A 288,358-nucleotide genomic window follows, 5' to 3' on the forward strand; every position below is an offset into this window, starting at 1 on the left:
AGTGTGATTCTTGTTAATTAGGATGGCTTGTTCTGAGCGTTAGTGGAAAATGACTCTTTCTGGGGTATCTTAGAATTGTAGGTATTTATCTGGGAGCTGGCTAGGAGGAGGTTCTCTAGTAAGTAGAATGGATATTGAAGAAACTTTACATCTAGAAAGTAAATTTATTATGTCATTCCTAATAATCATGGGCATGATTCCTTCATCTATGTGGTTTACAAGTGTTTAGAAGATTTATAAAATTTATTTTAAGGTTCTGATTTTGTGATTAAGTGGCATCATAGATATGATAGAATGAGTGGCATCACACACACACACACACACACACACACACACACACACACACACTCTGACCACACACACACACACACACACACACACACACTCTGACCACACACACACACACACACACACACACACTCTGACCACACACACACACACACACACACACACACACACACACTCTGACCACACACACACACACACACACACACACACACACACACACACGACTTGGAAGAGAATTGGAAACTGGGCATGCATGCATTTAATCTTAGTGCTTGTGAGGCAGGGAGATCTTTATGGATTTGAGGTCAGCATGGTCTACATAGCGACAGGGTAATGTAGACAGACTCTTTCTAAAAGTAGGAAAAGAAATTAGGAAAGACAGACAGACAGGAAGGAAGGAAAAAAGGAAGGAAGGAAGAAAGACAATAAGAAAGGAAGATAAGAAGGAAGGGAAAAAGTAGATTCTCTATGTAAAAGGAAGCTAGAGAAAAGGACACCATTCAAGGAACTATCTAGTTCATTAAATAAATTAATCATTTCTTGTTTTGGGTAGCAAGGAATGTTATAACAATACAACACAATCTGGGTTTCTTAAGCAACTAAAATATATTTTCTCTGTTTTGGGAGGCTGGAAATATAAGGTCAAGGTTTGTTTCTGGGGTTGCTCCTCTTGTCTTGCCTGTGGCTGTCTTCACATGACCTGTGCATATTTCTGACCAAATATCTCCTCCTAACTTGAACATTAGCTGTACTGGACAAAGCACACTATTACAGTCTCTGTTTCCTTTAAGTATTTCTTTTAAAAACCCTAATTCACAAACACAGTTATATTTTGACTTACCGAGCTTTACAATTTCAATATATGAATTTTGGGGAGACGGAACTAGGCTTATAACTTTTCCTTACCCCTGGGCTCTGGTTTATTCATCTATACAATGGGAATATTGATGAGACTGGGAGTTCATAACCCTGCATTTTAGCTGGAGCTAAGGAGGGTGACTATAAACCCTGTGAAATATTATACCACATTTTGCTTGTGAAATTTTTTCTGAAGAGGAAAGTCTATAGTTTTAATTGGATTCTAAAAGGGTACATGACCCCTTAAAAGATTAAGAGGCAATGAATTAGATAATCTTTATAGTTCTTCTCAGCTCTTAAATTGTAAGAATCTAGCCTTTGCCTAGAGAGGACAATGTTTTAGTCTTTCACAAGTAAGCCAGGAAATTCTACCCAATGCCTTTGGTAAACATAATTCCATTGCCAATACAGCCTATTACACATTGACTGGCTCCATAGCAATGAAGTTAAGAGAGAGCACGCATGGAGATTTTTCTTTCATAGTTTCATGACCAGGGATATTGTGTAGGTATCATTGGAAGACTGAACCCTAATTTGTTTATCATGCTCATAGTCGATCTTTTATCTGACAATAGCTTTTCCTGTACCTCTTAGGCAATTCACAGAAGCTTTACCTCTTTTCTTTGTGAACAGTCATGCTTACATGCTTATGTGCACACACACACTGAATGCACACAGACACATGTGAACAGTCATGTTTATATGCATGTGTGGATATACACACAGGCACAAATGAACAGCCGTGCTTATATACATTTGTGTACATGCACACACACACATACACACACAATTTGAGCAGAAATAAAGTGCACAGGATGCTAATTTGAACATAATAAGCATTTATTAACATTTGTTGAATGAAAAATAAATGAATGAGTTGAACCCCCCGGGAGAATAGTTAAATTCATTTAATAATTAAGTAACCATTTTTCCATGTCCTGTAAATATAACAAGTATATTAGACTTCTGGTTATAAATTATTTCTTCCAGTAATAAAATACACTAAAGAATATTAAATAAATAATTTGCATGCAAATGTGGAGCACACACATGTGGCTATGTACAGACACACGATTATATGACACAGCTAATATTTAGAAGCATGTGAGGGTGCTTAGGGTACAATGTAGTTAAATAAAGATCAATACAAGGCATACAGCTTTCAGGGGTGAAATGGTGACGCTGAGTTGTTCATTTTCTTACTCCAGACCTCCAGAAATCTGTAATCCCATGCCTACTGTATCACAAGCTGGGATCCTGGGTAGCACAGTGATGTTTTCTCCTCCACAGTCTTCATTCATCTGCTTACCACCCTTGTCTGGCTGACAGAAGAGCCAAGAGAGGATACAGAAGCCGGTTTACAATGGTCACTTTTACTATTTCTACTGGGGCTAAGTTTCCACAGCCTATTTCTTTCACTCCACTTTCTGAACATATTCTGATATCTGCTTCAGAAGGAATTTTTTAATATCTAAAGGTTTGGAATTTCATTGCTGCTGGTGGGAAGGTTGATTCTGAGTGTACGGCTTTGGCTTCCAGCAGACTTCCCTCCTATTACACCTGTTTGAGATCTTCAAAACAGTCTCTTTTCCAGCGTGTTTAACCTCCCTCACTCTGTCATAAACAGTCCCCTCATTCCCTACTGTAGAAGGCTCATGAGAAATGGGCTTTCAATGCTGTGGGCTCTTTTATTTGGGGATCATTAATGTCCAGAAAAACTTAAGCTTTCAAGGGTTCTACTGAAAGATCGCCTTGCTGTCAGGGATGTATCATGAGACACTCAATTTATCAGCCTTCCTCGGGGTAACCCGACTGGGACTTGAACCTCTGGCTCCAGGGAGTCTAGGTTGAACAACGGTGATGTGGAGGGGACTCGGCCACTGCCTCCAGCCAAAAAAGATTAGTGTCATCAAAAATAGATTAGCCAGTCAGTTAAAAAATTAAAGTAACCCCTTTGTTCTCAAATATTTGTCAAAGTAAGCAAAGAAATTAGCTTTCACTTCAGATTAATTACTGAGTAAATTAGGATTGGGGGCAAGAACACTTTAGACTTTTTTCCCCTTAACTATGGAAATGGGGAAATGGACAATATTTATCATGGATATTTCTAAGGCTTGAAGAATTTACAGGAGCTTGACAAGGTCTACAGGAGTTCTGCCTGTAAACTGTGTGTGGTTTTTTTTTTTTTTTTTTTTTTTTTTTAATCCTTAAAGAATTCCAGATATGTGGATTCTGCTTTTCCTCCCAAAGTAAGAACATATTTCAGAGAAAGAAAAGAAAATTTGGTCTTTAGTGTTTTCTTGATCTGACTTCCAGAAAGATGGGGATGCATTTTGTCTCCTCCACAGAAAGACAGTGGGTTCAGCTTTACCAAAGCAGCATAAGCCTGTACATTCATTATCCTCATAAGAGAACAGAATTGGAGAGTTCTGGAAGCCAGAGCTGCCCATAGGAGAGAGTAGACTGCATTGTCGCAACTGTTAGAGGAGAGAAATGAAGCAAGTTAACACTTCCTTAATTATGTTCATTTTAACTCATTTATTATATGCCAGAGATTATACAGAATATGAGTCCATTGTCGACCTGATAGAGATGAGCTGTTTTGCTATTCAGGCACCTAGAAAATCACCCAACTACTAGGTTCAAGTGAGCACAGCCAACAGCAGGACATACAGACATCAGACTTATCACAGGTTCTGGTGAGCACCAACTGATAATGCAGACATGCTATGATGTACACGTGGAAGTTCATCCTCTCTTTCCAGTGTGGGAGGCTTAAGGGTTCAACTCAAAGTCATTATTCTTGACAGAAAGCACCTTTACCCACTGAGCCCTCTTGCCAGTCCACTTCTATGTTATTCTGGCCTAAGGAGTAGTCACAATCTACTTATGGGGAATCCCCAGCTACATTCAATTACAGAGATGTTAAGAAGTTCCCTTGAAGGTGTCAGAGTTGTGACAGATAAGGGAAAACTAAGGAACCAGCACAGATGAAAGGCCAAAGACTCACATGCATCAAATACAATCTATGATTCAGGTTTGAACTCATTGACAGACATAGGAAAGACAGTGTCTCCCTCTTACTCATAGGGATGTGTTCCAAGTGATGTGTAAAACTGGATAGGGCTGAACTTGTGCATACTGCGTTCTTCCCTAGTCCCCCCTCCACACACGCTCGAGATGAAAAAGTTTCATTCTTAAGGCATTATAAAAGATTAGAATTCGAGCTAGTCATAGAGCAATGGTTACATGGGACTGGGGCAATAACTCAGTAGATAACGTGCAAGCATGAAAGGCAGAATTTGATTCCCCAGCACCCACAGAAAGGTTAGGTGGGGATGGCTGCCTGCCAGCTATCCCACACTTGGGAGATGGGATACTGCATTCCTGAGGCAATACTAGACTTGCTAGACTAGCTGGGTCATGAAGCTCTGAGGTCAGGGCGGGACCCTGCTGTAGGAAATAAAGTGGGCACCAGTCCAGGAAGGCACCTGACTTTACCCCATGGCTTCCACATGTACTCATTCATCCATATGTGAAATAGTGCACATATGTGTATCCCCATACTTGCAAACGAGCATATGCATACTGTACACATACACATGTGCAATAAAAAGGACAATCGTAACAATTTATTGTAAGGAAGCCTTCATGAATGTGGTTTCTTCTTCAAGATATAAATCGGACTGTCACTTTTCTACATAAAAGGAGTACATTTGAGCTTCTTCTCAGCGTATGTGAATCTCCAGCATCTCTATGTACCTTTGTGCTTTGGGAACATTGTAGGAAGAATGACGATTTCTTCTTAAATAAACATCATGATGCCGTGGCTGCAGCTCTGATAAGCAAAGGAATCACACAGTGGCCGACAGGTGAGTAGTGCAGGCTGCTACTGGTAAGAGAGGGATGCTTCAAGCCTTGGGCAGGATGGAACAAGATGGAACAAGAGTTCATCACATGACTCAGAAAGACACACACTATGATACTCATGAATTATCTATTTCTGGAGCTTTCTATATAATGTTTTTGGACCATTGTTGACTTTGAGTAATTAAACTTCCAGAAAGTACAAGCTCAGTTGGCTGGCAAGGATTTCCCATACTGAAGGAAATAAACTGTATACGATAAGCTATAGTTAAATAAGACTTCTGGGTCAGTTAGTAACACTGTTTACTAGGTCTCACCCCCTCTGTAATCCCAGCATTCTAGAAGCTGAGACAGGTGGATCAGTCAGGAGACGAAGGTCAAGCCAGGGCTGTGTGACAACGCTCTATTCAAAGGAAGCCTGCATGACAACCACAAACATTTATCGGTGTTAATTCGTCAGTTCCGAAACTGAGTCATGTTCATACAGAAGGGAAACAAGAAAAGTGTACAATAATTATCTGGGCTATATTTGTGGTTATCTGGAAATTAAAAATTATACCAAAATAAAACACTTTTGCCAACAACATAAAACAAATATACATTCTGCCTCCATGCAGGGCGCCCTCTGATTAAACAGCTGAACATGTAATTGTAAGGGAGCTCCATCAAAGAATATAATTAAGATAATACCTAGGATCAAACATTTATATAGAACATACTATTGTCAGAAACAGTATTACGTTTTTTGAGTGCCTGTGTACATTTGGCATGTGTACATGTGGGGTTTGCATATGTGTGTGTGTGTGTGTGTGTGTGTGTGTGTGTGTGTGTGTCCATTTGCAATTGGTTACAAGTCTATGAGTGTATTTGAAGGCCAGGGGTTGACTTTTTCCCCCCTCTTTGATCACTCTCCTGTTTATACATTGAGGCACAGTCTCTCATTTGATTCCATAGCTTGCAAATTCAGCTAGCTTAACTAACCCGCTTGATCTTCAAATACTCTGTCTCTGTCTTCTCTTTATTGGGATTACAGGCTGTTCTGGGACTAGAAAACTCTGGACCTGTCTCTCCCTTGTGCAGTAAGTACTTTATCCACTGAACCTTCTCCTCAGCTCATTTTAAGTACTTTTTAAAAAATGAAGTCTAGTTGATGAACACAAGTTCATCTATTTATAGCATGGAAGATGTGTGTGCTTTGTACACTCAGGTGCATGCATGTGGTGGCCAGAAATCAGCATGAGGTGTTATTCTTCAGGCTCTTGTCTCCTTGTTTTATGGGACAGGTTCTCTTTCTTGGTTTGCTGGCTTGGCTAGGCTGGCTGGCTAGCCCAAGAGCCCCAGCAATCCACCTGTCTCAGTTTCTGCAGCATCAGATTCACAAGCGTGCCCCATGACACCCATAGTTCTTTGATATGAGTTCTGATCCTCAGTCCTCAAATTTCTAAGGCCAGTCCTTGAGCAGTTCCATCAGACTCCTGGGCCACCTGGTAAAGACTGCTACAACCAAGCCAGTTAACAGATCGGTCACCCCAGCTGTCATTTGCTTATGTGTGCTACACTCTGCAAAAGGACCATTTCATTATGCACTGTCTCTGTGCTGCAGCCCAGAGTTTGCTAGTTCAACCTGACACTTTCTACCCTGTGTATGAGATTTGCCCACACTTCCTATATCTATAGACCGGAGTCATTTGTTTTCTAAATTTTGGGCTGATAGGTTCTCAGTCCACACAACAACTATTGTCTTTGATCCATTTCTTTCCCATTGCATCTTTGTGCAAATATTCCAAAAACTTTTGAAAATGTAACACATTCACAGTGAACCATTACCTTCTATCTGAATCCTGTTTCTCCTCTGCTTGTTATTTGACAATGTCCCTTGAGTTAGAAGTGGCTCCCTGACTGTTCCTTGCCTGTAATCCTATCCTTGAGAAAACTGCCCTGCTTAGGAAGCATTTCCGTATGGCAAGTGTAGTCTTACCTTTGGTTTATTTGTTTTTCTTCTTCTTTAGCAATATTCCATATCCTCCAGGGGGAAATGTAAACATTCTATGCCTTCTGGTTTGAAGATAATGTCCTTCATTATCTGGCCTTTGTAGCTGCCACTCAGCCCCAGGGTTTTTCACTCCTCAATAACCAACTACGGTTCTCAGAGGCAGGCATCTGGGAACGGAGAGCACTGCCCCTTGGGCACCTTCATCCTATGCTTGGCTGAATTTTCTTCATACATTGAATGTAATTTTCTCAGGCTTCAGATGAGTCCCTTAATTTTGCATACATCAAAGTACTTCCCTTACAGTGAATGCATGTGCCACAATTATCTTTTAAATAACTTAATTGCTTTGTTTACTCATAGGCATTTCTACTTTTGCATCTCTGGTAAAACTTTACCTAAGCCTGTACCTACCCCTACCCCTTCCCTTGCCACACACACACTCAGTTTTTTAGACGCCTCTAAAGAGTGGTTTCGGACCCACGAGTGTGTCTGATTGGGCCCTCTGCCAGACAAGATTCCGGTTTCTATATATTTACCACAAATAGCTAAACAGAAAATGAAAACCAACCACCACTGTGGCGTTTTCTCAATAACATAGTCAGCTTAAATCAAACCCCATCTCATTTTTGAGACTTCCACCTGCTTGCCTTTGAATTGCAACGTGACCTTAAGATATTCAGACAAGGCCTGGGGACAATGGCATTTCTGTGAGCCACAGCCCCAAGAATCCAGACCCGTTTCATCATTGATAACCAAGCCGTGTTTAGGAAGAATTTCACGACTTTCATCTTGGTAGGAAACTTCTGCAGCTGTCTGCTTCCTTCCACTGCCTGCTGTCTCTAAATAAAGCGGTGGTGATGGAGGGGGGCGGCGCAGGGGGAAGGGGAGCTTGCGGGCGCGCGGGGGGGGGGGTGGGGGTGGGCTCTGAGTCATCAACACTCAACCATTATAACATGTCAAATTTGTCCAAAAGTAACATTTTTATGCTTCTGATTATTTTATCATTAGTGGGAGAAGGTTCCTGGGGCTCCCAGAAAAAGCCGTGAGGAAGGGATGCTGAACGAACAGGACTTGATGGGTAATGCCTCCCAGACACTGAACATGCTGAGACAAACAAGGGATCCCCAGAGTGCTCCTGGGCTACCGGGCTCGCTTCATACGGGATCAATTATGCAGATGGAGCTGTGAAGATAGCTCCCTCTTTTAGTAAGGCATGATTGCTCCTGTACTCGAAATCCCAGCGCTGCCTCACCGGAAATACCAGTCACATCGGAGCCACCTGGTTCCATCTGCAAAGTGTGTTTGCTTGATTGGGGGGAGGGGTAAGGATCTTTCTTTTTTTAAAATTTCTACATCATTACTAATCACATATATTTAACATGATAATATATATATATATATATATACATATATATATGTATATATAATCTTGAAATGATTTGAGTAGGGGCTTTTACACACATATGAGTTTGATTTTATGATAAGAAAGATCGTGGATAATGAGTATTTTTGAAAGAGTTAAATGGTTTTAAGTATCCTTTTTAGAAACTTGAAAGCTAAGGTAGCTTAAGAGATTCATCATTTCAGGTAGTGATGTTGGGAGTTTTCTAAAGAGATCATGATACAGAAAACACTTAAAAATCCCAAGCCTTCACTTCTACTGGCTAGAAAACTGAGTAAGGGTGTTCATCAGAAACAAGAAAATTCAAGGCAGAGAATACCTAGGGAATGCTATCTGCCTAGATGGTTATTGGCTAGTCATTGGCCTGGTTCAATATCCAAGTCCTTCCCTATTTTGCTGTTTCTAAGGCACTAGGTAGTGTGAGACTTTCCTCATCTGCCCTCTGTCCACATAGTTTCTGTTTTTTGGGAGTCGAATCTTATTTTGAGCGCTAGACGAATCCCTCAAAATGACAATCAAAGATAAGATTCGTCACTTTCTTGTATTGGGAAACGGCAGGGAAATTAGTAAATTCCCATGGGACAGGATCGGCAGAACCGTTGAGGTTCTTCATAGATAACCAGTCATTTTAAAAACCGTGATCAGGACAGGGGTTGAAGTGAGCCACTTGTATCCCGCTGGGTGTAAGCCTCAAACAAAAATGTTGAGAGCAACCGGAAGCATCTCTGCATCTGAGCAATTACATCCTCACCTCCTTTAAAAACAGACACACCCATGCACAGTAATTGACAAGTAAGAGATATAAATCTAAAGTACTTGAAATTACTTTTATTTCAAGGTGCATAAATCTTTCTAAGTCCATCAATTAATTTTATGTAGTTTTAATCACAGCTCCTAGCCTCTGCAGTCATTACCCGGCTAGAGGTTTCCTTTCATGTACACAGGGGATTGTGGGGGAAGATGGAAGCATCTTTGCCCAGGCAAATGAACAGTGGCCTCTTTAAGGCCTCCATCTTTGATATTTTCAGCTCAACCCTAGTTCCCTGCCTCAGTCTCTTTTTTCTTGAAGCTGGGAATTCAAGAGTTTCTGACTTGCCTCACAGGGATGTAAAAAATTATTTTAGGTTTACAAGCTTTCTGAAGATTAAGAAAGCTTTTTATGTAAGTGCTAACTATTGCCTTCAGAACTAACCTATATTTTATGAAATATAATGGAGTCAATTATTTAAAAATGTAGACTAAAACTTGTCTATGGCTGACTAAAATGAAAAGAATTCAAATATAAACCTTTTTAGGTGTGTGTGTTTTACAGAGTGCCTAGAACACATGCCACCTAAAATCACAATAGCGAAATTTTTCTGAAACCTACCGCTGAATGGGAAAAGTCACTTGTATGGGAAAAAATTGTCTTGCGTCTGTGAAGGCAAAATTACAACAGCTGCCAAAACACGAGAACGTCATCGTCGTGGGGCAGAATGCTGAGAGGAACGCAGAGGAATTTATCGTTGTTCAACATTTCAGGTAAAATTCCCGTTCTCTCTTCTGGGAGGAGATTTTTCACTCTTCACTCTGGAGAAGCCCGTCTACACAGGAAGGTTTGCAGAGAGACACACAGTAAATACATAATGGAAAGTTCTTAATGTTTGACTCTGCTCAGCAGAGTGAGCAGGCAGGCAACCATGTAAACTCCATATCTCTGTTCAGGGCTGTACCTCATGAAAAACAGCTTGGCCTTAAAAAGATGGGCGTGGCTTTTGTCATCACCAGACACACAAAGCATCTGCCAGCCTCCTCTGTCTTTTGGACTGAGGAAGCTTTGACACCCGGAAGTGAAATCAGGCAATTGAAACAGAAACACTTTCGAAAAATGAGGATGAACACCTTTGCTATTCATTCCTGGTCAACCCTTTATTTTGTTATGACTCATGTTATTTCCACTTTCCTTACTAAACCACTACTAGTCCTCAGGCATCTCATGTCAGACTATGCTACCTACTTGAGAATGTTTGCCTTGTCAGGAAAATATTGGAATGCCTGGGTTATCTAATGCTAGATTATTCATTTTAATCTTTGGCTCATAGGTCTTACATTAGTTTGGGTTCCTCAGACATGGACTCTGAGTCAGGGACTTCAATTGTAGTGTTGTACTCTGAAGCTAGTCCCAGGAAACAAGGTTCGGGGGGCAGAGAGGGAGAATGAAGGAGAAAAGGAAGAGGAAGCAGACAGCAAAGGATGTGGCACCAGCCATTACCCTTCCTGGGGTGTGTATTCCTACAGGAGACTTCCTAGAATTGGTAGCATACTGAGGCCTCGAGTTACTCTACCAGGAGACCAGAAGGCTGGGGTAATGGTTTGTCACTCTTTGATGACATGTCTAGGAACAAACATAGAAGTTAGGTCTGATGGGGTCCAGTGAGAAGAAGAAATGAGATTAGCTTGTGTAAAATAATTAAACACGTGGGGATCTTTACACAGACTCTCTATTTTAATGATATAAAAATGTGACATGTTAAAATAAAAAAAAAAAAAATAGTAAGGTGTGGGGAGCCGAATTTGGACAAGATGGCGCTGGCTCCCTCATGGCTTGAGGTAAACAACTCCATATATAGTAATGCTCTTGTCAGCTAAGGCGCTGCACCCTGCACATGCGCAGTACATAACCTATCTCCGGCCAATCCTGAGGCCTCTGGTGTCGGCAGACTGGTGACAACCAATCATGGCAAGCCCCGTATGCGCTTTCCCCTATATAAGCGGACAGCTAGGGTAGTTTGGCCCCCTCGCTTCCTGCTGTCCCCTTCAATCAAGAGGCTCCCATAAATCGTGATCTGAGAAGAATCTTCTGGTGGTGGTCGTCTGGTGCCGGAACCCGGGACTGTGCGAGGGGCCGAAGAGGATCCAGAACTCACCACGCAGGAGCGGTGACGTCGGTTTTCCCAGGTATGTTGCTTGCGGGTCCCGACCCCCTGGTTCTCTGTGCTGTGTTTGTGATTTGGGTGATTGTTGTCCTTGCCTGCTGCTTTTGGTTGCGGTGGGTGTAGGGAAGGATGCAGAGCGTTAACCAGGTACCAAGATAGTTTGTCAGAGACCCCAGAAGCTGAATTAAAAGGGGAAAACTTGGGTAGGCCTAAGAAAAAAGGAAAAAAGGAAAACAAAGACAAAAGCTTAAAAGTAGTACCTGCAGGTGAAAAAGAAAACCAAAAGGCAGACCGCTGAGAGAGGAGACGATTGTGCCCTAGGAAACAAAGTACAAGTTTCCCGGAGAAGATACTTTGTATCCACTAAAAGAGCAAAAAGCGTTAGAGCTGGCTTTAGGAGTTAGAGGATAAATTGTTTGAGAAGATTTAGAAGAGGAGGGAGCAAAATTTGAAGCTGAGCGGTTTCAGCCGGGGCAAAGGACTTCTATAGTGAAACCGGAAGCTCTTAAAGTAGCCACCGTCTCTGCTCTTCCGCTTTATCCAGAGAGGAAGTGCGAGTTCTTTTGTTCACCCGAGACAGGACATGCCCTCAGGCAAATGTTTCCGTCATTCGAGAATGATCACTGCCTCGAGCATAAGCAAGTTAAAGAGTTGGCAGAGTCAGTCTGAACTTATAGAGTCACTGCTAATTATACAAAAAACCTGGATAGGCTAATGCCACCTGGATTGCTGGTCGCTGGCCTATTTCCCAGCCAAAGGGTAATTTGTTTATTCCAGCCCAACCTAAGGGGTCCCCTGCTCAGAGTGCTATACAATAAAGGTTGTTCGCAGAAAAATCCTGTTGTTGCACGCCTATTCCTGCCGGCGGGAAGTGGGGCGCGCTACAGTAAGGAATTTCAGGAGAGTTACAAAATCTGAAAATGCATCCATGGGTCCCAGATTAAGGATACTCAGTGAGATCCTTCCAGTTTTCCATCTGTGCCCAGAGCTAAGGCTATCCCACAGTCCTCTGTACCCAAATCCTGCCCAGAAAGATGTGGTCTCCTAGGAGTGCTCTCACAGGCCCACAGAAAAGACAAGCTCCAGTCAGAGGCAGCAAGACTAACTAACACCAGAGATAACCAGATGGCAAGAGACAAGCACAAGAACCTAAGCAACAGAAACCAAGGCTACTTGGCATCATCCGAACCCAGTTCTTCCACCACAGCAAGTCCTAGATACCCCCCAAACACACTGGAAAAGCAAGACTTGAATTTAAAATAGCATTTCAGGATGATGATAGAGGACTTTAAGAAGAATATAAATAACTCCCTTAAAGAAACACATGAGAACACAGGTAAACAGGTAGAATTCCTTAAAGAGGAAATACAAAATCCCTTAAAGAACTACAGAAAAACACAAACAGGTGAAGGAATTGAAGAAAACCATCAAGGATTTAAAAATGGAAATAGAAACAATAAAGAAATCATAAAGAAAGACAATCCTGGAGATAGAAAACCTAGAAAAGAGATCAGGAGACATGAATTCAAATATCACCAAAAGAATACAAGAGATGAAAGAGAATATGAGGGGCAGAAAATACAAGTGAAAGAAAATGCAAAATGCATAAAGCTCTTAATCCTAAACATTTAGGAAATCCAGACACAGTGAGAAGATTGAACATAAGGATAACAGTTATAGAAGAACAAGAAGATTCCCAACTTACAGGGCCAGTAAATATCTTCAATAAAATTATAGAAGAAAACTAACCTAACCTAAAGAGAGAGAGAGAGAGAGAGAGAGAGAGAGAGAGAGAGAGAGAGAGAAAGAGAGCCAAGAACATACAAGAAGCCTACAGAACTCCAAATAGATTAGACCAGGAAAAAAATTCCTTCCATCACATAATAGTCAAAATACTAATACTAAATGCACAAAACAAAGAAATAATATTAAGAACAGTAAGAGAAAAAGGTCAAGTGACATATAAAAGCAGACCTAACAGAATTACACCAGACTTCTCAACATAGATTGTGAAAGCTAGAAGATCCTAGGCAGATGTCAGATGTCATACAGACCCTAAGAGAACACAAATGCCAGCAAAATTCTCAATCAACATAGATGGAGAAACCAAGATATTCCATAACAAAGTCAAATTTACACAATATCCAAACCTCACAAATCCAACCCTTACAAAGGATAATAGATGGAAAAGTCCAACACATGGAGGGAAACTACACCCTAGAAAAAGCAAAAATGTAATATCCCAAAAAGCCCAAAAGAAGAGAGTCATACAAACTTAATTCCACTTTTAACAACAAAAATAAGGGGAAACAATTATTGGTTCCTAATAGCTCTCAGCATCAATGGACTCAATTCCCCAATAAAAAGACATAGACTAACAGTCTGGATACAGAAAGAGGACCCAACATTTTACTGCATACAGGAAACACACTTCAGTGATAAAGACAGACACTACCTCAGAGTAAAAGGCTGAAAAAATAAATCCAAGCAAATGGTCCCAAGAAACAAGCTGAAGTAGCCATTCTAATATTGAATAAAATTGAATTTCAACCAAAAGTTATCAAAAAAAAAAAAAAAAAAAAAATAAGAAGGACACATACTCATCAAAGGAAAAAAAAATCTATGAAGATAAACCCTCAATTCTGAACATCTATGCTCCAAATGCAAGGGTACCCCACATTTATGAAAGAAACTTTACTAAAGTTCAAAGCATGCATTGCACCACACACAATCATATTGGGAGATTTTAACAACCCACTCTCAGCAATGGACAAATCATGGAAACAAGCTAAACAGAGACACAGTGAAACTAAAAGAAGTTATGAACCAAATAGATTTAACAGATATCTATAGAACATTTCATCCTAAAACAAAAGGTTATACCTTTCTCAGCACCTCATGGTGCTTTCTCCAAAATTGACTATGTGAGTGGTCGTAAAACAGGCCTCAACAGATACAAGAAGACTGAAATAATCCCATGCAACCTATCAGATAACCATGGATCAAGGTTGGTCTTCAATAACAACAAAAAACATCCAAAATCCCACATATACATGGACGCTAAATAATGCTCTGTTCAATGATGACATGGTCAAGAAAAAAATGCAGAAAGAAATTACAAACTTTTTAGAATTTAGTGAAAATGAAGGCACAATATACCCAAACAAATGGGGCACAGTGAAAGCAGTGCTAAGAGGACAACTCATAACTCTTGGTGCCTCCAAAGAGAAACTAGAGAGATCACACACTAGCAGCTTGAGTGCACACCTAAAATTTCTAGAATAAAAACAAACAAACATATCCACAAGGGGTCTATGGCAGGATATAATCAAACTCATGGCTGATATTATCCAAGTAGAAACAAAAAGAACTGTACAAAACATCAACAAAACCAGGAGCTGTTTTTTTAGAAAATCAACAAGAAGATAAACCCTTAGCCAGATAGCCAAGGGCACAGAGAAAGTATTCAAATTAACAAAAGCAGAAATCAAAAGAGAGACAACAGAAACTGAAGAAATTAAAAGATCTTACTACAAAAGCCTGGATTCATCAAAACTGGAAAATCTGGATGAAATGGACTATTCTCTAGACAGATACCAGGTTCCAAAGCTAAATCTGGATCAGATAAACTAAACAGTCCCATAACCCCTAGCAGCCACCAAAGGTCTCCTAATCCAAAAAAAAAAAAAAAAAAAAAAAAAAAGCCCAAGACCAGATGTATTTAGTGCAGAATTATTTAGTGCAGAATTATTTAGTGCAGAATTATTTTTTTGTTATACTTTAATGGTAAAATTCTTGATAACACAATGTATATCTGACACATCTCCTATTCAAGACTTCATCCAGGCACCTCTGAAACAGGTGCACTCAACTGTCCACTTGTCACAGGAGCCCTTGAAATTCAGAATTGAAGATCTGTTTGAAAATTTTAAAAAATGCATTTGGACAATTATTTATCTTCATTATATTTTAAATTATTTTTTGGGTCTTCAGTTCTGTTCTGTCTGTGAGCCCCACCTCAATTCACTTGCCCCCTGTCAAGAGGCCTAGGGAACTGTTATCCTTATAATGAAGTTGTACTAAATTTGATAGAGGGCTAATATCCAATATATACAACGAACTCAAGAAGTTAGACTCCAGAAAAATCAAATAATCCTATTGAAAAATGGGGTACAGAGCTAACTAAAGAATTCTGAATTGAGGAATACCAAATGACCAAGAAATGTTTGACATCCTTAGTCATCAGAAAAATATGCAAATCAAAATAACCCTGAGATTCCACCTCACACCAAATCAAAAACAGCACATCATCTGAGTATGTGGAGAAGGAGCAACACTCCTCCATTGTTGGTGGAACTGTAAGCTGGCACAACCACTGTGGAAATCAGTTTGGCGGTTCCTCAGAAAATTGAACATAGTACTACCTGAGGACCCAGATATACCACTCTTGGCCATATACCCAAAAGATGTTCCAATATATAACAAAGACACATGTTCCAAGGTGTTCATAGCAGCCTCAATTATAATAGCCAGAAGCTGGAAAGAACACAAATGTCCTTCAACAGATGAATAGATACAGAAAATGAGGTACATTTACACAATGGAGTACTACTCAGTTATTAAAAACAATGACTTCATGAAATTCTTAGGCAATAGAACTAGAAAATATCCAGAGTGAGGTTACCCAGTCACAAAAGAACACACATGGTATGAACTCATTTATAAGTGGATATTAGCCTAAAGATTTGGGATACTCAAGATACAATTCACAGACCATATGAAGCTCAAGAAGATGGAAGACCAAAATGTCGATGCTTCAGTCCTTCTTATAAGGGCAAACAAAATACTCACAGGAAGACAAAGAGTGGAGCAGAGACTGAAGGAAAGGTCATCCAGAGACTGCCACCAAACCCAATCACTATTGCTGATGCCAAGAAGTGCTTGCTGACAGGAGCCTGATACAGATGTCTCCTGATAGACTTTGCAGAGCCTTACCAATACAGATGAGGATGCTTGCAGCTAACCATCAGACTGAGCCTGGGGACCCCAATGGAGGAGTTAGAGAAAGGGCTGAAGAGCTGAAGGGTTTTGCAACTCCATAGGAAGAACAACAATATCAACCAACTAGATCCCCCAGAACTCCCAGAGACTAAACCACCAACCAAAGAGTATACATGGAGGGACTCATGGCTCCAGCTACATATGTAGCAGAAGATGACATTGTCTGGCAGCATTAGGAAGAGAAGCCCTTGGTCCTGTAAAAGATCATTTCCCCAGTGTCAGGAAATGCCAGGGTGTGTGGGAGGGGGAGCAGGGGAAAGGGGCATCAGCAAGGGAGAACCAGGAAAGGGGATAACGTTTTAAATGTAAATACATAAAATATCCAATAAAAAAAAGTGGGGGAAAAAGAATACTCAGTGATTTGAGGACAGGTTACACTGAATTCTTGTTATCTTTATGTAACTTATGGTCCCAGATAGGTTATAAATAAAACCTGCTTGTTTCCTAGCCTCATACAGAAAAAAAGATGTGAATATGGTATGATTAAATGATTAGGACTTAGAAGATAAATAAAGGAGTCAAGCAAGCACTATGGTGATGATGGGCATTTTATATAACACAGAGTACTGAGATAGGCTGTAATTCACTCTACAGCATGTACAGGTTTCAGAGATGAGGGGCTGTTTGCCTCTCCTTTGTTAGGAAGAGTGTGGTGTTAGAATGCCTCCTGATAACTGAAAAGGAAAAGGGGAAGTTACTGAGTATTGATTATCTACCTTAGAATCTGGGGAGTTGGTTTTTAGAATAATCTTTTAGTTCTTTTTCCTATATTTCTTTTTTTCCTCTTCTCTCTCTTCCTTTCCACCTCTCCCCTCTTTCTTTCTTCTCCTCCTCTCCCTCCTCCTTGCTTTCCCCCTCCCTCTATGTATGTGCTGAAGAGAAGGGGATAAAAAAATGGGGGCACATTGTAAGAAAGAACCTGTGCCTTGTGGCTAAAAGGCACAAAAAGCTCATTTTAGAATGGCTCCATTTCTTTTGCTGGAAACCAAGATGAGCACCTCTGAGAGATACCCAATCAAATCCTTCCTTTGTTTCCACATCATCTGCATGATATCTGGTATGGGTTGGATCATGGTTTCCATACAGGACCACATATAGAATGCCCAGGGAGCTTGTTTGTAATGGTTGCTAGGCTCTATCTTAGAGATTCCTACTGACAAGTTTTTGATGGAGAATTCTTATTCAGAAGTTCCTAGGTAATGATGTGCTTGGAGAGACTTGGGTTAGTAATCCAGAGGCCCAGGATCAAGCCAACCTAAGGTCTGGGCTCAAAAAACAAAAACAAAAAACAAAGGGGGCTGGAGAGATGGCTCAATGGTTAAGAGCACTGACTGCTCTTCCAGAGGTCATGAGTTCAAATCCCAGCAACCATATGGTGGCTCACAACCATCTGTAATGGAATCTGACACCCTCTTCTGGTGTGTCTGAAGACAGTTATGATGTTCTTATATAAAATAAGTAAATATTTAAAAAACAAAAACAAAAACAAAACAAAACAACAACAACAAAAAACCCACAAAGTAATCCTGGAGCAATCCTCCTGGAGCTGATGGGGAGGTGAACAGCTCCTTTCCTCATTACAGGATATATGTTCCTAATTTAAAGGAAATATGAAATCTCAAATGTTTTTACTACAGGGCAAATTTCTCATAGCATGAAGCACTGTTTCATGCATGAAACAATTCAAACACTTTATAAAATGGAGGCTGGGGAGATTAACTAAGTCTGTCAATCATATCTGCCTCACAAGCAAGAGGACTCAGGTTCGAATATCTGAATCCTCATGAAAGGCCAGGAATGGGGACAGAGGTTTACAACCCCAGCCTTCCATAGTGAGATGGAAAGAGCTTACAAGTCTTTTTTGGAGGTTCATAGGTCATACTGTGGCTTACTTGGCTCCAGACCAGTGACAAACCCCAACTCATAAGAAGGTAGAAAACTTCTCAGGAAGGATACATGTGTTTGTCAACAGATGTGCATGTGGATAGCTGCACCCACAAATGTACCAACACTCAAATACAAATAGCCCATAAAATGATCTTCAGACTATGTGAGGAAAGTATATATATTGTCAAATGAATTTCACATGTGTACAATGGTTCTACTCCCAAGACATCTCATTAAATATCTACAACTACTATAAATTAAAAAAAATTTCAAATCTGAACATTCTTGGTCCTAAGTGTTGAGAGCCGTTTGTGCCGCACCCAAAGATGGCGCCGGCTTCCCGCCGATGACTCAGCAAACAGAGCTGTTGCCCAGCCTAAGAGACTTAGTGCGCATGTTCCACAGTCGTCACAGCCCGCTCTCGGGGCATGCTAATGAGTTACTGGAGGGCGCACCAATCAGGTAGTGACACGAGTCTCCTGGGCATATATAAGCTGTGCATTTTCCTTCCATGTGGTCCCCTGCTCAGAGTGCTGTACAATAAAGGTTGTTCGCAGAAGAATCCTGTTGTCGTACGCCGTTCCTGCCGGTGGGACGTGGGGCGCGAGACACCTAAGCATTTCAGATAAAGGATATTCAACTTGCACTGACAAGACAGCTTGGAAATTGCCTAAACTTTAGATACCATAGTTTTCTTACCCACAGAACAAGACAACACATAGGTGGGCATTCTAAATCTGAATTCACTAAGACTCATGTGAGACATGCTGAATCAGGCTAGGGACATAGCTGCTGTCCTTCCTGAAGTGAGATGGAAGAGTGCAGGTGTCCTCTGATGACATAGGCTCATCTCAGTGACTTTCCATGGCAAAGCATTAATGTGAACGTGTTATCTTGCTGCTGTTCATCATGTCTGTAGCCCTGTCCTGCCCCTCCCCCCATGATGTCTGTAGCTCTGTCCTTGCCCCTCCCCCCATGATGTCTGTAGCTCCATCCTTGCCCCTCCCTCCATGACATCTCCATCCTCCACTTTTAATTTGCAGTGATTACTGTGATGCACTGGAATTAATCACAGTTCTTCCATGGTGTGGTCTGGCATATGTTGACTCAGGAAGCTGCCTAAGATACTCTAGAACCCACAGACGGGGATTCCTGGTAGAAGCTGCTATTCCATAGCACACCTAGCAGATAGATGCTGCTGTCAGAAGCGCTCCTAGAGCCCAGGGCACCATTACATTGATTTTTGCCTTCATACAAAGCCAGAAGCCACCTTCAGTTCATCGGAACATCTTAGTCTGTCTCTTTGGTAAAAACCATTCAGACCTCCCTTAGGCAGACAGGACATGGCTCACATTGTGCCACACTATGTAGCCACCTCAAATTTATTTTCACCTTCTTACTCTCAGTTCCCCTTAGCGATATTATTGCATCAAAGTCATTTGAAAATGTTAATATAACTTAAAATCTGTTAAGAGTATAATATGGTAGCATCCTTGTCATCTGGAGACAGATTTCTAGATACTGAGGCTCATTTTGAGGGGACACTTACATTTTTTTAAAGTGCTTGAAGCTCAAGGGATCTGAGACCCTGTGTTTGGAAAACCCTGTTCCCAAACTTCCTCACATAAAGTGACATCTAACCTCAGCCATGGGGAAGGGAGCAATGGAAGGGAGAGAGATTCCATTTTATACCCCGTTTCTCATGGCTTTTATACAGTATTCAAATTAAAAATTTCTTCCCCAAACTCAAAAATCTGTAACAATATTTACTTTACATATGTTCTTTGTTCCCACAGTAAAATTATATTCTTGGTAATTTTACAAGTGCAACTACTGAGCCCACGAAGGCAGGAGGATGGCATTTTGTCTTCTGTGAGACACGGTTAATTATTACTCTGACACAACAGTTCAGAAATAGACTTGGGCTCCTAGGCTGAGGTGGTGGTGCAAAGGAAAAGCATTATGAAAATTATGTATTTGCCCTCGGGAGACCCCACCCCTTTTTGAAAACTCTTGCCAATCAATCCAGGGAACAGAATCTGATTCAATTCTGGGGCAAACATTTCCCTGCTGTTGAAGCTCGAGGAAAGAAAGATGCTGCATGCACCAGAGCCAAAAAGGGAGGTGGAAGAAAACGGGGAGCGAAATCTAGGGGGCAAATAAAGAAATATGTACATGTATATTTATGCGTTCTGTATTTGGGCTCTAATTGCTTCAAAGATTATTTATTTTTCTTTTTTCCTTTCATTTTTAAAAAATACCTTCTAGCTTCTTAACGTGTTTTTCAAAGTCGAAGCTGGAAGGCATAATAAAAAGCAAGCAGGGATATGCTTTCTGAATAGACTGAAATAATTAATGGAAGAATGCTTCCGTTTGGGCATTTTTTATGAAGTGAAATATATTATTTTTGCTTTTAAAATGGAGGTAATTTGTTACACAAAAGTGGTGTTTTCTTTAATCTGAAAATAATACTAATTATAACACTATTTGGGAGCTGGAGTTTTGAAGCCTAAAATTCCTTTTGTAGTTTGAAATTACTTAGCTGCCATAACTAACCTGGCTGTGTTCCCTGGATACTGTCATTCAGCTCTGCATTGTCCTTTTCCTTTGCCTCTGGCCCCTCTCCTCGATAGGTTTTCTTTGCAATGCCTTCAGCTCCCCAGGCTTCAGGCTACCGGTATTTATTCTCTTTAATTTAATTTATTCCCTTTGCAGTGTGGTACTGCTCCTTAAGCTAACCACAAGCCTGCATTGTTTAACAGGAAGAGGTTGCTGCATCTATAGAACGGGTAGTAATGCTACACAGAACTCTGGCCAGAGCAGGTGTGGCTGTCTATGGACAGGGAAGGGAGCTTCTCAGCTTAGTCAGGTGGCTGCCTTGCCTCTGCTTCTTAAAGAGAAAGGATGCTGGGATAACTGTTTGGGTCATTTCCTGGGGTGTATGCTGGAGCCCCTCCAGGCCCCTGATTCAGTGATGAATTGCTTTCTAAAGCTCATAGAAAGGCAGGGCTTGCCATGTAAAAAGCTAGATCTAGGCCTGTAAACTGCCCCAAGGTTTAGACAGGCCTTCAAACAGGCCAGAGTTTCCTAAGGACTAGATAGATAGGTCCTCTAAGATGCAGAACAAATGTTCTTAGTAGGATTTCTGTCCCAAGAAAGAACTATGTTTTTGATGGTTACTTCTCCCACTCACTTGAGCCTGTCTTTGAGGCTCTAATAAGTGCCAATCGGGGTATGTGCACATTTAGGTTCTAAGGGGATTCATGGACTTCTTTTCTCTACCCACACTAGCTGTACCTTTCCCTTTTGCTATTGGCTTAAACCCCACCTTTCTTGTTGGTTCTTCCTTGACTATGCTAATGTGAAGCACCACTTCCCCTGCACCTTCTATCACACACACCAATGTCACATGGAATTACCTTGCTACTTTGTTGATTTGTTTGCTGTCTTAGCATGTCATCTTAATCAAGTAAACTCCACAAGGACGCCTATAACACCAGTCCTGATGACACTGTCTGACATTTGAATGACATTAAAGCAGGCTGGAGAGAAATAAAGCTGCTTCAGCCTCAATATGGGCTGGAGTTGTGATAATTTTGTCTGTTTTCTCTTTTCAATCCTCACTCCCTCCCTTATGACGCGGTTGCCTGATGGAACTGGCTTGGTCAATAAACAGTCTTCATGCCAGCTCTTCTGTATGCTGTGCTCTCTGCAGTCTCCTTTCCCTGGGTACCAGCTGCACCTGCCCGCTTGTTTAAACAAAAACGCCCCTAGACACTTCTCAGTATTCCCTTAGGAGGAAAAGTTAACTGCGACCAGGAGACCGGTCAGAGGTAGAATCCTGGGTGCCCACCTCACAGTCATTTTGAGTCCTGTGGTAAGATTTGCATTGCTTTGGTGATATGGAAGACTAATGCATGTGAAAAATTTATGAGAAATAAAGGTGGGCCCTGGGCAAAGCTGTCTGAAGAACCAACCACAGCAGAGGCCAGTGCTTTGGGAACTCTGTTTCTATGTCAAAGTGAAAAAGAAAAAGGATGTTTCCTGTGGACTCACTTTGGCCTGAGAGAGTCACCGTAGAGTACATGGTAGAAGGAAGCTGGGTGGGGGTGGGGGCATGTGGAAACCTGGGGTCTAGAGGAGACGTCAAAAGGACTACGTGGAATGGAGCTTCATGGTTAAGTGTGCTTGCCTCGGAGGAGAAATGCCCACTGAAGGGCTTCAGTAAAGTGCTCAAGACTATCATCGGGGAAAGCATCAGCATTCAGTATCTGCCTCTCCTCTGAGAGCCTTATCTGAGAGCCCAGGAGTACTCACAGCATGAGAACATTCCCACTCCCTTTCTTCCTGTCCCACGCCATGGACTGATCCTTTTCCAGTATCGCAAGCCCGGTTTAACAATATGCTTTAGGAAGGGCAGGAGTTTAAGGCAGGCAAAGAAAGACATAAGCCAACATTTTTGTTCCTCCAGGCTTCCCTTCTGAAGTGCAAACAGTTTGGGAGGCCCATGGGCTGCCTCAGTTGGAAGAGGTATGTGCTATCTGAATACACAAGCATGAGGGTCTTAGCTCTATCCCTGGATCCTATGTAAATGTGGAAGGGGGAGTTGGCATCCTTGCCTCGCCTCTTCTCACCTCACAACACCACTTTCTCTCATCTGATGCCAGTATGGACCTGACAAAAGGAATCGGTCCAAACTTCCTAATACTTAGGTATCTTCCAGTGCCCAGTGGGGGATGAATTTTTGATGACATTCAAATCACCAAAGGATAGATGATCTGCAACCTTAAAATTCTTTTAAACTCTTACCGATCACCCCCCTTTGGTGTGATGAGATTATAAGCTTTTCTGTTCAAGATCAAGACAATTTCCCCTTCCTTCTTCCATATGGCTGATCACCCCTCCATCAATCACTTCCAACTGGCAGCTCTGACACAGTGCAGCAATTTATACCGCTAAGCTCCAGCTTTGGGCCCCACCGTCACTTGCAAGGCAAAACACTGTAATCATTAGGTCCGGCTCTAAACTGGCAGGATGTGACAGAGAATCTACGATCCAGGATAAGGCCAGTGTCAACTAACTGTGACATTCCATCAAATATAGCATCCTTAATGTCATGGAGAGTTACTCTCTGCATGGGTGATAAACTAAGGACGTGCTGACAGGCTCTTGCTTAACCACCCTCATTGGCCTTGGTATGATCATGGCAACTCATCGTTTTATAACAGATCTGCTCACATTGAAAATGAGGATTCAATTTGCGATTTTATTGTTAACCTTTAAGGTCCTTGGAGGCATTGTTAGGCTGCTTGGCCGACAGGTGCTAACTGAAGTTTATGCGCTCATTTGTGGGTATCTATCAACCACAATTTCCATGGACCTGTCTGCATTGGTCCTCCAGTGCCTTCCAACAGTGCGGAGCATAAAAATTACTTATTTTCAGATCTGAATAAAACTTGCCCCTGATATGCTTTCTAAGAGAGCTCAGTTTTTTTACATATATCAACCCACTTGACTTTTTAAAAATGTTTCTTTCATGTCCCCCCCACCGCCACCCCAACTTTCTATTTCTACTGTGAGTTAAATCTAATCAAAAGTACATTGGGGTCTTATGAATGGTAACTTAGAATACCACTCCCAAGTCCATCTTGGAAGTATCTGTCCAGTTCTTTTTGTAGCAATGAAATCTCAATTCCGAGGTCCTTTGTTCAAATAAACAGTTGCTGGAAGTTTGAAGTGAATCTCATGAGGAGAGCATGAGAAGAAATAACGTGTGCTTCGTTTGAGAGACCACTGCAAACTCTTGAGCGTCAACCATGACTAGACTTGTGTCTAGAATTCAAGCATTTATTTTAGGTCTGATACTGCTCAGGATTTGCAAGGTAACAGTGACATTAAGTCTCTCCAAGAAGGATGTCAACGTTGCCAGCCTTGTCTGAGACATTCATTGGAAATGAGTCGAATGACACCCTCAGCCTTTTTGATGGACTGTTTTCTTTGCAGCTTTAAGTAGTAAAGTGGGTACTTGAAGTTTATATGATTATCTGGCTTTTCTTTGCTTATGTGTTTTAAGTGGCTGAGCAAAGAGCAAGTGCAATTTCATATAAATGAGTGAATTTGAATGGCTGCATTTGTATGAAAATTCCTTCTAGTTTGTGAGTAGTTTCTATGAATAAATACAAGTATTTCCAATGTTTCCCTTGGGCAGGAAACTTAGATTTCCTAATTCCTGGGCTGTTTTCCAGGAGAGCATCAGGTATGAAAAGAGGGCCATGGCACTCCACCTTGGCAAAAGGTTTCTTAAAGGAAAGATGAAAGAGAAAGGTCAGCTTTCTCTTTGATTGCTGGTGCCCCAACTTGCTTCTCTGTTGCCTCATGAATCCCCAAAGCTCTAGTCCTTTCAGGATATAAAGAACAAAGTAACTTGTCTCTGTTTAATACCCTAAAACTTTCTGCTTTTTCTCCCTACTCACTACCACTACATAAACACAAGGTCATAAATAGCAAAAATATTGGTTTTGCAATATTTACAAGAAGGCATTGGCATTGAGTAGAGGAGATCGGACGGAAGCTCACACCATTCCTGTGATGCCTGTCATCTGGTCATCTCAAGCAAGCTTCAAAGAATATAACCAAAGCAGGTTTTAAATATTTATTTATTTTTGAGCAGACTATTACATATTGAATCATTTTGTACAACATATTTGATCATGATATACTCTTCTCTAAGTCTGCTTAGAATCTCTCCTACGCTTATATATACCTCTCCAACCTTATTTTCTTGCTCTATCCCAAGCCAAAAAAAGCAAAAGCAAAAATAACAGCAAACAAACTACAGTAAAAACAAACAAACAAACAAGCTAAAACGCCCATGAAGAAATCACAGAATTCATTTTGTGCTGGCCAACTACTCCTGGGCCTAGGGACCTTTCTTGGATTGTGGTTGATTTGCTCAGTTTTGAGACTGCATTGGAGGAAACCTCTTGCTAGTAAGTACCAGTTGAAAATAGCTTCTTGGGTTAAGGTTGGATCCTCTGTCCACTTCCCCTATTGGTGCTGAAATCATATCTAGCTTGAACCTATACAGGTTTGTGTGTGCTGCCATAATCTCTGAAGGGTAAAGATTTATTTATAGTGTATGAGTGTTTAGCTATGTATATTTCTGCACACCACATGTATGCAGTGACTACTAAGGCCAAAAGAGGACATCAGATTCTTTGGAACTGGAGTTATATGTGCTTGTGAGCCACTATGTATATCCTGGAATATAAAACCAGGTCTTCTTCAAGAGCAGCAAGTAGTCTTAGCTGAGGGACTATCTTTCCAGTCCCAAGCACAGTGATTTTAATTCATCAAGCTTATGTAAAAATTTGTTCAGACATAATTTGAGCACAAGGAAACTATTGATAAAACTCGAATCTGAAGTTGACATTCACAAAGTCTGAGGATTTCTGAGTGCTACTGACAAGATCTCATGTTTTTAAGATATTTCTACAGTATCTACCATCCATTTTGAAAACTGTGTGATCATTTTGCCTATATGTACTTCCATGCACCACATGTGTACCTGGTGTGCACAGAAGTTGGAATACGGTGTTTGATCCTTCAGGACTGAAATTACAACCAATTATGAGCCATTAGATGAGTACTGGGGATCAAACCCAAGTTCTCTGGAAAAACATCCCATGACCTTAGACACTGGGCCATCTCTTTACATGCCTCGTATATCTGTCATCTTATTTGCTGCCCATGGCCCCACATTGAACAAGTTGTGGTGGTTTCCTTGTGCTTCGGTTTCCTATAACATAAGAAAACCAAATTCCTTACAATCACTAGTACTTGAGACTTCTAACACAATGATACAGGCAGTTATCTATATTTTAAATGTTAGGAAGCTAAGACTCAGAGTCTCCAATAAACTTTTTAATTCAAGTCAGATCTTGTACTTTAAACTATAACAATCTTACTCTTGTGAACTTGTAAATTACCAATGGTGGAAAGAATGGTAGAAAAAATTCCATTTTTTTTCATTCATTTTAATCTATAAAGTGAATTCAATATTGAGCCTAAAACTGATTCTGAACACAATACCAATTAAATAAATGACTCCCATGTTTATCTGAAAAAGACATTTTCCAATTAAACACAAATGGTCCAGGCAATATAAGCAACAAACAAATAACAAACAACAAGATAGACAAACAAACAAAAACCAAAACAGCAAATCGGCAAGTGGGACTTCATCAAGCTGAAATGTACAGCAATGGAAATGATCCACAAAACGAAAAGGTAACCTGAAGTATTTTCAAAGCATATTCCATGTGTGATGGTTGGTACATTCTATTACCTGAAACATGCACCTTGAATTCTCATGCTACCAAGCTGGGTTGCATAGTGTGTTCCACAGTGAAGCGACACATGTGTGTTTGGGACTGAGAGCCCCAGATGCACTAGTAATTTACATGGAGAAGTGACTCTGCTTTTCTCAATGTATGGGATACAGCTATATTGGTCTTCCTACCACCCCCCCATCTTATACCACTAGCTTTATGAAATGTGTATTATGATCAGTTGAGAGATGAAAAACATTTAGGTGTGTATATAAGTGGGTGTTAGGATATAAAGTTATTGGCAAAAAGTCATCTTTACACCCCCTTCCTTAGACATCTCTCAAGCACAATGATGAAGAAAATACTTTTGGTGTTCAGAACTGTACACAGTGCATCTGCTATGCACTCTGGGACGTACCATGGTCAAATTATAACAACTCACCTGCTCAAGGGTCAAAGCCAACATTAGAGATTTGGAAGAAAATTCATGAAAACAAAATTTGTGGACAAGGATGTATGTGATGTAGACTCTCTGACCACAATGTAATGCTCCTCATGTCCCATGGAAATCCTCACCAAGGAATAATGTCAACTAAACATAGTTTTAATAGCCAAGAGTGAAGGAAAGTCTTTTCTGTGGTTGCTAGGCTATCCTCCAACCTAAGGGCTATTTCTGTTATTAGTTAGTACTCCCAAGAACCAAGAGGCTTGGTTATGCAGATGGAGGCTATGTGTAAAGTCATTAGCATGGACTTCCTCTTATCAAGGCTGATCTAGCTTGAGTGCCCCTCTAACAGCAGTAGATACCCATGCTATGCTCTAACAGGACACCTTTCTGAGGATGACTAGCTCAGTACCTGGAAGCAGGCTGATTACTTTGAAGTAACTCCAAGAGGGAAGGTTATCATTATGTTTTTAACTCCAGTAGACACTTACTCTGGGTATTTATTACCCTGCCCAGCAGGCAGCACATCCACAGACCTGCAGCTCTACAGAATGCTTTGTGCACCATTGTGGTATTATTCCATATTCCTTATGATCTAGGAACTTTCCTCAGAGAAAGAAGTGAGGCATAGGTGAGCCCTGTGGAGATGGCCTGGTCTAGCCATGCGTGCCATCATCTTAAGGCAACTTTCTTGATGTAAGTGTGGCATAGCCAGATAACAGTAGCTAGATAGGAACACCTCACAGAAGGGGAATGTGTCTCTGCAGAATACTACAGGAGCTCCAAATCAGTGTCAAAACATAGTACTAGTTCTTTAGCAATAAGAAATAGTAATGGAAGTAGCCCTGCCACTTCAATTACCTTTAAGGCCTATAAGCAAACTTTTATCTCCTATAGCTCTATAACACTAAAAGTCTTAGTTCCAGCAGGACATATGCTTTTACTGGGAGACACAAAAATGATTCCACTGAACTGGAAGATCAGAGCGACACCCAATACATTTCAGGATCTCCATGCCTTCAAAGGTCCAAGGAAGGAACTGTGGTTTGGCTTGGGGTTATGACCCAGATGACCAAGATGTACTTGTTAGACCATAACCAGGCAACAATGAGACTGATGAGAGTGAAGGCTGTCCCTGGGGAGATCTGAAATTTACTGTGGCCTGAGATTAAAGACAATGATAAACCACAACCACCTGAACCTGGTGGGATCACCAGTGGTTCTAAGCCCTTGAAGAATGAGCTTTTGATCATCTGTAGCAGATATTCTGACTGAAGAAAAGGGAATACAGAATGTATAGCAGAAGTCTGTACCTGAGGCTGCCATTGCTACCTAACAAACTAGAAATCAACACTGTAATAGTCAACAGCAGTTTAGATGTGCAAACTAATTGTATGGATATACCTACAAATGTAATATGCAAATTATGTAAATCTGGAGATCTCTATTTTCTCTCCAATTCTTATCATAAAACGTAAGATTGAGTGTCTTTACACCCGAATTTAGCTGCTGTTAAGTTTTATACCATCACATATAAATTATGGGATTTCAAGAGAAAAGTAATCATCACGCTAAGATCTTGATTAGAGACTCATGTGGTTTCAGTTGCAGGGAGTCCAACAGTACTGTGTGAGGTAGAATTATGATCTTGTTATCATTTTCACTGGAGACCAAGTGTGGCTTTCAGAGTGTCACACAGTTTTATCATGGTAACAGAAGGTGAGTCTGCTATGATTAACTTTTTAGTTCGTGTATTTAAATTTATTTGGGAGCAGTCATGGACATGGCACACTGTCCATTATCCAGAAGTCTACATTACATTGAAAGACTCCTTCTACCTGTGGGGGTTCGTTCTCCTTCTATCTTGTGTGTTCCAGGGTATAGATAATCATGGCTGCAGCCAGTACCTTTACCCACTAAAACATCTCACTTAGAGTGATTACTATTTTATGTCTATTCACTTCTCAAGATGGCTGATAGCCATCTTGACATAATTTTTAATGTGGCTAATGTGTCTATGCTTCTGTATACATACATACATACACAACACTCATACAGAGGATACTTCTGTATACATACATATATACAACACTTACAGAGGATACTTCTGTATACATACATACATACATACATACATACACAACACACATACGTTAACACACAAACACCAACCAACAAACACACATTCACAGTACCTAGGTGAGGTGCAAGATGCAATATTTTGATTGTGGTAATCCTTCTACAGTGCGCACACACACATCGTTATAAGGGGTTAATACCTTAGATAGATATAAATAGTATCTGCTATACCTTGATAAAAGTTGAAGGGATGAAGAATAGTTGCAGGAAGAGCAAATGATGAATAGTTTTCCAATGTAGAAGCCATCTATGCGAAAAGTGACTTGTCTTATTTTTCTCTTTTCTATTAAGAACTTAAACTTGCCAGTGTTTACTGTGTCTTTTTGCAGTATTTTCCTTTATGGTGTTTCCTAACTGGCTATGCATCAAGTTATAAGAATGCTTCACAAACTCAGATCATCTAGAAAACAGTTTTCCTAAAATTTTAAGGATCCAGATAGTCTCTTCTACAATTTAAACAAAGTGGTAGTAGACATCCTCTGACTTAAATAATATAACTTCATTCTAAACAGGATCATTTTTATGCGTGATATTTCATAGATGAACTCCTGTGGTTTCAATTTCCTGAAACAGAAAACAGTCCTTAGAATTTAATATATTTCAAAATACCTGTCAGGTTGGGAAGAACCTGAGAACTTGGGGCAGGGAAGGATAAAGGATAGGTTTCTATCTTGCCTCCTAGAAAGTAAGACAGACAAAAGAAATCACAAGGCCGAACTCCGGAGAAATTGTGCTCTATATTTTTTACTGAAGGACAAGAGCTTCTGTGGCTGGTAAGTCAGCCCAGCCCATAGAGCAATTGTCACACAAACAAGAAGTCCTAAATTTGGGTCCCCAGCCCCCAACCAAAAATAGGCATGTGGGCATTAGTCTGCATTCATACTTGTGCTGGGAGTAGAGACAAAAGGATCCCTGGAGCTCACTTGTCAGCCAGCCTAGCCAAAATTAACAAGTTCCAGGTCCAATAAGAGATGTGCCTTAAAAAATAAGATGGAGGGAGACTGAAGGAGACACTTGATATTCAACTCTAGACTTTATTTGCATGTATAACATGTGCACACATATGTATATATACATACAAATGTATATTCACATATACAACACATCCGAGATAACAGCTTCTATAGTTGCCACAGAAATACATGTCTTTTCAGAGAAGTGTTAATCTTGTTTGAAACGATCAAAATAAACATTAGCTGTAATATGAAGCCATTAACATTTCCCAAGCTGCAATGGTGCAGATAATCTCAGTGGAATCTACACAGCCGAAGTTGCTTAACAGGGGGTGCACTGCATGAAATACATTAGATGAAACACGTCATTGAACAGTTGCATTGCTCTAGCACTGGGTCATGAATGTGCTACGCCATGAAGAGGTGCAGGACACCCAAGGTATCCTGCCGAAGGTGGAAGACGCTGTACTGCTTTACCAAAAGCCTTATTGGCAAGTCGGAGTGGACTTTCAAATGGCGATAAACAGTAAGCTCATAAACCAGGAGCCCAGGCATTTGTTATGTGACGCTATGTGATGATCATCAGTGTGTGCTGCCCTTTTATATACACAGCGACAGCACAGCAGGTGTGCTCACACTAGTGTGGCATGAGCAAGTGGATAATGTGTTGCACTGCAGCGGAGTTATGACAGCTTCGCTGTCCCCAGGCAACAGGGAAACATTGAGCTCCATTATAATTTTATGGGACCAGTGTTGTCAATGTGGCCCATTTCCTCCTGAGAACATTATGTAGCTGTGCCTGTTTACTTCGGCTCAGTTTATTTACTCAAATCGCTAGCCCTCATTTTTTATAACCAACACATATTTTATAATAAGTATCACTTATTTCTCTGCAGCACAGGCTCACACATTAAGGCTATGATTCATCTCCCCATGTCCTACCTCAATCATAAATAAATCTTCATCATTCTCACTTCTATAATTTCCTACAGATTTATCTTTAACAGTTTTTCATTTCTCCATCAAATCTGTTGTCTATTAGGCCGATCTTCTATCTGAGCTAATAAGCTACCATTTCCGGTTCTGCTGCTCACTACCCAGTGCCTTCTGGAGTCCTGACTTCTAAAATTCTGTGTCACTCATTACCTAAATAGGGAAAATACTTTCTGGTCTTACAACGGGAAAGACACAAGCTGATATAAAAATTATTCTGAAAAAGACAATTCTGCACAACCTAAGAAAAAAAAGGGGTGTGTTTGTGTGTGTTAGGCTTACAGCTGCAAAGCTTAGCACTTCGTCTTTCATTGTGGCTCCACAATGCCAAACATCCAGATGCTGCCAGAGCAGCCTCAGCATCGCGGTACCTCCAAACCCGAGGAGTCTGGGAGCTGCTAAACGAGGCAGCCCCATGGAGAGCTTTCCCCCTTTGCATCTGGATATTTTGACACTCTGCAGATGTAGCCTCTCTCATAGCACGAGCAAAAGTGAGACGAGATAGTGCTAGCACTTGATGGTAGCCAGGCTGCTCATGTGTCTCTCCCTTTCCCAAGGATGCCTCCACTCTGTCAATGCAAATTTCTTAAGACTGTAAGGGCTTTACAAAGGATTAAAATGTGCCTCTGTATTCTAAAGAAATTTGCTGTACTTTATTTAGCGGACAAGTTAAGTGTATATTTATACATGGCATGTATGTTATTAGGTATTTACCAAGTGTGGAATGGCTACCTTAAGGGGCAACCTAGGCATCTCTTCACAGTGTTGTCATCTTCTTTGTGTTGAGAACAATCTGTATCCGTCTTAGCAGTTTCACAGTATGTCAACATCAACTGCGATATAGAATAGATATGGTATAGAATAGACTTCCAGAGCTTATTTCTTGTAACTGAAATTTGGTCGTATTCGATGGCACACAATCTCCACACTACTAAGTTATAACAGGTAACTACTACATTATCCTTTATTGCCACGGGAACAACTTAAGTATATGTTAAGTGACATCATCATTTTATGCCTCCCTTTATTTCCCTGTTAGCCTAATAGTCTCAGGCTTGCCTGTGCTGTTGCAGACAAGGAGATTCCCTGTCCTTCTTGAAGGTTATATAGTATTCTATCATGTGTATATACTTTGTTTCCTTACCCATTCATCTGTTGATAGGTACCCAAGTTGGCTCCCTATCTTAGGTTCTGGGGATAGTGCTACAATGAGCATGAGATAGAATTATTTTCTCAATATGCAGATGTTTGTCCTATGGGTTAATAAGCAAATAGAGTCCTGGGATTCTGTATTTAGATTGCAAGCATCCTTCACATGCTTTTCCACAGCAACAGTACTGCCCTGATTGTAAACCTCCCCCTTTCTTCCACATCCTTCAGCATGCCATGAGACGACACCCCACTGTTGATGTCCTAACTTTTAAGTATTACTTTGAGGACTTTGTATATAAGTATTGTAGTTTGAATTTATTTTTTTAAGATTTATTTATTATACATAAGTGCACTGTAGCTGTCTTCAGACACACCAGAAGAGGGCATCAGATCTCATTATAGATGGTTGTGAGCCAACCTGTGGTTGCTGGGAATTGAACTCAGGATCTCTGGAAGAGCAGTTGGTGCTCTGACCACTGAGCCATCTCTCCAGCCCATAGTTTGAATTTATTTTCCTACAGTGACAAGTGACATTGAACGTGCCCTCTTATACCTGTGGACCATGTGTACATCTATTAGTAATGCCTACTTAATTCCTAAGTCATACATCCACGTACATCCTGTCAGGATCGAGTGGACTCAGTGGGCTTAGGAAAAAAAAGAGCGTCTGAAGTTGGGAGGGAAAAACGTTGGGAGGCAATAGAGGGGACTTGGAAGGAGAGAAATGAGGGCCAGATTTGATCAAAATGTACGTTTTGCAAATATGAAATTCTCAGATTATAAAACAATTATTAACTAAAAATTTCAGAAGGAATACATGGAGTTGGGATAGCACGTTGGAAGAGTAACTATGATTAAGATATATTTTACACATGTATCTTGTAAATATGAGCACCTTTTTTAATGAATGAATAAAAATGTAAAAAGAAAAAAATGCGTTTTACATTTTCTTTCTCCTGACTTGAGTTCCTTGTACATTCTAAAGGGTAACTCGCCATTGTCTACCAGGTTACAAACGCCTCCTTGCTTCTCCTCAGCTATCTCCTCATCCCATTCTTTCTGTAGGCTGATGCCTTTTATTTAGTTGAAAAATATTTTTATTTAATATAAAAAAATCCCAGAATGCTTTCACTAGGACACTTCCTAACACCTATGCCAGCTTCGAAAAAAGTTGTGTCATATTTTGGAGGAGGAGGAAAGTCAGCTCTTCTATTATAAAACTAAAACAAAAGATCTGTTTTTTTTTTTATTCTTGCCCTAAAGTTTTATTTGTTGGCATATAGACAAGGACTGCATAAAATAGATTATATTCACAACCTTAATGCATTTCTCACATGCTCAGAGCCAAAGCTTGCGGCACTGGAGGCACTAGAAGGACCCTTTGCTTTCCTCAGAGCTGCATCGCAGCCAGGGGCCAGGCGCTGTGCTGAGTCCTTCTGTGGGCAGAGAAGAACCGGTATGCAGGTTACCGGTGTGGATGAACGAGGCAGAGCTTCGGTGTTCTGGTGTCTGAGTTCCAGTTTTACAAACTGATGCACTGTATTCAGCTCCAATTTGGGGCTGCCCCCATTAAGCAACCACCCTTCTCTTCCCCTGCCACTCACTGGGGTGTCTGGCTGTTCACTCGGAGGCAGGTTTTATTGTCTCTCTAGCCATTGATGTACCCAGATGACGGCCAAGACGATTGCTGCTTCCAGTAATCTTAACCCTTTTATGAGTGCAAATTGATCACTTAACATTTTTTAAAAAGTCCATTTGGTATCTGACCCTTTAACCTTCATATGACGCCATGACATCTTAAAATCAGAGGAATTATTAGAAAAATTATGTCTTAAATATGGGCCTTTGTGTCTTTCACCACATTCTCCTCTCAGTGGTTATTACCTAATAACTTTTGACACTGGCGATTAAACATAAAGTTTTACATTTTATGATTCTCTTTCAAACACACAATGGCAAACATATATATCAATGCAAAATTAGGCATTATTAAGAGCCCACAATTATATTTATACATTAAAATGTCAACTAGCTACAATGAATAACTTCAAACAATATTTAATCTAATTGTTTTAAAACAAAACAATTAATCAGCAGTCTCTTGTCACTCCTAAGTAATCTCATTGTTTATGAAATGGGAAGGGACCCTGATGCCCTTTATTAATTTAGAGGTTATCATGAACTGGAAACTTAGTTAGGAATTTGATATTTTCCTGAGCACACCATACCTTTCTAATTAGAAGGTAATCTTCAATCACTCACAACTTGATGTGTAAAACAGCTTTCATGCTGTACTTAATCCCTAGACCTCTTCTTTTTGTGGTACATGTTGAGGTTAATCACCTCATGTGGCAAAAGGAAATTTTGCTTACACTTGTTGGAAATGCTGGGAACGTATGCTTCCTCAGCAGTTCTGAGGTGTAAACAAGGAAGGTTTGGTAGATGGGGGGGTTGTCTAATCAGTAGATGGGGGGGGGGGGCTTTGTCTGATCAGAGGAAGCCCTCCAAAACCTCCAGCTACTTGTTTTCTGTCTTCTCGAGGACAGAGAGCATCTCCAGGCCCTGAGAGTCAATGTGATCTCTTCCTCCTCTACCTGCTGTTGGTTGTACACTTCATCCTGTGCTAAGAAAGGCATCTGACAAGTTCATACTAAGATACAAATGCCTCATGGTGAATGTGCCCTCTGTCCTTTGCACAAACATAAGGAATCTGTTCTTAGCAATGTTCTAGGACCAGCGAGTCTTAATGGTGCCTTTTGTTCAAAAAAAAATATATATATATAATTCCAACAACCTTGCCAGTAGTGATGATATAAACAAACAGATAAGGCATTCTGTCTTGGGTCCAAAGCTCTCACTTTGACTAATGGAATAAAATAAAATGATGCCTCATCTTTCTTCACCCCCCCTTTTGGTCCACGATTAACTCATAAACGGTTCTACCAGATAAAGCATATACAGTAGATTCTCAGTGTCTGTTAGCTCAATAACAATAGACTCGTGAGGCTGGTGACTTTTATTTCTTCATCACTTTATATGTATTTATTAGTTCTACATAAATGCTATAATCAGCTGTCAATAAGTATGGCTATGTTTTAAACAAATGAATATGTGAATATTTGAAATTAACTATATGAATACTTCATTTTCCTGACTATAACTCACAGAAAGCAATAGCTAAAGGTGCCTAAGCCGTAAAAGAAGAGAACGTTAAGGAATAAAAGAGGAAACAAACTGCAGATAAGACAGGAAGAGGGCAGAAGAGTTGGCCAAATGTAGATGGGGGTGGGGTAGCTGATGGGTCACAAGTCTCTCACAGACTGAACTTCCTGTTGTACAGCTTGAAGTCACTGAGGCATGATCTTATAATCAAAGAGGAGGCACTGGGAGAGGGTTCCAGGAATGAGAATGGGGAGAACGCAATCATTCAAGTCAGACCAAAAACCACTTATAGAGGGAGTCCCTCCAGCTTGAGGCTACAGACAATGGTAGCAAATTCCTTAAAAAGTATTTGCCTTTCCAATGGGGAGGTGACCAGTGGTAATGCGGTGTTTAAGGTGTAACTCTGAGGTTCTCTAAGTTTCAACACCTGTAATTTAGGAAACTGTGTTTCCAAATAATAAATTTAAGTATTATTCAACCAAACCAAATCTAGATATTAAGTTATTGCTACTTTAGAACCATTCTTCATTTAGACAATATTATTTTTCCTGGTGTTTTAAAAATCTGCCATTATTTCCATATATAAGGAAGAGATGCCCTACATACCCTTGTAAGGATTGTTGGATAAACCACATAATAGTAAATTTCAAATCATTATAGTTTCCTTGTTTCTTTCTTGTTAAGTCTTTTTTTTCCAGAACATAATTACCCTTGGAAGCATTTTTGTTTTCAAACATACTCTTGGGCACTTTGGCGAGAAGATCTTAAAATAAGATTTTTGTCCCATGCAGTTTTATATGCCCTCACCAAGCCTCCATGATGAACCTTCAAGTTCACTATTTTTGCATTATCTGCCTGGATTCTAATGCAAGAAGTTGGTGCTGAGGGAGTGGGGTGTTGGCTACACATTGCTTCCCAGAAGTAATGTCCCACTTTAAACTCAACGCTGCCCTTTCCCAAATGCAACCATCAGTGCTCAGATAATTTTGTAACTTGTCAGTAAGTTGAGCCCTTAAATTGTATTTATGGAAAAAAAATACCTTATTTTTTTTTAGTCATCTTTTCTTTGGATTTATTTCTACTCATTTGAAATATCACATTGTCTTCCTGGCAGCCAAGGAGAACGGTGTAGGTAAGATTTGGTGGGTGAGGTGCAAGAAGAAATACCATTTTGGAGATATTTGCCCATTCTGTTTCCCATGTCTGGAGATCTGATGCAATGGCTTGATATAAGCAGCCATGTTGAACAAATGCGATGAAGGCTGTAAACAAAAACATTGGTTAGGACTCCTAGGATTTGGCAAGACTTATTTGTTTAGTGAAAGGTTACCAAGAGCAGCAAAATTCACAGGCTGGAGAGAAGGCTCAGTTGTTCGAAGCTCTTACTGTTTTGCAGAGGACCCAAGTTCAATTCCCAGCACCCACTTCAAACTATTCACAGCCTCCTGTAAGTCCAGTTTCATGGATTCCAATACCCTCTTCTGGCTTCTGTGGGAACCTGCACTCATGTGCCAAAACCTACCTGCCTGCACTCATAATTTTAAACAACAAAATATATCTTTTAGAAATACTAGTAAAGTTCTATCTTGTTTATATTATAATAATCCTGGATTCTTTTGGTTATACTAAGGCAGTAGTAATAGACTTTTATTAGCTGATCTCTAACTAGATCTGTCTTCTGGCATTAAAATGAGGAAATATTAGGCACGCCTACGAATAGAGTGCCCGATTTCCCTTGCATATAGATCCCATTTTAGTAACATGGCCAAAATCAAATATATTCTACATTGAGTTTCTTTACGAAGATTTCCTCTTCCCACACTTTTATGAGAAGGTGGGGCACGCTAGATAATTTCTCTGAAACTAGACATGAGGTAACACTGAGGAGCTGCCTGGTGAGGGACATGGTGGGACTCGGAGTCTCTGGATAACTGTTTACAAGGCTCTTTCCCACTCTCCGAAGCTTGAGGAGATCTGGCTGGAGCTAACTCTTTCCGACTTCTAACAGGGCAAGGATTAGGAGCTGGATTTGGGGCCAAATCTCTCATTTGCACCTCATGAAAAGATGTCACCAAAGGCAGAAAAGTTCTGGTCAAATTCTAATGGGAACCAGAAACCTCTTCTTCTTATTAATCCATGGTTTTGCTTATGTGTGCAGTCTGTGTGTCTAAAGGCTATCCACAGAAACCATTTCATTAAACTAAAAGATTCACATGTGGGATGGAGCTTTTGTAAACATCACATGAGGCATTATACAATAATATAAACAAGGTTCTGGCTGCCCTAAAGCTTATAAATTAGAACACATATATGCACACAAATATCAGCAGATTCATGTGTGTATGGAGAGAGAGAGGACAGATGTGGAAAGAGAGAGAATGCTAGAATGTATAAACACATGGTATCTCGCTGTCAATTATAGATAGGAAAGCAATGGCTTGATAACATCCAAAAGGAAAGGGAGTGAACTACTCACGAGAGAGTCAAACTTTGTGCAATTCATATAGTGAGATACTTCAGTGGGTTTACAGTATCTACATCAGGGCTCCCATTATGGTGCAGGGAATAAATAAATATCTGTAATTATGAGGGAAGGAGAAAGTTTTAACCTACAAAGTATTTTAAGATTTCCTTTACAATGAGTTTTCTAGATTGTCACAGAAAAACCTCAGATTATTTTGCCAAGAAAAAGAGGTAGAGGGAAAGAAGAAAGGAAAGAGAAAGGAAGCCCAGGCAACAAGGGGCAAATAAGAAAGAACATAGAATACAATTTCTAAGAAGACATAAAAGGGCAGCGCTACAAAAGGTGAAGGGAGAATGAAGAGTAATGTTCTGTACATTCCGAACTCTGTGGGACAGTGTAATGGATTTCATCAAGGTCACTATTTGATTCACACAGTTTTTGGTTTATTTCTCTCACCTTTAAAACCAAAAAACAGGGGCGGCAAGGACATTTTTACATGCCATTTTCATTCTCTGGCAAGTTCTTAGAGGTCTAACATTAAGGCAGGAGAACAAAAGGCTTGACTGAGTAGCAGTTCTGCACAGGTGGGAAGAAAGAGACATAAATGAGTGTGGGAGAGAACAAACATTAGCCATGTCCCCATTATTGTCATTACCGAATTCATATTCTTTATGGAGCTAATGCTTTTAGGACTTATTGATTTACTATACTGGTAATTACACTATCGTCGACCTGCATTTTTCTTTCTTCATAAGGTTGAATGTGTTTAAAAGCTGGCTGTAGTGCTCAGTGGATATTGGGGAGTCCATGGACAACGTACCATGTGGGTGCTGGGGATACCAGAACTGCATTCTGTCTTAATTCCTCACACCAAGAAGCTGCCCAACCACATTGGAGTTCAGATCAATTTCAGCCATACTACAGTGCAAAGAAAAATACTCAACAAAAATGATGATCTTTTGCCATGAGGATTCCAGGTTGGAAGACGCTGTTGCTCAAGAACATCTTTGATAAGCCTTGAAACGTGGCACTCAAGTTGTGCACTCTGTCAGCCCCCTGCTCGGTACAGCACAAATCCCTTCTCTCTCACTCAAAGATAATAGCAGCATCTATATCATACTTTTGTTGTAGAAAGATTTAAAAACTATACTAAGCATTCAGAATGGTATGTTAAGAGACACTGTGTAAGTGTTGAAGATTACAGCTTCACATTGTATTTATTATTACCAGTAAATTTCAATAATTATTAGAGTTCTGGAAAGGCTTGAGTAACTTACATTTTTTGAGGCAGTCAAGATATTATATATAAATTAGGAAAGTAAATGATGAAAATTGAGGTATTTTATTAATGTGTTAGAAACTTAGGCTTTTAACACCAAGAAGTAGATGTATTGTCTGTCCTCTACCTGTCTGTCTGTCTATTGTCTATCTATTTGTCTATCACCACAAAAAAAAAAAAAAAAAAAAAAAAAAAAAAAAAGGCAAATACCAAGTCTTTCAGGAATATAATGTTTAAGGTGAATAAATGTTTTCTGATTCCTTAACACTCACTGAGATTGACACATGGACAGATAAAATAGTGAATATGGAAGAGGAACATGTTATGTGGAGGGACAGGAAGGCAAGAGGCATTAAGGAACAGGCGAACAAAGAAAACCTAAGGAATAACAAGCCAATATAAAATTTTATTTTTAGTTATCGAATAGGTGATGGTTTCCTAAATAAGGCAGGAATAGGAGGCTAGAAGTACTAGGTAGTAAGCATAATAGTAGCTAAATTAGTAGAAATGGGTCTCTTAAATCTGAAAGCCTAGGTATGTATACACAAACACTCACAGACTTGGTGATCACATAGGGGGTCTGTTTGCATTCTAACGTACTAATTAGATAGAGAGAGGTAGCAGAGAATTGAATACTGGACTTGGGAATTACCAACACAGAGAAGCAAAGCGGGGGCAGACAGGAAAGAAGCATTGACACTTGGGACAGAGGTAGCAGAAGCTCCTTTCTCACGATGCTTTCATAAGCCTGAGTGAGCTCCTTAGCCAACACTCTTTCCACTTACACACTCATTCCAGCTCCCAGTGTCCTCATCTCATGTCTTCCTGCTCCAGAAGGAAAATGGCTGTGTCACAGCCTTCAGTGCAGAAGTCCTGGAAGGGAGCTCTATGGAATTCTACAACAGTCTGCGTCTCATCTGCTTCCATTCAATTCTTATGAAAGCTTATTTTGAAAGTTCATCCTCTGCTCTCTCCCTCTGCATCCGTTACTTTTCTGATGCCGCGAAAAACAGCATGGCCAAGAGTGACTTATGGGAGCAGGAGTTTATGTGGCTTGTCCTTGCAGTGGGAGAATGCATGATGGAGAGGCATGGCAGCAGGTGGCCAGAGATCACATCTTCAGATGCAAATAGAAAGGGATAAGGTCACACACTCCCAAAGGCTTCCCTTTCTAGTGATGTACTTCCTCCAGCAAGGCCTTACTCCCTCAAAGTTGCATAATTGCCCTAAGCACACCATTAACTGGCAACCAAGTACCCAAATTCATGAGCCCACAGGAGATATTTTTCATTCAAACCATAACATTTCACTCTCAAGTCCCCATAGTGTGGCCATATCATAATGCAAAATGCATCTAGTTTAACTTTAAAAGTGTCTCTCTTTCAATCTCAGAACTATTTAAAAGTCCAAAGTTGAAAGTTTCTTTAGCATCTGAAGGTAAGTTCCCATGACGCCCTTTAAATAAAAAACAATTAGACATTGAAATTCCAACACACAATGGCACAGAATGTACATTTCCATTCCTAAAAGAAGGGTGGGGGCACATTGAGGAAATATTGGACCGAAACAAAACCAAAATCTAGCCTGACAAACCAAGTCCCGTAGCTTTATGGCTGCACCAGAGGGTTCAGACGACGCTTCCTTTGCAGCTTTGCTGCCTATCACATTTTTCTCTCTTGGCCTGGTTCCACTTCATGTGTGCAGCTCTTTTTGGCAGATGTCTAAGAGTTCTGGCATGTCCACTATCTTCAGATCGCCACTGCAAGCCAGTTTTCATTTTCATAGCTTCACACAATGGCTTCTTGAGGACTTCACACCGAGAGTCCCTATCATACAGTGTCTGGTCTCAGCAGATCGTTGAAATGATGGAAGGTCAATCCATGAGCCGATGCACTCTTGCATTTGAAATGTCTCCAAAGCCAGTTCCACATGAATGATGCTGCCAAGTTTGCTGAGATAGACCCTTGTCCCTTTAGACCAAATTGGCAGGGATTTTTATATTTTGAACTAGTTGGTTACTGGGAGCAAGCAACCCATTAGTCTTCCTCCATTAACAGGTTGGAATCTAAGCTGAATAGGCATCCAGCACAGAGCAGCAGGCCTCCCGCTTTTTTTTCCCACTGATTGCTTAAAGGTTACAGCTTCTCTTTCAGCTCATACCTTTGCTGAAGCAGGAAGCTTCCAAGTGTTCTTTTTCTTTCTATGCTACACACTTCGTATTTCTTTCCTCTGTTTCTTTTTTTCATATTTTCTTGCTGTGTTTATTGTAGAACTGAATAAAAATAATAAGTAACAACCAATCAAAGACTCAACATTATATTGTCCTAAAATTTGCTTTACCAAAGAATGTCTACTACTTTTTAATTCAGCCCCACGCAAATCTTCCTCATATGGGCAGAAAGCATCAAGATTCTTCAGCAAAATATCACAAAAATTGTCTCCAGCCCAATTGCTAGAGAAATCTTTGTTCCTTACTGGAACTGCTGGAACATTCTGTATTGTTCTTAGAATTACTATCTTTCAGGTTCCTGCTAGAACAGCTTGTTTATCTTTTTTTTACAACCTTTTAAGTCTAAATTTTCCAAATCTTCCACATTCATTTCAAAGGACAACAATAGCAGCAACAGCAGCAGCAGCAACAGCAGCAGCAGCAGCAACAACAACAACAACAACAACAACAACAACAAACTGCATAGGAAGGTTCTTCACAGTGCTAACTCACTCTCTGCTAGCAAGTTTTGTATTAGTTAATTTTTTGGTTGATTTGGTAAAATACCATGACCAAAGAAAATTGCAGAAGGAAGAGTTTATTTGGTATTAGAGCTCCAGAGGTATAGGCCATGGTAGTGAGAAAGCCGTGGTAGCAAGTAGCTGCAGAACAAACTGAAAGAATCAGGGCTTAATCTGCTTCAAACACAAGAGAACACACACTAGAAGTGGGGTGATATTTTAAGCCCCCAAAGTTCATCCACAATGGCATTCTTCCTCTACAACAAGGTTTCATTCATCCCAAGCATCCCAAACAGTGCCACTAACTGGGGACTAAGCTGCTCAAATGTATGAGCCTATGAGGGACGTTTTTCATTCAAACCACTACACTCTTTCTCCTGGTTCCTCCCTTTAGATTTTAGAGCTGATCAAAAGATCTCCATTAATAGCAGGGATTCTCAACTTCCTAATGCTGTGACCCTTTAATATAGTTCTTCATGATTTGGTAAACCCCAACTTAAAAATTATGTTTTTCTGCAACTTTATAACTGTAATTTTGCAGCTTTTATGAATCATCACATAAATATCTGACATTCAGAATATCTAATAAGCGATTCCCCCCAAAGGGGTTTGGACCCACAGATTTTATATTTGTATTTACAGATAATATTTTTTTTCATAAAATACTTTAAAGATGTCATCAAAAATCTCCTGTGATAATTATATGCAATAAAGTAGCTGGGCAGAAAATTAACACATAAAATGTGTGTCTTCTATACAAATGATAAACACATAGTAACACAAAGCAGGGAAACAATGCTATTCACAGTATCTTCAAAAAATCTTGTAATAAAAATAACTAATAATAAAGAAAGTGAATGGCTTACACAATGGAAGCTTTAAGACACTGAGAAAAAAATTGAAGAAGATACTAGACAATAGAATGACTCATAAATTGGTAGGATTAGTTGTAAAAATGTCCACTTTAACAAAATCAATCTATAGATTTAGTACAATTCTCATCTAAACAGTTCTTCACAAAAATTGAAAATATGATATTAAATTTCACAAATGACTTTTTAAGACACAAATCAGGATGCCCAAACAGATCTTAAATGAAACAAAACTCAAAGAACAACAATAAATAACCCCACCTACCAACCAACCAACCAACCAACCAACCAAAAACCTGCAGCAATTCACAATCAAAATATTAACAGTTATTCTCAGACCCTGAAAAGACAATTTTCAGCTTCTTATAGAAACACACACACACGCATGCACGCAAGCCAGAGAGAGAAAACAAAGATAGCTAAAACAGATTTGAATAATAAAACAAAAACAAAACCCACCACCACCCTTGGTTTTAAGTAGTACCACAGAGCTATAGTTTTGTTGTTGTTGTTGTTGCTGTTTGATTTTTGCTTTTTGTTTTAAAGCAGCATGGGAATGTCACAAAAACAGACAGGTTGATCAGTGTAATACAATTGAAGACCGAGACATATGTCCATATAGATACAGTTGCCCGTTTGTTTGTTTGTTTGTTTTCTTTCTTTCTTTCTTTTTTTTTTTTTTTTTTTTTTTTTTTTGGTAAAGAAGCCAAAAGTACATACTGAACAACAACAAAACCAAAAAACCAAAACCAAAGAAAACAAAAAACAGCATCTTCAACAAAAGATGTTAGTGGAACTGGATGGCTACCTGTAGAAGGATGCGAATAGACCCATACTTATCACCCTGCACAAACCTCAGCTTCAGAGGGATCAAAGACCTCAACAGAAAACCAGATATATTGCAGCTGACAGAAGAGAAATAGTCTTCAACTCATTGACACAGGAAAATGTTTTTGAACAGAAGACCATGCAGAAGAATAAAACTTGATTCTTATCTCTCACACTTAACAAAACTCAACTTCAAATGGATCAAGGGTTTGGCATAAGCCTCGATACTCTGAATCCATGACAGGAGACAGTATGGACTGTGTTTGAAATCATGGGCACAGAAGAAGACTTTCTAATAGCATCTCAATACCCCAGCTTCTTACAGCAAGGCACACCATCATTTGAGTGAAGAAGTAGCCTACAGAACGGGAAAAAGTTACCAGCTATATATTTGAATGGTCAGTACCTTGAATACATAAGGCTTTTAAGCGTGAAGCATCAAGACAACAAACAATTACAAAGTGGGATATTGGCTAAGCAGATGTTTTAAAAGATGAAATACAAATCATTTCATACTGATGTCTGGTTTCTCAAAATACCCTGAAGTACATCTACTATAATAGCTAGCTATACCATTCCTAGGCAAATATCAAAAGGATTCTGTATTCAATTACAGAGATACTAGTTCATCAGTGTCCATTGCTGCTCTAATTACAGTAGCCAGCAAATGGAAACGGCCTAGATGTCAGTCAAATAATGAATGAATTATGAAAATATTGGTATATTTACATAATGAAATATTCTATTATCAAGAAAAATTAAACTCACACTTAAATGGATGGAGTTGGAAATGATCATTCTATGTGAGGTAACTCAGAACCAGAAAGTTAAACTTTGCAACTTTTATTTTTCATATGTGGTTGTTAACTTTGAGCATTTAGGTGAGTACGTTTTACTTTGAATAGCCATAGAGGTTAAGGAATTAGTAAGGGAACGTGGTGTGTATGGGGGAGATAGAAAGCATAGGTATAAAGTATTGAAGATGATTCATGAAACAGGAAAGGATAAATTAAGATGTAGGATGGGAGGGCAGAATAAAGGAAGGACTAAATATCATGGAAGACATTTTTATTAAAATATCACATAAAACCTACTGTATGCGCTACTACACATATCTATGAAAGGTTAATATGTCATTCTACTAATAGGTTGACAATCTTATACACACTTGGGGTTGAGCTGGAGCAAATAATGGGACTGCAAATAAAAATCTCAGTACCAGAAACACACATATATGGAGATACTCATGGAACTGCAAGTAAAAAAACTGGTGCCAAGAATGGCTTACCCTTTTTTGTAGCTATTGGCTAGTGATTCCTATAGACTCCAATATTTTACCGGGTATTGTCAATGTTGTTTGCCATCCACAAATTCATGATAAGACTTTAGTGCTGAAGACAACAGATGCTTGAGTCGTGGAGAATGCAGGTATCAAGCTGGGACTGACCAAGAAGCATCATTGTATTGCCAAGTTTTCATAGTGCTGGAAGATGCTACTATACATTATACTCAAAGACAAAGTAGACATCAGTCTTACTTAGCTGTGAATCCTGTGAGCCACAGTAACATCTGGCATGGCAAGATCTGTCAACCGGTATAATACTGGCATAAACTTCATGGGAGTAACCAATTATTTTCTGATTCTATTTAAGACCTCTTCTTAAACAAAACGAAGTCCATTTTCAGGCCATCAAGCTGTGGGTAGATGGGTTATAGACTTGAAAGGATAACCTACGATTCCTATTCTGTAACATGGACATAGGATTAAAACAACTCCTAGTGACTAATGGTTATATTCTTAGACTAATCTATTTCTCAACCCTCTATTTGGAGTAGATGGTGATTAACACAGAGACCCACAACTGGACAATGTGCAGAATAAAGACTGTGGAATGATCAGCCTTACATGGGGTGTGTATATCATGCTACCTCCCAAGGTTCAGGGATCATTGTGCCAAAGTGGGTGGGAAGATGGTAAGAGTGAGATGAACACAAAGAAGCGATATCCTCCAGACACAGCAGGAAAGCAGCATATAGGAACTGATGATGACAGATAGACAAGCTCTGTGTAAGCTCAATCCAAATCTCTACACTGAGAGGGAAGAGAGACATGAAGTTCCAGCCTATCAAGGAGCTATTCACAACTAATAGCTACCAGGAGAAGGAGATTCAATTTTCTTTAAGAATGTTGCCCCATAGTAAGTTGACCAAGCTCCAGTGGAAGGCCACACATCTAAGAGTGTATCAGTAACACAAGTTGGATTTGATGGGTGAAAAAAAAGAAGAGGGCTTAAAGTTGTGTAGGTAGGGGAACGTGCTGGGGAGGAATTGGGAGGACAGGGTCTACATGATCAAAACACATAATATAAAATTTTCAAAGAACTAATGAAGGAGATTTATAGTCATAATTTCCATATCTGGTTCATTCACATCTTACTTCACAAAGAGTCCCTTCTTTGGCATTATATCTTTTTAATTTTTCATAACACTTCCATAATGTTTGTTGGTTATGTTCATGATCTTCAAATGTGTTGTCACAACCACTAGCCACACACCCAGCAGGTTGCCTAGAGAACCTACCCAGGGCTCTCTGGAGTGGAACTTGTTCTTTACACATCAGCCATGCTGTACCTGTCCCTCACATATGTCAAAGAATGACAGCTCAATCATTTTAATCTGCCAAACTACAGCCCCCAGGGGAATCACATGTACATCTGTTCATTATCTTTCTCTATTGATAGATTTCTACTATGTGCCTGTATCTGTTAGCATCTTTAATTTTGAGTGAACACAACATATAAACATAGGTAATTAGTGGAAGCCTTTGAAAAGTACACTCAGTACTGTAGGAATTGGAAAGTTAGGAAATTACCCCTAGTAAATGGGAGGAATAAGACATTTCTTGAAATTTAGAGTAGTACTTGAAGCAAAGATGCACATAGACACACAGGCATATGGATGCATAGACACATAGACACATAGACACACACACACACACACACACACAGAGAGAGAGAGAGAGAGAGAGAGAGAGAGAGAGAGAGAGAGAGAGAGAGAGAGAGAGAGAGAGAGAGAGAGAGAGAGAGAGAGAGAGAGAGAGAGACCATAAATGTGTTGATATTTTTCTACTCAAAGGCTGATATTACATCCCTTCTACTTGGATCTAGACAGTCCTATAGTTTCTATGGCCCATAGAATACAGGAGAAGCAGCACTATGCCAACTTCAGATGTGCCCTCTACGAGGAATGACTTGTGTTCTCAGGGCTGTGAGTAGAATAAGCCACTAGGCTCAGCTTTCCACTTGTTCTTACTTAGAGAGTAGGCACATGTGAAAATTGCTTGTCAGTTGAATAATACTGGGGCAAAAAAATAAAACAAAACAAAAAAACATTTAGCCTTATCTAAATATAAACCACAAAATCATAACAGTTAATCTTATACTTGTTGTTTTCCATTGTATTTTGAAATAGCATGTTATGGCATGAACTGATCAGACCCAGAGACAAGTTAAAAAAAAGTAGTTCTCTATTCATGACTCTTCCTTCATAGGCAAAAGTCCTAGAAAACAATTTTTGAAACATCAAATGATGAAACTATAGAGGTGACCCAGCAGTCTAGAGAACTTGAAGCTCTTCTAAGGACCTGGGTTCAATTCCTTGCACCTACACAGTGTTTCACAATGGTCCAGAAATCCAAATCCAGGGGATTGGAATTCTTCTCCTGACCTCTGTGAGTACTATGTACATGTGGTGCACACATATACATGTGGGCAGTACATCCCACACATCAAATAATAAAATAAGAAGTTAGAATATATAAAAAGACCAAGTGTAAATGTTCTGACTTTAATCTTTCTGATGAGGTGACAAGAAATATTTGATGTGCTTGATTTACATTGAGAAAGGAGAAATCTATGCAAGTCATCCTCAGAGGCAACATACAATAGGAAACAAAGTATTTTTTTCAAAAGGAAGCTGTTGAAAATAGGAAAGAATGCTGAACAAAATTCTCCAATTACAAATGGTCATCAAATGTGAGCTTCATTTTCAAACATCCCCTGATGTCTTTATCTGGTCCCTGTAAACCATATCTGGACTATTGCAATGGGCTCCTGGCTGTACACAAGTATTTACAGGAGAATCATTTTTTAACAGTTAAGGTGGTAAAGATATTAAATTTCCACCAAGTGACAAGTAGACAAGCAAAATATTATATAATATTCAGTTGCAGACAAAAATAGTTATGGTATAACATTTCTTAATTTTTAGGAAAATGAAAGAAGTAAATAAAAATTTATATATTAAATAATCCCATTTATGTTTAATGTCTAGGTTAGACAAATCTACAGAAGAAGAAAATGAACTAGTGAGGATCTGATGATGGGAAATAGATGGGGATTATGAATAGGGCTTTGTTTCTTTGGGAGTGGTTCTAAAATATATAGTAGTTGCAGTCATGTTCAATGAATATATGAAAAGCAATGAATTTCTTATTTTAAATGGATACAATTTTATAGTATATACTTACTTTAACAGTGCTAATAGACAAATAACAGAAAAATTTTAAAGTGCAGTGGATTTAAAAGCACTATGGTTTAAAAACATTCAAGGCGCTCCAACTATCCATAGCTGGTCTTCTTAGAGTTGGGCATGTGTAGCAAATGTGGGACGAAGTGTTAACTATTTTAACACAGTGTAGAAGATCGTTATTGCTGTTACTCGATGAAGTTTTCTAATTCCTAAACAGTTTCATACATTCTTTCTTCTGGCCACAGACATCACCTTCTACCTGCCTTTCCTGTACTTTCCTGTCTTTAACCTTTCCTTGCCTTTGACTGTATGTTCTTCCTATTCCTACTCACACTTCCTTGTATTCCAATCTCTCCCTTTTTCCCTAAGACTTACCTTACACATTACCTCTTCCACTATACGGTTACCTTAAGTGACTTTCATAAATACCTCTGACAAATTAGGACCATAAAATCCTTAGACTTGGTATGGTTTAGTTCAGAAAAAGAAAATACAAATAGAATATATGGGTCCTAGAAAATAAAATTATAAGGATCTGGGTTGCAGAAACTAGGAGATAATTTCTTCATGAACAAATCCCTTGAATCATTTGTTTTTAGCTGAGAATTCTACTAGATTCGGTTTAAGACATCAGGGACAAAGACATAAATTATGACTGCCTTAGTCCAGTAACACATCTGTGTCTTAACCAGTGCATAGTGGGGCATCTTAATGGACAATTCATTGAGACTCATGTGATGCTTGAGATTATGGTTATTTCTGTTCTGACACATTTCTAAGCCTCTCTGAGGTTAGATGAAACCAGGGATGTAAGTCAAACCAGTGAGCTGAGTGAACTGAAGGAGAATGTGACATGTATAAGACATAAGCAAAGAAGAATGAACATAAAACCCTCCAGAGCATTTTACATGTGCTCTGATTCTGCAGCTAAAGACAGGGAAACATTCTTTAGCCCTGATCCCCGAAGGCCTGTAGTTAAGCAAAGCCTGTGTTGGCCAGTAGCTTAAAGAAGAGTGCTTAGTGGGGCAGGGGTGGCAATTTCAAGGGTGATTTTAGTAACAACCTTTAAAAATATGTCTCAAATTAAAATTAAGTCAATGTTATCAGAACAAAAGGTGGAACTTTTTCTTTCACAAACAAACGCAATAGTCATCCACTAAATCCAGATTGATTGACTTCCTCAGGAGGAGTATGTTTCCAAGGCACTTTGGCCCAGACCTTACCTGGCACAGGTTAAGCAGCTTTAGCTATTCCACTGTATGACTTTTTCTTCTCTTAGCTACTGAACTTGACACCAAGGAGAAAAGCAATTGTTTGTTCAATCGGAGAATAAAGACATAGGCAAAAGAGAAAAAGTGGTAAATGGGCGATTATCTCTGTCAAATATGAAAGTCCTGTGGTTTTTCTTTGCAAGCATTTTGCCTTTTGTGCCCCCTTTTTTTCTTTCATGATTTGTTTGAATGAGATGCATTATAGATGTACTATACAGTGTAGACATGTTACAGACTACTGGTCTACTTAGCCTGTAGATGTGGTGGCTTCACTCTGTCCAATATCTTAAACATTTTCATTGACTTACTATTTTATGAGTCATTTATCTACATTTATCTGCTCATCTATCTATCTATCTATCTATCTATCTATCTATCTATCTATCTATCTACCTATCTATCTATCATCTATTTATCCACCCCTGATCTTGGTTAACAATATTGCTTAAAAATGGAGTAAACAGTAACTTTTAGTCCCATTCCATTATGCCAACAACAAATTGGATTTAGGTAATTTTTATTTCTTATATTTTTTCTACTTTTCACAGTATCCATGTAACTTTTTTTTTTACTAAGTTTTCTGCCAGGCTCTGGTAATCACTGTTTTCTAGGATCCCTCTAAAGTCATTAGAAAATGAAAGTGTGTTTTAAAAGGCCTTTTGCTGGAACACTGAAGACTATTGACTGCTCTGTTGATGCAAGAATATACCTTTTCAATTGAGACTTGATCCCTGACTTCATATATCATGAATAATGTGCTGAAGTTTCAAAAATCATCTGAGTCAGGCATTTGTTATATATTATTCCATAATGGTCACTGTCTACTAAAGGTGCAGGCGATTAACTTTTACTTGGTGATTTCTTCAATTTTAAGGAAACATTTTTGATTTGGTCTTGATGTCATTTAAATGCATTGTATGAACTTCCCTTTTTCTGCAAGAGTATAATTTGGTTCATAAATTGCAGATGGTGGAATCATGCTAAATGAATACCCTCATTGCTCAGAAAATTAATTCTTTTGACAGAATCATTCACTTAAAATGGAGTGAATATTTAACTTTATATATTAAGAGGCTTGAATGAAGTATCAATGCCTTCATTTTCATATACTGCCTTCTTCAATAATTTCATACTTCATTTCTCTTTTATGGCAGTAAGGGGTATTTCACTCATATTTGTAAGTTCCCCTTGCTAAACATTTGTCTTTCGTGCATTCTCTCTCTTTTTCTTTTTCTATCTTCTTGCTGTGGAATTTCTAGTTCCCTTCTATTTGCTGTCAAGTAGAAATGGTTGTTATTAGTAAATATAACATCAGTGATCTCAGATAGTATAGGAAAGAGAGTTAGATGGAACTTGATGTTGTACTGACTAGGATTCAATCCAGAAGTCTCCGTCCTATGCTCTGCGACCTTAGACAGCCTCATGAATACTTCTGCTGAACATTAGTTTCTTTGCACATAGGATGGCAATAATAAGCAGTTGTTCTAAAGAATACACCAAAGTGGTTGTTGCAGGTACAAAGGTATATACATGGATGTACTCATGTATGCATAGTTAGCTAACGTTGAGCCAAGGGAAGATAATACCACAGATTTTGTACTAATTTCAGTTTTCAAATCTTACCCCTATCTATGTTATGCTCACCAAGTAGAACAGTCTTGTTTCTATCTGCTACATGTGCCCTTGCTCTAAGCTACTGCTTTATATTCTCCCTAACTGATTTCAACCTCATTTTTCTTCCCTCTCCTTGCCCCTGATCACCTTAAATGCCCTTCCATCTTTGTCCTGTAGATCTGTCCTTCTCTTAATCCATAAGAATGGTATCTTCATTTAACCCTTATAATTTCTCTAGCTCCTGTCTTGGGTCTAGTTCAAACAGTAACCTTAACAATTTTCATTTTACCAAATGGTGGCCTCTTAACTTTGAAAATGTAATACTGTATTTTTATGTTCTTTTTGTTGTCTTTAATAGTTTCTGTTTATAGGGGGATAATGAGAAGAAAATGATTGAGACTTTCATTTCTTTAGTTTTGCCTTTAAAAAAAAACCACACATTCGAATTGTGTAGAATCTAAAAAAGCAAGGCTTGGCATATGCCTGGGAGTTATTTATGTTGAGACAGGTCTTAGTGATACAAAAGGCAGGTGACAGAGCTTTAAGGCATCGCTCCCTGAAAAGAGACGGAATGTATCCTAAGGAAGTTGGATGAGGTAGCAAAGAAGCTCTTTGTAGAGAAGGTTAAAGAAAGGAGGGCCATGTGGGTCCTCAATGACTCTTTACCATTCCTGCCCCTGTGCTCTCACTAATCAACACCCGAATATTTAATAAGCATCAGGAAACATTTTCTAAAAAGGCCCAGAAGGCAAAGGTTTTTAATGACGACTGCAATATTATTGATAATCCATACTGCGTATGAACCCCACATTAGTAATACAAAGCATGAAGCAAACAGGCACAGCTGCATTCCAACACGTTACCTGCCAGAAAGCAGGCTAGAGTGGACTACACTGGGAATTCCAGAAAACCTTCAAACAAGATGTAGGTCTCTAAAGACAAGGCTGTCTCTCTTTCTCTACAACTTTAACTGTTTGATTCATATATGCTTTAGATATTTAATAAAGATGTATTATTCATGAAGAGAGAAGAGTAGCTGTAGCATAACATCTCATTTATAATCTATACCTGTTAATCTGCCCTGACACCTGAAATGCTTTCTTCTGATGCTGTATTTGTGTTAACATTCACTATTTTAGAGGTGACAGTTTTGTGTCCTAAATGTGTTCTCTGCAGGCCCATTTATGAATGTTCCAAAATAAGACTTTCATTTGCATTCTATAACTTGCCTTTGCTGATTTTAATTGCTAAGGAATCTGAAAAATAAATGTTATTTAAAAAATAAAAATACCACCAACACATACACTTTCTCTAAATGATTGGGACTTATCATTCATGATTTCTTAAAAGTAATTTTTTTAGTTTCATTTTTGATTTATGTGTTTGTGCATGCACATCTATGGAGGTCAGAGGACAACTTGTAGGAGTTGGATCTTTCCTCCCATCATGTGGGATTTGGGGTTGAACCCAGATCTTAAGGCATGACAGCAAGTGCCTTTATCTACTGGAACATCTGCCTGGCTTTGACTATGTAGAAAACATGAAGCTACAGGTCCCAGGGTTTGGAAAGCAGTAACTGGCTAGTGCTCTCAACCATGGGTGCAATAAAGGAGAAGAATGTCTGGACTTTGCATTCAGCATTCTCAGTTCACAGAGTATAAAACCACTCTGTTTATATATTAAAATATATTCATATTCTGTGTGTAGTGGTGTGAATAAAATTGGCCAACATAGGTTCATGTGGAGTTGAACTATTAGGAAGTGTGGCCTTGTTTGGGTAGGTTGTGGCCTTATTGGAGGAGGTGTGTCACTGGGGGTAAGATTTGGGGTTTCCGAAACTTAAGCTAGACCCAGTGTTTCTTGCTCTTTCTGCTGACTGCCCATCCAGATATAGAGTTTTCGGCTCCTTCTCCAGCACCATGTCTGCCTACCCACCACCATGTTTCCCACTGATGACCTCTGAACCTTTAGTCAGTCCAGTTAAATGTTTTTCTTTATAAGAGTTGCCACGGTCATGGTATCTCTTCACAGCAATAGAAACCCTAAGCAAATACTGTGTCTACAGCTATGCTTGAATTGCATAACCTTTTAACTAAACTTAGTTAGACAGTGCAGTTATGTGTGGTTTCTCTTTTATTTTGCCTTAATTTTTAAAAATGTTAATAAAATTTGTCTTAGGAATATCTGTTATGATAGTATTAAAAACTCATCTTACAGCGTCTTATACAATGATATAACCAACACTCTGGATAATTCAAATTAAATATGCTTTTGAATACTATTGGACCCTTGCAAATATTGGCAAAATAAACTACTGATAAACCATTTGATCCCACAATGGTCAGAATAGTACGCGGTCCCAGATGAGTCAGACTCATGGACCCCATGTAACTGAAGATACCTATGAATGTAGTTTAATATAACACTGTAAGCATTCTTGAGAAGCGAGACTCTTTGGTGATTTCTTCTTGCATCTTAATTATATGTTCTCTGGGGCTAACTTTGTAGATGAAGACATCATTTTGCAATGTGAAGATGTTCAACATACTTGTGAATGACAGTAGCAGTGCTGGGACTAGTAGGCTAAAGCACTGGATAATAGGCAAGAGGGTGATAGACCTCTGATTTCTCTGTTTGTTAATGAATTTTAAACTGCAAGGAAGCATCATGCAAAGCTACTCATCCTCTCCAGAAGAACAAATACTAAATGCCGCTAGCGAGATTCCTATAGGCCAACTTCTAAATCTGAGCTCATGACAAACCAAAAAACAAGCCAAAACCAAAAACAAACAAACAAACCCTGAAATAAGACACCCCTAACCCCAGGTGAGGAAGAATTGGTGGTTAGAGGAAGAATCAAGGTTCAATAGTAAAGAATTTAGATATTGATATTACTCAATGTAGAATATAAATAACACAGGTAAGTATAAATCAATCCATCAATTAGGACAGATGTGAGCAGGCAACGAAAAAGCCATGAGTAAGTGTTACCTGCTTTGAAGTTTCAAAATATGAAACACAACTTAAGCCTATTGAGTGATGTGAGCACTCAAAGAATGGATTCTATAATTATGTGAGGCAGTGATTGAAAAGATGAGGAGTAGCAAATGGACTGAGAAAAAGATACTCCTCACAAAACTCCTAGGAAAACCATACTGGAGCAATGGTCTAGAAGGGGGAGAATCGGTGTAAGGGGTGGAGATCATCAAACTCATAGAAGATATGTGTTCACAGTGAACACAGCTATGTGTCTGAAACACATGGGTTAAAAAGAAAGAAGGAAAGAAAGAAAGAAAGGAAGGAAGGAAGGAAGGAAGGAAGGAAGGAAGACATGATTGTGTGAACAGAACACTACAATAAAAAAAAATTTGAAAAGGAGACCAAGAAAAAAAGAGTAGAGTTGAATGTAACTTTGAGTGACAGCAGGAAGATAAAATACACCTGGTTCTGAGAAACTGACTGCTAAGCTAGGATTGTGAACCTATGAAAACCATCTTTTAGAAGACAGGGAGACAGGAGTAAGAGCAGAGTTATTCTTTGGGCTAGATTAAAATTATATTTGTTCTAGAAACTAAACTGATGCTCCATTTTGGCCTGGAGTTTCTGTTGTTGGAAGTTTCCTTCTGTTCTATGTTTTCTACCTTTCCTTCCTACCTCTCCCCATCATCATTATCTTTTTGGGAATTTTAAGTACCTTTCTTGTATAAGGCAAGTACCCTAACCCTTAGCTGTGTCCTCCATCCTAAGGCAAGCAACTTTATCATGAAGCTATAAGCACCAGTCCAAAGTTCTTTGTTCATTGAAGCAAAAACCTTTATTGTTAAACAGATTCTGAGTCAAGTGTGGTTAAGAAAACTTCCCTGACAATATCTTAAACAAAAGAACAAAAGTCCTGCAGAAGGAGAAGGTGGGTCACTCCAGTCTTCAATATAAAGATTTACAAATCAGTTGTAGCAGTTTTGAGAATTTTGATCTTTGGCTGCTTTCTCATATTGAACAATCTTTCTTCATGAAAACGATGGGGAAGATGTTTTCACAGCTATTATTTCAAATGACACAAAAGCACATTTTCTTGTGATAAGCAAGTACTATTTCCCTAAGGGCAATACTTGGAGAAGCAAGATTTTTAAAGCTATTTTTCAAAATTAGTAAAAAAAAAAAAAAATCTTGACTAAACAGTAACAAAAGGAGAAAGACAGCCAGTGGCTGTCTCCAACAGATGGTTCGAGAGAGTTGGAATCTAGTCCCTGCATGGTTCAGTAGCTCCTGAAATAACATGCAAGTCCATAAATATTTTTTTCAAAAGCAAACAGACAAGTGCGATATAATGTTGGACTTCACTTTTGAGCTTGTATGGCCCCCTCTGTCTTGATTTCAGAAGAGATGCCCACTGTCAGTGGCAACATTGACACCACAGCCGGACTGAAATCTCCACCCTTGGGTACAGGTCACTGAGACCAGCACCACCACCAGAAGGTTAAGAGGAAACTTTGGTTATTTCAATGACCATCATTATTGTTTGTAGTACTTGGGGTTGAACTCAGAGCTTCACATATACTGGGCCAGGGATCTATCATGGAGCAGGATTCCCAGCCGAGGCATCAAAACTCTAAAGAGAAAACCAATGAATGAAACTTACAGAGAGACTGCTACAGTCCCATTAAAAGCCACACAAGGGCTTTGTGACATGTTTATCATAACCGTGTAATCCAAATGTAAGATTTCTTGGATCATCATGTTAGATTGTAATTACAAATAATTCTCAATGAGATTATTTTAAATTATGTATATATTTGGAACTTTTGATTTTTGTACCTGGAGTGAAATGGGTTTATACTTTCATGAGCAAAACAAGCCTGGTTCTAAAACGGCAATGTGCTAACATATGTGTGTGTGTGGGGGGGCATGTTTGTGTGTGCTCCAGTGAGCACATGCAGGTGAATGGACAACAGTTGGATCATTCGCAGGGTCTTCCCATGGTCGTGTGGCTCCAGGCCATCTCAAGTCTGCACCGCCCTTCTCCTTATAGGGTGTATTAGGATCACAGCTACTCACCCTACTGTGCTCAGGTTTACATGGGCTCTGAGGAACTAAACTCACTTCATCAAGCTCGTACAGCAAATGCTTTGCCCACTGAACATCTCCCCAGTCCACAACACATTCATTTTTCAATACAAATACAGTTAAATGATCACAAATCTGTAAATTATGCCTCATTGACTATAATAGCTAGAATTTGTCAATCATGTGAGAAGCATGTTTTCTGTTAATCAAGTCAATAAGGACTGAATCATAGTTTCCTTTCTCATTTCTACTTCTTAAGAAACTTTCCTTGAAACACATCCAAGACATCAAAGAGAGATAAATAATGGTAAGCTATCGAGAAAGCAAAATCATCAGGATGAACTAGAAAATAGTAGCACATTTCGCATTTATGCAGAAAAAATTTAAACATAAATTCCATACAGCACTGATTACTATGGAGATTACTGAAATTAAAATCATATGTATACTTACAAGTTACATAATATTTTATACCATTATAATTTCTATATAGTAATATTTGAATTTGTGTGTGTGCAATAATGTTTTAAATGAGATAGTTTATGGATATTTATTTAAATGATGTACTATAATATGAATATCCTATATGTTTTACCAGATGTATTGATGTCATTTTATAGTCAATGCATATTTTCACACACAAAAATTTTTGTCTGTTGCCTTTGTTCATTTGTACACATTACCAAAAAAGGCTAAGTAAAGATTATTTGCTTATTCTTTATGAATGATAATGACATATATGTTTCTGCTACACACACTGACTAGATTTTAGTAGCCATTGTTCTTCAGTGTAGAGACCCCTTGAAATGCAACAATTTTATAATACACACTCTTACAAGTACATAATACATACTGTACAGATAGTATATACCTATAGATACCTCACATGTGCCTATAGTCTGACGACAGATTTAAATTATTATTCTCACAATGAAATTTTCTTGGACAAAACACTTGGGAATAAAAAATAGGAGGTTACACAGTAAATTTAGAACATGTTAGATGTGCATCTATTAGGTTTTTTTTTTTTTTCAAAAAGAGCTAGTTATATGTTTCCTGAACCTTTGCCTTTCAAGTTTGACAATGACCAAGAATAAATAGATAAATACGTATACTGAAAATAACTCAGGAAAGTTAAACAGAAGAGAACTCAAGAAAATTGAGGTGTGATGTCAAACATGCCAGTGAGTGTGTAAGAAATGACTGTCAAGGGTTGAAGTGTGGCAGCTCACTTCCTTGCTCTGCACTGAGGTCATGGGGTAGGTGAATGTGCGGTTGCAAGCTGTTCGTTCACGGTGAGCTGTGTGTACACAGAGGCTAATGTGTCCCAGGGCACTGATTACCTCTCTGCAGGCTCAAGGGCAAGTAGCTTATGCTCCAGGGGAGATATTTTTGCCAGGTACATGCTCTTGGTTATATCCTACCCTAAATGTTACTTTAAAAGCCTACTGCAATCTGTGACATTCATTTTTCAAAAATGGACAACTGTGTTGGTTATTATCAATATGCTACCAAAAGGACCTTGAGATGTCTTCTGAACCATCAGTCAGCACTGAGCTACTGAACCTGCCAGAAGAGTTTCTGTAAGTTCAGACATGGTATTTATAAAAACAAAATAGAACTACCATACAGAATTTTAAAAAATTCATCCTTGATAGTAGAAAGAAATCTAAATTTGGCATTGGGATAGCTTCCTGCTATTTTGGAGCAAGTTCTCAAAATTTTCTGTATTTTGATTTCTTATCTGTAAAATTAGAAATAGAAAATTGTAAAAACTATGTACAAAATGCCTTAAGAAATGTAAGGGTGTATAAAAATAAAAGTTGCCACATTAAGCTCCATTGCTATTAAGAAATTAGTTTTAAAATGTGATTTAAAATATTATTTAAAAATTTATTTTCACTAATATGCAATTTCTGTAAAACTCTCTACCTCTGTTCAGGACATTTTTCTCATTTTGTGGCCTTGATTTTTGAATCTTATCAAAGAGAAATATGATAATTTTTATTTGATTAGTTGAATGTGTTTCAGTTAAAGGGAATTTAAACGAGAATGAAGCCTGTCATCATACATTTTCTCTTTTCACTAATAAATTCTGTTTCTCATAAATGATATGAAACTTAATCTCTACACTTGTAGTTCTCACAACCAGGGCTTCAACAGATTCAGTGTCTGGTGCGGGCTTATTCTGAGGCTCACAAGTGGCCTCCTCCTGGTTTCTCTCCTGGTGGAAAGGCCAAGTGTTCCAAGGTATTCAAAAGTCACTTAGCTGTTTGTTTGAGAGCTGGCTGTGCCTGCCCACTGCTTATGAAGGTGACTTCCTCGAAACCATGCCACTCCCCAGACAGGGTATCCCAATATGCCAGGTTTGCATCAAGAATTAACTCACGTTGTTCAAAATGCTCAGGATAGAGTGCTCAGTACTCTATGGCTGTGAAAATTGCAGTTCTGACAATCAGGGTAGATAGAGGCATTGGGACCCCAGAGAAAGTATAGAAGAGTGCTAATAGGGAAGGGCATATTGGATTTAGACAAGTGGGCAATAGGATTATTATGTTTTTACTCTATAGAAAGTATCATCTTGCTATGTACGTACTGATTCACGGCCCAGCATCTATAACTGATCTATGTCTTGACAGATGGGAAGATTAAGATAGGGTATTCTTAAAAAAATTTTGGGTGTGACGCGAGCAGACATGTAAAAAACCTTAACTTCTCATCACTCAATGAACACATTTCATGTCAACTAACTACATACAACCTGATCATATTTAGTTAGAAAGAGTGAGTGTAAGTGAACCACTCTCTACTGGACAGCACATTGTAAGGACTTCCGTGTTGGGATCCATTAAGACAAAGAACTCATGACCTTCTCACATGTTTAATAGTATTTTTCACTAGCAATTTTTTTCTGATCGAAGAAAGCAAATACTTAAGAAGATACAATATGTTCCTCTTAATGTTGCTTTACTAAAAATATTATGTGCCTTGTGAACATTTCCTTTGTGTAGCTCTTTGTGCAGTAAAAGAAATAGTAAGTGCCTCTTTCAATATGTAAGTAAGGACAGCTACTCACAAAAACATCTGTGTCCACTGCAAATGTAAACAATCAAAACAGTATGAAAAAGATTAAGCAATAATCCATGACCACAAAAATGACTCTATTCCTCCTTATGCTATGACATTAGGAAGGAAAAAATGTTTTGATTTAAAAAATCTGTCAGCTATCATGTAATTTAATATGTAGTGACATATACTGCTAAAAGGTATATATTAACATTAAAGACCCAAACTCCCATGATTAATATTACGGCGATGACAGAGGAGAGAGAGTACCTAATTTTAATTCACTGTTTATCTATGGAGTAATTTATAGATCACTCGACATGTTTTAATAGTAGACATAAAAAGATATCCACTAATATCCACTTGAAAATTTCAAGATCTGACATTCGCTATTAGAAGTACAAAGAAATACCAAAGGTTGCCTCCACTGTGTATGTATACAAATAGCTCGTCATTCCATGCACACTTTGTAAAAGTGATCTATTAATAACAAAACTGCTCCCAAGACCCAGGGTCTCTTAATATTCTAGTTGAGTATCAGAGGTTGACCTAAAATGAGGGCAGAAATACAAAGAGTGGTCAACACATTGATTGGCCTGCCAAATATAGTTTTACCATCATAAATCTCAGGCTGACAACCACACAAAGCTTTCTTCACCCAAACACTGCCAAGAAAGGGTGTTTATTCACTGATTGGCTGATAGTCTCCATGACAACTGATGCCACAATTAGACAAGTACAATCCCACTTTCAAACACGCACATGATTCATTAATCCAGCAGGACTTTGTTGATGATATATTATGAGAGAAATATTTAATGCCATCCAGAGACGAGGTATTTTCTTCTTATCTAGGGTAAAACAAAATGTAAGAGCAAAGGGGGACAGCTATTTAATTAGACTAAAGTAAGTTTGCTGAGCATCTCTGTGAGTTTAAGTATTTGTAATACTTTCATAGGTGTTTCATTCTGGAATGTCAATGGCTATTGAGTTAATTTTCCCGTTCTTCCCCTGCAGAACCTTTGAAAAATGGTAGAAAAAAAAGCAAGTCTAATTTTCTACAAACTAAAGATAACAACAGATATTCCTTTGACACTTGAAAGAAATATGCTTTCTGAATGCTGCATGGTTATCAAATTGAATAGCTATCCATCCACAGAGACCCAGTGAGAGTTGCAATGGAGTTTTTTCTTATTGTTTGTCTACATGGGAAACACTCCCCACCCACCAAAGACTGATCGTGGAGATGGATTCGGATGTTAATAGACAGAAGGCAATAAGGAGTCTAAAACAAACAAAATGTATGTATCAACTTCTCTATTTCAACGTTCTAGTTTTACCACCAACCAGATAAAATGCTGACACTTCTAATCTTCTGTTCCTTATGACATTCAAAACGTTACTCAAAATCAAGATAATGGGTTGAAATCTTAAGCATGCTCATGTTTTGGCTTAGTCACATTTGAAGGAACATAATATAATAACTACATTGTTATTAGATGTAGACACTATATTAGAGACTAGACACTACATTGTAATTAATGTTTACTTCAGAGATGTGGGTTAGGGTATGTGAAAATATTTTTATTTATGTATGTTTTAATAATTGGCCTAATTACAGTGAAACTTAACTTTTAAGTATAAAGCTTATGAAACATTGAAAATCAGTAATGATGATACCTTACAAAGTTGTCTGTCACTTTATATAACCTCACATTATAGCATATGTCCACCCAGATATGTCATACACAGCATGTGCCCTGGTGTATGTATGCATGTACATGTAGAAGGGGAAAAGCAAAAAATAAAAAAAAAAGTACACCAAAAACATAGATGTCAGTTATCTGCAGACAGTGATAGTGGGGTTGTACACTCTTTGCTTTCTTCTTTATGTGTATTTGTATTGTCTAAAAATAATGTAAGCATTATAGATGATATCATTCTTTGGCTGAAAAATTATATACTTTGCTATGATCAATAAAGTGAGGGATCCGGAAGGGAAGGAAGGGGAGGAATGGATGTTGAACTGGAGTCAGATAAGAAGAAAGGGGTCTGAGTGCTATTGCAGTGGAAATCATGGAGATGCAATACACTCTGCATCCCAAAAAGCCAAATGGCCACCTACTAGAGGACTCAGCAGGTAGGAACATTTTCCATCTAGTCTGATGACCTGAGTTTGGTCACTGAAATCCACCTGGTAGAAGGAGAATGTATTAGGTCAGGGTTCTCTAGAGCATATCCTGCATATCAGATATTAACATTATAATTCATAACAGTAGCAAAATTATAGTTATGAAATAGCAATGGCATCATGTTAGAGTTGAAGGTCACCACAAAGTGAGGAATTGCATTAGAAGGTCTCAGCATTAGGAAAGGTAAGAGCTGCTTATAAGCCACTGCTCTAGAGGAAGAGAACTAGAAGAACTAGTCTACATATATTAAAAAGAGACTTATTAGAGTGGTTTATAGGCTGTGGTTCTTCTAGCCCAGCAATGAATGGCTCCAACAGAAAGGCAAAAATCCAGTAGTTGTTCAGTCCACAAGTGTGATTTTCTGTCTATGCTTGGCCCAGAAAGTGGTGCTATGTGAAGGTGTACCCTTTTTGGAATAGGTCTGTCATTATGGGTGTGGGTTTTAAGACCCTACTCTTAGCTGCCTAGAAGTCAGCATTCTGCTAGCAGCCTTCAGATGAATATATAGAACTCTCTGCTGTGCCTGCACTATGCTCACTTAGATGCTGCCATGTTCCCACCTTGATGATAATGGGCTGAACCTCTGAACCTGTAAGCTAGCTCCAATTAAATGTTGTCCTTTATAAGACTTGCCTTGGTCATGGTGTCTGTTCACAGCAGTAAAACTCTAAGACAATGAGATTGAATGTCTCAGTTGGTCTTTGGTCTATGTTGGTATCCTGAAGAAGTATGCTCTAAAACCAGCAAAGAAATGCCTCAGCAACAGGATAGATAAAATTTGCCAGTTAGAGTGAGATCAAGCAGGCATAAAGCAAAAGGATCCTTCTTCCAAGTCCCTTTATGTAGGTTGCTATCAGAAGGCATGGTCCAGATTTAAGTGGGTCTTCAGACTTCAAATGGTCAATATTTAGATTGGGTCTTCCAACCTCAAACGATCCAATCAAAAATAATCACTCACAGCTTTGCCCAGCTGCTTGAGTTGTAGTTTTTAATTGACAGCTACAATTAGCAATCATATGGAGTATTCACGCCCACAAGCTGTTCTCTGACTGCTACATTCCTGATATAGTATACACCTGTGCATACCCTATACAAACACACAAAACAATAAAGAAAAAAATTAAGATTTTTTAAAATCTGGAATTTAGACCTACCTGTCATATTCCTTTTTCCACTGAGAATTTGGAAAATCGTTCCATCCTCGCCCAAGATTCCGATTTTGCTGTTTTAGCCAAAATTGTAACTGATAACATTGTTCTCTCCTGTGTTTGGTATTACTGACAGCATCCAGAAAGACTCTGTGCTAAACTGTTTCACTCATTAATATATTTATTTCATCACAGCACCAGGTACTATTCATTGGCTTGAAGATTGTGATGGCTTCATGAAAATTTCATAAGCAATAAGAAGGAATAGATTTTATTGGAAGGCTGGCTAGATGGCTTAATATGTAAAGATGCTTGTTGCTAAGCCTGATGGCCTGAGTTCAATCCCCAGAACACCTATACACACACAAACACACACACACACACACAAACACACACACACAGACACACACACACACACACACACACACACACACACACACACACACACTCACACACCCAGAAGACAAATATTTTTTTAATTAGAAAAAGAATATAATAGAGATACAAGTTTAGGCATGTCTTCTTTTGGAATCTATTTGATTTGTCTTCAATGGGAAGACTTTTGAGAACAGATTTAAACCCATATTTTTTTTCAATAGGTTGTATAGTTAAAATAGATGTTTAGTGATCTGACCCTGGCTTGGAGTTTCTATTGCTGTGAAGAGACACATAGTTGGGGCTGGCTTACAGTTCAGAGGTTTAGTTCACTATCACCATGGCAGGAAGCATGGTGGCACACAGGCAGGGGAGGTGATGGAGAAGAAGCTAGAGTTCTACCTCAGGAACAGCAAGTATCAGGAAGAGGCAGACAACTACTTGATTTTGCTTGAGCTTCTAAAACCTTTGTCAAAAGCCACCCCTGTGACACACTTCCTTCAATAAAGCCACACCTACTCCAACAAGTCTACACATCCTGATCCTTTCAATGAATGCCACTCCCCATGAGCAGATGGGGGTCATTCAGATTACCACCACCACCCACTCAAATCAGCAAGATAGAAGTGGGTTTTTCTGCCAGCAAACCTTTTAATCCACATTGCAGAAGAAACAAGCATTTTCCTCTGAATAGCAACACAAAGTTCTACTTAACGGACTCTTGGAATCCTGTAACATTCTCTTTCAAAATCTCACTCGTCCTCTGCAGCCCTTCCAAACACTTCAGTTTGTCTTTTTATATTTCAGCACTCAGTGCTGGAACTTAACATTTATCTTTTTTTCCTAAATGTGTATTCAGAATTGGAGATTTCTTACACATGACCTCAGACAGAACAGAGGCCTTTCTCCCTCCTGATGTCATTCCCCTTTTAAAAACAAGAATAAGAGAGAGAACTGAGCAGTACCCATGAATTTACTTCACTCCAGCTTTCCTGGTTGGATTTTCCTTACACCCTGGATGAGACAGCAATACAACAAACTATACAAAACAAAAGCTTCTTTATCTTCTGCTGCTCATCTGGGCTCTTTACTGTTTTGTTTTTGTTGTTTGTTTTTGTTTTTTGTTTTTTTGTTTTTTCCCAGTTCCCTTGTCTCATTTTTAAATTAAAAAAAAAAAACAAAAACAAAAACAACAACAACAAAAAACACCTGTTTCTTCTTCTTCTTCTTCTTCTTCTTCTTCTTCTTCTTCTTCTTCTTCTTCTTCTTCTTCTTCTTCTTCTTCTTCTTCTTCTTCTACCTTGAAAAGTGGTGGGAAAACTTCAGTAAGGTGATTCATATGTGATGGCAATTATACTCAGTAAGCTTTGGTCTGAAAGGCTACTCTTGCCTGGAGCAATTTAGTGGTTCCCAGGAAAGGGACTGTTTAAATAGAGTTACAGTCATCGGGTCAAGAATAAAAGCAACACACTTTCAACCAGAGAAGAGGCAGCACTTGTCACCCATGCAAAGCTCTGGAGAGTTAGGCCAGTCCTTGCAAATGAGATTGCATGAAAACTGGGGCACAATGACTGTAGCTAAGATACAGGATTAGTTTTAAGGAAGCATCTGATACTATGTTATTTAGTCTTTAAACATTTTAACCTCTTTCCCAATTATTTTATCATCCAAGGATCACTACAAATGCTCTATAACATGAGTATTTCTGGCAGGTTAAAAAAGAAAAGAAAAACTAACTAAAGGACCAACATAGGAGAATGGTATAGTTGAATTTTATGATGTTGACACATTGGATGTTCTCATAAAATAAGTGTTTAGAAATTTCTAGTGAGCTAGGGGGAGAAATGGTGCCAATATACTCTGCCGATGATATATGTATGTGCAGAAGTGTGCACTCATGGTGTGTGTAAGACCCAATATTTACATGTGTCATGAGAAATAATCTTGTTTGGACTCAGTACATCTAAATATATAAACAGAAGGTGTTTTCTTTACTGTTTTGCTGGGTTTTTTTTTCTTTCTTTCTATTTATTTGTTTTGTTTTGGATTTTTTTAAGCTAAGTATGTATTTTCTTTTGCCATGGGAATTTTAGACATGGTCATCAGTATAGTGATGTATATGCAGGATAAGATAATGTCTTACATCTGCAGCTTACTTAAGAAAAGCAATGACAGTTCAAGGACTGCACTGTGCAACTTCCTTCCAGTGATTGGCCTGCTTACGGTTGGCTCCACCCTCCATGGCCCATCTACAGAGTAAGGCTCTCTTAAAAGAGTCTGGAAGAGTTTCTATTTGCTCCATCTTCCCGTCTAATTTACATGACAGAGGGGAAATCTCCCAGCAGCTACTCTGAACCCCTCCTCCCCCTCCCCAGGGGAAGACACCTACCTCAGAGAGTCCTGCAGTACTTCACTCCAGATGAAAGTTGTCCTTTTTAGTCCCCTGGTATCATTCCTCAACCTCTCTGTTGGCTACAACTGATGTGACGTTCTAGGGGAAGGAACAAGAGAAAGACACAGAGAGAAAAGTGGCCCAGAGAAAGCTTTTTATCTAGTTGTGACACACATAAACTAAGACTGCAGAGTGAATGTTTCTGGGTATTCGTTGTTTCCTAGTCACACTGTTTGAGATATTCCGTCCTCAGGATTTTACCTGTCCACTTCAAGTTTAAAGCAAAGCAGAAATGTGTTAACACTTGTTCCAAAAAATATAAAAGATCACACTGAAATTATTTTATACCCCATTTCATAGAAAAGACACATTAAAAGTCACTCCCCCCCCCCCCCCCTGCGCACCAAAAATCTTTAAAATCTTCTGCCTACACCAAATTTCAATAGAGGCATCATTTTATGAATTCTATTAAAAATTGTAATTTTGTGTTGGTTCTTTTCTAACCAGTTTTACAGAGATCAGCATACTGGGAATTGGTACAGTTGCAACTGGACCACCAGAGTATGTACATGTGTGAACATGTTTGTGTATGTGATCGTGTGTGTGTGTGTGTGTGTGTGTGTGTGTGTGTGTGTGTGTGTATGTGGGTATGTGTGTGTATGAGCATGTGTGCATATGGATGTATGTGTGAGTGCGTGTACACACGAATGCACGTGCAAGCATGCGCTCAAGTGTGTGCATGTACACTCTGAGGTAGGGTGATGCTATGTAGTGCAGGTTTTGGCTTTGCCTCCTTTCTGCCTGAGTTTCTTGAATGAGTCCTAGGGCTCAAACTTTTCCACAACACTTTTTGGCAAAGTAAAGAAACTATGGTGCTGAAAAGCAAGCTTGGGTTTTTCATCTCCAAGGGAGCAAGCACTGAAGGGGAGATCAGTTTAGGTTGCAGCTGCGATGATGGAGTGGCCTGCAGTGGAAAGGCACAGCTAAGTTTGGGGTGGATAATGGCAAACTGTTAGAAATGAAGTTTAAGGAGGAGATACTAACAGCAAAGCACAGAGAGGCACATGAGAAGTGAGAATGACAGAAAAGAGAGAGAAAAAAAAAAAACAATGCAAGTGAGGTCCCCAGACCCAAGAATATAACTTATCTGATTTGACTCCTATTAAATAGGACAGATAAAAATGGGTTGACTCTGATATATCCAAGCAATGGCTGAAATCTACACTCAGTGGGAGGGGCGATAGTTAGTCAGAAGTCACGTTCATTTTGGGGGTAAACTGAAAAGGGAACCAGAAGTCTGTCATGCACTGCACTAAACATTGTTCTGAATGTTTAAACAGGAGTCACAGTGAGCTGGGGGACAACACTTGGAACTTCTGGTCTAAAGATGGAAAAGATGATGAATATCACGTGCTGTTAGAAGTGAGACACTTGCTATCAGAGAGTGGACACAGTGCTCGGCTGCACATAAAGCCAGCTGTGACACAAAACTTGTAGAAAATTCTGTCTGGAAAATCACTGTAAACACACCTAACGATGGGGAATGACAACAGAAAGTTAAAAACAAAGTTTAGGAAATCCACATATCTCCAATTTTTTAGCAACCATTTTGCTAAGAAAATATCCTGGCAGTTGAGAGTCTTCAACTTCATCTCTTAATAAACAAAGTGTAGCTAACACTCAGTTCCCTGTTGGCTAACTGTGAATACCTACACCCAACTGTCTATGTTGGGAAGCAGTTGAATTATTTTACTTTTTATTTTAATGGCTGAGATCTCAAACATCACAAAAAAATCTTGGGAAGATAGCTTGGTGAATAAAAATTACTTTTCCCAAAGCCAGATGACTTGAATTTGGTTCCCAGACCTCATGCAGAAACCTTGTGGTGGTGGAAGAATGGAATCCGAGAAAGACTGGGGAGTGAGGGTAAGAAAGCATGTCAGGGGCATATGTACTAGCTATCGATCCTCGAGTTCCTAATGCATCAGAAGCAAAAGAAACCATGCTTTACCAATGTAGAGGGTAAGAATTGACACTCAAAAGTTGTCCTCTGATGGCCACTGTGGAATGTGGATGTGCATACACACACACACACACACACACACACACACACACACACACCATTGCTTTAAAACTAAATCATTGAAGTTAGTCCTACACAATTTCAGGAGTGTAACATGGGACACTTACAATTCATATTTCTAACAATGTCTCAACCCAAATTATTAATGACTAAATTCTCATGTCATAACATTGCTCCAGAAAGCAAAATAATTCTTTACTGCAGGTTGCAGATCAGAGGCATAATGGCCTCCATATGGCTAACTGCCTCACAGATCTGGATGGTTCCATTCAGTGTCAGATGGAGCATCTAGAAGGTCTAGGGTCTATAATATCATTAAATGAAATTATGAATAATTTCTGGGAAATTATTAATGAATGCTTTCTTTCTCTCCATGTATGTGCCATTACAGCTATAGCCCTGAAGAAATTTCTAATAAACTGTATTAATTCCCTTTTCTTCATCAGTAAAGACAAAGGTGTGTCATCCATATCAGGGAATGTAGGACAAACTTGCCGTGAGAGTTTCACAACAGCCAATGTTAACGTAGAAAACACTAAGATCTAGCAATGTGATGTATTTTTTTATTCTATAGACCATGAAATTATAGAATCTCCCATAGTTCTGATATATCATCTCTTCTCTTAAATCATTATAATCACCAGACCCATCTCGTGCCTCCATCTCTAAATGATAATGGAAGCAGAATCACTGCATAATCAAGGAAGCTCTCAAGATTCATTTTCAGAAAAATATGATGCTCACCCTCACTAAGTAGAATTCCTCATTAATTAACAGTGTCATTGATGGCAGTGTGTTACCCACCACCAAGTTTCTGAAAATCTTACTTTATGGCACTATAAAAATCAGGATCTGTGGAAAGTACTCTATGAAAAAATAGTCATATTATAGTCAAATAGGAACAATGGCCTGAAGAAACATTAAAAAAAATCTCTATCTTCCTTTTTCCCGGGAAATATCTCATACTCCTATAAACTGAATGCGTAGACTGAATTTTATGCCACCAGACTTCCACTCAATGGAAGGCCTTTTAAGAGGAACTCCTCTACTAGATGCCACAAGAACTGAATTAGATAAATACTGCCCACTGTTCTCCCTGCCTTCATTAAATGCCCTCTACAATGCATCTTGATTAGTATTTTGATCTTTGATTAATTTTTAATATTTCGAACATTATATATACATGCATGTGTGTATGAAGAGTGTCTTCATATATACTCATACATAAAATTCAAGTCCTGTTATCTGTCTTTTACCCTATCATATAACCTCCTCTTTGTAGGCAGCATTCTTAATTACTTATACAAGTCTAACTGTGACACACACACACACACACACACAGCTTTCTGTTGCTTCAATCACATTCACAACAAAGTGCCATCTTTTGCAGTCAGTGTATAGAAACCTGCTTCCTGCATCGGAATGCTTTATATGCTCCTCTATACAACATGCCCAGCTCCCTGCAGATGTCCACCCAAGCCCTTTGCAAAGATGCGCTAACAGACAGTTGTCTAATAAACAAACCACACTGGTACTTTATACCCATTATCTTCATTTCCATTCATTCCACCAACATCTACATTATATTTTCTTTATAAACTTGTACATTCTATCCCATGTGACAAAGCTTCCCCCTGGTCGCTTAGGGACAGTATCATTTATGGTGGAAGCAATTTGAGATTTGAGTTTTGGCATCAAACATGTTTGTGTCTGTGTACTGAATCTGATATTGACACACATGGCCAAAGCTCCTTCGGTTATTCCATACCAAGTTCTTCGCTGTGGGAGAAAGAAGGAATATGACTTTAGTGCAGTACCTGGCCTGCAGAAATGCTCTACACTGAGAAGCTGGCATGGTTGACGCAGCTTCCCCTTCAAAAGGGTTAGTTAGGCAACCTAATGAAGCCATTCTGAGCCAAAACCCAAAGACAACAACTCCTTGACCAAAAAGGAACCACCCTGCCTGGCAGCCAACAGTATGAAGGGATAATATACAACCACATGGGTTCACATGACTATTTTCTGTGCTACACTGAGAATGAAATGCTTATTATTATAAAGGAGTATGTTTTATACGTTCTCAGCCACATTGATTTTCTTTTATCTTAATTTATAGTCCAGAAAATGATAGTCATTGAAGATTTGAATTCATGTCTGTCCAACATCAAAGCCACTGTTTTTAATTAAATTGTTACTTACCTGATTTCTAATTTGACAACCTTCAAAAGGAAAGCATGTTGTAGGGGGAAGAAGGTGGAAAAATCAACTCAGAAAAAAATGTGAGGTGATTATTGAACAATTTTATGAACTGGTCCACGAAACACAATTTATTCGCTTGGTTATCACATAGTAAACAGCATTTCCTATGAAAGGGAATGTTGCCTTTACAGTTACATTTATTCTTTAATGCAAATTTATAAACAGTGAACTACTTGGCAAGACTCATTTCGAATCTCAGAGGCAAAGCCAAAGGCTATAGATTAGAACAAGCAAAGGTAAGCCCAAATGGGATTTTGGACAAGAGTATTCTTTATTAAGGGGTTAACCTGTGCATACTGGAAGTCCTCTTTGTCTCAGATGGGACAGCCAACATTGTCTCCTGACATTTTCCAATATTCCCCTTGGTGTCAAACCATCCCCTGGGTGTCAAACCATCCCTAGTACAAACCACTACTCGGAACGCTCTAGGCAAGCCCTGCATGTATGGTGATGACTCTCCTTGCCATTCCACGCTTTGATGTAACTTTACACACAGAGATCATTGCATCCGGTCCATGACTACTTCTTGACTCAAATGGTATTTAGGTTTTATAGTCATTTCTTTATTCTTGGGTCAAATTAGGGTTTCAATTGCATCCTCAAAGGACATATGTTAGGTAATCTAGCCAAAGACCATGGGAATCTCTGAAGTTAAAAAAAAAAAAGGAAGTTTCTTAATCCATATTTTTTACTATAACCCACATCAGTGAGTTGCTTTACTTGCTCCTGTTTTAAATACATTCATGAGGATGTGGCTGTGAGTATCCCCCAGTGCATATTTATGCAAAAAAATTGAAGAAACAAACTCAATAATTCAACAAATAAAAGCCACTCGGGATAAATTTTCTTTACAGTGCGTTGGAAGGGACGTCTGGTACTTGCCGGCTGGCATTGTTTAGACAGCTTTAAATTTAAAGCCATTTTGGGGTCTCTGCAATGCCATTCTCAGATCTAAATTTCTGAAAGTTTGTCATTTCACTTCCTCAGTTGGAGACCGGTGTTCAGAACCCCTCACTTCGGTGACAGGGCACAATTAATAATCACCATTTCTTGCTGTGACCTGCTTGAGAAGAATGTGACCGAAACAGAATAACACAAGCCAAGAAAACCCAACTCTTTCTTTACATTGTGATAAAGAAACGTTTGTTCTTCATTGCTAGGGAGGTGGACACATCCCCAGTAATCTTTCTTCCTTTCTTCCTTTCTTCCTTTCTTCCTTTCTTCCTTCCTCCCTCCCTCCCTCCCTCCCTCCCTCCCTCCCTCCCTCCCTCTCTTTCTTTCTTTCTTTCTTTCTTTCTTCCTTTCTTTTTTAAAAATTTGATATATTTTATTTACATTTCAAGTGTTATCCCCTTTCCTGGTTTCCCATCTATTACCCCCGATGCCACCCCCCCATCCCACTGTTTTTATGAGGGTGCTCTCATACATTCCCAGTCCCTCTGCCCCCCCAGCCCTGACATTCTCCTACACTGGGGCATCAAACCTTGGTAGGACTAAGGGCTTCACTTCCCATTGATGCCTAGATAGGCCATCCTCTGCTACATATGCAGCTGGAGCCATGGGTCTCTCCATGTGTACTCTTTGGGTAGTGGTTTAGTCCCTTGGGAGCTCTGGTTAGTTAGTATTGTTGTTCTTATGGGGTTGAAAACCCCTTCAACTTCTTCAATTCTTTCTCTACCTCTTCATTGGGGACCCCATTCTCACTACAATGGTTGGCTATGGGCATCCACCTTTGAATTTCTCCTGATCTGGCAGAGCCTCTCAGGAGACAGCTATATCAGGAACCTGTCGGCATGCATTTCTTGGCATCAGTAATACTGTGTGGGTTTGATGACTGTATATGGGCTGGATCTCCAGGTGGGGCAATCTATGGATGGCTTTTTTTTTTTTTTCAGTCTCTGCTTCAAACTTAGACTCTGTATTTCTTCCTGTGAATATTTTTGTTTCCCTTCTAAGGACTGAAGCATCTGTATTTGGTCTTCCTTCTTTTTCTTTCACAATTTTTTTATTAGATACTCTGTATTTACATTTGAGATGTTATCCCTTTTCCCCACTCTGCTCCCATACCCCTCCACCTCCATTTGGCTTCACAAAGGTGCACTCCCTCCTAATCATCCTCTCCACCCCATTGTCTTGGCATTCCTCTACATTGGGAAGAAAATACCTTCCCTGGGCCAAAAGCCTCTTCTCAAATTGATGCCAGACACTGCTATCTTCAGCTACATATGCAACTGGATCAATAGGTCTCTCAATGTGTGCACAAAGGTTGGTGTTTTAGTCCATTAGAGTTTTGGAGGGTTTGGTTGGTTTATAATGTTATTCCCATGAGGTTGCAACCCCTTTCATCTCCTAAGGTCCTTTTTTTAGCAACCTCATTGGGGTCCCTGAGTTCAGTCTGATGGTTAGCTGCAAGCGTGCTCAGCTGTATCTATATGACTCTAAGATAGTCCCCGAGATGGCATCTCTATCTGATTGCTGGCAGTAAGTACTTCTTGGGATCAGCTATAGTGCTTGGATTTGGTGGCTACATATATGGTGGATCCCAAGGTGAGGTGGCTTCTGATTGATCTTTCCTTCAGTCCCTGTTCCTCTATTTGACTTTGCATTTCCTCCCATGATTAATTTATTCTTCCCTCTAAGAAGAACTGAAGCATCCCCATTTTTGCCTTCCTTCTTTTTGAGCTTTATGTGGTCTGTGAATTGTTTCTGGAGTAATCTGAGCTTTTGGGTTAATATATTATGTACATAGTATACTATGTGTGTATTTTTGTGACTGGATTACCTCACTCAGGATATTTTCTAGTTCTATCTATTGCCAAAGAATTTCATAAAGTCATTGTTTCTAATAGCTGAGTAGTACTCCATTGTATAAATGTACCACACTTTCTGTATTCATTTCTCTATTGACAGACATCTGGGTTCTTTCCAGTTTCTGGCTATTATAAAAAAGGCTGCTATGAACATAGTGGAGAATGTGTTCTCTTTATATGTTGGAGCATCTTTTGGGCATATGCCCAGGAGTGGTATAACTGCTTCCTCAGGTAGTACTATGTCCAATTTTCTGAGGAACTGCCAGACTGATTTCCAGAGTGGTTATACCAGCTTGCAATCCCACCAACAATGGAGGCATGTTTCTCTTTCTCCACATCCTCATCAGCATCTTCTGTCACCTGAGTTTTTTATCTTAGCCATTCTGACTGCTGTGAGGTGGAATCTCAGGGTAGTTTTGATTTGCATTTCCCTGATGACTGAGGATGTTGAACATTTCTTTAGGTGCTTCTCAGCCATTCAATATTTCTCAGTTGATAATTCTTTGTTTAGCTCTGTCTCTAATTTTTTTTTTAAAAAAATAGGATTGTTTGAGTCTCTGGAGTCTAACTTCTTGAGTTCTTTGTATATGTCAGATACTAGCCCTCTATCGGATGTAGGATTGGTAAAGATATCTTCCCATTCTATTGGTTACCATTTTATCTTAATGGCAGTGTCCTTTGCCCCACAGAAGCTTTACAATTTTATGAGGTCCCATTTGTCGATTCTTGATCTTAGAGCATAAGCCGCTAATATTCTATTCAGGAAATTTTCCCCAGTACCCATGTGCTCAAGCCTCTTCCCCACTTTCTATTAGTTTGAGTATATCTGGCTTTATGTGAAAGTCTTTGATCCTCTTGCACTTGAGCTTTGTTCAGGGTGATAAGAATGGACCAATTTGCATTCATCTACTTGTTGACTTCCAATTGAACCAGCACCATTTGTTGAAAATGCTATCTTTTTTTTTTCCACTGAAAATTTTTTTAGCTTCTTTGTCAAAGATCAAGTAACCATAGGTGTGTAGGTTCATTTCTGGGTCTTCAATTCTATTCCATTGATCTACCTTCCAGTTTCTGTACCAATACCATTCAGCTTTTATCACTATTTCTCTGTAATACAAATTGAGTTCAGTGAGGTGATTCTCCCAGAAGTTCTTTTATTATTGAGAATAGTTTTCACTATCCTGGGTTTTTAAAATTATTCTAAATGAATTTGCAAATTGCTCTTCTAACTCTATGAAGAATTGAGTTGAAATTTTGATGGGAATTGCACTGAATATGTAAATTGATTATGCAAGATGGCCATTTTTACTATATTAATCCTGCCAATCTATGAGCATGGGAGATATTTCTATCTTCTGAGATCTTCTCCAATTTCTTTCTTCAGAGACTTGATGTTTTTGTCATAGAGATCTTTCACTTGCTTGGTTAGAGTCACACCAAGGTATTTTATGACTAGTGTGAAGGGTGTCATTCCCATAAATTTTTCTCAGAGTATTTATCCTTTGACTAGAGGAAGGCTATTGATTTGTTTGAGTTAATTTTATATCCAGCTACATTGCTGAAGTTGTTTATCAGGTTTAAGAGTTCTCTGGTAAAATTTTGGGGATCACTTAGGTATATTATCATGTGATCTGCAAATAGTGATTGTTTTACTTCTTCCTTTCCAATGTGTATCCTTTTGTTGTCTAATTGCTCTGGCTAGTCCTTCCAGTAATATAATAAAAAGGTAGACAGCCTTGTCTAGCTCCTGATTTTAGTGGGGTTGCTTCAAGTTTCTCTCCATTTAGTTTGATGTTGGTTACTGCTTTGCTGTATATTGCTTTTACTATGTTTAGGTATGGGCTTTGAATTCTTAAAATTTCCAAGACTTTTAACATGAAGGCATGTTGAATTATGTCAAATGCTTTCTCAGCATCTAATGAAATGATGTATTTTTCTTTTCCTTTGAGTTTGTTTATATAGTGGATTACATGTATATATTTCTGTATATTGATCCATCACTGCATCCCTTGGATGAAGCCTACTTGATCATGCTGGATGTTAGTTTTATTGTGTTTTTGGATTCAGTTTGTGAGAATTTTATTGAATATTTTTGTATCAATATTCATAAGGGAAATTGGTCTGAAGCACTCTTTCTCTGTTGGGTCTTTCTTTGGTTTAGGTATAAGTGTAATTGTGGCTTAATAAAAGGAATTGGGTAGTGTTCCTTTTGTTTCTGTTTTGTGGCAGAGTTTAGAGACTATTGGTATTAGGTCTTCTGTGAAAGTGTGATAGAGTTCTGCACTAAACCCATCTCGTCTTTTTTTTTTTTTTTTGGTGGGGAGACTTTTGATGACTGCTTCTAATTCTTTAGGGATTATGAAAATTTGTAGATGGTCTATATGATCCTGATTTAACTTTGGTACCTGGTATCTTTCTAGAAAATGGTCCATTTCGTTGGGATTTTCCAGTTTTGTTGAGTATAAGCTTTTGTAGTAGGATCTGATGGTTTCTTGAATTTCTTCAATTTCTGTTGTAATGTGTTTCTTTTCATTCTGAGTTTGTTAATTTGGATACTGTTTTTGTGCTCTTTGACTAGTCTGGCTAAGGGTTTACCTATCTTGTTTATTTTTTCGAAGAACCAGCTCATGGTTTTGTTGATTCTTTGTATAGTTATTTTTGTTTCTAGTTGGTTAATTTCAGCTCTGAGTTTGATTATTTCCCGTGTCTTCTCCTCTTGGGTGTATTTGTTTCTTTTGTTTTAATGTTCTTAGGTGTGTTGTTAAGCTTCCTTTTGTGTGTGTGTGTGGGAGGGGACACAGAGCTGTCCTCCTAGTGTTGCTTTCATTATGTCCCATAAGTTTGGGTATGTTGTACCTTCATTTTAATTACATTCTAAATATCATTAATTTTTTTCTTAATTTTTTTTCTGGAACAAATTATCATGGAGCATTGCTTAGCTTCCATGTATATGTGGACTTTTTGTTGTTTTGTTGTTATTGAAGTCTACTCTTAATCCTTGGTGATCTGATAGAATGTATGGGATTATTTTAATCTTCTTGTATCTGTTGAGACCTGTCTTGTGACCACTTATATGGTCAATTCAGGAGAAGGTACCATGAGGTGCTGAGAAAAAGGTATATTCTTTTGTTTTAGGATGAAATTGTTCTATAGATATCTGTTAAATCCATTTAGTTCACAACTTCTCTTAGTTTTACTGTATCTCTCTTAGTTTATGTTTCCATGATTTGTCCATTGATAAAAGTGGGTTGTTGAATTTTTCTAATATTATTGTATGAGGTACAATATGTGCTTTGGGCTTTACTAGGTTTTTAATGAATGTGGGTGCCTTTGCATTTGGAACATAGATGTTCAGAATTGAGTGTTCATCTTTGTAGATTTTTTTATGAATATGATTTGTTCTTTCTTGTCTTTTTAAAAATAACTTTTGGTTAAAAGTCGATTTTATTCAATATTAGAATGGCTACTTCAGCTTGTTTCTTGGTATCATTTGCTTGGAATTTTTTTTAGTGTTTTACTCTGAGGTAGTGTCTGTCTTTGTCACTGAGGCATGTTTCCTATATGCAACAAAATGTTGGGTTCTCTTTCTGTATCCAGACTGTTAGTCTATGTCTTTTTATTGGGGAGTTGAGTCCATTGATGTTGAGAGATGTTAGGGACCAATAATTGTTGTTTCCTGTTATCTTTGTTGTTAGATGTGGAACTATAATTATGACACTGTCTTCTTTTTGGTTAGTTGAAAGAAGATTACTTTATTGTTTTTTCCAGAGTGTAGTTTCTATTCTTGTGTTGGAGTTTTCCATCTATTATTTTTTGTAGGGCTGGATTTATGGGAAAATATTGTCTAAACTTGGTTTTGTCATAGAATATCTTGGTTTCTTCATCTATGTTAATTGAGAGTTTTGCTGGATATAGTATCCTGGGCTGGCATTTTTGTTCTCTTAGGATCTGTGTCAAAACTTCCTAGGTTCTTCTAGCTTTCAGAGTCTCCATTGAGAAGTCTGGTGTGATTATGATAGGTCTGCTTTCATATGTTACTTGACCTTTTTCCCTACTGTTCTTCATATTTCTTTGTTTTGTGCATTTGTTATTTTGACTATCTATTACATGAGGAATTTCTTTTCTGGTCCAATGTATTTAAAATTCTGTAGTTTCTTTTACGTTTATGGGCATCTCTTCTTTTAGGTTGGGTAAGTTTTCTTCTATACTTTTGTTGAAGATATTTACTGGCCCTTTAAGTTGGGAATCTTCTCTTTCTTCTATAATTGTTATCTTTAGATTTGGTCTTCTCATTGTGTTCTGGATTTCCTGAACATTTAGGGTTTGGAGCTTTTTGTATTTTGCATTTTCTTTGATTGATGTGTCAATGTTTTCTATGGTATCTTCTGTCCCTGAGATTCTCTTTCTTCTCTTGTACTCTGTTGGTGATACTTGTGTCTGTGACTCCTAATCTTTTTCCTAGGGTTTCTATCTCCATCGTTGTCTCTCTTTGTGATTTATTTATTGTTTCTATTTCTAGTTTTAGGTTCTTGATGGTTTTGTTCTATTCCTTCACCTGTTTAGTTGATTTTTGCATTTCCCCTTTAGGGGCTTCTACCTGTTTTCCTGTGTTGTCCTGTATTTTTTAAAGGGAATTATTTATTACTTTCTTAAAGTCTTCTAACACCATCATGAGTTTTTATTTTAAATCAGAATCTTGCTTTTCTGATGTGTTGGGGTATCCAGGGCTTGCTGTGGTAGGGAACTGGGTTCTGATGATGCCATGTGGCCTTGGTTTCTGTTGCTTAGGTTCTTCAACTTGCCTCTTGCCATGCTTATTTTTGGTGTTAAGTGGTCTTGCTGATTCTGACAATGTCTTGACCCTCTTGTAAACCTGTTTGTCAGTACTACTAGGGAACCAGCTCTTTCCCAGCAGAGTCTGGGGCTAGAGAGCTGTGGCACAGGGTCAGCTCCAGGCACAGGAGGAAACCAGAAGGATCCTGTCCCATTATGTCCTTTGGTTCCTGCATCCTGAAAGTTCCAGGTGGATTTTTCTTGGGCCAGGAATTTGAGTGGAAGTGGTGGTCTCACCCATGCTTTCAGAAGTACCAGCACTCCTGGGAGACAAGCTCTTTCCCAGTGGTGTCTGGGTACAGAGAACTCTGGCACAGGGTCAGCTCTGGGTACATGTGACTTCCCCCTCCCTCTTTCCCATAGTCTTTTAGTCAACAGTAGAACAGTCAGATAATGGCACACCTGGGACACAGGATTCCCATTCCACATATTCAATAAGCGCTTCTACCTGGAAGTGATTCCAGACACTGAGACACCACCATTTAATGGTGGCCTTTCTCTGTCATTGCATTAGTAAAGTGCCAATCAGTATTGAGGATTGATGAGGTTCTGGTTCTTTCATTTTCATGTAGCAGTGCTTTATAGATTTGATAAGACAGCCACAGCCACAGCCACAATTACATTTCCTCTTTGCCATTTTTTTTTTTTTTTTTTTTAGAATCTTTCTAGTTGCCTTTCTATGCTTTTGACATTTTGTTGTAGTAACGTGAGGAGGATAATAGTTGTGGTTACGGAAAGGTCAATTTTAGTCTACAATTCTCTACTGTCCTCAAAGACAAAAGGTGATGAGAAAGGAATAGGAAATAGCCTGGTAGGGAAGGGATGTCAAAGCAGCTGTTCTAAGCCTGTTCCTGCTAGAGGCTTGGAATGCCAAGTTAGCCTTGGTATCTGTTTTTTCCAATCTCCTAAATGAGCACCTCTACCTGGAGGCTCACTGTGACTATGTGACCCAAGTGGAAAGAAGGTATCTGGACAGCTTGTGGTTGGGCCAACTGGACTCACCTGCTCATGTAATTTTTCTACTTTACTTCAGTTTTCTCATTGTCTTAGTCAGGGTTTCTATTCATGCACAAAACTTCATGACCAAGAAGCAAGTTGGGGAGCAAAGAGTTTATTCAGCTTATACTTCCAAAATGCTGTTTGTCACCAAAGGAAATCAGGACTAGAACTCAAGCAGGTCAGGAAGCAGAAGCTAATGCAGAGGGCATGGAGGAATGTTACTTACTGGCTTGCTTTCCCTGGGTTGCTCAGCCTGCTTTTTTATATAAAACCTAAGTCTACCAGCCCAGGGATGGCACCACCCACAATTGGCCAGGCCCTCCCCACTTGATCACTAGTCGAGAAAATGGATCTCATGGAGGCATTTTCTCAAGGGAGGCTCCTTTCTCTGTGATTAACTCCAGGTTGTGTCAAGTTGACACAAAACCAGCCAGTACACACATTAATTCCTTAACTATAAAAACCTGCCTCTAAAACTTACCTCCTCTTGTCCATGAATTTCATTCTTCAATTCAAAAGGTAAGAACCAGAGCGGAGCCTGGCCTACCTGCCACCCAGATCGGCGGCTCATAGAGGCTGAGAAACTGGCGACTTCCGGACGCAGAGCGGAGCCTGGCCTACCTGCCAGGCTGAACGGCGGCTCATAGAGGCTGAGCAACTGGTGAGTGGGAGACCAAGACTGCAGGGGAGCAGAGAGATCTCTGCAGAGTGCACACGGAAAGTGCACACCGTACCTTGCCCTGCCCCGCCCCGCCCGATCCAGCGATTGGGAACAGAAAATTAGAACTTCTGTTTCCACCTGGAGGCGACTTCCGGACGCAGAGCAGAGCCTGGCCTACCTGCCAGGCGGAACAGGAGCTCATAGAGGCTGAGAAACTGCGATTGGGAACAGAAAATTAGAACTTCTGTTTCCACCCGGAGGCGACTTCTGGACACAGAGCAGAGCCTGGCCTACCTGCCACCAAGATCGGCGGCTCATAGAGGCTGAGCAACTGGTGGGTGGGAGACCTGGGCTGCAGGGGAGCAGAAAGATCTCTGTGGAGTACACAATAAAAGTGCACCCCCTGCCTTGCCCTGCCCTGCCGTGCCTGATCCAGCAAACAGAAACAGAACATTGGAACTTCTGCTCACACCCGACGACTCTGAGGCATAAAACAGGGCTCGACCCATCTGACACCTCAACCAGTGGAGAACCAGGGACACAGACCAGATACAAGGGAAAGGTAAGAACATATCACTGACAACAAAATGGCAAGAGGAAAGAGAAAGAGTATATCCCAAGGGAACCAAGACAATCTAGCAACACCAGAGCCCAGCTCTCCCATAACAGCAAACATCGGAACTCCAAACACTCCAGAAAAAGAAGACACATACCTGAAATCATGCCTCAAGACGCTGATAGAGTTACTTAAACAAGAAAGGGAGGAGAGGCAAAAAGATTCAGAAGCTTTTAAAGAAGAAACAAGAAAAACACTCAAAGAACTCAAAGAACTAGAGGAAAACAGAACCAAAGAAATAAAGGAATGGAAGAGGGAAATTAAAACAGAGATTGACACAATAAAGAAAACACTAAAAGAGATGACCCTAGAGTCAGAACACCAAAAAAAGAAATCAGGAGTCACAGAAGCAAGAATTTCCAATAGATTACAAGAGATCGAAGAGAGAATCTCGGGGGCAGAAGACAACATTGCAAACATAGACAAAACAGCCAGAGAAGATGCAAAAAACAAAAAGCTCCTAACCCAAAATTTCCAGGAAATACAAGACACAATGAGAAGACCAAACCTAAGGATAATAGGAATAGAAGAGGGAGAAGAGTATCAACTAAGGGGCACAGTAAATATCTTCAACAAAATCATAGAAGAAAACTTCCCTACCCTCAAGAATGAGATGACCACGAGCATAAAAGAAGCCTTCAGAACTCCAAATAGGTTGGACCAGAAAAGAAATACCTCCCGACACATAATAGTAAAAACATCAAGCGCCCAAAGTAAAGAAAGAATACTAAAAACAGTAAGGGAAAAAGGTCAGGTAACATATAAAGGCAGACCAATCAGACTCACACCCGATTTCTCAACAGAGACTATGAAAGCTAGAAGAGTCTGGACAGACATCATGCACTCCTTAAGAGAGCACAAGTGCCAGCCCAAGCTGCTATACCCAGCAAAACTATCAATCACCATCAATGGAGAAACAAAGATATTTCAAGACAAATCAAAATTCACACAATATCTGACCACAAACCCAGCACTACAACGAATTATAGGTGGAAAACCCAATACAATGAGGGAAAATACAGCCTAGTAAGAACAAGAAAACTCCTAAACAAGAAAACTAAAAGAAGAAAAAAACACAGACACAACTCAACCCAAAAAAACAATAATGGCAGGAAACAGAAACAACTATTCCTTGATATCTATTAACATAAATGGTCTCAACTCCCCAATAAAGAGACATAGACTATCAGACTGGATACATAAACAAAATCCAGCCTTTTGCTGCATACAGGAAACTCATCTCAGAGACAAAGACAGACACTATCTCAGAGTAAAAGGGTGGGAAAAAAACTTCCAAGCAAACAGCTCCAAGAAGCAAGCTGGAGTGGCTATTCTAATATCGAATAAAGTAAATTTCCAACCAAAACTTATCAAAAAAGATAAGGAAGGACACTCTTTACTCATTACCAGGGAAATCTGTCAGGAGGAACTCTCAATCCTTAACATATATGCTCCAAATAAAAAATCACTCACATTCATAAAAGAAACCCTACTAAAGCTCAAAAAATACATTTCACCCCACACAATAATAGTGGGAGACCTTAAAACCCCACTCTCACCAATGGACAGATCAGGGAAACAGAAACTGAACAAGGACACTGCAAAACTAGCAGAGACTTTGAACCAACTAGAATTAATAGATATATACAGAACATACTATCCCAAAGTAAAAGAATACACCTTCTTCTCACCACCCCATGGCACCTTCTGGAAAATTGACCACATAATTGGACACAGAACGAGCCTCCATCGATATAAGAAGATTGAAATACTCCCATGCATCCTCTCAGATCACCATGGTCTACGGCTGGTCTTTAACAACAACAGAGACAACAAAAAGCCCACATACACATGGAAACTAAACAATGCTCTGTTAAAGGATAGCAGGGTCAAAGAAGAAATAAAGAAAGAAATTAAGGATTTTCTAGAATTCAACGAAAACGAAAACACAACATACCCAAACCTATGGGATGCAATGAAAGCAGTATTGAGAGAAAAACTCATAGCACTAAGTGCTTCCAAAAAGAAACTGGAGAGAGCTCACATCAGCAACCTGACAGCACAGCTAAAAGCCCTAGAACAAAAGGAAGCAGATATACCCAAAAAGAGTAGATGGCAAGAAATAATCAAAATTAGGGCAGAAATAGACCAAATAGAAACAAAAAGAACCATTGAAAAAATCAACAAAACCAAGAGTTGGTTCTTTGAGAAAATCAACAAGATTGATAAACCCCTAGCCAGACTAACTAGAGGGCAAAGAGAGAGTATCCAAATTAACAAAATCAGAAAGGAAAGTGGGGACATAACAACTGAAACTAAGGAAATTCAAGAAATCATCAGATCCCACTACAAAAACTTAAACTCCACAAAATTGGAAAATCTGGAGGAAATGGATGAATTCCTAGACAGATACAAGGTCCCAAAGTTAAACCAAGACCAAGTAAACCATCTAACTAACCCTATAACACCTAAAGAAATAGAAGAAGTCATCAAATGCCTCCCAACCAAAAAAAGCCCAGGTCCAGACGGGTTTAGTGCAGAATTTTATCAGACTTTTAGTGAGGATATAACACCAATACTCGCCAAACTATTCCAAAAGATAGAATCAGATGGAATATTACCCAACTCATTTTTTGAGGCTACAATAACCCTCATACCTAAACCACACAAAGACCCTATAAGGAAAGAGAACTTCAGACCAATCTCACTTATGAACATTGATGCAAAAATACTCAACAAAATCCTTGCAAACCGAATCCAAGAACACAGCAAAATGATCATTCATCATGACCAAGTAGGCTTCATCCCTGGGATGCAGGGATGGTTTAACATAAGGAAATCCATCAACGTAATCCACCATATAAACAAACTCAAAGACCAAAATCACATGGTCATCTCACTAGATGCTGAGAAAGCATTCGACAAAATCCAACACCCCTTCATGTTAAAAGTCCTGGAAAGAACAGGAATCCAAGGCCCATACTTAAACACAATAAAAGCAATATACAGCAAACCAACAGCCAACATCAAACCTAATGGCAAGAAACTTGAAGCAATCCCACTAAAATCAGGGACTCGACAAGGCTGCCCACTCTCCCCCTACCTATTCAACATAGTACTGGAAGTCCTGGCTGGAGCAATTAGACAGGAAAAGGAGATCAAGGGGATACAAATAGGAAAGGAAGAGATAAAAACATCACTCTTTGCCGATGACATGATAGTGTACTTGAGTGACCCCAAAAATTCCACCAGAGAACTCCTACAGCTGATAAACAAGTTCAGCAAAGTGGCTGGATACAAAATTAACTCAAACAAATCAGTAGCCTTCCTGTACTCAAAGGACAAACATGTGGAGAAAGAAATTAGGGAAAAGGTACCCTTCACAATTGTTACAAAAACTATGAAATACCTTGGTGTGACTCTAACTAAGCAAGTGAAGGACCTGTATGACAAGAACTTCAAACCACTAAAGAAAGAAATTGAGAAGGATCTCAGAAAATGGAAAGATCTCCCATGCTCATGGATTGGAAAAATCAACATCTTAAAAATGGCCATCCTACCAAAAGCAATCTACAGATTCAATGCAATCCCCATCAAAATTCCAACCCAGTTCTTCATGGAATTGGAAAGATCAATGTGCAAGTTCATATAGAATAACAAAAGACCTAGAATAGCGAAATCCATCCTCAACAACAAAAAAACATCTGTGGGAATCACTATCCCTGACCTCAAGCTATATTACAAGGCAATTGTGCTGAAAACTGCATGGTACTGGTACAGAAATAGGCATGTGGATCAATGGAATAGAATAGAAGATCCAGAAATGAGCCCTCATGTATATGGTCACCTGATTTTTGACAAAGGAGCAGTAAACATTCAATGGAAAAAGGACAGCCTATTCAACAAATGGTGCTGGTCCAACTGGCACTCAGCATTCAAAAGAATGAAAATAGACCCTTTCTTATCTCCTTGTACAAAGCTCAAGTGTAAGTGGTTCAACGATCTCCACAATTAACCAGATACACTGAAACTATTAGATGAGAAAGTGGGGAAAACCTTAGAACACATAGGTACAGGAGAAAATTTCCTGAACAAAACACCAATGGCTGGAGCTCTAAGGTCAAAGATTAACAAATGGGACTTAATGAGATTGCAAAGTTTCTGTAAGGCTAAAGACATCGTTAAGAAAACAAAACGGCAACCAACAGAATGGGAAAAGATCTTTACCAACACCATATCAGATAGAGACCTAATATCCAAGGTGTACAAGGAACTCAAAAAGCTAGACACCAGAGAATCAAATAACCCTATTAAAAAATGGGGTACAGAGCTAAACAAAACGTTTTCAGTTGAGGAACACCGAATGGCCGAGAAACACCTGAGGAAGTGCTGGGCATCCTTAGCCATCAGGGAAATGCAAATCAAAACAACCCTGAGATACCACCTCACACCAGTCAGATTGGCCAAGATCCAAAAATCAGATGACAGCAGATGCTGGCCAGGCTGCAGAGAAAGAGGAACACTTCTCCACTGTTGATGGGGTTGCAAGCTAACACAACCACTCTGGAAATCTGTCTGGCGATACCTCAGAAAATTGGATATAGTACTACCTGAAGACCCAGCTATTCCACTTCTGGGCATATACCCCTGAGACACTTTAATACACAACAAAGATATATGCACCACAATGTTCATAGCGGCTCTATTTATAATAGCCAGAAGCTGGAAGGAACCCAGATGTCCTTCAGAAGATGAATGGATACAAAAATTGTGGTACATATACACAATGGAATACTACTCAGCCACCAGAAACAATGACTTAACCAAATTCTTAAGAAAATGGCTGCATCTAGAGAATATCATACTGAGTGAGACCACCCAGTCACAAAAGAACAGTCATAATATGCAGTCACTGATAGTGGGATGCTAACCCCAGAGGCTTGCACTCCCCCAGAAACAACTCACAGACTGTATGAAGTACAAGAAATAAAGAAAACAAAAAATATACATATATTTACAAAACAAGAAGACTTTGACTATTTCCATGTTGCGTTTTGTTTTGCATGTACTTTACACTTATTGTAACTATTAGGTTTTCAATGCATACTGTAAAGCCCTTGAAAAAAATCAAGTACTGACTAAAAAAGTATATTCAGAGAAAAAAAAAAAAAAAAAAAAAAAAAGGTAAGAACCAGAACACTGGGCTGGAGTGATGACTGAGTGGTTGAAAGTACGGACTACTCTCCCAGGGTTCCTGTGTTCAATTCCCAGCAACCACATGGTGGCTCACAAAAATCTGTAATGTGATCTGATGCTCTTTTCTGGTGTTTCTGAAGCCACCAACAGTCTATCCACATATATAAAATATATAAATCTTAAAACACAAAAAACAAAACCAGAAAGCCACTGGTTCATGGTGGCTTTGGTAGTCATTGAGTTTTGGGATCCTAGCTGCCCAAGAAAGGTTCAGTCATTCTCAAAGATACCCCCAAATTCCCATCTCAAAGGTGTCATAAGAAAAGATGCTGGCTTTATTGTATGTGTGATATATGCTGGGTTCTATGCAAAGAGGTTCAGATGGATTGTATCTCTTAATGTTCATAACAGCCAGTAGAAAGCACATGAAATGTAGCCAACTGTACTCATCCTGAAACAAGAAAAAACGAAAACCACAAGACAATACTTTTCCTCAACAGGAAGACTGAAATAAAAAGGAGAGACAATAATCATTACGGATAATAGTAGGAAAGAACAGGATACACTCAAGTTGTTTGTGGAGGTACAAACTGATAGAACTGTTAACCAATGTGTTAAACGTTAATATCCACACATTCTGAGTCATGAAGTTCTTAGCTTGAGAATGGGCCCAGCAGAAATATGCCATAAATTCTAAAGGCATTCATATCCATGGCATAATATATTTAATTTTAATACTACCAACTAAGAAACAACAATAGCAACAACAACAACAAAAACTATAAATAATGGAACAGACAATAAGCTATGGTGTATTAACAAAAGAGAATACTGTGCAACATTAAATATGATGTACAAATATTGTGTCAAATCTCAAGGGTGTTCTCCCAAAACATACTGAATAAAAACTAAGCAGGTAAATCCAGGCTGCATAATTTTATACGTTTACAGAGAGGGATCTATGGAGCTAGAGGTCAGAAGTGTAAAGAGACCTTGCACAGCAGGTGGCTTCTGGAGCTTTGGTTTATACCAGGCCACAGGGGACAATGTGAAAGTGGGAGAGGGCAGCTGAAAAAAAGATAGCCAGGAGAAGGTGGTTTGTGGACCTTGTGGTAGAGAAACAACCGGGACGATCAGATCTTGCTCGGTAGCCGCATATCCATGTTTTTAATTTGTACCCCAACATGGTCTTTTCCCTTTGTAAAAATACCTCCTACAGCCTTTGATTTATAAATATGCACTTTTTTTGTAGGTATGATATTCAGTAAAGATCCCGGATATCAAAGATATTTCCAGGCAATAGGGAACTACTATGCTCTTCTGAGTCATAGATGGTAGAATTTAAAGAAGGTTGAAGAACCTGGATAAGGTTAAATGGAGAACCTTAATGTTAGTATATTTACCATAAATTCCTTACTCTCAATGCCATTGTAGATATGAGAAGAGTTTAATTTTCTTCCTGCCTTCACTCTATTTCTCTGGTTTTTGGTTATCCATAGTAAAAGTCCTAGAGAAAAGTAAGAAGGCTCACTAGTAACCTCCTTGATGGTGGCCCTTGTTTTCCCATCTGGTAATAACAAGAAAAACAAAAACAACAAGCAAACAAACACCACCAACACTAACAATAACAAACAAAACAAAACAACCCTGCTTGGCTACAGTAGCGTGTAATAGCTTCTACCCTGCAGGAAGTTCCTTAAACAAGAAAGCAAACAATTCAAATAGCTTCAGGAAGTTTCTGAAACTGACCAGATTCACTTCCCCCTTCATGCCAGAGTAAGCAATAAAAGCTGAGAGTTCCTCTCAGAGGAAGTGAAGGCCCACTGAAAGTAAGACTCTTATAGAAGGCAAACTACAGGGAAGAATCTGAAACCAGACTAGCTACCCAGATGCCTGAAAGAGGTTTAGACCAGTTGAGTTATTAAGAAATGATGCTTCAGTTTTCTGGCTCTGTGGGCTGTTAACCCATGCTTCAATGGGCTTTTGTGATATAGTTATTTTTGAGTCATTTCTGCTCCTGGAAGTAACCCCTCATCCATATTCTTGAAAGAAACTCTAACTCATTGATTCATTAATTGGACTTTAGTGGTATTAGTACTTTGGTCTGTCATGGGTTTCCTACCTGAGTAGGAGTAGATGTGTGTGTGTGTTGGTTTTCCTGAGGAAAGATTTTGTCATACTACAAGTGGCTTTATGGATACCCAAATAACAGGTTGCTGTGTTTTCAGTTGGAAAATGATATGTCAGATTACAGGGATCAATCCCTTTAGGTCTAATCACATGGTGAGAAAATGACAGTTGAAGGTCTGTCATAAATATGCTTGGGTGTCCTAGAATATGGAGTAAGATGCTAGTAATAGAGAGAATGACAAAGAGGCTTCCAGAAAACACTGTGAGAGGGAGGGAAGAGAAAAAGGGAGGAGGAAGAAGAAGCAATAATGATCATAGAAGAAGCAGCCACTGAATATTTTAATAAGAATCAGGATGACACATCTTCACAAACACAAGTAAAGGCCAGTGGCCTACTAAACAATTTTAACATAATGGAATCCTAGAATTAATAAAGAAATAACTTAAAATGAATGTTGATGTATTTTAAGAGTTGGAAAAATATGATACTGACTGCAATGGATTGGGATTAAGCATGACATAATAAAATGCTTTCTGTATCTTGATTACCTTTCCCCAGTATATACCTATCAATTGCATCATGGATATTCTAACCTACTTAGTAGATAATTGAAAATTTTATTTTGTCTTATATGATTTTCTTTATAATTAAAAAAAATTTAGTTTGCTTTGATGTTTCTGTCATTCATTAACTAAAGTTAGTGATTCTGTAGTCTCATATTGGAATTAGAGACAGGTAGATATTGGAGGCACATAGGTCTAGTCATAAAGAAGAGATTTAGAGACAGTTAGAGATTGTCATAAAACCTAAGTAAGCAATAGGAGAAAGGATTTCCCAATGTCAAATTGTAACCTTCATATGCGCCTAAGTACGTGGGCACACTCTCGGAGCCAAATGCAACACCATACAGCACAAAAATGTATAGAAATATTAATAAAGCTAAGGAAGGAAAGCTAATATATAACCTGTATGTATGTCAATTTATAAAATGAATTGAATAGATAGTTTAGTATCTTCATTTTAGTATCAAAGTATCTTCATTTTAGAAGTTAGACAAGCTTAACAAAAAATTGGCCACAAGAGGAGACAGAATTAGGAAAGTAAAGATGAATTGAGAAAACACATGTGAACAGGATGCAGCAGAAAAAGAAAAATAAGAGAGTAGAGGAGAGCATAGAGCCACGGAGAGTGTTAAAGTGGACCAGCATTCTGTGCTGTGAAACAGAGGAATCATGACGTAAAGGAGAAAGATAATACACAGAGAAATTCCCCACTGAATGCAGTATAGTGTCTATTATGGTTTTGTTAATAAACGTACCCTGAAGGCCCACAAGTCAAAGTCCACCAGGGTGGGGCCTGGGGGAGAGGACTTTAGGTTGTTGGGAGAGTGTGTTATTATGCACTGATCCTCTCTGAAGTGCTTGCAGCACCCTTTAGCATTTAAGAGAGGATTCATCTTCACTCCATCTTTCTGCTCTTGCCAGTGATGGGACCACTGATCAGACACACCCCCTACCATACCGTTCTACCACCGCGGTCTCACCCAGGCCAGGGGGAATGGGCCTGCTTGATCTTAGGACAGGGACTTCCTCAAGTGTGAGGCAAAGGCATGATTCTCTTTACTTGTGTTAGGTATTTCGTTGGAAAAGCTACAAGGCTGGCAAATATACTAAGTCACATGTTCTGGAAGTTTGCAGAACTCTAGGAAGAGTCTAGAAAAAGAATGTCCAATACAGTATGAGAGTCAGAGTAAGAGCTGACAGCTATGACTCTTGTGCTGTTGGGGGTGGGGGGTGGGGGTGGGGCACAAGTACTGAAGACAACAAAAGCTTAATAAATCTGCGTTGAAATCATTACTTCCTCCATGGCCTCCCACTGCTGCCACTATGTTGGCAACTGTTTCTGTAGAAATTTTACAACATGATTAAACCTGTAAGTCAATTACCTCCTAGAGTTGTGGAATGTCCTTATGAAAAGGAGCCTCAGAAATCATCTAGTAAAATAGTTTTAAATTGCGCTTTGCCAGTTCCCAGGGCTTTGAGTTTTCTCCATTGAAGAGGACGATGATGAGAGAGAAAGATAGTGTAGGAGGGGGCTCAGGGCACCCACCCCCACTCTACACAGAGTCACTGGGCTTTTGTGCATTTTTCTGTTTGCTCTGACATTTCATTTGAAAATAGTCTTCTTTGGATTAAAAGAAGAGTGAGTGTGGAGTTTTGAATCTAATTTCTGTACCCCATCCCCTTTATTAGACACAATATAATTGAGGCCTGAAGACACAATGTGACCTTCTCAAGGTTACCCAGCTAATTAATAACAGAACAGGGACCAGACTAAAATGTCTTCCGAATTCAAGTTCACGGCCTCTCCTAATACATCATCCTGCTTGTCCCCGTATGAGAATTTATGCAAAGTGAGCTACTTTTGCAACATAATCATTAAGAACATGGACTCGCAACCATGCTATTTGAATATTTGTTTTGAACTTTTATGAACCCATTATCTTGCTTTCACTGCAAACTGGACATAATTGAACACCGATTCCTCCCACCCTTCTTTCTTTCTGTAATTTTTGCTTCTTCCCTCTGTCCACCTTGTACTTGCTTGAGTGACGTAGCCAGAAAGTTCTTGCCCAGGCATGGTTCTGATCTTCCTACTTTATGCTTTCAAGTATAGCCTATGGTGTACTTATCGCTGAGTGTTTCTGACAGTCTTCACGGCAGGGTCATTGTTACTTAACATTCTCAGGTAGTTAACGCACATTCATGTTTACCTTTAGGTTGCCTTTACAATCAGCAGCTACTTAAAAAAATTAATTAGTTTGTTTATGTACTTTACATCTGGAGTTCAGCTTTCCCTCCCTCTTCTCCTCCTAGTCCCTCTCTCTCCCCTCCCCTCCACCCATTCTACAAGTTTGCCTTTCTTCCCAGAAAAGGGGAAGCCTCCTATGGATGTCCATCTGCCTTGGCATATCAACTTGTAGTAGGACTAGGCGCATCTTCTCCTATTTTGGCTAGACAGGGCAGCCCAGCGAGGGAAAGGGATTCAGTTGCAGTCAGAGGCAGCCCCTGCTCCTGTTGTTAGGAGTCCCACATGAAGACCAAGCCACATGACTGTCACATATGTGCAGAGGGCCTAATGTCCAGGCCATGGATGCTCTCATGTTGGTGGTTCAGTCTCTGTGGGCCCGTGAACCCTGCTTAGTTGATTCTGTGGATTTTCTCATGGTGTCTTGACCTCTCTGGCTCCTTCGATCCTTTCTCCCCCATCTTCTACAGGATTCCCTGAGCTCCGCTTACTGTTCTGCTGTGGGTCTCTGCATCTGTTTCCATCAGTTGTTGAAAGAAGCCTCTCAGAGAACAGTTATAGCACCTGCTTTTTTCTTTTCTTTCCTTTTTCTTTTTTAACAAATTGAGCAAGTTCAATAAATAGGTGTATAAGACTGAAATATGCAAAGGGATACAACTCGTCACCTCAGCCTTATACTCTAAAACGCAAATGGCAGTGCTGGGAGGTGATATATTCTCTTGGATCTGTTATCAGTGACGGTGCACACACAGCAGCATATGAATATAAGGTTTTTTCTTCGGTGTTTAGCCTCTCTTTCTACTGGCAGCATAGTATTTCATACTGGGGATGTGCTCAAATACTCAGGACTAGTCTCTTACTAATTGCCATTTAACTGATTTTTATTTTGCAAGAAGTGATATAATGAGCGGTCTGCATTTTTTCTGTTCATATAAAAATGGCATTGTAGAGCAACAATGTTCATTTTCCAAAAGCAGTCAGTAATTGTTCTTCAAGTTAGGTTTGCTTCTATAACCTCTGCCCATGCCCTCCTCACAGAGGTACACAACCTTTACGTTTTCACCAGCATCCTCAGTTAAACCTGCATCCTCAGTATAAATGCAACACATTTGTACTATAGCATTTATAGTATGAAGATTGAAATGAGTATTCTTCAAAATATGAAATTACAAATCACATCATCTTTAGATTTTTGTATACTTTCCCAATCATATTTCTATGTGTCTGTACAGATTCCACATCTATTAACACACTTTCTTGTTGTAACAGTAGGAAGAATGTGTCCCCATCTCTCATTTACATTTTGATATTCTGTGGCCTCTTTTTTGCATGTGTGTTTTTTTTTTTCATGTTTAAGCATTAGAATTTATAGTCCTTAAAATGGCCTCTGAGTTTTGGGGCTCTTGTAGAAAGAACGGTCTTCTAGCTTCTATTTTCTGGAAGTGCCCACGTTCCGAGTGAGTGCATATATAATTACATCTTGGGGTGGCAAAATGGCCCAGCGGATCTAAAGGTTCTATTCTTGGGGTCCAGAGTATGAAAGGAGAGGACTGACTCCTCCAGGCTGTCCTCTGACATGCATGGCATGTGTGACCCTCCATTCATAAGTGTAATTAAAACAAATTAGCTTGTGAATTTTACTTTGATCAATCTAGAATTTTGCTGTGGTATGAGGTGAACTTCCATATTTTTCTAGATACTACACAAAACTGTGATAGAACTTTGTGTTTTTCTATATTTTTTGGGTAGTGTCACAGATAAAATAATAAGTCACCATGCTTACTAGGTATGTGCTCTACCCATTGGGATACATGGCCTATCTTTTCTATTTTAATTTGACTTCTGTATTTTGTTGTAACTTAAGAACTTACTGCTTTTATTATTTAGTTGGTGTGTTTTATGTGTGTATATGTTTTGTGCATGTGCAAGTGTGTGCATGTGCAAACAAGTGGCTGACACTGAGTATTTTCCTCTGTTACCCTCACATTATTTTCTTTGAGACACAGTCTTTTATTGAACCTAGAACTTATCAGTTTTCCAAAACTACCTGCAAGAGCCCCAGAGATCCTTTTGTCCTTATGTCCCTAGTCCTGGGATTATAAGCTTGTTGCTACCACAGCCTGGCTTTAATAAGTCGGTGCTGAAGGTTCCAGCTAGGGCCCCGATGCTTGTACAATGCAAACTTTACTGACAGAGACATCACCGTAGCTCCAGTTACATGCTATAGTTCTTCTTTTTTTCAAACTTAGATGAATAATTTTATTCAATTTATTTACTTATTTATTTTGTCTACCAACCTAGGCAGTGTTGGAACAGGTTTCATTTTAAACAGACTCCTCAGACACACTCAGTAACTCTAATTACTTTCCCATTATTCTTACCATTTTAAGCACATAATAGAAGTTACTTTAAAAAATATACAGAAATTATTCAAACTCTGAAAGCCTGGTGTAGGATAGTACAAGTCACCTGGATGTCCACAGAAAGAGATCAGAAAACCATCTTCTTTTCTGTGGTTTTGTTTCTTCTTCTGTCATTTTCTCTATGAAATATGCTACAAAACCAGTCTTAAAGTTAACATTTGAAAAATCAAACTTTACTCGTTAGGTGAAGAATGAAGAAATCATAAAAAACATATGTTCTGTGATTGGGCAAATGACTACAGAAGTTAGGAAAGACAATGGTAACCATAAGTCACCTGAGTCCCTGGACAGCGGCTTCAGAACCCATATCAATATTTTATGCATGTTTTATTTGCCTATTTATTCCACAGTTCAATAAAAATTACTCGTTGCTATGGAAACATGAGAAATCACAGATACCTGCTCCGCTCAGAGGTGCAGCCTTTCACTTCCTTAATGAAACACACACATCATAGCGGCTTAAGCCTTGCGTTTAGTCACAACTTTTGCAAATCAAGATTTGTTGCAAGTGAGTGTTAGTTACTTTTTGTATTTACAAGGACTCAGCAAAGGTTTTCGGTGGATCATATAAAAAAAAAATCGTCGTGGAAAAGGGTAAATCTAGCACAAGGCAAGTTGCATCTCTGTCTTCCTAGCTGTGAGAAGATAACCTCTGTACTTTTAGAAACTGTGTCTGGGATGAGGCCCACCCGTGAGTGATATAAGTGTCGTTTGAAAGTGAAGAATGATGATTTATCTTCCGTGGGAGAGGGAACCAGGGGGCGATGTCATAAAATAAAGCCCAACTTGCCTTGACCAAATACATGGGAACTCTATAGTGGGTTCAGATCCATTCCAAGGGGACAGAAAATTCCACACCGAGATTTCCCAGAGGCTAGCGCGGGGCAAACATTACCCAGTGATGTCTGTGTGTGTCAGAGGTGGAGAAGCCTTCAAATCTGCTAACCATGGAATAAAGAGGAGAATAACTTGAATTAAATTCCTGTCCCTACTTGAAATAGACTCTGACTGTGCCTCTGTACCTGGCCCTGATTTTTGCATGAAAATATTCCTTTTGTCCCTCTCTGGTGCTAGCCTTCAAAAAGGAAGAGGGTTTAAAAAGCAGGAAATAATGTGAGATTTTAAGCAAACAGTTCAATATTCTTTTTAGAATGCTCTCTGTATTCAAAAGCACTTTGATTTATATCTTCGGGAGTCTTTGAAACTGCACCTCTTTTAAAAGGCCATCCCTGATTTTGGGTCTTTGTCCCTTTATGAGCTTTGTCCCTGATTTCTAATATAGAGACCAGAGAAGTATGTTGTTAAAGAAGGAAAAATAATTTTTTTTTTACAAAGCCCAGCAAACTGTGTTAAATATGCTTTTGAAAATTAAGTTTAACATAAAGTTCAGTATAACTACCTCCATTCAAGGTATTGTCTGTGCTAAATAACTCTTTCCATAAAAATAGCCTTTGTTTTCCTGTAATGTAATTAAAAGTGAACCCAAAAGGGCAGCCATAAATCAAGGTGCACAAAGACTGAGGAAAATACTATAATTAATATTTAACATAAGTTTTGATTGCTTTTAGAGTAAGCATTAAAAATATCAATTAGAATATATATTCAAAGTTTTCTTCCCTGCCTATTACACAGTGGAAGGGGCTATTTTTAATTCTGGATACTCCAAACCAAATAATACCTAGTGCCTAATTAAATAAAAGGCTGCAATTGAATCGCGAGTTTTTGCTGATGTCATACATAATAAGAGTGCTCCTGAGCCATGAATGAATGGCAGCCAAACCCAGAGAATGAATTGCAATGTTCGGATTCAATCAGAGACCAGGTATTGTTATTTGTAATAGGTGTATAAAATGATTATTATTATTTTTAAATACAGACAAGGAGAAGGAAATGTGAATTCAAAAATATCTGAGGCAAAGAGGCAAAAATGAGATTAGAAAGTATGTCATTAAAGTGAATGTACTGTATGGGAAAATGAAATGCACAAATTTACCAGTGAATAATTGCTTTCTATATTACACACACACACACACATATATATAAATAGCTAGGTCTAACCTTATCCATATCTGTGTGGGTATACTTGTGTGTAGAAAGGTAATAACTTTGCAGGCATTTATACTGTTAAAAGGGAATTTATTATATAATGAAAGGGTGAAGTGGTAGAAATTTAACTTATCCAAGATTCTGCAAAAATAATAAGAAGGAAAGCACTGTGGTTTTTCTGCCTCTATCAGAAAATAGTCAAGGATCTCTTTTCAGAAACATTTTCAGAGGCACATTTTACTCTCTACATATGGCGAATTAAACATGTGAATCCAATATGGCTAATTATTTATTGTTTTTGAGAACTGACCATATGCTTCATTCTACATAAGGCATGGAAAATAATGTGTCTTCTACCCTCAGGGGCCTCAAATGCTAGTAGACAGTGTCTGGCTTCTTCACTTTTCCCCCTCCTTCCCCATTTCCCATATCATATCAGATTGTTACTGTGATCTGCAAGCTAGGAAATGGGGGCCCAAACTTCTGCAGGCCATTGCTTCTGTCTCACAGCCACTCGGGATAAGGATGTAATCAGCCTAAGAGGTACATGTCTCAGAAAACAAGCGTGTGAATGCATCAACCACTGAGTAAGTTCTCAGGGAAAATAGGGAGTTTCAAAACAATTTTGGCCAGTCGGTATGAGAGTCTGATTAAGAATGTGAGAAGCAGTGTAACCCACAGACATATTCCTAGGGAAAATTCCACTCAGGCCGTAGAACCCGCACTTCCAGGGTGTACTCTCCCTTGGGTGACTGAGTAGCTGCTGTAATCACTTAGCTCCTGATGTTCACTTACTGATTGGTGCATCCAGAGCACGGACAGGAAGCAGGAAATGAAGGAGTATTTCTAATGGTCGAAGGTTCCACTATGATTGTTCAGTGAAATCCTTGTCTCTGGCATCTACTTCTTGGTCATAAGCCTTAGACTAAGCCCTCTATACTCTACACTGTACATGTTCGCAATAATCCATCCTGGAAGCAGTGGTTCTCGACTTTCCTAATGCTGTGACCCTCTAATACAGTTCTTTATATTATGGTGACCTCTAACCATTAAATGAGTTTTGTTTGTACTTCATATCTTTAGCTTTTCTATTGTTGTGAATCATTATGTAGATATGTGTGTTTTCTGATGGTCTTAGGCAACCTGGTGAAAAGGTCATTCAATGTCCCTGAAAAGGGTCATTCGATGTCCCTGAAAGAAGTCATTTGATCCCCAAGGGGTTGCAACCCACAGGTTGAGAATCCCTGTTGCAGAGTCCCTTGGGGAGGTGTGTGGGGCTGTTCAGTACACAGTCACTGGTCAATCAGCATTTGTTACTCTTTGAATGGTGAAGGAAATGAAGTGGGATTCCACTGACTTATCCAAACTACTTAAAAAAAACTTTTGAAATAATTTCAGACATTCAATATTCTTCACAAAGGCTATGGTGCTGGGTGGTTGTCTGGTGTGCACATTTGTCCTCATCACTAGAAATCATTGTTGCATAGAAGTACACCTGGTTACTCTTAACGCTTACGTCACCTACCACTTCAGTACCGCATGCAAAGTCATCCAGTTGTACATTGTGCTCTCTTCCTCCTCTAGGACTGCAGCTGGGGTACTGGCCATGTCATTCTGTCTGTCAGACAGTTCTTGACAGTCATAAAAATGAGTGGCTGGCTGGTTATTTTGTAGGATGTCTCTGTGTTAATTTCCTATGGTTGCTGAAACAAATGGTCAAATTTAGTGGCTAAAAATGGCATGCTTGTTTTTTTTAAGGACAGCAACAGGTCTTACAGAATGAAAATAAAGACCACAACATATATCTTGGAGTTTCTGTAGGATTCCTCGTCTGTCCTTGGCTTGTGGCTATAAATCTATTCGGTTTAATAAATATGGCCATGTATTATAAAATGCACAATGTACTTTGTAGGTAGATACATCATAATTTAGTTGTATAATTTTTAATGTTTTAAATTCAATTGTTTTGTTTCTACAGCTAATCAAATAGGAATTTTTAACTGAAATGAAAGATAAAGCCACACCTGGTGCTGTATGACTGTAAACCCCAAACACAGGGGGAGTGAAGGCCAGCCTGGGCTACATAGCAAGATATTGTCTCAAAAAAAGTCTAATATTATCTACATTTACTTTTACATATAAAGTTGATCATTTCCAGTTTCTCTATGACAAAATATAATTATGAAGAACAGTAAGAGAAACCTTACAGAAAATACTAAAAATTATTGTTCTATAGAAAAATGTATTTAATAAAAATATTAATATCACCAATGTTTTTCTAAGAATGCTTGGTTTCACTTTCCAGGGGTAGATATTCATCACTCTGATGATGAATACAGTTTCAACTACTTTTGAGGAAACAGAAAATATATTGTAAATATGCATAGAAAGAGGGAGAAAAAATGAGCTGCTATAGATTTAAATATTATATCTAATCTTAAGATGTGCATTCTATAAAGACAGACTGTCATGTGAATTCATATTGATATTTCCAATACAATCAGGGCTACCAAGTCTTCTGTCTGTCATTATCATGTCTTACCTATTAGAAACTTATAACATGATGACTTGCACTCTAGGCATACGAGGTAGGAGAGACCGCCACATAACTACTCACTTGCTTTATGTTACATCATCAACACAACTGTCTCAGAACAACCCTAACACTGCTCTCCTCATCTCATACATTGTTTGTGGGCTCACTGTCCACGTTATCATAGCATACAGCTTTATGCACACTGCATACGTGCTCACTAAAGCCCCTAAGCCCTGGGGATTTCAATTAGTAGAGGACCCATTTGCTTTTGTGTGAATGACTTTGGTGGGCTACGTTGGTGGCTTTCCTTGATGTGTTCTTGCCTTCTGGTTTGGAGCTTATGTTAATAGCTTGTTCACTGTGTTTTACTGCAAATACTGTCCACATTTTGTTCTTTACTTGCTCAGCTATTTGAGGAGACTTAGGAACATCTTGAAACGATAGAAACATTACAGTAGGCATCCCATCATCCTTTTCTAGGTAAGTTTTTATTTTATGCATTCTTTTATTTAATCTTTGCAAGCACAGTAACCAGAATTGGTGAGTACAGAGTCCTTGCAGAAGAGAAATACCAATCTAGATGGAAAGGCCAGTTGGTGAAAGAGAATTATTTGACCATAGGGCTGCCTGATTTTATTCTCTATACGTTTAGCTACATATTACATTGCTTTCATTTCCTATTTGGTGTCAATATTTATTTATCATTTGATAGACCACAGCTTTATAGGTTACAAATTATTTTGGCTTACAGAGGGCATATGTTAGCACACTATCCAAGTTGAAGTAACTCTACCCCATAATAGTAGCCCTGCATCTGTAGTCATACATATCTAATGCTTTCTTGCAGAACTTTTAATATCACCACTGAAATCTCCATTAGAGATTTTAAAACAAAACAAAACAAACAAAAACCAAGCAAACTCCCCCATGTTACCGGTGAAAGGACTGCTTTCAGCAGCCTTTACTGAATCCTAACAATAGGCCAGATCATTTGTGCACAGAGAATAAGACAAATGGTCAGAATTCCTGGATTTCATTCATGGTTCTGTCATCAGCACACTGTGTGGCCTCCTGAGAGCCCATTTAATCATATGATTATAGACTCCGTCAGCACAGGCAGAGTTAGTCTCTGGTATCTAATGTCCTTCGACATCATCTTGAGACAATAGTCAGAGCAAATGTGATAGGAGACACATAATGGACTATGTATCGATGACATGAAGGAGGCATGTATACTGGAGGGGGGGTGGAAAATAAGTTCTGACAATAAAGGGATTGTTCCATGCCTTCCTTGAACAGAAAAACAGTATTTGTGTTTTCAAAACCCTATGTAGCCACAAGTACTTCCAGAACAAGTGAATTCTATTGAGGGTCTCAGAATTTTGGGTGAGTCCTCATTTTTCATGGGGAGACACCCAGTTGGTGTAACTTCTAATTTATGGTTTTGAAATAACGATGGAAAAGAAAACCGGAGGTAAAGGTCCAGATCTCGATATCTATCACTCACAGTCAGCTATCTTTCTACCTACCCATCCTTTGTCTGTCTGTCTGTCTACCACCTATCTATCTATTCTTTCATCTATCATATGTTATCTATTGCTAGTTGCTCCATATGAACTTGCTATTGCATTAAGCGTTTTAGTGCTAAAGGACCAAAAATTCTCAGAAGGCCCATAACCATATGTAGCTTTGTTGTGTCCTGTGTCCTCATGTTTTATCTATTTGGAGTTTATACTAATGCCTTGACATTGTGGTGTGTGTGTGTGTGTGTGTGTGTGTGTGTGTGTGTGTGTGTGTGTGTGTGGTGTGTCTGTGTGTGTATTGAAAAAAATTAAAATTATCATTGTGAATTTTTTTACTAATTAAGGAGGTACTTTGATTGTTTGGCTTATTTGCCTCATAACTGGGTCTCTCTCTATGTACACACAGATAAGAGATAATGAAGAGAGAACTAAGATTTGCAATGCCATAGAGAAAGCACAGTGTGCAGGAGTCAGAGCCTGTGCCTTGGAACTCTATCTCATTGTCCAGTCATCTTTTACTGTCTCTCTTCACTGGGGGCTGACATTCCACAGTGGGCTCTTTCTAGTAGAAAGTTTCAAAGTATTTCTGCATGAAATACATGAAAGAAAAAGAAAAAAAAAAACAGTATTAGAATCACTTCACTTCATGAACAGGGCAAACCATGTTAATTCATTATAATTTGAGGCTAATTATGTGTGGATGACACTGGATAACAGTAATTACTTCAGATTGAAATCAGTGTCTTCAAGCTACAAGACAGGCAGGGAGAATACAACCTATGCTAAGATTCTAACTGAATCATCCAGACCTCCTATGAGACTACTTTCAAGCATTTGGAAGTTTAGATGCTGTTGAATTGAAGTGTGGGGTGGGAGGGAGGGTAAGGGTATGGGTACTGTCCTCTTGATGTATCCTCCATCCAAAAGGTTGCCCTGCCCTTCTGCTTTCTAATATACATTTTCTTATTGTTCTTGAATGCAACCCATGAATGCTTGCAGATAACCCAGATCATTATTTAACATTTTTCTGTTAAAGTATATGAATGCTAGCATAAGTCCTCTAATTTCGCTAGACTCACGACTAACATGGAACATGGAAGAATAAAGCATCAGAGAGGGAGAAATGGAGCTGAAGTGCAAGGTGAGTACTGTCTGTGAGGAGGAATGGGTACAAAGGCTATGGGTCTCCCATGAGGTTGATAAGGGCGATGGCATGTGATGATTTCCTGATCTATGTGTGTGTTCCAAATGAAGCACCCTGGATGTTCTTTGCCATATATTGTCACCTCCACTGGATTTGGAATATACCATTGCTATAAGAGGCATATCACCTCCACTGGATTTGGAATATACCATTACTATAAGAGGCATATCACTTCCACTGGATTTGGAATATACCATTACTATAAGAGGCATATCTCCACAGAAGAAGCAGCTTTCTGTGCATTGGAGTATTGTCCTTTATCCACAACCTCTGGTTGTGTGATTATCAACACACAGGGATCAATATATGAGTTCGGCCTGCTCAGTGTCAGGATAGGCCTTGGACCAACAAAAAACAATCTAACGTCAGGACACATGAGTGGCACAGGTGGAGTACTTAATAGATTTGACACATGTACACTGAAAATACAGGGCGTTTATTTGGCAGCAAGTTACAATGAGGTGTTATAGTCCAATGTACACCTGACCAAAGTGACCTTGTTGCATGTGAAGCTCTTTAGATTATCTAGAAAAAAAGTGTAAGGGAGAAAAGCAAACAAGACAAAACAAAAGAACTTGATTATTATTCAAATAATAGTTGATTAATAGTCATCTGGCCTTATCTGAGATCAGGTAAATGTTCCCTTTCTTGGTTACTTGCGACTATGTCACCTTGTCTAAGCAATTCAGATGAAAACTAGTATGAGTTAGAACTTTGATGAATCATCTTATATATTTAATATATGTGTGTGTGTGTGTGTGTGTGTGTGTGTGTGTGTGTGTGTGTGTGTGAGCATGCATGTGTTTTACTGTGTGTGTGCCACATGTGTGCATATGCACATAGAGGGCAGAAGAACAGGTTAAAAGCCTTGGAACTGAAATCATAGGTAGTTCCGAGATGCCCAATGTGGGTGCTAGGAACTGACCTTTAGTCCTCTATCTACTTTTTGCTGCTGAGCCATCTTTCCAGCCCCAATATTTTTTGGTTACTATAACATGGGAGGAAATACATTTTTTTCTATTGTGTTGTTATAAGCCCAGTTACAGTTAAGGAGAATCAACTAGACTGGGCAAATTAATTCCAGGACAAGACAATTTTCCAAAAAGTGAGGTGTCAACAGTAAGTATTTAATAAAATTGAAAGATTTCAAAGTAACACAACAAAAATTATATGTATTAAATTATCTTTATTTGAGATTGTGGGTTGTTAAACTTCTTCTGCAATGGACCAGATAGTAGATATTTTCAGCGTCATCGGTCTTTCGGCTTTTATTGGAACTAATCTGTTGTTAAAGCAGCTGTAAACGGTAATTTAAAAAATGGCATGATTGTGTTCTAATAAAACTTTATTTACAAACACGTGTAGCCCATGGGCTGTATAATTTGCCAACTTTTACAAGATAAGTTTAGGATTTTTCTCAATTAACGTTGCCATGAATAATTCGCATAGCTACACTCTTCTGGTCAACAAATTTAGCCCTATAAACTATTTAGAGTTCTGTATGGAGAAGTCCCTGGCCTTGGGCGGTTTGTAATATAATAGGAAAATAAGGCCATTTTATCCTTAAATTATCATTCAAATCAAATATCAAGTGTCTTAAAACTAAGATAAAACAAAATTACATGGAAGCCCAGAGGTAGGGATTAGTTCTACTGAGAAATTTTTTTCTTTCTCCCCAGTGGCCTGGGGAATACGGTTTTCCAAGGCCAGCACTTAATCCCATGTTGTTCTATGTTGCTATGTGACAGGATGAAAAACACATAAGGATTCTGCCTTCTTCCTCTTTTCTTGCTTTAAAAGGTACACACTCTGCCATGCTTTTCTCCTGGCACCTCACTGTACTGATATAGATTTAACCATGCAAACAGGAAGACAAAACAGGGATGCTGGTAGGAAGCTACACACTCTACAAAAGAAAGTATTTGGGCATATACCTGAGGAAGTTTCTAGAACAGTATATCATTTAGATTGTCCCTTACCCTTTCCAACTCTTCCCTGCCTTCCACATTGTAAAGATTACTGAGGGAAATTTTCTATTGCATTTCGTTCTCCTTTTTCACATGTGTATGTGTGTGTGGTGTTTGCTTGGAGCTACAGCAAACATGTGGCTACATGAGTGTGTACAGTTGCATGTACATGTGTGTACAGGTCAAAGTTGATACAGGCTAATCTTTCAAATCTATGAATAGTATGAGTTCATGTGTTGCGTGGGGAGAGGGAGGAAGGAAGAGGATGGGTAGGGGGAAGGAGGGGGAAGGGGAAGGAGAGAGAAAGAGGGAGAAGAGGGAGAGGGAGAGGGAGGAGGAGAGGGAGAGAGAGAGGGAGAGAGAGAGAGAGAGAGAGAGAGAGGAGATAACCTTCCTCAAACTATTTCTTTTTTCAAAATCTTAAATCCTAGGGCAGGTTATGAATAGGTAGTAGATCCAAAGATGTTCTGGTTCCATGCCTTCATTTCAGCATCAGTTAATGAGTTTAGTTTTATCTATTTTCTACAACTGAGCTTCAGGTAAGATCACTGAAAAGAAAGGCATTGTCAGGTTAGGACTCTGAGTTTGATGTTCACCAGGCAGGCAGGGAATTAAAGTTCAAATCATCAGCTATACATTCATCTCTTCTGTGATAAAACACTGTACTTTGGTTTTCCCTTTTAGCATATATGCTAAATCATAAGACATAGTTTGCCTCCATACCTCATTAATACAATGTGCAGTTGTATTCTCCCAGGTCATGGGTCATTTCTATCATTTTATCAAGACATCTCTAAGAGACCCCTGGCCTTTTCCTTGGAGGGGAGAGCAATTTTCTCTTTCCCAGAGGATTGTCTTGGAAAAACAGAAAACCTCGAAGAGGATCCAGTCAGCATCTGGAGACTTCTGATTTTGTTGATTCTCACAGCCCTGATATATTTGCTACATTTTTCCTTGCTGTAACAAATGCCTGATAAAATGAATTTTACAAAGGAAGGGTGTATTATGGCTTATCATTTGGGGGTAGAGTTCATTATGGCAGAAAAACACATGGCAGCAGAAGTAGGGGGCTGCTGGCCACACTGCTTCACTCCCAGGAAGCAGGGAGCAAAGACAGCTGGTGCTCAGCCCCCTTTGTGCTCAGTCTGAAGCACAGCCCATGGGAATGGTGCTACCTACATTCAGGATGCCTTTTCTTAACTAAATGAACTCAATCTAGAAACATCCTTTATAGACAAGTCCAGAGGCTTGACTCATAGGAGATTTTAGATCCTTGTCAATCAAGACGAACCATCATACTTTCCTTAACAGCATTTTATCTGACTCGCAGAGTCAATCTGAGCATGTGATTTGTATTTGTTTTTCTCGTTTGCATATCCCAATAACCTTTCTCTGACTTGGCATCAGCTCTAGTTTTCAGTCATTGCTCTCATCTGAAAATTTCCGCCTATTTGTTTCTGATCACATTCCATAATTCTATAGGGATAAATGACCTATTCAGTAGATAATTTCCTCATATGATCAGTTTCTTTTAATACAGAAGCATCATTATTTCTCATCATAAAGAAGCTTGTGTGTCCCTCCTTATCAGCTCTCAACATGTGGGTCTTGACCCCTTTGAGAGTCCAATGTCTCTTTCACAAGGGTCACATGTCTGATCTTCTGCATATCAGATATTTACATTATGATCTGCCACAGTAGCAAAATGACAGTTATGTAGTAGCATCGAGAATAATTTTATAGTTGGAGGTCACCACAACCCGAGGAACTGTATTAAAGGATTGCAGGGCTAGGAAGAATGAGAACCACTGCTTTACCTTATCCACAACAATTCTGCAACAACAGTAAAAAGAGAGCAGAAATATGGCACTGGACAAAAAGAATGGGATGTAGAGCTGACTGAAAGTAGCAGCAGCTGTCCACAAGTTCTTTTCTTTAGGACCCGCACTCAGAGTCGAAACCTTAATGTTCATCCCTTATTAAGTTACTTCATCTATTGTCATAAGACGCAGCTATTTTCAGAAGTGCCCACCACAAACGTTATTAGGAAATGGTAATCCATTTTAGTCTGGTGTAGAATAATCTCAGCCATAAATATAACAGCAACAATATCAACAGCCACCAACTCTAAAGGCTTATGGGATTTCTGCTGCTGTTCTCAGTACTCCCATTTCAACATCTCTTGAGTGTCAAAGACAAAACAAAAATCAACCATTAGCCTTCCCTTCTCACTTGCCATTTGGGTAAAGAGAGTAGAAGTAAAGGAAGGACCATTCAATGGCAATAAGTTCCACAGATCTTAGGGGTGGGGAAACGGAGCCCACAGAAACAAAGACTTTTTGTATTAGCATCCATATAGTGAATACGTTTGAAGAAAAGGTGAGCACCGCGCTGAAGGGCTGAATACACAGTATTATAGAATGGGTCAGAGCACAGCATTCCTTTGGTATTCTTTGAACATCATCTTCTCCCTCAGACATTTTATTAAACATGTGCTTTACCAGAATCCACATGGCTATTTTAAAAGTCCATGTGATGTACTAACCATAAAATATTTATTTAGTGAAAAGAAGATTAAGAATGTCACGTAGTAGAAGACCAAGACCTTCACACAAAAGAATTAAATATGCATATGTAGAATCTAATGACCTGCATAGGTGATCTTTCTTATGTAAAACTGAGACAAGATATTTTAGGACTAAAAATTACATCACCAGCAGTCCTATGCAGTTATCCCATTAACATTTTCAACTTATGACCGGAAATGTAAAAGTTTTAAAACCTCATTTTTAGGCCAATAGGTTTTTCAAAAAACATAAATATTTAGTTGCTGGCACAAAGGCAGAAGTATCAGAGAGCAGAGGAAAGGAAACAGCAACAATTTTAAAGGTAACAATAGGCTCACAATATGAAAAGGACCAATTCATCTGGTTTAAAAAAAGAAAAGCCGGCACAATGGCACACAGTAAGTTCACCTATTATATAATTACAGGTTTTGTGTACAAGTGCAGACAAGCAGACAGAATAAAAACCTCCTCTAGGAAATCCAAAAAACTTGGCAGGCCTGGCCAGGTGGCATGTGATGCTGGTACCAACAACAAAAAGACGCCGACTCTCACTAGGGCTTGGCCTATTCTGAATTTGGCTTCTCTTTGCTAAACAGCAGTTTGCTGCAAAAACTCACAGAGACAAAGGGAAAACAAAAAGTGCTAGAGAATTAAGGCATAGAGCTCAGGTAACCCTGGGGAAAAAAAAGAAAAAGATAAAGATGTCCATCATGGGCTTTGCCAGGCGATGTTCTTGCCTTCAACTGTTAGGACAACTCACTTAACGTCTTACAGAAGATTCAGAAGACAGGCCTTGCAGAAGCATGGCTCTTTGTTAGAAGGAAGAGGAGGGCCAGACAAAAGTACTGTTGTAACACAGAGATGTGGCCAGGAACAGTCTGCAGAGATCTGAAACTCGGGGTTCGGGTGAGATCTGACCCATGAGGACTGATGGGCAGATTCTAAAAACATACAATTACTGTTCTTCCTAGCACTTCACTTGGAGTAGTGTGTGCATGTGGGTGTGTGTGTGCTTGTGGATGTGTGTGTGTGTGTGTGTGTGTGTGTGTGTTTGGGCTAGAGATCGATCAACATTGGAAATCTTTCCTCCAGAGACATCTTCTTGTTTTTTGAAGCACAGTCTCTTATTGGCTGTCTGTCTAATGAGCCCCAGAGTTCCTCTTTGTCTCATTCCCCACTACTGTGCCCAGCTGTTTTGCATGGTCTCTGGGGATTGAGACCATGATGAGATCATTCATGGCTGGACCCAACTTCCCAGCCTTCATTTCTTATCATTTTTATTCATTTGCATAATTTAAACTTTTTTTTTTAAAGAACAACATAAGAATTCTTCATCTGCGTGTATACTCCAAAAACAGCAGGGACTCTTTTTGTCATATGATATTTAAAAACTCATGTTCACAGTAGCTTTGCTGACAACAGACAAAAGATGAGGGCAACCCATGTGTCCATTGACTGACAAATGACTAAACAAAATGTCATCTTATACATGCAGTGAAGTATAATTCAGCCATGAAAAGGAAGAGAGGGAATTCCACAACTTGCTATGGTTTGATGTGTTTCTTTCACAAGTGTTTATTTGCTCTAAACTTAGCCTCAAGGGTGACAATGTGGGAGATGGTTAAACCATTCAGAATGAGGCAAGATGAAGGTGATCCAATCATATGCTGCCATTGAAAGAGATTCAAGTTCTTCTCATAGAGTGTTTCAGTCTTCATGAGAGTGTGAAATCACACATTGAACCAGAAGTGATACATCAACTATCCTCTGAGTCTTCCCTGTAGCTATTAGACTCTACACTTGAATCAAATTCTTAAAATTAATCAATTTTTAATCTCTCTACTCTTCACATCTTTCCTTTTCTCTCTTAGCTTTTCTCTTGTCTTTCTTCTCTTCCTTCTGCCTGATCCCCAACCCCATATCTCCGTCCCTCTTACCTAAGTACACATATACATCATATTGTTATATGTCTCTAGAGTCCCTGGTATGTTTTACATTCCTTCATCATTGTTTGCTAATCCAGTCTCCTGCTGCTCTGTTCTTATCATTGAACCCTTGACTCAAGGCAGCAGTTTTTCCTCTGTGTTACATCCAGCCCTTTCTAGAGACATTGTGGGTGTTGTGAGGGTAGACCTAGTGTCTAGAGCCCAGGCATGTGTTTCACATCCTGTAAAGCTCAGGATCCTCAACCTTAAAAATTCACCCAACCTAACCTCTCAACAATTGCCAAGGATTAGTAACCATGACTCAGACTTGGCTTTGGGGATATCCAAACTAAGGCAAGAATTAAATGAAAAGGGGGAGAAATAGCTAGACCAGAAGAAAAAAAAATCTAGAAAGGTAGGTTTTACAGGCAGGAAGTAACATGTAGGGATGTCCATGTTTGTAGACAGGGAGCATTGGAGGCCAAGTTATTAGGGCAACTGAGATATGCTTAAGAAATGCATCTGATGGGTTGTATCATTGAATGGGAACAAACCCTGTGAAATTCACCTCTGCTTGATCAATTGCCACACAGAGAAACCAGGATTGATGAAATGTCTAGTAAGATGGCTGACAACAGTCAGATTCTTCTGGGAGTGTTCCAAGAATAAACTAATGTGCTCCAGGCCTCAGCCTCACAAAGCACATTTCAGCAAAACAAGGACTGATTGTTTAACAACATTAAGTTCCATAACGGTCTTAAAAGGTCACCTTTGGCAAAAGTGAATGTGTAAATTCCTTGGTTGGCATCTGCATTCATCCATTTTCCTTCTCTGGAGCCCAATTCATCTTTAAACACATAGAGAAGTGATCCTGTATGGGGAGACTTGCGGGAAAGTGCTTGCTGTTCGAGGGCTCAAGAGTTCCCTCTCCAATAGCTATGTAGCAGTTAGGGGGCGGTGGAATGCCTCTGTGATGGAAGCATTGGAAAGCAGGCAGGATGGTCCCTGGGACCTGCTAGTCAGCTGGTGTTGCCAGTTTCAAGCTTCAGATTCAGTGACATACCTTGTCTCAAAAACCAAGATAAAGAATGTCTAAAGGAAGAATAATAACTGATATTAAACTCAAGGTGCCACGTGCATGACACACAAGAATACACACACACACACACACACACACACACACACATACACACACACACACACACAAATGAGCCTAACAGCATCTTGATCTGCTGTCTAGGAAGCACAACCATCCCATCTCCACACACTAGTCCAGGAGCCTTCTCTGCTATGAAGTCTTCTGTGTCTCCTGAGCTGCTTCAACGCCCCAGAGAGCTCTGAGTCCTCCGGGTGTAGGAACTAAACAGACACTGTTGGGTGTTACCGTATCCTCTCCCCGCACTCTGTGTTGTTCATTTAAAGACAACCTCATTGCAGAGCCTTCCCTGGCGTCTCTGATAATGGGGTTGGATCCAGGGCAGAGAAGTGGGGCCAGCAGTTGGTGAGAAAACAAGTGACAGTCAAGGAGAAGCCTCCAAGAAAATGCTTCTGGCTGCCGTGCTAGGGCTTGGATTGATCTGACGCAGGGATGCTCTTGGAGAGCTTGGGTATTAATGTGCCTAATTGTACAGCTTCCATGTATGAAGAGGGATCCCGTAGGGTATACAATCATCTGAAGCTCATGGGGTAGGATCGACGGGAGTTCAGCCTCTCGCCCTGTACAATATGTCTAGTAGAAGAACATCACAGATTAAAGCTCCATTTGTGTCCCCGAAAACACCAGACACTATTCTGGGACTGTAACAATAGCCTTGTGCCACATGATTCCAAGCCAACATGGGGCTTGCACGGAAGCATATCAGAACCTGTGGCTTTATAGATAACGTTTGAAAAAAAAAAATACTTGAAAGAGGAGAAAAGTCAGACATTATATTTAGCTTTGAAAGCTGTAAGCTGAGACCCTTGTACTGAAAACCATTAGATTTTATTCTGATTTTACCTCTGTTAGGAATTACAGATTTGGAAACATGACTTCATGGTAAAACAAGAAAATGTGCTTCGAGAGTGGTCCTGTTAAACACTCTATGAATCTCAAGACATACTTGACTTAGAGGTAACGGGAAGATCTGCTCTGTTCTCTGGGGGTACTCTGAAGCTGCATGAGAATGATGTTAGAGTTTACCCATGAGGCACTGCCAAATCCCACTGCCCTTTGCTGGAAGGATGTATCCAGGACATCAGCCTACCCACAGTTCTGGTTTGTGTCTATTACTGCCTTGCCTACCCTGCCTCCACCCACGACTTCAGAGAAAGGAAAAATGGACTGATTCTCAGTACCCACATGCCATGACTGCCTTGTATCCAGGTGGGCTGAGAGGACCAGGCTTGGTACACCATAAGCGACACATTTATGTTAATTAGCCAGAGAACATTTACATCTTAATTTGGTGAATGGACCAGTAGCAGGTGCACTAAATGTTTCTGTAAGCCTGGGATAAAAGTGAAGACAGTGGACTAGGAAATAGAGTTTACAAGGCTGAACTAGAAAAACCTGTAAAGGAAGTGGGCTTGGAGAAGAGGCTAGACAGTGCCCAGGAGTAAATGAATGGGGTCCCCTGCTTTAGAATTACTCCCTCACCCCTACCCTGTTTTTCTCAGAAACAACAAATATAAAGTCAGTAATCAAGTGTGACTTTAAATATATAGATAAATATACAACTAAACATAACTTTATTAGCCTATTAAGATACAATGTGTTTAAGGCCCAGAGTCTCACTCAGAGTATGATTTTTAAAAGGATAGAGCTAATTTAGAGATTCGATACAGATATGCATAGCTCAAAGCAGCCATACAGTCAGGCCAAAAACTAGAAAATTGAAATTTTAACACTGTATGATTCTTCATTTACATGGATCCTCTTTCCTTTTATTTGCTTTTTGTGTGTGTGTGTGTGTGTGTGTGTGTGTGTGTGTGTGTGTGTGTGTGTGTGTGCTGCATGCAAACAATTATGATGTGGATGTATGTGCTTGTATACATACTGTACATCCACAGGAGGAGGCCAGTGGGGAAATGGGGTATAATCTTCTACTCCTCTCTGCTTGGTTGACTTGAGATAGGGTTCCTTACCAAAACAGAAGCCTTTTGTTTTGGCTAGGCTGTCTGGTAAAATCTGTCTGACTCTATACCCACTCCTTTCAACATGCTGCGGTCCCAGACATACATAGCCATGTCTGACTTTGTACATAGGTACTAAAGATAAAAATTAAGGTTCTCATGCCTATACACTACTTGATTATAATACATACATACATACATAAATCATACATCACACACACACACACACACACACACACACACACACACACACACATACTGCTACCACACATGCGTTCTAGATTTCAACCTTTCCAATGAAAATGTCTCATGTTCCTCAAAGATCATGTTACCAAAAAAGGAATCCACTAACTATGTTTCAAGTCACAGCAGACCACACAAGTCATAAATTGTTGGTAATGGTACAGATAGGCCATGTTCTCATCCTTTGTTCAATTAGCTACTACAAAGAACAGGGTCACAGGAACATGATATACTCAGGACTTCAACTATCACAGAGTCTCACCAATGAAAGTGAGTGAGAGGCAAGTTTCAAACCTGTTCAAGTAGGAATTCTTTCTGATTCAACAGAAAACAATACAAGGAATTAAATGTCAATTTCCCCTCTCCTCCATTTTATCGCTATATGTTTGAATAAATTTAATTGTGCCTTCTTTGAACCAACTATCTATCATCCACTTACCTGTGAGACCTTTAGTTAGTAAAATAACCTTTGCATGGCTTGGCTTTACCTTTCATAAATGGCAGAAATAATGCGTGTCAGTAGGTGAAAAGTTCCAAGCTATGATGAGTAAATCAAACCCATCTTGAGGCCTGTACTGATAAGTAGCTCTTTATCAGAACACAACCATTTGTACTTCCTAAGTACTATGAGGCAATGGCAGAGTTGAAAACCGTAGACACAGGCCTTATGTTCAATGACGCCTAAAATATTTACTGCTTATCCCTGTACAGATAAAGTCTGTTGACCTTTGGCCCAGATTACCATGTAGATTAACTCCGATTGTCCTTCCTGAGCACATACCCTAGAGATCATTCGGTTTTCTTTTTCTCCCAAGTATATATTAAATTTCTTTTGCTGTACTCAGAACACATTCTGGGCTCTAAGACCACACACTATTGGGGGAAAATAACCTCCAAGTTGAAGATCAAGGAAAAGGCTTTTATGCATTTAATAAACTCTTGAAACCTTTGCAGGTTTTCAGTTAATCTGTTAAACGCAGCGCTATGTTCATAACTTAATTTGTATATTTTAGCTTTTTACCTTAATGCATGTAATTGGCAGGTACCACATTAACACACAAAGGTGGTTAATGCCTTGCCTTTTTGAAAAAAGCATATTTAGTTTATTATTTCTGCTAAATAATATAATGCACACATCACAGAATTGAGGGGCCTGAAAGGATGTGTGAAGGTGGACTCATTCATCCCTCGGCATCTGGGCAGCATTTCACACCAATTATCCTACAAAAATCGTTGCGTTTTATTCATTAAAATCACCAGATAATGGGATTCTACAGACTCCCTTGGTAATATGCACCAGGGTCTTATAATTCTTTTATCAGGGCATTTTCTCTCAGTAGAACCCAAATTCTGCCTGCTGATAGGTCTTTTCATCTTGCTCTCAAAGGCTGGAGCTGCTCCACCTGAGGGTGTGCTGCACAAAGTCCCTGAAATGCTCATGTTCTTTCCTTCCCTCACCTGAGGAGGGAGATGGCCGAGAAGCCACCAGGGCCTTGAAGGCAGCTCTCCTGCAACCAGGGCCCCTTCTGAGTAGCAGGAAGGTCAAAGCGACTTTGTAGGAGCCTTTGCTCAAGAGGTAAAACGGCAAGGCTTTGGGGACAAAAAGGACATACTTTCTCAGTCTTGTACACACGGGCTATTCATTTTTCTAACTATGAAACAGAAAGGGTCCCACTTCGAAAGCCTTACATATAATGTTACCTTACTGCACTAGGAGACGACCATTGGTTTGGGTTTTTCTGTAAGATTTCCTTTTAATGTTTGAAGTGCAGGGGTGTGTGTGTGTGTGTGTGTGTGTGTGATTATTGTCATCATCCAGTGTCATTCTTCAATAGCTATCCAGTTCATTTTGTGAGAGAAACATCTCTCACTGGGGCCTGGAGATCTCTGAGCAGGCCACACTGGCTGGCTAGTAAGTTGTATGGCTTCTCCTGTCTCTGCCTCCCCCAAACCATGATTTTAAAATGCATATTACCAGGCAGAGCTTTTTCCTTGAGTCCTAAGGATTGAACATAGGTTCTTATTCTTGGATCCCGCTCCTTTTCTTCACCTATATCTTTGACACAAATTGAAACAAGGATGTCACGGCAGTGAAACAAAAAGATTAACAGCTGCAGAGTAAGAGTCATTTGACAGTGCTAAACAGAAATCAGGAGCTTTTTAGAAAGCAAAATGTGTGTCTTGCAGCAGCAGACTAAAAAATATAACCTAATGTACATCATTTGCAAAAGAAAATCAAGGAAAGTGATGTGGATGAATGTAAGTTCAATGTTATGAAAATATATGATGGTATAATTGATGATGTATCTAATGCTGAATTTTTTTATGTTCTTATAAAAGGTTTTTTCTCATTTATTGAAAATAGATATTTTTAAATGCAATATATTCTGATATATACATACACATGCACAGGACCTGTAAGGTAAGAAGAAGAAGACAGCCCTGACACACTATTATGGGACAAAGAACAAAGAATCTCCAGAGATGCCACTGAGTTGGCTTCTGTTGACCATCTATTGCTGGACCTGGGTTTTGCCCTCAACAGTGGTTTTTGTCCTCAGTGAGACTCCCTTGGAAAAAACCAAAAATTTCCAAGTTAAATAAAACCAACTTTGCAAGTGGTTATCAATGGGTAATAGCTTCCAAGTTAGGAATGGCTGCATGTGTCCCCTTCTTCTTCCAGCTCTAGGACCCCATTTGGCACAGACCCACTCAGGCCTTATATACGCTGCCTCAGTCTCTGTGAGTTGCTCTGGGCTGTGTTTCCTGTTTAGAAGTCCTTGTTTCCTTGGTGTCCTCCCTCCACTCTGGCTCTTAGTCTCTTCCCACTTTCTCTACTGCAGAGTCCTTGGAGCACCTAGGAAGGGACTTGTTGGACACTTCCCAAGGAGTCTTACTCTCTGCCTAGTAGTTGGTTATAGTTTTCTGTTTGTTCCTATCTGCCTCAGGAGCAAGCTTCAATAATGATGACTGAGTGGTTTTTTGTTGTTTTTTTTGTTTTTAATGAAAGGTACAGAAATAACTAATTTGTTCAAAACCCTTCATTCCCACAGTTATTTACCTATAGCATCAGGGACTTGCCCCTCCTCCTTATCTTACTATCCTCTCCCAGGCTTCTTTAACTCACAGGCTCAATCAGAACCTTCTAAGAGACAAACAGATGGAGTCATTGACCGCCAAGCCATGAGTCATGAAGATTGGGAACAAGAGCGCTACCTAAAAAACCCGTGTGTTTCCGTGAAGGCAGAGAAGTAGTGGAGGCATCTAGGTACCCAGAGAGCGGTTAAAGAGACAACCCAGTGGCATGATTTGAGAAAATTGATTCTTACAGAACTGAGGTGCACGCAGTCCTTTCCAGATGGCTGAGAAAGCAGCAAAGCACTTGAGAATATGTCATAAAGCAAAGGACCAGCCAACCCGCTAATAACAACTAATGAGTCATCGTGTAAGCTAAACATATAGCTGCTATCTCTGCAGATACATGTGGTTGTAAATTTTTCATTATATTTATAGAACTGTAAGTCAGAGTTGCAAAGCGTGTGTCTGTAAGCAATGCTTTCCTCTTGTTTCAAAATGGGTTGGTTAAGTATAGGAATGCTGATACAAGTTATCATGTGTCAATTGCTGGACTATTGGTCCCATCTGGGACCAATGGTTTCTCTTCATTGTCATCTTGGCTAGATGTAGAATTATCATGGAAACTTACCTCTGGGTGATTCTGTAAGGACTTCCAGAAAGGTTTCACTGAGGTAGAAAGGCTCATGCTGAATGTATGTGCCATTGTCTCAAGAGCTGCATTTCATTCAATAAAACAAGAGGTTATGGGAACAAGCATCTGTCTCTGCTTCCTGACTGTGGATGCAATGTGCCTGGCCATACCTGCTGCTATGCCTTCCTCACCATGATGGACTGCATTCTCAAACTCTGAGATGGAATAAACTGTTCCCTTCTTATACTGATTCTGTTTTATAGAAGCAATGAGATGTGTAACTACTAAGCTACCCAAAATGAATCAAACCCTTTTATGTGCCCACGACACATGCCTTTATTTACTTTCTCAGGAAGTTTTACAGAAATAGATTACAAACAACCTATATGGAATTTCAAAGCTCATGTAGTTTCCTTTAAATTTTTAGTTTTTTAATGCCATCAACATTTGTGCTATTTCCTAGAGCTTGGGATGACTTTTTTAGGTTGGATGGATTCAACTCTCAAATTTGATTAATGAAATGTGTTATATGCAGAAAGGCTACTGAGTTTTAATTTAGTTTCCTATCACAGACTCACCCAAACACTGTGAGAGACACCTTTAATCATGCTAATTTCAAGCAGGTTCATGATGTCCTGGAGATCTGTATATTTCAAGTTGAATTAATCTTCATCTTTCCCCAGCCCCAGCTCTGACTTAAGCCTTTCTCCTCCTAGGTCCTTTCTGTTCTGTTAATGTCACTGCCACTCCCCACCCCCTCAGAACTTCACAGTCACTGCTGTCACATTTCATTTCCTGCTTAATATTTAACCGAATGACAGGCACCACTGAGGCAGGAGAATAAGGTGGAGAGTGGGGTCCAGAGAGTCTCCGAATAACTTCACAAAATTAGCATATGAAAAGATCAGCTAGGCAAAGGGAAGGCTTGGAAACCAAGCAGGCCAAGGACATTCTACTACTGGCCGATGGAGTAGGTGCAGTGCATTGTTGTAGAGTGCCTGGAGGCTGCCTACTCCTGATGACACTAACAGACACACAGGCACCCCTGGGTAGAGATTTCAGATGTTCATAAGACATGTGACACTGGACATGTGACACTAGACATGTAGCAGAGAAAGTACATACAGAAAAGCCTCTACTACGCAAAGCACCAGAAAAATATCCTACCTAGGGTGATCTAAAAACTACACTATAGTGTTGTAGGTGGGCTGTTGAGTTATTCAAGTCCCCTTTCTTCAACCTATTCTTCCTTCTTGGAAGTACACTTCTTCTTAATAAATCTTCTCTCTTCTGAGGTTATTGTGTCTGCTAATCTCTTCCCAGAACATAAGAACTTGGAATCCTTTTAAGAGAGAACCTCACAAGCCCCAAAGAACAGTTTAAAGTTTCTTAAACCATTCTTAAGGTCACTGGTTTGAGGACACACTTCTGTGCACCAGCTAGCTGCCCAAATACAGCTCTGTAAGATGAAAGCCTAATGTTTGGACTACTCATAGCTTTCTTCCTAAAAGAATCTGCCATGAACTGATGATAAATAAGTTTTATAAATAACATTATATGTATTTTGAATCCATCTGGAGAAATGTTGAGGTATCTGACTACAGGCCTGTGTATATGAATTGTAGACTGTACAAGCCCCATCTTTCTACAAGTGGGTAATTCTGAATCCTAAACTTGGAGTCCAAATTCAAGGCTATAAATGAGAAAATGTGGATTTCTGTTATCATAGCTTATTGAAGGAGAGTTTGTGCATTAATCATCCTTTTAAAGCTCATTTTACTTATTTCTATCAAATAGTTATTTCAGAATGTAGTCGCTGTAAAATGACGTTTCAGTAAGTGCTTTCACATCTACATGCTAGCCTTTGGACCCTTTTATGACCTAGGTTTCACCAATATCAGAGACAGCCTAAACAATATATACTCTGCGTGTGGACTCCTTTGATGCAAAAATGTCCAAATTTGGTAAAATTCATGGACCCCTGAGAAATATCAGTTGACTAAATAAACTAATGTTGAGTAAAGTAAAAGAACAAATAAAACTAACTAGGAACCATGAAAGAATCAATGTGAATAATAATGTAAATAGTTGATTTTTAAGGTGATAGCTCTGTGCTGAGGATGGGAGAAAGGCTCCGTTGAGGTTGAACTCTGAGCTCTGAGCTGGAGCTATAATTCCGTAGTGGATCATGGATCTAGCTTGTAGAGGACCCTGAGTGTGATCCTCCCTCTCTGATTCAATAAGAGAAATCATACTTTGAGTCTTCATCTGAAGAAGATACTGAAATTTTTGAAATATACCTAGAGATGTGATGACTATGTGAATAAGGGTGGTGGTTGTGAGCAGCTAGTTCGTTTAAGTCCACAGGACCCTCACTGTGGTGGACACAATACTTTGGCTTGTAGGAATAACCCTGGAAGAAGCTGGAAATGCTGGCTAGCTACATCTGTAGTATTGATAATGGAGCTGCTAACATTTTCTTGTAAAGAGGGTCTTAGGGTTGGGAGAGTCACCAAACCCTCACCAGAGATGTCACTACCACCCTGGACCTTGTCTGCAAGCTGCATGTGATCCTGGTGAATGCTAGAGCATATTGGACAGTGGTGAGGGTTCAGTGATGCTTCTTTCCTGAGCTGTCACTCAGGCTGGGGTGTGACTCTTCAGTGATGTAGCTGGGGATTTTGTTTGTTTGTTTGAGCTTCATTTACAGAGGCTGCTGGAAGTAACCCGTCAGCTATGCACCAATAAACTGATTAGGTGACTGAGCCCAATTTAGATAAAATCTTGTTTTTTTGGTTTACTTGAATAAATAAATGTTTCTTCATGTCTCCCCAGGAAAAAATAACACAACAAAGACTATTAAGAAAATATAAATGGACATTTTCTCTTTTTAAAAGTACAAGATTAATGAAGTTGTATAATCGTCAACTTGTCTAAGAATTCAACTGGAGAACGGGAGTAGGGTTGGAAGTTAGGGAAGGCTTGTAATTATGAAAAGTAAAGTTCCCTCGGCATGGGAGGTTAAAGGGATACTTGGGATGGGCTGGACTGCTTCTTCAGCAGTAAAATTACCTGGTGGAAACACAAGAAGAGCTATTTTCTTTATACGAAGCAAAGTGAATATATTTGTTCTATAATTTGAAGGGTTTCAGGTATATAAAGAAAGGAGTTTAAATTAGATTAGAACCTTTTCACCAACAAAAAAGAAAAACAAAAGCAAGAAACAAAAAACCTACCCACTCCATCAAATGGGTTAAAGACAAGGAAATGACTATGCAATCATTTAGTTTTACTTTATTTCTAAAGGAAACATACAGACAACCATTGCCTTAGGATTGTTTAGAATCACTCTGAGTGAGGCAAGAGGCAGGCAAACAAGCAAACAGATGTCTGCAGAGGAGTTTCTGATCCTTTGCTCCGGCCACAAGGAAAGTTTCATCAGCTTAGTGGAGCACTGACCAACACACCAATAATGGTGGCAGACCCAGTGGTGCCCATAGGACATATATGAGCCTGCCCCCTCCACCCACATTCCAACCACTCATTTCACCCCTAACCCAGGGCTTGAAGACCACCTCCTGTCTGTGCTCTCTCTTCTCTCAGTCATGCACTTCTGACAGATTATTAAAACAAAAGAAATCTGTCTGAATTCCCCGAGTAAGACAGAGTGCCAGACTGAACCAGCAAGCCACATTTACAAGTAAAATATAAATCCTACCTTTGTTCAATAAATTACATATTGCATACAGCAAGAATTACATCATTGTTGCCATAATAATAAATGGCAGTTATTAGAATTGCAGCGATAACATATGCAATTGCTAATAGACTTATAATGTAGCATGCCATTGGGAAATAAAAACTAACTATATTTTTTTTCGGTTACCAAACAAATGCAGCTATAATCTATACAGTAATTTGAAACTGGTTAGTTATAAGTAGAAGTTCATACCCATATTTGCTATGCAGACATAGACTTCTGTCACATAATTTCTCACTAAAATTAAATAAGAAAAAGCCATCACACAAAGACTGATTGGATTATTTTTGACTGACTAATCTGGCTGTCAAGTTCTTCAATTTAAAAAAAAAGTTGAAATTGACCCCCAAAAGCCAGAGAGTTTCAAATGATAATTGAACCAATTAAAAAATTTAATTTTTAGATTTTTCCCTCTAAAGACATTGATTTAAATGGTCAAGTAAATTGAGCCAAACTATTTTGCTTGTACTGACATAGCTGTGGTATTTACTCATAACCAGGTCATAGGATGGGTAATATTCATAATTTCATAAAGCAGTAATAATAGCACAATAGCTTAAACTGAATATCTGTTTTAGTAGAAGCTCACAGAGGTGAGTCTAGCAAAGATTTGGATTCCCACTGTAAGTTGGAGAGGTACAACTAGTTGGAATATAGACTGCTCTATATGTTAGGTGTTTAAGATCACAATGATAAATTATTTCTTAGGATTCTGCGGGTTGCATGGGCTTATGTGGACACTGCTTTTGCTCTCTTGATGGGAGCCCAAGATCATGCAATTCTTCAGCTAGGAGCTCTACCAGGACCAGGACGTCCAAGATGACTATCCATCACCGAGGGCTCCTTTTCCTGTAGTCCTTCATCTTCAGGTGTCAAACCTGGTTTTCTCACAAGGCCAGAGATTTATAAATGATGGCGTTTCAGCAAGACAAGCTACAACATATACATGAGCACTTACCACAGCCAACTGTACCGTGCATTCTGCAGTGCCTGATAGACACAAGTCCAGAGACAGGAAGGGGGAATCTCCCCAAAGGCAAAGAAAACAGGGGATTCTTAGCAAGGCATGTTACCTCCATGTGGCCTGCTATGGAGCAAGGGAAAAACTCAGAGCACCTTGCTGCGCTCTTTACCCATTAGGCCAGGCTGACTCTCCAGTACCACATTTATATTGTGTTTGAAAACGTCAAGATTTCCTGTTTCGGGTTATTCAGAAAGGGAAGAAACAAAAATGGTTTGCTATTTGTAACAGCTTTAAAAATACCAATTAAATTTATTACCCACTTGAAATGCCAGTCATTTTTATCTAAGAAGGAGCTATGAAGCAAATGTAAGTTTTGTTAATATATATTTGTGTGTTCATGGATTTGCAAGTTGTATGTAGAGGCCAAAGTGCAACTTGAATGTTGCACATTCCTCAGACACTGCCCATAACCTTTCGTTTTTCTCATGGTTTTGACAGAGCTTACAGCAAGCTTTTGTCTCTGCTTTCTCAGTGCTGAGAACATATACCACCAAACTCAGCTTTTAAAAAGTGTGTTCCAGGGATCGAACTCCGGTCCTTGTGCTTGGGAGATGGCCTTTACTGACTCCCTTATCTCTCTAGCTCAGCTTTGGAGTGTCAATAAGCCTTTATAGCTAAGAGCATCAAAGCTTAAGATAAGCCCAAATGAAGTCCCCTCCTGTTAAACAGAGCAAGTTCTGTGAGGTATGGTTCTGTGTTGGATGGCCTTCATGGAGATTTGAGAAACTGAGTATTAAAAGTAGTGAAGTACTTGCTCAGGATCTCAGGGGTCTGAAAGGCCAGATAGAAGGCTCTCATAGTCTGTGGGAAGCCCATTTGCAGAACGCTCAGCACCTTCCCAGGGGGCTTCTGCACCTACTGACTGTATAAGGGGGAATATCTGGACCCTTGTTCGCTTAAAATGTTCCGTTCTGTGCCAGGTGTGACAAAACAATCCTCTTCCTTCATAATCCCAAAATGCCTTTATAGTCTCCAAAAACCATTGTAGAATCACAAAGAGCTTTGTCATTTAAACAGTAGCAATCAATATTTCCTGTGTTGAAAATTAACACCCTTTCCAGGCACATGGCCATACAAACAAGCCCTGTGTTAGCTGTTAGGATGGGCATCTTCATGCTGTCTCTGGATACTACAGTCTATACTCCAGAAGGGAATGTAAGTGGGAAAAACCTCATAGATTGGCTTTTATTTATTGTTATGAAGATAGATGTGACCCAGTGAGCCCCAGGAAACCCCTCAGAGACACTCAGAGCCTACAAGCCCACTCTTTAAAAACTACTGTTTAAACCATTTGCCCTTGAAAAATAAGATGTAACTCTGACTGAAATTTTCAAACATATATTTTTTTTTTTTCAAATTTGCTGCTAGACAGTCAGGAAATGAATCCAATTTACTGATGTCAAAGCAGGAACCCAGAGAAGTTAGTGTGGCGAAGTTGAAGCCAGAGGGTGAGAATTTGTCTTTTTTGATCAGCAGATTTTACTTTAACCGATGAGTAAGGTTGAGGCAGCAGCAGAAGACTCTGCTTGAGCAAAAGAGGGTTAATTGCATAAAACTGTGTCGTCTGTCCTATCCCAGCATCCCTAAGGACAGATGCCCAGAGAAAGGGAGAATGAGGTAAAATACCTGGCCCCTGGGCAAAGACAGGAAGAGATTTTTTTTTTTTAGTAACGGTTTTGGAGTGGGGGGGGCATTTCTCCTGAGAAACCTTAACCACAGGTCTGACCTCTTAAGGGCCTTTACACTGTCATTCTTACTCTAATGCTGTCCCAGGTTGGTAGTGCTTCCGGGCATCTGGTGAATTAGGAATGTAAAGCTTACCTGGAGGAGGAGATCTTTCACTCAGACTTGGAGGAATGCCCCTCAAACGTGTCATTAAGAATATACTCACAGTTTAGGAAAAGATGCAGGAAATAAATAAGAAAAGGAATATCTGAATCTAATGGGCAAAAACCAGAGGCTTCTCTCTCTATTTTCCTTTTTGAAGTATAAAATAAAAATCTTACATACTTTTACAAATAAAAGAAGATTAGAAACCATGTGAAAGGACCAGTCAGAGTTAAAAGAAAAAAAAAAAGAAAAAGAAAAAGAAGGGAAAAAAGAAAAAAAGAAAAAGAAGGAAAGAAATAGGGAAAAAAGAGCAAATAGAACTTCTAAGTTAGGCGATCCAATAGCATGTGTAGAAATGGTAATATTTGATGTAATGCGGAACTTATAATCATGAGCCGATTGGAACCCTCACACACGGCAGGGATGAGTGTAAATTGGTGAGACCACTTTGGAAAACCGTTTGGCAGTACTCACTGAAGCTCAGCCGCCTGTGCCCCATGACAAAGCAATCCTTTTAGATAAGAACTCAATAAAAATGCTCAGCATATGCTCACCCAAATAAATGTGCAAGAGAATTTATAGCAGCAGTATTTATAATGGTTATAAATATGTGCTCATTTTATGAAAATTCATCTAGCTATAAATTTAGGATTTCTGCATCTTTATGTATGTTGTACTTCAATAAAAATTTACACACACATCTCCTTTGTGCATAAAAGTTTCTTAAGATCTAAGGCAAAAGATAAGCCTCATAAATCACAGAAGATACAACTCTTCAATAGATTTATTGTGCAAAACAGAAAAAAAAGTCAACAAAGGAGCCAAGGAATAGATTAGATACCTTTAAAGAAAAATTAATTAACAAGAAAGGAAATATAATGAAACCACTAAAATATGTTGGGAAGAGACCAACAGATGTAAGGTATAGAAAAGAAGTAAATAAAGATGGAAGATTAAGACACAGTATCCATCCCTCCCCAGTCCCAAACATGAAGGGAGAACATGGGAAGCAATGTTTGATGTTAGCAGCAGAAAAGCATCTAGATCTGATACAAAAATCTTTAAGAGTCCAGAATAAAACAGCTTCCAAACATATATCCCTATCTATCTATCATCTATCTGTCTATCTGTCTATCTATCTATCTATCCATCTATCTATCATCTATCTATCTATCTATCTATCTATCTATCTATCTATCTACAAAAGAAGATACAGACCCTCACATACAGAAAAATTAGAACCTGGCAAAAATAAACAAAGATAAAAAAGATTTTTTTTTTAAATAGGAGATTGAAGGGGAGAGCATATACAATGTTTGGAGTGCCGGCAACATGAAAGCTGGAAGAACACAATGCTGTGCTTAAAGATCCAGAGAAAAGGAATTATAAAGGAAAATATGGCTTACCTCGGCCAAGAGTGATGCTGAATTAAAGCACAAGGGTACCCTAAGCAGTCTGTCCAGATGAGATCTCAAGGGATACTTTGTCACAATGATCCACTATATAAAAGAACACAACAGACTAATGTATATCAGTCACAGTTTAGGTGTTGTGACAAAATATCAGAGTAAAACAACTTCAGATAAGAAGGATTTTTTTTGGCTTTTGGTGTCAGAGGGATGGTCATGCTTGCCCTCATTGCTGAAAGCCTAGTCCGGGACAGAAAGTTCCAGCAGTTATGATGAGGGGAAGGATAGACTGGTCCCCAGATAGCAGCCAAGAATTAGAGAGGAAAAACTGCCAGTGAACCCACTGTCTGGCTTCCTCCTTTTAATCCCTTTGAACATCTTTGACCTAGTTAGTTCCGCCCATGTTGAGAGTGTAGCTGTCTCTCCCATACCTGTCTCTCTCTTTAAACACCATCACAGACATATGCAGATTAACCATCGCAATTCAAGTTGCTTGTGAGCTTTAAACACACAGTCAATGAAATTCTTCTGCTAAGGCATTGTGTGTAGAATGGTTCAAACATGTAATAAGCACAGCCTAAAAGCATTTGCCCTTTCTCCTTCCCAGATGGGCTGACTGTATAGAGATGCTCTGAAATAGGGTAGGAACAACTCACCTGGTTGAGTGCTTGCTGAGTACAGGTGTGAATCTGAATCCAGACTTCCAATACACCGTTCAAAGCTGAGTGCACTCAATCCAAGTGTTGGGCGCTGGAGCAGAAGTTCCCTGGGGCTTTCTACATAAATATTCTATGGCAACCAGTAAGCCCCAAGTTGAGTTAGAGAACTTCAGTTGTTCTCAGGTGAAGAACAATTAAAGAAACAGTTCAGCTCTACCTCTAGCCTTGATGTGTTGTACACACATGAACCTGCATACCTGTGCACAGGCATACACAAACAAATGATATTTTCAAGATGATACTTGGGAAATACTTAATTAGAAGGATGGATAGATGTATGGATGGTATACCTACATGACTAAATGTGCTTCCTCCAACATATGAAATACAGTTTTGGCGCTCTGATTAATACCCTGATATAGAGGAAAACATTGTAATACTTTGAATTTTCACCTCTTCATTCTGGTTAGACTTTCCTAGACTAAGAGAAACAGATGGGCACACAGCTTTAGGTGTGCAACACACGGGCAGCTATTCGTAGGAACACTCTGGGTGCCATTGGGGACTTGTCCAGGGAATCAGAGGATAAAATATGTCCTTGGGGGTGAGGGTCAGGATCCTTCTCTCTTTCAGAGTGAAATGTGACAACAGCCGCTGGGACAATCCTGAATATCTTTACCCAAGCACTAGAAATTATTTATCTTCTCTGGACACCAACAAAAAAAAATGTATGGCATACTTTAAAAAGTGTGTCACTATTTTCTAAGAGAAATGACCGACTCTCAAGAATCTGACTAGAAAGCACGGGCAATTGAAAGCCTGGTTTATCCCTGTGGACTATTAGTCACCCTATAAAAGTTAATTTAAAACAAATTAATCCATAAATCTCTACATTGTCTGCAAATACTTACCACTATAAAAACCTAATTTAAACCCTTCCCCTCTATTCTAAATTAGGGTTGCACTGCATTTTAGAACTGTCTTCCTGGCTCAGAATAAATTACTAGTTATTTCCTTTCTTATTGATGTTGGTGGAAGTTCTGAGAGTGATATTGGGCCCAGCCTCACTAGCTCTCAGTGCTCCAAGGGGGAAGAATGTACAATATTTTATATAAGCCTTAACACATATACTTTATGTGTTTGAGAACTTCTCAGAATAGCTCTTTGGTCCCTTTCTTCTGAAAGTTATCACTTTGCTCATACTTACAGGAGAGAAGAAAACAAAATAGGAGAGGGTGTGCTTTAATGGAGACTTGTGATAGCATCTTTTTTTAAAAACCTGTGTCATTAATACTGAAGTCTTAAAGAGAAGGCCAAGAAAGTTTCATATCACTGAGCAGGCTGAAGAGGGCAAGTAAAACCCTGAGGCAGCTTAGATCTCTGCTGGAAATCCGAAATATCAAATCTATGTATTCAAGGAACGCTTTTTCAAACAATCTGCAAAACACTGGGAGATGATGCAGTTAAAAATATAGCCTTTATAGAGAAGAGGTCATGACTATAAACACAATCGTTTAAAGTAGGAATGAATAGTCCTCTTGACAGTCAGTTGCTTGCAAGGGAGGTGTCACTGCTTCTGAGAGCTTCGGATTTTGGGATACTCAAATTGTGTATAGAAGAAAACATTACTTCTTTTTAAAGTAAGCAGTCTCTGTCCTATGTTTTATTTTATTTATTAAATGCCTATTCCCAAGTCAGAGGAGAACCAGTGTCATGATTAAACTAATTACATCCCAATCCACCCCACCCCCTCCATTGTGGACAGCCAATGAGAGCAGACAAGAGAATTTAGTACATGGAGACATTTCGTGGAAAGGTGTTCAATGGCTGTCATTTTCATAATCTAAAAAAAGGTGCAGAGAGTGTTGTTAATTACCCAGATCCCCGCCACTCCCCTGATGTTAAATGGCACTGTTCCATTAGCTGTAATTATTCCATTTGTAATAAATAAGCATTAACCATTTTCAAATGTACACTCACAAATCATTTTTAGAGGATGAGTTTCATGCATTTAAAATCATATATTTCACAACAGCCCAGATGACAAAATCTGTGCGAGGGCCTACATTCAAATTAGAGGAGCATTTAAAAAATTAAAATGAAATATATTCGGGAATTGAAATTATTAAGGCCTTTGAAACCTTTCAGGAGGGGATGCATGCAAAAGAGTGGCAGTGATTACAACTAGGGAAGGAAAATGTAGATGCTCAGCGGAATGCATCCTTGAAAAGACCCAGTTTTCTTTATAGAACTTAGCACTCTGTGCTGTGTAAAAATAGATGCTGATGGTTTAAGAGCAGATGGACAGCTGCCCAAGAGCTGTGGCTTCCCTTTGGAGAAGTGGGGTGAACCCAACACTTTTCTTCAATTTATGTATACAGATGTGGGTGGGAGTGATGGGCAGATGTGGAGGAGAAAAGAAATGAAAAGTGGGGATAGATTTACAGACCTCCCTAACCCTCACACACACACACACAGACACACACAGATACACACACACACACACACACACACACACACACACACAAACACACACACAGACAGTTGTTACCTGGAGATTCCTTTAAGGTGTGAAAGATGAACTACCTCTAGCACTTCTTACAAGTTCACTCCCCTTACTTAAACTCAAAATAAATTCATTAAAAGTACAATGAAGAGTTATAGAAGCACATAAGTATGATGTGTACCCCTTTCTTAAAATAGATTGGAATGTAATAAAATTTGCAAATCTTGTAAAATGTTAACCAGAAGATCACGAGGGTACTATGAATATATAGGTACCCGTAGATTGTTAGAGAAAAAGGGCACATTGGTGTATAACATAAACCCACAAAATAATTTTTAAGGCAGAAATTGTTATTTTTGTTTATTGATTTTTACATTATTGATGTTTACACTATCATCAGCATCACTGCCTTCAGTTTTTGGATTAAATTCTGTCCTTGCACAGTCTAGACAAATGCTTAGTGACTCATTATCTCACAGCCCAAGACAAAATGGACCTTTAGTAATATACCCAGGAAGCCAAAATTCTGTTTTCTCTAGACATGGATGAAAAGTGGGTTTCTACACATCAGTCCAGGGCTTTTGAACTCATCCCAGGTTTGGGATTCCTGACTAACTCCACTCTCAACCACAGAGCAGAGATTATTCTGACAGACCTCATTTTATAATATTTTAAGGTATATTTTCTTTTGAATCATGGGAGGGTGATATGTGTATAAATGCAAATTCTATGGGAGCTAAAGTATTGGTGCTGTTGCTGTTACAATTACAGTTACTTTCAGGCTACCCAACGTGGTGCTAGGGACCAAACTCACAGCCTCTGAAAGGGCAGTCTATGACTTCACTGATGAGCTATCTCTCTAGTCCCCAAATGCTTTTGTAGATGGTATTATGAGCAAGAGATTCTACTTAGTAAATACATCTAATATAAATTTACATTTATTTATATAATAAATATAAAGTGATATACACTCTCAACCTTAATATAAATCTGTTAGTAATAACAACATGCATGGTCAGCCCACTCCCTGTTATGAAAGAGCTACAACACAGCATAGAGTATAGATTGTGAGAGGGCAGAGCTGTGTTATCCAGTAGAGTTGTCACTAATAAGCCAATTAAATTAAACAAAATTTAAAGTCCAGTGTCCTAGTTAGGGTCACTATTGCTGTGATGAAACACCATAATTAAAGCAACTTAGAGAAGAAGGGTTTATTTCAGGTTACACTTCATCACTGAGGAAAGTCAGGGCAAGAACTAGGGCAGGAACCTAGCAGCAGATGTTGATGCAGAGTCCATAGAATGCTGCTTACTGGCTTGCTTACCAAGGTTTACTCAGTCTGCCTTTTAATAGAACCCAGTACCACCTGCCAAGTGATGGCCCCACCCACCATGGGATAGGTCCTCTCCCATCAACTATTATTTTTAAAATATTCTGTAGCTTGCATATACCCCAGTTGTCTGCCCTTTTCTCAGATGACTGTGTCAAGTTGTCATAAAATTAGTTAGAACCTCTAGCTTCCTGACTGGACAAGCTATGCTTCCGGGGCTCCATAGCTTCACAGACCTGGCAGCTATGGAACTGGACACCTCCCAAGTAGAACCCTTTCATCACTGGAAGACAATCCTATTGGACAGAATGCTCTGGAGGTACTTTATAATACCAACAAAGAGAAATTGTTGTGTTTTCTAGTCAACCAAAGAGGCTGGAGAGTGGCCTTCATTCCTCAAATTTTCTTCAGCAACTATGGCTTTCATATTTTCTGCAAGGAATAGCTCTATTCTTGGGAAGTTGAAGCAAGATTTCTGTTCTCACAGGTACTTGGGAAAGATTGAGTTGTCTTTCTTTGAATGAAACTGAATGGTGCTTGTCATTGTCTCATTTATCTCTCATCCTGTTCTCTGACACAAGTTCCTACCCTAGCTTCTCCAAGCTTCAAGTAAACTGTTCAGATTGCACATAATATTGTTAAGTATTCAACCCGAAGGATTTCTTTAGGAGGTTTTATTTCTTCACATGAAACCCACGTGTACCCTGTCTGTAACTGCTTCAGCTGTTTCTTAATATATGATCACGCTGATTCCAACCAAGGAAACCAGAATTCCTGGGCATGGGAGCCAGACAGAAGTCCCCTAGCTTTGGATAATTCTATGAACGCTGACAGGTGAGAACAGATCCCATGATGCACAGGTACAATATCCACCCTTCTAGCATCGCAATGTGTTCGTCTACGCAGCAGAATCAAAAGTCTATTATTGTAGAGACACTTGCCCTGTTTTGAAAGGCTGATGTCTTTTCACAGTCAGTGATAGGAAGGCAACTAACTTGCTGGGGGGTGTAAGGGGGTGACCTACTGTTCTGCATGCCATTTAGAACCTAAGGAATGTCATTAGGAGGAATTATTCTCACCTCCCTCCTCCTGGGAGCAACAGCATTGCTCTTTGATCACTTCACCCCAGAACTGCCTTGGTCATGAATTCAGACTCTGACTTTTTTTTGGTGAACTGTGAGTGTTCACCCACTTTTATTTTAGTAAGGGCATATCACACTGCTTGAGAGCTGGCTTAGGTAAAATCACAAGATATGTAGCCAATTGCCAGATAGGCAATCAACATTTTTTTTTTTCTGAGCTAATAAGCTATGTGAAAACTGAAGTTGTGCATAGTTCAATTTGGGCATCACTGGCATCTCCGCAATTAGAAGACATTCAGTAGCTATTTAGAGAAACAGGCAAAATCTAGGTCACAGTAAATATTTTGATTTTTTTTAAATTTCAAATGCATTGATTATTTTCACTCATGGGCCATCTTCCCAATCGTGGGGTGTTTTGAGAGAGTCTTGTATCTTGTTGTTTCCAGTTCCCTTGTACAGAATGTGGCACAGAGAGGAACTAGTGACCAGGGGTCTCTGTTCTCTGTAAACAACCAGCACATGAGTCTTGATAACTCAAGGACTTAGAAAGCAAAAAGGGGAGTGTTCTGGCAGAGCCACAGATTTCAGGAGACAGTCTTGACAGACAGAACAATTTGATGCCTGACAATGTGTGGAGGTGGGGTTGGGGGTAGGGCGGGGACCTCCATTTTAAGCACAGTGATGTATGGCTCTTCAAGTGAACAAAATTACCGCATGTCGATTGCCCCCATCTTACATCCACAGTCTTCTCCAGGACACAGAGCTCTCAAGGGGGAACACGGCTGGAAGGTTTGCTATAGAAAATCACAAGACTGGGGGAATTCTCTAATAAGCCCTTGGGAAACAAATTTTTTATAGGAGTAAAAACCCTATATATAGAATCTATAGCCAAGGAAGGCCCAAAGGGCTAACCTCTAGACAGATCTGAAAGGCACCAGTAGGTACCTTCCTCACCTCTCACCTCTCCTTGCCCTCTTCCCCCACTTCTCACAAGCATTCCTCAGGAGTCAGGAGCCCCCCTGAATTCTTGTCAATCCTGTGTGATGGCTGAGTGATTGGCAGGCTCTGAATGAAACTCATTCACTCTCAAGTGTTACCCTGAGCTCTCATTTGCATATAAACCTTTCCTTCTTTTCTTGATGTGGAATTGCCTGCTTTTTATTTTTCCTTAAAAAGATTTTTTTTTTTAAAAGCAAAAACAGGAGAGATATTCTCTTGTGTTTTGTGGGAAGAGCTCATGCCTCTCTCGGTTTCATGTCCAGAGAGCAAGCCAAGGGCGAGGAGGGAAGATAGAGGAATAGAAACAAAACAGGAAGGACAACAAGAAAAAGAAGAAAGAAAAAAGTAAGCTCATTTTGGTTCAGCCTAGGGTTGAAATTTCCCTATTGGAACTCTTTTAAGAGATATATACTCGGGGTGCTAAGGGCTGAAAAAATGCGCCCTTCTGGCCACAATTTCTTCTGGCACCTAAAGCATAACTTTGCTTTCTTCTTACAATACTAGTGACTGGGAACCTGGAAGCTCTCCTGCCAAAATTTTAACTCAACCGATTCCATTCCATGAATGCATGCTGTTTTGTTCTGACATTTATGGTGTGGATTTTGCCTATGCTTACAGATTTGAATGGCTTACAGTAATCTCCTGTATAGCATTTTATTGTCCCAGCCTCTGTCTCTCACAAAATAAGCATTTGAATCTCCCCATAGCAGCCAGGATTGTCACAGAACATGTGGCCATTGCCCCTCAAGGAGCATCACACCCTGATTGCTTTACTTTACCTCGCTCAGATTTGAGCCAGCTTGGAGACTGAAACCAGGCAGTCCTGCCTTGGAATTGCACATGGCAAGGTGTGTACTCATAGACATTTCTCAAGGTGGATTACTGGTAGACAACCCCCCCTTGCATATTTAGCAGGCCATCCGTATTCACCATGTGTCCTATGGGCTCTGGGGATCAGAGGACAGTTAGTAACCACCTTTAGCTTCATTGTCTTCAGTAACAGTTCACAGCCACCATGGTGTCACTTATACAGCCTCCCTTTCTCTCTCCTACCATTAAATGCTGCTTAATTAGAGTTTGTCTGTCATTAGGAAGTTGTCTTGAGTTATCGGCATGAAGCACAAATGCACCAAGATGGGTGTCCTCAGACGTTCTCCTTCCCAGAGACAACTCATTTGAGAAATGTGGTTTAACATTTGCATGGGTGGAACCATCGAGAAAGTTCACAAAAGCAATTAATTATGCAACTGCAAAATCTCTCCCACTTCTAGTTCTGTGATGGCATTAAAATGGAAAATGTTTTATATCCAGATAATATTAATGATGATGATGATGGCTAAATACATACTTTTAAACAACAGACTTCACAGAGCAAGTCAGCCAAGACTGTCTGAGGAAACGGCAGATTGCTAGCTCCCACCTCACCAGATTCCAGTATGCAGCGGCAGGTGGAATGACTGACAAATCCCCCCCCACCATGCCTTTTGGGGGAGCCATCACTGCCAATCCTGCAAAACTGAAGTTGTTGAAGTTACATGTTCTTACTGTGATGGTGGACTCCTGCTGATGTCTTGGAGAGCAACTGTAGCTCTTGATAGCAGGGAGAGTGGAGGGGGCAGCCAGCTAGTGTTCCCAGACCAATTGTAATTTCGATCCCCAATGGGCTTCTCAGAAGTGCACATCAGTGACTAGAGAGGGTGGAGGCTAGGCACACAGAGAGTAGGCCAGCCAGCACTGGGATTCAGTCCTTGAAGGGCACTAGCAGGCTGGGCCCCCTGGGAGCAGTCGTAGCAGGAACATTTAAATCCAACCTATCACAGGTTGCAGAGATGCCTTCACAGCTAAAGTGCTTGCCTTGCTTAAAGACCTTAGTTAGATCCCTGGAACCCACATTTAAAAAGCCATGCTTGGTGGAAGGAACTTGTCACCTCATTACTAGGGACAGGAAAAATGAGGATCCCTGGGTTCATAGCCTGCCTGTCTGGTGAGCTCCAGGTCACTGAGAAACTGTTTTAAAACAACTGGACAGAAGCTGAGGCGTAGCATCTAAGTGTGGCTTCTGGCCTCCACGGATCTATGCACACATTTGCATGCATAGTCATACTCTAGCACACTAGAAAGAACTTCTACACTCAGAAATACTACACATTAAAAAGAAACACAAATGCATTCTGGTTCTTTCAGGGAGAAGCTTTTTGGTCTAAGGATGAATGTGGCATGAGGATTGTGGTTATATGCAGTTGAACCTGGTCTTCATGTAAATAGATAGATAGATAGATAGATAGATAGATAGATAGATAGATAGATAGATAAATCTGTGACATACACTAGCCAACTACTGGGAAGTAGTGTTTGCAGAATTTCTAGGTTTTCAAAGAATTTCTATTTGCAAGGTTAGCAAAATTTTCATGTAAAATTTCCCAATAATTCATATTTTTTGGAATCAATGTCAGATACCCTGGATGAGCTGGAAAAAATCCCATCTAGAACTTAATGGCCAACTCTTTCTCTTGCCCAGTAAGTAACAAATATTAACACTCGGCAGCCTTTCTTATTACCATTAGCTTTAACAGGCTTCATTATCGCCATTAGCTGTGGCTACTGGCAGCTAAACAACACATACTGGACACTCTCCACAAGTCTGTGACTAGCTCAGCTCCCTGTCTGGTACCCCGGGTGCTCAAAACTAACCGTGAGCTTGTTGTAGGGGACCTCTGCTTCACTGAACAGAACTCGGCTTGGCCAGGGAGGCCAAGCTAGAAATTTCCTGTCCTCAAAATGAACTAACAAAACTGTACACACGCTCTGGCAGTGGGGATGACTTCTTCATAGGGAACAGACAAAAGGGGTCCAAGTGTCTGCTTGTGTGTGTGAAGCATGTTCTCTTCGTGTTACCGCAGAACATGCATGAACACACACACAGTGACAGAATTACACTTGTAGGGACTTGGGGAAAAGAGACAGTCCCATTCAGTCCCATTCCATTTCCGTCCCGAACAGAAGGTGAGGCATGCTGGGGACAGAGAAGCACTCTCAGGCTTCACCGTCCAAGCTCTGTTCTATTGCAGGGAGACAAGAGGGAAGGAGACACCCTCTCTGAGCTCTGTTTGCGAGATGGAAAGAAAGATTAGCTCAAGTTAATCACACAAGCTCATCCTTATTATCGTTGCCATGAGCTGCTAGCAGAAACGCAGTCCAGGGAGGAGACCCCCTCCTAGTTCTGTGACAAGTATGGGGCCATACAGTAAAGCTGATGTCAGAGTCCGGGCCTTCAGTCTCAAAGGCTGACTTGGAGAAGTAAAAAAAAAAAAAAAAAAAAAAAAGAAACAAAAAAAGAAACAAAAACAACAACAACAACAACAAAACAAAAGCAATCAGGAGAGCTCTTGCTACGCTGTCCCCCAAACACAGCAAATGTTCAAAGACTGGCTATTACATTAAAATGGCTGAGGTTAATCTGGTGAAATTAACATAAAAGATAATTCAGCCTCTTTAATTGGCAAAATTTTTATTATGATATCTGGCTGGGAGCGAAATGGAAAAATTAGAGAGTTTGGAGAGTTTTTAGACTTTATCTATGTGATGGGAAGGGACACAGGTACCAAAGCTGAGCCTTTAGGGTTATGAACAAGGAGCTTTCTTTCTGTCTGGTAAACTCACGGGGTGAAATCTCATCCCTTGATCTTCAAAGTGTGACAAAGAGCTATTGATTGAGAGTATATTGTCATTTAAATTACAATTAGGGATGGGTGAAAGGTGGTTATTCAACAATTCAAACCTTTCTTTGAATGCTGTCAAGGACGACACAACCTTAACCCAAACACGCTTCGGAAACTTCGAAGTTTGAGCGCGTCTAAAATCAATGCGCTCTTCTTAAAGGAAAAGCATCTTGTCATTACACTCGACGTCGCATTCAGTGGTTTTGAGTCTAGGGGTGAGAGTCTTTCAGTAAGCATTGCTCTTGGTCACACACAAAAACAACGTCTCGTGTCTCTACATTATTCTAAGACTCTGTGTGAGCTGTGAGAGGAAATAAAATCTGCCAGCCCGTTTCCTAGCGTAGTCCAGGTACATGCATCTTCAAAAATGAAGTGTGATGGGGATGAGATATGTTTCCATTTAGACCATTTTTAAGGAGTTCACTGCTCCTTTGACTGTTAAAATGGCTAAGAACTTTAATGTCTTTTATTGCCAGCAAAACAATGTTCGACCCTGAAGGCGTTAGGCTTTGGGTATTTTTAACAGCCCAATGTGAAATCTGTTCACATGTGTGCATGTGTGTGCCGTATCAGTGATTCTTGCATGTTGCCAGATGATACTTCATAAGTAATTTGCTTTGATGCTGCAAGCACATGTGTACTCTTGTATATACAAGCAAATATGCCATGCCTCCACTGGCAGTTGCTCGAATCGGTTCTGGCGGTTTGGTGCAGCCGTGTTCCCTGCAGCCTTCCGGAGAAAGCAGACAGCACAGACACCATGCCTCAGCTCTGCTATCTGGAAGAGCACTTTGAATTTGTTTCACTAAACATCTTCTCCCTGACTCTCTACCATGCATCCATTCCTATCGTTTCATTCCAGGAAGGGCATGTATTTGTCAGGATGACATATTATGTCAGATTGGCCGTCTCATCCTCAGGACCACCCCCCACTATACTGGCAGAAGAAAGTCATTGAAAGATACAAGGTCAGCCAGCCCTACAGCCTCCTGTCTCTTTGTCATGTATGAGGCATGTATTCAGATGCACATTTCAGTAGTCTGACACAGGAGGTCATAGTACAAACTCACGTGTACACCATGTTAGGGGTATACTGCATGTGCAGGTGGAAATGTACCTGCAAACTGCCGATGGTGCTTTCAGCTCTCTTAGTGACATTCCTTTCTGACCCATGAAGGCGTATTATTCAAGTACAGTTTCCAGGGGAGCCGCAGTCTGCCGGCACATCTGCTAAGCAAACAGGAACATCCGATGTTACATTTTATTTGGGAGCTGAGTAGAAAAAAAAATCAAAGGATAACACCTTTATATAACAGTGTGTGTGTGTGTGTGTGTGTGTGTGTGTGTGTGTGTGTCTGTCTGTCAATGTTTCATGGTCAGATACCAGGATTTCATCAAAATTCCATAAGAATCCAGTGTAAGCCTATGAAGAAGAAAGGGGCACTGCCCATACATAAACAGCAATACACGACACTCAAACTTTAAAGGTGTTTCCTTATGTGAGCAGGGAAAAACTAATTAACGGTTTCATTGCGACAAGCTTACATTTACTAATAAAATCTATTTGAACGGCAAAATAGAAATTTGAAGCTGGAATAGGTTTTACTAGTATTCGGGCAGATATGGTGTCCAAATGTTTAGAGATGATTCATGGCATTTAGGGGGAAGTGATGCTTTACTGCCGCCTTGTGGACGGTCGGAAAGTAGGGAGTCTTTTTTTTTTTTTTTTTTTTTTCCTGAACCAGCCCCTAATTTATGAGCCTTGTCAATAAGAGAACCAGACACACATGCATGTGGAGCAGATTAAATATTAATAGAGTTTAGTCAGGAAAAATTATTTTAACCAAAGGAGATCTATAAAGAGTCTGCAAATGATTTCGTACTATATTTCAAGAAATTCTCGGTACACACGCATGTGTACACACCCACACCCACACTCCATGCAAGCCAGGGACAAAGCCTGACAGACTTAAATATTAAACTAGAAGTTAGGCGAAATAATGCTGTCTTAGTTTTAAAAAAATACCAGGGAGTTCTGTTCACGCTTTGTGAAATTTTGTCATTATGTTTCAAGAAAATTGGGGAAATCTGTTAATTGTCATAGAATTAAATGCAGCACCAGGAAAAAAATGATGAGCAAAAAAAAAAAAAAATAAATAGAAATAAAAATACTGGACATATTCTGGGGTTCTGTCCAGCATTTCAACTTCAAATGTTTATTTAAACATAACTTGAGTTTATAAACTTGTTTTCCAGGGAGATTTATAGTGCTTTCTTATTCTGGCTGCATTAAAAGAGCCCGGCTTGACTTTTTGCTACAGTGTGTGTGTATAGACCACCTTCCTGCAGGCTGGTGTGGACTGCGTCTCTTCACTGCATTTGTCTGTGCTCACAGACAACTGCCCGTGTAGATGCTCGGGCAGACTGGCCACACGTGTCTGTCAAATGGCCTTAGGGACGTTGCCAGTATCCCAGCCTCAGCACTTGTGGGTACCCCACCAGCACACATGCAGTGATGCCCTCTTTCTATTTTTCAACTGTTGGACCAATGGTGGAAAAATCTCACCGATCCATTAGAAAAAAAAAAGGATGCTTTTACTCTTAGAGTGGAAAAATCTCATTTAAGATAGAAAAGAAAACCAAATTTAGGGTTTTAATTAAAGGCCTTTTTAGAGAAAATAACTAGATTCAGTGAGAAGGCAAATAATCTGAGATTTAAAATTCAATTTTCAATGATTTTTTTTTACAGTTCCTATTAAGTTATTCCTTTTTTTTTTTTTTTTTTTTTTTTTTTTTTTTTTTTTTTTGGTGCAGGAGAAACATTTTCAGTTGAACTATATAAAAATCAGACACCACAGTAATCTAAACATCACTCCGTAGTCCTGGATTTTCACCATCAGTCTTTAGTCCCTTATTTTGGGTTGAGGGAAGAAACGCATACATGGAGCGATTATTCAAATGAACGGCACAAAGCCGTGCTCTCAACAAACAGTAATCAGTGCTCCATCGGCTGCACTCGGGTTAGTTAACTCTGTGATTGTTTTCTCTTCAAGTGGATGTGACAAACATTAACGTCATGCGTTCTTCATAGCATCAGTCCCATTGTTGAAGAAGTAGGGAAGACTATTCAAAATATTCAAGCAAATGCTTAACAAATGAGACATGTGTTCATTGATGGAGCGTATTTTCTGTGAGTGATTAGTGAGTTCAGGACACTTGTATAATCATGTCACACCCAGAACATGATGGCCCATTGGAGCTGAAAGTATGATGACAGACACAGTTCTTAAACTTGTGAAAACATACAGGACTCACCTGCGTGTGACCAAGGAGCCTGGAAATCTAGAGAAACTCTAACAGCTCTGCTCACTTCTTTTTCTGAGAACCCTCAGAATTACATATGGATTGGCCTTGCTTTCTTCTTTAGGCAAGCAGGTGTACCTAGGAGCCTAGCATGAGGCATATGATGTCCCTGACCCACCACGGTGACTGCCATTGCAACAGGTCGGAGAAAATAGACAAACTATCCTCCACACATGATGACTCAAGTCTTCACACCCGAGGGACCCTGCCCAGGAATGCTTAGGGATACGTATGTATTATCTAAGTCTTCATGGAGATGAAGCCCCTGAGCAGGGGCTATTCATATACAAAGATTTGCTTGGCTATTTCACAGAGAACAGAAAGGTGTCTGTCTCTGTGTGTGTGTGTGTGTGTGTGTGCGCGCGCGCGCGCGCGTGCGCAGGGTAGAAAATGGTAACAGCTTTTAAAAGCACCAATCCCAAAGTAGGTTCAATGTGCCCTGAGCATGAATGTTGGGATAAACTCTGTTCTATACAAAGTTGGATCACAATTGTGAATAACCTTAACTCAGGGCAGATTTGGGAAATGAGAACCTCTTTCTTTCTCTCAGTCCTTCTCCCCTCCCTAGCTCTCTCCTGCCCTACCCCTTTTTTTCTTTTTTCTCCTTTCCTACAACCCTCACTTCCTCCATTTCTGCTTTCCTTCCTCCTTTTACCCATCTCTCCTTTCTTCTTTCCTTCCCTCCCTCCCTCCTTCCTTCCTTTATCTTTCTTCTTTCTTTCTTTCTTTCTTTCTTTCTTTCTTTCTTTCTTTCTTTCTTTCTTTCTTTCTTTTTCTTTCTTCCTTTCCCTTCTATCTACTTCCCTTCCTGTCTCTTTTCCTTCTTCCACCTCTTCCTTCCTTCCATCCTTATTCCTTTTCTCACCCTTTCTCCCCCTCCCTCCTTTCTTCTATTTCGTTCTTCCTTTGTCCCCCCCCCCTTTTTTTCTGTGAAGGAACTAGAAATTTGGACTGGCTTCTGCCATGCTGTCATGTTTGATGTATTTGTCATCCTGTCATGGGATGTTCTACACTGAGCTCTCGTCCACACAGACAATAATTATAAGGGGAATTCCAACTACAGGCAAAATGTTGTATAAATGGTGAAGTAAGGGTTTTTTGGGCCAACAGCTTCCTGTATTTCAAATAAAGAGGCTATGGCAGAAAACATGTGCTGAGCACCAGAGAATATTCCAAGAGCCTGGACTTTTTCATATAAGCCACATGCCTGTAGGTGATCCAGGGAACATGAGAGCTGTTGGCCCAAGGTTTAAATATAGCCCATATCCACTTCATACTCAGTCTAAGACACTCTAGTGGCATTAGAATTGATGCTTGGATTATCTGGTATACAGCCTCCTCCAGTAGGATTAATTTAAAGTGTAAGATGTACCATAGTAAGTTTAGGGTTCTTTTTCTTACCCAAGGAGTACATACTTGGTCTGTGTCTGAGAATCCACAATGAATGAAACAGTGAAGAAGAATTCCACAAAACTGTAATTGATTCATACACATGTACTTAGAACGCCGGGACTTCCTCTGAAGCAAGGAGGCGGTCCTTAGATATCTCAAGTTCGTTTTTCCTCAGTCTGTGTGTCTTCTTCTGTTAATACAGCCCAGGAAGAGCTATACCAAGACAGTAACAAGAAAATGTCAGAGACGCATTTACCGTCTCTCCCCCAAACGCTTACTTTGCGTGGGCCTCTGGTATCTGTAGCTCTAGTTGTTTCGTCATTGCTTCGCTGGAATGTTTGTGTTATTAAAACCACATTAGGCAGTAAGCAAAAACACGTGCTCAGAAGCCTCCTTAGGAGATTTGTGCATGTTTTCCTGGAGCGGAGACAAAAGAGTAATGGGCGGCGGCATCCAGCAACTTAGCCTCATCTCTATCCTATTAGGATCCTATCCTCAGGAGAGCACTCTAGGTTTGAAAGCTATTTGCAAACTGCTTTTTTGCTTTTCTTTTCTTCCTCCGTGTAATTTCTCACAAAGCAGTTACAGCATACAGGAGGTGGGGAAAACGCAGAAAGTCTCGACTTGAACGGGTCCTTTATTTTTCTCCCTCCAAAATGCCTGCAGAGTGACAAGAATATGGGGGGGGGGTGGAGAGGATGTGATTTGTGCTTTTTGTTTAAGAATGGAGGGGATTTTTCCATTTGGAGCTTTTAGCTTGTGGGAAAGACTTGGAAATTGATGATGTACCTTGATTAGCTGGGATTATCGTAATGTGCTGAAACAAAGTCTTATCACAGTGTTTTTCCCTCCTTAATATGGTAAACTGCATGCCATCTTTACTGCAGAGCACAAATTCAGTCCAGGATATGCAACTTCGTTATGTGCCTAAGCTCAATAGAGTTTGAAGGTGTCCACTAGTGACTTCTTAAGTTTGTGCCACTTGGACTACAACATTTATTCATTCGCTTGCTGGACATTTTATCAGTAAAGTGTTATGTGAGAACTCATGAACGTAAGAATCGGTACTCCCTACGTTTACTGTGTTAGGGGACAGGGCAGGTATCATGAATTCCAAGTTTAAAGAACATTTTAAAATGAGGCATATAATAAGCAAAGAGTTTATGAGGACATATGAAAAATGGGTTGAAATTTATGCATGGGGCGAGTGGTCATACAATTTGTTCCCAGGTAAGAGGTTTCAGTTGTTATGTAGATGGAGAAAGGTTGTTTGGATCAAGTGAGATAAAAGGGAAACTTGAAAGCCTGAGTGTGGAGAGGAAGGACTCACAGGCTGATATTTAGAACAACAATAATAAGCCAAAGTCTTCATGGCCCGAGTGGCCCTAACTCCAGATTTCTAAAAGAGATTTCCTAGTGACACTTATAACTAAGGCCATGTCTTAGCACCTGACCACGGAGGAAGCACTTGCTTACTTTTAAGTGGGAAGGTATGAGGTATGATATTTAATTTCATGTTGACTTGATTCATGCTGTACTCAGGTTGAACACTGTTTCTAGAGATGTTTGAGAATATTTTTCTAGTGGACAATGGCACATAAGCTGATAGATTCCATAATGCACAGCGCCTTCCCATGTGCTGGACCTTATCAGATCAGATGGAGAATACAAAACAGCACATGCACAGCAGCAGGGGTGCAAGGATTGCCCCAGGGACCTGAGTTCAACCCTTAAAACTCATTAAAAACAAACAAACAAACAACCTAAAGTCTGCCCTGGTGGTACACACTCTTCTAATGTTGGGAAGCAGAGACCACCACCACCACCAAGAAAGAAGAGTTCCCCACTTTCTCCCCACCTTACCGTTTGAGCTGCACCACCTCGCTTCATCTCTTAGCTACAGAGTTGGGGTTAATATCATTAGCTCCCTCAGTTCTAGAATGCTGAGATTTACACAAAAATACAAGCCCGGGTTGCTTGAGTCTAGAGCGCTAAACAAGAAAGCATGGGCTTTCTCAGCCTCCCTCACCTTATTAGTAAACTTACCACAAGAAGTCTTTAAATTTTAAGACATATGCACATCCTCCATGACTGCTGTTTGTGGAGAAGTCTGAGGGATGCAGGCGATCACCCGGATAGACCCAATTTATCAGTTTTATATGATCTTCTCATCTTTTGCACAGAAGAATGAACTTTAGTGTGTGGATGGTTTATAGATAGGGCATCCTCACTCCAGCAGGCCCAGTCTTCCTTTTTATTTACCCAGAGATAAGAACAAGGTCCTCAGAAACGATGGCCTTCAGTTATCAGATCAACAAATACGTTTACCTAACAATTGATTTTATAAAAAAAATGTTTATGGGAATGGACAGTGAGTGGACATTTTTTTTAACGGTCTCATTTTTCCCTGATTCGAGAACATGTTTAAGATGAAACTCTGAGTTATTTTACAAATAGCCTGAACTAAAGCCGATGGGTCACCAAACCCATTTCCAGACTTTAAAATTAGTTCCCCTAAATTATCTTCTTTTAATTATGTTCCTCTATCCTCATCACCAACTCCCATAAGACCTTCGTCATATGACATGTAAAATTATTGAATGACTAACTTCCTACACTCACCTTCTAAGAGCATGTGCCATGCAGCATATGTAATTACGGGAGAGCTTAGATGCCCCCAGCACATTTGTGCCCAGAAGCATGGCAATGATCCTCTTAATTCAACAGTTCTGTTCTTCTTTAGGAGAAAGCAAACTAGACCTGGGGCCCAAGCAATTTGAAGTTTCCAGTTTTTGGGTAAGGTGGCATTCAGGGTACAATCCCTTTCACTTTGGCTGTTAGGCAGCGCCAGATTAGTTGGGGTTCATTTCTGCCATTACGATTGTTCCTCCTGTATGTGAGACCTTCCCATGGGTGTCACGTTTTCACTCTCCCATCTACACACCTTTCTTTTTTACTTCTAACAAGCACATGTCCATGGAACTCCAAATACTTTTCAACTTGGTAGAGATAGAAATTAATTCTCCTAAAAACAAAACAAAACAAAACAAAAACCCTCTTTCATATGGGGGTTTTAAGTCTATGCAAATGTGTGTTAAATAATATTTCAAATAATATTTCATGTTTCCTAGTGTAAAAATGCTGAGGGATTATAATGCTCCAGAACTCCAAATGGATGATTGGCCCCAATTGTCTTTCCTAAGCAACCATACTCTATGGAATTGAGATAGGGAAGGCTGAGGAGTTTGATGTTTCTTCATAACTGGTCTGAATATGGCATGCGTCTGAATGGATTTGACACATACTAGAGAATGGGTCCGTTCAGTTACCCATTACTCCAAACCCAACTTGTAAGGCAAAGGCAAGATCTACAGATATCTGCTGACTCCCACCATTGCCTTCTCTGTTCCTTACCACCAGTAGACTGCCAGGAGCCCACTAGTGCTGCTTGACTCCAGAGAACTCTTGTATCCCACGGTCATCATACCTGTGAAGATGAGGGAGACAGAGGTCACCCATCCATTTCTTAAAAATATGTTTTCTATGATCAACAGATCTTTTATGGAGCTAAAATTCAATTAACTTTCTTTCTTTCTTTCTTTCTTTCTTTCTTTCTTTCTTTCTTTCTTTCTTTCTTTCTTTCTTTTCTGTCTTTATTTCCTTAACATGAAACATTTTGTGGCTTAAAGAGTTTAGTCTATGTAGGACGTGGACAGTAGGCTGTCAGCAATGCCTGCAATCTTAATGTCATTAAGTGTTCAACAATGACGCTAAAATAAGTAGCTTTTCCGAAGTTATGTCTTTGAAGTTTCATTAATTAGTCATATCACTGGGAATGTATGGCTAAAGTAAATTACAGTGTTTAAAATCTCTACTCTTTCAATGTGAAAAATGAAAGGACCCTGCTACCTTGTCTTTATACTAATGAAGATATTATTAATTGGTTTAGCAAAAACATAGATCTAACCATAATGTGCAACAGTTATTAAAGATAATTAACTACAGATCATTGGTTTGAAACATCTAGTCCAAAATGATTTCTGAAGGGCACATTATTCTATGAGATAAAATAATTAAATTTCTAACTGCGGCATGAGACAACTGTGGCATATCCAGCGGTTTAATTTCTTTTGTTCTATTCTCAGGGTACCCTGACTGTTTTAGGTTGTGAAAAGCTCTGGTATTTCACCATGAGCCCTGTTCAGCATGTTCCACATAGATCTTTCATGTCTACAGAAGAAAAAAAAAAGGACTCTGGATGACACTTAGACCTATTAAAAAGCCCACATACATTCAGCTGCTTTTTAGTAGAGAGAACAAGGTGTGGGAAATCAAACAAACAAAACCAAACAAGTGACTTTAATGAAATACCTTTCAGACATATCCCTCATGGAGCTGATAGCAGAAAAGCAGCGTCTCCCATCTGCAAAATAAATAAGGCAAAATATAAGTTCGAACAATTGCCAAGCACTCCTGGATTAGTGCATAATGTAATTGTGTGCACATGCATAAAATTAAACAATGGCTGCAAAAGCTATGGAGGCAGCTGAGCAGAAGGTGTTCCTTAAAAGCTGTGGGATCGGAGGTAAAACACTCAGGCTAAGTTGCTAAATAGTCTTGTTTGGTGTTTACAACTTGCATTTGGTTCAATTGAAAGGAAACCGCTAGGGCTCTGATGCTACTGATAGGTTTGAGGATGCTAAACAAAATCATCATGAGAATTTTTAATATTGACCACTGCATTAAGAGGTTCGCTGGTTATGAAGCTAGATGTCTGTCAATGTCAATGTCAGATGTCCAGATTTGAAAACATTCATTATGATACACCCAGGAACTGGCTTTGTATAAAGCCCAGAGGGAGGCATAATACTGATGTCTTTAAGAAGCAATTCAGTCTTATAGTAAGTTTAAATTTGTGGGAAGCCTGGAAAAGGCCATGTGTTTAAAATCCTAGTTCAGGAGCAGGGCATAAAAGATTATTTTAGAAATATTAATATCTTGTTTTAATCCAGCAAGTGTGCACTTGTTAAAATAGGACTTTTTTTTAAATCCCATAAAAATAATGGTTTGTCTTTCTAGAAATAAAGTTGAAAAACACAGCTAATGAGGAATTTCTAAACTTGCTGAGAAAGAATAAACCAAAATGTTTAACACATGCCTTGATTGCTTTTCTGTCCTTCTTTCCTTCTTTCCTTCTTTTCTTCTGTCTGTTTTGGCTTTGGGTCTAACATATAATAAATGTAGAAATCCTTGAAAATTTTAAGCACATGGGGTGAATCTGTTTAGTGGCTAAAAGCAAGTAGAACGATTATGACCTCCTCAGCATAGAACATTTGAAGACACGCACTAAGACCATTGAAAAGAACAAAAACAGGAGCTGGCTGTTGTGGCTCACAGCCTGACATTCCTGTATTGGGGGGTCTGAGTTTTGAAGCACTGAAGGTTCAAAGTCAGCCTGGAGTACCTAGTAAGAACATGCACCTCCCACCTGAGAAACCTGGCCCTGATATCCTTTGGTTAGCATTTGAGGATCCAGCCTTGGTATCCTTGTACAACATCAGTACCACGAAGGTTCTGAACCTTTCCCAGTCACAATATACACTTTAAGTCTTAAATGCTCACTCGGAGGGATTTCCCATTTCTCACACTCAGGGGGTGTAAATTTGGTTCAATTTCAGTCCCTTACAAGTCCTTTAAAGGGATGGAGGATGTCACTCTCTTCACTTCCACCCCTTTTGTTAAATGGCTACACTGTAGTATCTATGTTTCCTTATTCTTTTAGAGACATTGTTTTAAGTGTATAGGATAAAAGACAAAAAAAAAATCTGTCCCTAGAAAGCTGGGGCTGGTGATACGTGAGGAGCTTGCCCTCTGGTGTACAGTGACTGAGACTATAATCTCACTCCTAGATGAGGAGACTAAGCCCAGGAAACTATGGGTTTTCTTGTGGGGACACAGCTACAGAGACTAAAGCTGAGACTTGATCTTGTACCCTTTCTTTTTCTTTTTTCCAAACCAAGAGCTTTTCTATTGTGTTCCTACACATTTGTTGTGTTTGGCTTCAGGCATGCATGTGTGCATGGATGTCTGTGCATGTATGTACATATGTGTACATATGTGAGTGTGTTGTGCATGTGTGCATATATGCATGTGTTGTAGTGGAGATGCATCTTGGAATTATTCTCAGATCTCTTCTGTTGCTCTTCACCTTGCTTTTTGAAGGAGGGACAGTCACATTTCTTTTCCACAAACAGAATCTATTATGTTGGCTGGCCAGCAAGTCCCATAGACTGTCCACCTCTCAAGCCCTAAAATTACAAGTACATCCCACCACACTTGGCTTTTGTACATGCTCTTGGGGATGAAACTAAGTCCTTACTACAGACTGAGCTCTTCCAAGTGCCATCTTTTAAATATATATATATATTTGCACGTTGTCTAGCTGAAATTACCAAATGTAACTAAAAGTTCCCCAGCTTGCAGCCAGCAAGCTGCCTTTAGCATACAAATGTATTTGTTTGTCTGCCCAGAGTGTAATTTTAAAAAATATATAAACACTTGCCAACATTTCAAATTCAGAAAATTCTGTACAATAATTTAGGTTCTGTCTCCTGAGGAAACAAAGAATCCTATAGCGTTGGCCCGCAGATCTCCCCTTGGCTGTCTGAGGAGTCAGTTGCTTCTACAGCTTTTCATGTTCCCTTGACAGGAAGCAAGAATCAGTTTCAAGCTACTTCCTTATTCCTGTTGTTGATTGATTCAGAGGGTGGGGTTTCTGGCATCTTATTTTGTCACTTTCTGGTCTTGGAGCTCCTATACTTGGTTCTTTTCCAGCTAAAAAACTTGGTCTCCGTGATCAAGGGAATACTTCAGGATAATGCTAAGATGTTGCTGTTGCCTTTACATCTGTCTTAGTGACCTGACTATATGCACACATTTCAGAGACATCGGGGCTCACCACAATATAGTTCTGGGTATTCCCTATTCAGAGTAGCTGGCTGCTGTCCCCACCCCCAGTATGGCTACAGATCTGTGTCTCTTCTATTGCATAAGGCCCAGAAGGCAACTTCAAAGTAGTGCCTCACATAATGATATGGTCAGGGCGCTGGCTTTCCTCTTTATCTTTTGATAGGAAAGACACCCCAAGTGATTGAGAAAGTGGCTCAATGGTTCATGTCATTCCCCAAATGTGGGTCCTTTCCCCTCCACTAGCTTTTAATCTCGGCAGCCTCAGGACTGTGTGATGAATGCCTACATTCCCAGATCGAATGTTCCACGAATCACATTATCAGCCAGCAAGGGATGAGTGTTAGTGAGAAAGAAGGCAGCTTTCACTTTCAGCACACTCCTGCAAATCTGAAAGCAGAGCTGTCTACCTTGGCATTATTCACCAGGTTATGTAGGCAGTCCAAGCACTGGCTTCTCTGGCCTCCTCTTGGCCTGTTGGCTGTTCCTGGAGCCTGCCTTCTTCCTCTGTGGCCCTGCAAGTGAGTGGAGGGGAGGTGATGGATGTGCTGGGATCAGATGAAGAGGCGGAGCCATCTGCTCCAACTCCCAAGTTATTTTTGGCACAGTAGCTGCAGCTTTGGTTTGGGCCTTTTAACAGTTCATTTAACTGAGGAGGAAAGAGTGGGTTCCGAGCTGGAGGGCCCTGGTGTTGGGGAAGGTTTGTTCCCTCTTTTTGGACTGCACACTTTACACACTTTCTCAAAGCCACCTATCTATCATCTATCTCTATCTATCTATCTATCTATCTATCTATCTATCTATCTATCTATCTATCTATCTATCTATCTATCTATTTATCTATCTATATATCTATTTCCCAAAGCTCAGCTTCCATTGTCCTTACTTTTTTTCCACTAAAAAAAATGTATTTTTTTTTTTTTTTTCTCATGTGGATGGCTATGGAGTCAGGTCTTGCCAGCATGGAGTCCAGGATATTTACCACCCACAATTGCTTACTCATGCCATTTTAAATGATCAAGACACAGTGTCTTCTGGTTTATTCTTGTTGCATTTGAGCTATGTCCAAAAATACTGGGTTTTATTCCCAAATCTCCAGCACCACAAGTAGGTCCTATGAATATAGCTCCGCTACGGTCTTTTTTTTTTTTTTTTTTTAAGCCTTTAAACATTGTTTGACAATTTTCTTTTCTACATTATATTGTTGGAGGAGGAGTGGGTGGGTGGAGTCTTTCATTCTTCAGTGCCATTAAAATTCATCCTTAGTCTTCTATTTTCTCTTTCCTTTCCTACTCCCTTCTCCACCTCTGCACTCTGTGCTCTGTCTTTTTAAAACCATAACCCTAGAGTGAGGTTTAAGATAAAGGTGCAGGGAAGATTACACAGCATTAGTCAGTTGCTCAGACCGGAAAGAGGACCCTGGTAGCAGAGAGTGTTCAGTACAATGGTGATAGAGAGGAGGGGCAGCCGTGAGACTTAGGGCTTGTGCCAATCATATTGAAGTAAGTTTTATGATACCACATGGAAACTTGCAACTCTGCAAGCTAGCCAAAAAGAAAGAGTTTTATTTTCACCTAAGAGACAGAAGTCCCCTTTGCACCATGCAAGTCAGCTTCTCTTCTTGGGCTGCTGGGGGAATCACATGGCTTCAGCCCACACTGGATGGTACCTTTTTTTTCAACAGTGCAGTTGGATCTGTCCAGAGAGATTTGCTTCAGTATTTTCCTGGGTTCATGATACAACTGTACGTTAATCTCTCTCCCAGCTCCTTTCTCTGTTTACATTGTTTTAATGACATTTTCCCCTCAAAACCTAAATATCAAGAACAATAAAGGAAGAGGCTTTCAATATGAAAGAGCAAATGCATATCTAGATAGAAAGCAATACTCGCTTAGCCGTTATTTGTTACTATGATAAACATGGATTATGGAAATTATATATATATTTTAAAATGTCAGCACTGGAAAAAGGAAACACTAATAAAAAAATCTTTTAGAGCAAAGTGCTATTACCACAAAGGAAAAAATATGCCTTAATCAATTTTCTCTCTGTCTCTGTCTTTTATTCTCTCTTTCTGTCTCTCTCTGTCTCTCTCACACACAGACATACACAGGCACAGACAGACAGACAGACAGACACCCAAGCCATTGTGTTCTCCTTTCCCAGGTGAAATTTCATCTGTTCAGCTCAGTGTGGCCTTGGGGTCTTGCTAAGCCCATGTCCCTGAGCAGGGAAGACAGTACAGTATGTGGACCTAGACTGGAAAGGAGTGATGAAATCTCTGTGCACACAGGTGCTTACATCTTTATTTGTGAAGTTCAGTGGACTGTAGATGATGGGTCACTTTCCATAGAGGTTCAAAGGCACTTCTTTATTATTATTAATAATTATTTTATTCATTTACATTTCAAATGTTGTCCCCTTTCTCTGTCTCCCCTCTATGAGTCCCTCACCCCGAACCCCTCCCCTTTGCCTGTAAGAGGCTGTCCCCCATATAGCACTCATCTACTCTTACCTCACTCCTCTAGCATCCCCCTTCTCTGGGGCATTAGGCCTCCACAGGACCAAGCACATCCCCTCCCACCGAGGCCAGATAAGGCCGTCCTCCGCTAACATATGTAGCAAGGGCCATGGACCAGCCCATGTATGCTTTAAAGGCTCTTCTAATGTATCTGTTCTGTCCACAGGAATGGCTCTAGCTGCTGTTGTGTGGTTGACCCGTAAGAGGGAGGTCCATGGCTTTCACTATCTCAGGTCTGAGTGCTTTCTGAGGAAGAGCAGCACCACAGGGCTCCAACATGAATATCAATGTTGTCAGTTACAGTATGACTCAAGGATTCTCCTGTGTTCACTATCCAATAAAATATCAATAACAAATTGTACTCTGTCCCTGAGAATGACTGAGCAACGAGGAAGTTGATAACTATCAGAATCAGAAACTGGAAGAGGAAAGTGGGCTGGGGACAAGATGCTGACACTCTGGGTTTGCTCGTGACAAATGGGGAGAGCTTTGGCTTTTCTCTACAGGCAGCTGTTCCTTTTAGCTCTACCCAGTATATTTTCCCCCCAATGGAAAAAAAACCAAACCTCAGTCCCGGGATTGCCAGATTTTCCGGGAAGCTGGAAATCCGGGCTTTTATGTGAAACCTCCCAATTTTTACTTTTTTGGCAATTAATTCAAACTTAAAGCACGGTGAGAGCCAAAGAAAACACATCTGCAGCCACGCAGGCCCCAGGAGCCTCCCGCAGTGACCTCTGATGTATGTGAGCATGTTTGTAACAGAGCCTGCCTCATTATAGCTATTCCACAAATATTTGTCTCATCTTTTCCTTGTCATACCCAACATGAGAAAAGAAAAATAACCAATCTGAGTGTTTCAGACAGTCACCCGACTCCTCAGGTTTAAGGAACTGATTTATGATTTAAGCGGTAGGTTAACGTGTTTAGTCTCACTCACCGCTATGGTAAAATGCTTAAGTCTGAGTATAGGTTGTACTTTGGAAAGTTTAATTGGGCCCTCTGACTTGGTAATGTAAGTTTAAATTTTTGACAGAACACACACACACACACACACACACACACATACACACAGAGCCTATATGCTTGTAACTCATATTAAGGAAACTTTTTTATTTATTTACCATCTTATTAAAAAATTAACAGTTTGTGTGTGTGTGTGAACACAACCTTACAGATGTTCAAGTGTAGCTATGTTTTCTAAATTCCAGTCACTGTGAGTCTGTAGAGGAGTCCTGTGAACTTGTGTATGACGTTGAACAGAAATTTTGTGTCTGTTGCCCAAGATCCCTCTAATCTCTGATTTCAAGCTGTGGCTGGGAACCACAGGCAACCCAGTCTTCTCCATACTAGTGTGAATGAATTCTTCCGATTCCAGGGGTGTCCTAGATAATTCCCCCCACGTCATTTAGGGGAACAGGACCTGGCTCCAAGGGCTGCATCTTCTAGCCGCTTCCTCCGGAAGCACTCCAACTTACTTTTTAACTATTACATGCCAACAAAGCAGGTTGCTTAATTGCTTTGACCTTTCACAGCATTTTTTTTTTTTTTTATTTTTCAATCTTCGTTTCATGGTTCCATCTGGCCCTTTAAAACGACATCTGGTTAACTGTACTTAACCAGCTGATCACTGTACAGTTATTTTTAAATGTAATGTATGCTTAAACAGATGTTATTTTTATAGATGTGGATCTAAACTGCACTTGTGTACGTGCTGTGTCTGCATAAACTCTTTCTGCAATTCAAATGTTGACACCCAAAATTACAAGCCAGGATGCTCCTGAACTCCACCATTATGGTGCTGCAGTGGTCTGCAGCCTGGTAGGTAAACATCAATTCAATTCTCCTTTTTCTGTCTTCATTGCACATAAATAAAACATTAGCGTTTAGTTTATAAAGTGATGAACATTTTGCTGTGTTGGATTTAGCTTTCTAAATACAACTGCTGTCAGCAAGAAAAAAAGGATTTATTGAATAAATAATAAGAAAGCTAAGGGAAAATGAAAATATATATATTATGCAAAACATGGTGTCTGTCAACAGGTCACAGAGGGGCTCCCATGCTCCTGGTATTGCTACTAGAGATAATTCCATCTTCTGAAACATCGGCCGTGAGGCGCCGTGGTCTCTGTCTTCGAGTGCCTCAGGTTGGATCCAGGAAGGAGGCTAGAGCAAAGCAGTTCATTTACAAAGCTAGAAATGCTTAATTTTCCAGGCATGATTAACATTTTTGAACCACTTAACCACTTAAAGCCTTTTTACCTAAGCAATGGAGAACACTGAGAGTGCTTGATCTTTTAAAAAAACCTAGTTGTCCATTCCATCCTACAGTTTTATTTTAAAGTTTTTTTTTTCTACTAAGAAAAAAGAAAGAAAAACAAAAACAGAGAAGGCAACAGCAGCAGTTTTATAGACAGCAAGATCTTACCAGCAATGAGAGCGTATTAGGACCAGAAAGCCCCCAGCTGGGTGAAGAAATTCTTCTCTCCAGCTGAGAGATCACCCCACATCCTGACAGTAGGTACTTTGCATATGACCCCAGGTTGCATCTGGCTTGAGACAAAGAAAGTGGTCACAGTTGACAATATTTTGTCGAGAACTTTCCGAGTCTCGTTCTCAAGGTTAAAAATTGCTGTTATACATAATAACCTAGTAATTGATAGACATTTTCTCTCTCTAGAGTACGTTTACTGTGAAAAACACCACGGAACATCTGTTCATAAACAGTCCTTCTGTGAAAATACTGACACAGGTCCTGGACGTCTCCAGGCTCAATTCCCCCGTCATGTGCAGATGGCACGGAGTATTTGTACAGCTGAGGCTTGGACCGCAGAAGCCAGCCGGATCTGCAGGTAAGAATTCAGGCGGGCACAGTGGTGGCTCCAGCCAAACCCCAACCTGTTCAAGGAGCTCTCTCAGACACAAAGACAAATTGTTTCAGATCAACGTGTGGGATCTGATGGAAAAATCACCCTGGGCAATCAACATGTAACGCTACAGAGATAAGCATGTTGCCAGACGTTTCAAAGATTCCACAGAACATATTAATGAAAACCTAATTAGGTTACTATGGTATTTGGGAAACTAAATAAAGCCTGATTATTTGTGTGTGTGTGTGTGTGTGTGAGAGAGAGAGCGAGCTCGAGTGTGTGTACACACACACACCTGTTTTACATGTGATGCTAAACTCTGATTCATTATTACAGTGAAAAACTACTTTGGAATGAAGGGCTTAAATAATGAATTCCCCATGTTTCAGTACTGTCCAAACGCGGGGAAATGTCCTCATAATGTATGAATTACTTCCCACATAACTTCCTTTCACTTCTTTTGCACAGGACTTGTAAACAATGGCCAGGGAGGATGCTGTGTTTTTAAACCCAGCTTTAGTAGAGACACACAAGATTTTCAATGTTGTTTACCCTTTGTTGCTTTTTAAAATCTGGACCCCCAAATAAATCGTCAAATTCAGGGTCCCTGCCATTCGCTAAAGCAGTTGTTTCTAGAAAGTGGATGAATTCCAAAGATATGCCTCGATCGTTACTCACAACCTGAACAAATGACTTGGAGTTAAAGCAGGACACTGGGGTTTCCCCAGAGCATAGGGCCCTACAAAGCACCTAAACAAATGGACCAAGAAATGGTTGACACATATTCCTGGTTTATTTGCACTACTCTGGGTTTTAAACAAAACACCTTATTTTAGTGAAAATAACAAGCAGATTCTTGATGCACTTGACCAGCTTGGGTCAGAAGATGCTGCCCTAGTCTACAAGTCCAACCTGAGCATTTCAAACATCCTTGTACCTTCATGAACACTTCATTTATTAATCTGCACAGTGGCTCATCGGGTCAGCTGTGAAGCACAGAGTTGATAGAAAAGCAATTACCCATAGGTAAGTGTGACAGAGATGGTATGTCTAATGAGGGCGATACAGATTAATCAATGGTCCACTAGAGAAGTCCTTCCAGGTGACCCTTAGTTGGGGGAGTCTTTCTCCACTTGGGAGAAAAATACAGCTGTGTTTTCCCTTTTCTAGTTTTTTTTTTTCTCTCTCACATAACAAACCTTACTGGAGGTCCAGAAAAAACACTCCAGATGAAAATAAAGTTGAACCACATACCTACTGATTTTCACAAAATATTAATCCATGGAGCTGTTCAGATGCAGGCCTGATCAGCAGTTACCAAGTTCAAGCAGCTTCTTCATTGGTGGAAATGCCAGGTAATGACCAACATTTTCGGGTTTGACTTATTGGTTACTTTCTTTTTCTTATTCATTTCTTTATTCTTGTTCTTTGATTCCATATTTGTTTTGTTTTTCTCAGTGCTAAGGGTAGAACCCAGTATCTCATATAGTCTAGGCCAAGGTCCCTACCCTTGAGTAAAAGCCCAGCCCATTTCTTTCCTTCTTGACTCTTTAAAGTTTCTCATATTTTTGTTCCAGCAAAATTCAAAGTGGAAGTGCATGTCTCTTACACGCCTGATTATGCACACACAATGATAATAGAAGCCCAAGTTTTTTGGGATCATTTATACTGTATAACATTATGGCTATATTTATAGTATTGAGGAGTGAAAATAATATCAGTATTTAAAAGTAGTAAACTGATTAACTCTTGGCATGAGAAAATTATGTCACTGTGATAGGCAAGAAAATAACTGAAGTAACAAAATTTATGTATGCCATACAGCCTAAACTAGATACATAATACAGACAAGCAGGGAAAAGCAGAGCCAGGGAAACAGAAGAGACTGATATACTCTAAACGGAGTGATCTCTGGGTAGTGGCTCTAGAAAGTCTTATATCTGCCTTTTTTGTACTTTTTATTTTCCAAATATTATATATTGAATATACATTATTGCCATGATCAGAAAATGGGACTAAAAATAATGTAAGGCAGCTTCTCTGTTAGAAAACATTTCTTTGGGACAGGGGAGTGACTCAGTTGGTGAAATGGCTTTATTTGAGCCTGAGGACCTCAGTTCAGATCTTTAATGTCTATGTAAGAAATGAGGGTATGTGTGTGTCACCTCAGTTCTAGGCTGAGGGAACAGGAAGCAATGATGGGTGAATCCCTAGTGTTCAACTCAGCCAAACTGATGTCCTTCAGGCTCAGTGAGAAACCCTCCCCTCCCCCAAATATAGTCATATTTGTTGCCAGCATATTAAAATAATGTTCAAAGGTGATGTCTATGATTCTCAACCTGTGATTCCTCTCTTTCCCTTTTCAATTAATATCTACTGGTTGTTAACTATACTCAGAGCATGGACCAACCCAGAAGTGCCAGGATGGAATTTGCCCTCTAGGAAGGAAGACAACCAAAGAACAAGCCAACTGACCTGCTCCTGAGTACATGAGAAATTGCCATGCAAAGCTGTGGTAAGAATCCCTGTCATTTGTATAGGGAAGTTCCCTAATAAGCTGTGACAAGTGTGTGTGGGCTTAAAAACATAAGCACAGAGCAAGCAATTGTCCAAGACTGGATAAAGCTGGAGGGAGCAGCTGCTCCTGACACCATCTAGTCTCCCTTCTACTCTAAACTCTTTCCATATCTCAATAGTACCCTACAAGCAGGGTCAGCCATGGTGGCTGAACAGGCTGCATTTCAAATATACATCATTTATGTCTTCAACCCAATAGGACATAGGTTGATTCAGTTGAATCAGACTAGTCACCTTCACTATGTGTCTGGGAAATACCTGCTTTCCACAAGTACCCATGTCATTAGATCATGCAGAACCTGCCACACTTTTCCTAATCACTGACAGCTTTACTCATAGAGGTAAGGTGACATGTGGGTAGGTTAAAGTGCATGTTTAATGGAGAGAGAGTAAGAACTTGTCTCTATATTCAACCTTGTCTTAAAGTTGGCAATAGATATGAATTTGACCCTCACAGTCTTATACTTAATTCCTATCATTGTGTATGTTACATTTCCAATCATTTTAAAGCAGTATTAAATGATCAGTCAGGCTGTATATAGAACTAGCTGCTTATAATGCCTACTGATTTTCCTCAGCAAAATTATTTTGGCTTGTCCCCAAAAGCATCAGAAAGACTAGACATAACTTTGCCCAAACCACTCTCTTTTTTTCGTTCATAGTGACCACTTTCCTTAAAGAGGATGCCCACCCAGTTGGAAGAGAGTTTAAGAGTGAAAGAAAGTTTGCCCCAGTTGATGCGAAAAATGACTTTGAACTCAAATGTTTCAAATATTTTCTCTATTGGATTTATCAAATGAAGCATTTGGTCCTTTTAAACCATGAACAGTACTGTCCTTAAGTCTGGCAAGAATCAGAAGGGCATCTCGACTGTGAATGAGGGTAGATCGGATCAGACACTCTCAAAAAAAAAAAAAAAACTGAATTTAAGAACACAGTCTGTGGTAGTGACAGCTTTGATTCCAAGAAAGACTGCCCAGAGATGGAAGGTCCTTGTTGACAATGACAACCCTGCTGCCTTCAGAACAACGAGATGTGGAAACTAATATTTCCACTGTCTGTTATTTAAAAGTCTATCACAAGTAACTATCGCCTTGCAGACATCTATAATTGATCCTACTCATATCAACAGCAAGTTCCTTTTCAGGTTTTTTTTTCACCCATGTTAACTTCATTTTACACGGTATTATTTTCCTTAAATGGCATTTGCTGAAAGCACTGTATAATTATCATGTCTTCAGTTTCTTTTTCTGCAGTTCTTTTTAATTACAAAATAATACCCCTTTGAAGAGTGCATCTTTGATATCTTAACCATCGTTGGGTCAATATGGCAGTGTATGCTCATTATCAATATATTTTAATTATTTCATTCTTTTTTTAATGCCCCCCTTTTTTATTTCTGAGGACTGCCAGGTAATTAGGTTTGTATCAGGATAAATAATTAACGTTCTGTGGAGCAGAACCATTGCTCCCTTCTCTTTTCTTTCTTTTTCTTTTTTAAAGCCGAAACAATGTAAGTAGGCAGCCATTTACCTGGACTGAAGTGTGGTTGCTTCTTGGGGCAAGGGCAACTTTTTGATGATTTGAAAACTCTGTGTGGCTAAGCTCAAAATGATCCAGATCCAGGGTGTGTGCACCTTAGCTTGACCTTAAATGCAGCAAGACCATCTTTATTGCACTGTTAATTTCTGTCATACTTCATCCCCCAGAATGATGTGTGGGCTTCCAAGGCCATGAGTACAAGGGTGTTTATATTGTCTAAAGTCACTGTGTCTGTTTCCTATATACAAAGCAGCTTTGAAGTAATTGTAACTACACAAGGCAAGAAAAACACCAGCCAATGAAGATCTGTTTACGGAGAATTTATACTTGACATACAAGTTTTAAATGAATGAAAAAAGGTACTGTTCAGTAAGGAACATCTAAGAGACCGTGATCCAGAACAAAAGTGTGTGTGTGTGTGTGTGTGTGTGTGTGTGTGTTGCTACATAGATTTACAATGAATTTTTTTTGTGGCAGGTGTGAAATTGCTTCTTAGTTTGGAGGTATACCTTCTGAGGTATATAGTCAAGAGGAGAAGACGGTACTCTGCTGCATGACTTTGGGCAGGTCTCATGGTCTCTGTGTTGCAATTTGGTCTGGGAAACAGAGCTGATGACAGTGTCCACGTCATGTTCAGAACTGAAGGTTCATGATGTTCCCTGTAATTTGAAAGCGGTGTTCAGACCCCTACAGTCCAACTGTAACATCCTATGGTTGTAAGCAGTCCTTAGAGACACAGTCTCCTGGTGACAAAGCTTGGTAGTTTTACATTTTCAGCTCTTCCTGCCACCCTTATGTTCTTGTGACAGTCTGATGAAGCTCTTCCTAGATCCCCTCTCTCAGTACTGGGGTTCAAATTTAAGGCCCTGAATAGGTTAGGCAATTCCTCTACTATTATGCTTTATCCTCAACGAACTCTTCTCAAGCTTGTGTTGGCTGTGGTTTATCTGGCTATTTACTAGGGACACACAACAGCCATTCTAATCCCACTCTGTGATCCTCTAGACAGTACTAAACACTTTTCTTTGTGTTTAGTTATATAAAATGAAAAGCCATTACATTGATGAAACCGTGTATTAGAAAGGAAGATAGTTGAACGAAGCAAGTTTCCCTTACAGTGCTGAGAACAGGAAAGGAAACAGAGACACCACACTACTTTCTGAACTGTAAACCCACCAACACAGAGGGAGGAAGAGTTTACACGTCTCTAAAATATCTACTTCGGGATGATTGATCAAAGTTATAGTCATTGTATTTTGTGTGACCAGAAATGTAACTAGTCGTTTAGACTTTGTTGTTTCTCTGCTGTGTTTAGTATGTATGTAATAAGTGAGTGAGGTCACTGCTGCATGCTAAAACTGCCCCATCATTTAGACATAGATGCAGAACCTTCGAGATCTCCAAATCTGTTATCTATTTCAGTAAGTAACACCGGAATCTCATATTCTCAATGTTCCTAAAGCCACATTAATTCAAGATTCATATAATAGGATAGATTTGAGCAGAGCGTGAGCACAAAACAAATTGAGTCTGGAGAAGAGTGTACGTAATAGCTCATAAACAATGCCTCTCATAACTTCTACTTTTATGCCCAACTTTAGAGCGCACTGATGATGAGAGATCAACCATGGCATTTGGATCCAAGTTTCTGTATTTCTTTCTGTTACTAAGAGAATGATGCCACCATCTACACAATACTATCGCAGACATACAAATAAGCCCAGCAGTGCAAGGTGACTTCATGCGCAGGGTGGTAAAAGTCCTTTCCAGGGCTTTATATTTGTGGCTGGGGAGATGATTCAGCAGATAATATACTTACCACACAGATGTAAAGTATCCCCAAAACTTGATAAGAAGTAGCCAGGCATGCTGGCTACCAGTAATCCCAGAACTCATGAGGTGGAGACAGTATATTCCTGGGGCAAACTGGCTAGATTAGCTGGAAACAGAGATACCTGGGTTCCATTAGAGACTCCGCATCAATAAATAAAGTAGACAGCAATTGAGTCAGACATCTGACACAACCTTTAACCTCCATGTGTAGATGCACCAAATTCTTATAAACACAGGTACACACAGGCACACGCATCACTCTCCAAAAAAGTAGTACATTTATATTTAGGCAAAACAAGTTAGCATACTGTTTATTTTTTTGGTTCTTTGTTTTTTAATTCTTTTAGACTTAAATATTCTAGTATAGTTGTCTAAATATCAATATTTAAGGAGACCTGGAAGAGCTATTCAGTATAAGTCCAGTTCCTGTTTCCACTTTCTTCAACACACCCTGGAGACTCTTTACCAAGGAGATACTCTAAAGAATCACGAGGATTTAAGAGACTTACATGTGATAACCAGATGCACACATTTAAGGGAATAGCACCCTTTGCATGATGTCATCATGGTATGGGAGGTGTCAGAATAGAATCATTCTTTATACATGGTTTGGCAACACAACGCTGATCATTGCTCCTTGATAAAGTCAGGGTAACTATTCCTATCTAACAAACCTGGGTGGCTAACAGAAGAATGCAAAAATCCTGGCAGTAGAGCAATTTCACAAAGCTCTTCAATTAAAATTATCTCCTTCCCCATAAACAATGTTTAGTCACTGCAGCATCCTTCTTTGTGACAGCCGAAAGCCTGTGGCCAAATAGTCAGTTTGTCTTGTGAAATCATCCTCAGAGATCCAATATGATGCTGCACTCTGTAAGGTTCACACATCGATGATGGCTGTTTACAACCACATAAAGGCTTCGGGGCTAGATGCCTACAAAGTCAAGCTAACTGGCCGAGAATGTGGATGCTGACAAAGAGGCCTGGCTTGGAAAGGTTTTTTTTTTTGGGGGGGGGGATGTCTGCTTTGAAGCACTGTAACAATGAGTCTCCTAGAGCTGCAATTTAGGAGATTCAAAGTAGCTCTCTGAAACAAAATTGAACTCCAGGGTTTGATTTCTGTCATTTTGTTCAGTATCTTTCAGTATTTGATGTGTGTGTGTGTGTGTGTGTGTGTGTGTGTGTGTGTGTGTGTGTGTGTGTGTTCTTTAAGAGTTTTGTACAACATATTTTAATCATATCTACCCCTCCCTCAACTCTTCATAGATAAACCCAATTTTGTATTCGTTTTTGGTTTGTTTGTGTTTTTTTCTAACTGATCAAGACTAATTTGTGTTGCTCAAATAGTTTTTGGCTGTGTGGCTTCCTGCTAGAGCTCTGTTCATTCCTGGGGCTGCACTCAGAAAATTGTTTCTCCCTCTTCTAGCAGCTAAGGATTGTCAATCATGCCTCAGTTAAAGGTAGAGCTTTATGCCCCCCCCCCACCCAGGCTTTTGTCTGTCTTGGCTTGCAAAGGTTTTGTGAAAGCAAAAACCATAGATATTACACATCTTCTGATTTCAGTCATAAAGTGGAATTTCATTCCCACATTGAAATAAACATTTTAAATACTCTCCACCAAATAACACAAACTAAATGTTTTAAAGTAGAAACCAGGATTTGAGACAAGGAAGCAGCAGTTGCCAAGCCCTATTCTCAAACAGTTCATGAGGGGAGTCACACCATTGTCCTGCCTTCAAGACTTCTCTAATACGATGATCAGGACAACAAGCGTGTGTCTCCGTGGCTGGGGCTGAGAGTTCTTTCTGCTTTTAGTGAAGGTGAAGGAAGAAAATCCTGTCTGAGTCAGCACTTTTAAAATTGCTTCTCTGTGAACCAGTGACTGGGGTCACTACGAAGCTAAGGACTTCAATATGCCTACGAGCCCACAAGATTTCTTTTTTTTTTGAAATTTTTGAAATAGTAAGATATGTTGTTGCTGACATTGAATTTTAATTTTATACATGAAGGCTTACGATTAAAAAGACTTCACACCCTAAGAAGACTGAACATATTATATCTTCAACAAATTAGTAAGATGAAAACTGTGTGTGTGTGTGTGTGTGTGTGTGTGTGTGTGTGTTGATCTTCTCATGCCCGGCACATGCCCACATATTCAAATAGTAAATGTAGAAACGTATTTTTCAAATAAAGAGAAATTTTATATTAAATGTGATACAGACTATGAAATTAGTTTTAAAAAAAACTCGCCCCCAAATCTCTTATTTATCTGCAATCCTTATTTATTTTTAGTATTTGTTCCGCCCAAAGTGTTTACTGATTTTAACAGTTCTAAATCCTAATGCAGGTTGTCTTAGTCACAACATCAGGAAAAGTATCCCCCCGAAATTCAGCTCCATGCCTATAAAAACAGAAATCATAAATTACAAGGCTGCTTCATGAAACATGTTTAATAAATGCAGTGGCCTGGTGATCTCATAACTGTTACTAAAATTATTAATTTAAAAACTATTAATGCACCTTCCTAAGGATGGGTAGTAGGAGATTTTACCATGGAAAACAGCAAAGTAGAAATGAATCGCTTTATCTGTTCTCGTTTTAAAATTAGAGAATTGAGGCTTCCGTATAAACGTTTTGATCATACACATCTCCGCTTTACCTCCTTTTAGATCTACCCCACCTCCATTCCCATATTAGTGTCTTCTTTTCCTATACTCATCAGCTTTATCTTGTGTTGCTTTCACATGTTTTGAATGGGTGTCCTTCCATTACAACAGTGGAGCTTAACTTTCCTAATGTCCTTTAATATGGTTTTTCATGTTGTGGTGACACCCCAGCCATAAAATTATTACTACCTTATACCTGTAAATTTGCCATTGCTATGGACTATAATGTATCTGATATGCAGGATTTCTGATATGTGCCCTTATGAAAGGGCTATTAGACCGCCAAGAAGGTGGTGACCTACTGGTTGAGAACTTCTGCATTAGTGTATGGTATAACCATACCATGTGTAACCTACCATGTGTATACAATCTCAAAATTGACAAGGCTAATGGCTTCTTGGTTAGGGGTAGAATTCTATGCACACCTCTTTGTTCCACAGTGGGATATTGTCTGGCTTGAGCTTCAAAGACGTGTATGTTGCCTCAGCTTCTGTCAACTCATATATACATCTGCCCTACTGAATTCAGAATACACCCTGGTCTTGAAGTCATTCACTGCCCCTGGCTCTTACATACACTCTTTCCTCTTCCCCAATGATGCCCAAGCTTTGGGAGGAAGAATCTACGTACCAGGCTCATAATTTATTACCTTATTGGTCTTAACCATACTGTAATTGTTAAGTGCCTCCTTGATTTCCTACTATAGAAGGGACATAAAAGGGGATATAAAAATCTGCCCCTGTTTTAAGTGAATTACATTAGTTTTTTGTCTACAAGACAAAAAAGAATATTGTGCAACTGTAAATAATTGTGAAGGAGACTCTTATAACCGTTCTCAATTAAGGTCCAGGACTGTTATCCCAGCAGGCAGTTCCATGGTTGATGTGGATTTTATCTCTTGCCATTGTTCATTTCACTGTAGTTTTAAACATCTTACATTAAGTAGTTGAAATCAGGTTGAATTCAAATCATTATGGCCCAGTTGCTGAATCGCTCCAATGGAATGTTTTCCAGTTTTCTCACATAATATTTTTCTTGTACTTTAGGGTCATGTGGTAATTTCTGCAGAGAAAGTCATCTAATCACTGCAAAACTGATCAAAGTATCATTACAAATACTGCCTTAGGACAAATGATTTGAACCCTTCCATTATCAAAATATCTGCAAATGTTCTCTTTTATGGATGCATCAATGAGCAAGCATGTAGTGACTGAAGTCCCTCCCCCTCTGAACACCTAACATCCACCTGACATGTATAATTGAATTCAAGAAAAAATTGGTAAGTGACATGAACTTTTACAAATTAAACAGTTCTCATAATAGGACAATACCCGGAGACTCAAACCTTCAAAACCCAGGAAGATGTTGGATTTTGGTGCCTTAACTGTATATTTATTTTGCAATTTTGACTTAATATGCTGACCCTTAAATACCCCTGTGTATGAATACTGCTTTTTTATCAATAAGAATTAAATACAGTAATGTATAAACCTCACCATGACACACACTAAGGATAACTGTTTGAATGTTTCAGGCTTGAGTGTTTTGTATTGGCATGACTTGTTGTTATGGTTTGCATATGTCTGGCCCAGGGAGTAGCACTGTTAGAAGGTGTGGTTTTGTTGGAGGAAGTGCTTCACTCTGAGAGTGGGATTGGAGACCCTCCTCCTAGCTGCCTGAGAATGCTATCTGTTCCTGGCTTCTTTTGGATGAACATATAGAACTCTCAGCTCCTCCTGCACTGTGCCTGCCTTGATGCTGCCATGCTCTCACCTTGAGGAAAATGGACTGAACCTCTGAACCTGTAAGTCTGTCCCAATTAAATGTTGTCATTTATAAGCCTTGCCTTGGTCATGGTGTCTTTCACAACAATAAAACCCTAACTAAGACACTCATATTTTTTGAGATTTATTCCAAAGAAAGACTTATATCCAGTTTTGCTAAGTGAATCCTTAGGAAGCAGAATAGAAACATTTGCTCCAACTGTAAGGGTCTATATAGTTTGTCTTTGTGTTTATACATAACTGCATGTGTGTACACCACTAACAGGAAACTGAGCTTCAAAAACAAAATACAAAAGAAAAATCAATTATTGGTTAATTTTAGACAGTTATATTTTTTCAAATTTATTGTCATAAGTAAAGTTGGTACACAGTATTTCCAAATTTCATTTTAAACATCACAAATGAATACTTTGGTTCTAGGACATTTCACATGCAAAATGCTATATAAGTAGATATATATTATATCCTATATAAAAACATATAGGATAAAAATAACAATTATTTACTGATAAATTGAAAAAAATCTATGCATTAACAATATATTTCAAATTGTCAAATAATAATAATGAAACATTTGAATTAGTTATAGATATGTAAATGTACTCTCACTGGCAGTGGGTTGATTTTTGTTTGTTGGCTTGCTTTCTCAAAAAAATTTGAAACAAAATTGTGTGGCTCAGGCTGTTCACAGCTTTAGAAGGTTTTATTAATTATTAGTGCTATTAGCTGTATAATTTAAAAGTCAGGATTGCAGGCATAGTTTCAGTTTAGAATTTTCAGAGAAGAATGGTTATTTATCCTATTTTCTTGTACATCATCATCTTGGAATTTGTTATTGTCTGTCTTAGGCTATCAAATGATATGGTTACAGACCTGCACCATTGCATATAGTGAGTAGGCAAACTGTACCAGAGAATTGATTTGGACAAATAGTGAATTAGGTAAGACCTTCCCCCGACCCCCCCCACCCCTGCCCAACACTGCTACTGTAGGTGTTTCCATTCCCTAAGCTAGAACATTGCTATAAGCCAGTGCTTTGTTTTTTATGTTTCTGATAAGTTGTGTTAGAATTCTAAAATTTTCCCAAACCTAGAAGGGATACATTCTAGAACTTTCAGCCTTATGAATTCCATTATAGGGACTGCATCAGGATTCTATTAAAAAGCAGGGCATGGCACCTTTCACATTCTGTTTAGCTAATATTACTTTGAATTCTAGATTTTTGACTCCAGTAGTTTTAGTTAATCAATTTAATAGTTTTTTTTCTGTATCAGATTTATATTAAATTATAAATGTAAGTATATGTTAACGACAGGATTCTCAACACATTTCCTTTGAATAATAGAAGTGTTTATTTCTTTAAACAGTAAATGACATAGTTTGTAGTAGTCAGATGTTCTTCAACAATATAACAGAACCTAAATCACCCAGTGATGCCCACACCCTGAAATATAACAAGGTCCATACTCATATCAACTCATGGAAAATTCTTTACTACACTGTCTGAGAACATGTTCTATCCTTTATTGTTGTTCATTCTTCAATAACTAATCATGCTACTTGGGCTTCCCGAGTTCCTGGCATTTCTCTAGTTTGTGCATTGACAGGATGCTGTTCCTAGAACCACTTCTGGCACCAAGCCAAACACTGTGATAATCAGCTATGAGATTTATTCCAGTTGAGAAGTGATATAAACAAGGGGATTCACAGAACTCTGCACTCAAAATGAATATGAATTCTTTCTTTGTTATGGTCAAAAACATTTCTGTTCCATGGTAAGTGCTAATGTCAGTCTTACTATCTGTGCCAAGTTCAATTAGATTTCATGGTGTGATGTTTATAGTAAGTATTGTTATCCAGTTTATCAAGGACAGATGAGTTAATCTCAGAAACAAAATATTGAAAAACCATAGAGAAGTTTTATAATGCTCCACCTTCATGAAAATGAAGGGATTCGCGGATGTACATGATGTGACGCATCAGTGTAACAGGATATATTATTATGCTGAATGATGTATGTGGATGGTGAGAAGTACAAAGGATGTGCCCCCACTTGAATGGCAAACAGCAGGCAGCTAAAATGAACTGAGCAAGAAAAGAATATAAACGGGACACAAACAAAACATACAACGTTTACTTTGTAGAACACTGAGACAAATACTGCAGAACCCTCATCTTACGTGGGGAGAAGAAAAATAGATGGCATGGAAATATCAGAAAGATATAATAATAAGCTAATTATTAACACAGGCAATTCATAGATGCATAAAAATGGATTCTCAGATGAATTTGGAGACTTCACCAGCTTTAAGGTTGATAATCAAAGAAACCCAGAGCCCAAGCTACAAGAATGGGCTGGGAAATGTCTCAGTTAGCAAAGTGCTTTCTGTCTCGACAGAAAAGGCCAGGTACCCATGCAGCACTGTAATCCCAGTGATGATGAGATGGGATTGGAAGACAGGAACACACACCCTGGGGAATCACTGGAGAGTTAGCATAATTCGCATGGGGAACGTCCAGGCTAATGAGAGCTCCTGATCCCATCTCAAATAAAATGTTTTAATGTACTTGAATAACAACTCAAGGACACTTAACCTTGTTCTCTGACTTCTATTGTCATGTGCCCACCTACACATGACCGTATCCAAGTGCAAACTATAGTTTGCAGAACTAGAAAACCATGATGGTTCACAGCCTTTATCCTTTTAGTAGAGCCTGGGTTGTCCCAAAGTCCTTTAGGGGTCACTTAGAATTTTCTCAGAAAAATCTTCCCAGAATCCCCAACCTTTTCTCTGAAATCTCCCTCTCTACTCCTTTACAGTAAGGACCACTGCTTATAATTATTTACCCTGTCACCATGGGACAGAACTGTAGCAATTCCAGTAAAGTAACTTTTACTCTCATGAAACAAAGCTTATCTGAAACTTGGGAAACATTGAATAACTAGAAACAAGGATTTCATGAAAATGAAAGGAGTAAGTAAATTCTCTGACCAGCTGAGGCTCCATATTTCTGTCCTGAGATAAAAATAAGAAATGAGGAGAAAAGAGTCAAGCACTATGAAAGAGAAAAAAACTCAGAAATATTTTGGGATAGAATAAGAAAGGAAGAAGGGAAGAAAGAAAGAAAGAAAGAAAGAAGGAAGGAAAGGTAGAAAGGAAGGAAAAGAAAAAAGAGAAAAATAGGAAGGAAGGAAGGAAGGAAGGAAGAAAGGCAGACAGGCAGGAAGAAAGAAAATAAAAGAGGGAAAGGAAGAAAGGAAGGCAGGCAGGCAGGCAGGCAGAATGACAGATAGAAAAGAAAGAAAGAAAAAAGAAAGGAAAGGAAGAAAAAAGATAGAAAAAGATAGAAAAAGTGACCCTTGGGGAATCATAAACAACAAAACTAGAATATGAAAGTTGTATGAAATAAAAAAGATAAACAGAATTACATGGGAAATATCATTAGATACTAAAAAGACATCCAATAAAACATATTACAACACTTAAATGTTTTGAATCTGAAAATATCAAATGTCAGTTGTAAATATTGAAATTAAAAGTGGTGAAATCATCAAATTATACATTTTGGGCTTTTATCCAGAATAGAATAAAATATTTTTTTATTCACTCAAACTTCTAATGAAATGATCACACCCCTCATTTATCGAGCATATATGCCAGCTACACAATTACTTTTATACGTTTTCCCAATTCTCATATTATCATATTCAAATTACTCTGAGTTCTAGCTTATCTGAGCATTTCTGATGTACCCTTTAACCACCTTTGTTATGGTTTAAATATTAAGCCTCCCCCAATTTTTCTCAAGTAGGGGACTATCCTAGCTGCTAGGACTGTTTTGGGGGGATTTGGAAATGTTTGAGGTGGAGAGTAGCAAGAAGATCAGAGGGGTGTGTCCTTGGAGGTCTCTTTCCTGGACTCTTCATGTCCCTCCTTCCTGTTTACCCTGAGGTGTTAGTAGTCCCTGCCACATACTCTTACCACCACAAGATCCTGCATCACCATAAACCCAGAATCAGTGGAGCTAAAGAACATGAGTTGAACCCTCTGAAACTGTGTGGAAATAAATCTTTACAACCTTGTTAATGTCAGATACCCCCCCCCCCCAGTGATGTTAGCTCTGAGAAATAGAACAGAGTCTTCATCCTCCACCATGTGTTCTGCTGCTCTGAGACCATTGTTGGCGAAGATTCTTGGTGAAGGTTGATGGCATCTTCCATGTTGCCAGTTTTCCAAAGCCCTCGCTGTCTATAGACCATACCGTATCTGTAGGGCAATCACAGAGTCCATTGCTGACATGCTGTGAGGGGTGTTTCCTTGTGGAGTAATCTCAAAGAGAAAGTGACCTCTATGTGCCTGGCGTGCAGGCCGCATGCATCCAGATGACAAACAGTAACTGCCAAAAGCATCTTCTTTGTCCTGCATACACATTTGTTTACTTCTCTTTTGTCTCTCCCTTTGGTCTACTTTCTAAGGTTTTGCTGTGTCATATTGCAAACACCCAGAAAAGAAGGGAAGAAGCAGCTTTGTTATTACCAGATGGACGTATGCATCACCAGTGGAATTTTCCAAACTGCAGTGTTCAATTGCTGGGGCAGAGGTGCATGGATGGTAGGTTTAAACTCTGAGCACCTTCATCAAATGGAGACAGGACACATTTTGAAGGTTCGTAGCGGAGGAGGCAATTGACGTTTGTAGAACACCCGGTATAGTGGTACAGACTAAGTCCTCAGTAGGTGAGAACTGACCACCCTAATATAGTGAAGAAAAGTGGGTTTGGTGGTGCTTACATATGTAATCAGTGGAAAGAAGCAGCATGCTAGGTTCCTAGCATTGCTGCCTGCAACTGCCAGCCCGTGGTTTGACTGGGCTTCTAGCTCTTCACTGTCTGTCCAGTTCTGCTTGGTATCTTCTCTCAAGTCATTTCCTTTAAGTGTTCTTCTTTCCACATTCCCTCTATCCACTAACATATGAATGGATTTCTACATCCCACACACCTGCATCTCAGTCACCCACATCTGTTTTCTCAGAGACTATTAGATAACCTCTCAGGAGCCAGGAAGATCCCCTTGCAGGCATGGTTCAGTGCCTTATTGTAGACCCTTTTTGGTATTGCTGTCTGCTCTCCCTCCATCTCTCTGCACACATGTAAAGTAAATGCTAAGCTTCAAGCATCTCAAGAGAGGAGTCCTACCCACTTCCCTCTTGTCAACACCCTGTTTTGGTCCCACTTAAAAAGAACTCCAGCATCCTGTCCACGTGGTAATGGAAAATGGACATCCTAATGGAATCTCTTTGAAACTCTGAGTGAAAAAACAAGAGAAGAGGTAGGAGGCTATGTTAACTTAGTAAGGCCGACGTGAAACAAAGAATTCCTTTCCTATTTAAACGTGATATATTTTGGACAAAGTTTTTCTGATCATGTATATAAATCAGTATGCCTTTTTTAGAAAAGACATTGAGCAATTTCCTGAAGCTACATGTTTTTTGTATAATTACAAAAGATATGTAATCTGTTAGTTTACATGTGAGAGAACATGGCTGTTTTCTGTGTGTTACTGCATATATATGTGTGTGTGTGTGTGTGTGTGTGTGTGTGTGTGTGTGAAAGAACAATGTAAAATAAAAATATATCTGTATAAATCATGTACCATTAAGAAATAATAAGCAATATAGTAATATCTACATTTATTCTTGAAGAGACAGTGACTAATTAGTAGATCGACTTAAAGATTATTCATCTTTGCCACCAGTCTGAATTAAAGCATCATTACTTGCTCTTTTCTGTTTTTTTCTTTCTGGGGCCTTTTCTTTTTGATTTCATAGAAAGTTTGCACTTATTTATGTTAGGGAAGAGATTATATAGTGTGAGCGTGCACATGTGTACACACACACACACACACACACACACAAAACGAGTAAAGTAAAAGGAATAATTTTCACATTAAGTTTGAAAATCTTATCCCAGAGAAGAAGATGGGGAAGACACATGTGTACAGCTAGCATTGTGAAAGATTGAGTGGGAGCAATGCTTTCATTGTTGCTTCTTAGAGTGGACAGGGTTCCTTGGGAGAAAGAGAGAAAAGATAGGAAGACAGGCTCTGAGAAGAATGTGTGCAGAATGGTGGAAGGCTGCTCAGTCAGGAGCAAAATTTATAACCACCCACCAGCGTTCACCTGAGCAATTGAAACCTAACGCCAATGCCCCAGAATAAATCGTAAGCTTGCTGGAGGCCCTCAGAGCCACCCAGCTGCCAATCATAGCAGTATCATTTACGGGCTCCTCTGATAAGTCACCTTATTCACTTCTGTCTTTACTAACATAGATGAAAAGAGCCTGCTTATTACAACTATAAAACAGAAGATGGTCACGGTGACTATGTGAGATCTGACTTTAATCTATCTATAACATATTGTAGAATTAAATATATTACCTACATACATAGGTAAGTGTGAGGGATATACAATTGAATAGAAATACCTAGAAAAAAGGGCCTATGTTTACAGAATGCCCAAAATTTTTATTATATAATTCACAGTACTACCATTGAATAAATAAATTTTACTTGGGGAGCTTGTATACAGTCTGAGAATTCAGTCACTCTTCCCTAGCTTTCCTTCCTCTCTCCTCTTTCACCATCCTCAGACACACAGGAAGTACATAGAACTTTTCAGAGTCCCCAGGTGGGTGCTCTTATTCTGTCCTATCTGCTTTCTTCACACATTCCTGCTGAACACTCACAAACACTCCTGATATAACTGGAGTGTAAGACTCAGGGCCCTGAGGAACAGGTACATTTTAGGCTTTACATTCAGCTATTTCCTCTGTCTATTATAAAAACTGAACAATTAAGCTAGCTCTGCCAAAGATGAGTTAATCTCAACCTATAGCTGATAAAGTACCTGTGCTATCTGTACCAAATACGTCAATAAAAGCAAACACATGATGGACTTTCAAGAATAGGCATGCCGTTCAATAGCAACACTTGCATTCCCAGCAGAACACAGACTTGGCTCTGGCATGTCTCCATTTGGTCTTCATTCTTGTCAACCAGTGGATGGTCAGTGGATACCTCATAGCCTGTGGGTGAAAGATGAATTGAGAGAGAACAGTTCCACTTCTTGGGAATCTGAACTATAAGGAATGAAAGTATTTTCCAAGTACGAGTAGAATGTAAGCAAAGAGGAGAAAGTGGGGATGCCAAACTGCACACATGGTAGAACACTCATGGAGGAACAGTAGGCTCACACATGGCACACCATGGCTCACACCAGGCACATGCATGGAGAACACCAGATGCATGCGTGGAATAATGCCGTTGCAAAGTTCTTCTGCATTCCAGGTTCTAGTTAATGACAGCGAGACATAGATCCATACTTCTGCAGATAGCAACTAAAGGAATTTTAAAAACCAAAACCAACCAACCAAACAACCACCAAAGTATGTGAGCAAACCAAATAGAAATGAAGGACTATAGGACTCCCTAAGCAGAAACACAAAGCACAAAGGATACTTAGGAAGATGTGCGTGGCTCACACAACTTGAATTTCACCTTTAGGTTCAAAACCCTGATCCAATGAGGTAGGAACCTAGAAAGACAGCCGGAGCCCATGCTACTTGGCCCTGACAGGTCATCATTCCACAGCACAGAAAAAATGAAACACGGGCTTTCTCTGTTTCTCCTAAACCCAGGGTCCCACCAGGACACTTCCATGGTGCTAGGCATAGAAAACCATGAAAAAGATGTTTCCAAGAAATCATTACCACAAGATAACCTTGTAGGGATATTCTAGCCCAAAGTAGTAATACTCAGTGATTCCCTCCAAAACTTCCCTGCCCCCAAGTCATCAGACTTAAACTGCTTTATTATTTTGGTTTTGGTAATATAATATGGACAACATAAAATTTGCCATTTGTACCAGTTTAAGGTGTGAACTGACCAAGTACCGATTATAAACAGAAATAGTAAAGTTTGTTAAGTCAGTTGGCTAAAACAAATAGAGAAAATGATACCACAGTTGTGAATATAACACTGGAAAAATATGAGCTATTTTAATGAAAATGCCTTACATTTGGAGTCCTTATTTCAGGTTCCTGACATGTTAGGGACCGTGTGAGAGAACATTTAATGTCTTACAGAAGAAATATATTATTTTTAATACTCCAAGATTTTATATATGTAGCCTTTTCCAAAATATTATTAAACTGAATTGAATGGGTTTATTCGGACTTCCTTACAGTTAAAATAGTGTTTGCATGTGAAAATAATTCCTACTTTATACTTTCCTGCTTCCCAAACTCAGTTCTGGAATGCAACATGGGCAGAGCAAACTCTGCTTGTATGTGGAATCCTGGCAACTCAAAGATCTATGAGAGCAGTTGGGGCTATCAGTCACTAATCAGGTCCCAGCGTATACAATATTACAATCTGGAAACCATGTAACTGTTAAAGATGACTTTCATTCGTAAATATAAACATGCTCATAAAAACAGGTGAATAAAATTTGACAGACAAATAATAATTTTGGATGTTTTGCAATTATGATAAATGCCTTGAGATATTTCATTGGGCTAAACTTTAAAAACTTTTGAACCACAATCAATCCCTCATGCATCCAGTTCAATTGTCCATTAAAGCTCAAATCATATGGGGAAAAAAAAAAAACAGAAAAAGGTTCAGCCAGACCCCTAAGTATCGGATGAATGCTGACAACATAGTTTATATCCTGTTGTCTGCATAACCACAGTGGGAACTAGGGTAAGATGGCTCAGCAAGTACATACCAGTGCCTTCTGCCCCAAAGATCTGGGTTTGATCACTGGGACTTTGGGTAAAAGGAGAGAACCGATTCTTAAGAATTGTCCTCTGACCTCCACCTGTATCATGTAGGGAACTCTCACATACACATCATATAAATGCATAGAATAATAACAAATGTAACAAAAAATGAAAAGACAATGTTGCCATCCAAACATAGCATGATCTACCATCACATTGGTCTATAGGGATGTCCTCCACCGTATGTCAAAGGGTTGGGAAAGACTGATTACTTCTGATTCTTCCCTTAAGAAAAGGAATATGAGCTAGTTGATCCATCTGATCAAATTGTATAAAAATTCATTGTATAAAAATTAAGACTAGAGGTACAAGAGTGCCTGTGAGTGGGCATTACTGGATGGTGCAGAACTATGTAACTGGATGTCATGCCACTCCCCCTGCAGGAAAGTCTTCTTAGTCCTAAATAGATCCCCTGACTCTCCTGCATGCCCACATATGTGGTATGTACATACACACACACACACACACACACACACACACACAATACAAGCCTGTGTTTAGAATGTATCAATCTCATCAGCTAGGTGAGACACAAAACTCTTTGAATTGGTTAAATTATTTTTTGTTTTTTCTCATCCATGTTTATTCTGTTTTTATAAATATATTTATATTTATTTTATTATATTTATGCTCACTGTGTCTTCCCAAATACAAATAAATGTGGAGGAATGAATGGAATTTAATTTGCATTTTGTTATACTGATTAATATACCCTTTGCTCTCATCTGAGAATGTTATCCTGTGGTTTGTTGAATGTGACTGGAACGTAACAGATTACCATATATAACCTTAAGAGGAACTTTAAATGCTTATTCCCATGAGTGTTGTTTTACGTTCTGAATTCAGATAAGTACATTCTATTATGAAATGCTCTTTTTAAAAGGCCTGTACAAGCACAAACAGATGGATTCATTACATTAAAAACTGACAAGTTAAGTTTAAAGTTAAAGAAGCCAAACTTATGCAAATAGAAAATTTATCACTTAATACCCTATTGAATCTAAATGAATTCTTCTTTACTGTCACTGGGTTTCAAAACATTTCATACATCGGGGATAAGAAGCAATTTATCTAGCATCATAGAAACGTGAGAAAATAATTTTTCCTTCCTTTTAGATTTTGAGAAGAATCAACTGCTATTTATGGAATAATATACTTTTTAAAAAGTCCTTAGAATAGAGACCTTTTTTTTAGAGAGTGGGTCAGTAGAAGGAAAACATAGAACATTCATTTCTCCAAATCAGCGTTTTCTTTTTGCAAACCTTCTTGTCCTTATCTCGTTGCTGGAAAAATAGCAATTACCGAGTAACAGGAGGCTCACTTTTCTTCAGGGTACTTTCTCAGGCAGAGTCACCAATTAAAAGTATTGCCAGATTTCAAACGACATCATAAAAGACAAGTCATTTTTTTCTTTCTCATTTTTATAAATCAAAAAGAAAGAAACATAACTATCTATTACAATCCATAGATGGATTAAATTTTTATACCTATTATTCACTATGTTTTTAAGGTTCACTCCACAGGGACACACAGAGAATAGAAACTCCTGTGAGGAGGGGAAGGGACCAGAGCCAGTGAGTATCTGCCTCACCTCCCACACAAGTGGTCATAAAAGCACGAGCATGTTTCCTGATCCTTCTGTGCCCCCGTTTGTTCCTTAGCTGCATGGGATGTTTCTAGCTACCACAGAACCCCTAGAATTGTGCAGCTTCAGGAGTGAACCATTCGGATACAGCAAGCTTTCAATACACAAGAGTAACGTAAGCCACTCCAACCTGAGCAAGAACTGCATTGTGATAGACGGGTAGATTTCCACTTGCAAGTAATTTTCAAGAATCCTGTTGCTTTCTATCCTGTTTTCTGCTTCTCCTCCTCCCCGAGTCATGCTTTTGGGGTAACAATAGGTCAGTGTGACAATTTACCTTATTTTCACAACTTTCTGAGTCAATTTCTCTCTGTCACAACAAGAGGTGAGCAGGAGACTAGCAGAGAGGGCAATATCTGCCTCCTACAGCAAGGTTAGGATTATTAGATGAGGACTGTAAAGGCTCTTCTGTAATTGTAATCAAAAGACTAGTCTTTCTGCCCTGCCTCACACTGATGCAACTCACCTTTCCTCAGATCCAAAAAGCAGCAAATTAATTCATTAGAAAACAACAGCGCCAACAGCTTAGCCACTGTGGAGGAAAATGGAGCCGTTTAGAAGCCAAGTCTAGAATTTTCAAGTCTTACAGAAAGCCAATTAAAATAAGATGGGAAGAATTATTTAAACACACTTGTCAATAACTTTACCATTTGCATATGCAAATCTGAAAACTCTCCTCCGAGCATGCCAGATAGGAAGACTTTTTTTTTTATTTGTAATAACGGCAGTAATTATGATGGCTACATTTTTGGTATGGCAGGCACCCTGATAAACCCTGCATATGGATTAAATCACTCTATTTAGAAGCTTCTTTGAAGCAAGAACTATTCAACCTCATGACACCGGAGTTTAAGTTACGCATCAGATGGCTGGGGTCGATTCAGAAACAGATGCTTGTAGCTTGGGAGCTCCTGCTCTTACCGATTTTAGAGTCTCTAATTTTTATAAAATCATTTCGTTGGTCTGCTTTTCCTGCGGTGGTTTTTTTTTTTTTTTTTTAACCTTTCCACAGTATGAGAGAATTCTGTGGTCTTCATGAGAGATCTCTCCATTTGAGGGTACTTTCTGGGGGACATCTTTGCCCCACCTGGAGCCCAAATGAGAGAATGGGCTTATTGTTATTTTAATTTCTTCCCTCAGAAGTCAGCCTCCTCTTTGGACATAAAAGAGAGAGAACTTTTGAAAGAATTTCCAAGGACTTCCAGTCTTTTCCACTAGCTGAAACTTTCAAGTCCGAAGATTTGAATTGTATGTCAAATTCTCAAATCAGATGTAAAAGCTATGAAAGACTTAAACAGCTTTCAAGATAAAGTTGTGAAGCTAGATAGATTTGAAAGGGAAATGACATGCCTTCGATTTCAGTGTTAGGATTCCAGATATTTCAACTGAGCCGAGGTGGTTAGTCACAAGGTTTGTGTGTGGAAAACAGATGAAAATATTGAGTCCATTTTAATAGAGTGAACATACGGACTAGATGGAAATTTTAATGGTGGCATCTTTCTCCTGGTTTCCTTTCTTGTTACTATGTTTTAAGCAACAGCTCTGCCCTGCCAAACCACCCTTCTACACCGAATTTAGAATCTTATGGGCACATCCTTTCAGCAGAAAGATCCTCTTACCATGATATTAGTGATTTCAGGAAGCTTATTTGAATAGCAGTGGAAATTTAGGGTGTTCTAACATTATATTGATTTCCAAAAGTAGAAATACACTTCTAATATAACCACTTGCAAATATTACTGCCGTCCTCTCATGGGCTGTATTTAGTTTTGAGAAATGAAAACCCCAGTTTTATTTTAGCCAGAATAAGTACGGAAATCTTTCATTTTAAAGGCATTGGTTAAATCTTGCATAATTGCTTCTGAATTGAAATTAACACTACATTTTCCCTTATGAACTCATTTATTCAAATAGATGGCTAGAGGAGGCCTCCAGAGAAAGGCTTTGGAGCATAATTCATGTTACCCCCACTTCTCTGGGAAGCTTTGGGGAATGGATGCTGGGGGTGGGAAGGGGTATTTTGTGGACTTGGCTCAAAGGAAATGTGTTGAGTAGAAAACAGAAGACAAGTCACTCATGAGTCTCAGGTAGAGATGGAGATGTAAAAGTAGGAAATATTTTTCATTGAGGAAAATGAGGACTTTTCTCTTTACATCTAATAGAAAGCCATTCTAAGAGATTCTCAACACAGAAACAAAGCTGCCTCAGAGGCACACATTAGTGGGGAAGGGGGCAGCTGTGCCTTTCGATGTTTTATTTTGCTATGAAGTAGGGCACTTTACAAAGATAAAGAATTCATTCTTTTTTAAATCTTTTTGTCCCCAATAAAGCGAAGCCTTGTCACAGCAAGTAATGTAGGAGAACAATTAAGAAGAAACAATACTGAACTCTCGTTTCCCTGTTTTAAGAAAAAGTCAGTACTAAGAATTTTTACAGAAACGGCCTGTGTGTAAGTTTGTGCCTACAGTTTATTACAAAATGCCCACAGGACCTGAAAGCCATGTGACATTTCCGACCTCATTTCTGCATATGTATTGAGAATATTTTTGCAAGATCACTGTTCTTTATAAAATCTAACATCTGTACACAACATTTAATGTCCTTTTGAGGAATTATGGAGAATTCAAATTTTGGACTTAATTCTTGACCACTTTGTCCTATACCAACAAAATGTCTGGGATTGTGAAGTAACAAACTCTAGAGACTGAGAACTTTGTATCTGTAGCTATCCAAAGCAATGGTGGGCAGAGTCAAAAGCATGATTCATGTACTTGATTTTGTCAAAATAAAAGCATGACAATGGTGTGGCTGATGCTCAAAACCAAAAGGGAGTGTGACACGCACATTTCTGGTTTTCAGATCTACACCTTCATCTACTGAGGGAAGACGAGGACCTTCATATAGCCTTAAGTCCTGGGCTCATAGCAGCTCAGTGAGTGTCTTTGATTCTAATACAAACATAGCAAAAGCATGCTGATGAAGGTCAGGGGAGAGAGAAATGAGACTTGGGGAGGTGGAGGCAAGGAAGATCAGGAGTTTAAGATCCTCTTTGGCTTCTGGCTGCATAGAAAGTTCAGGGGTAGCCTCAGCTACAGACCTTCTGTCAATTAAAAAAAGATGATATATATATATATATATATATATATATATATATATATATAATTTTGAAATATAAAACAAATATAAGTCAGAAGGCAAAAGGTGATACAGGCCACCAGACTCTGGGAGTATGTTTAAAAATTAATTCTGACAATTTTTTTTTTTTTTTTACTTATAGAGTCAGTCAGTGTGCTGAATCTAGAGACACTGTGAGCAGCATTATATAAATTAAACATTAAAACATTTCCTATAGATCATCAAAGAAATGATCATCATTTTCTCCAACATGTTTTGCTCATGATGAGCACTAACAAAACAGACACGTGCAATATAATCTATTACCCAAAGGGGCCAGGAAATGGTTTGCAATATTTCTGAGGTGCCCATACCTCTTCGGTGTCTGAGGAAGTTTGCTCCTAATTACATCACCCCCCCCCCCCACTTCACCCCCACATCACTACAGGCAGGGAAGCTGCTATTATGTGACATAGGCTGCTGACAGACAGCTTCAGGAGGGTTTAGTTAACAAATCATTACTTGGTGTTTGTAAGACTTCCACCTGAACCCAAACAAAACATGTAACTGTCTTGGAAGAACAAAGCCATCAATTGTAAAACAAACCCCATAAAGGCAGCTAGGATCGGCAGGGAGGAGAAATAACGTAATTTATTCAAAGTATTTGAACAGTAACAATATGCATTCCCACCCCCACCCCACCCCCACCCCAAAGTAACATAAATTTGGAATCATATTTTAAAAAAAGAAAAGAACACTAACTGCGAACAATGATCTCTTTGCTTTAGTTCAAGGACAAGTTTCGGTTTTGTGCTTTAAAGAAGATGCAGAGAACATTAAAATGAAAATGTAAGTGGATAAATACGTCATTTATCTGAGAAAGGACCACTTACAGCATCTCTAACTTACTGGGGAGTGTGTAGGCTAACAAGTAGTTTTGCTCCTGGAAAGAGGTGAAATTTTAACTCACTCCTATTATGTGATTTCTTGACTTTTTTACCAAAATCACATCTCTAAATTGCTGTCCACTAATTGGCAAAGCCATAAACAGGCAGAGGAGAAGAGCTCAGTCCGAAGCAGCAGAGAGAGAGGGGGAAAAAAAAACTAGGTCATAGCAGCTGCATTAACTATGATTTTTTCAAAGGCTATTCTGAGCACTGAAATTCTGATACCTCATTCTTGTGACAAAAACTGTAATGAGAACAGGAAATGATACCCCATGAATCCAGAGCCCTGACAATGATTTAATGAGAATGGGAAATGGTGAGAATATAACTAATTCGCATTATGATCCTAAAGTTGTCATCTGGCAGTTTTGCTCAGATGCAAAGGGATGAAGGATGTGGGACATCAGCTGGGAGAGTGCAAAGAAAAGCATGAGGACTGTGACATTGTGTGGCCTGGAAGTAATGGCACACTGTGTCAGTGATGGGGTGGGGGGAGGGCTCGGGAGGGGCTGGAGGGGGGTACGGAGCAAAGAGTTTTTTCTGCTGAATGACAAAACAGGGAATACACTTAAAGGTGGCATGCTGGCCAACTGGAGGGAGAAAGAGAGAGAAGATAAGGCAAATGTTTGAGACAGATGACTTACAATGAGAAGTAACGAACCGGGTTTTAAGTCCGAATGCACAAATTCTCTAGTCTGGCCCAATGAGGAATGGTGTATTGTTCAAGTTCATTGAGTAGGCAATAAACTTTGTGGTCATAGTTTCGTTTTTCTTTCGAAACTTTTATTCTGAGACGGGATTATTATAGTTAGACGGGATTATTATAGTTTAGGCTTGCTACTAACCTCAACATGTTACCTCAGGCTAGTGTGGAACCCCTCTTGATTCTCCTTCTCCAGCCTCCGAGGGTGGGCTGGGATTACAGGCATGCACCACTACACATGTATAATGTGGTGCTGAGGCCTAGAGCTGGGGCTGAACGGATGCTCTATTACCAACTGTTCTAGTAGCCCAGTTCCTATGTCCAAATACAGGCAACACATTCTATAGGTGAAAGTCACAAGAAGCCACCACATCTCTGGAATGTTACCAAGTGGGAGAAAAAGCACAAAGTTCTGTTATGAATTGAATTTGTCTGTGAGAAAATCACATGGGACAGATATTAATTTCACTTTTGCTAAAGAATTTCAGACCCAGTTCTCCTAAGTAGCAGCTCAGGTTCTAGAGAGTTCTAAGTGTAGAATTATTTCAGAACGTTTTGGCTTTGGTGAGTAAGCAGAACACTTACATTTTCTATGCACATTTTAGGAAACAGATTACCACACATGGAAATAATGAAGGCTAATGAGCAAGAAAATGAATAAACACAGTTGCTTGACTATGCACGTCTGAGGCTGGTTTGTGTGTCAGCATTCCGGCCAGCCACTTAAGAACCATTTCTGAGCAAGTTGACTTGTTAAGATTGGCCTACCATATAGCATGGGTTCTGATCAAGAGTTCCCTTCCCAGGAGAGAAAATAAAAGCACAACAGTGGTCAAATTATGAAAACAAAACATTGTAGGGTAGAAAAAAATGCTTTGGCAATTGTAATTCCAGAGAAGCCTGGAAATCACGCTCCACACCCATTCTGAAAAAAAAAAAAAAAAAAAAAAAGCATCAGTAGCAACAGCAACAACAGTGAGTAGAAAGGTTGAAGTTTTCCCACTCAGCTTGTTCTCAGCTACTTTTGTTTAAACACTGGGGGAACATTTTCAAACCAAAATGCAACTTCCGTCGAAAGAAGTCCTCTGGTTCCCTGTCTACAAGTCAAAAGCCTTTCAGATGAAGACAAATGACTCAAAGCCATTAGAAAAAAATTACTTCAAACTTATGTGTGCCCAAGCCCCCCTACTTTGCATTTTGATTCATATTTAAAATATTGATTCCATCAAATGGAGGAACAGTTAGTGTCACCAAGAGGATGATGGAGACAGTGGAGTCAAGGGGGGACAATGTAAACAGTGAATTTATTTATTTACCCTTAGGTGAGGGGGCCATATTTCACTGATATAGAACAGTTACTCAATTCTTTTCATTAATTTAATCTTCCTAGAGTACTACTTCACACACTGATGCAATTTCAGAGCAAAGGCATCACTGTGTACTTGTTGAATTCATGGCTAATGACCCATGAATTTATAATCCAGGATGATTCATAATTGAGTGAGCCACCTTATTTTACTCCTCTCTTACAGAAAAGGTTCACAGTGAAAGACCAGAATGTTCCGTCAAGAAATGTGAAACTCTCCAAAGTTGAACCACAGTCAATGGTAATAATGTCTAGTGAAAATGAAATATTTAACATCCATATTTAGGTGCTCACCCATTCATTATGTGGCCGTGTAAGGGGTGTCAAGTGTTGATGGGAATTTCAATTTGACCTGGCAAAAATGAAGTAAGCAACATACAGTATTTCATCCACCCTGTCCGTTTTCACCATGAAAGATTAGCTCCCTAAAACTCTTTATTCAATCCAATGTCAAGGTCTTAAAAACAAATTTCTAAAGCACTTAAGAGGTTCTTTGAACAGCTGTATTTAGTAACAAATGACAGATATCTATTAATACAAGTGTGTCTTATATAAAATATTTTAATGTGGATTTCTGGTGATAGTATATTCTTATTAGCATCAGGCATAAATTGACACATCACAGGAGTTCTTTCAGATGAAAGATCCATTTAGTCTCATCTTCAAATTATGGATTGATACAATATTCTGCACCATAATGGTTCAAAAAGCATTGTTAGTGTGATGTATTATTCATGTTTTCAGGTGCCATTGTTTCAGATCACAGCAGAGTGCTTCTCACCACTTCGAGTGGATCTAAAAGGAAGACAATGCCATGACTCTAGTCTGAATAGGTCACCAGGGACATCAAAGAACAGTATTAGACAATATGCTCAGATTTGAGGAAGTAGCACCTCTCGCTTCTAAAACATCTCTCATCACACAAGCATTGCGGATATTGTGTATTTCACATATTATTTCAAAAGATGCTGAGATTAACAAATTTTGTGGTCATTGATAATAACTCCATTTACTAGTGCTTTATGTATTGAAATATTCAAACCAGATAAGATTGAATACTGGTTAAATGTGGGCCATTTTTACCACTATGAATCAACAAGTCACTTCTCAGTTGTAGAATCAAAATTTAGAGTTTATATCTTAAATTTCCCCTTGAAGGGTTATCTTTTGAAGACATGGTTCCAAGTTTGACAGTACTGGAAGTCACAGAACTTTGAAGAGGTGAGACCTAGTAAGAATGACAGGTCACAAGAGGCAACACTCCCCCTGGGGATGGTACGATCCCTAAATCTTTGATTGTTTCTTTCTGTTTATTGCCTGGTGTGCCTGAAGCTTACAGCTTTATCTTCTGTGTGCTTCACCTAATTTACTTCCTCACCCCAGGCCCAGATGTCATGGACTAAAGCTTCCAAAACTATGAGGCCAGATGTTTACTGTCCTAGTTAGCTTAACTGTCAAATTGACAAAGACTAAAGTCATCTGAGAAAGAAATTCAATTGAGGGATTGCCTTGATCAGATTGGCTTATAGGCATGTCTCAGGGAGATTATCTTGTTAATTGATACATGAAGGTCCAGCCCACTTTGGGTGGCACCATTCCTTTGGCAGGTGTCCTCAGCTATATAAGAAAGCTATATATGATCGTGAGAGCAAGTGAGTGAGCCATCAAGCTGCCTCCCCCCACAATTTCTGCTTTAGATTCCTGTGTTAAATAATCTCATTGACAAAGTGTGACCAAGAGGTTTATGAAAAATAAATCCTGTCCTCACCTCAGGTATTTTTAGTTGGAACATTTATTACAGCATCATAAAGGAAACTAGGCCATATCCAAATACGTTGCTTATGTTGGGTGTTTGTCATAGTAACCAAATGTTGAGTAACACGATAATTGCCATAAAACTTGCTTCCTGGGCTTTCCTAAGCATCACAAATATCATTGTTGAAACTCAGATTATAATTATACAAATGTATGGTACCTGGAACTCTGCATTTCTTACCAGTGCCAATAGGAGTGCTCCATTGTCTGCTAGTAGAGAGAGGTTAGGTACAAATAACAGTCAACCCACTCCAAGGCTTAGTGTCTTACTATCTACCAGCCACCTTATAAGAAGCTTATAGTGAAAGAATTATATAAAAATTGTGTAAAAGGCTGTTTAGCTTTTTATTGCTGCATAACAAGCTACTTCATCTTCTGGCGGCCACTTTTGGAGATTAACTACCCTGTTTATTACCTCGTACTTAAGACCCAATAAATGTTTGTTTAAAACAGATCCTTGAGTGAGTGAAATTTGCTGGCTGAAGCCAATAATAGATCATTATCAAGGCCTCACAGGACTGTGGATTTAATTACTAGAAAGTTCTTCTGACTTTAACTGATAGCCACTGTCTCCTAATAAGTTACATGGCTTCTACAAATGCGAAGGCAGTAAATGCAGGTTCAGTCCTTTCTAAATGATCGTGTTGTTTGCACTGTCGGATAAGTGTTTTTTTTTTTTAACCAAATACCTCACTTGGTTTGAAAATCAGAAGGCTTTGCTTCAAATACTGGGATTGTTCCTGTGTCCCTATGACACGGGGCATCTGAGTGTCTATAAGAAACCCCAGCCTCATGTCATACAACCCCTCCCTTGCTGAGTGTAGTTGGATGTCTGCAGAAGGTTACAGTTTTCCCTACTTTGCTTTTGGTACTGTTTCCTATATAAACTGTTTGCATGTAACTAATTGTCTCCAAGACAGCTACTGGGGAACCAAGTCAAGAGAGGGATGAAGGAAAATAATCTCCCCTCCCTAGCCCACATGCTCCATCTGCCTAGATCTCACTCTCAACACACACACTCTGCTACTGGTTTCTTCCTAAGTTTTTATTGTATGCATCTATAAGCAGACATAAAACACATCTTCTTTTATAAATAAACTGTCATTTATTCTACTCCTGCAATGGCAGACCTTGCTTTCTGTTGTTAAACCTAGTTATGAAGATTGAAGTCAGAGCTGGACTCATACTAGGCAACTGCAACCAATCCACATCTCTAGCCAATCTTATCTTTTCACAGCTAAAGTTTGGAACAACATTTCGACATCACCAGCCCCTTCCTTCACATGGTACCTGGTGCTCATGGGACAAACCCTTTCCTTCTCTTTCTGGTTAACCTCTGCCTTTCGTCCAATGTCTACCTGAACGATATCATGTCAACATTTTGTCTCTACTTCTGCCACAAACCAATCCTGGATAGTCTCAAAATACTTTACCCATGGCAAACAGTTATTCTACAACCTAGTTCTAGTCCAGTGGAGGGGAACCATAACAATGATTCCACCATGTGTTTCTAGTACAATAAAGGGGAACCATTCTCCTTGCTTGAAACAAAAGTGTGATGTGGAAAGTCAACCTTCTCTCAATCTTATGCCATAGGGTGACTGACTCTGAACCTGTGAGCAAAAGAAGTTTGCATTCTCTGTTTTGTAATTGATTGATTTTGGCATAGGATTAGAATCACACCTCTCTATGCCTATTATATCCACCTTGTTACTGCCGGCTCATTGTCTTATTCACATCAACAACAGTCATCAGAGTCCAATTACTGAAAATTTAATATCATTACTGGGATAAGACCTAAAATATTCATTGTATATTTATCATCATTTAGTTAACTACAGCGTTATGAGTTAATTATCACTCAAAGAAGGTAAGTCATTTGCCAGGGTCATGTTGCCAGCAAGTGATAAATCTTTTGCTCTTTCTCTTCCTCCCATTCTCCTCTCTCCTCTCCCTCCTGACCTCCTCCATTTTACCTTCCTTCTTCCTTGACTCCCTCATCCTCATAACAGTTCCCTCATCCTAGTTCCTCCCCATTCTCTGTCCTCTCTTCCTCCTCCTCCTTTTTTCTTCTTCCCTAATATTTGATGGTACCCAAAAATAAGATGTTATTTCCACTTTTCTACCACCTACATATAAAACAAATACCCTCATTCCAGAAGCTGGTAACATCATAGGCTATATGCCTTGGACTGTGACTATAAACAGAGAGTGACCAGTAGTCATCATAATTTAAGTATCATCATTTAAAGTCAACATGTTCCTGGACACAAGTCAACCAATGCCTGTTCAGATAGACTCTAAGAAGCTGAGGCAGGAGGTTTATCTTGAGTTAAAGGCCAGCCTAAGGAACTTAGTGAGTCAGAAGCTATGTAAAGGGAAAAATTGACCTAAGAGTATTCTGATATCCTCTTCTGCATCACCCACATGGATGTTATCCACTGTTGACAGATGTTAAGACAATAATATAACAGGAAAATCCAAGCCAGTTCATAAGTTTATTTTTTTCCTCCTGAATCAGACAAACCGTAGAATATGACTGACAAGACATTCTAGGATGACAATTCTATAACATGGGCCACAGAAAATGTTCTGCCTTATAAGATACCCAAATTGCTATAGAAAATATTTGCCATTACAAAATGTTCAATTTGATAATACCAGAAGGTCTCATGCTTACTCCAACCCTAGAAAAGAAACATATTATTCTGCTGTTTCTTCTAGAAACTGGTCTAAAAAAATTAAGGGAACACTAGGATAGCATCCCCTCATTTCTAGCTCTCCAGGCCTTCTCCCATCCACTTCAGTTCCTTAGGTCCCTACTCTGGTAGGGCCTAAGCTGTAAATCCATGTGAGCTTTAGGCTAAGGTGGTCCAAGGAGCCTCATACAGTCTACAACCTACTCTTCTAGGCTTCCCACTTCATCATTCCATCTCAGTGTAAAGATCACTTGTCAGAGGAGGTGATATGTAGCTCACATGCCCTTCCCCACTCTCCCCTGGCTCCCAGAGTACAGTGACTCATTTACTTCCAGTGTCATCTCTTCCTGGTTAGTCCCTTATGTCAATCTTTCCACTAAGATGACCTTTACCAAATACCGTTAACATACTTTGATATAGCTAGGTGCTCTAATGGTTTGGTGCTGGGGATATTACTCAATACCACAAATCATCAATCAGTTCTTTACATTCTTTTTTATCGTTCTCTCTCTCTCTCTCTCTCTCTCTCTCTCTCTCTCTCTCTCTCTCTCTCTCTCTCTTCTCTCTCTCTCTCTCTGTCTCTCTCTCTCTGTCTCTCTCTCTCTCTCTCTCTCTCTCTCTCTCTGTCTCTCTCTCTCTCTCTGTGTGTGTGTGTGTGTGTGTGTGTATGTGTGTATGTATGTGTGTGTGTGTGTGTTTTCCTTTCTGTATTCTGTTACTCATTACAGAATAATGGCTCTTCTTAGCCTTCTCATGTTATGTAGTATCTTCTCAAAATGTAGTGCATGAGGTATTTTTACACCCTAAAGTATTTTCAACTTTGCAATTTTATCAAATATCATGGAACCTTTTAAATCATGTTGAATACATTTAAAAGTTACTAGGTTCTTGGTAGGTGTACAGTTTTAAAAATGCCCCCTTAGAACTTAGGGATGATATCATACACCCAGTTGATGGTGAAAAGCAAAATGACTTTTTGCAAATAGTGTTTTCTCTTTCTGATTTAAATATTTGTGTCAAAGCAATGCACAGGTAGCGTTGAAACACAGAATACTCTGTGATCCAATTGTTCAGGGCCCAAAGGATCGAAATACAAAACAGTGCAATACAATAGAAACACTAAAGTGCTTTTCTTTAAATAATGCAGATCCTTCCAAGTTTTTAGCATTTCATCAGAGATGGCAGTTACAAGCAGGTAGACCCCACAGCATGTGTATGTTGCTTCCGTAATGGAGTATTTATTCCTTTAGTCCTCTTATCTGATGTTTCATAGGTTGCTGTGCAGTTTTGGTGTTTATTGTATTATTTTAGTTTTCTCATGTCAACTATTATGCTTTTATCTGTACACTCTGAATATTTAAAAGACCACTCTCCTCCCACCATAATATCTACTGCCTGTGTTGGAAGCTGAAGACATCCATATCTCTGAATTCTTGTCTTAAACCCCCTCTCTCTTCAGTCATCTCTGAGCCATCAAATACCTTTATGAATTTATGTCATGGCCACTGCTTAGATTGGTATTTGGATAACTACTTTAAAAAGTAAATATCTTTGACAACTACTACCTACTTTCTATCAACAAGTAAAGATGGATGCTCCTTAAATATGTGGAGTATTGGGATGGTATCATTTTTAGCAAAGTACATAAAACTTGGAGACCCTATATTTAATTAAATAAACCTGATACAAAAGGATAAATTCTGGATTTTCTCCATATAGAAGCTAAAAATGGTAATTTTATAGAATTTGAATGTAGAATTTGGAAGCTAGGAGGGAATAGGAAGAGTTAGGTAGAGGGTAGGTGGATAGGAGTTAACAAGGTTGTAAGCAGAATAAATTCTAACACACCATATCATAGCAAGATGTCTATGGTTTGCAGGAATCTTCACTATATGCCATACAAAGAACTGCAGAATAGATGTTCAAAATGTTAAAACAGACATGAACAACGTCTCAGGGATGGAAATGCCAATTACTCTAGTTTGATCATTATCCACTGCATACATGCATTAAATTACATTTCAAAACTCCATACATGTGAGCAATCAAATCAACTAAAATATGATAAATATAAGTGTGTAAACAAAGCTATCAGAAGTCCATGTAGAATGAACATTACATGTAGGTGGCTAAGAAACACTTTTGTGATAAAGAATCCAAGTCCCCTCTAATTGTATCTCCTGCTAACTGTGCAAACTAGATAAATTTGGAATGCTTCTTTGAAAAATCTATAATAAGAATTTTTGTACTTTAATAGTCACTATTAGAATAAGTTTAGAATAAGAATAAAAAATTTAGATTTATAAGATGACTATTTACATGATTTGGGGGAATGTTCTCATACATTGCCATTAGGCTATGGGAGAGAAACTTTCAATAAAGAGTAATATAAGAATACCTAGTCCTAGGCACTCAGAGTCATTGAGTGCTTATGCAACTCAATGACTGAGTGTACAGGCAACATGCTAACAACTACAGAACCACCACACAGTGTGTGCTTGCTGAAGTTAGATGCTGTTGTTCTTATAATCATTCTTTTCCCTGCAACCAATATCCCAGAGACACCCACATTGCATTCTGTAAAACACTCTTTTAAGAGGCAGCTTAGTAGATGGAAGGATCTACTGTTACAAGTCAGGAATTATGACATATTCTACATTTCTTTTTGGAAATTCCCAATGCATATTAGCACACTGACACACACACACACACACACACACACACACACACACACACACACACACGGTGTACATGCAGTTTGATAGTAAATACCAACAACATAGCATACTTCATTGTGTTTGCATTGGGTAAACTTGGTTTTGTATAGAACAGTTATCTTCCCCAACTTCAAGGGCACTCTATGTCATCCCATGAAACACTGTCAGGAGCAACCGTGGTTATAAGGCAGGCAGTATAGCTCAACTTTGCTGTGAATTTTTAGGTGATAAATATTTTAGCCTTGGGGACTCAAGGGACAGCACTAAGCAATGGTTCTCCCTAAAAGTTATATGACAATTTATATAGTTTTAATGTAAAATAAAAATGTAGTCAGTGAACCAGAGTTTGTTTATTAGCCACAGTCTGTGAGTTATCTTTCCTTAAAGAGATGGCGTTGTATTGTGACAGACACATGAGACATGTAGGAGCTGCTGTCACTAACTAGAAAAAAGATGATCACACATTAGAGGACCGCAAAAAAAAAAAAAAAAAAAAAAAAAAAAAAAAAAAAAAAAAAAAAACCAAAAACCAAAAACCAAAAACAAACGAACAAAAATCCAAACTGTCCCTTAGGTCAGTACCACCCTAACCCTCTCCTCACCTCACCTCAACAGATAGACTGATCAACAGGGTGCTGCCTCCCTTCAGACAAAAACAGCCCCTCTTCTCAACAGGTCTGGGTTAGGCTCCAGAGATACTATCAAGCTACTTTTCTAGGAAACCTCAGTCAATCAAAGAGAATTTATTGAAGACTTGAAGGCTGTTCATCAGTCATCCCTGCTTCTCTCCTCTATACAGTATGCTATCTAGAATATGACTTTGAGTGACTGTCTATTAGACTTTGGGTATGTTCTGAGAAGCCTTCTGAACCCTGATTTCCATTGGTGTAGCTAGCATTCAAAGATGGGGCCATTCAGGGATGTATAGATTTTAAAAAGGGATTAATGCAGTTCTCATAGAACTATGTTAGTACAAATGTTGGTTGTTATCAAGTGAGAGTGTGTGTGTTTTTCTCTGTTCTGTATGACATTCTTACTCCTTCTCTTTTTCTAAGTTATGAAGCAGCCTGAGCCTTCTAGTTTCCAGCACTGTGATCTACACAGTTCTCTGTCCAGCATCAGAGAATGGGATAAGACAACCTTCTCATCCATTGGGAGTTCATTCTTTGCTTGCTGTGATGCTGGCCTCAGACCACAGATCCTTGATGCATGGCCAGTCCATGAATCCACACTACATTAACAAAATCCAATTCTTTCTCCATATGTGCTGCTGTGAAACTAAGCTGGTGACCTTTCCATAGTTTATAACCATGTATATAACATGTCTTTCAATATGAATCATCAGCTGACCTTGAGTCCATCCTAAAACTTGACTTAAATTTATGTAAGATGAGTATGCATTCAGATCTTTATCCCAGGTCAATGAGTGATTAATATAGCAACTGTCGTAATCATATCATTACAAAGTGCTATGATTTGTTGGTGTTGGGGAATGAAGGCAGAACCTTGTGCATAGCAGGTAAGTCCTCTACCTGTCATGTATATCGTTAGCCTAAAGATGAACATTCTCTTAAGCAGAAGATCTGTGTTAGAAATGATTCTCTCTGGCAGGCACCGAGGGATTCAGAAGGACATTTATACACACTGCATGAAGCAGATGTTGAAAAGACTGTGTTTTCCAAGCATATGTAGGGCTTATCTTCTAAGATCACAACCGTGACCTACTAAACAAGCAGAACTTTATGATTGTCTTGGTACCTTTGAACCTCCAGCACTGACCTCAGCCAGAAAAAGCTTCAAGCAAGTAGCGTGTCCAAGAAGTTCTTGATTTTCAGCTAAGTCTCTTGGCTGAGGAGTGGAGTTAACTGTCACCATGAAAGATAAAGAGAACATACACAATTGAGTTTCACAGCACTAAACAATAAAAGACCTGAGTTATTGCTTTAACACAGCCGTGAGACATTAAACACTATCAGGAGAGTGCTTTGAGAAGTTACAAGTGTCACACAAACTCACTTGTCCTGTGTGTTTTCTTGCCTCATTGTGGGGGATGTGACTCCCATTTATGCACTGTAAAATAGAGATGAAGAGTGGAAGAGCATATTGAAGTTTTTAATTTTACTATCCTGATTATATATTTTTTTCATTTCCAGCATTTTTCCTAGAACATATTATTTTCCATTATGGTTGTTGATATTTCTTGGTGAAAAATAGAGACATGTTTGATAAATGGTGATTTCTCATATAATAGAAAGTTTTTAGTGCAGAATCCTGACTTGGCTGTATACTCATCACATGGGTCAGCACTCTACTTCTGTAGAGTGCCAGATACTACATATTTTAGGGTTGGCAAGCCAAGAGATAGTGTCCTCGGCAGTTCAAACAACTCCTCGAATGGACATATTAATAGTCATTTTATGGCCTGTATTTAAATATGTAAAACTATTCTTGGCAAACCTCACACAAACAGGTGGCGGGCCAGATTTGGCTGATCTTTGGTGACTCCTGCTCTAGAGTAATGACCATTAAAAAAAGATAAGATTATGGAGTTCTGGATGTCTATCAAAATGTGAAATCTACAGTTTACATTGTAATGAAGTGATTGTGTGTGTGACAAAGAAGAGGACACAGTTGTGAATTCACCCATACTCCAATTACCATCAAACTTCATGAGTTACACTTGGAGACTTTCAACTGACATCAACCCCGCACATTTAATTTCTACTTTCTGTGCCAAATTAATATTATGAAGTTACCTAGGTCCCTATGCCTTCTATTGATACTAACACCATATATTAACAAATGATATCTTTGTTCTTTGAATAAAATATTGGTTTTATAAGGAAGAAAATATTTAACTTAACATCTGACAAAGTTAGCATTTTATGGGATGACTTAAACATTTATTTTTTTTTCAGAAGTTTCATTCAACTACAAAAACAAAATCAACGCAGAACTAAACATGCACAGACAAGAAAATATACTCTCAGGCATCCTAATTTGTTCCTAAGCCCAAGTGACAGTGTTGGTTTGTCATGTCTTCTTGTTTATCTACCTATGTGATCACTCTTGCATTGAAGAATTTCTCATCTTGAGACACCCATGTCCTCTGTGGTAAAGATAGATAAGCTTGCTGTCCACTTTATGTTGGCTCTCATGTGGTTTCACATATCTAGAGTTCCCTTTCCAATGGAAGTGAGAACAGAGGGAAGGGATCTCAAGGGAAGGAGCCAGTGGTTATTTTGGCATTCTGCTCATAACACTAGTATCAGAAGCAATAAGGGATACATGGTCCAGAGAGCAGAGAGATGGCTCTGTAAAGTGATAGCTAGTAAAGTAATATAGCTCAGTAAAGTACTAGTTAGTAGCATCTGAATTTAATCCATAGAACCTTCTCACATACTTATAATTCTAGAGCTAGGGAGACAAAGACAAAAGCATTCTTGAGGTTCTCTTGGCCAGCAAGCCAAGAAAAATTTCTAATCTCCTCATAAAAATGAGAGACACTTCTTCAACAAAACAATGGTGTAGAACAACTGAGCAAGCCACCCCAAATTGACCTCTAATCTCTCATCTTTCTTTCTCTCTCCCTCCCTCCCTCCATCTCCCGCTCTTCCACACACACACACACACACACACACACACACACACACACACTAGAGAAAAAAAGGGCTATCATGCTAAGTGTCTTCTATTTAACTGTTTTGTAGCTTGGGGATGCTGCTGTCTTTGTAGTTTCCAAAGCTAATATTGCACCTTACCCTGACATGTCTTGGCTTACTGTTTTGGGCAGAACTGTATCTCTAAGAATGGATTCTGTTTCAAATACAAATTACCCGGGAATTACCTTGTTTCAAAGTGAGACCTTTAAAAAAAATCCAGCTTTAGACTCAGATTCAGGATAAGTGATGACTGAGATTGTGATGCCTGACAAACCAGACAGTTGTAGATTCAGAGGCCACCAGGGATTTGATCTGAGGCACATTCCTGACCTCAGTAATGGAGTGGGTGCTGGCATTTCAGGTACACGTCATTTGTGCCCACTGGAGGTGAAGGGACTAGGCATTCACAGTCCTGATCAGTGGATCTGGTATGTACCATGCTATCAAACTACATTATCTCGGGCACTCTTCATGGCGGTATAGTAGTAAGAGCAGGCATTTGAAGACATCTTAGATAAGAAACTAGAATAACTCCCTGAGTGTGTGCATGGGGATACATGCAGCTGAAGAGACTTTGAAGAATTGGGATGGGATATGGATTGTAGCCAGCACACCTGTGCATACATTTCTCTTCTATCAAAACCTGTTATTGAGAACCATGACTGACACACCTCCGAGGAGAAGCAACTCATCTGCCTTTCTTAAGCTCTTCAGTAACAGTTCTAAGTCATTTAACTTTGCAAACATAGATGAATTCTTAAAATATTTCTGGAAAGCCCAAATTTTATAAAGCATGTTGCATTTTAAATGTATTAAGAGGAACTCAATATTGAATGAAAAAAAACTTGTGAAATACTTAGTGAAGTGAAGATGCTATAAATATTTATACATATCAGATTTGTCAATACATATCTCTATAGCTCTTCTATTATCATCAACAAATCTGTTCCAAGCGCCTCTCAGTTAATGAAGTACTGTTGTTGGGACTGTAAAAACAATTTGAGATATGTTTTCTGATTTGAATGTTTTATAGGATACAGTCTGTAGGACCTTCGTTTAAGCCACTTAATATTTCTGAATCTTTGTTACCCTTTCTGTTACATATACCAACTGCTCTTTTTATTTACTTTTGTTGTTGTAAAATTTTGCTCATTGATATTTTAAATATGCTTTTGGAAATTTGACTTCTAGCCTTCATTCTGTTCTATTGATAAGAATGGGTCAGCTGTGAAGCTCATTCTATGCTTTTTGTGAATGACATTGCCCATATAACTGTAATAATATTAAGACACACTGAGACTATCATGTACATAAGAAGTCTGACAGGAATACCAAATATGGAGATCACATCTACAGAACTTGTAGAGAGATGGTGGGAGATACCGTCTTCTCAAAGACACAGGTGGGTTCTAGGATATCATGGAACCACACAGCTAATGGCTGACTAGCAAGCCAAATTCTAACCATAAATTACATTCTCAGAGAGCTTGGCTTCAAGGAGATACAGGACTGAGCAGAATGTTTTACTTGGCTGACAAATTTCACAGTATAATTCAAGAAGTTGTCATTCTGGGAAGCAGATCTGTGGGTCATGGTTAATATGAGTTTTGTTTTGTAAGGGGTCCTCAATCTTAGGGCATAGCCAAGTTTGTGATCTTTCAGGGAAATAGCCTGAACCTTATTCAATTCGCGAGGAGAACACAGATTGTGACTTAGTAAGTATCCAGCATTATTTTCTTTCAAATGTTTATTATGTTTCAAATGCATTAAGTTTTGTAATCTTTTTAAGATTTTAACTAAAGCCACATGAGTTCACAGTGCTCAAAACTGCCAATCAGATCTATAAAAAAGATGATCATTTATATTGACAAGTTTGAATTCAGACTGTTGTTTTATGAACTGCAGATCTCCAAAGTAGAACCATAGGAATGCTCACATCTGTCCCTAGCCTATAATCTCTTGTTCACTGTTTTCTGAAACATATCTACTGGTAATTTGATCCTTTGTTTTGAGTGTATTCTTCCTGGAAAGGAATGTCAGGAATGTAAACAGGCCTCCACTTACAAGTTCAGCCAAACATCACTGAAACAACTTCAATTTAAGATCAGTTAGTGTGTGATTTTGACACTATGTTATTCTCTCACCTCAGAGAAATTACAGCTCTCTAATTCAGAAGAACTAAGAATTATATCTCCTCTTCGTACTTCCATTATTGCTTTCCATTGCTTTCTAATCTCCATGACTCCATGGCAAGGAACATGATCTTGGTTTATCCATGCATGCATAGACAAGACTTGTCCTTTTAGGAATGAAGAAAAACAAGCCAAATGCATAGGATAGGCAGAGACGGAGGGAGAGGAGGAGAGAAGGATGAAAACAAGGAATGGAAGAAGTGTGTACATATTTAAAATTTCTGCCATGAGCTATGCTTGCTCAGCTCAAGTACTAGGGAAATAAAGACAAACTGGACATTAATTTCCTTCTACTAGAACAGATACCACACATTTGTAGATAGCTTAACATAGAGTAAGGGGTGGTCAGGTTCTACCAGTAAGGCAAAGGATAGTGACTGAGACAACTGAAAGGGGAAAATGACCTCCAGTAAGCTAAGAGTCAGAGAGGGGCATGAATGGGTTCATGCAAAGATGGTCCTGAAGATGGGTCTTTGCGGACACTTGAGACTGGGTGTTTTTGTTTTTGTTGTTTTTTTTCTATTTGTTTTCTATTTTGTTGTTGTTGTTTTAGTTTGTCCTCTAAGCTCGATATAAAAATTTGCAGGAACATTCTCTGGATATTCATCTCCTATCACTCAGCTCATTTCTTGCATCATCTGTTTTCTCCCTTTCTTCCTTACCACGATCCTTCAGAGAAAACCCATGGAGCATTGCATTCATATACAACTTCACAACGATTCTTGAAATCTAAGACATCATTCTTCCTTGAATAAAACTTGCCTTCTCCACTTTCCTAACATGCCATTCCTCCAGGCTAGCACACCAGCATACTTGCCCAGTGTGCAATTTCTCCATCTTTATTATTAACGATTTCCATTTTGACCAACTCTCAAAGAATTACTCTGCCTAAGACACAATCAAGAACTATACCTACATTCTTATAACTGCAGAGCTGTGGAATCACTTTGGAAAATCTTTAAACAATTATTTTGTATAATTCAAGCCCATCTTTAACCAAGATTCATACCTGAAAGTACTTATAAAAAAAAGACTCATGATCCACTCCAATTCCACTAAGTGTTGAATCAGGGCACAATAGAAGATTTACACTTCTAGTATATTTTTCCTATCTCTCCTTCTGTGCCCATCTTATGCATTTTGTTCTTTCTTTTTTTCTAAAAGGACAAAGCTTGTCTATGCATGCATGGATAAACCAAGACCAGGTTTCTTGCTATGGAGTCATGGAGATGAAAAGAATGGGAAGCAATCCTAGAAGTACCGCACAGTCCTAGTCTTTCTGCATTGTCTCACTGGTGGCTGCATGCTCCTTTCCATATAGACAATAAATGATGCACTATATTTGTAGGAAAGAATAAAATATATTAATAATTCAAATTATAACAAAGTGGTAATGAAAAGACTAAATTGGAAAGTAAACATGACGAGGGTAGAAGGAAGAGAGTATTATGAATATCTGCACCTTATAGAGTGGGTGTCAAGAATCACTGGTAAACATGAAATGACAGCACAAATATCTTTATTAAATGATATAAAGTCCTTCATAATGTAAAAAAATTAATAAAAATGGAAAATAAATTAAAGTATTTAGCTTGAAAAATTGGAAAATTTCCATCTTGTGTATTCAATATCATATATTCAGATTTTAAAAATGAAATAGAGTAATGAGTTATATAATTTAGTCTTTGAAGATAGTCCTTCTAAGAGCTACATGGGAATTCATTAACAGTGACTTTTTTTCTGCTGGTAAGACCAAAGGCATGGAGGAATATAGTAGCCATCTGTGTTATCAATATAAGCCCTCTATTCCTATAAAAATTTTATTTATTTATTATTTATTTATATCTTTCAGAGTGTCTATAAAAAATTTCAAAGGGAAATATTTATATAAAAATTCACTACCAACTTTTAAAATACTAGACTTTATACTTTTTCTGGTAGAAGGCTCCTATCTTAAAATGCAGATTTATTTTCAATTTTCAAGAGCATGAAATATATTTTAATGTCACATATAAAAAATAAACGACATAGGCCAATTGAGACAGAGAAGTTTAAGTAGCAAATCATAAGAGAGTCTACTTATACATTTTTTCAGTGCAAATTAGATCATTTCAAAATATTTAGTGTCTTAAAGGCCAGTGTATCATCTGAGAATAAGTGTCCTATATAGTTCCAGGGTCAATCCCAGCTGAAAGTATTCTCTATTCCACTTCCACATGCTGTGTGGGTGGCAGGCATGTTCTCCCTCTGTTGCTCCTCTTTGCTTTCCTCTCTACAGGCTCTGCTGACCTCATGAGCAATTCTTAGGGTGTTTGTTGTTTGTTCTCTGTTACTTTTTACTTTTCTCAAAGTCCAAGTCATCTTTTTCGTGAAGCCCACCTCCTACTGTCAGTGCATATTTTAAATTATGTGTCCGATTGAGACAACAATGTTCAAGTCATTGCTTTCAATTCCAGAAGTAGCTCAATGTACCATTTTTGTGTTTGTTATTTAAAGAATGAGTGTAAAAGGAAAAAAAAAGCAAAGATGTATTGAAGTAAGGAAAAGCAAGAGCAACATCTGAGAGGCTTTTTATATAAATAGGTCCCATGTCATTGCCCCATGGTGTCCTTGATCCTTGGTGGAATAGCACCATGAGAACTCTGAGAGACATATTCAGTTCTAGGGCCCGATGAATTTGACAGGGACAGTGAATGTACATGTGCTGACCTGAATGCTCCTTTCTCTAAGTTGGTAGTAGTGGAAAATCTCAAGTGTGAAATACTCTGAAAATATCTAAGCAATCATTGCCAGTGGCAGGCAGGCTAAGCAGTCCTTTGATAAACATCTAGAAATAGAGCAGCCTCCCAAGATGATGCACTTTTTAAATTCACTTACATCCTGCTTGCTGCCCCTTCTCCTGGTCACCCACTCCCAAAATCCTTCCCTCTTCCTCTGAGAGGGTGGTGGTCCTCCTTGGGTGTTCCCTCAACCCTGGCACATCAAGTCTCTGTGGGGCTAGGCTCATCCTTTCCCACTTAGGCTAGGCAAGGCAGTTTAGAGCAAATCTCACAGACAGGCAGCAACTTTTAGGATAGCCCCCACTCTAGCTCTTCTGGACCTATGTGAAGGCCAAGTTGCACATCTGATACATATATATATGTGTGTGGGGTTAGGTCCAGGCAGTATATTCTCCTTCATTGGTGGTACAGTCTCTGAGAGCTTCAAGTGTCCAGATTAGCCTCTGGTTGTCTTCCTATAGAGTTCCTATCTCCTTTGGGGCCCAAAATTTTTCCCCCAACTCTTCTATAGTGTTCCCAAGCTCCATCCACTATTTGACTGTGGGTCTCTGTATCCCCCTCTGTGAGTCAGCTGCTGGGTGGAGCCTCTCAGAGGACAGCCATGCTAGACTCCTGTTTGCAGGCAAAACAGAGTAACATTAATAGTGTCAGATGTTGGTTCTTGATCATGGGATGGGTCTCAGGTTGGGTTGGTTAATGGTTGGCCATTCCCTCAGTCTCTGCCCCATCCCCTGTCCCTACATTTCTTGTAGACAGGATATATTTTGAGTCGAAAGTTTTGTGGGTGGGTTGATGTCCCTATTGGGTTCCTGCCTGGCTTCAGGAGGTTGTCTTTTTAGGTTCTATGTCCTCCATTCTGTTAGACACAGCTATGGTCACCCCATATATTCTTGGGAGTCCCCTATCCTAAGTCTCTGTCATATCCTGGAGATGTCCCCACCTCCCCATCCCTTTCAGTTGCAGATTTCTATTTTCATGCCTCTCTCGTCATCTCTCCTATCCCTCTCCACATCTGATCCTGATGCCCCCTCCCAAGTCTCATCCCCTCTCCCACCTAGTTTCTTCTCTCCATCTTCCTCCTGTGACTATTTTATTTCCCCTTCTAAGTGAGATTAAAACATCCTCACTTGGGTCTTCCTTCTGGTTTAGCTTCTTTGGGTCTGTGGAATGTAGCATGGGTATCCTCTATTTTACAGCCAATATTCACTTATAAGTGATTATATACAAGTATATATACAACTTAATATATGCAAGACCTTTTGGTCTGGATTTTCTCACATATGATGATATTCTCAAGCTCCATCCATTTGCCTTCAAAATTCATTGTGTCTATGTTTTTAATGTCTGAATAGTATTCCATATTTTTCTTTTTCCATTTTCAGTTGAGGGACATCTGAGTTGTTTCCAGTTTCTAGCTATTATGAATAAAGCTGCTATGAACATAGTTGAGCAAGTATCTTTGTGGGATAGTGGGATATCTTTTGTGTATATGCCCATGAGTGGTATAGCTGTGTATTGAGGTTGTCTCCTATACCAAGGAGTTCAAGGCAGTTTCCCACTTTCTGTTCCATTAGATTTAGTGTATCTAGTTTTATGTTGAGGTCTTCAATCCACCCAAACTTGAGTTTTGTGCTGGGTAATAGATAAAGATCTATTTGCATTTTTCTACATGCAGATATTTAGTTAGATCAACACCATTTGTTGAAGATGCTTTCTTTTTTTGCCATTGTTTGGATTTGTCTTCTTTGTCAAAAATCAAGTGTTCATAGGTGTGTGGGTTTATTTCAGGATCTTTGATTTAATTCCTTTGTCAATCTATCTGTTCTTTATCAATACCATGCAGTTTTTATTACTATTGCTCTGTAGTATAGCTTGAGGTCAGAGATGGTGATGCTTCCAGAATTTTTTTTATTGTTCAGGATTGTTTTTATTCTCTTGAGTACTTTGTTTTTTTCCATATGAAGTTGAGATTTGCACTGTCAAGAACTGTCACGAACTGTGTTGGAATTTTGATAGGCATTGCACTGAATCTGTACATTTCTTTTGCTAAGGTGGCCATTTTCACTATGTTAAGTTCACTACCAGTCTATGAGCATGGAAGATCTTTCCATCCTGTGATGTGTTTCACATTTTTTTTCTCCAGAGTCGTGAAGTTCTGGTTGTTCACTTGCATGGTTAGAGTTACATCTAGATATGTATAATTTGTGGCAATCGTAAAGAATTTTGTTCCCCTAATTTCTTTCTCAGCCCATTTATCATTTATATAAAGTAAAGGAGAGTTTCTGATTTCTTGGAATTAATTTCGTATCTAGCCACATTGATGAATGTGCTTATCAGGTGTAGGAGTCCTCTGATTGATTTTTGGGGTTGTTTATGTATACTATCATATCATCCACAAATACTTTAACTTCTTTCATTCCAATTTGTATCTACTTGATGTCCTTTAGTTGTCTTATTGTTCTGGCTAAAATGTCAGTACTACACTGAAGAGATAAGGAGAGAGTGGGCAGCCTTATCTTGTACCTGTAAGTGGAATTAGTGGAATTGCTTTATGCTTCTTTCCATTTAGTTTGATGTTGGCTATTGGCTCTCTGTATATTGCTTTGATTATGTTCAGATATGTACCTCATATTCCCTGATCTCTCTAATACTTTTAACAGAAAGTGTGTTGGATTCTGTTAAAGACATTTTGGCATCTAATGAAATGGTTATGTTATTTTTTTTCAGTTTGTTTATATAGTAGATTATGTTGATAGATTTTTTTTTATATATTGAACCATCTCTGATTCCCTGGGATGAAGCTACTGGATCATGGTAGATGATATTTTTAATTTGTTCCTGTATTTGGTTTACACGTATTTTATTGAGTATTTTTGCATCAATGTTCATAATAGAAATCAGTCTTTCATTTGTGTGGTTTAGGAATCAGGGTGACTGTTTCCTTCATAGAATGAGTTTGGCAGTGTTTCTTCTGTTTCTATTTTGCGAAATGGTTTGAGAATTAGTACTAGCTATTTTTTGAAAGTATGGTAGAATTCTACACTACCATCCAATATGACTTTTAGGCTGTTTTTGATTTGGAGACTTTTAGTGACTTCTATTTCCTTAGAGGTTAAAAAGCTATTTAGTTTACCTGATCTTGATTTAACTTTGGTAAGTAGTATCTCTCTAGAAAATTGATCATTTAATTAATATTGTCCAATTTTGTGGAATATAGGCTTTTGAAGTAAGACCTAATTCTTTGAATTTTTTTCAGTGTCTGATGTTATGTCTTTCTTTTCATTTTTGATTTTGTTTATCTGGATACTGTTTCTCTGTTTTTAGGTTAGTTGGGCTAATGGTTTGTCTATCTTAAAGAACTGTCTCTTAGTCTCATTGATTCTTTGTATTGTTTTCTGTGTCTCTAACTGATTTCAGCCCTCTACTCCCGTTGTTATGCTTACTTCTCCTCTGCCTCCTCCCAGGGGGGCACTTTCAGGTATACGTTTAAATTGTTGGTATGAGAACTTTCCAATTTCTTTATGGAGGCACTTAGAGATATGAACTTTCCTCTTAGCACTGCTTTCACTGTGTGCCATACATTTTAGTATGTTGTGCCTTTATTTTCATTGAGTTCTAGAAAATCTTTAATTTCTTTCATTTCTTCCCAGATGAGATATCATTGAGTAGAGAGCTGATCAATTTCCATTAGTGTTTAGGCTTTTTTCTTTTTCTGTTGTTGAAGTCCAACTTTAATCCATGGTGGTCTCATAAGATACAAGCCATTATTTCACTTTTCTTGTATCTTTTGAGGCAGGCTTGGTAGTTGACTGTATGGTCAATTATATAGAAGGATCTATGAGGTGCTGACAAAAAGTATATTCTTTTGTGTTTGGGTGAAATATTCTATAGAGGTCTGTTAAGTCCATTTGATTCATAACGTTTGTAAGTTTCATTATTATCTGTTTAGTTTCTGTCTTGATGACCTGTCAGTTGATGAGAGTGTGATGTTGAAGTCTCCCACTACTAATTTGTGAGACTCAATGTGCAATTTAAACTTTAGTGATGTTTCTTTTACAAATGTGTGTACCCTTGATTTTGGGGCATAGATATTCAGAATTGAGATATCAACTTGGTATATTTTTCTTTGATGAGTATGAAGTATCCTTTCCTGACTCTTTTGATTAATTTTGGTTGAAAATTTATTTTATTAGATATTAGATTGGCTACTTCATCTTGCTTCTTGGGTCTATTTGTTTGGAAAACTATTTATCGCCCTTTACTCTGAGGGAATATTTACCTTTATTGCTAAAGTGTTTTTCTTTTTCTTTTTTTTTTTTATTTTTTAAACGACTTTATTTTGCAAAACAAACATAAATGTACAGATTTTAAACATTTTTTGCTTAAAATTATACATTTTTGTCAGTACTGTTTTTTCAGACATTAAAATAAATTTTACATAAAACCATGTGAATATGTTTTGTAGTCAGTACTTGATTTTTTTCAAGGGCTTGACAGTATGCATTGAAAACGTACTAGTTGCAATAAGCGTAAAGTACATGCAGAACAAAACGCAACATGGAAATAGTCAAAGTCTTCTTGTTTTGTGAATATATGTATATTTTTTGTTTTCTTTATTTCTTGGACTTCATACAGTCTGTGAATTGTTTCTGGGGGAGTGCAAGCCTCTGGGGTTAGCATCCCACTATCAGTGACTGCATATTATGTCTCTTCTTTTGTGACTGGGTTATCTCACTCAGGATGATCTTCTCTAGATGCAGCCATTTTCTTAAGAATTTGGTTAAGTCATTGTTTCTGGTGGCTGAGTAGTATTCCATTGTGTATATGTACCACAATTTTTGTATCCATTCGTCTTCTGAAGGACATCTGGGTTCCTTCCAGCTTCTGGCTATTATAAATAGAGCTGCTATGAACATTGTGGTGCATATATCTTTGTTGTGTATTAAAGTGTCTCTGGGGTATATGCCCAGAAGTGGAATAGCTGGGTCTTCAGGTAGTACTATATCCAATTTTCTGAGGTATCGCCAGACAGATTTCCAGAGTAGTTGTATTAGCTTGCAACCCCACCAACAGTGGAGAAGTGTTCCTCTTTCTCCGCAGCCTCTCCAGCATCTGCTGTTATCTGAGTTTTGGATCTTGGCCAATCTGACTGGTGTGAGGTAGAATCTTAGGGTTGTTTTGATTTGCATTTCCCTGATGGCTAAGGATGTTGAGCACTTCCTCAGATGTTTCTCGGCCATTCGGTGTTCCTCAACTGAAAATGAATTGTTTAGCTCTGTACCCCATTTTTTAATAGGGTTATTTGATTCTCTGGTGTCTAGCTTTTTGAGTTCCTTGTACACCTTGGATATTAGGCCTCTATCTGATGTGGTGTTGGTAAAGATCTTTTCCCATTCTGTTGGTTGCTGTTTTGTTTTCTTGACGATGTCCTTAGCCTTACAGAAACTTTGCAATCTCATTAAGTCCCATTTGTTAATCTTTGACCTTAGAGCTTGAGCCATTGGTGTTTTGTTCAGGAACTTTTCTCCTGTGCCTATGTGTTCTAAGGTTTTCCCTACTTTCTCATCTAATAGTTTCAGTGTATCTGGTTTAATGTGGAGATCTTTAATCCACTTACACTTGAGCTTTGTACAAGGAGATAAGAAAGGGTCTATTTTCATTCTTTTGCATGCTGAGTGCCAGTTGGACCAGCACCATTTGTTGAATAGGCTGTCCTTTTTCCATTGAATGTTTACTGCTCTTTTGTCAAAAATCAGGTGACCATATACATGAGGGCTCATTTCTGGATCTACTATTCTATTCCATTGATCCACTTGCCTATTTCTGTACCAGTACCATGCAGTTTTCAGCACAATTGCCTTGTAATATAGCTTGAGGTCAGGGATAGTGATTCCCGCAGATGTTTTTTTGTTGTTGAGGATGGATTTAGCTCTTCTGGGTCTTTTGTTATTCCATATGAAATTGCACATTGATCTTTCCAGTTCCATGAAGAACTGGGTTGGAATTTTGATGGGGATTGCATTGAATCTGTAGATTGCTTTTGGTAGGATGGCTATTTTTAAAATGTTGATCTTTCCAATCCATGAGCATGAAAGATCTTTCCATTTTCTGAGATCCTCCTCAATTTCTTTCTTTAGAGGTTTGAAGTTCTTGTCATACAGGTCCTTCACTTCCTTAGTTAGAGTCACACCAAGGTATTTCATAGTTTTTGTAACGATTGTGAAGTGTACCTTTTCCCTAATTTCTTTCTCCACATGTTTCTCCAAGTGTTTTTCTTATATGCAGCAGAACAGTGGATCCTGTTTTCCCATCCATTGTGTTAGTGTGTGTCCTTTTACTGGGGAATTGAGTCCATTAATGTTGAGACCATTGATAACCATTGCTTGTTAATTTCTGTTATTTGGATGTTAGTGATGTGTATGCTTCCCTTCTTTTTGCAGGTATGGAATTACGGATTTCTTGTGTTTTCTTGTATATAGTTGTCTTCTTTGGGCTAGAATTTTCCTTCTAGTATTTTCTATAGGGCTAGAATTATAAATAGATATTGCTTGACTTTGGCTTGTTTTGAAATATTTGTTTTTCATCTATGGTGATTCAGAGTTTTGCTGGATATAATACTCTATCTTGGAATCTGTGAGTTTTTTGAGGTTGTAAGATGTCTGCTTTTAGAGTTTCTGTTGAGAAGTCAGGTTTAATTCTGATAGGTTTACCTTTGTATGTCACCTGGACCATTCCCCTTGAAAGCTATCTTTCTTTGGCCTGTCAGTTTTGTGTTGGGATTATTATGTGGTGAGATGGTTTTCTTTTCTGGACCTGTCTAATTGGTGTTTTATATGCTTCTTTTATATTTATAAGCATCTCTTTCTTCCGGTTGCAAAAGTTTTCTTCTATGATTTTGTTGAAAATATTTTTCAGGCCTTGGAGCTGAGGTTCTTCATCTTTTCTTCCAGTTTCTGAGGTTAGGTCTTTTCATGATATCCCAGATTTTCTGGATGTTTTGTATCAGGAATTTTTAGATTTAACATTTTCTTTGACTGATATATCAATTTCTTTATTATATCTTCTATGCCTGAGATTTTCTCTTCCATCTCCTATATTGTGTTAGTGATGCTTGCATCTGTTGTTCCTGTTTCTTTTCCTAGGTTTTCTATTTCCAGGATTTCTTCAATTTGTGTTTTTTGTTATTATGTCTACCTACATCTTTAGGTCTTATGCAGTTTTGTTTCCTTCACCTGTTTAATTGTATTTCCCTGTATTTTTTAAGGGATTTTTTTTTTCTTTTAAAAGAAATCTACCTGTTTGATTGTATTTTCCTATATTTCTTTAAGGACTTTATTAATTTTTTAAAGGCTTGTTTTTCTTTATAAGATTGGATTGATGATCATTTTCTTGGGCTTCAGTTGTGTTAGGATATTCAGGGCTTGCTGCAGTAGAGCAGCTTGCTCTGAAGGTACCATTGCCCTGGCTTTTATTGATTGTGTTCTTTTGAGCACCTTTAGCCAACTGGATGGATGGCCTTGATCCCTGGATGTTTCTGTTATAATTGGTATTGGGAGGGGTATTAACCTCAATTGTGTGGTTGGCTTCTGATGGGTATCCTTTGGCTATATGGTTCTGGAGTAGCAGGTCTGTATTGTTTGGGATCTGTAGGTATTTATGGTTCAAGATTTACCGGTCTGATGAAGGTGGGTGAAATGGCCATGGGAGAATGGAGGTCTGCCAGGAATAGCTGACTGCTCCGGGCCAAGAAGTTGCATTTTAAAATACACTACAAAGCGCACACAAGCTAAACACAGACAAGATGAACAAGGACTTTAGGGACAATAGAGTACCTACAGGCACATGATAAGTCTAAAGTACAGCAGCATTGGAAGCCTTAGTATTAGAGAGGCAGCCATGCTAGGCCATTCTATCTCCAATAAACAGAACCACACATTTAAATGTGGGTACTAGATATGAAGAGAATCGCTATACATTTTATTTAGGACTTTTTCCTTTCAGCTAGCTATACATTGTCTATGGGTAGTACACAAGATATTCATTATCCTTTGATTTAATGTATAGCTATGCATTACATGATATATACCAGAGTCTGTGCTAGACACTGAGGATAAATGATAAACAAAAAATGGCTGTGGTGCCCACCTCTGTGGGGCTTAAGGGCTATTGAGAAAGCTTTGTTAAACAACCATACTGTAAAATACAGTGGGGACACATTCTCAGAAGTGCAATTTTGTAATATTGCAAACATATCAAAGTGCATGTAGGACAAATTCAGATGCTATAATCCCCCGTACACCTAGGCTACACAGTGCATGTATATCATCTAATCGATTGCTCCAGCAACTGAGATGAACACAACACGATGAAATCAAGCACAAGAGAAAATGATGCAATCAAGGGGCTCAGTAAACACCAGATGTATGAGGCTGCTGCTGGCATATGGCACACGTTTTTACAGTAAACATTTTTTATAGGTAAAAGGTATATACTCTAAAATAATCATAGGCTGCATAGTAAATACATAAGTCAGTAGCATGACTGTTGATCATCATTACCAAGCATTCCGTATGGCACATAGATGCAGGTGCTATTTGTGTGTCTAACTAGTGGTACGTGGTACTTTAGTTCTCTCTCTCTCTCTCTCTCTCTCTCTCTCTCTCTCTCTCTCTCTCTCTCTCTCTCTCTCTCGGACCAGCATTTAGGTGACTATCATGTCACAAAGCTATAGCATCATTAGGTGATATGATTTGAATTCTTCATTTCTTTATAGTACTGGAGTGTCACTGTACTTGTGTTCACAATCACATGTGGGAATAACTAGAAGGAACAGTTCTCCTTTTAAAGGGTATTCTCTGACTGTAAAAGTCTAAAGTCTGTAGACTTTTGATCGGACTGTAGAAGTCAGGTGACTGACCTTCGAGGAAAGGTAATTTAATACTCTGAAGAAATACTAATAGTTAAAGGTGTGCTAGGTCAGTGAGGAATGGGATCAGGGGCTGGGAGCCACGTTTCAGGCAGAAGATGAACATGCTTGAGGGTTTGTGTGGGCAGAAATGGAAACTTTCACATTCAGAATGAGATCTGGTAAGAATCACTTGGTAAAGCAGGATACAATGAGCACATGTTTAATTAACTCATTTGAGAGGAAAATCTAAGCCAGGTTTTTAGGGAAGTACACCAAAATATCATTATATGCAGTTGGCACATTTAATAAAATTAATGGATGGAGTTAGTTCCTTGAGTGTCTGTGTCTATACATTCCAAAGAAGCAACAAACGGATCGAATGAGGTATGTTTTGTGTTAGTTCCTTTCTGTCCACTCAGAATAAGACAAGCACTCAGTTTGGGAGAGAATGCCCACAGCAGCTCTCTGGTCTTACTACTAACTTTAACTAAAGTAATAATTCCATGACTTAAATGTTCATGGAAATAAAAAAACCCAATGTTCAGTAGATACTCTGAACTCTGCTACACCATCAATTGCTAGACAAAGCAAAGAATCAGAACCATGTGCAGTGGCACACTTTCATAATGTCAGCATTAGGAAAGCTGAGACAGGAGAATTCCAAATTTGAAACTAATCAAACAGGGAGATTATGGTCTCCTTTCAGACTAAAAATTTGAATTATAATTTTTATTCTCTTTCTTTTAATTTTTATTTTCAAAGTACTAGAACTAATAGTATTTGCCATAGAAACATGAGGACCTAAGTTCAATACCTTCCCCAACAAGAATTAGTTCAAAAATGTTAGGTAAAGCGGTGTGATTATAGTCTCAGTTCCTGAAAGGTAGAGACACAAGTATCCTAAGGTTACAAGCTAGCTTCACCAAGGCCAGAGAGAGAGCCTGTCTCTCAGAAAGACGTGGTAGAAAGCTCCTAGAGGATGATGCCCAATCCATCCATTCATAAACACACACACACACACACACACACACACACACACACACGAACATGTACATGCACATACACAAATGTGCATCTCATGCCCATGTACATGAACACCTTTTTATACATATTAGTGGGGCCCAGTATGACAACCTGCAGTCTTGAGAAAGTTAGAGCTGGAAAACATACAATTTGGAGGTCAGACTCCCTAATGTTTTATTTTTTTAACTCTTTTATTAGATATTTTCTGTATTTTCATTTCAGATGTTATTCTCTTTTCCCAATTCCCTTCTTCCTCTCCCTCCCTCTCCCATTGCCTCCATTAAGGTGCTCCTTCTCCCAACCACCCTTTCCCTTTTCAGCACATTGTCCTTCCCCTACACTGGGAAAATGAGCCTTTGCTGGACCAAAGACCTCTCCTCCCATTGATGTCAGAAAATGCTGCATATGTACCTGAAGCCAGGGGTCTCTCCATGCGAACACCTTGGTTGTTATTTTAGTCTCTGGGAGCTGTGGTGGGTTTCATTAGTTGATAATTTTGTTCTCCCATGGGGTTGCAGACCCTTTCAGCTCTTTCTTTAGTTCCTCTATTGGGATCCCCATGTAATGTTTGAGGCTCTTTAAAAATCTGGGGTTCTGGTTACAGTACTACTTTCTATGGTTGATATTATAGAACATACTTTATCCTTTTACTTCCTAATTGGAAATCATCATTATTATTGGCTGATTTCAATATGAAGTGAGATTCTGTCCATAGACATCTTAAACCCAAAGGCTGACTCTCTGATGCCAGCTGTGATCTCAGCACTAGCTCTTCATAGTAAAGTATAGTAGCATGAGGTGGTCCATCCTGCCTGACTTGTTGATCTTACCATCAAAAGGAGGTATCATCTACGTGGATATAATTAGTCAGAAACTGACATTTATGTTGTTTCTAGTCAGTTCTGTGGATGGAACTCATGCGGGCAAAAATTAGTACCATTTCTTCTGGAACATGAATGTTTACTTCTTAGCATGTCAGATACTAGTGGCTTTTTGAGCCAGGGGAGGGCATGTTGGGTCTAATCTGTTATGAGACTATTTGAACATATCTCAGTGCCCCTCACAGATCACTACCTTTACTTTTCACACCAGAATGCTTTTAAAACAAAGTGTTTATTCTCACGGGAATGTACTCATTGGATATTATTAAGTAAGGACTATAATAAGAAAATTGTTCTTCGGAAACAGGAAAACTGAGGATTCTCGTTTTAGCCGCTCCTTGCGTTTTTTTTTAATTGTGGCCTCAGGTTATTTAGCTGTTTCATACTGGAACATTTTATGCAAAGAAAAAAAAGCCACTTTTATGAGCAGGCTGTAAATTCCTAACTAACACTTCATGCACGCACCTCTTCCCTTCATCTGAGAAAATTAAAGTCAATGAAAATATTTCATTATTAATAATCTAATTCTCTTTGGATCTTTGATTAATACCATTTTGATATGAGACTTCCAAAATTGGGTCATATTCTGTATAAATTTTTGAAGGTAGAAGCTATATACAAATAGATAAATTTGAGTTAAAACCAATTCTTTTTTTAGGAAGGTCTAAAATGGATGTGATGCTTCTTGTATTAAAGATGAATTAAAGATTGAATTAAAGATTGCTATGTAGCCCATCTTCAAAACCACTCCTGCACTGTGACTTTAAGCATTTTATTTTAATTAATGGTGAGATAACTGCTTTCACAGTTTTAAAATTTTCAATAATGTGCAACATCAGGCAATTATTTTGAAAATTTTATTATTTTTTATGCATACACGTATGAGCCTGAGTTTATGTCAGTGTTCTATGTGCAGGTGCCCTTGGAGGCCAGAAAAGGACATTGGAGGCCCTGGACCAGGAGTTACAGATGGTTGTGAGCTGCTGTGTGGTGTTAGGTATCAAATCCAAGTCCTCTGGAAGAGCACTTGGTGTTCCCAACTGCTGCACTATATCTGCAGCCCTCACTCACTCATTCACTCACTTCTTTCCTTCTCCCATCTACCCTTTTTCCTTCCTTCCTTTCTTTCATTTCTTATTTCTTTCTTTCTCCAAGTGTAAGCAAAAGTTATGTTGAAGTATCTCTGAATACATGGTCAAAACTTAGCACTTAAGAAAAAGAAGTATTTTTGGAGGTTGGGGTAGGTCTTGGTAAGGATTCTTGTCCTCCCCATGAAACATTGGCCTGTACCAGGAAGTGTTTCTCTTCCTAGTCCTTTCTTCATAGGGCTCTGAGCAAGCTTAATGTGAACACATCCATTCCAGAAATCTTACTAAATGTTGGCTTTTCTATGGCACCTGTACGTGCATTTAAACTTGCAAACCTTCCTTCTTCTACCAAACAGAAACATGTATCTAACCTCTATTACAGGCTGTAGGGGAAGGCTTTGAAAGCCTCAGAATGTGTCAGAGTTCCACCACTGAATTCTGAGCTACCCTTCCCCTCCTGTGTTTTCCAGTTAACATGCACACAGCTGTTCATGGCGTGTAATCAACTGATTGTTACACAAGCATTTTGTAAAGCTATGACAATCTCAGATTTATGAGGTCAAGAAGTGCAGACTTAATCCATTCAATAGCTGCAATTTATCGTCTGATTATAATTGTATACACAAACAGACAAATGATTTAGATGACACAGTGTAAAGATGAAATCCGTTTATTTTAAAAGGGTTTCTAACCTTTAAAATATGTTGCCATGAACACCTTTCGATGTCCGCTTTTAACAACACAATTATTATTGTCTTATTGATCAGGGTTTTATTAGGGATTTGACACGTATATTTCATGCTAATCGAAAAAGGTGTAATTTTTCTGCACGATTTTAACAAGAATATGACTGTAATTAATTATATCACTATTATGTTTTCAGTATCTTGAAAGAAGTGCTTAATTTGTCACACATGTCTCCCATGCATATGGGAACCTCTTTTAAAAAGACAAGGTGCGTGATCCTTAGGGATGACAGGATATGACATGGGAACTATATTTATAGATTCTGCCACCATGCTGACCTGGCTCTCCAGTGACAGCTCTCCCGGAATGAGATTGTACATTAGCAACTTAGCAAGCCTGGGTGGCACCCAACATGACCATCCTCGGGTCTAATAATGGTAATTAGTGGTCATTTCCTAATGCCTTCATAGATCAAGGAAACAACCCGCAGACAGGGCCAAAGTGGTTGGATTACATGGCAATATATATTTCAGATTTTTATTCCAAGATGCAGGTTTAACGAATGACTAACTGTTGTATCAATTTGCTTCGTTATCAATGACAGTTTCATTTATGGAATATATCAGTAAGTGTAAACTTGATATGTACTATTCAACCAATGTACACATATACATATCTCTGTCTACATTTATGTTGATTTCAAAGACACTGTTGCTGACTATTTTTGAGATAGGCTAGTGTCAAAAAATGGATTCTCTGTGATAATGCAACCTAGAATTCTGTTCCACCTGTGTCTGCTTCCTGAGGGCCAGGATGGGGTCCACACAGTTGGATGTGCCATGGGATTGAATCCCGGGTGTCATGCCCACAGTGCTCTCTACACCAGCAGGCCCAGCTCCCCTGCTCCAGCTTCATACTTTGCTAAGCACTATGGCTTCGTTACTAAAGAAAATCAGACCTTTGCCAACAGTGATGTTACTTGAGCCAATCAGAATTGTTCATGTAATTTATATGAGATGTTAATAAAGCCTAGTTTTGGTCTTATTCAATTTTTATATATTGTTCAATAACAAACTTATTAAATCACATAAATTTCCACTGCACTTTCCATACTACTTGCATATATGAATTAAATTTCATTATATACTGCTATTCTATAACCATATCATTATGCAGTCTGTATTATATTAATCCATAAATTGTAATTAATACATTTAATTTGACACATCCAGTATTCAGACACCTGGCTTCATTTTTTTTCCAAAAATTCTTACATATTATTGAGTTTGATCTACTATATCTGGGTCCGAAGTTTTCAATAGGATTCTTGATAATTTCTGTAAGAAAACATGAACTTAAGAAGCTAAATTAAGGAATTAAATATTTAAAAGAATTTATAAATGGAAAATCCTGTAGAGAACACTGTGGGATGGCTGGGAAAGTGTATCATATATTACACAATGGCGAGTGAAGTAAAATCAATAGTTGAATTGGTACTGTGTTCATCTGTAATTAAACAGTAAAGCCTACTTGCTTTGTGTGTGTGTGTGTGTGTGTGTGTGTGTGTGTTCTGCTGTTTTAAATAGCACATCGCCAGCTGAAAAATACAAGCCAAGAGATTGTCTTTTTTCTTTGAAATAATTCAACCAATATTATCATTATCAATATACCTTTATCTACAACACAATGACAGGAGGAATCATCACAGTGGAAGATGAGCCTGTCCCAGTCATTCAAGTGGCAAGGACAATCCTAGCCTGTCCTCCCAGCAGGACACCTGAACCTTAGGTGACTTCAGCTTTGGAGCAGGTCCCGAATAGTGCAGCACCCAAAATGTTGCTCCAGTGTTAGGCATGAGTTAGGTTTATTTATTTATCAATCCATTTATAAATTTATTTATTTAATGTCAAGGTCTCTCTATGTAGTCCTGGCTGGCCTGACACTTGCCATGTTGACCAGTCTGACCCTGAATGTACAGAAATACAACTGCCTTTGCCTCTTAAGGGATTAAAGGTATACACCACCACACCTAGACTTTTTCATATCAATTACTTGAAATTTTGAATATTCAAACCCCTCCCTCTTTTTAAAAGATTTATCAAGTCTTTCTAGTTTTGAGACTTCTTGCAAGTGAGCTTTAAAGACATCAGAAATATACTTCTGGACTACATGGATATGTGAAATGTTGGCAGCTTCATCCATCTTGAAATCAATGATATTTTTGAGATGATAGGACAGCAGTTCTCAACCTGTAGGTCATAACCCCTTTGTAAGTAACATATCAGATATCCTGCATATCAGAAATTTACATTATGATTCATGTAGCAAAATTACAGTTGAGAAGTAGTAATGAAATGATTTTGGTTGCGGGTCACAACAACCTGGAGGAACTGTATTAAAGGGTTGCAATAATGAGAAGGTTGAAAATCACTACTGTAGGCCTTTTAGCTTATTCTTGTTCTTTGCTCTGGTCTTAGCTACTTTGTGGGTTCTATTATAACCACCCTTTATCCCTCCCCTGCTGTTCCCCATTTTACCCCTATCACTAGATAAGAGAGAAAGAGGGGAAAGAGAGAGAAAGAACCCTGAATCTCATTTTCCCTCCTTTGTTTCTTCTTTGAGTATGACTATTAGCAAACCATATCTAAGCCTCCTGAATAACCACTACTGCCAAACCATGCCTATAGGATTCCAGCATTTATTTATTCTCTGAAAACTTCCCATAATTCCAAATGTCACACAAAGAAATTGTTCGCAGCTGGTAAAGGCACACTTCTTTTTTTATTGGATATTTTATGTATTTACATTTCAAATATTATTCCCTTTTCTGGTCCCCTGAACCCCCATCCCATCCCCACTCCTCCTGCTTCTATGAGGGTGCTCCTCCACACCCCCACCAACTCCCACCTCCCCTCTCTGGCATTCTCCTACACTGGGGAATTGAGCCTTCACGGGCCCAAGGGACTCTTCTACTAGAGCATGGGGCAAATCAGGGTCAGCTGCTGTGGACAGTCCTCAGCAGCCCCGCACCCCACACCTGGGAACAAAACAAAAACAATTTCTTGTAATATATCTGTGTTTCTTTAAGAAACCAAACGTCTAGAACTGTCACTACCTTGGGAGGACAGATCTTTAACAGATTGGTACAGAACCATGAGAAATGTCATGGTGGAGTGAACCAGAAAAAATAGCATGGAGAGTCACTGAGGGGGCCACCCTGAAATGATGTAGTCTGCATATGGCTCATGGAGAAAATTCCAGTGAGGTCAGGATGGGACAGTATCTGGGAGAAAAGTGTTCCATGCTAAAGAACAGCTGGTGCATGGGGAATCTGGTGTTTAGGAGAGTCAAGTGCTGAGGGTTTAGATAAGATAGAGGGGTGTATGCATCAGTGAGAGTAGAGCACACAGTGAGACAGCAATGGAAAGTCCCCTTCTTCCTACCCTGGTATGGAGGTAAACTGTTGCAGGATACCATGAAGAAGGGACAAGATTATCTAGCTGGGATTTGGGAGGACTACTCTGAAAGGATGCTGTCTTGGGTGCAAACTGTCAGGAGATTGCCAGGGAAATGATGGAGTTAGTCTAGAGGAGGGAAGGGTGCTCGAAACAGGATGCATGCATTAGTACAAGATACTATTCCCGGATTTAGTATAGTGGGTTCTTAATTGTTTGCACACACAGAAATGCTTTTCTTCTCTAAACTAATTAGAAACCAGAAGGCACTTAGAGTCACTCTTCTACTTTCATATTAGGGACCAATGCTCAAAATTCCTTAAAAATGTCAGTTCACTAAAAAACTCATAGTTTCCCTATTACCCCAGCTAATCAAAGTGATTATTCTCATTTTATTCTTGTTTCATATTTCACACCCTTTGGAGGACTGAAATTATTTAATTAGTTCTACAAGTAACTGATTATTTTTGTAACTTTTTGTCCCCTCCTTCACTAAACATTTAAAATACATCCTGGGACTTGAGTGCGATGTTTGGAAAATGGGATGGTAATATGCCAAGATTTTTACAAGAAACCATGTCCTTTTCTTTAGCATTTCTTTTCTGGATCACCCAGGATGGTCTTGGGTACTCTACTGACAGCAAGAGCCCTTTCAACTGCATACAAACCATTCTCTGGGAGTCACATCTTGAAACAAATTGTAATAGAAACCAATTCCTGCTCTTATTATCAAGTACAGGAATCTACAAATTTGTCTCATAGAAAGGAGGAAGAATTGATGCCAATCCTGGGACATGAGTATAGCTACCAGCTCTGTGGTCAGCCAACATGAGCATGCATCGGTCTTGAACCCTCTATCTATAAGACCTGACCATCCAACCTTGCACAAAGGGATGACCAGGGACTTGTATCTTGAAACAAGTTGTAGCAGAAAATACAGCATTTTATAGTCTTATGCAAACTCTTCCAATAATGATTACAATGGAAAAAGGAAGTAGGAACACAACAGTATTCACACACACAAACGAGAGGGAGAGGTAGAGCGGGAGAGAAGGAGAGAGGGATAGAGAGAAGAAAGCCTGCAGAATGAAAGTTAGCCAATGTCAGTTTCTCCAGCCTCTCAGCCGAACTGATGGTGTCATCAACTAAAATGAACTATGAAAGACGAATAGACTAAAAGCAGGCTGATTTCATTTCATTGCTTTTTCCTTCCCATGGCTGCCACTGTTTCTTGTAGTAATGTATAAAATAATTCCGTACAACTTTTTTAAATGCCCAAACATTTCTAAAACAATATTGAGCTGTTTATTATCATTTGCCCATGTAGTAAAAAAACTGGATTACATTTAATATCCAGGTAATGCACACAGAGTAAAACAATACAAAAGAGGTAAATGGAACTTCACTGAAAATACAGTTTTAGGTCTAGAGAGATAGCTCAGCAGGGATGGCCACGTATCACCAAGTAGGACAACCTGAGTTTGATTCCTATAACCTCCATAGTAGAAAGAGAAACCAATTCCTCCATATGGGTTCCGTGTGAGTCAGCACATGTGCACACCCCCTAGGATATATCCAAAAGAATAAATGTTCAGATCCACTTTGTAGTACAGTTTCTATGCGTCAAAAGACACTTTAGTGGGAAAAATTGTTTATTTTATCAAAATAAGTTTATCAAAATAAGAATGGTATTCTTTATAGAAACAGAAAATAAAACAATAAGTTTATATGCAAACATGAAATACCCCAAATAGCTAAAATAATCCTAAAAAAATTAGAAAAGTCAAAGGCATCACAAAACCTCATTTCATGACATGCTATCTGAAAAGCCAAACATAACTTGGAACCAGAGTTCTAGGAACTTGGTATTGGCATAGGATCAGCAAACGGATCAGGAGGAGCTGAAGGACCTGTAGTGTAGAAGAGAGCCCAGAAGAATATCTAAACAGGGGCAGCCAGCCTCAAGTACATACATGGCATAGGATAGCGCCTTCACTAAACAGCTCTGGACAGCCACGTGACCAAGCTGTGCTGAGAAAACCAGTCAGGCAAACAGAAGAAACAGATTGAACTGTAATTTCTCCTGCCACACAAAATGGATGGAAGATAAACAGAAGCCTGTCGCTACCTAGTTACTGAGGTTAATGAAGGAAAAATATTCCAGAATGTCAGGGTCCACGTGGATATTCTTGATAGGACTGGAAATGCACAGCAAAACGGACACTAAAGAAGGGGACCATATTGAATTCAAAGAAGTCTGTGAAGCACAGGAACCAGTAAGTTAATGACGATCTGCAGAACGGGAGAGAATATATGCCCCTACTGAGCTGACAGGGAGTTAATGTCTAGAATGTAGAAGGAATTTTTAAGATTCACTACCAAAAGCTACTCCAAATCAAAAGAATGAACAAAGGAAATAAAAAAAAAATTTCAATTTAATTTTTTATTTTACTTATTTACTTTACATCCTGTTCACTGTCCCCCTCCCCAGGCACACCCTCCTACAATCCTTCCCTTATTCCCCTTCTTCCTTTTTTCTGAGAGAGTGAGGGGGTCCCTGGATAACCCCCCATAGCACTTCAAGTCTCTGCCTGGGTAGGTGCTTCCTCTCCCACTAAGGCCAGAGCAGGCAGCCCTGTTTTTAAGAGAAGAAATTTGAATGGTTGACAAATGTATGGAAAAAGTAGCTTAGCCTTCAGCAAGTGTATTTTAGGCAGGCTATAGTAGCTAGTTAGTTCCCAAATCACAAATAAGCACAGATAAGACTGGGGAGAAAGGAGAATGCACAAACCCTCTTGATGAAAACAAAGTTGATCAGCCACTCATAGGAACAGGACAGAGATTCCCCCAAGAAACAGATCTGCTGTGTCCCAGTCATCCTACCTCTCTGTGTGTATTCAAGGGAAACCTTTGCGGTTTATATCACACCCAGCAATGATCAATAGATACTAATTAAAAAATAAAACAAAATATATCCTGCACACTGGGATGCTATTCTACAATAAAAAGAATAGCAAATTTTTTGTAGTAAAATGGATGGATCTGGAGATAAAAACACTAGGTGAAATAAGTCAGACACACATAGAGATACAACACATTCTCTGCTATATACATATATCTTTCATAAAGAGCTATCTACAAGCAACTGAAAAAATGTGGGAGTGGAGAAGATGGTCGTCCCCAGGGAAGAGCACAGCAGTTGGTTGTTTAGAGCCACCAGTCAGTTCTGAAAACACACACACAAGCAACATTTATGAACTGAACAGGATGTATCTAGGATATATATGTATATATATATATATATATATATATATATATATATATATATATTTATATTTGCATACAATAACACTTAGTGAAAAGAAAAGTTTATGGGCTTGAAGGAGAGTGGGGAGACATATATGGGAAGAGTTGGAGGGAGGAAAGAGAAGGGAGAAATATTGTAATTAAATTATAATCTAAAAAAAAATATGAAATGAAGAAAGTCAATGGAATCTCAACAAAAAGCTTTCTAATTGACTTTATTTGTATTTAAAGGGTGATCACACGTTTATAAAACATCAAAATTATCCAACAAACCAATGAAAGGACAGTTATATGATGACTTTGACTCAGCCTCACATGTTTCCATGGAGCTACATCAATGATCAGGCTTGTGGGGGGAAATCCTGCCAATTGGGGTCACAGTTTGTACTGTCAAGATAGATATCTGAGCTCCACAGAAGACTCCTCTACCAGCAGGGCTTCCCCTTCTCTGGCCTTGTTCAATAAGTACTTGGGTTTGTTTGAATGCCTTTCCATACAAATGAGGTATTCTGAGAAACTTAAGCCTCAGTCATGAAACTGTACCCTATGAGGAACCCCTTCCTACTCTTCAAGGTTCACATAAATAACTTAGTCACCTCAAATAAAATGCATGCATGTAAGCCATCGTGAATAAAGGTGAAGCTGTTTCACTGAACATCATCTAAGAGATTTGTTATACTGAATAATGTCTAAAAGAGTTGTTTTATTAAAATCTTTGGAGAAACCCACCCATGCTCACCAGCTGCACACCACATGGACTGATGCAGAGGAACAGTCCAGAAGCAGACCCACATACACACAGTCAGCTCTAGACTGTAACCAGTAAAGGAAGTGATTGGACAAAGGAAAGACTTCACAGGTAGTACTGAGCACCTGGATAGTTAACTGAAACAAGTACAAATAAATCAAGTGTTTTAAATGTGGATGACCTAACAAAGGGTCATCTTGGGCTTGGTGATAACTCTTTGAAAAAAACTAAAAACAACCAACCAAACAAGAAAATAAAACCATCACCAACAAAACTGAAAATGTGGCCCATGAAGGAAAACTTTACAAGGTAAGTCTCACTAAACTATGAAATTAGTTGCAAAAGATAGTTAAAGGAATAAAAAGATGGGCAACAGACTTTGAGAAATCTTACCCTCAGCCCCCAGAAGAGCTATTCTTTGACTATGTCTCTCTTGTCACTGACATCCTGTGACTTATAGGTAAACCCCTTGAAATCTATTAATTTAGAATAGCACAGAGAGTCTGAGCAACTTGTGGGTGGGAGACCTGGGCTGCCAGGGAGCAGAGAGATCTCTGCGGAGTGCACACGGAAAGTGCACCGCCTGTCTTGCCCTGACCCGCCCTGACTGATCCAGCGACCAGGAATAGAACTTTGGAACTTCTGTTCCCACCCAGCAACTCTGAGGCATAGAACAGGGCTCGACCCATCTGCCACCTGGACCAGTGGAGATCCAGGGACACAGACCAGATACAAGGGAAAGGCAAGAACATATCACTGACAACAAAATGGCAAGAGGAAAGAGAAAGAGTATATCCCAAGGAAACCAAGACAACCTGGCAACACCAGAACCCAGTTCTCCCATAACAGAAAACATCGGAATTCCAAACACTCCAGAAAAGGAAGACACAGACCTGAAATCATACCTCAAGATGCTGATAGAGATACTTAAACAAAAACGGGAGGAAAAGCAAAAAGACTCAGAAGCTTTTAAAGAGGAAACAAGAAAAACACTCAAAGAACTCAAAGAACTAGAGGAAAACAGAATCAAAGAGATGAAGGAATGGAAGAGGGAATTTAAAACAGAAATTGACACAATAAAGAAAACACAAAAAGAGATAACCCTAGAGGTAGAACACCTGAAAAAGAAATCAGGAATCACAGAAGCAAGCATTTCCAATAGATTACAAGAGATGGAAGAGAGAATCTCGGGGGCAGAAGACAACATTGTAAACATAGACAAAACAGTCATAGAAGATGCAAAAAACAAAAAGCTCCTAACCCAAAATGTCCAGGAAATCCAGGACACAATGAGAAGACCTAACCTAAGGATAATAGGAATAGGAGAGGGAGAAGAGTATCAACTAAGAGGCACAGTAAATATCTTTAACAAAATCGTAGAAGAAAACTTCCCTACCCTAAAGAATGAGATGATCACAAGCATAAAAGAAGCCTTCAGAACACCAAATAGGTTGGACCAGAAAAGAAATACCTCCCGACACATAATAGTAAAAACATCAAGTGCCCAAAGCAAAGAAAGAATACTAAAAGCAGTAAGGGAAAAAGGTCAGGTAACATATAAAGGCAGGCCAATCAGAATCACACCCGATTTCTCAACAGAGACTATGAAAGCTAGAAGAGCCTGGACACCCTAAGAGAACACAAGTGCCAGCCCAAGCTGCTATACCCAGCAAAACTATCAATCACTATCGATGGAGAGATGAAGATATTTCAAGACAAATCAAAATTTACATAATGTCTGACCACAAACCCAGCACTACAACAAATTATAGGTGGAAAACCCAATACAATGAGGGAAAATACAGCCTAGTAAAAACAAGAAAACTCCTAAACAAGAAAACTAAAAGAAGAAAAAGACACAGACACAACTCAACCCACAAAAGCAATAATGGCAGGAAACAGAAACAACTATTCCTTGATATCTATTAACATAAATGGACTCAACACCCCAATAAAGAGACATAGGCTATCAGACTGGATACATAAACAAAATCCAGCCTTTTGCTGCATACAGGAAACTCATCTCAGAGACAAAGACAGACACTATCTCAGAGTAAAAGGGTGGGAAAAAAACTTACAAGCAAGCAGCTCCAAGAAGCAATCTGGAGTGGCTATTCTAATATCGAATAAAGTAAATTTCCAACCAAAAGTTATCAAAAAAGATAAGGAAGGACACTTTTTACTCATTACCAGGGAAACCGGTCAGGAGAAACTCTCAATCCTTAACATATATGCTCCAAATAAAAAGGCACCCACATTCATAAAAGAAATCCTACTAAAGCTCAAAAAATATATTTCACCTTACACAATAATAGTGGGAGACTTTAATACCCCACTCTCACCAATGGACAGATCATGGAAACAGAAACTGAACAAGGACACTGAAAAACTAGCAGAGACTTTGAACCAACTAGAATTAATAGATATATACAGAACATATTATCCTAAAGTAAAAGAATACACCTTCTTCTCAGCACCCCATGGCACCTTCTCGAAAATTGATCACATAATTGGACACAGAGCGAGCCTCAATTGATATAAGAAGATTGAAATACTCCCATGCATCCTCTCAGATCACCATGGTCTACAGCTGATCTTTAACAACAACAAAGAAAACAAAAAGCCCACATACACATGGAAACTAAACAATGCTCTGTTAAACGATAGCAGGGTCAAAGAAGAAATAAAAAAAGGAATTAAGGATTTTCTAGAATTCAAAGAAAACGAAAACACAACATACCCAAACCTATGGGATGCAATGAAAGCAGTACTGAGAGGAAAACTCATAGCCCTAAGTGCTTCCAAAAAGAAACTGGAGAGAGCTTACATCAGCAACCTGACAGTACAGCTAAAAGCCCTAGAACAGAAGGAAGCAGATATACCCAAAAAGAGTAGACGGCAAGAAAAAATCAAAATTAGGGCAGAAATAGACCAAATAGAATAAAAAACAACCATTAAAAAAATCAACAAAACCAAGAGTTGGTTCTTTGAGAAAATCAACAAGATTGAAAAACCCCTAGCAAGACTAACTAGAGGGCAAAGAGAGAGTATTCAAATTAACAGCATCAGAAAGGAAAGTGGGGACATAACAACTGAAACTGAGGAAATTCAAGAAATCATCAGATCCTACTACAAAAACTTATACTCCAAAAAATTGGAAAATCTGAAGGAAATGGATGAATTCTTAGACAGATACAAGATCCCAAAGTCAAACCAGGACCATGTAAACCATCTAAATAACCCTATAACACCAAAAGAAATAGAAGAAGTCATCAAAAGTCTCCCAACCAAAAAGAGCCCAGGTCCAGACGGGTTCAGTGCAGAATTTTATCAGACATTTATTGCGGATATAACACCAATACTCTCCAAACTATTCCAAAAGATAGAATCAGATGGAATACTACCTAACTCATTTTTTGAGGCTACAATAACCCCCATACCTAAACCACACAAAGACCCTACAAGGAAAGAGAACTTCAGACCAATCTCACTTATGACCATTGATGCAAAAATACTCAACAAAATCCTTGCAAACCGAATCCAAGAACACATTAAAATGATCATTCATCATGACCAAGTAGGCTTCATCCCTGGGATGCAGGGATGGTTTAATATAAGGAAATCCATCAATGTAATCCACCATATAAACAAACTGAAAGATCAAAATCACATGGTTATCTCACTAGATGCTGAGAAAGCATTTGACAAAATCCAACACCCCTTCATGTTAAAAGTCCTGGAAAGAACAGGAATCCAAGGTCCATACCTAAACATAATAAAAGCAATATACAGCAAACCAACAGCCAACATCAAACTTAATGGCGAGAAACTTGAAGCAATCCCACTAAAATCAGGGACTCGACAAGGCTGCCCACTCTCCCCCTACCTATTCAACATAGTACTGGAAGTCCTGGCTGGAGCAATTAGACAGCAAAAGGAGATCAAGGGGATACAAATCGGAAAGGAAGAGATAAAAACATCACTCTTTGCCGATGACATGATAGTGTACTTGAGTGACCCCAAAAATTCCACCAGAGAACTCCTACAGCTGATAAACAAGTTCAGCAAAGTGGCTGGATACAAAATTAACTCGAACAAATTAGTAGCCTTCCTATACTCAAAGGACAAACATGTGGAGAAAGAAATTAGGGAAAAGGTACCCTTCACAATCGTCACAAAAACTATGAAATACCATGGTGTGACTCTAACTAAGCAAGTGAAGGACCTGTACGACAAGAACTTCAAACCTCTAAAGAAAGAAATTGAGGAGGATCTCAGAAAATGGAAAGATCTCCCATGCTCATGGATTGGAAAGATCAACATCTTAAAAATGGCCATCCTACCAAAAGCAATCTACAGATTCAATGCAATCCCTATCAAAATTCCAACCCAGTTCTTCATGGAACTGGAAAAATCAATGTACAATTTCATATGGAATAACAAAAGACCTAGAATAGCGAAATCCATCCTCAACAACAAAAAACATCTGCGGGAATCAGTATCCCTGACCTCAAGCTATATTACAAGGCAATTGTGCTGAAAACTGCATGATACTGGTACAGAAATAGGCATGTGGATCAATGGAATAGATTCGAAGATCCAGAAATGAGCCCTCATGTATATGGTCACCTGATTTTTGACAAAGGAGCAGTAAACATTCAATGGAAAAAGGACAGCCTATTCAACAAATGGTGCTAGTCCAACTGGCACTCAGCATGCAAAAGAATGAAAATAGACCCTTTTTTTATCTCCTTGTACAAAGCTCAAGTGTAAGTGGATCAAATATCTTCACATTAAACCAGATACACTGAAACTATTAGATGAGAAAGTAGGGAAAACCTTAGAACATATAGGCATAGGAGAAAATTTCCTGAACAAAACACCAATGGCTCAAGCTCTAAGGTTAAAGAATAACAAATGGGACTTAATGAGATTGCAAAGTTTCTGTAAGGCTAAGGACATCGTCAAGAAAACAAAACGGCAACCAACAGAATGGGAAAAGATCTTTACCAACACCACATCAGATAGAGGCCTAATATCCAAGGTATACAAGGAACTCAAAAAGCTAGACACCAGAGAATCAAATAACCTTATTAAAAATGGGGTACAGAGCTAAACAAAACGTTCTCAGTTGAAAAACACCGAATGGCCGAGAAACATCTGAGGAAGTGCTCAACATCCTTAGCCATCAAGAAAATGCAAATCAAAACAACCCTGAGATTCCACCTCACACCAGTCAGATTGGCCAAGATCCAAAAATCAGATGACAGCAGATGCTGGAGAGGCTGCGGAGAAAGAGGAACACTTCTCCACTGTTGGTGGGGTTGCAAACTAATACAACCACTCTGGAAATCAGTCTGGCGATACCTCAGAAAATTGGATATAGTACTACCTGAAGACCCAGCTATTCCACTTCTGGGCATATACCCCAGAAACACTTTAATACACAACAAAGAAATATGCACCACAATGTTCATAGCAGCTCTATTTATAATAGCCAGAAGCTGGAAAGAACCCAGATGTCCTTCAGAAGATGAATGGATACAAAAATTGTGGTACATTTGCACAATGGAATACTACTCAGCCACCAGAAACAATGACTTAATCAAATTCTTAAGAAAATGGCTGCATCTAGAGAATATCATCCTGAGTGAGATAACCCAGTCACAAAAGAACAGACATAATATGCAGTCACTGATAGTGGGATGCTAACCCCAGAGGCTTGCACTCCCCCAGAAACAACTCACAGAATGTATGAAGTCTAAGAAATAAAGAAAACAAAAAATATATATATATTTACAAAACAAGAAGACTTTGACTATTTCCATGTTGCGTTTTGTTTTGCATGTACTTTACGCTCATGGTAACTATTAGGTTTTCAATGCATACTGTCAAGCCCTTGAAAAAATCAAGTACTGACTAAAAAATATATTCACATAGTTTTATGTAAAAATTATTTTAATATCTCAAAAAACAGTACTGACAAAAATGTATAATTTTAAGCAAAAAATGTTTAAAATCTGTACATTTATCTTTGTTTTGTAAAATAAAGTCGTTTAAAAAAATAGAATAGCACAAGCTATTAGCAACCATCTTAGTCCTATTTCGCTGCAAACAACCATTCCTGATATGCCTGCCAATGTTTTTTAAAATCTATTGATTTATTACAATTTTTCTGTAAGTCTATAAAAATTCATGAAACTGCAAATATGTTGGAACGTAGGATTTGGGAACAACTAAATCTATGTTCTTGAGCAATGGCCACACATTTGACTCTAAAATAAGCTACCTCTAATTCGCTTTACAAATAAATAGAACAAACCATTTAAACAATAAATTTGTTGTTGTTAAACAACAAAATGGAAAAGGGATCTGAAAAGGTACTTCCTCAAAAATAAAAACAACAAATAAACACGTGCAAAGGTGCTCAACACCAAATATTGTTACACAACTTTAAATTCAATGTCAAACCTATGAAATTAGGTAAAACCCAAAACAGTCAACAGCAAAATCTGGACTGAGGACAATGGGAATTCTCAAATGTATTATCATAAAAAGCAGACGTCCTCAGGCAGACAGTGTAGCAGTTACTTACATTTCTAACTCCTTCCTACTGAATGATCTGGTGAACCCCATTTGTTACTGTTCATCTTCATGCAATGGAAATGTCCAAATACACCCTGTCAAGGATTTTAAGGAACTTTTATCAGAACTGAAATCAAATGGATTTGAATGGATAAGCTATAGTATAGCTGAACCATTAAAACAATGGTTCCTTAAGCTCAGTCTTTAGCCAACCTCTATGAATGTCCTCTATTGTGTAACAATATTCCATTGTGTATACATTGGTTTGGCTACACTGCTAAAGCTTTAGCCAATGACCAAATTCCTAAAGTTTGTAATAAAAACACAGTTATCTGTGACCCTTGCTTGGGAGATTATTAAAGACAGTGCAAACCAAGTATCAGATTAGTGAGTAGATCAATATACTGCTGTTTACTCACACAACCTGATGCCTTATTGGAATAAAAAATGTATAAGCTACTTACATACAAAACATACAAGTCATGCTCTTTAAGGCCAAAGGAACTAGAATGTAAAGAATGTCTAGTATGGGATGCATTCATATGAAACCCAACTACAATTCATCTATTATGACAGAAATCAAATTGGTAAAAGGTCACAAGAGACAGTGCTTGCAGGGATCCACAAGGGAACTTTCTGGGCTGTGTCTTCCATGAACTGTTCATTCTATTGCTCTTTAAAAGTCCCAAAAGCTGATTGGGCTGAACATTTGAAACTGCTTCATGTTGTCTTGTAGCTCAACAGAAATGCCCAAATGTCGACTCAAATGCTCCTTTCTATAAAAGTTGGGTGGACACTCTTAAAAAAAAAAAACTAGCTACTTTGAGTCAGAGGTGAAATATTTTACTCTTAATCTTATTTCTTTTAGGTATTTTGTACTGAGATTTATACTGAATGTCCCCCAAAGAAATCCATGTTCTATTTGAAAGTATCAGGTTAGGAGGTGTGTACCCCAACATGTTGCACTTGTCTTCTTGCACCCCAAAGTTGACAGAAAAATGAGCAGCCTATTTAATATTGCCACACACTAAAATTAAACAGTTTGACCTTTTTTGTATCCAAATTATTTTTATTTTTTTGCAAATAAAATATAACTATGTCATTGGACCCTCATTGCTCCTCCCTCCCATTCTTCTGATCTGCCCCCTTGTTCTCTTTCCAACTCAGGCTGTCTTGAATAAAAGGTTGTTAGACACACATACATATGCATATAAAATTCTAACTACAACTGCTGATTCTGTTTGATGGTGTTTGTACATATGTGGTTTCTGGCTGACCAGTTGGTATAAAATAACCAATTATGGAAAACTTCCCCAAGAAGACTAACTTTCCTCCCTTCACTATTCATTAGCTGTTATAATTCTTAGTCTAGGGCTAGGGTTCCTTAAGACTTCTCCCTTCCACATTAGCAGGTCCACTGGTATTGTCATTGTTCAAGTCTTATTTAGACAGCCATATGTTGATGTACTCTGGGTGAAAGACTTCGTACATTTTTGTAACTATTTATTTTTATTTGAGTACTACATAGTGAGTCTCTTGTCCTTCTAATAAATAGTAACTTTGTGAGCTATCCATTCATTCAGAAATCAGGAGCCTAATGGAAACTCAGTGATCGTTCATTCATAGCCAGCCATAAAATATGTAAAACACAATAATTTCTCTGGTGAAAATCTAACTGAATGAGAACTCAGGTAGTGAATGAAATAAACTATACTCCTTGACAAGATGCTTGCAGAGCTGTGTTGGTATTAAGATGAAAAGGTAAAAGATGCAGTGGAAATTAAAACCATGTGGTGACTAAGGCAGAAATTCAATACCAAATCCATTAATGTATACCAGCCAAATGATGGGTGAACACCACAGTATGAAAGGCATCAACAAGGGTGCTGTCAATAAATCTTAGCTCCTCCTGACCCCGCCCCACAAGATGGTAGAGTACGACTTGACTACTCGCATCACACACTTTCTGGATAGACACATGGTCTTTCTGCTTCTTGAATTTGCCTCTGTGAAAAAGGAAACTTTCTAAACAAGCGTATTGTCACTAGGAAACTGCAAAATTGATATTCATTAAATGCTAAAGAGTGTCTTGACAGATTTATAATGAAAAAGAATTATGACAAGGAAATTTGGATCTTCATAGTGATATCAATATGGTGAACTTTGCTATGAATGTTTACAAAAACCTTTCTTCTGATGATATCTCTCATGCTTTGAGAGAAAAAAGAACCACGGTTGTTGCGTAGCTGAAACAGCTCCAGGCAGAAATAGAACCAATTGTGAAGATGTTTGAAGATCCAGAAACTAGAAGGCAGATGCAGTCAACCAGGGATGACTGGGTGCTATTTGACTACTGGCAGACAAGCATGGGTTTAGGCAAGAGTACTTAGATATGCTCTATAGATACGCAAAATTCCAATATGAGTGTGGATGTTACTCTGGAGCAGCAGAGTATCTTTACTTCTTTAGGGGTTTGGTTCCAGCAACATATAGAAATGCTTTAATTTCACTCAGGGGAAAACTGGCCTCTGAAGTCTTAATGCAGAATTGGGATGCAGTCATGGAAGACCTTACTCAGTTTACAGATACCATAGACAATAATTCTGTGAATTCTCCACTCCAGGCTCTTCAGCAGCAAACATTGCTCATTCATTGGTCTCTGTTTGTTTTTCTCAACCACCCAAAGGGCCATGATAATATTACTGATCTCTTTCTTTACCAACCATAGTACCTTAATGCAATTCAGACAATGTGTCCACATATTCTCTGCTATTTGACCACTGCGGTCATAACCAACAAAGATGTGGAGGAAACGCTGGCAGGTGCTGAAATATCTGGTGAAAGTTATTCAACAGGAGTCTTACACATATAAAGACCCAATTATAGAATTTGTCAAATGCCTATATGTTAACTTTGACTTTGACAGGGCTCAGAAAAAGCTGAGCGAAGTGTTTGTGAATGGCTTCTTCCTGGTAGCATGTCTTGAGGACTTTAGTGAGATTGCCCGTCTCTTCATATCTGAGACTTTTTGACTTACCCACCAGTATATCAGCATTAATATGTTAGTGATAAAATGAATATGACTCCAGAAGAAGCTGAAAGATGGATTGTGAATTTGATTAGGAATGCGAGGTTGGATGCCAAGATTGACCCTAAACTAGGCCATGTGGTAATGGGAAACAACGCAGTCTCACCCTACCAGCAAGTGATTGAAATGACTAAAAGTCTCTTTTAGAAGCCAAATGTTGGCCATGAATATCGAAAAGAAACTTAATCAGAACAGTAGATTAGAGTCTCCAAACTGGGTACCCCAAGATTCTGGCTTTTATTAAAGAATTATAAAGAAAAGAAGAAAAAGGAATCAGAGGAGGACACGGTAACCATTGTGTATAAGGAATGACATACATTTTAAGAAGCAAATAACATGTTTGCTCCAAAGTTTGGAGCCTAGTGGATTCTTACTGGGCAGGTTTCACTAGCAAAATAATTGCTCTAATATCTGTGTTTCTCAGGTCCTTTCATCAAAGGGTTCCAGATAGTCTCTTGGCTATTTTCATTTAAGCCTCAAACTCAATTTCCCTTGGATGAGCACCTTTTTCTACTACCTGCCCTCTACTTTCTATTAATGTGCTTCCTAGTCACATACTCTCATAAGAACTTGTAACACTTAATTGAACTCCTCATAAATGTAATTGTATGACCAGAATTGCTATGAATTCTTTACTATGTACCCGTTACTTACTCAATCCAAAGATCACAGGACAGGGGTCATGCTTACCCAGCCTGATACAATGACTAGAGTCTCTGTCACTATATCATTATGAAATAGTATTTGAATGAATGAATAGAATGTTCATTAGAGGGAGAAAGAGTTAGTGGTGGAACTCCTACACAGAATCTTATTTTGGTAACATATTAGATGCCCAAACAAGAGAAAGAAACCACACTCTTAAAGCTAAAAACTATCCTCAAAATATTAATACCCTCTAACTTAGATTAGATATCTGCACAACTGACAATGATGCTGTCAAAGCTACACTGAAAGAAAGACATTATACAAAGATGTTAAAGCTGGAACTTCACAGTTCATATTTACCATGAAAAGCTTTGCACATTTGGCAACAATTCTCTGTTAGGCTTGGCTACACTTGTATCTCCAGAAGATTTTTGTCAGGCCTCTAACTTTGGAAAATATAGAGGGAAAATATTGATAGCCTTCACAGTTCCATACAAATGTCAGGTTGACAGGTTTTACTAACTTGGATGACCTGAACAAATGACTGGACCTACTACCATGACAATCGGTGCTTAGAAGATCAACTCTGGATACAGAAAGTTCCATCTGTGACTGCAGACTTCAGGTACTGTATCACTTCATCAGAAGTTTTGAACTGTGAGGGGTGTGGTTCCAACAAATCTCTTCAACTTGACCATAATTTAGAATTCACTACAGCAATTTAGATATGTGCTCATATTAAATAAAGTGACATTTGAGTGGTCAGTGGAAAGGCCTTCTGAATAAGTTATACTATTCTCAAATGGCCAAAGTCTTTATCACACATAGATGTTAATCAAAGAGGAAAGTTGTGTTTCATAATTGGGGAAGTTTGGGTGTGAATACCATCCAGATTTGAGAGTACTGGCTACCTTCACCACTCGTGGCCATTGTTCATGGTAATACTCCATCTCTAATTTCATGTTCATCTTTTTATAGCTGATTCTTCAAAGGTGACAAGGATTCTAGAAAATGAACCTATATGTCCAGGGCATAGAAATGAGGATGCCATCTCATAAGATCTCTGTTCTGGGAATAGCTAAAGGCTTAATTGTCTTGGAAATTTCTATGGCACTGAAAGATCCTTAAAGGGGCAGAGACTAAAAACATATTCCTTGGCACATTCAGAACAGAGGAAGAGAAAAGGCATGACAAAAATCCCACCCCTTTCCCTACTGGGTCTAAGTTTAAGCATTTCCTATCCCCTAACCCAGGAATTCCAGTAGAAATTTAAAGGAATGGGGAAGCCTCTCCTCCAGGCTATACTGTCCATGGTCCCCATTTCCTGTTTCAGCATCATGGCAATGGATTGCAACTCAATACAGCATCTAATAAAAGACCTTTTTTGTTGGGTTTAAGAAATTTGAGACAGAAATGGATTTCTGCTGTTACTATTGGTCTCTTCATCATGAGACAAATGGTTAGGATCAAAGGCAACATCAAGAACCAACCTGTTGTAGGACATAAAACAACAGGCTGAGCCAACTTGATTATAATTTGTGCTAGTATTCTGTGTTCAGCTAAAAGACTCAATGCTACCATATCACGGTTTTATGAAGTGTTCAAGAGGTACTTTCTAGTAAGAACACATCTCACATACTACCTATCTCTTGTAGACCTTCCCGTACAGCCAATATTGCTTCTGTTGTGTTGTCAACAGGAACTATAAATTTGGGCCAACACAAGCTCTTGACTGTATCAGTAAGCTTGGGTGTAGAAGACTTTAAAATAATGTGAGAAAACTCAGCTCAGTTATGCTTGACCACAGCACTTCTCAGAAACATGTCCACTAAAGTAAGCATTGTGTGGTGACTTTCAGGATTGTGAGTTTGAGATAGCCTGGACTGTCTAGAAAAATCTTGTCTTAAACCACAGAGCAGTATCTTTTGTACTTGTAAATGGTTTTAGGCACTAATTTTAATGATGCAAGTACTGTGTTTTATTTGATCTTAAATCCATTTTTTTACATGTTATAAAGTCATTGAGTGGAATCCACAGCTCATATGAAAGTGACATCAATGTGAAAAATCTAGAGTTTACATATTTTAGTGTAGTTGCAATCTTTCATCATTATTTGAAAAATTACATGAAGTATACTTAAAAGTTCAGGTCAGATATTTCAAGTTTCCTAAATCACACTTAGAGAGCACTTGACCTATGGACTGCTCTGAGTTTTATCTGCTTTTTATAACCTCAACATATTTTATGTAGTAATATGTGGTTTTGGCCAAAGCAAAATGACTTTTTGTACAAATGTGAAATTAATTTAGTCCAAAGATAGTCAATCAATTAATTAATGAGTGAGTCTGTAAAACATTAAAATGGATTTAAAGGACGTTTTCAATACCACGCATGGCACTGGGAATTTCAACATTATTTGGGGTCATCTTATCTACAGGACAGGAAGCAATTGTATCTCTGGACAGACAAATTACATCATTATGAACAGCTCATGACCAAGACCCTGAAACTTACTTAACTTTGGTCTCTATAGAGATATCCAGTCATCTCAATAAAAAGACATCATCAAAACTGCATATTGCTGGCCTCTAATAAGGCCAGACTAGAAGTTCTGCTAAGCAGTGCTGCACACTGAATGGCAGAAGGGAACCTTGGATCTTTACTGTTCACTTATAAGTCATTGACAAGTTTTCATGATAAGATGTATCTTAGTCTAATACACTCTTATTTTGAAGATGCCTTTAAGGGTTCAGTCATTTCCAGGTTGTATTGAAACACCTCTCTTCTAAGTCTGCCTTTCCTAAACACACCGGTGCCTATTTCTAAAAAGCCTTCTGCAATTAGGTCAGCTAAGCCTATACTTTTCGACCTCGTGTTAGTTAGAGAGAAAAAATGTTAATTACTTAATGTAAAAATAAACCAGGAGAGCATGTTTTTCTCACTGATTGCCTGACTGTTTGCTGGTACTTACAGCTGAAGGGGAAATTAAATTATCATCACTGATTGGAAGTTCAGTGCTTGTTTTTATTTGGGGAGCAATCTAGAAACGGAGATGCTGTTAGATGGTGAGGAAGATGTGCCTTCCATGCCTGAGTGCTCTGTACCTACCCCAGGGAAGCAACAACTTCTAGAATCTAAATTCATACCATAAAATGGTGTGGACCTGGTTTCTCCATGGGAAGGTAAAAGAGGGGTTGATTGTATAATATGGTATCTGGCTTTAAAAAAAGCCATATGTTCTAGAAAATATTAGAACTAGAGAAATCTACACATAATACAAAATATGGCTGTAGTATCTATCTTGATATTAACTTATCAGCCCCTTTTCACTTTTTTAAAGTTATAATTTGCTTTTGTCTTCTACCTTTCTGTGTATATGACCCTCCTTTATATATATATATATATTTATTTATTTATTTATATATATACATATATATACACTTATATATATATAAGCTATATATATAAATAATCTTGCAAATATTGTAAGTAAAAATTTTAGGTCAAACATCTATGCTAGATATTTTAAAAAATCCATTATAAGTAATATGTAAATATTTTAAATAAAATATAAATTATTTAGTTATTTATTATGATTGAAGTCTATTATGAATACAATTTAACAAATACTCTCTTAAGATCTTATTTTGAAGGTTATAATAATATTTATTGTATGACTTCCTTGTATTTTAGCCTTTTGTGCATAATATCTTCAGAGATATGTTTTAGTTGTTTTATGTCAAATTTCAGAAAACAATAAATATAATTTGGATATTACAAGTGTTTGGTTATTTATATAGGTGTTACTAAAATTGTGTATTAATTAATTTCTGAAAATATTTTATTAAAAATATCTAAAATTCTTGGCTTTATCTTTCCCCTCATTAGAGTTTCTAATGTCAAATGTTCACAAAATGAGAAAGGCTCATGCTTGCTAGATAATTTGGAAAAATTGCTGTATCACATGATGAGGGTTCTATTTTTTTTCAGTATCTTTAGATTTGTATGCACAGGTTAATAAGTGATATGTTTTTTACAGTTAAATTCTGATTAATATAAAGAAATTATGTAATGCCTGACAGTGGATGAAAACACAAACACACACACACACACACATACACACACACTCAGATTCAAATAACAACCTTCGATGCTCACTAAGACTCCTGATAGAGAGAATCATGAAATAGTAAAAGAAATAATTTAGGATGACAAACATTGTTTTCCTTATTTTATTCATTTATTCTTTTAATATTAACTTTAACTCATAACTTTATTTAAGACTCAAAAAAGCTTGAAATCTCTTCTGCCTTTGAGAAGCAGACCTCTTCAACAGCGGTGTTTCAATATTAGGTTTTGTATTTTACTGCAACAAACACAAGACTCACCCAAGCAGCTCACCCCAAATTCCTGCTATGCTATGTGAGGAGTTGCATTTTATTTTAAATGGACCAGGCGTGAGTCAATTCTGTCTTCATTTTTTACTGGTTTAAAATACCAGCATAATTTATTTTAATCAATGTAGCCTTCAGCAATTTCAACTATCTTAAGGGGAAGGGATGGAACTCCCTGGAGAATAAAGAAAACTGGGTAGTGTGAATCACCTCCATTTCTCATTTACCCATGCTAATTAAGACCAAGCATTTGAAAGTTACCATGTGAAGGAAAATTAAGCCAATTAACCCACTGATGAAGATAATTTTCAATATTCTATCAGGAGGCAAAAATCTTCACCAGCCCTTCCTATTCCTACTGTGGGGATGATTTTCTGACTGTCTCTTAGCATGGAGAACAGAAATGAACGGCATACTACTTCACTGGGTTCTAATTGCGACTTTTATTTAAATTCTGATTTTCTGCCCCATGGTTTGGGTTTTGATTGGCCGGACCTGATTGAGACCTGATTAGGTTGTTTTATTTGTAGATCCTGGAAACTTCTTTAGCTGGGCATTCAGGTGAGGGGGGAATTCTTCTGCTACCGTGACCTGGTTTTTCTCTGTCAAGTTATGCATGGGAGCTTTATTAGGAAAGAATTTAATTTGGCACTGTTAACTACCAAATAATTCTAGCTCAGGTTTGATTGACTCATGAAGGGCTGTTCTGAAGATGTCCTCATATCTTTCACTTCTGTGACTGTCACACATGCCACCCTTTGTCTTTTATTGTTTTGTCCTATGTTATTATTGTTATTGTTTTTTGCTTGTTTCTTTTTTTCTAGTTTCTGGAATCAGTTAATATTTGTAGCATAAAAAAGAAGACACAGCACCCAGTCCCATTTCATCTTCTCTATCATCAACTCTTCAAATTACTTGATTTCTTTGGAAGTTCTTTTTTAGCGATGGGAAAGGGGATATTGAGGAAATTAAAGGAGATGTATTTAGTTTTTTAAAAACATTAAAACCTGAAGCCCTTTAGACATGAGAGTTGTAATTATTACTTAACTAAATATTTTAATACTCTTTGTAATTCAGTCTGCAGTAAACTGGCTCGCACAGAATAACCTAAAATGAAACTATTATCTCACATCTGGCCCTGTTCATGCCCTTAACTTAATCCACAAGGCTTTGGGATTTATGTTCCACTTTCAGGTTCTCTGTCCCTGAACCCACTGCACACCCTAAGGGCTTGCCAGCTTCCAACTCAAATAGTCTAGGGGGAAACAATACTTTACTTGATGTGGACAATCAACCTACCATCTCTATCCAAGTTTCCCCCTATACCTCCCATATCTTAATTTTAAAATTTCACCACCCCAAATTGTCTTTAGTACAAGCACAGACCCTTCGTAAGTTTTTGAGTCTTCTTAGAGGTACAGAAAGAACTCATCACTATGCCTTTTTTTTAACAGCACAAATCTGATTTTTATTTAATACTTTCATCTGATTGCTATTTTTGTCTTTTTTAAAATAAAAAAATAATCCAGCTGTAATATTTCTACCGCAGAGGTATCTGACGAGCCCTTAGGAAAGCTTATCATGGTTGTTTTAAAATCAAAAGTTGTTACACATCAATGAAAATAACTCTATATCCAACTGTACTTACTAGTACCGATCATTTATGAAAAGAGGAGTTTATTTTGTATTGATTCTTGGAATCAATGATCCCTAGAGACCATTGCTGTCTCCCATTTAGTCAGAAAACAGTCACATCATGGCTCCACATATCACCCTACATTTCTAAAAAGAAGTTTTTCTTTTGCCTGGAAACCATGCAGCAATCTCCTCCCTTCTCCAGTGAATGTGCAAATGTCTGCGTGCCTGACTTGCCCAGCTTCAGTTTAATAAGCTTCAGGGTGCTCAGTGCAGACAGCTGTGAAGGGACAGTCACTCCTGCATGAGGACCTATTGGCAGCTCGTGGCTGCTGGGGACCAGACGCCATCTGTGTAACCTAACTGACCCAAACTGCAAAGAATAGTCCCACCCCAGCCTTTCCAAGTACCTCTAACTAAACATGGGAAGTCACCCATCCACAAAAACAGGAAGAGAATTAGTTAAAAGAAAGAAAGGCTTCACCAGGACGAGGAGCGGATGAGTCATGAAGGTGGATCAGATCAAAATACATTATGTACAGGTATAAAATTGTCAAAGGAAAACACATTTCTACATACAACAAAGTTGTCAAAGCACGAACCAATTTTTAAAATACAGAATATTAAACAAAACTAAAAGGGACCTTGGAGGACAGGCTGCAAAGCTAAAACTTCCAATTCACTGCCATTTACTAAGTTACTTCAAACTCCCAAGGTCTTAAAATCACAACTGCAGTTATCCACAGCAAGATCTGAAGAAACTGAGCTCCCTGCTGTGATTCTGGGCAATGTGCTGTGCCTTTGTATTCTGTTGCTGGCCAGTCACTGGGAAGCTGGGACTCTCACCTTGGGAAAGGGACACAGCTTTGAGCCCCTGCAGACAGCATTCCTGACAGCCAGAGGGTGAATGCATGCATGAGCTTTGAATGAGGGCTGTGGTAGAATACCATTGACTCCAGCCAAGCACATGCTTATTAAGAAGACTAAGAGAAGACGCTATGGGATGGCTGCCCCTCCAGATACCTCTGCTTACTTTTGAGAACAGTTATTATTCTCAGTGCAAGGTTTCTAAGCATGGGCTCATGCTTTATTTTATTTCTGCTTTAACACCCAGAGAGAAGTTGACATTATTTAAATGAAATTTCCTGTGTCTTTATCAGTGTAGCAGGAGTTATACCTCCAGCAGCCACGGGAGCCAGAACAGAATGGCAGGGAGAGGAGATTGCACAGGTGTCTTCCATGTGTCTTGGAGGCAGGATTTAGTATTCAGCACCCATATGCACATGTACACACACACACACACACACACACACACACACACACACACACACACACACACACACACACCACCTAGGTAAAGAAAGAAAGCTATGAATCAAAGATAGATCCTGGATGTTTATGTCAAAGAGAAGCTATAATGGCTCCTCACATAGACATTGTTCTAGGCAAATGATCACATAAAGGACCCTGTGGATTGATGTCTTACTGTCAAAAACCATGCTTGTATTAGGATTTCATTCCTCCATGTTTTCTTCCCTTGTCTTATATGATTGTTCTTAAACCTAATTTCTGAAAATTGAGCAAGTACCATGTTGCACGTGGCTATCTCTGGATACACATAAGCCCTTCTGCACCTCTAACTTTAGATGGAGTTGGTCAGTGTGGGAACATCTGGGTTATGCCTTTTTAAAAGTGGCTTTTAGGAACTGTCGGCATGTCGTTGAAGTGTCGAGTTGTAACAGCATGGACTGTGGACAGTCAACAACATGTACTTAAAAGTTGCACTGCTGTAAGACAGTGTTTTATCCAGGTGCTCCTACACTGTTTTCTTCTTACTGCCTGTATTGTACCAGAAACAGTTTCTTTTATTGTTACTTGCTTTTTAAACTTTGTTTAGTCTCTTTTAGAAAACCTACTTATGGCCCAATTTGCCTGAAATCCATTCCAAGTTGTATATTTGTTTTCTAATAAAAATTACAATAAGAAAGACTATGGCTATTCTGTCCTTAAGTTAATGGATGAAGTCCGTTCTAAGCGAGTCCTCGTCAACATTCCCTGGATTGATGATGGTCTCAGTAGACTGTCACCTACTTGTGGTCTTAGTGACCGGTGAATCTAGGCAAAGAGATACAATCCACTGAGGATCAAATCTATCTGACCAACAGTTCTGGGCTCTGCTCCTGAGCCACACCATCTTTGGGCTTCCTTTGAACTGGCTAACTTGCCTCAAACCAAAACTGTGAGTAGAACAGTATTCTGAAGCTCGGTCGGGGTTTAGCTGAGTAAAGCCTCACCTGGTTATGATGCCTATGATATAAACAGACAGAGGCTCTGCTAGGATCTCTGTCAAGTCCTTTTTCTCTAGCTGTGCACTGGCTAGAGTCTCAGTCTTAAATTCACAGCCTTTGATTGCTGGCTTATTTCACTATGTCAGTGGACAAAAAATCTGGTTACTCTTAATACCAACTACATCCAATGGAAACTTCAAGGAGAAGATTAAAATAGAAAATAGAAAGTGTTTAGTACTGAGTACGGTGGCTCTTGCTTACAGACCCAGCCACTCACGAGGCTGAGTGCGAGCTATCACTTGAGTACCAGTCCCAGACTAGCCTGGATAATACAGAGAGGCAGCCATCCCCATTCCCAACATATATTTAAAAGCCTAAAATAGTCTCTATTAGGTCAGAACCTTCTCATGGAAAATTTCTATGAATATCATTAAGTTTACTGGGGGTTATTCTTAGTCAAATCTAGCCCTTCAGATAGTCTCAGATGAAGATGAGGGAGACTTGGGGATTACTTGGCAGTCAGAGGATCAGCAATCCTGTTTCTAAAAGCAAAACCCTGGCCAAGATCTGGGCAATGCATACAGAAAAAAAAAATGTCTTCTTATTGCATTTAGATTGACTGGTGTACAAAAATGGATGAAAGCAATGTAAAATACTGAAACTTTTCCCACATATCCGGAGGAACACACTGCTGAGATACAGTATTTACACTTAGAAAGGAGTCCAGATTTGTCCCAATTAACCTTGTAACTAGATGTACTGCCGCGCTTATTAATGACAGTAATGAGATGCAGACTAGACAATGCATTAAACATCATTGGCATATAAATTAAATTCACATACAGTTTAAAAGGAATAGATACCTTTATGTACTGGACACGAAGGGAAATGATTAAGAAGCTATTTCATAAGAAAAAGCTAATTAGAAAGAAAATTCAATACTTTCTCTAGTGTTCATCTCCATCAATGTTGGAAACAAGTTTGACCACGAACTGAGAAATTGTTCCCATTGAAATTACTGTGCAAGGTATGAAATTAATTTTATGATTGTCCCAATGGAAGCTACAGGAGCCACAAATACTTATATGCCCATTATCATTTCTCTCTATATTGGCCTACATTTTAATTTGCTTAGGTTTCTATCTAAAGCTTATGAATAATTTAAAATACATCTTCCCGTGTCTCCACAGCAAAATCGAGACAGATAGAAGAGCCAGATAGTCACTTGCTGTACACAGAATCTAAACTTGACAGGAAGAAAAAGGTGAAGTGCAAACTGGAAAGTCTGTTTCTAAAGGTCATTTGGAAGGTCATGTAATTAAAGGACTCTGTCCCCAACATTCAACAACATGAATTTCTTGGTGGTTTCCATAATTAGCCAAAGGAACTGTAGGCAGGATAAAGGTGTTCTAGGATTTCACTTCAGTCATTTGTACCCCCAAAGATACATCTCACTAGGGTAATATTGCTCCTTTCAGAGGTCAGGAAAACTTGGGGTTTGATAAGGACACTGAAACCTCCCACCGGTTTTTAGGAAATATTTTTGTAGAGAAAGGCAAAAAGCTGAAGAGGGTCTTCCTGGTTGTCACCAGCACATCCTTCTTGCTTTCCTTCCCCCCATATCTTTCTGAAAAGATTCTGATGTACTTTAGAACAATAGCAGCCACAGAGAAGGAGGGGAGTGCCACCCACCCACCTATGTTACAAACATCAAGTACAACTGTGTCAGAGCCACTATCAGAAATCAATCAAAGACACTTTGCTTTTGTAAGTTTTAATTTTTTTTTTTTATTCACAGCAACTCAGAGAACCAAGAAGGAAAAGGCAAGCTTCTAAACAAATGAAATTAGTAACAGCAGACCCATTGCCAAGGGCAACGTGCGTTTGACAGAAGACAATGCGATGATGACAGATGAGTCCCCAATCCCAGTCTACATTTTGTCTACAAAATGAATTCGAACTATCTTAGATATTACCAGCCCCGCTGCGCTCACCTTTGTTCTGCTGAGTGGAAGGGGGCTGTTAGCAGAAGTCAGCAGGGTGTAATTTCCTCCACTCCCCCCCTGCAGACCCCCCTCCATCTTCCAGTTGACAGTAATTGTTACAGCTTCTCTCCTCCTCTCACGTTCTCTTCATCTCTTCTCTGGATTCAGGGTTTTTTCCCTCCTTTTTCTTCTCTGACACAGTTTCATGTATATGGGTCTGTCTCTGGGACCATGCATTTTTTACTAATTTGAAAATATTCTTAACCAAGATCAGCATTAATTTGCAAATTAATTTTTTATTGTGTGTGTGTGTGTGTGTGTGTGTGTGTGTGAGCGCGCACATGCTGGGGCGTATACTTGGAGGTCAGAGAATGAGTTGTAAAAGCTGATCCTCTCCTTCTGCCATCTAAGTCCTGAGAATCAAGCTCAGGTCTTGACGTCAAGAGCATTTGCCCACTGAACCAGCTTTCTGCCCTCAAATGTCATACACACGTGCACTCACACATTTGCACTCACAGGCACACATGTACACATGAACAGGTGCACACACAGAGATGCATATTGTCATGTACAAACATGCTTATGCACACAGGCACTCATACACACATACATACACACACATACACACTCACCTGCACACAGATACTTTTTCATAAATTTTGGTTTCTGTTTTCAGCATGACATGTTATTAACAGGGCTTCTCTGGTTAAAGCGTACTTTCCCACTTTATAACTGGGTAAACCAAGATTCAGAAAGGTAGTATGGTGGAACTAAGTCACATTAAATACTCCATATTTACAGACTTATTTCCTGTCTATTTTGATTATTTCAAAAAGCTCATGGGACCAGCATTATTTTTATTAATTTATAGATGAGGTGGTACAGGTTCAGAGAAGATGATGAATCCCCCAAAGTTGCACAAAATGCCTTTCTCACTGCAGTATAATATCTTCTCAATGGAAGTACCCTCAAACGTAATATCAGATATCTATAAAAAAGTAAATAAAAATCACATTTTAATATTCTCCATCAGTATTTCTTTCATCCTTTACTGTTTGTTCCATACTCTAATCAATAAAGCAGTTGGACAAAGGTAATCATCTCATTGTATTTATAATTATTTATAATCTCTGGAAGTTAGTAAGGGATAGATCAGAGGCTGCTCACCTCTCAAGTCTCTAGAGATGCTGAAATGACACTTGATAATGTGCCTTTGCATATTTGTTGAAATCAGCACCTCACATGAGACTTATGAAATATCTGAAGATTTTCAGAAGCCTTTCCACAAAACAAAAGTATCTAAGTCCAAGGTAGGGCAGAACTCAGAATGCCTTCTAATGTTCAGTTTATGGAACTTTCTATTACAAAAAACTGGCTTTGCCTTCCCCCCTTTCTTTGCCTGATAAGCTTCAGAAAAATGTTCATAAAGAACCACCTAGAAAACAATATGGAGCCTTCGCCTGCACTCTGTTTAGACAGACAGCCAAGGTGACAAAGGGGACAATGAACAGAGGCAACTGCGGTCTGGTAAGGTGGCACTATTTGTTATTGGATCATCTGCCTCTAATTTTAGAAAGCTATGAATCTTCATTCCCTATTGTCCGTGTTTTAATTAATACCTATTATTTCCCCTAAATAGTGCCCTCTTTTGAGATTCTATTTATACACACAATTTCTGAAAATATACAGAATATGCAGGGCAAGCAGAAGCCCCAGCAAACGTTCTATGAGAAGTATTTGGGGCTCTTTTGTCTTGGGAATGTCTCCAGGACAAATTTGTTGCTCTGTTTCTTGAGGGAATTCCAGATTTGCATTCCTCTTTAGTGACTCTAATATATTTGATGTTGCATTTCCATTACTTTGCATCTATTTTCTGTGTCTGCACTTAATTTGGCTTCTAGAGGAGAGGCTGACAGGCACTCCTGGTGGGAGCTGATTTCCTTCTGTTTCTTTTCACGGTGACTTTGTGCACTCATACACACAGGGCAGGAGAGGTATTAGAAGATGTGGTATCTGGACACTGAGCTGTGTTTGTAGAGAAGTCTACAGAAGAGTGTTCATACAGATCCAAGTGTCACTAAAACAACAGTAGAAGTAACAAAGAGTTCCATCTGATGACAGAACATAGAATCCTAGGTATCTATTTATGGATTTTCTTACTTACAGACCTGGGAGGTTTTACATGTTATTTCAATTTGTTTGTTATTCGTTTTATCAAGATAGGAAAGAGAAGCTTTGAAAGTCTAATTTGGACTAGACAGAATAGAGCATACCTGCAACTCTAGCCCTAGGGACTTGAGGCAGGAGACTAGTTAGTTCAAGACCAACCTGCAGGAGATGGATAGGCCTGGTGACAAAAACAAAACAAAACAAAACAAAACAAAACCATAACACAAGCCTGTTTCTCATTAAGAATTTCAGGCTCTTTCTTAAAAATTAACTGTGAAATTGATGATGCCCTCACTCCCAAGGTGAGTGTCTCTGGTTGTTATTTGGATATAAGTTCCCTTATCTCATAGCTGCTAAAGCCCAGAATGTCTTCTTTCCACAATCACTAAGTCCTAGGAGAGATGAAGTGCTATGTTAAGAACACCTTGACTCAGGGTAGTCACTCTAGTCCCTGACTTCATCCAGGATGCCCCCAACTGCCTTGCTTCCACTTGTTTGCACTAGGTGCTTGGGTATCTAAGTTGATCCAAACCTACCCACTATGTGCCACTTGACCTTTTCTCGGCCACCAGAGACGCAGCACCCTGACACCACAGCACTGAAGCCAACGCTGCAGTAAAGCCATGTGCAGACTTTCATCTGCACTGCTGACACTGTCATGCAAAGCCAGAAAGCATAACTCCATGCACTTTATCTTTTAGCAAGCACATCTAAGCATCCATTATTACATGAACAAAGCAACCACTTAGTAAACTGACAAGTCTTCAGATATTAAGATATTCTTGTGACTTGATCATCTTGCAGCCACACACTTTCCCCCAAATTTAAAGAAATTGTAAGCATTTAGGTATTTTATTCTTCTGTTTGTTTTTTTTAATCCACTTAATGACCAAATATTTTGTCAAGTGTACCATGCACTAGAAGATATTATACATTTAATGACAGGAAGGCTGTCAGTGCGATGCGTTTCAAAAGAGATGGACAGACGGTATTGCATTTGGTTTGACTTCTTTAATACATCACACTTAAAGTCTGTCGGATGCCTTTGGTAAGACAGGTCCATCATGGTAATATGTTTTTACATATTCAATTCATGAAATTTAACTGCTTCTTTTAATTTCACCAGTGCTGAATTGGTCCTTTAAAAGCTTCCCTCATTAACGCAAAAGGAAATAGAAAGGAAGAATGAACCAAATGGTCGTATGATCATTAAAAGTTATTCAGAATTGGGAGGCAGCATTCCTCTTGCTTCTAAACAGTCAAAGTCATCATTGTTAAGGGTTTCATAACATGTGAATTGCACATTTTCCCGTCATTGTAAAACACGTTTTTTCTTTTTATTTATTTTATTTCATTTTTTTAAAAAACCGATCTTGTCCTTGTCCCTCTCTGTGTACTGAAATTTCTGGTTAGCATAAGAGTAAAAAAGAAAGAAAGAAAGAAAGAAAGAAAGAAAGAAAGAAAGAAAGAAAGAAACAAAGAAAGGAAGAAGGAAAGAAAAGAAAAGGAAAAGAAAAGAAAACAGAGGTGTCTAGAAATAAGAAAAAAATAGCTGTTGATTCTGCTCCTGTGAATAGACATGTTGAACATTTTTGAGTAAATAATGCTACCGTGGGTGGAGGGAAGATTTGAATGGAAAATTCCTCCTGTAAATTGAAATGTCTATACAAAAGGCAAGAATGGGTTCACTTATTTCAAACCTTTACTGCTAGAAGATCTTCAGCCTCAGCCGGCTAAGACAAGCAAAGAGAATGAAGACATTCGTGTGGAATGATTCCTTCCTCTATGTGCTTTTTAACCTAGAAATGTTTGTGGTATTTTACTCTTGGTTTTAAATGCCAGGTTGAGTGTGCCCTATCTGAATTGTGTGCGGACTTTCTGGAGACCAGAACTAGGGGTAATTGGCAATATCAGTTTTACCTGCCCTTCCTGTCACTTCCATTCCGAAGGCTTGGAGAGGGGCAAGTTTCAACTCTTTATTGTTCTTTTACATGCACATATGTCTGTGCACCATGTAAACGCCTTGTGCCCTCGAACCATTAAGTTTTGGATTCCCTGAGACTGGAATTATAGACAGGTAATAGCTGTTCTGTAAGTGCTAGGAATAAACCCAGATCTTTGAAAGAACAGCCTATGCTTTAAAATCTTGAGTCATCTCTCTATCCCCAGATGGACATTTCTTAAGTTGTTTTTGTGGCTTGTTGCATTCAACATTCTCACTAAGTAACACTTTCACACAACCATGTTGCTTAAAATTAATTAGCATAGCAGAAACACATTTAAGGTATCAAATTGAGGAGGTTGTTTGTTGAAAGAAAGTGATTCAAACAACTCCCTATGTATTCACATGAGGGGACATCATATGGAATCATATCTTCTGATATACTTTTATGATATATTTTTATGTTACTTGAGATAACTTCATGCTGTCCCATACTTTCTATGTAGCCCAAACAACTCTCAAAGTCACAGCATTCCTTCTGCCTGTATCTCTTGAGTCTAAGATTATAGTTGTATACCACAGAGCCTGGCTCATTTCACCCCTTTGCTTATATGTATACACTATACTTGTCTGTATGCTTGTTCATATGCATGGAGGTACACTTGGATGCATATGCTTGTGGAGGTCAGATATCAACACCAGGTGTTATTAATTACTCTTCACATTATTTAATGAGTCAAGGTCTCTCATGTGAACTCAGAAGTCTCTAATTTGGCTAGTGTAGGTAGACATCTTCTTCTGGAGGACCTTATGTCTGTTCCCTAGAACCAGGATTACATGCTGGACGCTCTGTCCACCAGCTGTCACATGGGTGCTGAAGATGTGAACTTTAGTGTTCATGCTTGGGAGGCAAGCACTCTATCCCTCAAAACCATCTCTCCAGCTCCTCATTTCATATTTTTATGTATTGACAATGTCAGTTACTGGTGGCGACACATCTCTATGTGTATAGCGTTGTACACCTGTAGTTCTAAGTGATAAAGAGGGACAGAAGTTGAAGGTGAGCCTCATTTTCTCTGTTGAGCAAATTTCAGGTCTGCCTGGGAAAAATTAATTTCAAAAAATTTACCTTGACAAAAGTATAAGGAAATGCTCAGAGAGGAGCATCTGTTTATTCATAGCTAGTGTTTCTTGTACCCCAGTCCTACCTAAGCCCAACCTGCCTTAACATCAAGACTAGACATGATGTTAAGGGGAGTTCAGGTGGTGTGAACACAGACAGCCTGTTATTTCTCTAATTGGTTTGCTTCTGGGACTCTTTTTTTCCCTTCTTAAGTAAACTGATTATTTAGATCTGCCAGGAGTCCTGCTCAAATGCTCCCTGGAAAATAGAGCAGATGTTTGCTTTTCATATTCCTAGTATTGACTGCAGTTATGGTGAAAATGTCTTAGGGAACGATTGGTCTATGACAATGATGAAGGAGCAGGCATAGGTGATGGTCCAAGTACCAGGGACAACATGTCATCTTGGATTTTATAACTGCGGAATGATGTGAATTCTTCTCGATTTGTTTTTTTTTTTCTTTCACTTAACAAGTGTCAGGATGATGAACAAATACATAAAAACAGGTCATTATCAATACATTTGTTGCTAACTCGATCTTTCTTCCCAAAGACTTTTAGAATATGGCTCAGTCCCTCATTTTGTAGAGTAGAAAAATGAATATCCTGGTACGCACATGGCACAATTAAGGTCTCATGGTTATTAGGGCATGGCATTAACCATACTAAATCCTCTCTGGTCAATACTTACATATTTAAATATTCTGCTTAATTCTTTTTCCATGGCAAAGTCATGATGTTTTGAAATCCTCTTTCTTTCTTAAAATCGAATTTGACTATAATTACGTAATCACTTTGTCTCTTTCCACCAACCCTTTCTGTTCCACTCCCTCTCAAACTTATGACCTCATTTTCATTAATTATTGTTAACATGTATCTGTGAGTAAATATATAAACGAAACCCTGTGTAATATACTGCTTAGTATTGCTTCTATGTTTATATTATCTATATGGAAGACCATTTGGTACAGGCGGGCTCATTCCTGTGCAAGACTATTCCTCTTTTTCTCAGTAATTGTTAATAGACTGTAGTTCTTCATCTAATAGAAGGGCCTCATGAGATTTTCCCATTCACAACAGCATGTCAACTTGTGTTCTCATTGTTCATGTCTGATTTAAGAAGCCATGTTTTGAAGAATCTCAAAATGTGGTCCATGTACACAACAGAATGCTTTTCAGCTCCAGAGACCACTTTTTTTTAACCTGCCTATGGTTTATGTGATAAGTGTTGTGTATGATGGGTTTTAAAATTTTATCATGGCTCATAAAATGCATTCCTACAACTATCAAGACATGGTTGTTAAATTATTGTGTTTTTACAAAACACTATCAGCCTGTTGGGACAAAACAGTCTTTGAGAAAATGTCAGAAAAGAGTGGTTGGAATCAATGATTGTGCCTTAGCAGAAGACAAGATTGCAGACATTCTCAGGCACACAATTGCTTAGAGCTCAGGTTGTGACTTTACACAGAATATCATCTCTTGATGTCTACCTGTACCATTTATTCTTTGGTCCTTTCCCTCTTCTGCCAGACTTGTTTTAAATGGAATTTCCTTATAGATTTCCATTTAGTTTCCTCTTCCAGCCTGTTAGTATTTGTGTTCCATGGTGCTTTTGTGCATCATGGTTCGGCATCGCTCTAGAATTACAATAAACACCTTGCACTAAGCAAGACCGGCCTTCAAACAGTGCCTCTTGCATAACAGAAAAGCCATCATTTCTCATCTATTATATTTTCTGCCTCAGTCATAAACTGTATTTACATAAACAAACATGGAAACCTTCATGATGCATAACTGCTAATTTTTAAACTTTCAATAGTTAATGGCTTATTAAAAATGGTTGAATCTAAGAAATTAAATTTCCAAATTTGTTCAGTATATTTACCAACTTGAAGATCTTGAAGAGTAGGTCCATGAACAAAAACAATCTTTTATATTTTGTCTAAACATTATATTGTCTTCATTTTGTAAAGAATACTTTGCATGTAGGATTCTGCTATTCTTGTCCTTTTCTTTAAAAATTTTAATGACATTGTGCTATAGTTTCTTATTATCAATGACTGTAATTGTTATCTTTCTGCCCCCTATGTGTATGCATATGTATCTGTGTGCTTGCATATATTGAACCTGTAAGTAAACTGTAGGTTGTATTGCTATGATACTTTGAAATGTGAACAAACTGTAACATGTCTGAACCTAAATACCACATGCACCATCTCATGTAGTTAGTGGCTTTCATCCTGAATACACCTATCCATATTACTAATGATACTTGAAGTATGGTACCATGCATTTCTGTAGTTAATACCCCCTTTTCTCTAGCTATTACACACTCCTCCTTAGCCTTTTAAGGTCTTCCAAGTTTTAATTACAATGTAGCTTAACATGACATGGTCTTGTGTTTGCTGATTCTGCCATTTCCCATAAATGTGAGAACAAATTTAAGCTGGTATGTTTTTAAATACTTCTTTCTCTCTTCTGACCCACCTCTTCTCTCAGAACCTCAGCTGTTTATTCTATTGCTAGATGTTCTGCAAGTCTCCAAGCTACTCATTACTCTCAGAATCTTCCCTCCCTGTGCTTTAATGCACATGATTTCTATCATCATCTTATCTCCAATTTATTAATATTTCATCCATAGTGGCCAATCTGCTATGTTGCTCGTCCAGGGGATCCAATATTACGGATACCATACTTTTAGCTCTAGAAATTACAATTTGTTTTAACCTATATAAGGTCTTGTTGCTTCTTTTTTACCATCATGATTTTCTTTCAAGCATTTAACATATTCACAATAGCTATCTTTAACATAGTCACAATAGCTATCTTTCAGTGTTCAAATCACCATCACTCTAGATCTTTGACCATTGAGTGCTATTTCTTCTGGCATTGGATCATGTATTCTAACTTGTCCCTCTAGAAGATATAAATGTAACTATTTTCTCTTGGACACTGAGATTTTGAGATGCTGTTTAACAAAGGCATGACTACCCTCTTTGTTGGAACTAGAATGTCCCACATTTTGAAAGTCCTGGGGAGACTTCCACTTACAGAAAATTTGGAGAAGTTATGCTTTCATTGACCCATTTTATTTTCTGATCTTATAAATTCTCATCATGACACAAACAGCTTAGGATCATGCAAAATGCTGGAAGTGGACATATGTAGATCTTGGAAACATCTTATCCAAATGCTTCCTTTCTATGCATTAATCTGCCCATTACCACTGCTGCTGTCGCGGCTGCTGCCATACTCTAAGCTCTGACGCCTCCATCCTGAGATTTTGCTGTTCTTTGTTTTAACTTTCCCCTCAATCATTTCAGTCTAGAAAGAGTCCAGGATAGAAATCTCAGGTCACTGTAGGCTCTTTGCTTCTTTGCTGTCCTCACTTTCAGGATGTGCCGTTGGTTTATCTGGTATCTGTTTAATCTCCTCCTCTTACGGTATTCATATTTTGGTTGATTGTGACAGACATGCTAAGCTGGTACCAACACTCCATCATACTCAGATGTAGAAGAAAGTCATATTTATTTAATATGAGAGCTGTAAGCCCACTCAAACTCTATACAACCCTTACTGTGGCTCCCATTCTTATGCTTGAATCCCAAGAAGATTAATTATATCGTCAGCATAGCTCTTTCCCATCTGGTCGTATGTGTCTACCGGGTATCTGTGAATCTTGACAAGATCAAAAGTGCCATATGGAAGGATATCTACATGGGTCCAGGTCAATATAAGGTCCACTAATGTCTTATATGGGTTAAATTTGATGTATAACATTCCCAGTCTCAAGGTCATGGATAATGAGTTAGTTTACAGTTGCATGACCTGAAATATCAATGAATGTCTCCCAGATACAAGCAAATATTATAATAATATATTAGGAAAACAAAAAACTGTATAATTTATGTGATGGTATCATAATAAATTAGCTTAAATCTAATCTTATGAATGTTTATTTGTTCCAATATTGAAGATAAAAACAAATCTACTTATAACTCATTTTAATGGTTGCGTAAGGCTCAATGTCTTAGAAATTTAAAAAATATCATTGATGACTACCTCAAAACGTGTGTTTTGTATTTTGAAATCTATAAACTAATTTTCAAGAACTGGAAATTTTATATACATTCTAAAAGTGAAATTTGATAAAGTCTATTTATCTGGGTAAAGAAGAATCCTTTATCAAGTGAAAGAAAACTGCCTCTAAGATACACATACACACACATCCTTTCTGTAAATATTTGTAATCAGGAGATAAAAATGAGAATATATGGTATCATTAGAAGATTCTTTTTTTAAAATGACTTTATTTTACAAAACAAAGGTAAATGTACAGATTTTAAACATTTTTTGCTTAAAATTATACTTTTTTTGTCAGTACTGTTTTTTCAGACATTAAAATAATTTTTCACATAAAACCATGTGAATATATTTTTTTTAGTCAGTACTTGATTTTTTTCAAGGGCCCGACAGTACGCATTGAAAACCCAATAGTTACAATAAGCGTAAAGTACATGCAAAACAAAACGAAACATGGAAACAGTCAAAGTCTTCTTGTTTGTAAATATATGTATATTTTTTTGTTTTCTTTATTTCTTGGACTTCATACAGTCTGTGAGTTGTTTCTGGGGGAGTGCAAGCCTCTGGGGTTAGCATCCCAATATCAGTGACTGCATATTATGTCTGTTCTTTTGTGACTGGGTTATCTCACTCAGGATGATCTTCTCTAGATGCAGCCATTTTCTTAAGAATTTGGTTAAGTCATTGTTTCTGGTGGCTGAGTAGTATTCAATTGTGTAAATGTACCACAATTTTTGTATCCATTCATCTTCTGAAGGACATCTGGGTTCTTTCCAGCTTCTGGCTATTATAAATAGGGCTGCTATGAACATTGTGGTGCATATATCTTTGTTGTGTATTAAAGTGTCTCTGGGGTATATGACCAGAAGTGGAATAGCTGGGTCTTCAGGTAGTACTATATCCAATTTTCTGAGGTATCGCCAGACTGATTTCCAGAGTGGTTGTATTAGTTTGCAACCCCACCAACAGTGGAGAAGTGTTCCTCTTTCTCCGCAGCCTCTCCAGCATCTGCTGTCATCTGATTTTTGGATCTTGGCCAATCTGACTGGTGTGAGGTGGAATCTCAGGGTTGTTTTGATTTGCATTTCCCTGATGGCTAAGGATGTTGAGCACTTCCTCAGATGTTTCTCGGCCATTCGGTGTTCCTCAACTGAGAACGTTTTGTTTAGCTCTGTAACCCATTTTTAATAGGGTTATTTGATTCTCTGGTGTCTAGCTTTTTGAGTTCCTTGTATACCTTGGATATTAGGCCTCTATCTGATGTGGTGTTGGTAAAGATCTTTTCCCATTCTGTTGGTTGCCGTTTTGTTTTCTTGACAATGTCCTTAGCCTTACAGAAACTTTGCAATCTCATTAAGTCCCATTTGTTAATCTTTGACCTTAGAGCTTGAGCCATTGGTGTTTTGTTCAGGAAATTTTCTCCTGTGCCTATGTGTTCTAAGGTTTTCCTTACTTTCTCATCTAATAGTTTCAGTGTATCTCGTTTAATGTGGAGATCTTTGATCCACTTACACTTGAGCTTTGTACAAGCAGATAAGAAAGGGTCTATTTTCATTCTTTTATATCTGAAGTTATCAAACATTTCATGTAAAGAACTTTATGGTGACTATCTTAGGATTTGTGGGCTCTTGTCTTTGTGATAAATGTTTGATTTTGACATTGTGGTGTGACTAGAGGCATACAAAGCAACTAAATGCATGAGTGTAACTACAGTCCAATGAAATTTTATTTACATCAGAAAGTATGAGCTGCGTCTGGCTAACATCTTGAGATAACCAGATATACTAGCACTTCTGGAAAATAGGAACACTGTATATGGCCAGTTCTGAGTTACCAGCATACCCAAACCTGGACACCCATCTGTTCATCTGCCAATGACAGGGCATTGGTGTCTTGAAAGTTAGATTTCACATCTCTTTTGCTAGTTCCAATGCTAATCTATTTTTGTGTTTATTTCCATTTTTGCTTTTGGCTTTTATATTTGGATTTGGGATCTTGTTTGAATTTTCCAGCCATTCTCCATATCATTACTGTTTTTCTTTTTTCTTGCCTTAGACTGCTTGAGGGTGTATAACTCAGATATGTTTTGTTTCTGTGTACCAAATACTGAGTTGGTCAACATAGGTTATGGTAGAATGGGAGGGGGCAAGATGAACTCTGAAAGCTTAATTTGAATTTTATGGATCGGGATATAGAATAATATTTACCCGCACCATTATTTTTTTTAGTTCATTAAACTATCACAAAAAGTAGAAAACCTGAAGTGATGGTTAATAACTATAAAGTGGAAATCTCCTGACAGATTAGGGAACATGTCTATCAAAACCTATAAAGAAATACACGATTTTACTTGTGTGGAATCACACGCCTGTTTGGAATCCAGAGTGTTCCTTAGAACACCCGTCTCAGCTGGCCAGTGAGAACCTAGGGTCTTCCCATCTGTTTCCTCAGAGCAGGAGTTACAATCACATATCACCATGTGCTGCTTATTATGTGGATGCTAGGGAGTCAGCTCAGGTATTCATGATTATGTACAAACTGAGCTTTCTCCCTGAGCTCCAGCAATATTTTTAAGAAATGAAGCATTTAAAAAAGTTTTCAGAAAAAATGGCAATATGTATGTTAATCTTCACAGAACATTGTAACATTTACATTGGGTTTCTGGGAGGTTTTAATTGAAATGACATATATAAGGGGCTGAAAACTGTGAGGTTGCATGCATTAAAATATTAAACCACTGGCTCTCATTTATCAAGCACCAGGGAAATACTAACTGAGCCAATCAAGTTATAAAAGCAAGTACAAAATTTTAAATGGTGTTTTAGTTATGAAATATGTCTTATTCCTTAAATACAGCTCTGTTGCTGTAGAATAAATAGCAGCCAAAACTCACCTTAAATAATTTGATGGAGAGCCACACACTAACCTTTGGAGGAGTTCTTTGTACGTCTATGCAAGGCTCTGCAGAACAGTTAATGGATAATTCTGAAAGACAAAGACATATAATTCATGAGATATCATCAGAATGCAGTGTCATACTCTTCTGTGTGGAAAATAGGGTTGCCTAATTATCTGTTGTGTTTTAGTATATTTACACTCAAGAAACCTAAGTAGAAAGAACCAGACAGAAAGTTCTTCAGTGAAGGTTTATAAAAATATAAAAATAAACTTCAGTATAAAGAAGGTACTTACAAATGTTTGCACAAGCCCTTTTTCCAAAAAGCAAAATAAGATATTTAATAATCTCTTCATATGGCATAATTTCACTCATTTTTGCCCTAAGCAAAAAACGAATTTTGTCAACAAACTTGCTCTGAGCTTTTTTCAAAAAGGAAAACTAAGCTAAAAAGGTATAATTCTTTGAGCAAGAAAATGATTCTTAAACTAAATTGTAACCACATTTTTATTGTTTTGAATTGAAAAAAGAAAGAGAAAATGAGCAGGAAAAATAATTCCAGGAGAAAAGCTAGGAAGAAAATTATGGAAAAACTAGAATTAAAAATTAGCAATATTTGTTATTTCTTAAACTAGGCCAGCTAAATAGTTCGGTTGGTAAAGACATTGGCTTGGTGATTCGAGTTGAATTCTACATGGTTGAAGGAGAAAATCAACTTCCTCCTGTTTTCGTCTGATGTCCACATGCCCACTGTGAAAAATATTAGATAACATACATATTCACATCTAAGAGTAAACATAATTAAATATTTTAAAGAAAAAATAAACTGAATAGTAGTCATATTTCATGTTCATTCTTGTTAACTTGAAAAGCAATAGACAACAAACAAATTGATCACAGAATTATTTTACTCAAGTTCCTAAGGATTAGGATCGAATATTATTCAAAGAACATTGGTCTGAAGAGTGCAAGAGAGTGCCTGGTGCACAAGTCAGACAAGGGCAGGAAATGATTGCTTTCTGAGTTTCAGACATTCCTTGGTGTTACTCAGGGCTCGATGCACACACACTCACTGGGTGGCACAGACAGTGAGCTAGCTGCATGTCTCACTCTAACTCTTCTCTCTTGAGTTACATGATGATTCCCAATGCTACCCAGAAACATTTGTCACGTTTGTTTAGTTGGACTCCAGTGTGTGATGGGAGATAAACCTCTGCTCACCACACACACACACACACACACACACACACACACACACACACACACACAATTTGTTAGTGCAGACAAGAAATATTGTCACATCAAGAATGAAGAGAAAGAACAAAAGAGTGAAGGAGAAAAGCAGTGAAGTCTCACAGCAGCCTAGGTGACTAAGGGTCCACCCTTGGATAGTTACAACGTCTCTTTTAAGATTCGAAATGACTATTTCCACATGTTCTCCTCAACTTTCCCTAGATTAACATTTTCCAAACAACAGTGACAGTGATTCATGTCCCAAACTCTCAAGTTTTGCCATATTGGTGTATGATGTCTAGCACTACATATTTGTTTAATGGATTTTTTTCTTGCTTTTGAAAATATTTTATTCATTCCTTGAGAATCTAATATAACGTATTTCAACGACTTGCACCTGCCATTCTTCCTCCTTCTTTGATGGAGGAATGCACCAGGGATCAAACACAGGGCCTCCCAATGCTCCCCACGTACTTACTAAACCTCTTAACATCAAATCTCAAAATTCACTCTGTCAAACCACCTGCCTTTACAATACTATCTTACACGCAGGTCTTATAGCTTTGACTAACCTACAACTAATTCACATAGAGCCCGGGGTTTTTGCTTCTTTTGTTAGCTGTCCCTTCCTTACAGCCTGTTCCTGTTCAGAATGTATACAATTTGCCCTGGAGGATCCAACTCATATTTGAATATGAATGTGCCATGTGGTAAAGCTGCCCTCTAAAACCTGAAATTAACTTTGAGGATGTTGTGGAAAATGAGTGGATGGGCTTGCCAACCAGCAAAAGGAGAAAAGTGATAGGGAAGGAGTTTTGGATGATTGCTTAATCCAAGCAAAAACAGTTCAGTGTCTATTTCCATTGTAAATTTCCAAAGTCTAAAAAAAAAAAAAAAAAAAAAAAAAAAAAGCAAGGTTCATATAGTTTCCTTCAGATGCTTCAAGCTTTGAAACAGAATGAGGCAGAGTCACATTTTCAAAGGCTTCTGAAAAATGAATTAAGGTCGGCTTCTCATTAGCCTATGTCTTTTTTTTTTCAGTCTATTAACAGTGTACATAAGAGCCGACATTCCACAAAGCAATATAAACTGCATTTTATCACAGGCTCGTAATTTTGGAATTAGAGAATTTTGGCTCCAAAGCCTTAAGGCTGACAGATAGCTGTAATAATTCCAAAAAGAATCTAAATTTATGTGTGTCTGAGCAGAACATCCAGCATTTACATTTTTCTACGACACACTCCCTATGTGGCGGATGAAGTGAAAAGTCAAAATTTAAAGGATGAGCATAAATTGTACAGGACATCTTTAGGATACCCAAAATTATGAAGAATAACTTCCGGTCACATAAAACCCATTTTATGATGTATCCTTACAATACGGAAAGAGACTCCTTCAGGAAACTCCTCCAGCTACTTAAACTGTATACACACACACACACACACACACACACACACACACACACAAAGATGTGTGTTGTGTAAAGGAACTCAGCGATAGGCATGTGCTGTGTTTGAACTGCTAAGAGAGATTACACTACTTTAGAATTTTACATGCTGATTTGTCAAAGAAACCAGATTTTCTAAATCAAAAAACAGCTAGAAATACATGTTAAGATAGAATCTACAAAATCACTTCGAATCCATTTTGGATGAAAAGACTAATTTACTTTAGTCTAAAAACACACAGAAAACATAATTCACTCCCAGAAGAAATCAGTAACGATGACTCTAGGAGGAAATCAACACAGGGAACTCGCATGTTCTTTTTACGTGGCGAACATATCCAAATCTCTCATGGGTATGAACACGCCTTCATTTTTCTCTTACTGTCTGCTTGTAAATCCTGTCGTCTACCCCACGTGATGCTCTTGTGTGTGCTACACATCACAGATGGACTTCCAGAAATTTTGTTTTTAGGCAAAGGTTAGTTCATCTACTGTTATGTAATATTATTTTTGTTAATTCTGGATAATCTGAAAAAAGAAAAAGGATATCACTATTACAAAGAAGGAGATAAAATCATAAATATTTGCTAGGAGCTCAGAAAAGCTAAGAAAATTGGACTTAATAAACATCCAAGATTATTACTCATAATAAAAATGGGCAAGTAAAAGATTAGATTACACTATTACATTTTGTCTAATATATCAGCACGCTATAACAAATTATTTAGCTGTAAAGACTATCAGATGAACTCGCCTTTCCCCAATGTTGAGGACATAAATTAGAATCATGTTTCTCAAAGGTAATTGGATCATGTGTATTAGACATTTATATTTTTGATCCGATAATTTTACTTTTAGCACTTTTCTAAGAAAATTGGATAATATAAAAGTGAAGTAAAGCTGAACATATGTGTGCATGAACACATATCTATGTTCATTAAACTTAGAACACAATGTTCATTAAAAAGTATATATGTATGTATGTACACACATATACACATATTAAAAATAATCAGTGTTCTGAAGAAGTAGGACGTATATATTACATCCTTCCCTCCATGGCTTGGGGATTATTGTGCAAGAGAGATCAGAAGTGGTAGATGACTTCTGGAAAATGTGTTCTCCAGACATAACAAGGGAAGTTGAATATAAACTACAGATACTGTAACAACATGCAGAAGACCTGTGCAAGTTCGAGCCAGACAAAATTCTGGCATGGACGGGGGAAGGAGGGCATGAAATCCTACCCCTAGTTGAAGATATATTGGCATTTAGTTGCTCCTGAAAAAAAGAGAGTCGTTTTAATGATGTGACCCCCAGTAGGTTGGCCACACTCCAGGGCATGCCCCAGTCCCGAGAGTAGTTGGGCAACACAAACTGGACTCATTGAGAAAATAATTTTAAAAAAGCTCAAAGTTGAGCAGATAGGGAGGTGAGAGTGGGGAAAGTAGTAAGGCCGTAGACATAATTAAAATACACTTTATGAAATCTTCCAAAAATAATGAGATATTTTAAAAGGAATATCACAGAATACATTAGATAGTTTCTGATATGCTAGTAAGCTGGAAATTGAATATAAAACTTAGTGTGTAGCAATATTCACATCATGATTCTAAAAAATTGAGGTCATGGAGCTGGGAGATGGTAAAGTGCTTGCCACACAAGTGGGCAGACAAGAATTCAGATTCCCGGAATGCATGTAAAGCTGGGCATAGTAGTGCAAATCTCCAGTCCCAGTGTTCCTATGGCAATATTGGATACAGATCCAGGAGCATCCCTTGAAGCCTGTGAGGCAGCTAGCCTGGTACACACTATGTTGAACAAAAAGAGTCTGTGTAAAACGCTGTGAGGACTGATGTGACACATGAAGCTATCTACTGACCTCCACTAATTTCCCGATTTAGGAAGTTGACCTCTCCCCTCAATGCCAAAAGAAATATAGAAAGCAAAGTTAGCAGCAGCTTTCTCTGTAGGTTCTTCTCTTACGTCCTCCCCAGTAGTCACCTCTTCCTGCCTATATCCCCATCCCAGCACATCCAGATTACAGAAGAGGATGTCTAGTTCTCTTGTTATTTGTAAAGGGAAAACAAATACAAATTTGGGACATGAAAGTAGTAAAAATTAAGCTTCAGTATGACTGAGCTTGGATTTATGAAATTTTGTACTCTGATTATTTCTCTGTTAATATTTGGAGCCAGACTTCCTATTTTCTAAAACCTAAAAATTATATCCCAAGTTGCCTTCTCTATACATTTTAACAAGATGGTTTATAGATATTTCCCAGCTGAAACATCGAATGTTAATACGTTTGGACTGCAATGTATTCACTGGTCTGTCCCTAAAGCAATGCCAGATCATTGCCAGGTACATGGTAGGTATTCATTAAGTATTTGATGAATGCATAAATATATGAATTATTACTTTAAAAGTCTGTGGGTTCCTGAAATAGTCACAAACATTTTTAATAAGACTGGGAATCATTAAAGGATGAGGTTTCTGCAGTGCTTTGCAATTGTGGTCATTAGTCACAGCAGACTTGTAAGACATTGCAAAAGAAGCCTTTATGCTGACCCAGCCCTTTATAATACATAAGTTTATTTCATAATGTCAGTCTTTTAATAAACTACGATCATCATTTGACAATACTCTTCGAGTCACACCAGAGAAAATAGTAATAGGCCTCATTTATGAAAACCTACTAGATCCCAATTTCTGCAGCTGTACTTTAGATGCAAAATTGTGCTTAACCAATAGTGTTGGAAGCCTTCGTTGAACCTATTCTTGTAGTACGTGGTTGTAATTATTCATGAATTTGGAGAAAAGATGGGCTCTAAAGATGATGTAATATCTTAGGTTTTCAGATGAGCGATACCTAAGCCCCAAATGTAGTTTCTGGTTCCCCAAATGTAAGCCCTACTTAAACAGGTCCCTTATGAAGAGCTATAGGGAAGGGAGCTTTCATGTAGGCAAAGGGTTTCTGCCCTCTTCTTCAGCCTTTCATCTTCATTGTCAACCACTCAGGAGCATACCTCTGGTTGTGTGAAGGTATTTCCAGAATGTTTTAACTAGAGATAGAAGACCTATCCTGCATATGGGTGATATCATCCAAATTTCAGAGGTGCTGGTCTGAACAAAAAGGGAAAAGTGTGCTGAGCCCCAGCATTTATCTCTCTTTGCATTCTGACTGAGGATATAAGTGGCCATTTTATACTCCTGTGTCCATGCCTTCCCCATCATCATGGACTGTGTCCTTCAAACTGTGAGCTAAAATTAATCTTAATCAGTCTTTATTTTTCTGATATATTTTGTCACAGCAATGAGAAAAGTAGTGGATACATCATTTATTTCTGTCTTTAGAAAGGAAACACACCTTTACGGGAGCTTCTCTATTCCTGTCTGTAGCTTTGCTTACACTATAAAAGGAACATTCAAGCAACCTGTTGATGCACATATAAGCAAGAGCTGTCAGTATTCTAAAGAGATATAAAGCAGTCCCATTCACTGCAATCAGCCAATGCTAAACTCCATGAAAACTATTACACTTGTGCTATCCTGTGTTAATATCCCAATTTTGTGTGAGGAAAACAGAAACTTGTGACATTTTATGAACTATTCCAAAGGCAAAAATATTCTGAATTGATTTTTTTGTGGGGGTGGATATAAATTAAAAGCTGACACGCCAGTTGTGGGGAATCCAGAGAATGTATGCCAATGATAAGAGAACATAAACATGAATGTAAAATACTTCACAGGACAGGCTGTAAGATAGAATTCTACTGAAGAAGGTGTCTTAGAAATATCCAGATATTTAGCTTTTTATCTTATTTATCCCAATTAACACATACTTGTTTTCTGCTTTAATTGTGTTCAGCTAGAAAAGTGACTGGAGTTGCCTTTCATAAGCTAAATTGTCACTGGATAGCCCAAAATAGGTTTTCAATAGGAATTAATATTCTCTGGCTCTAGATTACTATTTTCCCACCATCCTTTGCTGCTCATGCTTCCCCCATGCCAGTCTCCACTTGTATCATATGTATTAATGTTAAATGTTATATTTCTTTGTTATGCCTACATCAATTAGAGTAAAGAGTAACGGCGAGCACAAAGTCAGATTTAACACAGTTTTGTCTTATGTCATTTGTTAGGAACAAAAAGAGAAAAGTATTATCCCCATCTTTGTATAACAGGTGATGCTAACAGGAAACTGGTTTGGGGGGCTGCATTTCGAAGGTGGTGGCAGAGCAAAATTTCTGCACACATTAGATTCCTGTCAGAGCCTAACTTTAACCCCGCTTTTACCTTAAACATCCTTTAGAATGGCCTCATATGTGGGGGACAGAGACTTGGTCTACCACAATAGTCATGGCCTCATATGAGTTTTATAAGTGAGCAGAGTAGTCAATGGGTAGGGCAGTAAAATTTGACAGATAAATTACAAGGAATAAACTCTTTCTACTGATCTCTAAGCAAATGCTCCTTAATACGAGCTATCATGAATTACTGTGTCTAATATCACAAATACTCTTAAGTGATGCATCTACATGTTTAATAAGAAAAATAAAAATTTCAGTGACAAGAACTGATTTTTCTGTTGGTCTAGACACAGCAGAGTGGTGTCCACCCATCCTTTTCAATCACTGGGAAGAGATATGTGGAACTTTAAGGGCAGGTAGGTGATACACGTCAAGGGGTTTCTCATACTAAGTACATACTTAGAATTAACTTGCAAATTTTATCAAGACTATAACATACATATATCATGAAATGAAAAGGATGTCCTTATTTTACACAAAATTCACCAAATTTTTGATGTTTGTCTTGATCCATAAGTATCATGAATTTGTTTCTTGAAGAACCCACTTTAGACAGTATTTTAATTCAAACATTCTGTGGAGATGTTTCAAATCTAAATTATGAATGGTGTTTATAATCCTCTACCTAATCGTGAGCTCTTGGTCTCCAGTCTACCTAACTGCTGGAAGCATTTGACAGAACTATTGACTCCTTCCTCTTTCAGTCAATATCTTCTTCTGGGTCTTTTAATCTGCTAGTCCCCTTCAAGATCGGACCACAGTTATTTCAAGACAATCTACATTTAATTTGTCATAGGAAGTCACAAAATCACTTAAGGTTCGAAGGAACGTAAATACACTGCAGTGTGTGTATCAACATAGCAGAGGGCTGTTGGCTGCCATCTGTGAACACTATGTCATACAGGAGAACAAGTGGGGCCAAACAGCTGGAGGGGAAAGTAGCAGAAAACTGGGTCTCATCTGCAAGAACAATGAATCAGTGCATTGTGTTCTATTCTACTCACATCATCACTTTTCTTTACATGGTGACAGCTGCTGTTCTATCTTCTTCAGTGACAACAAAAAGCTGAGTTTTTTAAAGTTCAAATATTATGTTTTAAAGACAGGATTACTTACAGTTACTGTAAACCCAACTCAAGATAGACACAACTCCTGTGTATTTGCTCATTCCTTGGGTTTTTCCCACAGGGTTTAAAGGCACTTGATTGGCCTTGAGATATCATGGTAAGATCCAAGTTAGGAATGTGAACAAATGGTTTTGCTAGGGATAGCTATTTCCCACAATCCCACTGTTTCTTATGACATCACAGTCTTTATCTATCTAATTCATGTTTCAAGATTAGAACTGATGCAGGGACTGCCATTAACTAAACAGGACACCTCAAAATAAGCATATCTCCAAAATTTTTTTTAAGTAACAAAAGCTAGTCTTTCAAAAAAGTGGTGAATTTTTCGAAGTAGTGACTTTACAGTATCTACCACATTTTAAAAAGAAAATCTAAATATATAGTAAAACAATTTCAGAGTTGATTAGTAATTAATGTTCATTATTTAACCCTGACTCACGTATTTATATTTGATAAAGTATGAGTTAGATATTTTGTATACAAATTGTTTTTTATAATTTCTGAGGAAAAGGTTTAACAATTTCAAAATATCAACTAAATTTAAAAAATATATGTGCTGGAAAACTTTATATAAAGAAATAATAAACAGTTGAAGCATTGGAGCCCTTACAAACTGTGTGAAAATGACTAAACTGCTGTTTCAGTTCAAAAATGTCCATAAACTGTACTCAAAAGTGACAGGTTAATGTTCAAACAAGATTTTATTTACAAAGACCACCAGTAGACCAGGTATGACACACTCGTGTCTTAATTTAGAAAGAATAAATATCAAGATGCCTAAGTCATATATCTCTTCAGAGCTGGAGATATCTACTCAAAGGATTTGTAAATTCTCTAAAATTCATACTTCCAACTTTCCAACCACTACATAAGAATATTTATCTTGCCATTACTGTGGTATTGGTGAGATTGAAGTAACACTATCAAAATAAACGAACAAAGCAGGACAAAATATGCAAAAGTCAGCAGGATTTCATTACAGAAATAAAGGATATTTTTGCAACTTATTTTATCCATGTTTCTGAATAATATTTTGAAGATACCATTCAAACTGCTCCTCCGCTTTATGGCATTTATGTCATTTGAAAAGAAGATAGACATATTTAGTATTTCATCCTTAGGGCAGCCATGATGGGACTTCAAGAAGCAGAGGCAGAATGCACGAGGAAATGCATCCATAGGAATTAGATTCTTGACAACTTTATCATAACACGGTTTTGATGCTATTTTGAAGTTCTCCCTGTGACCCGATTGTCACATTTTGCCCTTACATATTCAGAATCTCTGAATTCAAACTCAACAGCATTTTTCCCAAGTATGGTATCATCATAATAGCTGGAAATGAAAATGATTCCAAAAATAACTTCAAGTTAATTGTGCAGGTGAGAAAATACACCCACCCACACATCAACTAACTCGTGCCAAATTGTCTGAGTAAAATATAATCTGGAAAGAGAGCAATGAAGCTCTAAATTGAAAAGAAAAAAGAAACATGCCACAATAAATCTATAGTAATGTTTACTATTATTAACAGTCTCAGTTCAAATGCTCTATAGGATAGAGTCACCAACAAAATTCCTACCGGAAAATTATTTTCTATAGTACACAGAGAACAATATTATTTGCACACTCTTTTATCCAGATTATCTCTTTCTTCTTCCATATATGGCATCTGGTGTTCATGACTCAACTTTGTCATGTGTCACCTTCTACACTGTGACAATATCTGCTTAAATCTTTTTAAGAGTTATAAACTTATGCTTTTTAAAAAAGAACTCTTCGGGTTGTTCTCAGGAGACCAACTTCTGGCCAAGAGTCAAATAAAATCTCTCCTGTCTCTTCTCCTTGCCATGTCCCCCTACTTGTTTCCAGAAAATCTATAATATGTAATGATTTAGAATTAATATCCCAATTCCCCAGATCTTTTAATGAATTCACTTCCACTTGGGGATGTGCGCAAGGCATCTGTTCATGAATAGTGGAATGATGACCAAGTCCTAATGGAGAAGGCACGCTGCCATCTTTCTCTGAAATACATCCCAACTGAGAAATCAGTTGCCTCATGCCTGGGTTTTCTTGTATGTCATTTTCCCCCTTTAAAAAAGTTCTGTGGATGATTTTTTCTAAGCCACCTACTTTTATGCTGGATGTTTGTTACATGACAAAGGAAATGACCTATCGGGCAAAACTCATCTGTGTGTTCCTTTATATGTCTACACTTGAACTTTCTTTGAGAAATTAGCATTTGATTCACTGGCTAGGCATAATAGTTCTGAATTTCAGAAATCATTTTTAATTACATGGTGCACAAAAAATACCTCTGAATTTTTCATCTTCAACAAAAAAGAAAAAGAAATATGAATCACGTTCTAATCCTTACAGTGCCTGTAGAAGAGCTGGCAACAGTCATATATATTCATTCATGAAATAGTTTATGTTTTGAACTTTAAATATATGTTTTAATTTTGTGTCTTTAAGATTTGATAAATTTCTTCACAAAAATTAGTCATGATAAATATGATTTCTGAAAACAAATGATCACACACATAATCCATGGAGTAATAATTGTCACTACCCCAACCTTGCTTTCAAATAGAGAACCAGGCAGTATTGCTGACTTTGAGATGGAGACCAGATTATACCAGGAACACTGACATCCAGAGGGGCTTCTGCCTCCTCCATGTCTGGCTTGGGTTGAAATGGTTAACTGGATGGTTGAGGGCTGAGCATGCATTTGTGGTTCTCAGACTGTTTCATGCCCTCTTGCCTGCAAGTTTTTGCTATTCTACTCCCTGTCCAGGGAGTCAATCATCTAGGGTACATCCCAGTGATTATTCTGAATTGTCATAGATTCACAACCCGGGTGGTGGGAGTGCCTGTTCAAAAGCTTGTTTCACTCATCTTGAGTGTTGCTGGGCTATTAGTGACAATTTTCACCATTGACAGACCACTGTTACAAAAATCCCAGCTGAATGAATCATCGGTTGTCTTGGACTACATGCTAGAAGAGGTAACAGTGAGTCTCCTTCATTCACTTCATAGAGTCTAGCAGAGTATCACATACAAGTTGGTATTTACATGGATGGATGGATGGATGGATGGATGGATGGATGGATGGACAGACGGATGGATGGATGGATGGATGGATGGGATACGTTTAACCTTTTACTAAGTTTAGAATTTTGGCTGGCATTCGAATAATCTATCTACATCTATAATACTTATATGTTCATGGATTAATGATTGTGTCTATCTTAGAATTTGGTCTGTAATGATCAGCATATCTCTAATGATAATGAGCAAGTTATTAACATTGATGTCGACCTCTCATAAGCAGGTCTTTTACTTAGATCATAAGCACATTTCCTGTGTTAATTTTCACAAATCTGAAATGTAACTGGTTGATAAAAATGTAGCTTGTTGTGTATTGTTGCTGTTTGTCCATTATTTAAAACAAAGTTCAGCCCCAATGAAGTAATTTTTCTTAAGGTGGCAACTTGACTAGACTCTAGAGTATAAACCCAGAGTTCTTTCTACCCTAACACCTGCCATGGTAGCATGTATATTGCTGTTATAAGACACCACAACCAAAAGAAACTTAGGAGAATTTTTTTTACCACATTCATTCATATATCATTTAGAGAAATTAGGGGAACAAATTAAGGAAGGAACTTGGAGACAGAAAGTGATTCAGCGGACATGGAAGGGTGCTGCTTACTGGCTTGCTTTTTCATGGCTTTCTTATAGAACCCAGAACCATCTGCCAAGGAGTGGCACCACCCAAAAATGGGATGGGAATTTTTACTTCAATCACTAATAAGAAAATACACTATGGACATATAGTCATAAGCCAATCTAGGGAGGAAATTGACAAAACTAGGTAACATTCCACTTGCTGATTTAGATGTATAGACAGAGCCTTTCCTAGAAAAAGTGGATACACTTCAGCTTGAAGATGCCTACCATTTTGGATAGATCCTTCTTGTTATATCTAGATCACATCTTCCCAAACATCAACCACTAGCCACCTGCATATATTACAATAAATTGAAAACAAATACAATTTAAAACTTAAGTTGTCACTTACGTTTACCACATCACGGTCATCTACTCAATGACCATGTGTAGCTAATGACCTTCTTCTCATGACACAGAAAACATAACCACAACCAGCTTGCACTTTATTTGGACTGGAAAGGCTTCTCACCTGACCTGTTAATAAAAATGTAGCCTGTCTTGTATTGCTGCAGTTAGTCCTCAGCATCCAAGACAAGAAAGAGTACTTCTATTTGCCTTGAAATGGATTTTTAATAATTTGTGTCTTGAGCCCTCCTCTTTACAATTTACTTCCAAAGACGCAGTGTGATGTGAGAATTGGTACAGAGGAAAGCAAAATTCTCTGATCCTCAGAGACCAAAACCAAGACATCTTCACTAAAGGGCTGACCTTGGGTCTTCAGACTCACTCATGTTTTTACCTCTTGGATCCCAGAGTGATACACACCGAGGGGTTCTATATTGCAATAAATATACAGGATTGTAATCAGGCCTTGGTGCTCTTCTGTCTTTTGGTTTTCTTTTTCTTTTGTGTTCTTTTTCAGAAGATTTTTTTTTTTTAAAAAACGTGCATTGGCTAAATCATTTTCATTTCCCATTAAGGAAAAGAAATCCCAACGTGTTTTATTAAAATTTTTCATCATGCATATTATACTCCAATTTCTATTTTTTCACTGAAAAGGATTGATTAAATCAGCAGGTAGCAACTGAATCGTGTTTAAGACTCAGTGTGACTGAAGTAGATTATTTTTTTTTATAATTTTTTTTTTAAATATTCTGAGCAAGGCGAGCAGCTCCTGTACTTAACGGCACTCGAAAGAGCCACTGTAACCAATGGTTTTGTTAGCCATTTCATTCTCTCTAAGGACATGTAGGGTAAAGAAACAATCAAATTATTCTTGCTTAATAAAAATTAACAGGTAGCATTGCTATAAGAGAAACACATTGTCAGGGGCTATGACCCAGGGTGTGGGGCACATCTGACTGCTATATTGTCGGGCACATTTTACAGGCTTGATGTAACTTGCAGCTACAAAGTCAAAATAATAGCACTTTAGTAGTAATAATGCCCTACCTATCTGGAGTGCTTTTCATCCACCGTTAGCCTGAGGCATTTTACATACTATATATAGATGCCGCTTCAACTTCCCCTGCATCCCAGCTAGCTTTGGGGTGGAACCAGTCTCTCTTCTCTGCCAGCAATATTACACAACAGTTTTCAGGAGGGGAAAATGAAGAATAATTTCTCCTATTGAAACTCTGGGAGGAATTTCTGAGTGGGAAGAATGTAATTTCTAAGTTAGAATTGGTATTGACACCAGGACTTAACACCCCAAATCATACTGAAAGTGGGTGTGGACACCTCAAAGAACATGAGGGGTCACAATCATGGTGTAAGTTCCAAAATGGGTAATTATAGCATTTATGAAAAATGAAAGCTATTTCTCAATATGACTTCCAGCTTTTACCTGCTCAGCTTAAGAGGATCCTATTCCCACCCTCACCTTTTTTTCATGTATAATTTACAAAATATATACCTATATTTTTAACCACATAGATGGTCAGCAAATGGGACAAATGTGTACTCTTCTTTTTCTTGGCATGGGTGGTCTCTCTCTCTCTCTCTCTCTCTCTCTCTCTCTCTCTCTCTCTCTGTCTGTCTCTCTGTCTGTCTCTGTCTCTGTCTCTGTCTCTGTCTCTGTCTCTGTCTCTCTCTCTCTCTCTCACACACACACACACACACACACACACACACACACACACAGAGAGAGAGAGAGAGAGAGAGAGAGAGAGAGAGAGAGAGAGAGAGAGAGAATTCTATACAGATTAGTAAATTTTATGACTCCTCAGAGAAATAGGACAGTGTGGTAAGTGTAAAAAATCTCACTAAGACTTGGAATACCTCACTCTCACCTTCTGGAGAATGGATTTTCTACAAGGAGAATTCACCTAGAAGGGCAGAACTGTGGAGAAAGGGGAAAAGGGTGTGGTCAAACAGAAAAAGGTTAAATGCAGCAACTGTGATTTACTCAAAAGAACTAACATACCACACACACACACACACACACACACACACACACACACACACACACACACACACACAAGCTTTATATCTTTCACACCAAAAAACAACCAGAAACACCTACAGGGAAAAGGTATCCAGGCTCTATCCAATACAGACAGATAGCTGTGTATATATGTATCCGAATAGCTGTTAGGAAAATTTTTAAAAATCTGGTCCCTAACTACCAATTATGGAGAACATGTTAATCATACTTTATAGTTATGAATCTCAGCATTTCAACCCGCCTTTGACCTGTGATATAATCTTTACAACACAGACCCTCAACTCCTCAAGCATTCATTTTAAGTAAATTATTATGTAAGTATCAACTCACTCATATTACAGAATGGCCATTCCCTTGAAAATACCATAATAAAAATGCTTAAAGAATCATCAAAGTAGAACCAGGACTATTATGGTTTTGCTGTCTCACTCTACCAGATCTCCCCAGTGTTCTTTAATTTGGTAGTTCTTACATTAGTGAATGCTAGCAGATTCTTCTTGTGGCAGTCAAATATCTTGATATTGTAGCATTCCATGAGGTCACTGCCCACCAGTTTAGGACACTAATGTAACCTAAAATTGATAATGGGGTCAACTTCTATGAGTTAAGAAGAACATGTGTGTTTGGGTAAAATTAAGAGTAGGCATTTAAGAAAGAAAAAACAATACTAAGCTTAGGGGATAATGAACTGTGTGTCCTGGTGCATACCTCTTATGCCAGGACTCAGGAGGTTAAGGCCAAAAGATTAGAAAGAGAGGGCCAGCCAGGGTTGGTTGTAAAGATGAGGCAGTTGACAGGGAGAGACAGACAGACAGAGATTGAAGAAATATTGATATGAAAGAAAAAAGGAAATATCTAACTTCAGTGTTAAAATTTATAATTTTCTAATTCCTTTTTAAGGTTTTAGGCATATAAAAATAAAAGTAAACAAATTTATACATACCTACCATTATGACTTATACAGATGACTTATAAAGGAAAAATCCTAACTGAAGTGATATTCTATTCATGCATGTTCATTGTAACTCATTATTTAGAGGTACAATGAAGACTTTGGTCCAATGAAATAGTTTTTGCTTGGAATTTCTTGGAATTTACCTTAGCAGTGGCTATTGTCTGAGCTCTTGTCAGTGGTAATGATCATGCTTACCCTTGCTTTCTCATCCTGCACTTACAGGTGTCCATCTCAAGGAAAATGCTTTAAGAGACCTCACGCTAATTCTATTTCAGAGCCTTTCCTCCAAAATATGTTGTCAGACTTAGCAAATAAAAATAAAGAAAAAAGAATAGATGTGGAGCCAAGTATCTATATCTCTACCCCAAAATGGGAGCAGCGATGGGACACTGTCCAGAAGCTCATTGCTGGCCACTTAGCCTAGAATAAGATGTGGGACAGTACAAACCATAGGGGAAAGGACCAATCCTTCACAAAGTGGAAGGTGAAAATTGAGTCTAAAAAGTTGTCATGTGTTCATTATACTTTAAAACATGTGTAGTGGCATGTATATAACCACATATACAGGTGAGTGTGCATGCATGCAAACATACACTATTAATAATAATGATGATACTGATAATGATAAGCATTAATAATAATATAATGTAAATTTTTCAGTTAAAGTTGGATCTCAGACAAAGAATGAATTTCTTCATGTAATTATATCCCTTGTAATAGCATATGCTCATCCTAAAGATGCAGTATGTATTTAACAGAATATCCAGAATATTATTTGGATTTGCATATAAAATTAGTCTTCACTCCAGGCACATGATTACATATCCACAGTTTCAACCAATCCTGGATCAGTAATGTTAGATTACTTCTGCATTTGCACAGAACACAAACAGATTATTATTTATTATTAGCCTCTGAGCAGTACAGTATAAAAACTATTCCCACAGTATTTAATCATACTAGGTAAAAGTAAACTAGCCATTATTCAGATAATGTATGAGGATGTATCTGAGCTCTCTGCAAATGCTACACCATTTTAAATAAGAGACGCAAGTGTCTATACATTTTGGTACCAACAGAGGTACTGAAACAAATCTTCTGGGGATAACGAGATATAACCAATACATATTTTCTATTTTATTTTTTTTTTGCTTCTTGTTGAGAGATTCTACTATTACATATTAATTATCTCTAAATTATTCTGAAATAATGTTAAATGTAATGAAGAAAAATTTATGTCTATTCCATTTCATGCTTGCTTTGATGTACTTTAAGGTATACACTTAGAAATGAAATTTCCAAATTGAATATAAATATGTGTATTTTGGTTATTTACAATTGACTTCTTCTGTCTGCTTCTCAATGATGTCACTCATCTCGTGCTTCTCTAGTGATGTCACTCATCCTGTGGTTGTTTCCAGTGATGTCACTTATCTTGAGATTTCTCAGTGATGTCACTCATCTTGTGCTTGTCTCCAGTGATGTCACTCATCTTGTGCTTGTCTCCAGTGATGTCACTCATCTTGTGTTTGTCTCCAGTGACGTCACTCATCTTGTGCTTTCTCAGTGATGTCACTTATTAGTCTTACTACACATTTTTATGCTTTCAATGAATCACACATTTAAAATTATAACTGCTGTTTTGTTTACATTATGGTTTGAATTTTTAAAAATGCATACGAACTCTTCAAAAAACATAAAAAAGCACTGTCCAATCATAAGCCATTGTGGGATTAGAGCTATGAACATACAGGAAGCATTATTATTTCAGAGCCAATGTGTGGCAGACACCACTTCCAAGAAGAATTTGTCAGCAGATGCCAAAAATTTATAAAATATATGTTTACTTTCTTTTCAGACACTTTTAAGTGAAAACAACCTGATATATGGGTGATTTACTTACAAGGTGTGCACAATACCCATTTTCAACACATAAGTAAAATATTATGTGCACATAATAACAACTGTAAATTTTTAATAATTTAAATTTTGACTCTATCAAAATAGTAACTATCCCAAAGAAAATTATGTGAAGTTATAAGACTTCATTTGTGTTTTCTATCATACCATGAATCCTACATTACTTCTGTGTATATATGTTACCTCTAAAAACTATAATAGAGTGAACTTTGGTATTCTACATTTTGTAAAAACAGTTGTGTAATGCTTTATTATACAATTACTATAATGCTTTCCTCCAAGATTAAAATATGTTTTGGAGAAAAATTTCTTCAGATATGGCGCAGTTAAGTGGAGTAAAGGGGTGGGTGACAGTTTATGCTTCTGGACATTCATTAACCTCAGGAAGTAAGCAGCTCAATGGCTGCAGGTGAACACTGAATCCAACCAGATTCAGTGGGGCCTCCATTCCCAAATTATACAGTGAAGACTGTCTAAGACTCTAAGACAAACTGAGCTTCCAAGAAGAAATCGAGAGCAATCAAGCTGCCTAGAAGAAGCCCTGGAAGAAACTCAGACTTACTGAACTATCTGAAAGAATGTATCCCAACTAGCTGGGTGGCCTGTGGGTTATGAAATATATTCCAGGTTTCCAGTTTCCATGATGCGATGAGTTTTGGTGATGTAGTTGTCACCTTTGAGGTCTGCCAATACAAGTGACTCCTCACCTTTCTTTCAAACAAAACTCACCAGGTCATTGTACTGGCTGGGTTTTGTGTTAACTTGACACAAACTGGAGTTATCACAGAGAAAGGAGTCTCAGTTGAGGAAATGCCTCCATGAGATCCAGCTGTAAGGCATTTTCTTAACTAGTGATCAAGGAGGGAGGGCCCAGCCCATTGTAGGTGGTGCCATCTCTGGGCTGGTAGTCCTGGGTTCTATAAGAAAGCAGGCTGAGCAAGCCAGGAGAAGCAAGCCAGTAAGTAACATCCCTTCATGGCCTGTGCATCAGCTCCTGCTCCCTGACTTGTTTGGGTTCTAGGCCTGACTTCCTTTGGTGATGAACAGCAATGTGGAAGTGTAAGCTGAATAAACCCTTTCCTCCCCAACTTGCTTCTTGGTCATGATGCTTTGTGCAGGAATAGAAACCCTGACTAAGACAGTCATCAAATTTGACTTAGATGTTATCTGTACTTTAGTCAGTCGTTGCTGCCTTCTGGAGTGAATATTTGTTCATGTCTTCCTAGCTCATAAAGCCACCCATCCCATCAATGTGTTTCTGCTCCATAACTGGTATGATATTTGTTATCTTAGGCTTATCCCCCTCTTCCCATGCATTCTTTACTGTACCTCACCTGTTGCCACAGTTAAGTGAGTTCCCTATAAATTCTCACATAGGAGACATTCTTGGCATTCCTTGTGTTTATGTAAATATGTGCAGTTTGCAGGTATTTCATTCTTAGCCATATGTCATGTACATGTCATGTATATGTGATGAGGTTATCTAATTCCCTCTAACTCATTCTTCTCAATTAGATGCATGTTTCCCAATTAATACCATCTGTTTAGCTATTTTCTTATTTTTTAGGCAAGCCATTATTTCCCCTTGCTCCTCTGTTAGGAGACAAGAATGCTGGCACTGTCACCACAAAATAGAGGCTTTAATTTAAAGGGAAAATAGCCCAGATGTAGAACTAATAGGTCGAAGCAAAAATATGCTTAGTTTTAAATAATAATAATTTGCAAGATACCCTTTTAATGTCTAGATGCCTAAACTCCAGGCAGGATGGACGGGCATGTCTCTGTGCAAGTGCTTGACACTTTGGTAAATGTTTGCCAGGCAGGTTGGGAGAAAGATGAGCTGTCACTGACTTCTGAAGTTGCCTTTTCTCTCATATTGTCTAAAAGTTTTTCTATTAGATCATATTTTATTCACCTAAATATAGAACTTTTGTAATATCAAGTTTAGTTTTTTTCCTTCTCACAATATTTAGCTCTTACTTGCTATACTGTAGGAGTTTTGAAATACGATGACCAAGTTTCGCTTTCTGCCATTTTCTTCAGTCTTTCATTCATCTTGATGTGGTTTACTACTCAAATTCTTTTAAAATTTGACTTGGCTTTTTAAAAGTCTAAATGTTTGTCTACATATACAAGCATCCAGATCTGTGTGCATGTGAATACAGATGCTTGCAGAGCCCAGCAGAAGGTATTGGTGGGGTGGCAGGTGGTTGCAAACTGCCTAGGATTGGTACTGAGAACCAAATGCTGGTCTTCAGCATAGCATCTCTTCAGATTTATAGAAAACCTATTCATATTTAGGATACTAATGTTGGGTTACAGCTCTGGATTTTAAAGATGAAATGTATTTTTTTTTCTGCAGTGATTGTTACTTCCAAGGCATATTGCCTCCATCTGCTAACCTATGCAGGTTCTGGAGGTTTCTAGAACACCGTACAATCTTATCTAGGTTTAGAATGTGTTTAGCCTCTGATACTTATTGATGAAGAACTTCACCCCTGTCTAGTTCTTTTTGAGCTCTAGCTGCCCTGACTCAATTTTACCTTCATGGCTTGGGATTAAAGGTCTGCATTAAGGGCATGTCTGTATTCCAGTCAGAGGGCTTAAAGTTGTATGTTAAGGGCTGAGCTACACCACAACAAGAAATAGTTATTTTATGTAAATAACAGAATCCCAGGATTCACAGTGTTATCTGCAACAGTTTTCTGTGTCAAGTTGTTCTTTACTTTGAAGTCATAAAAATATTCTTTTTTCTAGTTGGTATTTAGCATGTGCTATACTTCTAGGAGTATGTGAGTTCAAGGCCAACCTATGCTATATAGCTATAACTTGTATTAAAACAACATCCAAACAAACCAAGTCTTCTAAACATTCTTCTTAAATGTCAGCTTTAAAAAAAATATTTTGTTTATCTAGAATTTCTTTCTCTTCCCTATGTGAAATGTAAGATCAAGACCGCAGTTTTCTATGAGTACATAGTTATGATATCATTTTTTAAATGTAATTTTTAGATATGTTGAATCCAATGGAAATGAAAAGTATCTTACTTTTTTCATTTTCTACATGAAAATCTTGGAAAAAATTTCTGCATTTCTAATCGACATTTTATTTAATTCAGATATCAAATTTGAGGGGACTTACTTATATGGTATATTTTGCTGTCTAAGCGTGGGATGCCTTTGCTGCCTTGTGGTTTTATATACTTCAAGAAGATTCAATAAAATATTATATAATTATTAGAATGATATTTGCAAAGATTTGGAATGACATTGAAAAAAATTAAGTTCCTAAGAGCAAAGGAATACATGTTCCTGGACAGCGAGATGCCAATTAAATTTCAGTGTACAAAGATTGACAGGAAATAGTCTAAAACATTAACAATGTGTCATGTTTGCAAAGAACAGTCTTTACTCCCATACTAAGTTTTTTTTTTTTCCTTTTCAAATTTTTTAATGTGGGCTGCACTCGCAACACACAGCTCCACATGGAGAAACTATATGTAAACTCCACTATTTTTCTTCCCCAAGAGAATAGTAACATAGAAATCCTAGAACCAATATTGAAATATAAGTGGCACCTATTGCTGTGTGCCAAAGCCCCATTTTGTCACAGAGGGACCTATAAAAAAACCATCTATGACAAGGTGTCTGATGGCTTCAGTCAAATTACATAGCACTCTTACATGTGTAGAACGAGTCTTGCCTTGTAAAAGCAGATTTCTAAAATAAGCGTGCCAGTTCAGGCTTCCAACACAAGCATTACCCTGGGGTACATGGGAAGCAATGGCAATTAGCATTTGGGGCATTTATGATTTCACTTCACATATAATCAATGCTTCTTGTGGAGACTTTGGAAGTGGTTTACCTGAAATAATCAAGTGAGGACTGAGCGGGAGACAATGCATGTGTAACTCAAAGAAAATCTGAGTTCTAGATTCTAGAAACTAGAATCTTCTCTAGAAAGTATTTTGAGGAAGCCCAAATTGTCAACTAAAAATTGTTACCCCATGTTTAACTCCAGCAGCATGTTCTTTGCTGGCTCATCTTCCAACTTGTCTTTTGAGGCTTTTGAAGTATGAAGAGGAAGGATTAAGACATTAGGTACTCTGTAAATGTAGGTTAAAATTTTGTGCTCTAAAAATGTCTTCCTCAGTCAGCACTTTTTTCACCTTCTTATTCTGGAAATCTTATGACAACAAGATGACAGATTGTTTTTTAAATGCCTATAAACTCTGTTTAAAATGAAGTCAAGGAAGAGGCAAAAGCCAGAGGATCATATCTGAGTTGCCCCAGACAGTTTCCATTGAGAAGGAAATGAAGAGAATTCGATAATGAAATTGCTGAGACTCCACATGGCAGGCAGAGTCTGTATTCATATACTGCCCTAAGATGAGAGGCTCTAATGGTGAGAGAATTATACCCTCTGTTAGTAATGAGAAGATAGAAGATGATGCAGACAGGGCTGGCAATGGGAATCCTCTTGAGCCTGTATTGTTTTAAAGATGCTGATGATCTGGGTTGATTCAGATAACCACAGTGTTGTTCGTTATCTGAATTTGCTGATCTTCGGTCTCGAAATATGCCCCGCTTTGTCCCTGTGTGGGTTGAGAAGGCAATGCTTCCATGCTGTGAGTGTAGAACTTCTGCAGCTGTAAGCTGTGAAGTCATCCAATGTTCAGAACCAACACAAGGATATGACAAGAAAACGTGTGACAACGATAAAAGTGATTAATGAATACAATCCCTCACGATAAACTGTTATGAAGTAGGGAATCTACACCAAAACTGCCACTGCATATTATGAAAAACGGAAAAACGTTATTAAGTAGATGATACAGGAAGTGGAAGAGTCTCGCATGGAGACAAGAGTGTCACAAAACCAAAAGAAGTAAAATATGTAGGGTGTGGACCAGAAGAACAAAGTCCTTTTCTGTCTGTCATGATGTGTATACACTTTACACGTTTTGTCTCAAACTGGACCTTCATGCATTATATGTTTCAGTTTCCTTTGGGAAGGACCATATATATATGCCAGAAACCTGAAAATACTGAAGAATAGATCTAGATGAGTCCCAGTAATGCTCTTGTTCCCTTACCAGAGGACTGAAGAGGGGAGTTTTATCAAGACAGAATTATTTAGACAGTAAACTAAATGGTGTGTTGTGAGGACACACACACACACACACACACACACCCACACACACACACACACACACACAATCTAAGCCATGGCAGCAAAGAGAAAGTAAGAATTCTAGACTTCTACCCACCGTGAGCTGCAAACAAGCACAACAGCATCCTTGTTGAGATAGTGTTCAAGAAAAGTCAGAATGTTCATCTCTGCTAGTCAATGAAAAGATGCTTTGCTACATTTTAAGGTCACTAGTGGCCATAGCTACAGAAGTAACAAGACATGTCCCCATCTAGAGATGTATTCGTGGAAGTCTAGTATGGACTGAGAATCTCACTGTTACCCAGAAGCAAGAAACATCTCCCCTAACCTTCAGTATCAACAAAGAGCACAGAGCACACCTGTACATCTACCCTCTCCTGGTAGCAATGAACAGTTCATCCATCTGCCAGCTCCTGGACTGGCATCAGAAGAAAATAGCCAAAAGTTATGAATTTATAATATGCTAAATATATGTTTCAATAAAATATCATTTACACCAGAGAGATAGATAGATAGATAGATAGAGAGAGAGAGAGAGAGAGAGAGAGAGAGAGAGAGAAAGAGAGAGAGAAATACACAGACCACATATAAATACACATACATACACTAGTACACACACACACACACACACACACACACACACACACACACACACACACCTTGTATGTATACCACAAACATCAGAGTAAACCTTTCAGAAATTAATGATGAAGAAAACCCCTCCCCCTGTATGTAGGAGAAACATAATCCAAACAAGGGGAAGTTTAATGCCTGAACTATTGAAAGACAGCACATAAAATTCAATGTTTTGAAAGCTGGAAGAAGTGTTGAATTCCTTATTCAGTAGAGATTTCTGCTAGAAATGATAACATCAGACACTAAGACAGTCACAGACGAAGGACAATAAAAGCCTGGTTTTATCAGGAGGCCTGCTGTAAAACAACTGGCTGAAGAAAGGCTGATGGATAAAGAACATAAGGGAAAGAACTTGAGTTGTCAGGAAGGAAAGAAGGATGGGAAAATAAATAAGTCAGGACAAGTCAGTTTCTCAATTATGTTTGTCAGCCGAAAAATTAAATCAGTGCTTAACATGGTTCTGAGTGGACTTAGAGACTACTAAGAAAATGAGGCTGAAAACAGTCCTGAAGAGGATGGCTTCTGTACGTCACTTTATGAGTGACAACAGCTATAATTTGTTAAAGTCATGTTCGTAAAATAAAATGACTAGAACAACTTCTAAAATATGCAAAAACAAGATATATCAGTATACATAAAATTAACTTTGTCAAAATTATTGTTTTTGTTTTGCTTTATCAATGATCATCTAAGAGGGATAAAAAAGAAAAGCTACAGGATGAATAGATATTTATATTTACAAAATACATCTCCAACTGTTACCACATTCTAGAAAATCTACTAGTCAAAACTCAGTATTAGCTGGAGGGATAGGTCGGGGAGTTAAAAAGCACATTGCTCTTGTAGAGAACCTGAGTTCAAGTACTAATGTCAGCTCACAATGACCTGTATCTCCAACTCTAGGGCATGCAGTGTCTCTGGCATCCCTAGGTACCTACACATGTGCATACCTAGGCCCCTTACACATGCAAAATTCAAAGTAATAAAATAAGTAAAAGTAAGATGACTTCAACTTACCCAACAAATTAAAGAATAAAATTGCATAATTATGCACTGAAGAAAGTATTTGACAAGACTAAGCCAATGAACAATGAAGGTTCTGAGCAAATTAGAATAGAGGAAAACTTCTTTCACTTGGTAAAGGTGCAAAAGCATGAAGTTAAAACAACAAATTATGGAAAATCAGATTCACCGCCCTAAAATTAGGAGTATGCAAAGACATCATCATTTCCTTCTAATCTTATTCAACAATGTATCTAAGTCCTGGATACTGAAATAAGACAAGAAAGGCACACAAGGTTGCTGGTTTGAAAATGAAGACAAAACTACTTTAGTGCAAGATGACAAAATTACTTAAGCAGATATCTTAAATTGCCCTTAATAACAGCAACCATGTTCACCAATTAAAAATGGATGATTTTCTGCCACATTCTAAAACTGCCTTCTTCATTTTTTGTTATGAGAAGTAATGTAGAGACAGGCATGGTGGCTCATATCTGTAATCCTGTCATTTCAAAAGCTAAGACAGGAGAATTCTTTGAGTTCACATCAACATTGGCTGCATAATGGTTTGAAGATTAGCTCAGGTTACAGAGTGAGATTCAATCTTAAATAAAAGTCTGAAGTGATGAAAACTACTTTTATTAATGGACAATGATTTTCCACTTAGCAAATCTCAAATATTCTATCCAAATATTTTTTTTTGAGTTGGTAACTTAGGGCAGCAAGGCTAGAGTACCAGTTTACTATGTGAAAAGTCAGTTGCTTTCCAAATATGCACTATGCTTTCCTCATAACTGAGTCCATAAAGTATGAAAACAATATATTTATTTTAAGACAGAATCTACTATAGCCCAAGCTAGCTTTGAACTCACCGTGTGGCAGAATATGACCTCGAACTCCTGATTCTCCCACCTCCAGTTCAAGAGTGTTGGGAATTACAGCATGTACCGACACTCTTGGTTTTTGTAGCTGATGGTGGATATACATGGTACCATAAATACCCAGGCTTAAACTTAACAAAGTATTCCAAACCCTCTGTACATCTAAACCAAAAAAAAAAAAAAAAAAAAAAAAAAAAAAAAAAGAAAGAAAGGAAACAAGATCTAAATTATAGAAAGATATTCTGTGTTTATGGATTGAAAGATTTAACACCAGTTCTCTGAAGAACTGATTTATAGATACAACATAACCCAGAAACAAATTAGCAAGCAACTGTGTGAATGTTGACACAGTTAATGTTGCTCCAGCAGACAGCAAACCACCTGGGCTGCCAATACAGTACAGAAGATGAAAGTTAAAAACCCCTTCAACTCCCTCAGTTCTTTCTTTGCTCTTCCATTGGGAAGGGGTTTGCAATCCCATAATAACAACAATATCAACCAACCAGACCCTCCAGAGCCCCCAGGGACTAAACCACCAACCAATGAGTACACATGGAGGCACCCATGGCTCCAGACGCATATGTAGCAGAGGATGGCCTTGTCGGGCATCAATAGGAGAGGCCCTTGGTTCTGTGAAGGCCCAATAACCCAGTGGAGGGGAATGCCAGGACAGGGAGGCAGAGGGAGTGGGTAGGTGGGTGAAGGAGCACCCTCATAGAAGCAGGGGAGGGGAATAAGATAGGGGGTTTCTGGAGAAGAAACTGGAAAAGAGGATAACATATAAAATGTAAATTAAAAAAATTCAATAAAAACAAAACAATAACACAACAACAAAAAGAAGAAGAAGAAGAAGAAGAAGAAGAAGAAGAAGAAGAAGAAGAAGAAGAAGAAGAAGAAGAAGAAGAAGAAGAAGAAGAAGAAGAAGAAGAAGAAGAAAGTTGGGCAGTATCAGTACTCAGCAGAGGACTATATTGATCGAGTGTATGGCATTAGTGAGAGAAGAGACACGGAGAGTATTCGGCATTACAAAGAGCTCATTGACAGAGCCAAGCAAAGACAGTCAAGTTCTAGATGATAAAGACACAAAAGAAATTCAGTTCAAGAGAAGTATCTCAGTAAATGCTGCTAAAAATGGGTGCTTCCCCATGTGCACACGAATAAAATGAGAATCTGATGGTAACTTCAGAAACATCAGTCCAAGCATGGAGTACACCTAAGTACAAGCTTATGACCCTCAAGAAGGAAACATTAGCTGAGCTAATGCAACCATGGGTTTGAATAGAACACCAAAACACAGTTATGGGGAAGATTTGAAAAAAAAAATCTAACTATTTTTCAAATTATAAACAAAAAACTTTAAAAACTAACAAAACCATAAATTTCAGCTTTTGGAAATATATACAGAAAATGTATCTACTAGGATACTTAGATCCAAGTATATATATGCATTAACATTAACAATAAGATATTATTCTGATTTTAAAATGAGCCAAGGTATTAAACTGATACCCCAATTAAAAATCTATACAGAAAGAAAATAAAAGCATAAAAAGATATTAAACATTCTTATATTAAAGAAATGCAAGTTAAACCATAAAACATGCTATACTTGGAGTGGCTAACATCAAAAGTAGAGAGAGAGAGAGAGAGAGAGAGAGAGAGAGAGAGAGAGAGAGAGAGAGAGGAAGATAGGAAGAAAGAAAGAAAACGTATGAGCACATGCTTTGCGATCCTATTTTTACAACTGAGGTTGAGAACCACAGGGACTCCACTTCACTCCCCAGGGAATGCAGAATGGTGCTGCCACTCCGACAAGCAGTTTGGCAATTTCTTACAAAATTGAAAACAATCTTAACATTTGATCTTGCAATTCTGTTTATAGGTGTTTACATGACTGATTTTAAAAGTGGTGACCATATAAATGTTTACATATGAGTTTTTAGGATTGATATTTTTTGGATAACTGTTAGAACATAGAAACTGCCAGGATGCTCTCCCATAGGTGATCAGATAAGTAACCCACACTACGCAATATCATTAGGGCTCAGCATGCCTTAACTGGTACAAAGGAAAAGTCATGGGAGAAATCTAAACTGATGTTGTAAAGTAAATCAAGCCAATGTAAAAAGGCTACACATCTGATGATCCCAATTTCAACACACTTTGAGGAAAGGCAAAATTACTCAAAAGTTCAGAGTTGCTCAAGATTATGGGAGAGGGCAGAGAAAGTAGAAAAGATGGAGAAAAAGAGTTTTTAGGGTGGCAGAACAACTCTGTACAATACTGTAGTGACAGAAATATGACAAACTATATTATCCAAAAACTATCAAGTTTAACAACACAACAAAAAAAAACACTTATTATATACAAATTAAAAAAAAAACCTAAGAGGTCAGAAAGATCTAACAATCAATGGAGAATGTGACAAAGTAGTTTTAGGCACATTTCCCACATGCAAACCCATTTCCACAAAAGAATCTGGTCAAGGAAGTCTGGAAACGTATGAACTGCCAGGTGAAAGGCTAGAGAGTGGCACTTGATAAGATTTCATCTCATGATACAATGGTTTTTCCCAACTCCATCTACAACCCAAATCTATATCTAAGGCTCAGGAACATCAATGATATAAGCAGAAAGTCTGTGGATCAGGGTGGGATGCCTGCTGCAAGTTGCACCCAGGAAATCTCAATAATATGGTTGCCTAAATAAGACCCAAAGTATGATAAAAGCAAATTGTGATCCCAGCACAGGGGCATTCTCATAGGAATTTACTCCTAGGAGAACTCTAGTCAACTGATGGTTACCTGGAGAGGTAGAATCAGTCTTCAAGGATGAGCCTCTAATAAGGTAACTAATCCCAAGAAGTAAGCCCTGGACACATATAAGTGACACTAAATAACCTCAGCAGGTTGTATTATATGCATGTACATAATATACATATTCATATATAATATACATGCATATACATATACGTAATATGTATACATATATATAGCATTTATAATTACAGAATAAGAGACCATGAATATGAGAAGGAGAGGAACATGGGTCTACTTGGATAGAGGATATCATTTTCAAAAAATAATTTTTAAAAGATAATAATTCTGATTCTCCATTAGTTCTTATAGGAATTAACAGTTAAGTAAATAATTGGCAGTGAGAATCTGAATTTTCCATGTTGGAGTGGAGTTCAGAATTAAGGGAGGATATATGTGATAATAAATTAGGGTTGAAAAATTATTAGGAATTCATAATCCAGGCTAAGTTTCGTATAGGCAGAGACAATCATATCCAGAATCACTTATACACATGGACTCATACAAGAGTTAGTATATGCATTGACTCAGTTGGCTGGAAGTACCTGAAAACCTCTCATGTTATTATGTAATATTAACTTTCAAATCTTAGTTTTTACTACTGGTTAATAAGGAGAACAACCAGGAAATCTTGCAATGCTGGTTAATTCAATGACAAAGGCAAGAAATAGATCAGAAAAGTCTGGAACATCTTATGATGTACCAAATCCAAATCCAAAAATAAGGAATTTTTTTACTAAAAGCAGAGATGAAATCTGACAGAATATTCCTATGAAAAAGTATGTCAAAGGATACATGAACCTAGTACAAGAGTGCCCACTTACAGCAGGAAAGTAAAGCCATCACCATCATCAGATTGTAGCCCAGTTATAATACTATCCCTGAGTTCAGAATACTAGAAATTAATAATGAGATAAGTAACTAAAGACATAGAGAAGAGATGAGCCTCTCATAGAGACAAATTCTACATAACTTAACAAACATTTCCTAGCCAATAACCAAAGAGCATATACAGGCTTGTGCGATGCTCCTGGTAAATACGTAGCAGAGGACTGACTGCCTTATTTCGCCTCAATGGGAAAGAATGTGCCTAATTCTGTAAAAACTTGATGCTCCAGAAAAAGGGATGCCTAAGGGGGTGGTAGGAGGGTTTGGGAGACAGCCACTTAGAGGCAAATGGGAGGGAGATGGAGTGAAAAATTCTGTGAGGGGGGACATATAGGGAGAGCAATGTTTGGGATATAAAGAAATAAAGTAGTTTGAACAAACAAGTATTTCCTCATTGTGGAGAAGGGCTGTAACTTGTAGCTCTTGTTCTGTTCTTCTCACACCTCTCTTCCTTCCCAAAAATTCACCATATAGAGTAAAGTAAAGGAGCAACATCACTCTGGAGAAACCCAAGGCCTTTATGCCCTCACTCTGGTGATCAATGTAAAGATCATGTATGTGCATGTATAAAGATCATGTATACACTTGTATATACTTGATCGTATACATGTACATGCTCTATGTTTGCATACAGGTATGTGTGCTTGTGTGCCCACAAGTTTGTATTGGGTAGAGCTTGACTTTGGGTGGCTTCTTCACTTCTCCTCTTTGATTTTGGGGATAGTGTCTCCCCCTGGCCTAGAACTCATTGTTTTGCCTAGGTTAGCTGGCTGTTGAGTCCTGTCTTCCTTTCCTTATCTCTAGAATTAGAAGACTAATGCCACTGTACCTGGCCTTTTACATTACTTCTGGGCATGAGCCTAAGGTCCTCATGTCTGTATGATAACCACATTGCCAACTGGCCCCAGCCCAACATCTATATATTGGCTATTGGGACTTTGGACAGAACATACTAGAAAGGACCCTTTACTCCCATGGGTTTCTTTCTAAATTCCATACCTCTAGACTAATCACCAGGAAAGCATTAGTTCAATTATAACCAATATCTTATTTAAAAGTGCTCAGCATCATTGTATCAGTAATTTTTGCATTTTTGTGGCCTTTGTATACCTGACAGAAATAATGTGAAGAGGCCAGGTTTACTCTAGATAACATTTTCAGTGGGCTGCAGTCCACCACACTAGCACACCAGGAAAGGCATAGTTGTGCTAGAGAGCTTTGAGAAAGCTAGACCAGAGGCAGGACTGGTGTACATTTCAAAAGCTACTAGTGCCTATTTCTTTTTTTTTTAATTTTTTTATTGGTTATTTTATTTATTTACATTTCAAATGTTAACTCCTTTCCAGTTTCCCCCCTGAAAACTCCCTATCCCACCCCCTGCTTCTATGAGGATATTCCCCCTCCGACCCACCCACTCCTACCTCACCATCTTAGCATTTTCCTATACTGCAAACATCGAGCCTCTACAGGACCAAGGGCCTCCCCTCTCACTGATGCCAGATAAGGCAATCCTCTGCTACATATGCAGCTGGAACCATGGGTTACTCCAGGTGTACTCTTTTGTAGGGAGCTGCGCTGTGCCACGCCCCAAAGATGGCTCGGACCTCCACCTTCCTGATGGTGAGCACTCCCTGTGATAAACAACTCCTTATTTGGACGCACTTGCCTGGCTCCTTAGCTTCCGCATGGTTACAACCTATCTGCATTGCCGACTTGGCAGCTTATGGTTTGCCAGTCTAGAGTATTTAGTCTGCTCCCTTCCCTCCCCCGGGAGCAGAGTCAGAGTCTGAAGCTGAAGAAGAAGCTTGTACAAGGTTCCTGAATAAACTGCTTGAAGAAGATCTTCCCCAGGTTGTGTCTTCCTTGCTGGTCGAGGTTGGGCGGACACTCTTTGGATGGTGATTTATTCCCTGGGAGCTCTGGGGGTTCTGGTTGGTTGATATTGTTCTTCTTCCTATAGGGTTGCAAACCTCTTTTTTTTCTTCAGTCCTTCCCCTAACTCCTCCAATGGGGTTCCTGTGCTCAGTTCGATGGTTTGCTGTAAGCATCCACATCTGTACTGTTCAGGCTCTGACAAAACCTCTCAGGGGACAGTCATACTAAGCTCTTGTCAGCAAGTGCTTCTTAGCATCAGCAATAGTGTCTGTGTTTGGTATCTGCAGATGGGATGGATCCCTAGGTGGGGCAGTCTCTGGATGGCCTTTCTTTCAGTTTGTTTCTAGTGCCCATTTCTAACAACAAGACCATAACATAACTCCTGCTAAACACCCACAACAGGAGCCTATACTAGATACTTTCATTTCAAGCCACAACAGCTATCAGAATAAACAAATAAAAAGAAAAGACTAAAATATGTTTAATGAAGACAATCCTAAGACACAAAAGTGTAGTAGACTGAAGTAGATCTTGAAACAGCAAAAATATTTGCACATAGCTGAGGAGATCTTAATGAATCATGGACTTAAATTACTTTCAGTTAAGAATGTGAGCCTGTTAACTGTGACAAATGCTCTCTACAGAAGGATACTGATGACAGGAAAACCAGGTGTGGAATGTACAGGGCCCCTTCCTCTGATAAAAGGAAAAATAAGGAAATGTCTGTAAAATGGTGACTAGTATGCTCTGAGAGGTTTAAATGTAGACGGAAAGCAAACAAATGCAGGAATTATGCACAGAGCAGAAAACATAGGCTACATGCTCTGCAATATAAATGGTAGAAATAAACATTAGGTCAGAGAAACAGGAATATCTACAGATACGACTTCAGAAGATCAAAAACATGTTGACTTTTTTAAAAAGTGGCCAACCTAAGCAGAAAAGGACCTTGAATTGTTTTAATCTCATGTTATCTTAAATGTTACGTGTTAAAAACAAACAAATAAATATATGGTCCAAGGTCAGTTTAGACACACACACACACACACACACACACACACACACACACACTGCAATAATACAATTTGGAGTGACAGTCTTAAAAAAACTGATAAACTATATAAGTTAAAGATCATTTAAATAGATACTCTCAAAGTGTTAATGACAGAACACATTACAATGACTATTTCAGAAAACAATATAGCAAATGCCAAGGCAAACATATAATGAGATATTTAAATATACATTTAAATACAGTAATGCTCATATAAATGATCCAAGGAATTCTTCCTCCAGGCATCTATAGGAGCCTAAGTCCACATTTAAAAGACATATAACAACTACCCCCCCACAAACACACAAAGGGAGAGAGAGAAACCGGGAGAGAGACAGAGACAGACAGAGACAGAGAGAGAAAGGCAGGGATAGACAAGGAGAGACAAAGAAAAATGCAAAGACAGAGAGATGAATAGAGACAAAAAGATAGACACTGCCGGAGACAGAGTCAGGTAGGCAAAGAGAAGAGAGAGGCAAGATTAAAGAACAGAGAGAGGTGAGAAGCATGGAGGGAGGTGTTCATTGAATGTACGTGAGTGTGTGTGTGTGTGCATGTGAGTGTGAGGGTCCACATGAGTGAGTGTGTGGGTGCATCATGTAGAGACAAGAAATGGACTCCGGAGGACTCCCTCTACTGCTCTCTGCCTTATTGTCTTCAGACAGCTAGGTTGGTTGTTCATGAGGCTTTAGGAACGCTTGTCTCTCCTCCCAGCAATGCTTGAGCTATGGGCCTATGTGACTATGCACACATGAGTGCCCAGGATTTGAACTATGTCCCTATTCTTGCAGAGTAGGTACTCTTGCAATGAGCCATGTTCCCAGTTATACAATTTTAATACTATGTGTTGAATTTAATACTATATATAATACTATACATTTTTGAGAATGCACAACTTAATATTAAAATCTTCACATAACTTAAACTTCATACAGCTTGATTTTCGTATTACTTTGATTTGATAAAAGTTATACAATGTGAAAAGCAAAATAGGAACCCAAACAGAAACGTGTTATACCTATAAATAAGTACACATATGTACAGCAATGATCTAATTTTGTGTTTACCAGAAACTCAGCAGAACTTTATAGAACCCTTAAATAGATAAAGATTGGAGATGGAGGGAAGGAGGAACACAGGAAGGGTAAGTACATATAGGAAAATGAAATGCTTATAGTTTGGAAATCACACATGATGACCTGGATATGTCGCTCATCATTTGTGTCCTAAAGCAGGTATAAGAAGCCAGCAGCAGTGCCAACTCTCGTAGTGGGCCATTTGTCTTAGTATGGTACCATTACCATGCTTCCTCTTCCCTCTCTCATCTTTTTTTTTTCTTTTGCATTTACTGTGGTACTTTCCTCATCTATTCTCCTATGTCACCATCATATTCTATTATATCATCCCTGCTTCCTAGGAACTACTACATCAGCTCTACTCGGAGTGTACTGCCCATCCTGGTGATGCCTGGGCTCCACCTACACCCTGTAGAATCCGTATCAATGGGGATGAGCATGGGACCTTCACCTAACCTGTTTCTTCAGGAACTAATTTTCACACTACAGTTTCATCACCATGGCTGAATCTCAAAAAATATTACCTGCTACTTCAGCAGCTACTGGAGAAGAGAGCAGGGACAGTTGGAGCAGATATTGGCTTGGATTTTCAAAATTTCCTGAGCCAGAGTAAGAAAATATACAGGGTTAGAGTCAAACAGCTTCACTTACAGCTTGAAAGTAAAAAGACATTCAGTGACCTGGAGAAATTAGGTGTGTGTGTTTGTGTGTGTGTGTGTGTGTGTGTGTGTGTGTGTGTATACAAAAGAATGTGTATGTGCATTTGTGTATATACACATGTGCATTTTTATCTAAGTCTGTAAACTAGGTAAGTGGTTTTCTTTCATTTTCACAAACCTCATTTTAAACAGACCGACTGCCTCTTTCTTTTACACACATAGCATTCTATGAAATATTTCTCTCAATAGTAGTCGCTGCACTTAAGGGAAATGTCTGAAAAAGCGGTGGTGTGACTCTATTTCAAACCTCTTAAACTCATCTTCCACACCTACATAGCCATTAAGGTCAAAGAAATACATGCTAAGGGTTTGCTAAGGGCAGGGAAAGCATGTCCTGGGGCCCTTTGTATCCTCTCTTATTTAAGACTGATTCCTGTTAAGCAATGGAACGCTCTGGGTGCTATCTATTAGATCAATCACTTTATAATGTTTGATCTTTGGATTGATCTATTAGACCAGTTGATTTCTAATTTTTCTATGGTTTATACAAAGTAATATACATCTGTGCCCACCCCTTAAGAATCGATTCAGATGCTTTCTCTCCCAGTGAAGCATCTCTGACTTCTCCAATCGTATTTAAAGAATTAGTCCCTTTTGCTACCATGTTTTCCAAGCATTCCACATCAAATTGTGAGGGTGGTTTGCATATTGACACTGCCTTTAGAGAATGGCCAAAGGGTAAACATTCATTTTAGGAAACTCAGGCATGTGAGGTACATTCAAATGCTTGCATAAATCAAATTCCAGAACAGGAGTCGCTCCTCTGCTCCAGCTAATTCTATACCATCTCAGAGCATCTTAGTAAAAGTGTTATCCATTTTTAAATTTGTCTTCTATTTTTGGCTTTATTTGCTGGCTTTTCTGATCTTCATTTTTTGGTGGAAATGTTAAAGGAATGATGTTGCCTGCTGCCGAGATCATGTTGAAAAAGGCACTATATTGAGGTGCAGTTTGAAACGTGACAGCATATGTAAATGTGTTGGTGATGCTAAAAATACGTGGATAAATGATACATGGCATCCACAGAGTATGCACAACTCTGTATTTATATAGTACCTACATGTAGACAGTAGGAGTCTATTTATGCATTTGCCAAGAAAGGGAGAAGTGTCTACATATGTCTCGTAAATCTGGATCCGGGCTCATGCCCAATGCAGATGCTGCAGAGAGGCGAGTGGGGAGAGGGGCTGCTGCTCTGGGAGCAGGCTGTCTGTCAGATCATTTCCCTGAATAGGATTCTGGAAGGAAGAACAAAAATGATAGCCTACAGACAACAAAAATGTATCCTAAAAAGCTGAGGGGAAAGTCCATTCTAGAGCGTCTTGACAGTGTGTGTACTTATTAGAATTTTGGGGAGACAAATACTAGAAATGTCAAGCAGCATTCTTTATTTAGACGATGTATTAAAAGAGCCTCCATCTTCCCAGCACCTAGGTGGTCACTATTCTACTTAGCCCTTAAATATAACTGGGATAATGACTCCTGAGGTGAATTCCGTAATTTTTAGCTAAAGAGCCATCTGTGCTTAAGGACTGTGTCCTTACAGCCACAAATCCGAGGATTACTGCCCCAGCTCCATGATTGACACAGGTTTGAGTATTTCTCCTCTGAGTAAAATAGGACTTACTTCTTCATTCAGAGTTAAATTCGATATATAATGTTTTGATATCCTCATTCTAAAATATGAATGTATAATTTCAAAGCAGCTTAGCAGTCAAAAAGTTCTCCAAAAATCTGAATGTTCTGAATTTATATTATGAAGTTTTATCATGCCTCAGTCTAAAAAGTGTTAGATGGTAGCATCTTAGTCAATGATTAAGCATTTATCTTATGACATTCACAAAACTAAGTCAAAGTGCATTTCTAGCCTCAAACTCTACCTCCAGATTTATTTTCAAATTTCAAATTAGTGTCAGAAATGTGTTAAATGAATATTTGTCGGCAAAAATAACTGGGTAGGACAGAGGGCATTTAGTTGGAGTTAGTGTATAACTTCCTGTCTCTATAGTCTGTCTGTCATTGTTTTTACAATAGAAACATGACTTGCTTGCATCCTAAGTAGCTCCTATTGAAAAGAATGAACAGTCCTCACCAGTTACCCAGCACTGGAAACAATGCTAACGGAACCAAGGCAGAATCTACGAGCTGAATACAGGAAACTTGGCACACGGGAATCTTAACTCTAGTGCCAAATCGTACGAAGGATAAGAATAGAATCAGATAATGTGGAAGCTATGTTTCTTTTTCTTTCTATTAAATCTCCAGCTCTCCTGCATCCGTTACCCATCTCCCTCCGTCGTCTGATCCCCTTGTTTATGACGCGTGCTGACAGTGACACCGAAGGCAGACAGTGGATACAACAAAGCCCCAGGCTTTGAACAGCAAATGCACAACTAAAAATCTGTTTCTTACCCCACTAATTCCAATTTCTCTGAAGAAAGAGAGGATCTTCATAGTAAAACTATAGCAAACGACATGTTAACGTGGGCTCCCCAAAGCTCACTGTCAGCCCAGTTTTGTGTGTTCCTGTCTATTCTTCAGGGACTGGACAGCTTTATTAACAGAGATCAATACATTCTCACCTAATCCATCCCAAGGTCTGTGTGTGATATGACCACTGCTCTCTCTAAAATCATTTTCTCTAAATAATACCAACAGCATAGCTGTAAAGTAGAGCATCACCATCTCTGTATCAGAAATAGCATTAAAGGAATAATCTAAATATTTTCTGTTAGTGAAAGATTTTCCTTCAATATGGTCAAGTTACACAACTTGTCAAATGTGGAATGGGGCTTAAGATAGTTTTAAATAATAGTAATGTAATTTGATAAGGGTGCCTTTTTATTAGCTGCATTTAACTAGTCCTTCTGATCCCTAATATCATAATCAGAAGCTAAGCAGCTTTTCTGTACAGCTGTTGTTACCACCTCATTTAACATTAGGTATATCTTTTAGCTTAATTAAAGCATTCCTCTCTTTCAGTAATAGTAGATTGTTTTCAGTTCACCCATTATGTGTAATTGTTTTCTTTGATCCATTCAAAACGTGGCTATTTTTCATGGCTAATTAAATCAACACTTGACCAGTGCATTTACTGCTTAACTCAGTTTTATTTCTAATCTTGCGTGCCGGGCTTCTGCACATCCTACGTCTTACTCATAATGTTAAGTTACTCCCCACCTACAGCTTGTCCTTATAAGTAGAGGCAATGTGTATACATCAGGAATACCAGCAGAGGGCACTCAAGCAAGAATAATCATTTCTGTAAGAAGAGAAATTGATGATGATGTTTCCTGATATATATATTTTTTTCATTTTCAAATCAAATTAACATCAGAGTATGTGTGCGTGAGTGTCTAAGTGTGTTGGGGGCTGGGGTGGGTGGGACAAATCTACCCTTGGCGAGTCAACTCATTTCTCACTTAACCTCTCTCTCAGCTGAATAAGAGCCACTGTGTGCACAAGATAAGAGACAAGATATTTTCAAAACACTCCTAGTATTAAAACCAAAGCCATAAATTCTGTTTCAACAACTGACATTTTTATCACTGTCTACTTTGGCTTCTCTTACATTTTATGGATTTTTAAGGATAAGTCTCTATCATTCATAAAAGTGCTCAAACTTCTGAAGAGTGCTCCTTCTTGCCAAGACACTGCTAAACACGTTTTAATGAGAAAGTAATAATATAAACAAAAGCAAGCCGGCATGAAATTTGTTGAGGGAAAAAAAAACCCAGAAGATACATTCTCTTTCTCTGGGGAGACTGGAGATGGTGTTTCCTGCTTCTACCATATACAACCAGGGCAAGAACTCACTCCTGCTATTTCCAGCCAGAGGGGTCTCCAGGACTCCTCATTTGTTCCTTGTCAAGGAAGGCTAGTCAATGACCAAAAGCATTGATTAGGGATCACTGGGTCAGGAGACCTAGTCAATGACCAAAAGCATTGATTAGGAATCACTGCGTCAGGAGCATGGACATCCGGTGTCCTTCATTGTGGCATTGATAGCTGTTAAACAGTTAAAAGCTCTCCAGGAGGAAAGAACCCAGCTCACAGCTTTTGCCAATTTTCATAGAGTAAATTCTTCACACCGTGGTGGATTTCAAACATGAAGTCACTGAACTTGATGCTGGGTAGATGTACAGTCACACCTCACTAAATCACACTGCCAGCCCACCCCACAGTAGACACAAATAACTTCAAGGTCAAATGGAAGCATACAATACAGGAACCTTTGAGTGTTTATTTCTGTTCTAGTGGAATTTATTTAAATAGAAATTGGTGTCATTTAATTTTTTGGCGATGGTTGGTTTTAACAAATAGTTCATAAGACTGTTGTGAGCCTCAAGAAGCTTGCAAGCGCTGAGTGCAAAAGGTCTTCCAGAGCTTACAACTCAGAGAAGCAGAACACGTGGCTAGAGTGAGAATCAAGTGACTTTTCCTTTAGGGAGCTTGATTTTTCTAAACACAGAAAATTATTTCCCCATTCATGGGCTGCATTCTCACTTTGAAAATTAATTTTCCTTCTACTAGATGCATTTTAAATATTTAATCATTTATGGTAATCCTCGTGGATTTTTTTTATCACATCTGTTATAACTTAACTTTATGAAAATAATGGTATTTCAGAATACATAACAAAATAAAAATAGAATTCAAAAAGGAGATATCACATTTATTCAGATTTTTACTTTGGATAAGCAGGCAATGACCTGAAAAACGATGATAAAAGAAAAATATTAGTAGCTTCTAGCTAGAGACCAGATTTATTCTAGAGGCTTTATATAGTCCTGTTTCCCAAAACAGTGTTTGAATGGGTTTAGAAGACATGTTTCGAACATATTACCAACAGCTCCCCATTATGACGTTCTCTTTGACGTAATCAGAGAACCTGAAATGAGATTTTACAAAGATTTTGAGGGGCTGGAAACATTTTTCATGGTATGGTGCATAGCCAGCACCGATAACTAAATGAAGAAATAAATCAGCAAAAATATGAGTGGATATTTTCACTATGTAATTACAGGTTTTTTCACCTCCCCACACATGTGCACTTAAAATCCTTCAGAGTACACACCACAGTCTTCTTGCGTTCTCTGAATATCCAGCTCTAACTCATAAGAGCACAGCCGCCCTTTGAGGAATATTGATTAACAGCCCTCTGCCCTAATAATTTCCATTCTGTACCGACAAGCTCAGTTTGTTATGCTTCAAAATCAGATGCTTTATTCCAGGAATTCGGGAAAATTACTGAATCTCTGCTAATCCTCAGTTTCCTATGAATTATAATCAAGAATATAAGCACGGATTCCAGTTATTGGCTGGGATCAAGAAAGTGTTCAGAAACACTCAGTATAATTACTGCTGTGGCTAGAGTTATGATTATTAATAAACTTAGCTGTGTGGTTTCCCAGACCACGGCAAATTAGAAGCACTAAATTAGAGGAAGAGACTTTATGGAATAAATATTCTTACTGTAGAAGGAAATGCTAGTTAATTGCTCATTCATGAGAAAACAACAGAATCACGGGATAGGTATTTGAAAAGTAAAAGCGAGGCTGGAAAGATGGCTCAGTGCCTGAGGAGCTGCATTTGAGCCCTTGAAGCCGCATTTGTAAAAACACCAGGTATGGTAATATGAGCTTGCAACCCCAGCACTGAGGAGGTAAACTTTGGGGCTCACTGATTACCCAGACTAGAGTTCTAAAGAGCTTCCAGGTTCGTGAGAGACACTGTCTGAAACATACAAGCTAAATGGCTCCCAAAGAGGGATGACATCAGAAGTTACCCTCTGGCCTACACACACACATATGCATATGCGTGCACACATGCACCCATGCACAGAGTTGTGAGGCACCCTAGAAAACTACAGCAAGGAGCAGGTAGCTGGGCCTCTCAACTGAGTTAGAAGTGTCTATAAGCAGTTGAAAGCACTTAGGACTTACTACCAAGATTGAAAGTATTTTTCAATATCATGGAAATCAATATATGAAGGCTTGTCCATCACACACTTTATAAATATTTTTGTGAACATGCTAAATTGTATTCAAGCTTGTAAACCTTATAAAGTCTATTGGCTTTGTTTTATAGCCATAAAGATTACCCTAAATTTTTAGTGGCTGTTATTGTTGAGTTTGGGGCTATGGATAATTTTATGCATATTTTATGATTCTATGCTAATTAAAGATGACAAATGGACTTCTTTAAAAAGATTTTGATTCAAAATTATAGCTGCACTAGGACTTGTGACTCAGCAGGCAATTGTATGCTTAACATGTGTGAAGGCCTGGGTTCAGCCATCACGAAACAATGGCAGTATCAGTAATGGCTTTTATGAATGACATTGGTTCAGATGTCATGATTAGACTTTCAATCAAGGGCTAGTTATTATACATATTGTATGTGTAAACTATAAATACATATATACATATATATATATATATATATATATATATATATATATATATATATATATATATATATACACGTACATACACATTGGAGTTATTATTCCTCTAGTCAGCATAGATTTTTTTTTTTTTATTGGTTGTGCAAATCTGTGTGACTTTGTTATCCTTGATCTGCTAAATATTTTTTGGTTATTTTTTTGAATATATGAACACCGAAAATCAAAAAATAAGATCTGGGCTACATAACTCAAAAGGCAGCTAAATGAACAAACAATATCATGTGGTAAATCAGATTCATTACCATGACCTTTACATGCTGCCCAGTATTAACACTAGTAACCCTCGGCTCAGTACTGAGTCTGCCCAATTTCAGTTTTAGATGCTTTTGAATGTATTCGGGATGGGATGTGTTCTGAGAAATAAAATCCTACCTAAGTGAATGAAGAGTTGCTGGTATTGTTTTAGCTTTTGAAATGCTCCATCTCCTGCAGGGGCATTTTAAGCAGTGACAGAGTACAGCTGGTTCTATTGTCTCGGTTGAAAGATACCAATGTGCTCTATTTCCACTTAGCTGCTTTTCCACACCCCTTCCCTCCTCATGCAGATAACATCTTTCTGAGATGGTTTCTCTGTGTAGCCCCAGCTGCCCTAAAACTTTCTCCATAGTTCAGACTGGCACCCAATTCAGAGATTCACCTGCTTCTGCCTCCCTACTGCTGGGATTAAAGGCATGGGTCACATGGACTGGGGTTATGCTCAATGGTAGAATGCTTGCCTAATATGCATGAGGCCTTGAGTTCAATCTACATGAGGTAAATCCACATTATGGAAATTAAGGCTTAGTTGTTCATGTGGGTTTTGTTGTTGTTGTTTTGTTTGTTTTTTGCTCTCTTCTTCCCCCCCCCACAAAATAGTTTTTGATTAATTACAATAATTTTTGTTTTTAATTTGTAGAAGATACTCAGAATTCCACCCTCCAAGTTTAAAATAGAGTTTTGCAATTTTTTACATTACTAAAACTATCATTTCTTGTCTATTTATTTTTGAAAGTATTATCCTTGTTTTAAATTATTGAAGTAATGTCAAGTGTGTCTGAACATTTTAGGTTTTTTTTCTAATTCATATTTATTTCTATTTTACCACATATGTTCCACTGAGTTTTTGCATCATTAACCTCAGTATCCTTGTCAAAAAAAAAAAAAAAAAAATCAAACAAACTTTCTGCTTAGTATGAAAGGATGATATAGGAGGAAGCTAGATCCTTGCTTATACAGATTGTGTACTGGTTGGCTAGGACCACTGTTGTCTTAATCAATTTTCTTTATCTATAAAAGGATTCCACTGATACTTCATAAAGAAAAATCTATTTCCTGCAGTTCTGAAGGCTGAAAAGATCAAAGGGGTACATCTCAGGAGGACCTGGCGGTAACACTTAGCCAGATAGAGTGGAAGAGTGGATGTGTGAGCGTGTGTCACTTCCCTCTTCCTATAAAATCAGTAATCTTATGGAAGCCTACACTTGTGACCCCACCAAACTCTACTTATCTTTCAATAGTCCCACATCTAAAGCCCATTATCAAATGACATTGGGGATACAGTTTCCACCACATGGCCTTCTAGGGTGAGTAATGCTTAGCAGCCAGAGTACTCACCAGCTTCCCAGTGTCACTGTATGGAGGTCTTTCCTTGGGACCTGTTCAGTGGAGCAAAGAGGGAAAAATGAGGAACCCCACCCCGAACAGTTTGTGGGTGTTTTTCACAGTGTCATTCTAACAGCATCTGAGACACTCTTACAGTTAGTCTTGAAATTTCAATTTTTGGTGCGGAAATTATTATGCAAGTTTTATGTGAGGTCTTTCCTACAGAGCTCTCAGCTCACTGTGCTTAGATGTCCCTCTGGTATTTTTAATGCAAGGATCTACAAAATAAACATTAAGAAAAAAACCTATGAGTCTTACTCAGTAATGCTATTCTTTCAAAAAAGAAGGGAAATGAAGACCCCAGAAACATTCTAGCTTCAAGCCTTAAAGTTAAACTCTTAAAATATTGTATATGTTGGTCATAAAAGGATCAAACAGTGGTTTCAAATTTCAATTTAATACCTAGAAAAATTAAAGATTAAAATAGTATTTTCAAGTTAAGCATATGATTGATACAGAACATTCTGGAGTTAGAAAGAAAGAAAAGGGGAAGGGAGGGAAGGAGGGAGGGAGGGCGGAAAAGAGAAGCTGAGAGGAGAGGAGACAGGAGGGGAGGAGAGGGGAGGGGAGGAGAGGGGAGGGAAGAGAGAAGAGAAGAGAAGAGAAGAGAAGAGAGGAGAGGAGAGGAGAGGAGAAGAGGAGAGAAGAGAAGAAAGGAAGAGTGAGCGAGCCAAGGGAGCTTGAAATAAGTAACTACAGACATTTTAATCACCCAGCCTTCCTTTTTGACATAGAAGAGACAATTTCCCTTAAGTGCCTCAGGTGTTTCGTTTTCAAATTTGGACCAACACTCTTACTCTCATTAAGCATCCAGAAGCAAGTGGAATTTTCTCTACTTCTAGCATCTCCATAGGCTTCCTAATAGACGGGTGATGCCTAAGATCAAACCCAACAACCATGCTCATAAAAATAATGTGTTTTCAATTGACATTTGTTCTCAATACCTTTTCCTTTAAGTGTCTGTTGGGGTGCAGAGCAATAGGAGGATACATTTGCTGAGGCAATTACCCATTATTGTGAGCAGCCTGGCTAGTCCCCTGAGAAAACTCATGCATAATTTGTTTGTGCATAATATACTGTCTGCACTACTGTATCTACCCCTGTTTTAGGAGGAAACTCTTGGGGCTTATTGTCCATACTGTTTCTTCTACATTAAGTGACCTTTTCTTCCACCCCTAATTGCTACACAGACCAATCCAACACCCTTACAAGCTCGAAACGCCTTAAACATCACTTACAGAAAGCATTATTTCTTCCTTCCAACAATGCCCTGTGTATTGATTTCTATCATTAAATAGATGAAAAAATACTTATGGCCACATTTTATTCTGTTAGGTTGTAACTGTCGTGGGATGAATGACTTAATGGGTTACCGACTTCCTTACACTTTTCCTGCCAGTGCCCCACACTTTCTGAAAGCTCTTCTCTCATGCCACACCTCCTACACTCTTGCCCATGACTCATGCGGAAGGGAAAAATGCTCCAGTAACCAGGCTGCATTCCAGGGAACAAGGTATGTGGAGAGAAATAGGCCCCCTGCCCAAGGCACCACCAGTGAGGAGAGGTCAACTCCTTCTCTAATTTCTCTCCATGTAGCTTACACATTGAGATTTCTCTGGCTTTTGTTCCTATCTGTTCACTATTTTCTTGTGACTCCAGTTCTCCTCAAGAAAAGACTACCATTGTTAAGACAGCAAGGAAGATTCTTCATGACGTTGGCTACCTCACTGTCTTAGTTAGGGTTTCTATTGCTGTGATGAAACATAATGACCAAAAAACAAGTCAGAAAAGGGTTTACTTGCTTTAGACTTCCATATTACTATTCATCATTGAGAGAAGTCAGGATAGGAACTAAAATAGGGCAGAAAACTAGAGGCAGGAGCTGAAGCAGAGGCCTTGGAGGGGTGCTGCTTATTGACTTGCTTCCCATGGCTTGCTCAGTCGGCTTTCTTATAGAACCCAGGACCACCAGCCCAGGGATGGTAGCTATCACAATGAGCTGGGCCCTCCCCCATAAGGTTCTAATTAAGAACATATCCTACAGCCAGATTTTATAGAAGCATTCTCTCAGTTGAGGTTCCCTCCTTTCAGACAACTCTAGTTTGTGTGTCAAGATGACATAAGACTAGCCAGCACACAGGCACCTCTCACCTGTTCATATGTATACACTGCATTGCAGATCTACTGGCTTCTCTTGCATTGCACAATACCCAGGATGTTCCACCTGTGGCCTGGAACACAATGGATGGTTATGGTTTATGTCTTTCTCCAAGGATTCATAGAAAACCTAATCTGGATTTAAGACTTGGGAAGGGAATTAGGCTAGAATAAAGCCCTAAGGATTAAGCCTTTATAATAGACTAGGGCTCTTACAAAGAGATGAAAAACCACCATCCACCACTTCATGCACCTCCCACCCCCTCCACAATGTGAAGACTTCCATTATAAATCATTTCCTTCCCATGAATCCAATCCTTCTGGTGCCCAGAAATTGGATGTCCACAAGTTCACCACAACTACGACAGATAATTACTTTTTGCTTAAGTCATGCAGTCTATGGGAGCTTGCTCAATGAACTGCAGCTCAAATGAGGCCAAGCAGGATCTTGGCTCTGGACATTTCGTCTTCATCCAGATACCTGTGCAGACAGATCTCTAACTTCTTGGAGTCCTTTGGCACGTGACACCCCCTCTGATGTCTTGTGCCCCCTCCGTTTATTCACACCCAGCCCATCTGTTCCAGTAGCCTTTGCCTTTAGCACATCTAACCTTCCAGTGTTTTCCCTGTTTGTAAAACACACTACCTCCTTCACTCAAGTCAGCTCTAAATAATTAGTATGACTC

At 38.7% G+C, this 288,358-nt stretch overlaps 1 pseudogene across 1 annotated transcript; it reads left to right on the forward strand.

The window, feature by feature from the left end:
- Positions 1–219,841: 219,841 nt before the first annotated feature.
- LOC308418899 (eukaryotic translation initiation factor 3 subunit E-like) lies at positions 219,842–221,246 on the forward strand (annotated as a pseudogene). Its single transcript has 2 exons — positions 219,842–219,922; positions 220,011–221,246. The product of its transcript is annotated as a eukaryotic translation initiation factor 3 subunit E-like (transcript).
- The last annotated feature ends 67,112 nt before the right edge of the window (positions 221,247–288,358 follow it).

The sequence above is a fragment of the Micromys minutus genome, assembly GCF_963924665.1.
Source record: "Micromys minutus genome assembly, chromosome: 3".
Lineage (NCBI taxonomy): Eukaryota > Metazoa > Chordata > Mammalia > Rodentia > Muridae > Micromys > Micromys minutus.